The sequence below is a fragment of the Capra hircus genome, chromosome 17 (assembly GCF_001704415.2).
Source record: "Capra hircus breed San Clemente chromosome 17, ASM170441v1, whole genome shotgun sequence".
Taxonomy (NCBI): domain Eukaryota; kingdom Metazoa; phylum Chordata; class Mammalia; order Artiodactyla; family Bovidae; genus Capra; species Capra hircus.
The window spans coordinates 14,149,628-14,437,985 of NC_030824.1; the positions used below are offsets into that span (position 1 = coordinate 14,149,628).

The 288,358-nt window shown below is 39.8% G+C and overlaps 3 protein-coding genes across 5 annotated transcripts; 1 reads left to right on the forward strand and 2 right to left on the reverse strand.

Moving 5' to 3' along the window:
• Nucleotides 3,748-189,952, reverse strand: TAOK3 (TAO kinase 3). 3 transcript variants are annotated; one of them, XM_018061226.1, is made up of 21 exons: nt 189,773-189,952; nt 95,466-95,570; nt 88,661-88,878; nt 79,831-79,902; nt 79,116-79,217; nt 75,943-75,988; nt 74,024-74,120; nt 71,368-71,481; nt 70,093-70,184; nt 60,940-61,033; nt 59,949-60,030; nt 50,946-51,113; nt 48,278-48,484; nt 37,785-37,919; nt 29,619-29,855; nt 27,516-27,644; nt 23,513-23,716; nt 15,325-15,564; nt 13,744-13,956; nt 5,633-5,815; nt 3,748-4,616 (listed from the first exon to the last, which is right to left on the reverse strand). In XM_018061226.1, exons 3-21 carry the CDS (start codon nt 88,778-88,780, stop codon nt 4,455-4,457), a joined length of 2,697 nt encoding a protein of 898 aa, XP_017916715.1. In that variant the 5' UTR covers nt 88,781-88,878; nt 95,466-95,570; nt 189,773-189,952; the 3' UTR covers nt 3,748-4,454. The 3 variants fall into 3 exon arrangements, with proteins under 3 accessions (XP_017916715.1, XP_017916713.1, XP_013826110.1); XM_018061224.1 differs by having other exon boundaries at nt 189,669-189,952; XM_013970656.2 differs by lacking the exon at nt 189,773-189,952 and adding an exon at nt 178,675-178,739.
• On the reverse strand, nt 67,273-68,087 carry LOC102183257 (signal peptidase complex catalytic subunit SEC11C). Its single transcript, XM_005691458.3, has one exon. It carries the CDS (start codon nt 68,013-68,015, stop codon nt 67,437-67,439), a length of 579 nt encoding a protein of 192 aa, XP_005691515.2. The 5' UTR covers nt 68,016-68,087; the 3' UTR covers nt 67,273-67,436.
• Nucleotides 193,280-230,925, forward strand: SUDS3 (SDS3 homolog, SIN3A corepressor complex component). Its single transcript, XM_005691457.3, has 12 exons — nt 193,280-194,220; nt 196,635-196,704; nt 199,315-199,370; nt 200,769-200,840; nt 203,904-203,923; nt 205,378-205,534; nt 212,583-212,678; nt 213,648-213,709; nt 213,858-213,879; nt 215,037-215,142; nt 224,387-224,471; nt 227,499-230,925. The coding sequence occupies exons 1-12, from the start codon at nt 193,842-193,844 to the stop codon at nt 227,595-227,597; spliced, it is 1,224 nt and encodes a 407-aa protein (XP_005691514.3). The 5' UTR covers nt 193,280-193,841; the 3' UTR covers nt 227,598-230,925.

Sequence of the window (288,358 nt, forward strand, 5' to 3'; positions counted from 1 at the left end):
ATGATGCTAAAGTGGAAACTCCAGTACTTTGGCCACCTCATGCGAAGAGTTGACTCATTGGAAAAGACTTTGATGCTGGGGTGGATTGGGGGCAGGAGGAGAAGGGGATGACAGAGGATGAGATGGCTGGATGGCATCACTGACTCGACGGACGTGAATCTGAGTGAACTCCGGGAGTTGGTGATGGACAGGGAGGCCTGGCGTGCTGTGATTCATGGGGTCACAAAGAGTTGGACACGACTGAGCGACTGAACTGAACTGAAGGTACTAGAAGGAGTTGGAAGACAGTCTGTACCAGGTGTTAGGATCACAAACCCACATTCCTTCTGATAACTCCACCTTGGGACATATCATTGATAAAACTGGGGAGGGAATTTTTATAAAGCTCAGCACCTATAATCTCACAGACATAAGGCCTTTATATAAGCTAGCTAGCTGGTTTTCACTACAGACAGAAATGGATGAAATAAACTACAGGAAGTTTAATGTCCCTTTGCATGGCAGTGTGACTATACTTAGGAGTATGGGTTCAGAAATCAGACAGGTCTCAATTCAGACTCTATTGCCTCCATTTACCCTGGTCTGAGCTTACTTTCTCATCTACAAAATGTTTATAGAGTTCTATCACATGGTAAGCATAATGCAGTACAGCCTTTTCCAATATTACTTTCTGATGTACCTAATATAGGAATTTTAAAGACCTAAGCTGCTTAGGACACTGGATGTTAATTATTAAAGGATGGACTTCCCTGGTGGCCCATTGGTTAAGAATCTGCCTGACAATGCAGCGGATATGGGTTCAATTCCAGGTGAGCAACTAAGCCCCTGAGTCACAACTACTGAGTCCACGCACCTTAGAGCCCATGTTGTACAACAAAAGCCACCCCAGCAAGAAGCCCGCATACCGCAATCAAGAGTAGCCCTTGCTTGCTGAAACTAGAGAAAGCTCACGTGCAGCAACAAAGACCCAGCACAGCCAAAAATAAATAAATTGATTAAGTCTTCATGCTAGAGATCACTTCTCAATGACCAGGGCTCAGAACCCTAAGAATATGAAATCTTACTGAGACTGTCTTGACCCCAAAAAACCATACCCTAGAAGTTATATATTAATATTTTACTCCCTCATTGTCATCTGCATAAAATTATTCTAATAAAAGCTGACTATGAGGGGAGGAGGTATCTACTATTACAGTGGGATCATTTCAAAATTTGCTTATAACGTCTTCTTCATAGTCTGCTTTTAAGGTGCCTCACTTCTCTGAGAGACAGGGATCAAGACCATCCCCAAGAAAAAGAAATGCAAAAAAGCAAAATGGCTGTCTGAGGAGGCCTTACAAATAGCTGTGAAAAGAAGTGAAAAGCAAAGGAGAAAAGGAAAGATATACCCATTTGAATGCAGAGTTCCAAAGAATAGCAAGGAGCGATAAGAAAACCTTCCTCAGTGATCAGTGCAAAGAAATAGAGAAAAACAATAGAATGGGAAAGACTAGAGATCTCTTCAAGAAAATCAGAGATATCAAGGGAACATTTCATGCAAAGATGGGCTTGATAAAGGACAAAATGGTATGGACCTAACAGAAGCAGAAGATATTAAGAGGTGGCAAGAATACACAGAACTGTACAAAAATATCTTCACAACCCAGATAATCACGATGGTGTGATCACTCACCTAGAGCCAGATATCCTGGAATGTGAAGTCAAGTAGGCCTTAGGAAGCATCACTACGAACAAAGCTAGTGGAGGTGATGGAATTCCAGCTGAGCTATTTCAAATCCTGATAGATGCTGCTGTGAAAGTGCTGTACTCAATATGGCAGCAAATTTGGAAAACTCAACAGTGCCCACAGGACTGGAAAAGGTGTTTTCATTCTAATACCAAAGAAAAGCAATGTCAAAGAATGCTCAAACTACCGCACAGTTGCACTCATCTCACATGCTAGTAATGCTCAAAATTCTCCAAGCCAGGCTTCAACAATACATGAACCGTGAACTTCCGGATGTTCAAGCTGGATTTAGAAAAGGCAAAGGAACCAGAGATCAAATTACCAGCATCTGCTGGATCATCGAAAAAGCAAGAGAGTTCCAGGAAAACATCTATTTCTGCTTTATTGACTATGCCAAAGCCTTTGACTATGTGGATCACAACAAACTATGGGAAATTCTGAAAGAGATGGGAATACCAGACCACCTGACCTGCCTCTTGAGAAACCTCTATGCAGGTCAGGAAGCAACAGTTGAAACTGGACATGGAACAACAGACTGGTTCCAAATAGGGAAAGGAGTGTATCAAAGCTGTATATTGTCAACCTGCTTATATAAAAAAAAGATCATGGCATCTGGTCCCACCACTTCATGACAAATAGATGGGGAAACAGTGGATGACTTTATTTTTGGGGCTCCAAAATCACTGCAGATGGTGATCGCAGCTGTGAAATTAAGACACTCCTTGGAAGAAAAGCTATGACCAACCTAGACAGCATATTTAAAAGCAGAGAGATTACTTTGTCAATAAAGGTCCGTGTAGTCAAGACTAAGGTTTTTCCAGTAGTCATGTATGGATGTGAGAGTGGGACTGTGAAGAAGGCTGAGCACTGAAGAATTGATGCTTTTGAACTGTGGTGTTGGAGAAGACTCTTGAGAGTCCCTTGGACTGCAAGGAGATCCAACCAGTCCATCCTAAAAGAAATGAGTCCTGAATATTCACTGGAAGGACTGATGCTGAAGTGGAAACTCCAATACTTTGGCCACCTGATATGAAGAACTGACTCATTTGAAAAGACCCTGATGCTGGGACAGACTGAAGGTGGGAGAAGAAGGGAATGACAGAGAATGAGATGGTTGGGTGGCATCACTGACTCAATGGATATGAGTTTGAGCAAGCTACAGGAGTTGGTGATGGACAGGGAAGCCTGGCATGCTGCAGTCCATGGGGTCACATGACTGGGCGACTGAACTGAACTTCTCTCAGCAATACGTTCTCCTACGACTGGCACAGTGTGTGTGTGTGTGTGTGTGTGTGACATGTGCCACCTTCTATTCTTAAGAGTAAAAAGGTGAACTGACAACTTCAGACAGTGTGACACCATCTTCAGCTCTGTAGAAGAACTTGAAGACACAGCTTTACCTGAAAATCTTGAATGGCACTTCCTGAGGGGCCATGGAGAACAGTTTCTGGAGGGCGGCTCTCCTGCGTTAGGAACTGACGAATCTAGAAAGGAAACTTCCTGCTACAAGAACACAGCAAGGCAATGTGATGAACACTTTTATTTACAAATATAATTAAAAGCTCTGACAGTTATCATGCTCTTCCTTGGAACCTGAAAAATGTTTTTTTTTTTTTAAAGTGCATGCAAAAGAAGTAAAGCCTTTTTTTTTTCCATCATTTTTTATTGTAAGAAAATACACAGTTTGAAAGTGTGAATAATGCAATATTTATGACCAAGATATGGGATTTAGGGAGGGGTAGGGAAATAAAGAAAAAAGATCAAGATGATCTGATTGAGAGACAGTGTTGAACTCCAAATACTGAATTGGAAAAGTAGGGAGGTGGGGAGGACTAGAGGAGGAAGTAAAAAAATTTGATCAGAGAAACAGTTAAAATACAATATGAAAATAAGTAATACCTCTCCTTAAATTCCTTCTATACACAAAATACACGATTTGCCAAAGCCCAATTTGTGCTACTGGGATTCTGTGAGCTCCTTAAGTGTATTCACATCCTCTGCAACAGCAGAAAATGATTATGATACAATCAGAATATGCTGAAGACAAGTTAAACTCTTGCCAGCAGGTTCTTAAAAATCACAAGATCTCTTCACCCCACCCACCCACCCCATTCCCCAAAAAAGTAATAATATGTCACCACTGATATGTACATCACAATTAGTTTCTGTAAAATGTATCAAATTTTCAATCTTTAATAAAACTTTGTTTTTTTTTTAATTCCTGATGAATAAATACCAAAAAATAAAATAAAATAAAATAATGCAGCAGCTAGTTAAGGTGTAAGGCTGCGGATATTGTGTCTCTCTCCCCCTTGGCATTTATTATTATTATTATTTTTTTTTGCTTTACTTTCACAGATTGGTGGTAATGAGTGATTGCTTAAAGCAATATACATCCACTTTTTTTTGTTGTTGTTGGTTTATTGGTTTTGTTAAAACTGTCTCCAAAGTTTTCACTGAAACATTTTGAATCACATCAATACTGTGACGTGTACTATGAATAGAAGAGATGGCCAAGTTCTGGCCAGCACTGAAAGTTGACACGGGGGGAGGAAGGGGGCCCCTGATGGAGTAAGAATAAACAGGCACTAGTCCGACACGATGTCAGTAAGAGTAAGAGAGAGAGAGAGTGAGAGCAACGCCCGTTAAAATGGGGAATGTGGTTTTGTAGGGTCTGAATTTTTTTCTGTTTTCTTTTTTTCTTTGTAAATGGCAAAAAAATTTAATCTCATCTATAGTCCTCCTTAGGAAAATCTAATGTAACCAAATTCCCAAATCCCATTCTGAGGCTCTCCATGTCAAAAGTTTCAATCTCTCGCTCTTGCCTTTCCAATAGGTACTTTATTCTCTCGCTGCGTTCCTTCTGAAGGGCAGCCAGCTCTTCTTCAATCTGAAATAAGCACAATGAGCAGTTCTTAATGGAAAGGAGCCCCTAACAGCATACATATACACAGAGATGCACACAGATGACACACAAACACATGGGAACCAAGTGTTAAACTAGTCTGGGGCAGGCTGGGAGAGTCCTGTGATTGATGCTGTGTGTCTCATCCATCATATTTAAAAGTTGCTCACAAGAATAAAAATGTCTGGGGCCACCTGGGGCTGGCACTGCCCTGCTAGCAAGTCAAGCAGCTGGGCTGATTTAGGTCAGTGTCCTGTCTCAGCAGGAGATGGTTCAGGAGAAGCTAAAAGACACTCAAGCACAATTAGATTATGTAGCTTTCCCAGAGAGAGTCAAAAGCCCCCTGGGTCATTAGTAATTTAGTTCTAGATCAGGAGCTGGGAAAATAGTCTTTCTCGTTGACCTCTGGGAACTACCAGAAGAAACCCCAAATAACTAGTTAAGCAAATACACACTTAATGGCTTTGAGATGCTTTATGGCATCTTTTCTACTTCATATTCCTTGTAACATCTAAAAGCAATAAATATTTAAAAATCTGATAACATTAAGTATAGCAATATCAGTCTCTCTTCATTTTGATTTTTTTTAACAGCTCTGCTGGTGCTTTCTTTTGGTTTAGAAACAGCTGAGAACAAAAACCAGATCTGCATTTGGCTTCTTTGGGCCATTCAGTGGCCATGCTATCAACTTATAGTACCTTTCATATGTCAAATCAGCTACCTAGTTACCTGTGTCAGCCCTCAGACTGTGAAGGTGTAGGGTTTCTGAGCAGAGTAATAGACAGAATTCAGGCTGTGGGATCAGATTTACACATGTAATCTAAGCCTTTTGAGCCTCAGCGTCCTGCCTGTGGAATGGGGACTGTGCCTACCTCTCAGGCACTATGAGGGTCGAAGCAGGTGCATAGGGAGCAGCACCTTGTTAACCCCCGGTTACACAAACAAGGGTCACGCCCAACCTCCATCCAGTGGTACAGGACCCCTTGGCAACAAGCTCATACCTTCTGTTCAAGATGTGCTCTGCGCAGAGACACCCTCTGCTCTAGCTTCTGGAGCTCACGTTCATGTTGTGCCTCTGTTTGCATCTTGATTTTGCTCTGGTAGGCATTGAGTAGCTCCATTTCCTGCTGGAGCTGTAGCCTCAAGGCCTGGCATTCTGCTTCTTGAGCCTCATCTAGCCGTAACTGTGGGCACAGAAGACACATACTGTGATTGGCTCCTAGCTTACAGTGCATGGTGACTATGGGAGGATGCTTCCTTGTCTGGACTGAATTGGGCCCCTCAGGAAAACAGATGCCCTGGCTACATTCAGAGTTACAAATCAAAGATAGCACATTTGGCCTGATGGGCTACAAGTTCTAAAAACACTTCCTTTTTAAAAAAAACATTCTTAAGAAAGCAAAAACATTCTTTTCTTAAGGAAATCTGGCTTTCTTAAAACTACACTAGCCAGGAAAGCGCCACAGATTAAGCCTATCGGCTTTCAGAGGCAGACTCCTGAGCTAGAATTCCAGCCTCACTATTCACTGAGGTGTGTCACCTTAGTAAGTTACTTAATTTCTCCAAGTCTCTTTCTCTCTTTTTTTTCCATCACAAGCAAGTAACAATAATATTTCTTGCTTTCTAAGATTTGTATGAGGATTAAATGAAAAAATTCATATAAAATTCTAGGCATAATTTTTGATGTCTACCAAAGGATCAGTAAACATCAGCTGCTATCATTATTTTGACTAACCATTTCCATATTTAGATATCTTTAAGCCCCAAACCATCATACATTTAGATATCCTTAGCTCTAAGAATAAGAAGAAAAAAGAGCCCAATCTCCATAACATTTGAGGAGTATACCACAGTACCATTATGTTCTAGCAAGTAAAGTTGGTCCCTATAATGCTGGCTATACTTTATCCTGCTGGCCAGCCATCGAAAACTCAAGTCGTTCAAAAATCTCTTCCCCATAGAAGGTAGCCTGGATAATCTTAAGGGGCATATTCCAGTTCGAAGTAGTGAAATCTAGATAAAGTTTCCCTTGCTCCCTGCAGCACCCATACTTTGTATTATTTATTCACCAGGATACTGATCCTGTGTGGGGAATGGGCCAAGGCAAGCAGCAGAAACGCCAGCCTTTCAATAAGTACAGTCAAAAATTTAGGGCCATTAGCAGGACTGTGTTTAGGGATGATGGCCCTCCTGCCCCACCAGGTTTAGTTTGGTCTAGATTTAGCAGGCCCTAAGTTCAGCTGGGAACTATAAGATTAGAACCCTTGAATTAGACAGTTCTGTCTACCCTGAGTATATTGGCATGTTTCCATACAGACTGCTTAGCCAAGATATTTACTTTCTACCTTAAACGGCCTTCCCTATTCTGTACAATTTATGACAAGTAACAACATTTCTTAATCTCTTGACTGAGTTATGGCTTTTTGAAATGTTATTAGAATAGTTTTATAAAGCTATTTTTATAGTGTCTTCTTTTGTACTTTTGGAGAAGTGTACTCTATCAAAGGAACACAAAATAAATAATGGAGTTATATTTCCAAAGTACTTTCTAATAATTAATCCTAACCAATTTTCACTCAAACCCACTAGAGGATGCCACTCTTCTCATTTTCCCAATGACAAGTGAAGGGAGAAGAGATACTAGACACAAAGAATGGTCACTCTGTAGCAGCAACAAGCTCAGGTAAAGCCAAAAGGGTTTATGGCTCCCAATGAGGTTGTTCTTGATTCCCTCTTGATATGGGAGGCTTCTTACCAATAAAGGGAATGAAGTCTATTGTTTTCTACCTAGTTTGGCTAACTGTCATGAGTACTGGCCAGAGGCTCATTCTCTGGACAATTCAGACCACTGAATCACCTGTCTTCTTTTATTTCTGGCATTCCATTACTAATGTCAGTAACTATGTTACTCTTAACCAGCTCTGACTCTAAAAACGTGTCAGTCTAGAAATCAGAGGATATTCCAGTATTTAAAGTTGCACATACCAAATCCATTAAGAAGTTTTATAAAAGTATAGGTAAATATCAGGTCTGTTCCCTCTACTGGGTTAAATTCAAGAAAGGGATGTCACAGAAGCAGCATAATGTAGTAGTGGCCAGGCATACAGGTTTACAGGGTCCCCCCAAACGGGTTCAAATCGCAGTTCCACCACTAATTAGCTACTTACGAGTAAATGACCCTCTAAGTCAAGAGTGGGTACACTATGGCCCAAAGGGCAAATTTGGCTTGCTGCCTATTTCTGTAAATGAAGTTTTCCTGGAACAGACACACTCATTCATGGCTGGACTATCTATGACTGCTTTTGTATGACAATAGCAGAGTTGAGTAGTTGTGACAGAGACTCTGGTCCACAAAAGCCTAAGACATTTGCCATCTGCCCCTTTACAGAAAGTTTGTTAATCTTTACCCTAAGCAAGTAACAACTTCAATAAACCTCAGTTTCTTCACAGGTAAATCAGGGTTTAAAAAAAGTAACTACTTCAAAGGTTAGAGGGGATTCACAAAAATTAGATAACACAAAATACTTACAACAGTCCCTGGCACATGGTAAGTGGGTAGTAAAGGAAGCTGTAATTATCATCTGTACTTTTATCTCCTCCCTGCCACAGAAGGAAGGGTTATTTCTCTTCTTTTATTCAAGGGCAATCATGAACCTATATTCCTGACCCTGTTCTCTCTCATCTTATGTAGCAAACATCCATTGAGCACTTGTTGGATGCTAGGCATTATAGCAGATGCTGAGAATTACAAATAGGAACAAAACCCAATCTTTATTGGAATTCCACCAATCTTTATGTCCCCACTGCTAATTCTCTCCTTCTTACCTTTAACCCCTATATGCACTCCTTGCCCTGATCTTACATCTCATCTCTGGCCATCCTGAAGGGGCGCTTATCTTACCTGTCCTCCCAGCAACATTTGATACTGTGGGCTGCCCCTTCCTTCCTGGATTCTATCCTGTCTTCTGAGACACCGCACTCTCTTGGTTTTTCCTCCCTTCCTCTCCTCTTCCAGTTATTCTCTACCCCTCACTGGGTCATTAAATGTGGGTGCTCCTTAGGGCTTTGTCAGTCTTCTTCCTCTAACCTCCCTTCCTAAGGAGTCTCATCTATTTCAAAGGTTTCAATTACCATCTTTCTGCAAATGATTCCCATAACCACACCTATTTCAGATTTCGTTTCTGAGATCCAGGCTAGCTTATCCACACTATACGAGATATCTTCATTTGGATGGTTCCCAGGCCTTCAAGCTCAACATGACTTTTATATATATATATATATATATATATGTATACACACACACACACATATATATATACACGTACACACACACACATATATGTGTGTGTGTGTATTTTTCTGGTTGCACTATGCAGCATGCAGGATCTTAGTTCCCTGACCAGGGATCGAACCCTCGCCCTCTGCAGTGGATGTGCAGAGTCTTAACCACTGGACTGCCAGGGAAGTCCCTCAACATGACTATTACGTTGGTGCAAAAGTAACTGTGGTTTTGCATTGCATTTGATATTGAAATACATTCTTAAATAAATGTGGTTATGTAATACATTTTAATTCACATTTCTTGATTTATGGTTTTTGCTAATGAATTATTACTTACTGTTTATTTTATATGTACTTTGGACTATGGAAATGATGTTAGACAAAAAGCAAATTCAAGTGATTTTCTTATTTGAGTGTAAAATGGGTCATAAAACAGTGGAGACAACTCACAACATCAATAACGTATTTGGCCCAGGAACTGCTAATGAACATACAGTGCAGTGGTCACTCAAGAAGTTTTGCAAAGTAAACAAGAGGCTTGAAGATGAGAAGCACAGAGGCCAGCCATCAGAAGTTGATAATGACCAACTGAGAGGATCATAAAAGCTGATCTTATAAGCACATGAGAAGTTGCCCAAGAACTCAGTGTTGACTGTTCTATGGTCGTTCAGCATTTAAAGCAAATTGGAAAGGTGAAAAAACTTGGTAAATGGGTGCCTCGTGAGCTGACCAAAAATTTAAAAAAATCATTGTTTTGAAGTGACATCTTCTCTTATTCTGTGCAAGCGATGACAATTTCTTGATTGAATTGAGATGTGCAATGAAAAGTGGATTTTATACGACAACCAGCGATGACCAGGTCAGTGGATGGACTGAGAAGCCAGAGCACTTCTCAAAGCCAAACTTGTACCAAAAAAGGTCAAAGTGAGTATTTGGTGGTCTGCTGTCACTTGATCCACTACAGCTTTCTGAATCCCGGTGAAACCATTACATCTGAGAAGTATGCTCAGCAAACTGATGAGATGCACCAAAAACTGCAACTCCTGCAGCCAGCATCGGTCAACAGAAAGGGTCCAATTCTTCTCCACAACAACGCTCAAGTGCACGTTGCACAACCAATGCTTCAAAAGTTCAATGAACTGGGCTACGAAGTTTTGCTTCATCTGCCATATTCACCTGACCTCTCGCCAACCAACTTCCACTTCTTCAAGCATCTAAACAACTTTTTGTAGGGAATATGCTTCCATAACCAGGAGGCGGCAGAAAATGCTCTCCAAAAGTTTGCTGAATTCTGAAGCACAGATTTTTATGCTACAAGAATAAACAAACTTATTTCTTATTGGTAAAAATGTGTTGATTATAATGGTTCCTATTTTGATTAATAAAGATACGTTTGAGCCTTGTTATAATGATTTAAAATTTAGGGTCTGAAACTGTAATTACTTTTGCACCAACCTAATGATACTAACTAATCATTGTTTTGGCTCAAATGGTAAAGCGTCTGCCTGTAACGTGAGAGACCCAGGTTCAATCCCTAGGTCGGGAAGATCCCCTAGAGAAGGAAATGGCAATCCACTCCAGTATTCCTGCCTGGAGAATTCCATGGATTGAGGAGCCTGGTAGGCTACAGTCCACGGGGTTGCAAAGAGTCGGACACGACTGAGTGACTTCACTTCAATCATTGTTTCCTTCCCACTTTTCCAATTTCTGATTTTTTTGACCATATAGATAAATGGTATCATCATCTACCATTTTATTCAAACCAGAGACTGGGTGTCATTCTTATATCTCACTCTCCACATTCAATCTGTTACTAAATGCTTCTAGTTCCACCTCCTGCCTTGCTCTCAAACTGAGTCACTTTCTGCTTCATCCTGTTCCCTCTCTAGTCTGGCCACCATTCCTTCACACCCAGTTAAAGGCAGCAACTTTATACATACTCTCCTTATACCTGCACTCGCTATCTCCCAAGCCATTCTCCACATTTCACCTAAGTTATCATTTAAAAATGTAAATCTGACATGTCTCCTCCTTAATGCTGTTTAATGGCTTCCCAATGCTTTTAGGATAAGATAAAAATTCTTAAGAAAGCTTACTAGCCTATACATGATCTAGTCTTATTCTCGTGTTAGTTGCCTCCTAGTTCTCTATATTCCAAATACAATGGACTTTGAGTTTTTTAAAAGTGACACTGTCTTTCCCATCTTTACAAATGTATCATAGTTTCTTTTGCCTAGAATGTGCTCCCTACCCCTCGGCTTAAATAATCATTTTGTCTGAGAGCCCTTTCCTGACTCTCTAGACTAGCTTTGCTCTGTGGGCACACTGCACTTGTTCTGCTGTTACATGTAGACTTTTCCAACATCTGTTTTCTTCACTCTTTCATAAATTCCATGAGGACATTATCAACCTGTTTTTTTCACCACATTATTTCTGGATGTCAGGGGCACAGCAGAAGCATTCAATAACTACTTATTAGATGAATGGATGAATGAATTACACTGGTTTCTATCCTCAACTAAGGACACGGTTAAGCCTTTCCAATTAATAGAAGTTCCCCTTTAACTGTTTCTTCCTTTAGCTAGAGCTCTATTTTGCCTTTCCTTCACTGACAAGAATCTGGGAAGAGCAGTCTCACAGTTTTTATCTCATTCTATATTCCCTTTTTCCCATTTCCAGCACTCCACTGTCTGTGACAAGCAATGGACAAAACCACTGCTGGGTCCACCTGGTCTCTCTGAAACATTTGAATTCATCAACTAGAAACCTTTGTTCTGGCTTCTGTGACACTCCTTTTGGCTCCCCTTCCACAATTCTGGTTATTCGTCTTCTTTGGTCTAACTTCTACTATGCCCTCAAATGTTGGTGCCCACTACTCTGTTCTGAGTCCTCTTCCTCTTTAAACACGATCTTCTATCCCTTGGAGGTCTCAGGTATTCCCAACAGCTACAACTGCCTCCATATAATAATGACTCTTTTTTTTAAGCTGTGTCTCATGGCATCAGCGATTTTAGTTCCCCAATCAGGAACTGAACCTGTGCCCCCTGCCTCAGAAGCACAGTCTTATCCACTGGATGGCCAGGGAACTCTTTTAAATTTAAAAAACTTTAAATTAAAAATCTTTCTGGCCATGATGCATGGCATGTGGCATCTTAGTTCCTCGCCTAGGTATCAAACTCAACCAGGGATCAAACCTGAGCCCCCTGCATTTGAAATGCAGAATCTTAACCGCTGGACCACCAGGGAAGTCAACAATGATTAACTTTTTGATGTTAATCCTGACACCCTTTTGAACTGAAGATTCCCATCTCTGCACCTTTCCACCTAGATACCCACAGAGCTCAGTTAACAGGTCAAGTATCTTCAAGGCACCCAAACTCATTTCTCCTGATTTTCTCTCTTGGTAAAATTATGACCAGTTCCGCTATTATCAAACCTACCTCTCAAATTGGTCCCTAAGTTCTCTCTATTCTACCTCCTAAATATTTCTCAAATCCTCCTCTCCCTCCTTAGTATAGTTCAGGGCTTCATTTTTTCCCCCTGGACTATTACAATAGCTTTCTAACAGGTCTCATTACTGCCATTTGCCACATTTACGGCCAGTATCTTTCTACAGCCCACATTGGATCCTGTCACTTTCCTTCTTTAGATAGGTTTCAGTAGCTCTCTCTCTCATTTGGCCACACTGCACGCATGTAGGATCTTGGTCCCCTAACCATGCCCCCTGCAGTGGAAGTGCAGTCTTAACCACTGGACCACTGGGCAAGTCCTTTTAGCAGCTCTCCATTGTTGATAGAATGTCCACACTCCTGGCTTTTGAGGCTCTGACCCCTGGCTATCCACCAGCTGCCTGTTATCCTCCTACCACCAACTACTCATCGTTTCTCAAATGCACCATCCTCTTTCAGGCCCTGGAATCTTTACATATACTGTATTGTCTGCCAGGAGTAATTTTTCCATTTCTGCTCATTTGACCAACTATTACTGTTTTAAGAGTCATCTCCTTGTGAAACCTTCACTGAATTACTGGGCAAATTCCCATTCCTGGTTCACTAAAATCTAAGTTACGATTTCTCCATTTTGGGCTCCCACAATCCTCCTCCTTGAACTTTTGGGCTCATACCAAAGTTCTTTCACTCCCCAAATGCACACTTTCTATCTTTGAGCCTCCGTCTATGTAGGCCCTTTTCCATGTAACCTCTTTGCACCAATAAATTCCTTCATGCTTCTTGGCTCCTGATGAGACGCTTTTCCTAGACCAGATTAGTTGTTCCTACTTACCCTCCCATAGATCCTGGCACCTCCCAGTTCAAAGCACTTTTATGTTTTATTTTCATTGCTTAATTATCTGACCCTCTTACTTGACTGACAGATGTGTGAGGACAGGAACCACTATCATCTCTCTAGTTCATCACTCTTATCTCTGAGCCCAGCAGGGTGCTGAGCATAGGTGCTTAATAAGATTTTACCAAATGAATGTGTCTGTGTGTCTCATTCATTTGTGCCTGACATTAGCTGTGAAATCTTTGGTGAATGAAATTATGATATTATTACATGCGGTATCTATTGCACTGTGCCCTCAAAGAACCTATGTGCCACAGGTCTCATTTAGTGCATTATTCCTTGAATTCCATCTCTTAAAACACACTCCAGCAAGTATCCACACTGGCTTGGCTTTATTCAGCGTCGTCATTTCCTTCAGCTCTTTGGGTGGAAAAATACCAATATCTTAAATGTGCACAAGAAACATCCTGGGACCAAAAGGCTGGATCTTGAATTTTCTTGATTCCTAAAGCTCTTGAAGCTGTGGCACTGAACCTAAACCACTTACCGCTTGAGAGGCCATCATTTCATTTATACTCTGTTCATACTGCTCTGCCAAAATGGCAAGTTTTCTTGTCTGCTCATCTTTCAGTGTCTTTAAGATTGTTTTGTGCTCATTCTTTGGAGTAACTTCCAACTGGTGATTCTTGAGTGCTTTATACTGTTTGGTCTGTACTTTGCAAGTGTCCTGAAACTGTTTTTTAATTTGCATTTCCATGGCCTGTATAGAAAAAGTGACAAAGGAAAAGAAAGACACATCAGTAAACACAGAAAGTCTTCCATTCTCATCCAACAGTATAGGTTCTGGGACCAACTGTCTTTTGGTGCAGTGACCGATACTACTAGCCAATGATAGTGAAAATAATACATAAGTCACAGACAGGAGTTAACTCTACCAATACTTTTGGTTTTATTGTCTGAATAAAAGTTGTTTTGAATTTACAAATAGATTTAAAAACTGAATTTTTACAAAATCACAACTTGAAGAAGATTGTGGAATACTGTGAAGCTTGGTTTGTTAAAAGCTTGTTCATTATTTCAGTGGTTCCCTAATCAAAAATTTCAGTGTCTTCTATTGCTTGTTGCCTCACCTCTTTTTAATTGTTTTCCCCCATTTCCAAGTAAGAAAGGGGATGGCAACATATAAGTCATCTCTCACTGCTCTGTGTCTCCTTGACAAATCAATAAAGGACAACACTGGATTACACTTCACACCACAACCCATTCCCACTACTTGCATATAGCAACATCAAATATGCATTTTGGCAAAGATAAGGTGGGGTTTTTAATTGTAAGTCCCAAAGGCATTCCATTACGTTGCTTGACAGTCACATGTACACTTCATGAACATGTGGAGGAATTTGGAAGACAAGGATCACTAATTAGACAAGTTAGCATCTGGCTAGAGAGAAGTATGGCCAGTGTGGTTGAGGCTGACCTTGTATCTTTGAAAATACTGACAATGACTTCCTTGACATATAGCAATGGCTTAGTCCACATAGCTTGTTAATGAGCAGTCGGCTAAAATTCTCTGGAGGTAGTGAGGGCTAAAGGAGCTCCATATTTCTAATGTAGGTAAAATAAATGCTTGGTATGTCACTGCTGATTCCCTGCCCGGGACAGATGTTACTAATAAATTATACTCTTTATTACTAAGTGTGGATATGGCCTTAGAGCCTTTATCAATAGAGTAGCACTCAAGGTAACTAACACCAATAATATGACTGGCATTACTGATAAAATTTATCTGCTATATTTTGTCAGGTAACTTTCTCATTTCCTGGGATAAGAACCACGGACTGCTGTTATTTTATGTGTTGTAATTTCAAAGAGAGAATGTCATGAAGGGGGTCAAAGAGGTTGTATATAATGGATACAAAGAAAAAATGGAGGTATCACATGGCCCAGAAACATCCCTTTAGGAGTCTGTTATACCCAGACTCTCGTGCTTCTGATTCAGTAGCCGAGGGGCCCTGAAAAGTGCAATTTTATGGAGTTGCCCAGGTGACTCTGACAGTCATCCATGTGCAGGAACCACTGATATAGCCTAACTGTGTTTTGGAACACAAACCAGGGAATTTCTTCTCACCTTTAAGTTTTTTGGCTGTTGCCGAAGTTCCATGACATGCTTTCTGTGCAGTTCCCTCTCTCGCCTCTTATTGTACTCCAGCTGGTTTTCCAGTTCAGTCTGGTGCTGTAGCCGGATCAGATCCATGCGGAGTTTCTGTAACGTGTGCAGCTGCCTGTACTCAAGCTCTCGGGTGGACTCATCGTGCCGGATCAGCATGGCATGCTCCATCTCCTTCTGTGTCCTCTTTTTATTTAGTTCCTGCATTTAGCAACAAAAAGTACATGGAGAGAGATGAATGGAGATGAACTGGAGGAAAGTTACCACTCAGTAAGGGATGGCAAGGAACAGCACTATTAACTGTCTCTTAATTGCCCATTAGTGTTTGGCAGCATGACTTAATAAGACTAGATGAACAATCCCTGGAGACTGAGATTCTGTATGTGGTTCCACCACTTACAACTTGGGCATCTTCAGAGCCACCACAACTACTCTACCTGTAAAATGGGATTAATTCTGCCTGACCCCTTCTTACCTCACAGAGCTGCAGAGAGCCTTAATTAGGTGATGTGTTATGCATAGGTCTAAATAAATGTTTATTTAGTTAGGCTGGCTGGCTGCCCATTTATATTATGTGAGGAAGCTTTTAAACCAAAAGATGCCTGAGTCTCATAACCTGAAATTCTGAAAACCGAGTGGAGAGTGACCCTGACATTGATAGTTTTAAGAGTTCTCTGCTACTGTTTAGTTGCTAAGTTGTGTCCAACACTTTGTGACCCCACGGACTGTAGCCTGCCAGGCTCCTCTCTCTGTCCATAGAATTTCACAGGCAAGAATACTGGAGTGGGTTGCTATTTCCTTCTCCAAGGGATCTTCCTGACCCAGGGACTGAACCCACATCTGCTTGGCAGGTGGATTCTTTACCACTGAGTCAACAGGGAAGCCCCTAAGAGTTCTCTGCTGCTGCTGCTGCTAAGTCGCTTCAGTTGTGTCCGACTCTGTGCGACTCCATAGAGGGCAGCCCACCAGGCTCCCTCGTCCCTGGGATTCTCCAGGCAAGAATACTGGAGTGGGTTGCCATTTCCTCCTCCAATGCATGAAAGTGAAAAGTGACAGGTAGATTTAATATGCAGAGTTGAGAATCGCTCTATTAAACTGATCATGTCTGCAATGTTCCTAGCTTTGGGGGAAATACCCTGCTTTTGCATGTATCAAACGTAGGCCAATTATCTATTTTTCAAAATCTCAGAGATCAGCGCTCACTGGGAAAAAGCAGATGAGATCTCTCCCCATTCATCTTTTCCATTACAGTCTGTTTGGTCATTTCTAGAGCTAATCATTCTGCTTCTCCCAGTTTTACTCATGTCTTTCTCTTTTGTTGAAGGGGGAAAGAAAGAAACTAGAATTAAAAAAAAAGGAAGGAGGAAGTTGGGTGAAACTTTTTTATTCACCAATTCAAGAATATTTCCTGAATGGTAGTGCATCAAAGCTGTGAAACATGTTCTCTGGGTACATAAAAATATTTACTAAGCCATGACTTGGTGGCCAACTTGCTAACACCCTAACAGGGAAATGTAATAGACACTTATGAGAGTATATGCTCAACTCACAGCACACTGAATCAGTCTATCTTCTCTCTTGGGGATTTGGATTCAGGGACAGTTAATCTCTGTGTGTATGGTTAGAATTGAGGGGCATATTAAGAATTACATATGTGGTAGCCACCTACTGCTACAAGGGCTAAGGATTAGATAAAGCTGAGCTTCAGAGCAAAAAGAATGATAAACAGAGAAGAAAGAAGGGCAGGAAATATACTGATACCCAAGTTCCTGACTGGTTCTAAGCTCTCCTTGTAGGTCCAGCTATATTATTGCTATTGGGCTTTATGAAACATTCCTATCTTTCTGTAGAAAATACCCTGGTTTTGGTTTTAACCAGCTCAAATAAATTTCAGTAAGATGCAAACAAAAGAAGCTTGATTAATACAGGGACATAAATTTTATGTTTATGTTTTTTTTTTTTCAAAAGTGCAAGGTTGGAAGTGGTAAGAGATACAAAAGAGATGAAGATTATTTGCTAGAAGATTTCCAAAAAGAATGTTATCACTACTAGTTAAGAAGAGCAAGGAAAGGAGAAAGCCCTTGAGCTGAACTTTATATCAGAACAATAGGGTACCTCTCTTTTCCAATGGCATCCACTATGGAGAAAATGCAAGATCATTTTCATAGAGATATCATTAATATTTGTGCCCTGGCATGGTTGAGAAATATCTCGTGTGCTTGGGCCTTCCATCCACTTGAAGAGAAGTCCTTTAAACAGCACAGTATCTGTTACTGGAGCAAAGTTGCTAGTCATTCATTTACTTATTCAACAGATATTTGTTGAGCATTTCCTATGTGTTGGACACTGTTTTAGGCACTAAGAAGGGTCCAGTGAACAAGTACATCCCCTCATGGGTTTATTTTCTAGTGGGGAAATACCTGGAGTATAAATGCCATTTACATTTGCTACAAACAATAAAAGATCATCTCCAGAGCATCACCCCACATCCTCTCCCATGTTTTTCTTTTCCTTTATTTTCCTTCCTTACCTGGACCATCAAATGTCTTTTTAAAATCACTAACTGGCCCCTGCTGCTGCTGCTGCTAAGTCACATCAGTTGTGTCCGACTCTGTGAGACCCCATAGACAGCAGCCCACCAGGCTCCCGTCCCTGGGATTCTCCAGGCAAGATCACCGGAGTGGGTTGCCATTTTCCTCTCCAGTGCATGAAAGTGAAAAGTGAAAGTGAAGTCGCTCAGTCATGTCCGACTCTTCACGACCCCCTGGACTGTAGCCTACCAGGCTCCTCTGTCCATGGGATTTTCCAGGCAACTGGCCCCTAGGTGGCACCAAAGGATGGTGAGGGCCTCTCAGAGACTAAAGCCAAGGAAAGCTTTTTGGATGGCTAAAGATTCTGTTCCTAGAACACTATCGTCTTCACTCTTTGAGTACCAGGAGCCCCAGTATTGGTCATTTATACATTTCACACATTTTCCTAAATGGAGAAGTTCAAACTGAGTCTGAGCTGTCCAGAGCTCAGAAATTCACAGGGGGAAAAAGATACAAAGCAAACAGCACTTTCAGAAGAAAACAAATGTTTCTCTGTTTAATGGAATGCTTCAGGATGTTGTCCTTGGAATGCCTGCATCAGAATCACCTGGACTTGATAACATGCCACCCAGGTAATTCTGATATATACTAAAGTTTGAGTATCAGTAGAAAAATAATTCAGGGTGTGAGTCAGTTTTAGCTTTTCCGCTGACTCATTATGTATGGCATTTGGTAAGACTTCAAATCTACTTTTTGGTTTTCTCAGGTGTAAAGTGAGGATAATAGTATGCATCGTGAATTACCAGTCTTGTGAAGTTGAAAGGAAAGACCATAAGAAGATGCTTCAGAATATATATAAACATGCCATTACTATTTTTCTATATTCAGAAGTGAATATCTGGCATACAATAACAAATCTAGATACTATAAACTATTTAAAAGGTGAGAGATAAATAATACTGAAATGGTTTTCTCTATTACAACTGTAATAGAAATTACCTTTAATTCATATGTCTGAGTTGCAGAGATGTTAAGCTGCCTATAACATTTTACACTATGGGAAAAAACCATTATTCAGCTTATTATGAGCCCATTGCTGTTACCTATGTAATAATGTGTAGTGTGCTCTCAATTATTTAAAGTGATTTTATATACCTTCCTCAATCCTAGCTGCAATCCTTATGCAGTGGTAAGACTGTTAGGATTTAACCATTTTTATATATGATAGTAAGGCTTTTGGGAATGGAAAGGCTAACATAAGGTTACATAATTTCTATAAAGTCGAATTGAAGCTAAAACTCAGGTTTTTAGCTTTTCAACATTTTCCACTAAAAATGTCCCAAAGAATGGCTTACGTTTTTCTGTTTTATGCTATTTCAGTCTGGAATACAATATTCTGAAGAATCCCTCTGCTCTAGCTAGACATGATGCAATGGTTGCTTAATCTGTACAAATGATAAAATATATATAGTAGGGCCACATTCTAGCTTATATAAATTCAATAAGGTTAGTTGAGCAAAAATACAAAAACAAATTTCATGGTAGAGGTGATTCTGTGCACTCCATGTATATACGCCTTGGAGGGAGTATAAGATGAGAGGCAGGCAGCTCCCTTTATCCCAGCCCACATCACATACATTGAGCATCACACCAGGCTGGATGTGAGCTTAGGGGTGAAACATACATACAACATATGGCCATGACAGTACACCATGGCCACAAAACACATTTCTGTACACATTATTTGAACCTACCTTCTCTGAGATGTGGATTTAGGGTGTACCCCCCAAACAAACCTTCCCCAATCACAATCCAAGCATTCTATTTAAGTTTCAATGGACATACTATTGACTTCTTTAAAAGCATCTGATCTGACTCAAAAATTTTTGTGTTCATGCCCACTGACACTGAGTAAGAATGAGAATTCAAAATATAAGTGGGGATGTTGTTAGCCTATGACATTTAATATTTTCTTAGCTTCAGTTCTTAGCTGTATAACTGGTTAGGAAACAATGAGCACTGACGTGTAGTGACAATAAAAGAGGCTCAACTCAGCCTATGGTGATCTTTTTAAATGTTTTCATTAGTAAAAAGGAATGCTGGGGACTTCCCTGAAGGTCCAGTGGTTAAGACTCCACACTTTCACTGCAGGGCGCATGGGTTTGATCTCTAATTGGGGAACTAAGATCTTGCATGCTGTGTGGCCAGGCTAAAAAAAATTTAGTCTACCAAAAAGAAAAAAAGTGTTGGGTAGGGGAGGATTGCTAATTTTCAGTTTTGGTAAAGGTAGAGAAAAATAAGTAGTTTTTCTTGGTGGGAGTTATAAATCCTTAGAGGGCAATTTGACAATATCTATTAAAAATGCAGGTATATTCACTCTGACCTAAAAATTCTCCTCCTGAGAATATTATATCCTACAAAATACTTGCTTACATGTAAAAAGTGATATTGCACAACTCTAGCAAAATACCCAGAAATGTGCCCCATTAAATAAATTATTCTATAGCCATACCAAAAAATAAATACTACTGATGATTAAAAAGAATGAAGCAGAGTTATATGTTTTAGATAGTAAATGAAAAATAATACAAAAGGAAAAGAGTTATGAAACGGTAAACTGGCTATTTTTGTAGGTTCAGTATCCATTTTCCCTTCTTTTTGTTAACAGGCTCCTCTTTTTGCTTCAGAAACTACTCCACCCTATGTGGAAATTAGAGAGACTACTGAGTAAGTGAATGAGCACATTACCCAATCAAGTGCTATCTCTCCTAGGAATTTGAGTCTTAATGATACAAAGATGAAACATGGTTGGAGGAGGTACATCCAAATGGCAGTGTCTTGAGGAATGTCAATTAGCTCTAGCTCTTGTCAATTAGCAACAAAGTTGCTTTCCCAGCTTGATTCTTCACCTTTTCCAGCTTGGATCTTCAGCTCTGTCATCTACCCCATATCCTTCCAATAAATTCCTTTCCATGCTAAGTCAGTCAGTTTGTTTCTATTGCTTGCAAATCAAATAAACCCACTGGTACTAACATAATCTTATTTTTGTAAGATTAAAGTTATATATAATATATAAGTTGTATATACATATACACACACATGCATATCTGAAAAAACTCTGGTAATATATCTGCCAAATTAATGGTGACTGTCTCAGGGTAGAAAATGGGTGGGATGGGATTATCAAGCACTTTCACAACTCAGTGTTTTTCTGCATTTGTCATTTTTCAATGTTCTTTTATAAATAGAAGACAAAAAACTGAACATTTTCACTAAGGTGGCTCCAGAATAAGGCTAAACAAAGGAAAACCTAGACTTTTCAGAAATAAACCCTTGTAGAGTTATTCTTCACCCAGTTGGTTAGAATCTGATACTAATGAATATAGTTTCTATCATTTGGAGGAATAATTGTCTTCTATAGTTTTTATTGGCACTAACTGCCCCTTAATCTCAGACTTCTTCCAAATACGTGACACTAGAACAAAAATAATAACAGCCAGATGGAAAGAATCCCAAATACCTTGTTTCTAACTGGCTATTGGACTTTTTGATTTGAATTTTTTAGCCTTCTAACAAACTCAACACATAATATTGAATTAACCAGTTTCTTACCAATACCTCTCTCTAAGCTTCCCTGTTTCTGCCCAAATCTACATTTCCCCAGCTCTTAAATCCTAGAAATAACTTTGCCTGTACCCTCGTCTCTTTCTCATATCCTTTTGTATCCCAAGTCCAGCTTATTTTATACTTCAAAATGTTTCAAACCCATCTCTCTTTTGCCAGCTAACACCCTATCTGTGTCTATAGCCTATTCCTACCACCGGATCTCTTTGCTTCTAGTTTCTTCCCTCTAAATTCAATGTTTCTCAACCTTTTCCCCCCCATTATTTCCATCAGGGACCTTTTTAGCCTCCACCCTTCCCTGATTATCCTCACCACTGAAATGCTAATAACAAACATGTACTGTATATTTTTTTATGTACTGTAGCCCTTCAGAGGGCCACAAGTCACTATAATATCTAAGACTCCTCCTCCACAAGAACTCCCTTTTTACTCCCCAGGGGGTAATACTGCTCCCACTGACCATGCACGCTCTAATCAATCTGTGCATCACCACCAAACTGGGCTAATCTCTGTAAAGCAGAATGTTAGCCATATCACTCACTGCCTGGCTCAAAAATGTTGTTTCTCCCTCTTCCAATAAGATGAGATAACACAGATAAACAGCCTGAGCCTGGCCCATGATTATGTGTTCAATAAATTTTAGTTTGCTCTTTTTCTTCCCATTTGAATACTGCTCTCCAAAAAGCTCACACCAATTCACATTCTCATTAAATGTGCCTGAAGGGCTTGTTTCCCTCCTGCAGCCTAACACTGGGTTTTTAATCTGACTTTGATAATTTTACCAATGTGCTAGCTCACTTGAGGGCTTCTTGTATTATTCCAGGTCACAGTGATTTCCTATTGAACTTTGTCTCTGCAACCAATTCACATTCTGTATTCCTCATCTCAGCGAATAACATCACATTCGTCCAATTTTCCAAATTAGAAACTCTGCATTCATTTTTTGACTCTTATTTCTGAAATTCTCACAGCATTTGGTTTGAATTACTGTCAGTTCTGCTTTAGAAATGTCACTCAGATCTAATCTATATCCCCACTGCTTCTTCCAGGTGAGAAAAGGCATTCTTACTGACCTCACTGTATTTTGCCTTGTACCACTCTAGGCTATCTTCAATGCTGAGGCATTCATTCTTCAAAACAAAGAAAAACTCTCACTGTCATTTCTCTGCTTAAAATTCTCTCATTCTGACTTACTTCACTCAATACTGTAAAGCTAGTATCCTTCAATTAAAAATAAATAAAAATTTAAAAAAAAAAACCATCTCTCATACCCATGCAACTGACTTCAGGCTGAAATCTAAAAGCCTTGCCTTAAGAATCTAGGCCCTCCATTCTGCTTCCAACTGTTCCTGATCTAACACTCCACTCCACACACCCAGAACACACAACTCCTCTTCAGTCACGGACTCTTCCAAGCCCTTTCATGACTATACACCTGTCAGAATTTATGTCTACTATGGTAGACAACATATTACACTGTGATTAGTGTGTTACATGTCTGTTTCTCACGTCTTCAGAGAAAGCTGAAGGTAGGGAGGATAGCGTTTCAATAGCCCTGGCATCTCCAGCACAGTAAGTAAGAAGGCACTCTGTAAGTGCTGGATGACTGAATGAATTACCTTAACTGTAGAGCACCATTCTGTTCTTTTAAGTGTTTCACAGAGAGTCACAAAAACTCAAGTCTTTGACAAACAGGCTAAAAGCAAAAATTCTCTATTCTACTTCTTTTGATTCTCCACTGCATGAATTTGGCTTATAATAGGTGTTCAAGAAAATTCTATTTGGAAAAAGTTGATTCCTTGTTCTGTAAATAGGCTTTCTCTGATCAATGGTAAACTCATTCCCTTTCACTTTTGTCTATCTGCTTTGTGTCAGGCATCACACTGAAGTCTGTATAGGTTAAAGATATAGGTATGGACAAAACACAGTCATGATACTCACAAAGCTTACAGTCTTCATAAGTTAATGACGATAGTTATGGACAAAATACATACCTCCCGAATATTCTGCTGCTCCACTTCATGCCGCTTGATCATTATTTTCCGCTTGAAGAAACGACAGTTTTTGTCATAGTACAGTCTCTGCTGAGTGAGAAGGTGGGCTTCCTCTTCAGCCTGTGTGTGCTGCAAGTTCTCTTTATGCTTAGATATCCGCTCCTGCTTTTCCTTCTTGGGTGTGCTATGGTCCTCATTCATCTCCTTCACAAAAAAAAAAAAAAAGAAAGCCAAGCTCATCAGGCAAAAGGAACTATAATAGCTTATTGCAGTGTAGATTACATTATTTTTGAAAGCAATTGAGAATGTAAGGTCAGAAAGGCTTGGTGTTGCAAAAAACATTCCCCCCTGCCATATGTCCCTCTCCCTTTTTTTTCAGTCAATTGAGAGGGAGACATGTTAGCTTTCATGTCTCTGTCTTCTCATGCTCAGAAATCATGGGTTCACTCATTTAACCAATATATGCTTGCTGAGATCTTATCATGCAACAGGTGCTGTGCAAGGCAAAGGATACAATGGTGAGCAAACAAACATAGTATCTGCCATCATGGGGCTTTACAGTCTAGAATCAAAAATCAAAGAACCACAGAAATTAAGTGGAGATTACTGTGATAACTACTGTGTAGTTTAAGTACTTGGTTTGAGGAGTGTTTAATAAAAAAATATTTGACCTTGGTAACAACTAAGCTGAAATTTCAAAAATCTGTTGGAGTTAACCAGTGAAAAAGGACAGGGAAGAATACTCTGGGCAGAGGAAACAGTATGTGCAAAACTGTTAGGGCAGGTTAATTGAAACATGGTGCAGTTAAGGAACTGAGAGAAGGTCAGGGCAGGTGATACAGTGTGACATGCGATGAAGCTGGATAGGTAGGCAGGACCATTGGAAGCCTTACAGGTCAAGTTAAGGATACTGAGCCTTAGCACAGGAGAAATGGATTTTATATATATGTGGGGGTGTCATAATGAGATGCATTTCAAAAAAGATGACTCTGGCTGCCATGTGGAAACCAGAATGAAGGAGGCAAGAGCATGTCCATGGAGACAGCTAGGAAGCTATCACAAAGTCCAGATGAGATATAATTATAGCATGGACAAAGGAGGTGGTGACAAGATGGAGAGAAGTATGCAGATGTCACAGACGGGAGGTAATGCTGCAAATGTCAGTAGTTTAAATTTTAGGAAAAAGTATTCTTCATTTGGTATTAAAGGGTAAATAACAAACCATCTACATTTCCAAAAGAACAAAATACATAATTGTTTTAGATCATATGGGTGAAGGGAAGAAAGCAGTAAATCAGAGCAGTTAAGAAGATGTTAGTCTACGGGGAAAGTAAGAAGATCACTTTTAGAGAAAGTATTGGGCATCCTTTGTTCATACTGTTCACATCTACAAGCTGGACCTTTAATATCTGGTTAACTATTCAGTTGAAATCTTTTATTTATACATATTTTACTTATGTTTTGTGATGTGGACGTCACACACTGTTTAGACTGTTTTTGCACTTAGCTAAGAAAGTCTTTGTAAATCAACTTTCAATTTTTCTGTTCCAGTGAAATCTCAAGTGAAATATTAGAATCAATAAGAACAAGAGCTATTTCCATCATGGAGTAAGCTGGGATCACAACAGGAAGGCTGGTGGACTCATTTCTAGATGCTGTGACTTCACTACTAGGTTTGGCATTACCCACTATATTGCACATCCAAACTGAAATATGATCATAAAAATTCATTTCAAAATCAAGAATAAATTATTTCTGGATCATCCATCATTCTGGATTACCCAGACCCCAGTATCTCTCAACAGTAGGGATAATGGAGATTGTTCTGTCATCTCAAGGATGATACCTTTTATTTTTTTTAGGATGATACCTTTTATATCAATATTTAAGCATACATGACATTTTCTTTTCCTAAAGATTTTTTTTTGATGTGGACCATTTTTAGAGTCTTTATTGAATTTACTACAATATTGCTTCTTTTCTTTTTTTTTTTTAATGTTTTGGTTTTTTGACTGAGAGGTATGTGGGCTCTTAGCTTCTCTACCAGGGATAGAACCCCATACACTAAAAGGCAAAGTCTTAACTACTGGACCACCAGGGAAGTCAACAGTCTGAACTAAGCTTTACTTCATAAGGAGTAATACTAGCTTTGCATAGAGAAAGTCTTATTATAGAGGCTGTCTTAAATTGAGTGTAGGTTTGGTTTTCTTCATGAGAATGTGAAGGACTTGTACGCTTAGGCCTGTGGTCTTTAGCACCCATAAATCTGAGTATGGCAGACCCAAAATAGCTCTATGCCTGAGGACTAAGTGGGGACTCTCGAATGCTGTTCTGTGGGAGCATCTTCTAAAGATGGAGTTCATACAAAGCTCCAAATACCTTTGGTACAGATGCTCAAAATGGTGGCTGCAGCCATAAAGTATGGCTTCCAGAGCATGAGAAAACACATGGAGCTCTAAGTAAAAATCTATCTGCAGTTGAGAAAATTCCAAAATTTGTTACTGAAAAATCAAGGTTATCTCTGTGATCTAGTAACATCTATTAGGATATAATAATCCAGATCAAGAAATAAGTAAGAGAAAACGGAGAGCATGTAAACCTTCTTGGTTGGGCTATTTCTTTCCATAGCCTGGTTTTCCAGACCTTACAGTGTCAGGGATGATTCTCATTCTGGCAGTGCAGGTCAGATAGAAATTCTGTCAGTTCCAACAATTACCAGTGACCCTTCTGGGCAGAGCAAACCCCAAGGCACTTGCTTTTAGTTATTGATTAAAAAAAAGCAAAAACAAAATTGAAGGGGAACCTAGCTAACTCTCATACTGTTAACTTGGAATATGTGCCCAAGTGAATGATTTCATATACTAAATCAAGTCCCATCTGACTTCTGTTAAGCCTTAATACACTAGTAGTCCACAAGTGAGAAACCCTAAGTCTTAAGAGAAGGAATGTCTATGGAGCTGCAGGCAATGCAGCTCTAAGTCCTGGTAAAAGGAGAAGTGAAGTCACTTGAGCTTCCAGTTCAAACTGCAGTTCCTCAGAGGAACTCTCTAAGTCCACTAGAGGTCTTCAACCAAATACTAAAGAATCACTCACTCACTGATCAAATATTTCACATGTACCAGGCATAGGGAAGTAATGACACAAAGGAAAAAGGCATATGGTCTTTGCTCTTACTGCTTACTGGCTAGTAGGGTAAAATAGCTCAAATAATCATATATCTATATATAGATATATATAAAAACAAAAAATTAGTGTTATAACACCAGAGGTACCTATCTTGGTCAAGGCAGTCAAGGGAAGGTTTTCCTGGGGAAGCGAAATTTAAGTTATGGTACTAATAAACAATCCTTAGTCTTACAAGGAGGTTGGAAAGGGATTGGGAGTGGGGATGGGGATGGGGAGAGCACTTTGGTGGAAGAAAGAGTGTGAGCGAAGACTGTGGAGATGGGCAGAGCTAGATACACTTGAGGACCCAAAGGTGACCACTGTGGCAGGAGTAGTGCTGAGTTGGGATGGGTAAGAGGTGAAGGGAAAGTTGGTGTGAGGTAAGAAGGGAGGCTGGTAGCTGACCACATAGGGACTTCTAGTATTTTGATCAATGAGCAAATACAAATGAAAGAGCAATGAGAAGTCAATAAATATTATAATCATGAAGTGATATGATGAAACTTATGGTTTGAAAAGATCACTGGCTGACATGTGGAGAATAAACCAGAAGTAGGCAAGAATGGTTTAGAGGGTTCCTGAAGTGTTCCTGGACAAGCACCATGAGCATCATGTGGGAATTTGTTAGGAATGAACATTTCAAACTTCACCCCAGATCCACTGAATGAGAACATCTAGTAGTGGGTTAGCAATCTGTTTTAATAATCACTTCAGGTGATTACATTAGAAAGTTTGAGCATTAATGGGTTATGATATTGTTCACAATGTAAGATGAACTGATTTTAAGTCTAGCCATTCTAATGGCAACTTGATGACTGCAAAATAATGGTATGCTTACCTCTTTTATCTTTTCCTTACAAATCTTATACTGCTTCTTCTGACTTTCTAAGAAAGTTGTCAAGTCTTTCTTTTGCTGGGCCAAGATCTGTTGCTGGAACTTCTTCTCATCTGCTGCAGCTACCTTTGCCTGATAAAATAACAAATATAATATAGGATGAATTGTTCTTAACACAGAATTCAGCTGTCTATTCTCCAATGCATTCAAAGAGTCCAAACGTACCGAACAGTATAATTTTTTTGGACACATAATCCATAAAACACAGAAAAGAAAGTACCTGTTTTGATTCTCTTGTATCTTAAACAAACAAAAAATTTTTTTAAACTTTTACCATCAAAAAATATATTCCCAATTATGGGAAAAACATGAAGGTAAACTGTAAATGTGTTTTATTGGACACATATATAAAATAAACGTGATGAAAGGTGGACCAAGGATTATAATAAAAACTCTTCATTATATTGTTGGTGGCTGAAGGGCTAAATTATAAAATAGATAAATAACCATGACTGGCCAGTTTCTTTTTTTCCCCCCAAGAATTTAACTCTCTAATTGGTTATTTCAACCATCAGATATCTGAATGAGGTCATCTTTAGTATAACAGGCAAAAAGTAATGACTTTTTGTTTTCTGAAGGATCTGCTATAATCCACAATAGTTGGGTATAGGACATTTTGAGGACTCCTAGATGGATAGAAAATAGACTAGTCTTTGGCCATATAAGCCTGAATGCGTCCAATCTCATCTGATCTCGGAAGCTAAGCAGGGTGGGGCCTGGTTAGTACTTGGAAGGGAAAAAATAAACCAAATAAAAGATAACCCAACCAATACTGGCTCCTGAAAGTGACCAAATTTAAGCTTAAGGGAACCATAGGTGAAGCACACGTGTAAGATGATATACTTAGAGAACAGAGGCGGGGAAGTATGCTTCTTGGTTCTTTCTATGACTCTTTCACTTTTATCTTCTATTATTAACAGTTTTTCCATATGAACAATTTTTTCCACATATTTACCAAATCTAATTCCCAAGAAAGACTGACTGGTTTATTTAATCAATATTACATGGGCAGAGGTTTTCATGACACACTGCCTCTAGATTGGTGGCTGTTTCGGGGAATGATCCTACAATTCTGATGTTTCCTCCCACGTAGAAAGAGGGAGAGAGCTAGTGAGCCTGATTACTGAAGCACCCCTGACACCCTGTCCCCAGTTACTCCATCCCCAGGGAGCACAAATTCACCCCTGCTTTCCCACATTATGTAACTATATAAGTCTTACCGGGGTGGGAAAGGCAACTGGTTTAGTACTGCCAGTGCCTGGGTGGGTGAGTCTGTTTAATTTTGTTCGGGATTGTTAGGCCCATTTCCCTTCAGATATAAATCACTTCTCTAACATTTATTGGTAATAATAAAGTGATATTTTGATTATCTGCATTACCCTCCTGCCTTTAAAAAATATATATATATTTATTTGTTTGGCTGTGCCAGGTCTTAGCTGTAGCATGGAGGACCTTTAGTTGCAGCACGTGGGATCTAGTTCCCTGACCAGGGATTGAACCTGGGTCTGTTGCATTGGGAACATGGAGTCTTAGTCACTGGACCACCAGGGTAGTCCCCCATCTTGTCTGTTTTTAAAATTAGTTTAGAACCTGGATAGGGAAGAAAGATGTTCCTAGAAGACCCAACAGTAGCCAGATCAACTATTTGCTGCCATTGGTAAGGTGCCCATTCGTAGGCCAATGACCACTAAAAGGGACTATTTGTAGAGCACTTTTGAAGAGGACTGTGGGTAAGGCAGGCACAGAAACAGACCTGAAAGGTACAAGTTTCCATAGGATAGAAGCATCTTGTTTCTTTTTATTTTATCATACCTCCATCAGGGAACTGATGCTCAGAATACAACTGAATAGACAAGGATGCAATATATACTTTCAGTTACTGTTTGAACTTATAATGACAAATTTAAGTAGCCTCATAAAACCTGGATCCCCCTTCCCAAAGCAACCCTGTTCCTCCATCACCAAAAAGCACATCACTCCTGCCTCCTGCTCACTGGGACAGGCTTGGCTTAGCTGTGGCACGAGGGCATGAGTGTGTATACTGACCTCCTTTTCTATGATAGCCACTTGCTTCTTGGCCAGCTTCTCCAGCTCGATGGACGAGTTGTTGGCATGTGTCTCCACCTCTTTCTGTAGCTTGAGGCGGTGCTCGTCCATCTCAGCCTTCAACTTGTTCTCCAGGGCGATCAGCTGCTTCTGGTGCTGGCGCCGCATCCGCTTATAACCTGACATCTGTTCCCGCAACTCGTTCTCCTGCTCATGCTCATGGATCTGTCGTGTAACCTGATTTGGGTTGGGGAACAGAACTCAGGTTACCAGATTCATGGAAGAGGAACATTCAGGCAAAGCACAAGAACCCTCTGGTAGAATTTTATTTATCATCATCAGCATCAGTTCAGTTACTATTTCCTGAACACTCACATGTTCCAGGCACTCTGTTGGGTCATCTCTAATCCTACAAACCATCTCATTCACTTGTTCATTCTATTGTTACCATCAATAGTTACTGAAGTATTGTTACCATCACCATTTTATAGATGAAGAAACTGAGACTTAAGAAATTAATGTATCCATTCAGCCAAAGATATTCACAGATTTTTGATATATCACAATATATATCCTCATGGTCATATAGCTAATAAAGATTAGAGCTGGGATGCAGACCCATTTCTATCTGATTTCAGAAACAGCACATGCTATTTCCACTACACCAGGATCTTTCAACCTTAGCACTACTGAAAATGAGCCAGATACTTCTTGGTTTTGAGAGGCTGCCTTGTGTGTTGTAGGATGTTTAGCAGCATCCCTGGTTGACCCAACAGATGCCAGTAGCACATCCCAAGTCAAGACAATATTAAAAATGTCTGTAGACATTGCCAAATGTCCCCTGGTGGGCATCTCTCTCTGCACTACAGCATACTGCTTATTTGTTTCTTTTTAAAGATCACATCTCTAACAGTCATAGGAGTCTTGAATATCCTTTTAACACAGTTTGAATGAGATTTATTTCTGCTTCTTAATATGAACTGAGTGAGAGTGAGAACAAGCTCTTTCCTTTTAAATCATCTATCTCCTTCCTCCCCTTCCCCACAAAAGAGATATTAACAATTATAAACACATACTTGCTCTCTGATGAGAAAAGATTCCTATAATTTTGGGATGGCTACTTTTCTTAGTAATTTTTCCTTAACCCATTCTCAAGTGACTGTCCAACAAACTGAAGATTGCAAGTGTAAATTTCAGCATCTCTTGTTTCTATTAAACCTTTTCTGATTTTCCAGTCCTTTCTTCAATTTACAACCCCTCATTATTGTCTTGTTAAGAGTCTCTGGTCACTTCCTTCTAATCTTCCCTAGTTTAGTAGAAAGTCTTAATTACATAATTATAACTTTAATTTTGTTTTACACTATATAATTCAGTCATTCCAATCTACTACTATAAGATACTTCTCCCCAGCCTAACCCGCAGACAAGTTTTACTGGAAATTTTCATGCTGCTCTTAATTCTCTACTGTTTTCATTTAATGGGTCAAAGTACATTTTGTACAAAGGACAGTTTGTTTCTTTGCTCTTTTTAGAAGGTGTCCCTGCATTCTTGACTGAGTCCTTACTATCAAGAGAGTGCTATTCTGTAACTGGATAGCATTATCAAAGTACACCATTAAACAGAAGGCGAACTCTGAAATCTTTCCAGTTGAATCTAACACTAGGTTTCTCATATTTATTTTTCTTTTCTAAAGGACAACACTCTTTAAGAATAAAGAATAAGAGCGGAAGATGTTTCAAGACCAAAAAACAAAAAACAGGACAGCATCACCAAAGAGGCACCTGACACTTTAAAGAAAATAATGTTTTGCCATCATTATTTTTTAACATGTATTTATTTCATGATAAAAGGAAAAATTAGCTTGAAATATATATATATATGTTTCACTTTCTTGTGTCTTTCTGAAGTTTAATTATAGAGGAAAAAAATTCCAGTCAACTGAAAGGATACCATTTAGTTCTTTTCACGTTCACTTCTTTTTCAGACAAATACGGCAGTAAAGTGTCTGTTTTGGGGTAATGAGTTTGAGACATGTTTCACGCATAAATTTATTTTTTTCTTATTTGATCATCCCTTCCTTAATCAAAGTCTCAAACTTGAGGCATGGCACACTCTACATACAGCCATCATGACGCATTTAAATTTGCCAGCACATTGTTTGACTGGCTTGTGGTCAATAAATTAGTCTCAGGATAGCCACTTCCCTAAACCAGGCAGCCTCAAGATAAAATGGAAATGAGTTGTATCTAGAACATTTTCTATCCTGATTGGTGGGTGAGTCCCTGTGAAGAGGGTGGTCCTATCACATACCAGATCATATAAGCACGTGGTATAGACAAATTGCAAGCTCACCATGTTATCATTGTACATCACTGAATGTTAGCGGAGACATTTTGCTTGTAAATGCGAATGCATCCCGTAATTTGGATAATCACTTTCTTAAACTCCTAATATCACCTTTCATTTGTTACAACCATAATTTCTAAATTTCAAAGTAATTGTCTTTTCAGGTACATTTAGAGTTACTGAGTTTTAGAGTTCCATGCTCAAGCTAGATAGATTAATTTAAATAAAAGTATAATTATATTTCATTTATCAAGTCTAACATGAAAGACATTAAAATATATTATTATAGTTATGTATTCAGTATGTTTTAAGTTTATACTTTGTGTTTTATGAATACAATATCTGGTCAACAATGAAAAATAGCTCATAATTTTAATCATGCTTTATGGTTTACACAATGTGCTTTCACATGTAACTTATTTCCTTAATTTTCATAAAGCCTGGGATTTGAACTAAGGTCCTAGGCTCTTGAATTGACTAAGGAAATTCGTAACACCAAGGCAGAGAAGAAATGAAACTTTCTGTTATGAAGTAATGGAGGGAACCAAACACCCAAAAGAGTGAGAGCTGGAGAGAATGGTAAGTCTAAACTACAAACTGAGTAACTCTGAAGTTTTGAAAAAGTTATCAAAATGTAATTGACTGGTTTTTACAATGATAGCCTCAAAAATGTGATCAACGAAAAATGGGTAGTATCATCTTACTACACTAAATAGGTTTCTGGGAGATAAATCTCATTCCATCCCTCCCTAAATAACTGATCTTGGGCAAATTACATAAATTTTTGAAGTCTAACAATAATATCTTCATTTGTAAAGGGGAACTACTGCGATGATGAAATAACATTTGTGCCTAGCAAGGTGTCTGACACATAGGAGATGTTGTATATATGCAGGTTTCCTTCTTCTGCCAAACTAACAGTAATTTTTTTTTCCCCTCAGCATTTCTGGTGATGGAGACATAGTATAGAAGCGGATCCAAATTTGCTGTGTGACACAGACAGCTCAACCCCATCTCTTTGACAACCCAGAGGGGTGGGATAGGGTTGGGGGGTGGCAGGAAGGTTCAGGAGGGACGGGAAATATGTATACCTGTGGATGATGCATGTTAATGCATGGAAGAAACCAGCACAATAATGTAAAGCAATAATCTTCCAATAAAAAATTTTAAAAAAGAAGTGGATCCAAGAGAAAGGACAAATTTAACAATAAAACCGTACCTGTATCCAGGTTGTGGATTATAAGTATATATAATTTCTGACTCTGAACTAGCTATTTCATATATCTGGAATAATATATAAAAATAAAAAACCATAAATGAAGACTGAACTTTTTTTCAGGAAGTTTCTGTAGCCATTGCATTCTACCCTACTTATTCCAGCAAAATTTGGCCCTAAAACAAACCACTTCATCCTAAGTGTACTTTATGCCTATCCCAAGTACAGAACATTGCACTAGGAGGCTAATAAACAACTTACTAAAGATAAAAGAGGAGTATGGTGGCTGATAATGTTACCCTCTTAAGAGATCAAGGCCAACTTACAAGACTAATTATGTGGAAGAATCAAAATAACATATATAATAAAACTGGCCACCTCAGCACCCAGAACAAATGAACTTTATAGCAAGTTCTTAAAAAGAATAGAATGAGTCACATACTGGCATCAGAAATTTGTCATTCCACTCTTTATAACATCTAGGGAAAAAAATGTTTCAAATTCATACTAAAGTAATGACTGATCACAGGCAATTCTGCCTTATACAGAAAAACTGACATAAGGAGCTTTGAAATGCACACTTATAAATCCAAATTCTTCTGTGATAAGAGGACTGGAAGAGGCTTCATTCATTCAACACTTTTATTGAGAGACTATGGTCATGTGAGTTGGGCAGTAGCACAAGTGAAAAATATTATCAGCAATGATCTTAGTGAGATTAAAAAATGAAGAAAAAGGAAAAGAGGAGATGTGCAATATTTTGATAAGCAGCCTCTGGTATATTTATGCTGAGGTTCTAGTATTTTTATGCTTGTCTATCAAACTCTTTCAGGTATACAATTTCACAGTCAGCTCAATGATTAGGTTGCATTTTAAAAAATCAATTGAAGATTTCATTTTTATATGAGCTTTTCTATTGAATCTGGTAAAACCAAAGTAAAAGAATCTGTATTTGAATGGATAGAACAATAATCATTTTTCTCTCACATTCTTTCCTGGAGATTAGAAATTAAGAGTTTCATACCCCTCTCCCTAATGTGCATTCTAACATAAATCCACACATGTAGCAAGACCACTGCATTCTAGTTGGAATTCCTTTACAAGGCCAGACAGAGGCTGAACTATCTTATAGAATGACCTTGGTGCTCTCTATAGTTACATCTACTTGGGAACTGCCAGGGACCCAGGACACTATGAAATTTTCAGAAATGACATCAGATGTAACAACAGCTGAAAACACACTTATGGGTCACTAATATAATTAAAATATTAGGGCCTCCATTCACCAATAATAAAAACTCAAGGAAAGCACATCTCAAGAGTCCAAGAAGTCAGATGAGTAATTCTGAAGAACTATAATAATAACTCTTTTCTTCAGACAACAAATTAGCCCAGTATGAACTTTCTTACAGAAAAAGAAAAAGAAAGGATAAAATAAAAGAGATTCTACAAAATGCCCTTCCTTCTAATTTTTCAAAATAAGGTCAATAACTTCTGCTCTTAAGCTACATATATATATATGTATATAAATTATATACATATATATATATATATATATGTGTAAAGTTTCCTCAGAGTTTACTCTGGCATCAAGGTCCTTTGTTGCAAATGTAATTGTGCAACAGTCCATGATAATGTAAAAAAAAAAAATCTCAGTTTTAAGGTGCCAAAATAATAAAAATATCTAGTAGTAAAAGCCTGTAGATCCCTGGCTTAATATATTTGTCAACAGCCCCATTCAAAAGCACAATGTAGAAAGAAATGCTAAGGGGAAAAACAGCAGAGCTAGGCCTCTTATAAGTTTATGTGGAAGAGGTAGGCTGATAAGAGAAATTTGAGGAATTGCGATCATTTTTTTTATCAGTTTGCAAGCCTGTTTAAAACAGACATCACTCATTTATCTAGTAACTGAAAAAATAATTTCTAAATTCTTTTTCTTTTTGCTGTTCACTTTTAGATCACTCTGTGGCTTGCTAACACTTCTGCTAGAATGTTATAAAGAAAGAGTAAGACCAAAATAAATAAATCAGTATAGTATTTCTACTAACCATGAGAAGTTAAGTTTCAACAGTGACTTGATTATTTAAACCCCAGTCTTTCATTTTCCCATGATCTTGTGCTTACTTTTATGTCATTTTAAGGAATTTTAGACTTTCTCATTTGAGTAGGGATCCACAAAAAATAATAAGGTGTGAGATAAGTTTAAAAAAATTAGATACTTCCTTCTGATGTTCCAGTATCTTGATTTATATATTCTTATCGGAATCAGCCTTTAAAATAACATAATGGATAGTGGAACTGTAGTAATCGATAATACATATTAAAATATCCATACCAACAGTTAAATTGTCCAAAATAGGACATGGAACAACACAACACAACACTACTTTTCCCTTCATTAATTTTTCCTCCCTAAAAACCATTCAATACAAATACTGCTGAACTAAACTTACATCAATCCCACTCTGACTCCCAAATGATCACATTTGCAGAAGATAAACCATAAACCAACTTATTCTCTGACTACAGAAACAGCCTATCAGCCACTCTGTTTTTAACTTATTGCAAGTGCAGGGGCCTTCTAGCAAATCAAAAGTCCATCAGATAGACTGATGCCAGCTGTTCTCTGAATGGGCACTAGGAAGTCTGCAGGATTCAGAAGGATTCCTAAGGACTCTGCCTGTGGCCCTGAGATGGCCTAGTAGGGAAGCAGCTTTCATCATCCACAGAGAGGGAGACTGATGGCTGATGTACACATAGAGTAGCCCTGGGTGAGTCCACAAATGCAAGCGTGAGATCATTCTGGCATGGCAGTAGTGATCTTCCTGGGCAGCAGGAGAGGTCATGAATATATGATGTGGGAATGAGGGTGTGGCAAGTTGACAGAAGAAGAGAACCTGTCCCAGAGAGGGAAAACCCACTTGATACAATGTCTGCTTCAAATATTCAAAACCTGCTTATGGAGCCCTGAATCTCAAGGGCTGTTCATTTCAACATGCACAAGTCTGGATAAAGGTACAAGTCTCACAAGAGTCAGTGGTAAGTAGTCATATTCCAAACACACCATATTTCTTATGGTATCAGGTATCATGGTATGTAGGTATTTATTCTTTAATAATTTCATGATACTTTGTTTAGACTCAAAGCATGTTTTATAGTTGGCTTAAACAATCATTAGCAAATACAGAGTGGACATTTTAAGATCTCCATTACACAGTACGGCATGCATTTAAAATGAAAAATTGTTCACTGAAGAGAATGCAAGAAACTTCGATACAAAGGAACTTAAACGCAGGCTTATTTATTAGCAGCCTAAATTAAATTGCTTGATTTTAGACAGCAGCAGGCATAGCAATATGTAGGTGCTTTAACTTCCATTTTCCTTATATTTTGGGTTTTTCAAAATTACAATCCATTATCAATCCCAAAGATAAACGAAGCCTTTTAAAACACTTGAGAATTAAAAGTGGAAATCAGATTTTAAAAATAGGACAAGAAAAAAATTATCATTTCTGGGTCGGCCTTGGATGATGTCATCATAGGTTCTAAATGTAATAGCCGGGCAGTGTACACTAACTCTTCCTGCCCATGTGACCTCTAACATCAATTCAGGCAAAACAACTAATATTTCAATAATTTTTTTGGCTGAGAAGTGAGATTTGGAAGCAAAAGATTAAAGAGAGTTTAGACTGCCAAGGATGAAACGATGTGAATGTGTGTGTGTGTGTATGTGTGTGTGTGTGTGTGTGACTCTAAGTGCGCACGCGCACGCGTGGGGGGCCGAGGGGAGGAGGCATGAAAACTAACTCTTCCAGCACACACCCCTTTTGCTACTACAAGGGCATCCAGCAATCACATTTGCAATAGTAAAAATGCTGAAGGATCCTACAGCATCTTTGCGCCCACAACCATCCCCACCCTCTCTTACAAAGCCCTTCTTGCTCTCCGGGTGCCAGGAAATTCTTCAGGGGTTAAATGGGGAAGTGCAGCCACTACCATTGTTGAAATAAATAAATGAATGAACCAGAACGAACCGGCAATCCATCCCTGGGAAGCAAGTATCTTATTTTCTACAATTATATACGTTAGCCAGCAACCATATATATATATATTTTTAAATTGTGTTTTATCTTTTGATGTGTGTGTACACATTACAGACACACATGCATCTATACAAAAAGGAGCATAGTGCCCTGCATACACACACATCCAATACCTTTAAAATATTTTTTAGCATTATTATTTCAATGAAAAGACAAACAGCATTTACAAAATTAGATACATTAGCAACTTCATCTCAAAGGCCTTTTATTTTGCACACACAGCATATATAAATACACACACACACACACACACACACACACACACACACACACACACACAAAGGGTTTTTTTCCATGCCGTAGACAATGCTAAAATATCTGAGATCAGGTTGCTATGCCAACAGATTTTTTCTAAAATGAATAAAATTATTAGGAGGGAGAAAACATTCTTGACTCCTTTCCTCCCATCCATGAAGCCGAGAGAAGCTCAGGGAGGGCGAGAGGCTGCCAGATGGGGAGGAGGGGAAGGAAGGGAAGGTGGGTAGAGGGGTGTTTGCTTACCAAAGATGCTGATTTGATCGTGGCAAAGCGCTCTCTGTTCCGGTAGTGGAGGGCCTGGCTCTGAACTGACTGGGTAGGCCGCGGCTCAGGCCTGGGATCGCCGTGGCCCGCCTCATCCCTTATGAATACATGATCCTGCAGAAATGGATAAAAACAAGGAGAAAGTCCAGCTGTGCTCTTTCCTCGCCGGCTGCCTCTCTCTCACCCCTCTTTCTGCACAAGCACTGCTGTTTGAAATGCATAGTTTAGCTCTCTGCTAGTCCCCGCAGCTCCCACGGTACAAAATGAATAAGCAACACATTGCAGCCTTCAGTTAGGAATGTCAGCTGATCGCTAGTGGGATGCCTTCTGAATCCCTGGCAGGCTTTTTCTTTACCTCCAGAATTACATATATGCAAAAGAAAAAAAGAATAGAAAAAACAAGGCAATGTACAGACTCCTTAGAACAGTTTGCTTAAAACGCTGTAACCAAATAATTCCTTTAAAAATGTCATGTCCATGTCTAGCAAGGAAGATGCTGGTGGCTTTTAACATAAAAGCGAGCCTCCGCCTCATTCCCTTGAAAGATCTGCTTTCTCAATTTAATTTTATTTGAAATCTGTTCGGTAGGATCATCGTTCTGCCTAGAACCAGTGTAGGCTTGTGCTGAACTGCCTCTCTATCTTGTGCTGGGAAGATTCGGCAGTCACTGAGGGATCCTGCTTTCCAGTCATGATCGTACACAGTTCTAGCACCTTCTCTCTACAGCTTCTGAAAGGATTTTTTTTTTAGATTTAAAGAGACAGGCATACAATTTTAACTAAATGATACTTTCACAAATTCTTCCTCAACTCTGTGTCGGTATGGTCACAAGAGTGAGTATAGCTGGAATTTAATGCCCTTGACTGATTTAATCAAGTCTGTGCTTCTTGATGGGCAAAGATGATTAATCTTATTGTAATGCCCAGTGAAAAATAACATTCCCTGGAAGGATAATAATGGATGTTTCTTAAATGCCATTGAAATGACTTTTAAAGGGGAAAATGCTTTCAAAGGGTGATGCTTTGCTCTATAAAAGATGAAGTGGTCAGTCAGTAAGTAGCACTAACCTTTCAGAAAAAAAATACTATAATAAGTAATAACTCAGAAACATGTACAACCATGGGGAATTTTCAAATAGTACATGTTCAGGACGGGGAAGGAAAAATTAATTCTCTTATTGCCCTGGGGTTTTAGGAGAAACCATTGTGAGAAGTCAGTTTTGCATTCTGTCTCTGGCTATTTGGAATCTTTTATAATAGCTCTTTCTTTCTTCAGGAAATAAAATTATAAAGAGGTTTAAAAACAAAATTTTGTTCTATAGTGTAAAATGTTGACAAGTCAAAACATATAAACTCCTTGAGGAAAATTAAATTTTACACCCAGGTTTCTAAGTAAAAGAGAAGAGCCATGATTACATTTATCATTGGGCTAATTTTCTTTTCCCTTTTATAAAGTTAGAATGCTTCAGAATGTTGCAAGGGTATCTACCGTTACATCTATATTTAGATTTTTTTTTCAGAATTACTATATTGTGGCCTATTTTGCTTTCAAATAATGAAAGTACCTTTAATGCCACTGAAGGCATATATATCAAATTTGTGGGGTGCTCTACCTCTGTGCTGTCCAATAAGATAGGCTTTAGTCACATGAATATTTTAATAAAATAAAACATAAAATTCAGTTTCTCACATGGATATTTTAATTAAATAAAATGTAAAATTCAGTTTCTAAGTCACACCAGCTATGTTTCAAGCTAGCCACTAACTATGGCTACCATACTGAACACTGCAGACATAAATAATTTCTATCATTGCAAAAAATTCTATTAGATAGTGCCATAGCTTAAGAATGCATCTCAACCCATATTTTTGAAATTTGTAAAAAAATAAATACTTGATAGGTCAACTTAAAATTTTCTTATTATTTCCTTGGAAATCTAAACTCTTATTTCACTGGGCAAAGAGAGATTAGGTGCAGGATATGTGCACCTAGATTTACGGCTCTAAAGATGAAGGCCCCGAGATCTACTGCCATTCAGATTATTTATTAATAAATATTTATTCTGAACATTAACTCCAAAATCAATCTTACTTAATATTATAATCCCAGAAAAGCAATAAGTTTCTAAATGCCAACAATCAGAAGAGAGAGGCTCAGCAGAGGCCTGTGGTTTTACAGGTCAGAGTTTTGGTATCAGTTAGCTAAGTATACTTACTGAGAGGGAGCTCTTCAATGCTGTGGCAGCAGCTAAATTTCAAATTTTAATAACTTGGTTTACAAAGTTAACCAGTGACACTAGAATCCACGCTATTCATATAACAGAATAAAACAGAACACATTCATGTGCAAATAAGTATAACTCTAATATTAGTTTTCTATAATTTTCTAATAATTTTCTCAGATAAAAATTAACACTTGTAGGTTAGGACTCTACTGATCAAATTAAAAGTCACATCGTATTAGCTAAGTTTTTAAACTCAAGGATACTGAAATACACTGGAAAAATTAAAATTTGAAATCATAGTGATTTTAGTTGACATGTAGCAAATTAAATAACCAACTATGGCATATTTTAAAAATAATGCTATTTTAGAACTTAGTCTGAGAGAATAGGTCCAAAATTTTAATCTACTTTAAGTATAATAAATAATATTAAAAGTATAATCCCTTGTGTTCTTTCCCATTTTTTTTTTAATTTTATAAAAGAATTCTTAGTTCCTGTAGTAGCTTCTTGACAGAGATCACAAACATTAAAAGTCTCCAAATATATGAGAGACCACAAGATGAGGCAGTATTTTCGTCTAACAGTGGATATCTACTTCAAGAACATAGGGATAAATTTTAAAATATTCAACACCACTGCTTAAAGTTCAAAATTCTACAGACAACTTAAATAATAATGCAATTTTAAAATTAGGGCAATGTGACTTGAAAAGCAAGGAAGAACTGACTAAACTATCAGCTTTATTGGGTATGTATTCTGTTGGTTATATCACCCCTTCAAGCAACAGCCCCTTTGAGAATGACTGTACCTGCCTCCCAGAGTTTCCGACATGAACACATTTTAAGATCAATACTGGAGAGGGTCAATTTGCTATTTTATGCAGTTAAGCACCACTGCATATGATTTACAAATGAAGATGAGAGGGCCAACATCTTCTTTAATACTGAAGAATGATTTTTAGAAGTTTAAGAACAAATATCATGTTTTACTTTACCAAGACAATATATATGACTTGCTTATAATTTATCCTTAAAATCTTATTATCCAGAAGCGAGCAAAATAGCTCTCTGAAATATATGGTTTTGGGACCAGTTTTAAGTAAATTTATAGTGTCCTTTCATTATAAAAGGAAATAAAATTTCTTCAGATTAAAAACTTTACTATTATTCCCTGGACAAAGGGCTTTACTTTTATGTAGAAGTCTTCCCCTAAATGTCTGACTATTTATGCTTCTGAAGTGATATGATGTGGTCACTCACTCAGTTTCTAGATTAACTTGAAATTAACCTTGAAAACCACTCCACTGGACTCTGTTATGCTTTCAGTATACCTTTATCACACTCCTCATCATACTTAAACTCAGCTGTGCATGAGACTGTGAGCTTTCTGAAGGCAGAGCAAATGTGGTTCAAAAAACCTCAGTCTTTGCAGCACCTATCATGGTGCTTGATACTTTGCGGGCATTCAAAAAATGTTTGCTGAATAAATAAGCTCAAGAATATAGGTCTGAGAAGATTCTGAGAAAGTGACTTTTTTAAAATTATTTAACAGAATCCTAATTCATATTTCATAAAAACCTGTCACTTTACTTTAAGGCAGTTGCAAAACAGTGACACACACACAAGCACATCTTTACATGGGAGGATTGGAGGGGATCTAAGAATGGCTCTTTTCTCTGGTGATGAGAAGTCTTTTTATAGATTCCCATACCTTTCATGCTGTGGAGAAGGGATCAGCAAACTCACCATCTCTTTTGTTTTGTTCACTTCAAAATGATTAAATGATTGCCTAAGCAGGTGCAACTATCAAAAACTTTACTAGAGGAAGGGGAGAAGACGGAAAAGGGTGTCTTCACCTGGAAAGATAGCTGTTAGGGAGAAAAAATGACTGGCAGAACACTGAAAGAAGGTACCATGGAGGGGTGGTTTGTACGAATGCTCTGTTCAAGAAACATTATCTTCATATATTAATTTACTTTTACTTGGCCAAATACAAGTTGAAGAGTCAAAGAAACTGCCTTGAACTCTTCAGCAAAAATAATAGGAAAGGCCACTGAAGCAAGTGAAAATTAAACTAGAACATCCTATCCCCTCAAGGACATTTCTTTTTTTCCTCTCATGAAAATGGGGAAAGCTGTTTTTTTTTTTTTTAAAGAAGGGGAAAAGAAAACCCTCACTAATACTGCTTAATAGGAAGGGTCAAGGAAAGCTTTAGGAGTTAGAAGCGAACAATTTTTAAAAAAACTGATCTCTAAACAGGGGCCATGATGACTAGAGTTCATTAGGCATACTGGAAACAACAAATTGATTAGTGAACAAAGAATTTTAATACATAAGTCTCATGATCTATATTAACAGAAGGCAGCAGCAAGCAAAAATAATTGATTGTAGACTTTAACAAAATAAAAATATACCTTTCAATTGACAAATTAAAAACAACAGACTTTTGTTGCTTAGAACAAAATTAAAATCTGCTTGCTACTGCTGTACACCCAATGGTTAAGGTGTAGAGTGGAGGCTCAGAGGCAGCCTAGGCTACAGCAAAAAAACCAATCTGGATTAAGAATTTGCCCTGGACTCACTTGTAAATAATCAAGAACTGAGGTGTAGAGTTGTGTCCCATTAAAGTTCATCTTCATGTTAGTTCACAAAACATTTATTGGGCGCTTACTACGTGATAGGAGTTTCCCAGGTGGCGCTAGTGGTAAAGCACCTGCTTGCCAATGGAGGTAGCCTAATAGACACAGGTTTGATCCCTGTGTCAGGAAGATCCCCTGGAGGAGGGCACAGCAATCCACTGCAGTATTCTTGCCTAGAGAATCTCATGGACAGAGGAGCCTGGCAGGCTGCAATCCAAAGGGTTGCACAAAATCATACAAAACTGAGCAACTTAGCATGCATACATGCACAATGTGATAAGATACCCGGCTAGGTGGTATTTGAAGAGAGGTGTCCTGGAGAAGCAAACAGTCTAGAGATGTAGTGATATTCATGTTATTGGAAAAAGCAGTGTGGCAACACTAGAATGGAGAAAAGAAGTAAGTGCCTAAAGTTTATTTTGTCAAAATATACCTTTATTTATTTATTTTTTGGATTGTCTGACTTTCTTCCTTTTTCTTTTTTTAAAAATTTATTTATTTTAATTGGAGGCTAATTACTTTAAAATATTGTATTGGTTTTGCCATACATCAACATGAATCCACCACGGGTGTACACTTATCAAACCATTCTTGTTCAAAAGGAAGACTGGATTAGGATTTCTTCAGGGCCAGGGAAAGACCAGTATAGAGGCAAAGACTGTAGAGAGGGAAGTAAGTTGAAATTCTGGTGTTAAAGGAAAATTTTCAGTGTGCCACTTTTTATTTTTGGGGCTTGACCTATGATAGGTCTGTCTTCCTAAAATCAGGGCATCTTTATTCCGGATGCAGAATAGTTAGTTGCAAATTACCCTCTTAACAGTTATACATGGCCCTTAAAAGTAAGTTTACTTCCTATATAAAATGGGCATTCTGTTCATATATATGATTTGACTAATTTAGCATATGTCTGCAATCTTAATTGTAACAGTCAAGAGTGGGGAAAAAAAACAATTCCCCATCCTTATTCTTACATTTTAATATTTATTAAGCAAGTTCTTATTGTCAAGAGTACTGTTATCAGAGACAATCTATTTGTTTAAGTCTTTCAAACCATAACAATAATATTTAATATTATTCAAGCTTTTTAAACCATTATGTTCAAAACAGCACGGTGTTTAGTATCTGGTAAGCAATTTATTCACTATGTATTTTTTGTTTGTTAATTCACTCATTCCTTAGATATTTACTGAGTGCCTATGCTGTGCCAGGCACTGTTCTAAGGTGTTGAGATACAGCACAGAACAAGGTAAGCATAATTTTAGCTATGATGGAATTTACACCCAAATCATGAAATAATGAATTAGTACATAGTATAATTTTAGATAGTGACAAGTATAGAAACGACAACGAAATAGGATAATGAGATAATGGGTAGGACATTGTTTATAAAATGATAATTCAGTGATGCATAGGCTTTTTCTCTATCAAGGCATCTCTTTACCAAACAACTTGAAAGTCACATCAGACATTTACTCTTTTAAAATTTTCAGGAATAGAAGCACAAAATTTTAGAGCTGGAAACAATGTTGGAAATCATACAGAACAAATCCTTATTTTACAGATGGAAAAACTGAGGTTTGGAGAGGTTTGTGACTTGTCCAAAGTAAAATAAAACTAACAGTGGCAGACAGAATTTAAAACTAGTTTCCTCATTCCTAGAGTCCACTATCTAACTTTCTGTTGAGAGTTTAAGATCCTACTTTATGTTCCCAAGTGAAAAACTTTGAATTCAAGTAAAAAAACAAATATGAAACTTGTGAAAAATTTATTTCTATTATGTTTAAAGATTTGAAGCCCAAGTATAAGGCTAAATGGGTTTCATGAAGAAATACCATTATTTAATATTAAGTTTTTATATACAATGGGCTTCCCTGATGGCTCAGATTGCAAAAATCTGCCTTCAATGCAGGAGACCTGGGTTCTATCCCTGGGTTGGGAAGACGCCTTGGAGAAGGGAATGGCAACCCATTCCAGTATTCTTGCCTGGAGAATTCCATGAACAGAGGAGTCTGGGGGGCTACAGTTCACGGGGCTGCAAAGAGTTGAACACGACTGAATGACTAAGCACACATATATAACAAGCTCTATTCTTCTAGCCTGCTTCTATGTTTTCCTTTTTTAAACTGTGGTAAAATAAAGTTACCATCTTGATTATTTTCAAGTATATGGTTCAGTGCTGATACACTTATATGTAACTATCAGCATCATATCACCCCTATAACTCTTTCCTCCTTGTAAAACTGAAGCTCTGTGCCCCATTAGATAGAAATTCCCTATTAATCCTCTCCCCAAATCCCTAGTAACTATCATTGCACTTTCCATGAATTTGATTATGTTAAGAACCTCATATATGTGGAATCATACAGCATTTGTCTTTTTGTGACAGGTACATTTGTTCCACTTAGCATAATGTCTTCATGGTTCAACCACATTGTATTAATGGCATATGGCAGAATTTCCTTCCTTTTAAAGGTTGAATAATACTCCATTGTACATATATAACACATTTTGTTTATTCATTCATCATTTACATTGCTTCTACCTCTCTGCTGTTTTTGTGAATAAGGCTGCAATGAACATGGGTGTACAAAAATCTCTTTGAAACCCTGCTTTCAATGCTTTTGGATATATACTGAGAAGTGGAATTGCTAGGTTATATGGTAATTCTAGTTTTAATTTTTCAAGGAACCACCATTTTCCACAGTGGTTGTACCCTTTTCAATCCCTACCAATAATGAACAGGGTTCTAATTTTTCCATATCCTCTGCAACACTTGTTACATTCTGTTTTTTTAAACAGTGGTCACTCTAATGTGTGTGATGGCTACACACATGGGTGGTATCTTACTGTAGTTTTGATTAGAATTTCCCTAATGATTGATAATGTTGGACATCTTTTCATATGCTTATTGATCATTTTTATATCCTCTTTGGAGAAATAGTGATTCAAGTCCTTACTTTTGATTCTGATTCCAGTTTTTTTTTTTCTCTTTCATTGTTGCTGTTGCATTTTAGGAGTTCTTCATATATTCTGGATATTAATCCTTTATAAGAGATGATTTGCAGGTATTTTCTCCCATTCTGTGGGTTTCCCTTTCACTCAGTTGATTGTTTCTACTATCTTACTTCCTTGCTTATATTTTAAAGTTAACTAATTCATAGTTTTATTTGCATATGTTTTTCATTATTTTTCATCACATTACCACTATATTTAATAATTAAATAGAAATACATTTTAGAAAAATTTTCCTGACAAATATTTTCTGTATATCAAACATAACTACCTTCTATTTCGGGTTATAAATTAAAATCTTATCTTCTTAAGATTATACCAAGGAGAAAAAGGCACTGAAAGGCCCATATTATTACAAGAAAGCTCTATATCAGCCTGCGAAAATTAAAATTAAAACCTCCAAATGGTTCAAGACCAAGGTCTTCTTTCTTGTTGATTATGCCAGTAATCTAATTTTGTTGATTATTCCAGTAATCTATTCTAATTATCTCTCTTCTAATTTGGGGTGCTCATTGAGATGTCCTAGAGTAAAAAGATCCAACAGAATTCCTCTTTTTGCTCTCTATCCCCACAAAGCCCTAGAGCTAAAAGAAAGTAAAAAGTCAATATCTCTCAGCATCCATGATAACTCCTTCTAAAAAGAGAACCCACCAAAACCTTTTCCACCCTTCAAATACATGACCATTTGCCCATGTTTAAACACGGCTGACTGACAATGCTGAACTCTTAGCAGGTTTCTTCATCTGCATGGTATCACTCGTTTCCTCAAAATGCTTTTATGGCTTTCTAATAATCTGGGTCCTTGCTGTCACTCTGGTCCCAATTCACTCTCCACATAGTCCTCCAAGCTCTAATTTCTCAGATTTTTTCCCCTTTTCCTTGAACGTACAAAATTCCTTGTCTCAGGGCCTTTGCACATATTGCTTCCTGACTCACCCTCATCTTTCACCCCAAATTAGCTAACCTCTATCTGTTTCTGAAGTTTGAGCTTAAATGTCACTTCACTGGGGAGATTTTCCTCTACTCCCCAATAGAATAAGTCCTCCTTTTACCCAGAACAAGTTTCATAATTACACAATAAATTTACTTGTGTGATTATCTGCTTAATCTCCCTCACAGATAATAAGCGCTATGAAGGCATCTTGTCTGTTTTGTCTGTATCCAAAGGGCCTACTACAGTTAGTTGCAGATAACAGGGGTCCCCACCAATGTTTGTTGAATAAATGAGTAAGTTAATCAGTTCAGAAAATAAACGTGATCCCTCCACTATTCATGACTAGGCACCAATATATTTTCACATGCTCTTCATCCTTACCTGTTTAATTTTCTTTTTCTCCCAATAAAAATATACAACCAGCAGACATCTAAGTGAAAAAATTCTTAAACCTGCTCTCCTACTGGAGTTAGAATGTAATCACTCATATTTATTAAAATGAGTACATACAGCAGAGAAGGCAATGGCAACCCACTCCAGTGTTCTTGCCTGGAGAATCCCAGGGACGGCGGAGCCTGGTGGGCTGCTGTCTATGCAGTACCACAGAGTTGGACACAACTGAAGCGACTTAGCAGCAGCAGCAGTACATACACAACTCACATATACCTAATATGGAAAAAGTTATAAAGGATTCTTTTCTATAGTTCCGTATTATGAAAGTGAAGTGAAGTCACTCAGTCGTGTTCGACTCTTTGCGACTCCATGGACTGCAGCCTATCAGGCTCCTCTGTCCATGGGATTTTCCAGGCAAGAGTGCTGGAGTGGATTGCCATTTCCTTCTCCAGGGGATCTTCCCGACCCAGGAATCGAACCCGGGTCTCCCGCATTGCAGGCAGACGCTTTACCGTGGGAGCCATTAGGGATGAACTGCTTACCTAAGGTACTTAAAACATTTTTGGAAATTCCTCCAAAAAAACCATTGATAATTCTGTGAAATACTCATATTATTGCTTTGAAAGAAGCTTAAAAATAATTTTTCATTTTTAAAATATAAAGCACGTCAAATTATAAATCATGATAGGCTTTGTATGAAATGAATGATCCTCCATTGGAAAAGTAAAGTCAAAACAAAAAACAGAATCATTAACTCAAAAGTCAGACTATTTAAGCTGACATAGAGCTGGTCTTAGAAGAATTAGAAGTGATAAATTCAAGAAATAACAAAAAAGAGTGGAAACTTTTTCTAAAATGAAAAGTATTTTGAGACTACTCAGTAAGAAACATGTATCTGAAATACTTCTAAAAGGTCACAACCAACAGGTTTTACTCAGAAAGCTTTTAAGGTCAACAGTATTAAGGCTATCGGTTTAGAAAGGAACTTAACTGGTTTCTTTGACATGGAGATTTATGGATTTATTTGTTTTTGTTTATTTGATGGTGGTGGACATCAGAGTAACAGGAGAGGAATATGAAGAAACAGGCACAAATACAGCTTGCCTAGTCCTTCATCATCTTTTTTACCGAAAAGAACTATCATGTGCTCAGCTGAGTTCCATAATTTCAGTTGTAAAGAGGGAACTAAAATATCTGAATGCTAAGTGACCTGAGTTGGCTTCATAATGATAGGCAAAGCCTAGCACTGTGAAGGGGATCATGAAACTTACTTTCTTGTACACAACAGAGGAAGTGGAATTTACTGGGCTTTCATCATCATGCATCATGACAAGTTCAGAGCTGCTATCGTCCATGACCTCTTGCATGCTGTTCACGCTGCTGCCCTGGCTGCCTGTACTCACAGACATGCTTGGGATGGAATGGTTGCTGCCCAGGCTGTCCAATTCCCTGCTCAGGCTGGTTCCATGTTCGCTGTCCTATAAAAATGGGGCACTTGGGTTAAAAAAAAAATGACTGGAGATAAAGCACCAATCCGTTGACTAAGCTATTAAGTACATTCAATTTTGCAGTGCCAAGTTGCTTTTCTGCCAAATCTGCAAGAAGAAACTTTTAATGTAGTGGCTCCACTACTCCACCACCATTTTCAGACATCTCCAATTCACTTTGATGCTTTCCTCAAGGGCTATTCTGGACATGGGTCATAAGGCTCCAAATGCTGCTACCCCAGGGCTTTCCCCCATCATATGCAACTATCACACTGTATTGCTACTTGGTAAGCAGAACTAGCCACGTCAGTTTTCTAAGAGACTTTCAGGAACTCAAGGTGCTAGGGAAAGACTGCAGGCTACTGAACAGGGGATCTCTAGGAAAGCTACAAACACGGCAGTGGGCACTTGAAGCTCAAAGAGGATAAAAAGAGTTTTCAGAGATTTGACAAGCAATATGCACTTTTTGCAAGTCATTATTGAGAAACTTCGTATCTGAGCAGGGAAATTAATTCTACTGTCCTGGACAGGTAATTAAATTCTGCCTCCCTCAAGCAATTCTATCAAGCTTACCTCTGTAAGCTTATTAAATATATCTGTTAAATAATACTGGTATTCATCACTACTAGTCCAAAGACTACTATTCTATTTGAGAAATGCTAAAATAATCGGAACATATAATTTATCCATCACAGTGAATATCTTTTGATACAAGATTAAGTAATATAATTAAAGCAACTTAGCTCCAAATAAACCCTATTTTCAAAGAACCATACACTGTACCTACATAACTTTAATGAATTGCTACTTAGCCATGGCAATATAAGGAATCACTGACAAAGGTAATTTGAGTAATTTAAAATGATAGATAATACATTATATTTTAAATAGATTTATTTTCCCAATTAGGGCTCCCAATTAAAGGAGCCCATTTGTACATATGCAATCAAGAGATTTTTATATTCCAGTTCAGCTTTCCAAATTTTATTTTTATAATTATTGATAAAATAATTTTATTTTCTTCTATATTAAAAAGTTAAACTAAAATTCATTCTTCATTCTTTCCCTCTTTTTAATCTATTTTTAGAAGAAGAGTCCTTTCTTTTGTTCAAGGCTAATCCCTGCACTAATGCTCTTACTGAGATCCTAATTCCTTAACTGTGTCTCTTTCCTCTATCTTCAACGCCTCTGTCCCGGCTCCTTTCCTTCTGCATATAAGTATGAAGAGACTTGCCTTATATGTATGTACCTTTCTACATACTGCCCTTTGTCATTTTTCCTTCTTGACCCGATTTATGAATCTTAAAATGACCAATTTTCACTATCTTTACTTTCTCACTTCCCACTTATTCTACAACACACAGTAAATGACTATTCATCCTAACTATTCCTGTAAAACTGATTTTACTAAGGTCATCAAGAAGGTCCTAGTTGTAAAACCCAGTTAACACTGTTTTTGGTCCTTGTTTAACCTGACTTCTCTGTGGCATCTGATGGTATTTGTAGCTCCCTCCTTAAAGCTGTGTATACTTGTAACATCTGTGATGCCTTTATCTCCCTGGTTTCCCTTTTCTTATGTGGCATGGACTCTCTTTTCATTCTACATTCAACTACTGATTCATCATCATTTTAATGTCCTTGACCCCCAACCAACTACCCTTTACCCAGACCTCTTTCCTATGTTCTGGATTTGTATTTCCCAATCAAATGCTTGACATCTCTATTCAGGCCTATTCAACTAATCCTTCTTAAACTAATTGAATGACTTAAACTAAAGTCATCTTTCTGTAAAAACTCCACCAGTACACTGTGTCAATAGCATATGATGCCAAGACCTTAGACTCAGCAGGCATCAAACTGAAATCATCCTAAACCAACTCTTCCTTCTTGGTTCTTCTCTGTTCTTGGTACTAACACACTCTAGTCACTGAAGCACAAATGCTCAGAGTCACCATAAGCTCCCCTTCATCTGTCACTGTCAGTGAGAAGCAGTGTATTATCAAGTTCATCTCTCTAGTGTTTCTCAGTGTTCCTTCTCCCCAATTCCCATGGATACTGCCCTTACTGCCTCTTGCATGGACTATTACCCAGAAAGTTATCCATTCAAATCTATTACATTTTGATGCCAGGATAATCTTCCTAAAGCACAGCACGAAAGTGCCCCATAAGTGCCTGTCAAAAGTGACCCACCTCTTCACTAATCCCACCAGCAGATGACTTATTCTGTCCCCACTATGGACCCCTACCGTGTGCTCTACCTCTGTAATACTGTTCATATTTTATCTTATTATTTTTTCAATGTCTCTTTTGCAACTGTGCATGTCTCTTAAGGCAGAGAACATCAATTGTAATACATTGTTATTCCCCAAAGTGTTTTTCATAGCATCCCAGTCCAGAACGTTTTCCCATAGTAGGTACCCTATGAGTGTTTGCTAAAAGAAAATCAACCTACTTCTTCATCTTCCTGTGACTCATTCAAGGGTCCATTTCGTGTCTCTTGGAAAAGGATTTTTTTCATTTTCCGGTATTGTAGGTTATCTAGCTCACGAACAGCATCTTTTGTCCTCTGTATAAGGTCAATAAGGACACGAAGTGGACGGTCTCGTCGAACGAAGTCATGCTGATTAAGGGAAGAGAAAAAAACAGAAACTGATAATGAGGAGACATATTTTTAGGAGCAAGATTAAGATGTAAAAGATAAATCAACGTAAAACAGTTCTGTGGATTTTGCAGAAATAACAAGATACAATTTTCATCTCATGTAGTCTCTTATCTTGTATAAATCTCATAAAGTGATAATCATGTTTTTTCTCTTCTTCCTCAAGCCACGTTTTGTGGACTTGTCCTAGAATTTACTTGAGAATTCTTGAGGTTTACTTTGCCATGCAAGTAATAACAATGACTAGAACTTTAAATAGTAGCTGAGAGCTTGAGACTTTCAAACCTGAAACTATGTAATAAGCAAAAGTAATGCAGAGTATAGAATATGCTTGTTATAATCTGCCTCAATCCTCTTTCTCACCCTACACTACACTTTTAAAGACAGACTTCTGAATATTTTGTTTTCTATTTCTGTGGTCATATACAGCGTATGCTTGAAAATGTGGCAATTATTCCATTTATCTCAGAGGTCAGAATTTTGGCAACTTCATCTTCCCTTTACAGAGCTGTACAATGAGAAATAAGGCAAAAGGGTCTCCAAGGGGTTAAAATATTCACCCCAAGTCCATAAGCTTTTCTTGTTGTAAACAGGCTTCACTTTCAATATTATCAATGATCGTTATCACACATTCTGGTTTCCTGATTTCTCAGACAACAGCAGTTTAGAATGAGGGAACAAAAGTAGAACAGAGGACTGAGAACTGTTAGAGAGTTACTTGTTGCCAAAAAAAGAGTGTTGAAAAGGTATCTGACCACCTGACAGTAACGAGAAGGAAATTCCATGGTTAACACACCAAGCAACCAATCAACCAAATAAAAATGAACCAGGGTTTGTGGACTATTTTGTAAAGGGGCAACTGTCCTTCATACACTTTTTTTATACTCCCAAGATTTCATGAAATGCTATTATTTCTGAGTAATCAAGAAGTGGCATTATATTCATTATGCTTTCTTGAGGAAGGCAGAGAAGCATATCATGTATTTTGATAAGATCACCACACAAAATGCTCAAAAGGAGGAGGAGGAAATTTTGCTTTCTAAAGTTTCAGTTATGTGGAAAATTCGCTTATGTGAAATTATAATTAGAATATATTGGAAAATGAGGTATTAATGTGGTAGGCCTCAGATGATGGAATGGATTTAATTTCTTTATAAGTTAAACAGATATAAAAGAGGAGCAGGACCACGTGAGAAAAAAAATTCTGTATGTCTTGCAGTTCTTCACTCTGACTTTGCTGTCCAGGGAATTGTGGCTTTTCCTCCTATTTTAATAAAATATCTCTTTCTCTGCAAAGAGTCCTTTCTGAAAATGAAACACCATTCCTGGAAGGAAGAGTAGCTTGCATATTTGAAGAGGAGAATGCAAGGGAGAAAGCAAAATTATTTGGCTACTTCAGTGCTTATAATTAGACAAGAATAAATCAGTCTCTAGTAAACTTCAAGCTATAACCTAGGATACTGAATTTTAGAGAAGTCGCTCTTAGTATGGAGAAGGCAATGGCACCCTAGTCCAGTACTCTTGCCTGGAGAATCCCATGGATGCAGGAGCCTGGTGGGCTGCAGTCTATGGGGTCGCGAAGAGTGGGACACGACTGAAGCGACTTAGCAGTAGTAGCAGCAGCAGCAGCAGCTCTTAGTAATTCTTTTATTTCCAAGGTGAGGAATTTTAGGCCCAGAAGGGTTAAGTGATTTACCTAGCTTAACAATGGAAGAGCTAGAATGGCCACCCAGGTTTCTTTATTTGGGAATTTGTTTTCTGGTGGTCTACCACAGAGTTGATCATGGTATTAACTGTGACAGACACTATGACCTATTTATCCTTTATTTCAATCACTTTTCCTTGCCTTTCTTTCTTGAAAGTAGTAAAAAGCATAAGACCTGGATTCCACCTTTCTTTGCAGGTATAATTAGCAATGTGACCAAGTTCTGGCCAAATTCTGAGATATAGGCAGAAACCCCAGAGGAAGGCTTTGTTTTCCAGGATACTCTTTGTCCTGCCTCCTTTCTCCTGCCTGGAATAAAGTTTGAGTTCCGGAAACACAGGAGCCATTTTGTGACCAAGAAGACAAAAGTCAAGTGCAAAGAATGGTAAAGTGGAAGACAGGAGGAGCTACTGAGCTGCTTACAGGTCTGGACTGCTTCTAACACCTCCTTTTTTAAATCCTGGATTTCTTATTGTGGGAGGTAATTAAACCTTAAAATACTTCAAAACTGATACACCCAATGTCTTAAAAACATCTCACAGCCTCCATTGTAAAGTCTGGCCTGAACAGTCAGTTCCTGATTGAATTTCTAGGCTCCACTCTAGTCACTCCTATTCCCTGTTCCACCCAATGCAGTGTACTTGTAGACCATTCTTGTCTCTGCCATGGGTTTTGCACCTGCATGTCTTTTTCCCTGTTGTTCTCTCTGCCTGCAATCCCATCTCTTCACTGTTCTCCAAACTCATACAGTTGAAAGGTTCTCAGATCATTTTCAAACAAAGCTTTCATTGTTCTTGGAAATATGTTTATTTTAAACATTTAAATAATACAGAGAAATCAATAAAAGATAGTAAAAGAAAATAAAAATTCTGCCATCCATAAATTAATATCATTTTAGACACTTTCCCTCTCTCTCTCTTACTCTCTCAGAATGATGGATATTCAGTAATAATTTTACATTAGAAACTTATTACACATAGTAATTTAAAAAATAATTTATTAAATTAAGGTATATTTGAATTTCATAGAATTAGAGGAGTCTGAAGTAAGATGACTGCTTAATGTTAGTTAAAATTTCTTTACCAAGAGTTACCAGTTCCTAAAAGGCCCTCTAAAGTTAAGGGGGAAAAAAAAGATCATGTAAAGCTTTAAGAGATTAGAGTTACTTAAAAAATATTTTCAGTTTAAGAACTGTTATTGACTATCTACCCTGAAAAACAAGAAAATCAGTACATTTACATTTCTTTCCTACCCCTACTTCTTTCTAGATATATTATTATGTTCACATTGTTAATACATATACTGTCAATGTGTATAACATTTACATCCTGCTTTTTAATCACAGCAATGATTTTATTGTAGTTCTCTATTTAATTCTTTGTGAAGGTGACATTTTAACATCAGGAAGAAAATGTTTGGAAAAGCTGGATTATTTTAAAAATATTTGGGAATAATTAGAAAGCCAACTGGAGGAAAAAAAAAAGGTTGAATTCCTTATAACAAATTTCTGTATCTCCCCCCAAAATCCCAGAAAAAAGAATGTCAAAAGTGAAGTAAGAAAATAATATCTGTAAGATTTACTACAAATTAACAAGGGAAAATCCCTCAGACAAATGAGAAAGATCAACAGAGAGTTCACAGAAGAGGAAATAGAAATGGCTTGTCAATGTAAGAAAGACAATCTAATTCAAAATGAGAAATACAACTTAAAATGACAGTGAGAAAAGTTTTCCACTGAACTTATTAGAAGGTCAAAAAGTCTTAGTATTCATACTTTGCTAACAGGACCATAAATTGGGGCATCCTCTTTGGAGAAAAATTGGCAACACCTTTTTAAATTTAAAATTCATATTCCATTTGATTAGCAATTTCACTTCTAGGAATTTATTCTTTGGATATCTGTATATACAGGTACAAACTGACACATGTGTACAGATACTTATTGTAGAACAGTTTGTAACAGCAAAAGACTGTCAACACCATAAATGAGTTGGTTATAAAAACCACCATCCATCTGACTATATGATGGAGTCCTTAGAGATGATGAGATAGGTCTGCATGTAGTAACATGGAACAATACACAAAACACACTAAAACTTGAAATATTCAGGGTAGAACAGTTTGCTACCATTGGTTCAAAAATTTAAAAGGATATTTACTTCCATATGCATAGAATATTTCTAGAAGGACGTGTACAAAATTGGCAGCAGTGGTTGCTAACTCTAGAGAAGGGCCTTGAATGGGAAGGTTTTCTCTTTTTATTCTCTCTCTTCCACTGTATTTTTATCTTTTGAAATTTGTATTGGCTATTCAAAATGAAGAATGTAGTCTCTTTACCATGTTATACAAACACACAAACTAGTAGTGAACGAATATATAAATGAATATTGGAGAGCAAACTTAAATTCAATGATCACCACCAGTTCTTTCACAGGTTTCTCCAGTCCCTAATTCACTCTTTCTTCTCTTACTTTTTGTTTCATTGAGAGACTGGTTGGATTTCCTTATCAAGCAATTGAGAAAAAGCTTTTAAGAAAGAAAAACTGCTTAAAATTTGTGAGGCTTGAAAATGTCAAAAGATGCTCAACATCACTCATTATTAGAGAAATGCAAATCAAAACCACAATGAGGTACCACTTCACACCAGTCAGAATGGCTGCGATCCAAAAATCTGCAAGCAATAAATGCTGGAGAGGGTGTGGAGAAAAGGGAACCCTCCTACACTGTTGGTGGGAATGCAAACTAGTACAGCCACTATGGAGAACAGTGTGGAGATTCCTTAAAAAATTGCAAATAGAACTACCTTATGACCCAGCAATCCCACTTCTGGGCATACACACGGAGGAAACCAGAATTGAAAGAGACACATGTACCCCAATGTTCATCGCAGCACTGTTTATAATAGCCAGGACATGGAAACAACCTAGATGTCCATCAGCAGATGAATGGATAAGAAAGCTGTGGTACATATACACAATGGAGTATTACTCAGCCGTTAAAAAGAATTCATTTGAATCAGTTCTGATGAGATGGATGAAACTGGAGCCAATTATACAGAGTGAAGTAAGCCAGAAAGAAAAACACCAATACAGTATACTAACACATATATATGGAATTTAGGAAGATGGCAATGACGACCCTGTATGCAAGACAGGAAAAAAGACACAGATGTGTATAACGGACTTTTGGACTCAGAGGGAGAGGGAGAGGGTGGGACGATTTGGGAGAAAAAAAAAAAAAAAAAAAAAAGAAAATGTCCAGCTGCATTTATAATTAAAGAGCACCTTAGCTGGGTCACAAATCCTTGGTTTACATTTTCTTTTTCTTAGAACTTTGTAAATACTGTTATACAGTTTTCTGGCTTTGAGTGTTTCTGAAGAGGTAGATCTGAAGCCAACTGGTTTTTCTAGCCCCAGATAAATTTTTTTCAGCCGATTAGGAATCTTTCTTTATCCTTTGAGTTTAGAAACTAGATACAGGTAGGATTTTGATCACTGAAGATCAGTTTCAACTCCCTAGAAATGCCCTGTCTTAAACAGCAGCCCCTGTCACTCTTTATCCCAGTCCTGGCTTTATTTTTTATGACATTATATCAAATTATTTTTTACTCCTGCATTAGAATATAGGTTCCAGGAGGGCAGGGACTATCTTTATCTTTGTACCACTGTATGATTTTCAATGTTTAGAACAGTGCTTGGCACCAGGTAGACAATCAGTAAACATCATTGACTAAATGTTAGGCTTACTTGATTTGGTCCACCAAATCAAATAAAGAGTAAATCAGGGGACTTCCCTGGTGGTCCAGTGGCTAAGACTCTGTGCTCCCAAGGCAGGGGGCATGGGTTTGATTTCTCATCAGGGAACTAGAGCCTGCATATCACAACTAAGATCTGGCATGGACAAGTATACATGTGTGTCTGTGTGTGTATATATATGTGCGTGCATGTGTGTATACACTTAAGTAAATCAAATAAAATAAAGATCTTAACATTTATTTTCAAAAAGTATATCTTCAAGTATATCTTTAAATATCTTCTACTCCATGTGTTTTGCTTTCTTTTTTAGGAATAATAGGCTGAAATATATATCTCCTCTGCCTTCCACATGTCATCTTTTTTATAATCATCTTTAGAAATTTTTCTTCTTCATTTAATTTTATTTCCCTTGGGCTACCCATCATTGGAAATACCCTACATGGGTGTGTTTATTATATTAGTTTGTTGTTTATGATATGATTTGATATGATATGATCTTTAAATTTTTCTCTTTCATTTTCTTTTTCTACCTCTGCCCATTTGTTTTTTATATCCTTTTGTTGTCTGTTGCCATATCATCTTTGAAGGCTTGTAGTATCTTCTTTTTTGAGGCAATTTTTTTTTTTTTGCTTTACAATTTCTAAAGCAAATTTATAATTTTTTTCTTCTTTTTTTCTTTCTCTAAACTGCTGTTTGTGTCCTGTATTTATAAATCTTTGCCTACTTCAAAGTAATAAAGACACTGTCTTGTGTTTCTGGTATTCTATTGTTTATAGTTCATGTTTGGAACATGCGATAATTCTACACCAAAAGAGAATAAGGTAAAGTCCATTGCCTTGTTGCTTCTGTCACCATATTCCTGTGACCTGTTATTCACAAGAAGAAAAAACTTAATTTTGGGTAGAAAAGCTAGTCAGCTTCAGACCTACCTCTTCAGGATACTCAAAGCCAGAAAATAACAGAATAAGATTTCTGAGAAAAAGAAAATATAAACCAAGAATCTGTGATACTTAGCCAAGGTGCAATTATAAAGGCAGCTGACATGTTTAAGCTTCACAAATTTAGGCAATACAATTCGGAGGTTTTCTTAAAACAAAGTAAGAAACGAAAAAAGACTGGAAAATACACACGCAGAAAAAGATTAAAGAAACATGGACTATTCTGTGGCCAATAAAAGACATTTATATTGTAAAAAAAAAAACTCCCACATACTTCATTGATATTAATGGAACACTGCCTATGTACACAGAGCCTATAATACAAAGTTACATGAAAACAGATGCTCAAAAATGCTATATTTAAATCAACTGAATGCAGTTAACACAATAATTTTGTCACCAACATGTATGATGTAACACTATGTAAATATCTGTCTTATATATTTATCACATATCTTCACTGACTGATTTTTGGCAACAACCTAACTGGAAGCCTAGAGTTGGTATTTGAACCACTGGCAGACTCTGTCCTGAAAACTTTGAATTAAAGTTCAGGCAGATATTAGTCACTGGAACATCACAGTGATGACCAGAGCAAGGAGAAATGTTCTTTGTCATAAGGCAAAAAAGGTGGGTGGGGTGGGAGGCAGAAAAAGGGAAAAGTATCCACGAGGAATATATAGCGTATCAGTTCAGTTCAGTTCAGTCGCTCAGTCGTGTCCAACTCTTTGTGACCCCATGCACTGCAGCACACCAGGCCTCTCTGTCCATCACCAACTCCTGGAGTTTACTCAAACTCATGTCCATTGAGTCGGTGATGCCATCCAAGCATCTCATCCTCTGTCATCCCCTTCTCCTCTCACCTTCAATCTTTCCCAGCATCAGGGTCTTTTCAAATGAGTCAGCTCTTTGCATCAGGTGGCCAAAGTATTGGAGTTTCAGCTTCAGCATCAGTCCTTACAATGAATATTCAGGACTGATTTCCTTTAGGATCCAACTTTAGGTTGGATCTCATTGCTGTGCAAGGAACTCTCAAGAGTCTTCTCCAACACCACAGTTCAAAAACATCAATTCTTTGGTGCTCAGCTTTCCATATAGTCCAACTCTCACATCCACATATGACTACTGGGAAAACCATAGCTTTGACTAGACCATTGTCGGCAAAGTAATGTCTCTGCTTTTTAATGTGCTGTCTAGGATGGTCATAGCTTTTCTCCCAAGGATCAAGTGTCTTTTAATTTCATGGATGCAATTACCATCTGCAGTGATTTTGGAGAACCCCCCCAAAAAAGTCTGTCACTGTTTCCCCATCTATTTGCCACGAAGTGATGGGACCAGAAGCCATGATGTTAGAGCCAACGTTTTTACTCTTCTCTTTCACTTTCACCAAGAGGCTCTTCAGTTCTTCTTCACTTTCTGCTGTAAGTGTGGTGTCATCTGCATATCTGAGGTTATTGATATTTCTCCTGGCATTCTTGATTCCAGCTTATGCTTCATCTAGTCCAGCATTTCTCATGATGTACCCTGCATATAAGTTAAATAAGCAGGGTGACAATATACAGCCTTGACGTACTCCTTTCCCTATTTGGAACCAGTCTGTCGTTTCATGTCCAGTTCTAACTGTTGCTTCTTGACCTGCATACAGGTTTCTCAGGAGGCAGGTCAAGGGGTCTGGTATTCCCATCTCTTGAAGAATTTCCCACAGTTTGTTGTGATCCACACAGTCCAAGGCTTTGGCATAGTCAATAAAGCAGATGTTTTTCTGGAACTCTCTTGCTTTTTCAATGATCCAATGGATGTTGCCAATTTGATCTCTGGTTCCTCTGCCTTTTCTAAATCTAGCTTGAACATACTGTGATAATCTTGCTACTTCTATGCCTAGCTACTGTCTCTGGACTTTAAATGACAAGGCATATGTTCTAATCCACTTTGTCATGATGAGCTGCCACAGGAATGATTTACTATATTTCTTTACAGTTCAGTTCAGTTCAGTCGCTCAGTCGTGTGTGACTCTTTGCGACCCCATGAATTGCAGCACGCCAGGCCTCCCTCTCCATCATCAACTCCCGGAGTTCACCCAAACTCACGTCCATCGAGTCAGTGATGCCATCCAGCCATCTCATCCTCTGTCGTCCCCTTCTCCTCCTGCCCCCAATCCCTCCTAGCATCAGAGTCTTCCAATGAGTCAGCTCTTCACATGACGTGGCGAAAGTATTGGAGTTTCAGCTTTAGCATCAGTCCTTCCAAAGAACACCCAGGACTGATCTCCTTTAGAATGGACTGGTTGAATCTCCTTGCAGTGATTTTGGAGCCCCCCAAAATAAAGTCTGACACTGTTTCCACTGTTTCCCCACATGACTTTAAATCCCCCTCCTCAAATATAAATTTGAAAAATTACCCGTAACAGTTCCGCTGATGTTGGCCTTTCCTGAGGCATTTTCTGTAAGCAGTAATCAACAAATCTCCTGAAGGGATCTGTCCTGTGTGTGCAAATACATTGAAAGAAAATAAAATCAGAGTCTGTAGAACATACTGATCACTTTAAATAATTTTTATCCAAGGGAAAACTTTTTGTTTTGGGAGATTTTTATTAAGATACTTTGGAGTGTCAGGAGAACTGGCCCATTTTCAAGTTTGAGGTATCTAAAATTAATTCTTTAGGATAATGAATGCGGACAGTTTCAAGTCAGTCAACACGTAAACGTATCTTATGATATAAGCAAAGTCAAATTGTAATATATCTCAGAAAATGAGAAATACTATATTTATATAAAACAATTTTGTATACATTTTTCTCTCCAAAGATAACAGCTCTCATAAGTCTAAAGCCTATATTCTTCACGACAAATTGGTAACTCTTTCATCACCCACAACCTATAACCAGGTAGTAAAACTTGAAGCATAAGGGACAGAGAACCTAGGAGGATGCTCTCTGGATGAAAATGCCTTCTCTCTAGAAAATTTCATTCTGTCTACTCTTCTTGGACATTGCCCTTTTACAGTAGCTCTGTGATTCTAACAGTTATTAAAATGTTATAATTTTCAGAGAGGGCACTTTATCCTTGCTGACAAATGATTATAATGAGATGATCAATATAAGACCATCATGACTTAGAGACTAGACTTGGTAGGAAGGTAGCAGGGCATATATGTACCTGTTAGAATTTCAGTTACTACATATATTAATAACACAGTACAAACCATAGTGAGGGCAGAAATACTGTGTGTGTGTAAAAAGTTCAGGCTTATAAAGCATCAGTGTCTGTTATCATAGCATACAACGAAGGAATGAAATACTTCTAAGTCAGATATTTAAAACATAGTATAGTGAAAGTGCCAAAAACATATGGTGATTTTCTTACAGATTTAAAATGACAGTTCAGCCTTACCATTCATTAGACTGTAACGTGGGGGAGTCATTCTGGGCAATGTGATATAAGGCACTCATGGCATTCATGTTGAAAAGAGGGGGCTTCCGTTCCGCTGAAAGAAGAGAAACACAATAAAGAGTTCTTGAAAGACATTAGGCAGATGGAGAAATAAGGAACTGTGAGCAAAGCTTGGCCACTAGCTTGCTATTATCATCATGCTGCATAATCCACTTATTGTAATCTCTAAGGTTGCTCAGGATAGCCATTCAAAAGAAGCTGCTGGTCATCTTAAAGTACACTGGAAAAGCTCCAAACAGAATCCATTTCAAGAAAGTAAAAAAATTTTTCCTATGGATCTTCAAAAAGTTGAACTTTGTTTTCCTACAATAGGTACGAACATCTTTGCGTGTTGTTTTATTTCAAATAAAAATGTGTATTCATTGAAAAAAAAATAGAAAGCAGAGCAGTTGAATTAAAAAAAAAAGATTATGGAACATCTTAATCATCACCAACAGAGTATGGAAGATAGAGTAATTCAATCCAATAAACACCATTTGAGGGCTCATCCAGACCAATGAAGTGGTACAAGTAGGGGTGGAGAGGAAAAAGGAGGATAAATGTAAGCAAGGTTTGGTCCATCCATTTTCTAAGGAGAAACTCACTGAGTCAGTTGCTTCTTTGTAAAATACATACTCCACTTCAGCCCATTGTGAACTCCTCTTTGGAATTTCTATTACTCTTTTAGTAGAGTGCTCACTTGGCATGCACTCTCCTATTGCATTTACATAAACATACAAATCTTTCCTCTCAACACAAATCATAAACTCTTAAGAGCAAGATCTTATAACCTTAATACTCTTGTTCTTTTATTTATTCTCTAGCATATGTAATAAGATGCTATTCAAATATTAGGTGTTCCACTTATTGATCAAAGGAAAGAAACAAGGTTCTAGTTCTTAGCACAGTTAATTTTACGCTATTTACTAGTTATGTCACAGAAGATAAATCACTATCTTGTTCCACGTGCTTATCCTAATGGATTCTAGATATAGTTCCACTCTGTAATTCATAATCTGATCTCAGGTTTCATCAGAGCATCTTGGTTTTTAAGTAAAGATTTAACCACTTAAAAAAAAGTGAATCCAGCTTATTCTATGCAATTCTAAGAAACAGAACAAGAAGTAAGGGCAGAGAACAAGAAGTTTCACGTAAGACATTTTTACTCATAGAAGGAAGAACTTCTGAAAAAACCAGAGTGGTAAAACAAAACCAAAAAACCCCATGAAACCCAGAATGAATAATGTTGAGATAGTGAACTTTAAGCTATCGGCAGAGTTCCAGTAGAAGCCAACTATACTTATCAGTGATCCTCTGGAAGGGCCTCTTATATTCTTAACTGAATGATCTCTGATATCTTTGAAATGTGACAGTCTATGATTTGATAAGTATTTTTGATTAACTTCTCAATAGGATACTTTACACTTACCAGATATCAGTATTATAGGGACATGGACTGTTAACAAGTGGAAATTTGAAAGTTGCAGTGTGGACAAAAGGATTTTACACCTGTTTCAAGCATGGAAGGCAAAAAAAAAAAAGTCTCAGGTTTATTTCATTTATCAGGAGGTAGATCTGAGAAAGTTTTTAGAGCTTGGCCTTCTGACAACTTCAAGTATTTGAAGCCATGTGGAAGCAGGAACTCATCATGTAACCATCAATGGAGTCCCACTGTTCTTAGGACAAAGTCTAGATTCTTAAACAAAGTCTCCTGGCCTTTACTAACATGGCCCTGGCTACTTCCAGCACAGCATTCTGAGGAGAAATTTTCCCCCATTCTCATGCATCTGTTGCTTCACTGAAAGAACCAAGGTCAGAGCCTTTCACACATGTTGCTTTCTCTGTCTGGTCTCCCTTTTCACTTTTGTTCCTTATACTTTACCTGGTTAATTCTTCCTAATCCTTCAGGTTTCACCTTAAATAAAGTTGCATTTCTGCATTAGTTTAATACATATTTATTCAAGGCTTTTTATATGTTCACAATCTCTTCCTTAGGGAACCTCTGAAGACTAGGTGTCCCACTAGATTTTGTCACTGCAAATTATATTTTAACTTTTTACCACCTATCACAACCATAACTAGTTATGTAATTCTTTATTTAATGTGTATCTTCCTTGCTAAATTCATTAGGGACAATGTCTATTATGTTCATCTCTGCATTCTCACTGCTGAGTATAACATCTGGTATACATTTTTGGTGGCCCCAAAATACCTCTAAAATAAATAAATAAAGGTTAAGCAAATTAAGACAAAGAAGAAACTTTGTTAACAAAGAATCTTTGTGCAGCAAGAAGTCACAAAGATGACTGAGAAGTGACTAACTCTTGGGGCTTACATCAGATACTATGTGGTGGCTTCATTCACTATTGGAACAGTAGGAATCTTCTCACCGGCCAAAGAAACACAATTCAGACTGCTCAGAACATGAAATTGCACAGGAGAAACAGTAAGGAAGGGGAAATAGGAAAAGAACAAAGGAGAAATTTAGAAAGAGGAGGATGAAGGAACAACAAAATCCAATTCAATTATGATAAGGCTCCAAGATCTGCCTTTTCAAATAGACCTCAGTGTCTCTTCAATAATCCCGTACATTTTATAAAGATAGTACTTTATAAAGATTTTAAAAAGGAAGAAGCTCTGCAAGACTAAATATATCTCTATCCCCTCAACATACATTAAAACATTCACTTATTAACACAAACAGTGAGTGGCAATAACAAAGTGAATGGAAGAAGAATATTCCAGGCAGAGAAACTATGTAACAACATTTATGTCCTCCTGCCCCCATTCCTTGGAGAATTCATTTCTGAAAAGTCAATTCCCTATCAATGCTGATGAACCATTTGCCAGCTTCTACCCTGATCTGTGCTGGTGAACTAAGCGTCTGTAGATTAAACAGAAAAGCGTCAGATTAACCTATTCTTGAAATAATCTCAAAAAATAAAGTATCTGGTGACAGGACAATTTTAATGTCCAAGAATTTTCCAAGGATGCATGAATTTAACTAGTTTTTTTTCAGTGGAAGATCAAGTTAGCAAAGAGAATTTGTAAAACAGGTTTAACCACTCAGGAATCTTGGAGCTTGATCCAGGAAAGAGGGATGGTGCCAGTAAAAGTATCATCTTCTTGCTTTCTGATAATACCTCAGTGATTCAATGTACAGATTAGGGGCCTTCTTAAGAATATGCAATTCTACAGAAGAGATATCATAAGAAAAGGGGACAAAACATTATTCAGTCACTACAACTTGTACTGTAATTTCAACATTAAAAGCACAATTTAGAGTATACTGTCTATATGTGAAATTTCATTAAACCTCAAACACACAGAAAACTTAGAAAAATTATTGCTTAGGATTATATATGCAGCAGTTTAATCATCTTTCATTAAAAAAAATAAATTTCTTTTATGTGTCCATTAACAAGACTAATGCAGAAGGAAACGGCAACCCACTTTAGTATTCTTGCCTAGAGAATCTCATGGACACAGGAGCCTGGTGGTTTACAGTCCATGGGGTCACAAAGAGTCAGGCATGACTGAGTGACTGAACAACAACAATAGACTAATGCCAAGGAAATAGAGATGTTATGGTAAAGCTGTCAAAAAGGTACTTGTATGGTTTATTACATTACCAATATAATATGTTTTGAATAACTGCTGAGAACTTTAATATCCTTGGTTACAATTTTATTTTATGAATATTAACTGAGCATGTACTATCATCCTTCTCCGAATCTGTCATTAACAATAAGTTGCATTGCAATTCAAGATGCACCACTATTTTATGTATAACTTAGAATAAAATGCTGCCAATTATAATCATGAAACGCTGTTGCCTGTAAAATACCTTCCTATTTAAAGAGATGTTAAAATGTAAATTAAAAATTTGATGAAATATCACATATATTACTAGGATTGTGCTGAGGATGCCTAACATTTACTGAACACATACTATACACAAGATTTAATAATAAGCACATTAAGTCCATATTTTCATTTAATCCCAACAATCTGCATAAGGTAGGGGATCTTATTAGGCAAATTTCATAGAGAGTTAAAATATCTTGAACAAAGTCATACAACTAAGAAATGGCAGAGCTGGCATTAGAACTCAGGTTTATCTTCTTTACAACAGAGCGTGGGTGTTCTTAGGCATAATGTGATACTGTCATCTATCAATTTGAAGGAATAGCTGCCATGGAGGATAAGACAATTTGAGAGAAAGTTACTTTGTTCTTTGATTCATTAAGTTCAGTTCAGTCACTCAGTCGTGGCCAACTCTTTGTGACCTCATGAACCGCAGCACGCCAGGCCTCCCTGTCCAACACCAACTCCCGGAGTCTACTTAAACCCATGTCCATTGAGTCAGTGATGCCATCCAAGCATCTTATCCTCTGTTGTCCCCTTCTCCTCCCACCTTCAATCTTTCCCAGCATCAAGGTCTTTTCAAATGAGTCAGCTTTTCGCATCAGGTGGCCAAAGTACTGGAGTTTCAGTTTCAACATCAGTCCTTCCAAAGAACACCCAGGACTGATCTTTAGGATGGACTGGCTGGATCTCCTTGCAGTGCAAGGGACTGCCAAGAGTCTTCTCCAACACCACAGTTCAAAAGCATCAATTCTTTGGCACTCAGCTTTCTTTATAGTCCAACTCTCACATCCATACATGATACTGGAAAAACCATAGCCTTGACTAGATGGACCTTTGTTGGCGGTAAATCACTTTATAAAAGGCAATCAAAGTTAGGTTGATATAGGGAGCATGTTGTTATATATATATTTCAATTTAAAAAGGTAAAATCAGAAATTAAGCACATACAAGGGACTCTCAAGAGAGGAAATACCAAGTTATCTCCTGGAACCTGTAGCTATTTTGCCAATATCCACAGTTGTTTGAAACTCCAGTCATTATTACATCTACAACATATTAAAAAGCAGAGACATTACTTTGCCTACAAAGGCCTGAAGAGTCAAAGCTATGGTTTTTCCAGCTGTCATATACAGATGTGAGAGCTGGACGATAAAAAAAGGCTAAGCGCCAAAAAACTGATGTCTTCGAAATGTGGTGCTGGAGAAGACTCTTGAGAGTCCCTTGGACTGCAAGGAGATTCAACCAGTCAGTTCTAAAGGAAATCAACCCTGAATATTCACTGGAAGGACTGATGCTGAAGCTCCAATACTTTGGCCACCTGACATGAAAAGCTAACTCATTGGAAAAGACCCTGATGCTGGGAAAGATTGAACGCAGGAGGAGAAGGGGATGACAGAGGATGACATGGTTGGATGGCATCACCAACTCAATGGACAAGAATCTGAACAAACTCTGGGAGATGGTGATGAACAGGGAAGTCTGGCATGCTGCAGTCCATGGGGTCGCAAAGAGTCAGACATGACTGACTGACTGAACAACAACATATCTACATAGTATAAAAACTGATGTGATGATGATCTTGAATCATCATAAAAGGGTATGTGCCAAATCCATGTTATAGTTTAAATAGATTTAGGTAAGAAAAAACTTGTTAAAACAATGGGTGGGCACTAATTAGCTGTAATGTTCAACTCAGGGGACAACCTTGTAAAGTGCTATAAGTGAGGAGGTGCTACTATAGTTTCAGTGTTACAAGTAAAATTTTGATTAATTTTAGAACATAAATGACAAAACAGGAATAATCCTTTCTTCTAAAGAATAAGTAGATATAACTTCCTCTTCCATTCTCCAAAATTCAATATTCTGAAATGATATCTCTTACATCTATTAGTATACATGTATACTCATAAACAACATATAAAGTTGCTTGTAAAACTTTCATAATTGGTATCATACTGTATCTATACTCTTGTGACATTTTTTGTTCTTTCAGTGTTGTGATCTGAGATTTATCCATGATGACACATGTAGATCTAGTTCATCCTTAACTGTGATATAGTAATTCATAATTAATTCAGTCATTCTTAGGATAAGAATTTAGGTTGTTTCCAAATATTCTTGCTTCTACAAACAAGGTTGAAGCCTTTCACATTTTCTAGTGTATATATATAAAATTTCTAAAGTGTATACTTAGAAGTGTTGAGTCACTGACACTCATCAACCTTACCAGATGTTGCCAACTTGCTCTCCAACATGGTTATACCAATTTATACTCCTATCAATAGTGTTTGGGAATTTCTGTTTCTTTAGCAGCTTCCCATCTGGCTTTAAAAAATTATACCAATCTGATAAATATGAAATGGTTTTACTTTGCATTTCACTGAATACTAATGAGGTGGAGTATCTTCTGATGTTTGTTGTCCATTTATGCTTTCTTTTTTTTTTTTCACTGATGAATCATTTATTCGAACAAGACAAGATGTCTCCACACCGTTTCCTTTTATACAGAAAGTGGAACATTTCAAATATATTAACTTTTCTCTTCAACAAAATTTCTTTCAGTCTGGTCCCAGGAACTGCCTTTCACTTCAGGATTCACGTTTCAGTAACACATATGCACCCATTACAGCCAAAAGAGCATACTTAAATTTTGGATAGTCGTTCATTATTATGGTGACCATGCCGACATATGGTAAAAGCCCTCGGGCTCGCCCTACCACGTCCTTCTTTTCGAGCCAGTTCTGGCCTTCTTTATACAAGCCTCTATCATCAACTTCATTATTATCTCCTTTAGTCAGAAATTTGATGTCTCCATTGTCTTTTTCGTGAACTTTGATTACTCTGTGAACTATTGGTATGTCGCGTCCTTCGACTTTGAAAACAACTATTTCTCCAGCTCTAATGGGGTCTTCCCGGAAATTCGTTAGGAACAGAAGGTCACCCCTGTGAAAGGCTGGCTCCATACTGCCCTTCAGCACCACCACGATGGGGCTCTCGCTGCCGGTGAGGACAATCAGGCCTTTCCAGATCATGAGCGCAGAGGACACGATCATGGCGAAGTTTAAGACCTGGTAGTAGAGCTGGCGCTTGTTCATCTTCCTCAGGTCCCCGAAGATGTCCAAGTCGGACGCGGGGAGATGCACCCCCACGGTGCTGGCACGCACCATGCTGGGGTCTCCGGTGGGGTCGAGGGAGGCACACCGAGGCAGCCGGCGGGCTCTGGGAGTCGCTGACAGCTGCGGAGCGCCGGCCCGGCCTATGCTTTCTTTTCAGTGCTAACTCCTTGATCATACTCATTGCCCATTTTTCTGCTGGCAGTTTGTTGTTTTCTTTTTAATAAAGAAATTTGGTAAAGAAGTCATGAGAGTTCCTCAGAAATTCCGGGACAATACTCTGTTAGTTATGTTTCAGCTACTTTCCATTAGTCTATACGTAAAGTAATGCTCAAAATTCTCCAAGCCAGGCTTCAGCAATACCTGAACTGTGAAATTCCAGATGTTCAAGCTGGTTTTAGAAAAGGCAGAGGAACCAGAGATCAAATCGCCAACATCTGCTGGATCATGGAAAAAGCAAGAGAGTTCCAGAAAAACATCTATTTCTGCTTTATTGACTATGCCAAAGCCTTTGACTGTGTGGATCACAATAAACTGGAAAATTCTGAAAGAGATGGGAATACCAGACCACCTGACCTGCCTCTTGAGAACCTGTATGCAGGTCAGGAAGCAACAGCTAGAACTGGACATGGAACAACAGACTGGTTCCAAATAGGAAAAGAGTACATCAAGGCTGTATAATGTTACCCTGCTTATTTAACTTATATGCAGAGTACATGATGAGAAACGCTGGGCTGGAGGAAGCACAAGCTGGAATCAAGATTGCCGGGAGAAATATCAATCACCTCAGATATGCAGATGACACCACCCTTATGGCAGAAAGTGAAGAACTAAAGGGCCTCTTGATGAAAGTGAAAGTGAAGAGTGAAAAAGGTGGCTTAAAGCTCAACATTCAGAAAACGAAGATCATGGCATCCGGTCCCATCACTTCATGGCAAATGGATGAGGAGACAGCGGAAACAGTGGCTGACTATTTTTGGGGGCCCCAAAATCACTGCAGATGGTGATTGCAGCCATGAAATTAAAAGATGCTTACTCCTTGGAAGGAAAGTTATGACCAACCTAGCAGCATATTAAAAAGCAGAGACATTACTTTGTCAAAAAGGTCTGTCTAGTCAAGGCTATGGCTTTTCTAGTAGTCATGTATGGATGTGAGAGTTGGACTATAAAGAAAGCTGAGTGCAGGAGAATTGATGCTTTTGAACTGTGGTGTTGGAAAAGACTCTTGAGAGTCCCTTGGACTGCAAGGAGAACCAACCAGTCCATCCTAAAGGTAACCAGTCCTGGGTGTTCATTGGAAGTTCTGATGTTGAAGCTGAAACTCCAATACTTTTGCCACCTGATATGAAGAACTGACTCATTTGAAAAGACCCTGATGCTGGGAAAGATTGAAGGCAGGAGGAGAAGGGGACAAGAGGATAAGATGGTTAGATGGCATCACTGACTCAATGGATGTGTGTTTGGGTAAACTCTGGGAGTTGGTGATGGACAGGGAGGTCTGGTGTGCTGCGGTTCATGGGGTCACAAAGAGTCGGACATGACTGAGCAACTGAATGGAACTGAAGTGAATCTTTCAATTTTTTGTGTTTTATATAGCTTTATATTTTAGAGCACTGGGTTGGCCAAAAAGTTAGTTTGGGTTTTTCCATAGATCTTATTGATGGAGGTATTCCCTAATATGAAGTTTTACCTGGGACTGCTCTCTATGTAGGTCAATTTTTAGAGTCTAATCTTTGATAAGCTTGCTAGTACTTTCCAAGAGTTCCCTTATATAAGCTGGAATGTAAATTAAGTAATGGACATTACTATGAAAGAAGGACATATGTCATTATTTGTGGTATGGAGAATGGATATTTTTCAAATATTAATACCAACTATTGTATATTTTTACACTGGTTAGCTGCCATATGTGCTTTAACTCTTTTACTTAACATAATAACATGAAAATATAACAGAGAAAAAGCAATCTTATGATGTTATAACAAAGCATAGAAAAAATATAATAAATTCACATTACCTAGCACATATGTACCAGGAACTCATTAAATATTTAATAATAGCCGGATAAGTGAATTTGTAATTGTAATAAGGAGTGATTTCAAAAGTACAATGGAAACAGCTCTTTGCTCACCCATTTCAATGCAGGTGATCCCAAGTGACCAAATATCAACTTTCCCATCATACTGTCCTTCATCCATAGCTAAGATCACCTCTGGAGCCATCCTGCCAAATATAATTCACAAAACTCAAGTTGCAAATTAAAAATAAAATTCACTTAATAGATTCAACGAAATAGCCGTTTTTGAGCATATTCTAAAGTTTTATCTGATAAAGTTATCATTTCTTTACACAAATAATTTGAAAAAACACTACTGAAAATACAAAAATATACCCAGTGATATACATGAAAAAAATACATGATTTTCAACAGGCCTTTTACTATCCTTTGATTTTGGCTAAGTTACTTAATCTTTCTTTATATCAGTCTCCTCATCTGTAATATGCAGAGAATTTTATTAGCTACCTCAGAGATATTTGTAAAGGATTAATATGTATGAAACACTTTAACTACTTTAAACAATATGAAAAATACTTCATGCAATTACATAGAGCAATATATAATCAGGTATTTCCAAGATGTTATAAGTTAAAAAACAAATGAACTGGCTACAGTAATGGATATTATTTTGTTTGTCCATAATGGATTTTCATTAGGAGGGTAAGGGTTATGTAGTTTAAGATGATCTGTTCTCTATTAGTGTGTGTAAGTAGTTGCGTAGTATATGTTATTTGATGATGGTGGGAAAAATTTCAAATAGTAGCTAATTTTTTTTTTAGTAGGCAAGTAAGTTTCCAGGGGTGTAAGTCATTCCCCAAGGTACAATGAAATTCCAATGTGTCTATGAAATAAATGAAAGGAGTCTTGAATAGAGTGAGATGAAACTTTAAGTCAGAATGACGAGTGAAATAAAGTATCAGAGAATTCAACAGAAATAAGAACATGGATTTCTTTCATTGAAAGGTAAAATTTATGCTCATTGGCTAGAAAAGGCTAAAGAAATTAACTTGTTCTTGCCTAGGGACTCTGCCTGAAGAGAAAAGTTCAAAAGAAACTTTAAATGAAATATAAAACCTGAGCTTGGTCAGTGAGTTGATAATCCTACTCAGTTTACACACAGTGACATCAATCTTACTTGAACAATTTAAAGTCACTGGAAATTTTATACTCAGTCTAAGTGTTTCTTTTTTGCTAGTGAAGTTTCTATCCTTCCTAATGTAATCTCATTTGAGGCACATGGTGAGACAGTGTAAAAAAAGGAAGAACCAAACAAAACCAGTGCTATGAGCCCATCTTGGTTACACACACATATTGTAAAACTATGTTGTGTTTTCTAATTCCACATACCAGTAAGGTGTGCCCACGAAGGAATTGGCAGGAGAAGCCATTGAGGCAGATCCAAAATCCGCTAGTTTCACCTGACCTGGCTCTGTTAGAAGAATGTTTCCTGCTTTAATATCCCTATAGGAAAAAATAAGAGGGTTAGAAAATTACTTTTCAATTTTGATTATGGAATAGGTCAGAGCATGCAATTAATAAGACAAAAAATTCATTAAAAAAAAAAACTTGCTCAGATAGCCAGAAGGGGATTTAGTAATTACTGCAAGTTATAAAGGGGACCAAATTCCTTGGTGTACTTACTGGTAGGTCATAGTAATTATTAAAAGATACAGCTTCCTTCTGAGGTGAAGAATGAAATGAGGAAAGAGGCAGACATGGCAGACAAGGTAACCTCTCAGTTCCTACACTTACAAAAGCATATGAATTGCTAAATTCAGTCATCAACAGTATTCTTCATGCTGGGAAAACTGGTGCCATTTGTAACACTTTTTTTCTTTTCTAAATTTCATGACATTTTTTGAGTCTAAACAAATCTTTAATGACTCTGAATTGACTACCTACCAATAAACCTCAGCTACACACATACCTTTTCTTTCTTGCCTGTGACCCTTTCTCTCTGCCTTTAATTGTAACTGCAACTCTAAGGCATTTGAGGGTACATGTTATAGAGAAGGTGTTATTTTAAAAATAACACTGTACAGTAAAAAGAAGACCCTGAAAGATCAAAACAAACAAGGATTAGGGGTTAGGAAATTGCATTTCTATTGTATTATTACAAAGAATCTCAACTAGTTACTATTAAAGCTATTAGAGGTTTTATGCAACAAAAAGTTAAAAAAAACATGATTTTAAAAAGTTCAATCTCAAGTGGTTACTACTAAAGCTGTTAGAAATTCTATGCAGCAAAATTTTTTTAAAATATGATTTAAAAAATTCAATCTTCAGTATGAAAATTTGGAATGAGAAGATGTGGATGTACTCTTTACTATTTTTAAAAAAGGGATGAGGTGTAATGAGTACTAGGAACTAAGAATTATACATTGATGGGCAATGGAAAGATAAAGCAGAGGGAATGAGGAAAACTTATGTCAAGGTGAAAATAAAAGGTTCAAATGCTCCCAAAATAATTTTTCCAAAAATCTTCCCTTGAAAATTCAGTTTCTTTCCTCATGATGACATTAGGCATTGGCAGAGAAAACTAAAAAGAAAAGAAGCATTATTTAATTCTCATACAACAGAAAAATATCTTTTCTCTAACACTGACTTGCCTTTTAAATCAAAACAATAAGAATCTGAATTTATTTTTAACTAAAGAGCATTCTTTAAAAGTTTTTTTGTCTTTTCAATTCCCTTTACATATTAAAAGATAAAGTGTAATATGGAACAAAACATTAATGTGTAAATTAAGGTAACAAAGGCACAAAAAACTGAACTGTGACTTTTATAAACAGAAACAAGCAAAACAAGTTGACATTCAGTAATGGCACCTTATATACATTCATTTTAAAGTTGTCAAATCTTCAGAAATTATAGTTAAATCAATTTTGTCAATATTTATTAGCCATGGTTAGGGTCATTCTTCATCCTTACAAACAAGCCAAACTCATGACAGGAATTTTGGTCTGTCTGTCTTGAGGGAGTTCTATTTTGCAGTATGTACCAGTAACTGACAATAGCTACTCTAGAGTAATGAGAAAAGAAGCAAAAGAAGAACCTATGACTTAATAGTTTCATTTCTTCCTGGTAAATGTAAATTTTTTCCTTATGGCTTTAAGCCATCTCAGATCCTTTCACTACTACTTGGCCACTATTCATTAAAGTAACAGTACTAGAAGTTCTTTACTGAGATGAAAAACTGGTAATGACAACTTTGTTTAGAAATTAGTGCTGGGAAGTAGGTTGGAAAGAAAAGAGTGGGGCTGTGACAAACAAAATGTAACTTAGAGGGAAGCCTTGTGTTGCTGCTGCTAAGTCACTTCAGTCGTGTCTGACTCTGTGCGACCCCATAGACAGCAGCCCACCAGGCTTCCCTGCCCCTGGGATTCTCCAGGCAAGAACACTGGAGTGGTTTAGCCTTGTGTTAGGCATTAGAAAATCTGAGTTTCAATCTTTATTACATAAATGCTAGGAAACTATGGGCTAATTATTTAAATTGTTCTAAGTCTCAGTTTCATCATCTGCTGAAATGAAGATGATAATACCTTCCTATATATCTATATGGACTAAAGAAATGCAAAAAATTTTAAATTGATAGAATAGCATATATTCACGTGAGACTGACTTGTTATTTGCAACAGGAAAAGAAGAACTCAGCTAGGAAATAAACATATGTAAGCAAAGCTAATTTTCTTTTCCTTTTTTTATTGACACAGTATCTAAAGGTTGCTGGGCTCCTCTTCAAATTTCGCTGCAACATTAAGCCTGGAGAATAGTTACCTAGAGAACAGAGATGATATAAGTCTTTATGGATATATGGGAGAGATGAAGAGATAGGAACTAAATTCTGGCAACTTTACTCTTTACATTCAGAAGCAGCAGCAATCTGTTTGCTTCCCATAAATCCTCAGGCACCCTAAAAATTGGAGCATGCACTAATTTTCAAGGTTCCTTGAACAGACAGTCCTGTAACTGAAATGAAAATGTGACTGGTCTCTAATCTTACCTATGAATCAATGCATGAGAATGCAGGTAGGCTAGCCCCTGCAAGGCACCGTGAGTAATGGCAGCGATCTCCACTTCCTGAAGTGGTTTCTTATGAACTGAGGAAGGAAAAAAAAAAAAGCCAAGAGTGGATGATCAGTTTCATTCCTATTTTTATTATCTTATATAGCAATACCAGATTGAATTATGTACTTTCTTAAATGACAATTTGGAAACACATTCACCTAAATACATAGGATATATTTTCTTATAGAATCCTAAATACATAGGATATATTTTCCTATATTTTCCATAGAATATATTTTCCTATAGAATTTTCCTAAAGAATAAATAATCAGAAAACTCAAGCATAAAAACAAACTCCTTCAAAATAAAATAAAACAAAGCCTGATAGTCACTGTGCTGCTGTGCTGTGCTGTGCTCAGTTGAGTCTGATTCTTTGCGACCTTATAGACTGTAGCCCTCCAGGCTCCTCTATCCATGGGATTCTCCAGGCAAGAATACTGGAGTGGGTTGCCATTTCTGTCTCCCGATACTCACTGTAAGGAACTGTTAATTTACTTGTCAGTTGCAAGTCAAAACCACACTGATTCCAACGTGTGGAATTTGGCCAGGTCCAAATTTACCAGTCCCGCTGACACTTTAAATGCCTAGAGTGTTTTCAGTTCAGTTTAGTTGCTCAGTCATGTCCAACTTTGTGTGACCCCATGGACTGCAGCATGCCAGGCTTCCCTGTCCATCACCAACTCCTGGAGCTTGCTCAAACTCATGTCCATCCAGTCGGTGATGCCATCCAACCATCTCATCCTCCGTCATCACCTTCTCCTCCCACCTTCGGTCTTTCCCAGCATCAGGGTCTTTTCTTTGCATCAGGTGGCCAAAGTATTGGCGTTTCAGCTTCAGCATAAGTCTTTCCAATGAATATTCAGGACTGATTTCCTTTAGGATGGACTGGTTGGATCTCCTTGTAGTCCAAAGAACCTTCAAGAGGCTTCTCCAACACCATAGTTCAAAAGCATCGATTCTTTGGCATTCAACTTTCTTTATGGTCCAACTCTCACATCCATATATGACTACTAGAGTGTTTTAGATTGCATTATTCTCCTCTGTCATAAGCCACCTATAAGTACTCCTTCTAACCACAAGTTTTCATTATTGGTGAAAGCAGCTAATAAGCAATTTCTATTCATAGATCAAGGATAATATAAGAAAGTCTTTTTTAAAAATGTAAAATTTTAACATAGTCTCTGGTTATAACAGTGTCCTGCATAGGAGAACTGATGCTGATGCTGAGTCGCTTCAGTCGTGTCTGACTCTGTGCGACCCCACAGACGGCAGCCTACTAGGCTCCTCTGTCCCTGGGATTCTCCAGGCAAGAATACCGGAGTGGGTTGCCATTTCCTTCTCCAATGCATGAAAGTCAAAAGTGAAAGTGAAGTCGCTCAGTCGTGCCCGACTCTTAGCGACCCCATGGACTGCAGCCTACCAGGCTCCTCCATCCATGGAATTTTCCAGGCAAGAGTGCTGGAGTGGGGTGCCATTGCCTTCTCCGATAGGAGAACTAGGTCAGTCAAAAGATGTGATAGGGTTAAATATCGACATAATTTGATATCATCTGCCTATATTTCACATATACACATGAATTTGATGTTTCTGGCTACACATACTACATGACATTACCCAAATATTTTAGTAGTATCTGCCGTGGATGGCCATGAACTAAAAGAGTGAGAGGGCTACTAATCATTAATCAGATATCAGTGACAGTGCAGAGACACAGTCTGCATGGCTTATCCACGTAACCCTTAAGTCTAAGTGGCATTAACCATTTAGGTTGCCCAAGGTGTGCTTTAGTATAGGAGCAGATAACACTCTGGTCAAGGTAAAAAGGAAAGAAAGGGAAAGTGCTTTTATCCTTACCTTCTAACAAATCAGAGGCTGAGCCTAAGCAATATTCCATCACCAACTGTAACAGATTGAAATAATAACCAGAATAATTATTCTTATTAACCTAAGAATAAGAAATTGCTAAAACCAATCAACTAACCAAGAACTAAGAATACAAAGGGAATAAATACTCTGATATACCTGAACCTGGATTAAATCTTGGTCATCTGGCACTAGTAATTGATTTTTATAACTTTTATCATCTGCTTTTGCTATTTTCTATTTGAAACTGGAATTGGTCTAAGACAATATGGGGATTGTACTCAAGGATTTAAGGTAGTTAGGTTACAGTATAACTTCAAATTTTGTAACTTTAAAAAAAAGTGGTAACCAAACACACGACCCAGTAAAATCTACACTAGGAATTACTAAGTAGAATAAGTCAAAAGCTATAAGTTCCCTACTTTCACATTTTAAAAAGTTCTAAACAAGAAAATACTAGTTAGAATCTCAATCTAAATATGTAGCCTTCTATGTGTCATTACATTAGCTTGAATCCCCAAGACAGATGGGATAGTTCAATATATGTCTTAATATATTTCTAGAATATTACTAAAATTAAAATAATATTTATTTTTGGGGGGTTTGCAACCTTGGAAGGCTTTTGAAAAGCAAAAATGAGAAAACTCTTTACTCTCATCTTAGATTTTTTTATGCATCCCAGACTATTGCTGATTTGTAGCCAAGGTCAGAAGTGGAGTGTTCAGTGACCAATCTACACACACACACAAGCATGCACACTCTTACAAATTATTATTTCTTAAAAACATAATATGTTTATTATGAATACAAATTTCCTATAATCACATAGATACAACTACTAATAACATATTAATTCCTTTCATTTAAAAAAGTATATGTGAAAACACTTGTGTATTATTTACCCTGCATTACTGGAATATTTTAGAAGAATATGAGATACAATATTATATATTATATTATAATTATATGTCGTAATATAATAAATAATTATATACTATATAACAATATAATACATAGCTCATAGTCTTAATTATTCTAGTAGCAAGGTACATAATATGTAATATATTATATATCATACATTATATATAATAATATATATATAACTTTATATTATTAAATTTATTATATATTTATAGGTACAATTAAATATATATTATATAAAAAAATTCTATTTCTAGAATACTCTAAAAAGTATGAGAAATTTAGAAGTTTAAAGTTTAGAAACTTTATTATAGCTTTCTGCTTTATATTAAAAGTAAGAAGATTCAGAAATATTAATTTTATTTCTTATTGTGAAATGAAACAGTCCACATAAGTGAATATTATAATGAACATTAGCCTTTTATGGGCTTCCCTGGTGGCTCAGCTGGGAAAGAATCTGCCTGCAATGCAGGAGACCTGGGTTCAATCCCTGGGTTGGGAAGATTCTCTGGTGAAGGGAATGGCTACCCATTCTAGTATTCTGGCCTGGAGAATTCCATGGACAGTACAGTCCATGGGGTCACAAAGAGTTGGACATGACTGAGTGATTTTCACTTTTAGCCTTTTATGTGTGCTATTTTTCTTTTTTATTCTGCTTTATTAAGGTATAATTGACAAACACTATTGTCTTCTTAGTTTTGATGGAAACATTTCTCATCTGTATTACTTACTTTTCTATGTTATTTTTAATTAAAAATTAAAAATTTTTTTTTAAATTTTTTTGGTGGAGTCATACAGCTTGCAAGATCTTCATTCCCAAACCAGGGATGGAATCCAGGCCCTCTGCAGTGGGTCTGGGTCAGGGAATTCCCTCTACTTTCTTAAATTGTGTAAACTGATATGCACATATAACTGAGTATAAGGAAAATGAACATATAATTTAAAAAATGAATGGAGTAAATGTTTATAGTTATGCTTCTATGTTTTAAATTACATGTTAACTCTGTATTTCTGCCCCAAATATTCTTTTTCCAATTACTACACAGCACAAGAGCACCTGAGCAGTGGCTAGAAGTTTGACCCTGACATTTAACAGCTCTGGTTGTTCTGCTTTTGAATTATTAGGTCTGCTCTCTAAATTCTCTAACTTCTTCCTTAAGGTCAAAGTGGTTGTGCCTATTTGTATGCATGTCTCTGGCAACTTAGTTCTATGAGTTCCTTCTAATTAGCCTAACAAATTCTTATAAACACAGACTAAGTAACCAAACTTATTAGCACTCTATGTAATCAAAGAGTAAATAGGCTTCAAATAAGAGCTCAGAGAATTTTCTGAAGTTCTGAAACATATGAGATTTAGCACTTGATTTTGTAACATTTACTTTGCCTGCTCAAAATCTCTTTCTTGGCTCCTTCAAGATAGCTGAGATTGCCAGAGAACTGATTTCCAGAGATACTCCTCTTAATTTCTTCTACTCAGGACAGATGCAGTGGCTCTACATATCTTAAGAACTGCTTGAGCAGAAAGGTTTTATGTTTAACCTTTTCTAGTCTATCTGAGAACAAAAATTCCATTCCCTAGCTGGAGATCATGTATAGGAAATGACTTATACAGTGGTGAGTATTCACTAAATGATATTGATATTGAATACTTTAAACTGAAATGTGCAATCCTGCAAAATACAAACTATAGGATTTTCTGATTCTATACAATGTCTACTATGTCAGATTAAAATCAGAAGCAAAATCATGTAAAAATAAAAACATACCAAGAAGACAGAGTGGAACAAAAGATTGTTTCATTTAATCATAACCTAGCAAAAAAAAATCCAGCAAAAAACCTTAGACAGTGATAGTAGTAACAAGCACAATTCTGAATTTGTGGGGAACTGGAGTAGGGGATGAGAAATGACAAAGATAAAAACTGTAGGATAAGAATAAAAGGCCTTGCTTCTTACTTTTGCAAATAAATCATTGTAAAATGATGTTATTAACTTTCCACTATCTTTTCATTGAATGTTTAACAATAAATTTCCTATAGACTCTTAGATGTCATATTTAAACTTTAGAATGTATACCATATGACACACACTGGAGTAACAATTGTTAAATACTGAAAACAAAAATCAAATGGGACAGAAATGGGCTGATAATTTTTATAAACCAAGACATAATAGAAAAAAAAGGAAAACACAAAAAAATTTTATAGGAAAAAATTAAAAGATAATAGAAGTCCTTTGACTTACCCAAGCAGTGTGCTCTTTCAAGTAGCAACCTTTGTATTCAATGGTATTAGGATGTCTCAATTGTTGTAGAAATTTGACTTCCTTAAGAATATCTTGCCATTTCTATTGAAATCAAAAAGAAGTATCATGATTTTTTAACAGAAGACAGTGTTTTATTTTCAAGTATACATATATAACATTCTTTTCATTATTTTAAGTGGACAAAGAAAATGCTTAATACATGAAGTAGCTATTTAAACTTGTGTTACTTCTTGTATCAGTACATATAAATGAAATCAATCACCAAATACATTATAACAAATCCATTATACTAATCCTGCGGCTTCACAAGTGGTGCTAGTGGTAAAGGACCTGTCTGCCAATGCAGGAGACGTAAGAGACGTGGTTTGATCCCTGGTCGGGAAGATCCCCTGGAGAAGGAAATGGCAACCTGCTTCAGTGTTCTTGCCTGGAGAATCCCATGTACAGAGAAGCCTGGAGGACTACAGTCCATGGGGTCGCAAAGAGACATGACTGAAGTGACTGAGCATACTAAATTCATATTTTATTTCACAAAAGAGTTGATTGAGGTAGAATATTAGTAAATGGTTATTAAATTATCCATAAGGGAAAAAAAAGAACTGTGATAAAGAAATGCTCAGGAAACTTTGTTTCTACTGTCACTTTCATACTAACTTGCATATGTCAGTTTAGTGACACAATGTCTTTAACATACCTCATGTGCCTGCTTCCCACTATAGGACATTTTCTTAATCGCCACCACCTCATTGGTGTGAGCATTTGTGGCCTGTGTTAAGAGAATAGAGAAAAAAAGTTAAAAAAGAATGAATGGTGTTTCAGCCAGTTTAATTTAAATATTTGACTTGACTTTTATAACATTTCACATTCATTCTCACAGCCTAAAGATGTTGCAACTTTTGACAGCCTAGACAGACCTTTCCAGCCCACTTTAAGGCACTTCTCTTTATCCCTTTCTGAATACAAGCAAAGGCTATAACGTAAAAATGGATTGCTGTTGTTCAGTTGCTAAGTCATGTTTCATTCTTTGTGACCCCATAAACTGTAGCATGCCAGTTTTCGCTGTCCTTCACTGTCTCCTGGAGTTTGCTCAACTCATGTAGTGAGTTTGACTCAGTAATGAATCAGTGATGCCATCCAACCATCTCATCCTCTGTCGTCCCCTTCTCTTCATACCCTCAATCTTTCCTAGCATCAGGGTCTTTTCCAATGAGTTGGTTCTTTGTATCAGGTGGCCAAAGTACTGGAGCATCAGCAACAGTCCTTCCAATGAATATTCAGGGTTGATTTTGGTTTAACAAAACATATCCAGTCAAAAAAAGTCGTATTTCCAAAATATCCTTACAGGCTTCACCATGTAGAATGTCTACCACTGGAGAAACAGTTAATATGGTAGAGTCATGTAATGAAATAAACATTAAAAGAATGAGGTGATCAGGACTACCCTGGCAGTGGTTAAGACTCCACGCTCTCACTGCAGGGATCATGGGTTCGACCCTGGTCGGGGACCTAAGATGCTGCAGGTGGGGCTGTACAGCCAAAAAAAGAAGTGTTAAAAAAAATGAGGTAATCAATATGTATATGTGATAACAGTAAAAACTAAGATGATCACTGGGCTCTGCATCAGCGTTATACCCCTGATGTTCAATATGATCTTATTTTTGCAAAACTGTAATAATGAGTATATGTGTAGAAAAAATTATGAAAGAATTTATACTGAGATACTTATCAGTGATAATCTCAGGATTATTTAATATATTATTAGTAATTATAATAATTAATAATTACTATATTATTATTAATATATTATTATCTAATAGAACTTTCTGTGATGATGGAAATGTTCTATATCTACATCTACATAGTAGACGTATATAGTATATAGTAGGATGTCAAATGTGGCTCTTGTGACTGAGGAAGTAGATTTTAAATTTAATTTTAATTAACTTAAAATTTAAATAGAGGTTAAAGTATTACACAGTGAAGCAAAGGGTAACATTAAACTTAAGAGGGGCTTTGACTTTCAAAGATACTTATAATAAGAAGGTATTATATAAATATATATACATATTTAAGTGTACATGTGTATATTCATTTATAAAGGTTGCCTTGTCTCATAATTATCTGTATGTATCTTCTCCATGGGGCTTTCCTGGTGGCTCAGTTGCAAAGAATCTGCCTGTCAATGCAGGAGACGCAGGTTCGATCCCTGGGTTGGCAAGATCCCCTTAAGAAGGAAATGGAAACCCACTCCAGTATTCTTGCCTGGGAAATCTCATGGACAGTGGAACCTGGCAGGCTACAGATCATAGGGTTGCAAAATGAGTCAGACATGACTGAGCGACTAAAAACAACGATCTTCTCCAAACTGAAAACATAACAGTTCATTGAAAGCACACATGACAACCATAAATACCTGGGGTAATAATCTTTCCCTCCAAATTCACTTAAGAAATTAAAAACTAAGTAATTTTCTAAAAATTTTCAGAAAAATATAAATATAAGACATTGAAGATTATCTAATCTTAGCCTTCTTTATTAACAGGGCTCCACATCAATGTCATATCCTTGATGTTAAGGAAGCTATTTTGGTTCTGTGATATTATTATTGTGGACTATTGGAAAACTGAAATCCCATTGATAGTTTCCTTTCTCTGTACTAAAACATTGATTTCTTTTTTTTTAAAGTTTCAGTTTCAGTTCTGAATTTTAACTAGTGTAAAATGCATTAAAAATGTCCCATCTATAGATAAATGGAAATATTATAACATGGCTATAAAGCTATAGCAGTGTTTCTGAAGAAAAAGATTGGAATTCACTCTCTGGTAAAACAAGGTCACCGATTTTAGAGAAAAATCTCTAATCAGTTTCTTAAATATAATTAGAAAAGCTCCTCAGATACAGCAATGTTTTCTTTCTAATTAAAAAAAAATTAATTTCAACAATAAATAATAATGGTATAAAAAGAATTCAACCCCAGAGTCTTACTCCAAAATGCAGAGAAAATGGAAACTGACTAAATTTTTTTTGTACAAGCACTCAGGTACAAGTATCCTATTATAAAAACAAGGTATCCACTTGTTACAGTTTTCAATCGGCAGGACTCTGTAAAGGCACTTTTTAGTATTTTATTCATTTAGAAGGTACAGACTGACTTTTGCTAAGAGTAAAAACCTCTCACATTTTGCTGGTTTCTAAAATGCAATATTAAGACTATGCTTGTGTAACAACAAAGAAAAGTTGATGTAAATCCAGTAATAGAATAACAGTTAGAGGGACTGTATCTGTAAAGCAGGTATTTTGGGTATGAATCTATGTACTATGCAGCTTAAGGAGCCTGGGAAAGGCTTAGAAAACACTAAAACAATGATGAATTTTAACTTATAGTAGGAATTTATAACAAACAAATCCTTATACTTTATAGAAAGAAAAAAAAAGGTCCACACAAATGAAATCCAATAGTATTATCTAATTGCAATATTATTAAGGTTATTTATTATCAATGCTTATTTGGAACAAGAGAAACAAAAAAAGAATCACCCTAAAATAAAAATGTATTTTTCACATTTACAGAGTTATCATCACTTAGATGGCTAGGCAAAGACTTGAAATTTGAAAAACATTTCCATTTATCTATAGATGGGACATTTTTAATGCATTTTACACTAGTTAAAATTCAGAACTGAAACTGAAACATAAAAAAAAAAAGAAATCAATGTCTTAGTACAGAGAAAGGAAACTATCAATGGGATTTCAGCTTTCCAATGCATCATACTGATTTATGAATGATTCAGTTCAGTCGCTCAGTCATGTCTGACTCTCCACGATCCCATGAACCCCAGCACGCCAAGCCTCCCTGTCCATCACTAACTCCCAAACCCATGTCCACCCAAACCCATGTCCATTGTGTCGGTGATGCCATCCAACCATCTCACCCTCTGTTGGCCCCTTCTCCTCCTGCCCTCAATCTTTCCCAGCATCAGGGTCTTTTCAAATGAGTCAGCCCTTCGCATCAGGTGGCCAAAGTATTGGAGTTTCAGCTTCATCATCAGTCCTTCCAGTGAACACCCAGGACTGATCTCCTTTAGGATGGACTGGCTGGATCTCCTTGCAGTCCAAGGGACTCTCAAGAGTCTTCTCCAACACCACAGTTCAAAAGCATCAATTCTTCTGCAATCAGCTTTCTTTATAGTCCAACTCTCACATCCATACACGACACTGGAAAAACCATAGCCTTAACCAGAAAGACCTTTTTGACAAAGTAATATCTCTGCTTTTTAATATTCTGTCTAGGTTGGTCATAACTTTCCTTCCAAGGAGTAAGCATCTTTAAATTTCATGGCTGCAATCACCATCTGCAGTAATTTTGGAGCCCCAAAAAATAAAGTCAGCCACTGTTTCCCCATCTATTTGCCATGAAGTGATGGGACCGGATGCCATGATCTTCGTTTTCTGAATGTTGAGCTTTAAGCCAACTTTTTCACTCTTCACTTTCACTTTCCTCAAGAGGCTCCTTAGTTCTTCTTCACTTTCTCCCATAAGGGTGATATCATCTGCATATCTGAGGTTATTGATATTTCTCCCAGCATTCTTGATTCCAGCTTGTGCTTCCTCCAGCCCAGCATTTCTCATGATGTACTCTGCATATAAGTTAAATAAGCAGGGTGACAATATACAGCCTTGACATTCTCCTTTTCCTATTTGGAACCAGTCTGTTGCTCCATGTCCAGTTCTAACTGTTGCTTCCTGACCTGCATACAGATTTCTCAAGAGGCAGGTCAGGTGGTCTGGTATTCCCATCTCTTTCAGAATTTCCTACAGTTTATTGTGATCCACACAGTCAAAGGCTTTGGCATAGTCAATAAAGCAGAAATAGATGTTTTTCTGGAACTCTCTTGCTTTTTCCATGATCCAGCGGATGTTGGTAATTTGATCTCTGGTTCCTCTGCCTTTTCTAAAACCAGCTTGAACATCTGGAAGTTCATGGTTCAGGTATTGCTCAAGCCTGGCTTGGAGAATTTTGAGCATTACTTTACCAGCGTGTGAGATGAGTACAACTGTGCGGTAGTTTGAGCATTCTTTGGCATAGCCTTTCTTTGGGATTGGAATGAAAACTGACCTTTTCCAGTCCTGTGGCCACTGCTGAGTTTTCCAAATTTGCTGACACATTGAGTGCAGCACTTTCACAGCATCACCTTTCAGGATTCGAAATAGCTCAACTGGAACTCCATCACTTCCACTAGCTTTCTTCCTAGTGATGCTTCCTAAGACCCACCTGACTTCACATTCCAGGATGTCTGGCTCTAGAAGAGCATGAGTGATCACACCTTCGTGATCATCTGGGTCGTGAAGATCTTTTTTGTACCGTTCTTCTGTATATTCTTGCCATCTCTTCTTAATATCTTCTGCTTCTGTTAGGTCCATACCATTTCTGTCCTTTGTTGAGCCCATCTTTGCATGAAATGTGAATGATTACGACTTCTAAACATTTCAAGTTTTATTCTTGAAACTTATATTCATTATTACTTCCAATTGTCTCAATGGTCTCAGTAATGTTAATCAAGATCACCGATTCAAAATATATTTATTGAGAACTTACTACATATGTGCTTCTAATATTTTCATAACCATTTCCAGCTACATTTAGACTATTGTCAACTCTTTGCTAGTTTATGGAGAAATATAAGAATTAAAATGTAAGCGTTTCCTTTTGCCCTAGTTATTAAGCCTCAACTAAAACTAAAAGGCATTTATACCCAGAAAAACAAACCTAAATTATCTGCTTTAGGTAGATTATGGATGATATACTGAATTCAACAAGGCAACACTAGAACCCTAGAAACTTTATAACTGTCTTTGAGTGAATACAAAAATGAACATGTTCTGCCCTTATTTTCCTTGAATAGAGTTTTTCATTATTTCATTTTTACTGCTACTAAATTCTAAATTACTTATGTAAATCCAAATACACAGAGATATTTCATCAACAGTTTCAATTTTCTCTGAAAATAATATATATTCTTAACTGATTGATTCTACAAGAGCAGCGCCAGCATACAATTCACTTTTAACATATTCCCTGGCATCATTCTGTGTAAAAGTTATAAACTACAAAAAACCTAACAGAATTATAGTGCTGAAGTATAAAAATTTTGAAAATGTTGGTTGCTAGACTCTGGTCTTTACAGCTTGCTAATATGATTCTGCCACAAGATAAGTACTAATAAGCAGTGCCAAATTCTCTGAGTACTTCATAACTCAAGTATTTATTAGGCGTTCAAAATTTGGCACGTATTGGGCTAAATGTTAGGGATAGAATTGTGAGTAAGTATGCCAAGTACCTATCTCTCTTCTAGTAGCATAGACAGCAACACAAATAAAATCATAATTAGTATAGATCCTATAATGGATGATTAAAAGAAAACTTTTATGTATTAGCTAGAGCAATGAGAATAAGAGGGAATATAGAGCAAATCAGTGAATCCTAAAGGAAATCAACTCTTCCAATATTCATTGGAAGGACTGATGCTGAAGCTGAAGCTCCAATACTTTGGCCACCTGATGGAAAGACCCAACTAACTGGAAAAGACCTTGATGCTGGGAAAGACTGAAGGCAAGAAGAGAAGGGGGCGGCAGAGGATGAGAGGTAGATAGCAATCCTGACTCAATGAACATTAATTTGAGCAAACTCCCGGAGATAGTGGAGGAGAGAGGAGTCTGTCATGCTGCAGCCCATGGGGTCACAAAAGTTGGACACAACTTAGTGACTGAACAACAATAGTTCAGGTATAGAGGGATCACCTCATAAAGGACCTTAGAGGCTGAATGCAGTAAGGAATTTGAACTTAACCTAAGGACAGAGGAGGAGATCCCTGAAGACTTTATAGAGAAAAGGTGATGTGCCCATATTAACATGTTTCTGCTCCCCAACAACCCTCAAGCTCTCTGTGGTGTGGCCGAAAGACTGGAGAGAGACCAGAATGGATGCACAGAGATCAGTTTGGAGGTTACAGCAGTTGTAAGAGATGATAGTCTTCTCAGTTATAATGGAATGAGTGACAAGAGGAAGAATCTATTAATAGGGAGGAGCAACATGGACTGGCACAGGAGAAAATCCATTTTCTGCCTATGAGACTACGTTAGATAAAAGGTTAAAGCTTTTTTAAGTTTTATAGTAAAGAATCAGTTAATTTCCCTTTAATCTATTTTTTTATGTGCCTTATGGGTTTATATGGGGCTGCACTATACACTTTTGTATACAGGCAATATATATTTAATGATTACATTTCAGTATCAAAGCCATCCAGGTACCTTTGTGATTTCTCTAGTCTATCATTATCAACAAATAACACATTTTAAAATACATCATGTTACTCAGAACATTTAGCAATTTAAAACTCAAGAATTGCTTATTTCTGGATTTTTCCATTTAGTATTTTTGGACTGAGGGTGACCACTGATAACAAACTGTGGATAAGAGGGAACTAGTGTACTCTAGCTAATCAGACAGGACTTAGTCCAAAAAGTACTGGGTTTTCTACAGCAAAGTAGGTCTCATTTAACCCCTAACACAAACAGCCTGTTAGTAAGTTTCAAAGCATTCTTGGTTTATTGTATTTATTCTAAAAGAGAACTTTGAGAAGGGTCTAGCTGCTTTTTAAATCTGAAGAGTCAAACAGAGATTGGAACCACTCTCTTTCTTTAACCAAGAGAGATTCTGAGATAATGAATTAGTTATAAAATAATAGAAGGACAGTAAGAAAGATGACTGACTGAAGAAAGTATCTCTAAGCAAAACAAACAGGTCACAACCAAATGTATACAGAATGCTTCCATAGTTAAAAAGTTCAAAATGAGGCAAAACCAGATTACATTATTAGGGAGCGGAGAAGTAAGTGGGTTATATATAAAGACAAGGAAGTCATCATAACAAAATTCAGCATAGTGTATTCTTCTAACCAAAAAGGGGCTTTTGGGTGCTGGCAATATTTTATTTCTCAGCATGGCTGGCTGGTGGTTACAAAGGGATTTACCTTTTAATTATTCTTTAAATTATATATTAAAATATATGTGTATGTATCATGTACACTGTATATATAATTGTAATTTTAAGAATCCTTTTTAAAAACTGTCTCAGTGAATGAGAAAGACAGGACTTTGATTGGCCTGTAAATACTACTATAACCTCAAAGGTTAACGTGAGTGTATTAACTAGAAAATTAGCATCCTCTTCAGCCCTGGAAGGTAGTACTTAATGGTAAAATGTACTTGAGTGGGAGCCAAGTATTAGATGGGGGTGAGGGAAGAGGAGTGGTGGTAGTGCTGAGTATAGACATGAAGGAATGAGAGAGCATTCAGAGAAAACTCAGGCTTAAGATTTGGCTAGAAACAAAAGGATGAGCTCAAGATGCAATTAATATAATCGCATTTGGAAGGACAACTAAAGATAAGCCCTATCTAGATGGAAGGACATAAAGGACCCTTAAAAAAGAGTCAAATACTGTTTAAGAAAAAGAAATGTGATAACAGGTTTGGAAGAGAAATAGGTAATAAGTCATACTTAAATATTACTTGCTTTAATGAACTAGTACTCTTAAGGAAGTATGTGTTAATTTGATGATGCAAACTTCTACAGTTATTGAAATAAAGAAGTACATTTTTTATGAAATGAACTAGATGAATGAGGTATGTTAACACTTAGCTGATCATTTCTCACTCTTCTCATCAGAAGCTGAAGTCTTGGAATTCAAATTGACTCTATGGAGCTAGGCCAAGTACACCTTAACCTAAGATACTGGGTTAACATGATTTCTACTAAAAATCTGTCAGTCCATCTAAGTGGTTGCCCATTTGGCCATCCACCCATCTATCTATCATTTACTGATGTCATTTACATCCTACTACTCAGACATTATACTAGTTACTGGGGATATAGCAATCAACAAGTAGATGTAACTCTTGTCCTTATGGAGCTTATTATTTACTGAGACAGAGATGAATCAAAAAAATTCACACATAATTATACAATTATAACTGTGACAAATGCAACAAAGTACAAGCACAGGGGGCTATGAAACCATAAACAAAGTCTTAATTCAGTGATGGAGGGTTGAACAGAAATGGCTTTCTTGTGGATTTAACACCTAAGCTGATATCTGTAGGAAAAAATGAGAGTTAGACAGGAATGGGGAAATAACGAGTAGAATTCTTAATAGGAAGAATAGCATATATAAATGCCTCGAGGCAGAAAAGAACATGGCATGTAAGGGAAATGCACGGAGTTCAAATTCAAGCTTATAATGTTTTGCCTCACTTTGAGAGCAGAGTCATTTGATATAGATACCACTGACTTGAATAATGTGTAGAATTCTAGGACTGGCTTTTCAGAAAAGACTGTTTGCCTGGACTGTAGACATCATTTAATTTGTAGAATAAACATTAAAAACATGTGCATTTCACAAGTAATAGTTGGAATGTATAGAAATTAAACTTTCATAATTTGATCCAAACAATTTTTAATCACTTACAAAATAAACTGCTCCAAAACTTCCATGTCCAATTTCATGTAAACCAATAAAAAGTTCTTCAGGATCATCTTTATAGAACAGATCAGCAATCTCTGGGTCTCGTGGCACGCCTTTCCGCATGATGACCAATATGTGCAAACACTTTGCCTTTGAAATCCCAATCAGCTTTCTCTCTCATTGACAAATATTTGAGGGGGGAGGGTGTAAAATTTCAGTACCTGTAGGAAAATAAGGTTTGACATTAAATTATACATTTTGTTTGGTGGCAATTACAAATTCATATTAAAAAGCATCTTGGTCTTATAAATTTTAATAAAAAGACAGGTAATCCAAAAGAAAAATGGGCAATGGATCTGAGTAGATATTTCTCCAAAGACATACAAGTGGCCATTAAAACATAAAAAGATGTGCTACACCATTAGCCATAAGACAAATAAAAATTAAAAACACATGAGACACCACTTTCATACCCACTAGGATGGCTATTATCAAAAAGTCAAATAATAAGTAATGGTAAGGATGTGGGGAAATTTGGACCTTCCAAAACTGCTGGTGGAAATGTAAAACGGTACAGTTATCTTGGGAAAAAGATTGGGAGCTCATCAAAAACTTAACATAAGAGTTGTCACTTGATCCAGAAATTCTCACTCCTTGGTATATACCAAAGGGAAATAAAAACACATGTCCGTACAAAAACTTGGATGGATATTGATAGCAGCATTATTCAGCAACAAACCAAATGTACACTTGGTGAAACAAAATAAGGTATCTCAATACCATGGAATATTATTCAGGGATGAAAAGGAATGCAGTACTGATACACACCACAACACAGATGCAACATTACACTAAGTGAAGGAAGCTAGTCACAAAACACTATGCATTGTATGATTCCATTTATATAATACATCCATCACAAGTAAATTTAGAGAGACAGGAAGTAGATTTTTGGTTGCCTAGGGCTAGGAGGTGAAAGAGTTGGGTTGACAGCTAAAGGATACAGGCTTTCTTTTTAGTATAATGAAATGTTCTGAAATTCATTGTGGTGATGGTTGTAAAATTGTTCATATACTAAAAACTACTGAAATGTACTTTTTAAATGGGTGAATTGTATGGTATCAGAATTATATCTGAAATGCAAATCAAAACTACAATGAGATATCACCTCACACCAGTCCAAAGGGCTATCATCAAAAAATTCACAAACAATAAATGCTGGAGAGGGTAGAAATGTCAATTGGTACAGCCACTATGGAGAACAGTATGCAGGCTCCTTGAAAAACTAAAAAATAGAACTACCAGATGACCCTGCAATCCCACAGGGGATATAACCAGATAAAAACATGGTCCAAAAGGATACATGCACCTCAGTGTTCATTGGAGCACTGTTTACAACAGCCACCATAGGGAAGTAACTTAAATGTGCATAGAGGGAGGAATGGAAGAAGAAGATGTGGTACATATATACAATGGAATATTACTCAGCCATTAAAAGGAAACAGATAATGCCATTTGAGACAATGTGGACGGACCTAAAGATTGTCATACTGGGTGAAGTAAGACAGACAGATAAAGGGAAATATCATATGATACCACTTATAAGTGGAATCTAAAAAGAAATGATATAAATGAACGTACTTACAAAACAAACAGACTCACAGACATAGAAAAGGAACTTGTGGCTACCAGAGGGGAAGGGTGCAGGGAAGGGATAGTCAGGAGTTGGGAATTGACATGTACACACTGCTATACCTAAAAATGGATAATAAACAAGGACCTACTATATACCACAGGGAACTCAACTCAGTATCATGTAATAATCTAAACTGGAAAAGAATTTGAAAAAGGACAGATACATGTATATGTATAACTGATTCACTTTGCTGTACACCTGAAACTATCATAACATTGTTAATCAACTATACTCCAATAAAAATATAAAGCTAAAAAAACCAAAAACAAATAAAATATAACAGAGAGACTTCTGTCCTAGATAACTGAAACAAATGGGAAGTAAAGATAAGAAAATCAAAATATCAGTGACAGATTTTGAGAAGAGAACGAACTGATAAATTATCAATCATATAAGGGGAAAAAAACTCAGAAGAAAAAATTTCCAAAACGGGACTAAAGAAATATAAACATGATTATTCTGAATTGATCCTCCCATTAATGGGCTAATCAAACAGTCTGTAAGACTGCAAGGTGAAGTATATATCCTTCCTGACCATTAGCTACATAGATACTTTCTCTAGTTGATGACAACTGCAATAGGCAACTGGAAAATGTCACTTAGCCAGCATGCCAGCTGGATCTTCCTTGACTTCCATGATGAAAGCTTTTCCTATGGAGAGACTACATATTTATCCCAGATACATGACTGACAATAGAGGTAAGACATGCAATGTGCTTTGGAGTTTGCAGACTGATATCTAATTTGGGGTAGGGGGTAGTTGATACTATATAGATTCAGAGAGAAAAGTTTGGTGAAAAAAACATGTGTTAAAATATATTACAATTCAGCTGCTACCTTTTTATGCAACAATAATTTTGCTTTTGAAGTATATTCATTTAGGTGTGATCTGCTGTACTTAGAGCATCAGCAGTGGTATTTAAGTTTCTATACTGGGAAGGTTACTTGGACAAATGCAAAAAAAACAATGAGCACTGATTTCGAAGTAGGTAATAAGTAGTCATTTAAAAAACAAATTAGCTTAATTTTAGTTTACAATATAATCTAAATTTTGGATAAAACTGTTTCTGTCGTTGTTGTTCAGTCACTAAGTAGTGTCTGACTCGTGGCAACTTCCATGGACTGCAGCCTGCCACGCTTCCCTGTCCTTTCCTATCTCCTGGAGCTTGCTCAAATTCATATCCATTGAGTTGGAGATGCTATTTAACCATTTCAACCTCTGCCACCTCCTTCTCCTTTTGCCTTCATACAGTCCATGGGGTCACAAAGAGTCAGACAGGACTGAGTGACTAACATTTTCAACTTTTTTCCCAGGATCAGTGTCTTTTCCAGTATCAAAGCCTTCATGCAGTAATGAAGACTCACCACAGACAAAAAAATAATAACAATAACTAAATAAATAAATCAATCTTTAAAAAAGTCTAAAAAATAAAAGCACAATCCATAAAGGAAAAAAAGGTTAAATTAGGTTAAAAACATATTGTTTTTGAAAGACCTGGTTAATAGAATGAAGCCACAGTCTACAAGAAGGTCTTTGAGAAACATGTCTCATGATGGATATGCATTCAGAAAATACAAAGAATCCTCAAAACATGAACAACCCAATTTTAGAAATGAGAAAAAGAGGGTGAGAGACTTTCAGTTCAAGATGGCAGAGTAGAAGGATATGCGCTTATCTCGTCCTGTGAGAATACCAAAATTGCAACTAACTGTTGAACAACCATTGACAGGAGGATGCTGAAACCCACCAAAAAATGATACCCCACATCCAAAGACAAAGAAGAAGCTGCAGCGAGACAGGAAGAGGGGTGCAATCACAATAAAATCAAATCCCATACCTGCTGGGTAGGTGACCCACAAAAGAGAACAATAATACCAAAGAAGTTACACCACTGTTGTGAAGATTCTGAACCCCACTTTAGGCTTCCCAGCATAAGGATTCAACAAAGGGACTGGGAATCCCCAGGGAATCTTGCCAGCAAGATTTGATTATAGGACTTCCACAGCACTGGGGAAAACACAGACTCCCATCTTGGAGGGCACAAACAAAATTATGCACACATTAAGACCCAGAGGAAAGGAGCAGTGACCCCACAGGTGACGGAACCATAACTACATGCTAGTGTCAGACAGTCTCCTGTGGAGGCGTGGATCAATAGGTGCTTACCACAGGGACAGGGGCACTGGCGGCATTAGGCTGGGAAGGTCCCCCTTGGTGTAAACCCTCTTGGAGTTAGCTATTAATCCTACCACAGAGTCCTTAGACCCCCGGGCTGGGTCGTCTCAGACCAAACAGTTAACAGGAGGGAGTGCAACCTCACCATCAGCAGATAATTGGATTAAAGCATTACTGAGCAAAAGCCCTGCCAACTTGAGCAAGACCCAGTTTTCCCCATCACCAGTTCTTGCCGTTAGGAAGATTATACAAGCCTCTTAGCCTCATCCATCAGGGTGCAGACAGAAGAAGCAAGAAGCAGCACAGTCCCACAGCGGCTAAAACAAAAACCATATTACAGAAAGTTAATCACGATGAAAAAAGCAGAAAGTTATATCCCAGATGAAAGGACAAGATAAAATCCCAGAAAAACAACTAAATGAAGTGGAGATAGGCAAGCTTCCAGAAAAAGAATTCAGAATAATGATAATAAAGATGATCCAGGATCTTGGGATAACAGTGGAGAAGATGCAAGAAATGTCTGCCAAAGACCTATGAGAACCAAAGAACAAACAAATAGATGAATAATGCACTAGAAGGAATCAATAGCAGAAAAACTGAGGCAGAAGAATGGATAAGTGACCTGGAGGACAGAATGGTGGAAATCACTGCTGCAGAACACAGAAAAAAGTATGAAAAATGAAGACAGCCTAAGAGACCTCTGGGACAACATTAAACACAGCAACATTTGCATTATAGTGGTCTGAGAACAGGAGAGAGAGAGAAAGGACCTAAGGAAATATTTGGAGATAAACATGAGAAAAAGACTAGAACACACACTTCACCAAGAAAGATAAATGGATGGCAGCTAAGGGGAAAAAAAAGATGCTTAATATCATTACTGATTAGGGAGGTACAAATTAAGACCACAATAAGATATTACTACAAATCTATTAGAAAGACTGACATTAAAAAGACAGACTATACCAGGTGATGGTAAGAATTTGAGGTAACTGTATCTCTCAGATGCTGCTGGTGGGATGTAAAAGTGGTAGAAATACTTTGAAAAACTATTTGGTAGTTTTTTAAAAACTGAACATACATCTACCATATGACATAACTATTCCACTCCTAGGTATTCACCCAAGAAAAATGAAAGCAAATGTCCTTAAGAAGCACAGCACACAAAAGTTAATAACAGTTTTATTTTTAATAGTTAAAACTGGAAACAATCCAAATATCCATCAACAGATAAATGGATAAAAAATTTGTGGGACTTTCAGACAATGGAATGCACCTCAGAAATAAAATGAACTATCGATACATGTTACAACATGGATAATTCTCAAAATAATTATGCTGAGTGAAAGAAGTCAGAACAAAAATAGAGAATATATTTTATGATTTCATTTACATAAAATTCTGGAAAATGCCACCTAGAGTGACAGCACATCAGCAGTCTCCTAGGGACAGGGCTAGGGTGAGAAGAGGCGTGAGGAAGGGATTGAAAAAGGATATGAGAAGCATTTGGGAGTGATGAATATGTTTACTATCTTCATTATGATGATGGATGCACATACACACACACACGTTAAAACACTGTGACTTAATATGTGCAGATTACAGTATGTCAATAATTATTGCTTTAAAAAGTTGAAATAAATAAAATTGAACAGCAAGTAGAGATTGTTCTTGCAAAATAAGTCCCAGTTAATTTATTCTTAACATCAGATAAGTAAACATATAAATACATACACATACTAACCCACACACTCAAAGGACATAAATAGGAAATTAAAGAAGAAAAAAAGCAGTGTCTATTAATGATATGAAACATATATAATTTCAATAGTAATCAAAGAAGTATAAAGTAAAATAACAAAAAACCTCCTTTTACCCACCAAGTTGATAAAGTAATAAAGAAAAGATACATTTTATGGTGAGAGCATAAGGAAACAGTCATCTTTATACATTTCTGGAAGAATAAAATGGGAATTCTCTGACCAAGTGTTATTCTTCTACAAGGCAGTTTCTACTTGTTTTGCTTTGATTTATTTTAGTAAATGAGGCAGGGTTTAAGGTAGAGTGGGCTTCCTACATGGCTCAGTGGTAAAGAATCTGCCTGCCAATGCAGGACATGGGTTCAATCCCTGGGTCGGGAAGATACACTGCAGAAGGAAATGGTAACCCACTCCAGTATTCTTCCCTGGGAAATCCCAAGGACAGAGGAGCCAGGTGTCCCAAAGACAGAGGTCGCAAAAGACTCAGACACAACTTACTGACTAAACAAGAACAACAATAAATAAGGTACAGTACAAGAGACAGGCAACAGTGAAGATGGGAAACAAGGCTTCTTTCACCTACAAATTTGAATTTCTTAGTAGCCTTGTGTTTTAGCTGAGGTAGGAGTTGGGATTTCAGGTTATTTTTTATCTTCTTCTTTTTGCTTATTTGTACTTTCTAAATGTTTTGCAAAGCCTGTTACTTTAACATGAAAAAAAATTATTTCAAAGTTGAATTATGAAGCAAAAGCTATAAATATACAATAAAAAAACAATATATATTTTTGTAAATAACAATAATAAAAATAAAATAACTTTAGCCAAGTAATTATCCACATTTTATGCCATCATCGAAAATAATGAAAATGGGTTGGGAAGATCCCCTGGAGAAGGGAACTGCTTCTGGCTGTTCTGGACAGTATACTGGCCTGGAGAATTCCATGGGCTGTATAGTACATGGGATTGCAGAGTTGGACATGACTAAGCAACTTTCACTTTCATAAGGAAATAATTTGAAACAAAAACATTTTTATAAAAGAATATTTTATCCCAATTTTATTAATTCCTTTTAATTTTTTGTATAAATATAATAAAAGTTCACTGTAGAAAAACCAGAAAATACCATTTGCTCCCATTTTGTAGGAGAAAGCTAACTTATAAATCTATAGACAATACCTTTTCATATATGGGACAAAATATACTGTATTGTTCAGAGTCATTATAGCAGCAATCTTTTTTTTTTCTCTTTTATAACTTCAGTCTTTTGTATTTATGGTGCACCTATGGAAAAAGAAGAATAAAATATGTAATTATGGGGTAAAATTCAAGAAGCAGTAACTGATAACATGACAGTTTTAAGTAGTTACAAATGTAATATTACAAAGTTAAAATTTTATCTTAATCAATCAGTTTGTGGATGACAAATGTAAAAGGTAAAATTTTCGCAACAAAGACCCAGGCTACTCTGGCATAAACAACACCAGGGAGACAAATGAGTCCTTAGATTTCAGAATCTACAGTATGGCTTCCACTGGTCTGTCTGAGTCTAAGGAACTCAATAAAGGCTACCAGTAGACAAGACTAATCTGACAGCATATAGTGATGCTACTGATTCTCTGTCACTAAGGTTTATATTTTGAATCGCTTTTCTGATAGGCATGATGATTTAAATTGACTCATCTATCTTCCCTTTCCTAGTCTCTCTATAACTCATCTCTCAGATTTGAGGGGTAGTGATAATTCTTTATTATCTATTAAAGAAGTACATGCCCAATGTAGAGTGGGAAATATGCACCATTATGGAAAAAAAAATCCATAATCCTACTAGGATAAAACTTCATTAACAATCTGGGATTGTTTTCTTCATGAACATATTTATTTCTTCATGCATATATATATTTTTTGTTATACCTCTGAGATCATATTATACACATGATTCCACCAGTCAACCTCTTTTATCTAACTTTAGATTATTAGCATTTTGCCATGTTACCAAACATGGCAAACTATTCACAAAGATCATTTAAAAGCTGTTCAATGTTTATCTATGGAAACGCCACAATTCATTCACAACTGTTTCTCCACAATTTGAAATCAAGGCTGTATTCAATCTTTTGTTCAAATACTAAAGGTTACTGTGTTTTGAAGACCTTTGTCTTATTGTCCATTTACATTTTGGGTTTTTTGGAATGTATTTCTAGAAGTAGAACTATTGGGTCAAAGAATATAATAATTTAAAATTTACATATATTGAAATAATTTGGGGATGCCTGACTAGCTTTGGAGATGAAATCCCTACAGAGGGAAAAATACTATAAAAAAAGGCACTGACTCCCATTTGCACATTCCTCCTGCAGAGGAGATCCTAATCTCCTCTTACATCTATACTTATAAACTAATTTTTCATTATTTTGTTATTCCCTCTGATTCTATGGCTGTGGAATGCTTTAGATAAACTGTAGCTAAAACTTGCCTGAATTCAGCATCACATTTTACCTAAGCATCACCCAGTCAAAAACTACAATGTCTGCATGTATGTCCTGCTAATCTAGTCTGACTATAGCTTCAAGGAACTAAAACATTCCTTGTTATATGAAGACTAGTTGCGAAATTTCTGAGAAAGTAGTTTTAAAATAAGGCATTTACTAATATCTTCATGTCCTGACTAGTTTTAAATGCAGGAGGTGTTCTCTCTTAGAAAATATTTTTCTAATGCTATGGACACACACACTGAGTATTTTTCTTCTCTCTAAATACTTATTCATTTTTACATAATTTTCCCTAAAATCGGTACTCTTTCCATCTGCAGTTACACAGATCTATAAATGTTTTAAAATAAACTCTTTGAGACTTCTAGGAATTAATCTTTCTTGGTTTTATCATTCCCCCTCCCCCACTAGAATATTGCACACGGCATTAGGGCTGAAAACCATACTCCTAAAGTCTATCCATTACACCTAAGAAGTTCTGTTTTTTCCCTCCATTTAACCATCTTCCTTCTTTATTTATAAATGTCCCTTGGGTTCCCTGAAACTGTCCTCTCCTGTTTTTCCACATTATTCCTTCTGTAGCTCCTCTTCTCTCTGATCTCTAAATCAATGTTATTCTTCCAGGTATTTGCCCAAAGGCCTCTGTGTGATGTAGGCTGCTATCCTAATTTCTGTCCACTTAATGGTTTCAAGTAACACTTTGTCAGTAGAAACTTCTGGCCATCGTTTTAAACCCCAGTCCCATTCTTTCAACTATCTATTTGGCTTCTTCCCTAAATGTACATGCATGCTCAGTCACTTCAGTCATGTCCTACTCTTCGTAACACTATTGACTGTAGTCTGCCAGGATCCTCTGTCCATTGGATTTCCCAGGCAAGAGTACTGGAGCGGCTTGCCATTTCCCTCTCCAGGGGATCTTTCTGACTGAGGGATTGAACCTGTGTCTCTTGTCTTGCAGGCAGATTCTTTATCGCTGAACCACCAGGGAAGCCCCTTTACTAAATGGCTCACATCAACTTTCTGACTCTTCCCTTCTCATTTTCCTTAACATTCAATTAAATGACAAGTGTGTGTCAATATTTCTTTTTATCTGTTCTTCACTTTCCCTTTCTATTAGAATTTTTTCTCTCTCTCCTTTGTTTCTGCTCTTTTAGCCTCTAGTCTATCTTTTCTGGAATTCATCTTTAAAACACTATTATTACAATCATCTTCCTGAAGCATAGTTAAGATAGTATCACAGCTCTGTTCAAAATACTTCCATGTTTCCATACTGCCTACAGTAGAAACATTAACTTTACCTAACTAACATTCAGAGCTGGCCTCAAACCTCATGAAAAAATGAATTACTACAGTTGCCTCATCATACCTTTGTCTTTGCTTATGCTAATCCCTCTACCTAGAATATCCACATCCCAACTATTCTCACAGTCTAGCTAAATGTCACCTCTCTTCTAAGGTCGACTGTTTTCTCTTTTTGCTTTCAGTTTTAAATACTTAAATATTGGTATAAGTAGTATAACTGGATGACAAATGCTTTCTTCAGAGGAGGATACATGTGTAAATCTATGTTTTGATTAATCACTATATTCCCCCATTTTCATGAGATAGAATTCACATACCATATGATTCATCTATTTAAAGTGAACAACGGCTCTTAGTATATTCACCAATGTGTGAGAGCATCACCATCGACAATCTTAGAACATTTTCATCATCACAAAAAAGTTTTATTTCCTTCAACTATTAACCTCTCCCACCCAACCTCTCCATTCCTTAGCAACCACTAATGTGTCTTTATAGATTTCCCTGTTTTGAACATTTCATCTGAATAGAATCATATAATATGTGGTTTTTTTTGTGACTGGATTCTTTCCCTAGCATAATGTTTTTAAGACTCACCCATGTTGCAGCATGACTCAATATTTCTTTTTATTGATGAGAATTCCATTGTATAGATATACCACACTGTTTATCCATTTATAAGTTGATAGATATTTGGGTTGTTTCCACTTTGGGGCTGTTATGAATGCTGCTGTTATAATCACTTGTGTACACATATTTGGTTTCTCTTAATTATATTCCTAGGAGTGGAACTGCTGGTCCCTGTGGCATCTTTATACAACAGATAGTCTATAAAAATCTGCTGACTCTCCTTCCCTTTTCCACTCCAGTCTTAACACTGGAAATGATCTTTAAATTCATCCTTCCCTCAAAAGCTGAACTAGAACATTTTTCCTTCCAAGAGGATAACATTGTAAGAATTAACTGAAGATGAAGTGATATGAATGAAATTATTTTTCCCCTTCTTCCTTGACCTCCTGCAACCTCAGGTATTAAATTTATAGTGAGAACTCAGAACTGTGCCAAGAATGTAGAATTTCAGGTCTCAAGCTCTTGGGCCAACTGAACAATCCAGCTAGCTTAGAGGAAAAGATTGCATCAGAGATGTGGAACTGAAATACTTTTCCTCACGCTTTATTCTGAGGAATGGAAATCCTCCAACAGTGATAATCAAATAAATTATTTTTCACAGACATTCTAACTTAATATACACTTGATAGAGAGCAGAAATATAAATATTTTTCATGTTTTCCCTTTTCCCAGAAACTTTCAAGAAAGATGATTCAGAGAAGATCTTAGTTGCTTTTCAATGTTGTAGTCACACTTCTGCAACAATAAACCTGGAGCCAACTAGACTGAAAATCCACAATATTTCAGCATTAAGAAAGTAAGAAAGCTTCATATTGGATGCTACATATATGCAGAAATCTAAAATATGACACAAATGAACTTATCTATGAAACAGAAACAGAGTCGCAGCCACAGAGAACAGACTTGTGGTTGCCAAGCAGGATGGAGAGTAGCGGAGGGATTGATTGGGAGTTTGGGATTAGCAGATGCAAACTACTGTATCAATATATAGAATGGAAAAACAACAAAGTCCTACTATATAGCACTGGGAAATATATTCAATATCCTGTGATAAACCATAATTGGAAAGGACAGGAAAAGAATTTATATATATATATATGTATAAATGAATTATTTGCTATACAGCACAAATTAACAAAACATTGTAAATTAACTATACTTCAATTAAAAATAAATAAAAAGAATGTTTCATATAGGAAAGAATTTTAAAGATCAAACATTTCACAATTTTTTTAACTCAATCTCAGAAAAGTTCAGTGTCAAGTCATACTTATGCATAAAGAGGTGGACAAACCTAGAGCCTGTTATACAGAGTGAAGTAAGTCAGAAAGAGAAATATAAATATTGTATACTGACACATATATATGGAATCTAAAGAGATGGCACTGATGAATATATTTTCAGGGTAGCGATGGAGAAACAGATGTAGAGAACAGATCTATGGGCATGGGGGAGGAGAGTACGGAAAAGGGGAGATACATGGAGAGAGTAACATAGAAATTTACAATACCATATGTAAAACAGATAGCCAGTGGGAATTTGCTGTATGACTCAAGGAACTCAAACAGGGGCTCTGTTAACAGGCTGAAGGGAGGGGTGTGGAGGGAGATGGGAGGGAGGGGACATGGATGTACCTATGGCTTATTCTTGTTGATATATGACTGAAAACCACAAAATTCTGTAAAGTTATCTATCCTTCAATGAAAAAAATTTAAAGCACACTTATGCAGTACTGTTTTCCCAAATTAAAATTCCTTCTAACTTTTCACTCCAGAAAACTTTTTTTCTTAATCAAGCTGCCTAAATCAGACTTCAAAACACCAAAAAGTTTTCTATTTTGGAGGGTGATAAGAAAAGTTTAATTTAATATAAGATTGAACTTCTCTGTCACCATTTCTCCAAATATACTTGAATAAATAGTGGTGGATTCAGTTATTATGGATACAAATTTGGAGATCTCTTTAAGAAATATTTTTTAATAAACTTTCCATACAAGAATAAGGTATAGGACCTTAGGAGCCGGTATAAATAAGGAGCTCTGAAATGTAAGTTTCACAGTAAATCTGCCTGTGTAAATTTTTATTACTGTATTCATTATTTTGTTCCCAGAAAGTACACAGAGGCAGGTAAAATCTTCATTTTACAGCAATGAAGAAAAAAGTAGAAATTGGTGATCGGACTTTTTCAAAGTCAGGACTACTCTGATATTTTTCATCCTCTGATCTTATAATACAACCTCCCACACAGACTTAAAACTACCTTTAAGGAAAATAACAGAAAACTGGTTTTGAATAGTTTTTACCACTGTCTGTCACTAATACTTAACTGTTATGCTGAGGTAACAAACCATTTTTATGGTACTTTCACTGTGAAAATGAAGTGTTTTCTTTATGCCAAATGATCACACAGCCAATTGTGACAGAATTTGAGAACTGGAAGGGGATTTTAGTGATCATCTAACTTCTACTTAAGCAAATAATGCAGAAGTATCTGGGACTTATCATCATACCTTGTAGACTACTTCTGAGTTAACTGATATTAAATTATATGAAAACAATCATAGTCATCATTTAAGACTACGTGTGCTTAAAAAGTAAAAAAATATTACTTTCTCCCCCTCTTAAAAAAAGAAAAAAAAAACAAAATATGTTTAGGTTGAGAGACAAATGGGAAAGGAATTGTTCCTTTAGATTTCTTAAACTTAATACCAAAAGGTTTTGTTTTGCCTGATAGTTTTATATGTGGCGAGAAACTTTAAATTATGCATTCATTTTTGGGAAAACAGTACATTTTTTAAATTAAGACCACTATAAAAATAGTGTCTACATTTACATAAATTCTGAACTATTTGAATGGATTTAACCAATCTTTCGAAGCCTTCATTTTGCACAACTTAAACACGTGTGGTATAAAAATTGTAATGATTATAATACACATAATTTACTCTCTAATACAGGTTTTTTAAAAATCTGATTAATATTCAGCTTCCGTATAGAAAAATACTCAGACCGCTAATGTTTTCTCAAATTATTTTTAGTCATTTCTTTATTCAGATGTTCATTCGTCCCGAAAATGTTTATGAATTGCTTAATATCTGCCCAGAACTGACAAAGCTTTAGGCTCTTTCCTACTCTTATAAAACTTACACTCTAATAGAGAGAGACAAATAAATATTGCTATGTCAGGTACTAAGAAATATCATGAAGGAAAATAAGATAAGGTAGAATCAGTTAATATTTTAATATTTTGGTAACTTAGGAAAGTGAAAGGAGTTATCTTTTGTCATCCATGACAAGTCCCTTCCAACCATGCCTCTGTGTGTGTGTGTGTGTGTGTGTTAGGTGTGTATGTATTAGTTGCTCAGTTGTGTCTGACTCTTTGTGATCCCATGGACTGTAGCCCTCACCAGGCTCCTCTGTTCATGGAATTCTCCAGACAAGAATACCAGAGTGGGTTGTCATTCCCTTCTCCAGGGGAATCTTCCTGACCCAGGGATCTGAGTTTATGTTAATATGGTGACTTAGAAAACCCCTTAGTATAGGGGCTGATAGCCAGAAGAACGAAACCCGATGGAATTGGAATTTTCAGCCCTAATCCCAGACCTCAAGGGAAAAGGGAAGGACTGGAGACAGAGTTCAGTTACCAGTGACCAAAGATTGATTGTACTTCCCTGGGAGTTTGGCTGCTAAAGAATCCACCTGCAATTCAGGAAGCCCTGGTTCGATCTGTGGGTCGGGAAGATCCCCTGGGGGAAGGCATGGCAACCCACTCCAGTATTCTTGCCTGGAGAATCCCCATGGACAGAGAAGGTTGGTGGGAGACAGTCCATGGGGTCACAAAGAATTGGACTAAGTACATAATAAACCGGTAAATGTAACTAAATGTTTCTCTGAGTTCTATAAGCCACTATAGCAAAACCTGCTCCACAAACTCAAGGAGGGCTTTTAGGAACCTCCAATCTACAACTACGGTTTTTCCAGTGGTCATGTATGGATGCGAGAGTTGGACTGTGAAGAAAGCTGAGCACCGAAGAATTGATGCTTTTGAACTGTGGTGTTGGAGAAGACTCTTGAGAGTCCCTTGGCTGCAAGGAGATCAAACCAATCAATCCTAAAGGAAATCAGGCCTGAATATTCATTGGAAGGACTGATGCTGAAGCTGAAACTCTGATACTTTGGCCACCTGATGCAAAGAACTGACTCATTGGAAAAGACCCTGATGCTGGGAAAGACTGAAGGCAGGAGGAGAACAGGATGACAGAGGATGAGATGGTTGGATGGCATCACTGACTCGATGGACATAAGTTTGAGCAAGCTCTGCAAGTTGATGATGGATGGGGAAGCCTGGTATGCTGTAGTTCATGGGGTCTGAAAAGAGTCAGACGCAACTGACTGACTGAACTGAATTGAACTCATTCATAGCCCAGAGGATAAGAAACAAACTTGGATTTAGAGCATTTCAGTTTTTAACTCTGTCTCATTACTCAATTCCTTCTATTCTAAGTCCTGTATGTTTAAGCTTTTTCTACATCTACAAAATCTTAGTTTTCTTATGAGTTTAATCAATGGTATAATGACCCCAAAGCAGTGTTTAACTATTCATTCATCATTTACCAGTTACCTGCTATGCTTAAAGACATCATGCTATGTGTTAAAAAATACATAACCCTGAAGTGTGTTCACCAGAAAATAATTATCTAGAATAAGTGCATGTTCCAAGTACTACAGAACTTCAAAAGAGGGAAAGAGAACTTCTAACTCTAAGGAGTAGAGGTTGGGGATGGGCAGGTGATTGATGGCTTCATGGTAGAAATAGCATTTGGAATGCTATGTTATGAACAGGAAATAACTACAGCTTGTAGCATGTACTGGCAAGTAACTAAAGGGGTTGTTTTGCAGGTTCAGGATAGGATCCTTTGGAAACAAACCTGGAAGATTTAGGTTTGAAATTTGAAGGATATAGATTGTCCAGGTCAAGACTGAATACCATTCAAAGAATTTTAAGCTTTTTAACTGTAAATAATGAAATCATTTGATATTAAAATTAGTCTTCAAGAATGACACTCTAGTTGTTTGGGAGTAATATATAGGTTAGAATTGAAATAGTATATTTAAAAACATTATGCACACATCACAGAAAAAAATTGGAAGAATATAGACCAAAATGTTAACAGTGATTATCTTTGGGTATTGGGAATATAGGCATTTTGTTTTCTTTTTCCTTTCTGTATTTCCTATATTTTCTCCATTGTAATAGAAAAAGTAAGCTAAAAATGTCTTTAAAAGAATGGACTGAAATAGGACACTAGAGCAGGAAGGTCAAGTTAGGGCTACCAAGCAAGAAAGAATGATAATCTTCTTCTATAACGTTGGGAATAAAATTGAAACCAGAAGGCAAGTACCATGTCTTCAGATTCAAGAATAAGACAGTAATAACATGGCCGTAGAACCAGCAATTGATGGGCTACACAACATGAAAAAGATACAAAAGTCAAAGTTAGCTCTGAGGCTCTAAGATCAAGTGAAAGAGAAGATAACTGTTCTATAAACAAAAATAGGGAATTCAGCAGAAGGCACAAGTTTAATAGTTGAAAGATGGTAAGGGTATCCCAGCCAAAATGATGTTTAAGTGCCAGATGGGCATCCAGGTAGAAATATACAGCAGGAGAAAATAAGTACAGGCTGAAGTTCAGGGGAAACAATGGAGTCAGAGATTCAGATGTGGAATTATTTGTGTAAGGTAGATAAGAAATTCAAGAGGGAATGATGGTAACTTTGGCAAAAATTGCAGACAGAAAGGCTGAGAATAAAATTTGGGAGAAATATTTAAAGTTGAATCCTTAGTGATATTATATAAGTACTAAATACAGTATTTCTATAATTATGCATTCACTCCATTTTATATATAATCAAAAGGTAAAAATGACTTCTCTGAGTTTAACAAATTAAGATGAATAGTCAAAAGAATAGTATCAGAAATAAAATTCACGGAATTAACTGGCAGTTCAGTGATTAGGACTCTGCATCTTCATTGCTGATGGCCCTGGTTCAGTCCCTGGTCAGGAACTAAGATCCCATAAGCCATGTGGCATGACCAAAAAAAAAAGAGAGAGAAATTAAATTCAAATTTTAAAATAAATTGGCTTTTGCTTCATGCCAATTATATATATGTATATATATATATATAAAGTTCCCTGTTTTTCTGTCCTTGGAAATGTATTTTGAAAAAAGAAAATACGTGCAGTAAAATGAACAGCAATAAAATGAACCAAATGAACCAAATGAACCAAATGAACCAAATGAACCAAATGAACCAAATGACTGGTAATTGTTAAGTTAACCTGTATATTTTTTACATTCTCTTTATAATCAGAATTTTAGATTTGGAATGGATCTAGCATGGTTCAAGTAGTTTCTAAATAGTTTAGCAGCAATGCATTGGTGTCATTATGGTCTCAATTGAATTAACGACCAGAAACTTGCAGAGTGGATTGCAAGCACCCTGATTCAGTGGAAAGAATTCTGAGTGAAAGACAGAAGTCTTTGGTCCTAATCCCATATTGGTCCCCAAATGGCTTTTCAGAATTAATTAAGTTATTTAATTTCTCAAAGCCTCAGTTCCCTGGTCTTGGGGCTAACTCAGATAATCTCTAAGTTTCATTCAACTCTAAAAGTCTATGATTATGTATGATATTACTTATATGTGCATTCTAAAATATGAAACAAATGAACCTATCTGAGAAACAGAAACAGATTCATGGACATAGAGAACAGATCTGTGGTTGTTAAGGGGGAGGGAGTTAGGGGAGGGATAGAGTGAGAGGTTGGGACTAGCAGATGTAAGGTATGACATGTGTAATAGATAAACAAGGTCCTAAGGAGTACGTCAACACTGTATATTGTTACCCTGCTTATTTAACTTATATGCAAAGTACATCATGAAAAATACTGGGCTGGATGAAGCACAAACTGGAATCAAGACTGCTGGGAGAAATATCAATAATCTCAGATATGCAGAGGACAGCATACATAATGGCAGAATTTGAAAAGGAACTAAAAAGCCTCCTGATGAAAGTGAAAAAGATGGCTTAAAACTCAACATTCAAAAAACAAAGATCATGGCATCCAGTCCCATCACTTCATGGCAAATAGATAGGGAAATCATGGAAACAGTGACAGACTTTATTTTCTTGGGCTCCAAAATTACTGCAGATAGTGACTGCAGCTATGAAATTAAAAGACCCTTGCTCCTTGGAAGAAAAGCTATGACCAATCTAGACAGTGTATTAAAAAGCAGAGATGTAATTTACTTTGCCAACAAAGGTCCACCTAGTCAAACATATGGTTTTCCCAGTACTCATGTATGGATGTGAGAGGTAGACTATAAAGTAAGGTGAGTGCCAAAGAATTGATGCTTTTGAACTGTGGTGTTGGAGAAGACTCTTGAGAGTCCCCTGGACTGCAAGGAGATCAAACTAGCCAATCCTAAAGGAAATAAGTCCTGAATATTCACTGGAAGGACTGATGCTGAAACTGAAACTCCAATACTTTGGCCACCTGATGCGAAGAGCTGACTCATTTGAAAAGACCCTGATGCTGGGAAAGACTGAAGGCAGGAGAAGGGATAAGGATGAGACGGTTGGATAGCATCACTGACTCGATGGACATGAGTTTGAATAAGCTGTGGGAATTGGTGATGGACAGGGAAGCCTGATGTGCTGCAGTCCATGGGTTTGCAAAGAGTCAGGCACAACTGCATCACTGAACTGACTGACTGACTATATAGCATAAACAGCTAGACTCAGTATCTATGATGAACCATAATGGAAAAGAATATTTTAAAAAAATGTATGTATAACTGAATCACTTTTCTGTACAGTAGAAATTAGCAAAGCATTGTAAATCAACAAAACTTGAAAAAATATGTGATTATGGCATGTTGATTGATTTTAAAATCTTACTCAAATACACACACACACATACACACAGAAAGTGTCCTGAGTTCAATATAACTGAAATTCCCAGTAATCTTCACTTTAATTGTTCCAAATTCAAATAAAAGAAAAGATAAAGATAAAAACCCTTTTAGTCTCTGTGAATTTTACCTGCCATTGATGAAGGTACTGCAAGAGTCCTGTATTGACAACTTTTGACTCCCTGCTATAGGATTACAATGCCAGGCACTGGAGATAAAAGAACATGCAGCAATAAGTGCTTTGAAAATAAACCATCTTAGAGCTAATGAAGGATTATCTGGCATGCAATTTTTCTAAAATGCCACAGCTATTAGCACGTTCTTTTCTCGTTTGTTTGTTGGGACAATTTCTCTCCTGTCTCCACTTTGTTGCCCAGAAAGCTTTAGGGACCTTAAAAACCCAGACTTAGGGATCCTAAAACATCAAAATTAAATTGTGTATACTTAAATTTGGGGCTTTTCCAGTGGCTCAGTGGTAAAGGATTTGCCTGCAACGCAGGAGCCTCAGAAGACACAGGTTCAAATCCCTGGGTTGGGAAGATCCTCTGCATGAGGGTATGGCAACCCACTCCACTAATCTTGCCTGGAGAATTCCCATGGACAGAGGAGCCTGGTGAGCTACAGCCCACAGGGTCACAAAGAGTTGGACATGACTTAAGCGACCTAGAACATATACTTAAATTTATATTTACTTTTATGGAAAATGGCCTACTTAGCATCTGCTATGCATTGAATTATATACCCCTCAAAATTCATATTTTGAAACTCAGCAGTGGCCACAGAATTAGTAAAGGTCAGTTTTCATTCCAATCCCAAAGAAGGGCAATGCCAAAGAATGTTCAAACTATCACACAATTATGTTCATCTCACACACTAGCAAAGTAATGCTCAAAATTCTCCAAGCCAGACTTCAACAGAACTTGAACCATGAACTTCCAAATGTTTAAGCTGGATTTAGAAAAGGCAGAGGAACCAGAGATCAAATTGCCTACATGTGTTGGATCACAGAAAAAGCAAGAGAATTCCAGGAAAATATCTACTTCTGTTTTACTGACTACACCAAAGTCTTTGACTGTATGGATCACAACAAACTGTGGAAAATTCTTCGAGATGGGAATACCAGACCACTTTACCTGCCTCCTGAGAAATCTGTATGCAGCTCAAGAAACAACAGTTAGAACTGGACACGGAAAAAGAGACTGGTTCCAAATTGGGAAAAGAGTACGTCAAGGCTGTATGGAGAAGGCAATGGCACCCCACTCCAGTACTCTTGCGTGGAAAATCCCATGGACGGAGGAGCCTGGTAGGCTGCAGTCCATGGGATCGCTAAGAGTCAGACATGACTGAAGCGACTTAGCAGCAGCAGCAAGGCTGTATACTGTCACCCTGCTTATTTAGTTTATATGAAGAGTACATCATGTGAAATGGCAGGCTGGATGAAGCACAAGCTGGGACCAAGACTGCCAGGGAGAAATAGCAATAACCTTAGATATGCAGATGATACCACCCATATGGCAGAAAGCGAAGAGGAACTAAAGAGCCTCTTGATGAAAGTCAAAGAGGAGAGTAAAAAAACTGGCTTAAAACTCAACATTCAGAAAACTAAGATCATGGCATCCAGTCCCATCACTTCATGGCACACAGCTGGGGAAACAGTGGAAACAGTGATAGACTTTATTTTGGGGGGAGCTCCAAAATCACTGTGGATGTTGATTGCAGCCATGAAATTAAAAGGTGCTTACTCCTTAGAAGCAAAGTTATGACCAATCTAGACAGCATATTAAAAAGCAGAGACATTACTTTGCCAACAAAGGTCCGTCTAGTCAAGGCTATGGTTTTTCCAGTAGTCATGTATGGATGTGAGAGTTGGACCATAAAGAAAGCTGAGCATCAAAGAATTGATGCTTTTGAACTGTGATGTTGAAGAAGACTCTTGAGAGACCCTTGGACTGCAAGAAGATCAAATCAGTCAATCTTAAAGAAAATCAGTCCTGAATATTCCTTGGAAGGACTGATGCTGAAGCTGAAACTCCAAAACTTTGGCCACCTGATGTGAAGAACTGATTCATTGGAAAAGATCCTGATGCTAGGAAAGACTGAAGGCAGAAGAAGGGATGAGGATGAGATGATTGGATGGCATCACTGACTCCACGGTCATGAGTTTGACCAAACTCCAGGAGTTGGTGATGGACAGGGAAGCCTGGCGTGCTGCAGTCCTTGGGTTCATAAAGACTTGGAAGTGACTGAGTAACTGAACTGAACTGAATATTCTTTGTGACTATATTTGAAGATTGAGCCTTTGGGGAGTAATTTAGGTTAAATGAAATCATAAGGATGGGGAATATCTGTTAGAATTGGTGACCTTAGGAGAAGAGGAAGAGAAGAAAGATCTCTCTGCACAACACATACCTCACACACGTAAGGAGGAAATGCTGTATGAGTACAACCCCAGAAGGTGAACAGGAAGAGAGACCTCACCAGAAAACTTAACACTGGCACCTTGTTCCTGGACTTCCCACACTCTATAACTGTGGGAAAATAAAATTTCTATTGTTTAAAGCACCCAGTCTATGGTCCTTTGTTATACCAGCTGGGCAGACTGAGACCGCCTCCTTAATCAATTTTTGGACCAAGATTTCAAACAGTTTACTAAACTAATAATCAAAATGTATTTTTTTTTCAGGTAGCTAGAGAAACTAATCCTTTGATAATCCTTTTCCATTCAAAAATATATCTTCATAATTCAAAGCATTTGGTAGGGAAATATTATTTTTTGAACTACAAGAAAAAGTTTACAATTACTCCATTAGTTTCTACCAAATAACTTAAAAAAACATAAATAAATATGGTAATTAGAGCACACATACTTGATTAAGTGTAAAATCTTGACCTAAAATCGGTTTCCTAAAACCCTTTGCATTTATTTGACCTTTCAACAATACTACTCTGAATGAGAACCTCAAATGTTTAAATTCCACAGATAGAAGTGATTATAAGTACTTTCCTGTTCAAGTATTTAAAGCAATTTCTTCATACTTGAGTGATTTACTTGAAAGTCAGAAAGTGAATGAACCCTATCAGTTCTCTATATACCACTTGATTAAAAAAAAAAAAACACCTCTGTAAAGCTGTTTATGAATGGAATCCATTCCCAACACTAATGCCAGCATTATCAACCTGAAAGTGAAATTTCACCACACCACTCTCCAGCTTAAAACCCTTTAATCCCATCATGTATAGGATATAAAATCCAAGCTCCTTGTAATCAGATGGCAAATAAAATCCTCTGTGATCTGCTCCTTGTCTGCTCCTGAACTCTGTCCTTAGTAACTTCAGGGCCTCACCCTGGACGCCCAGCTATCTCAGTGCTTCCCTGGGATATCAAGAAGCATCTGTTGGCAAACTCTTTTCTTCCGAGATATCTAGAATTTCTTCAAGAATCTGCTCATACAGTACCTCATCAGGGAAACTTCTCTGATTCTCCTCCAGGCTGAGGTGGGTTTTTTCCTTTATGTTTGCACAGAAGGGCACTGTGAACATTTACATACATGGTATAAACACAGATTTAGGTTGTTTTAGGTAAATGTTTCTCCATTTGGACCCTACACTGCCAGGAACAAGGGATCATATTTCTATCACCAGTGCCTAGCAAACTTGTTGGTACACTGCATTTGACCAAAATATGTTGTGGAATTATACTAATTCAGATACCAAATACACTAAGTCATTTATGATTTTAAGGATATTATGGCAAATTTTTTTTTGTTAAACAATAACCATCACTCCTCCAAGTGTTTTTGAATTACTGTTTCTCCAGGTTGCTTTACTTCAAAATGATCTTGACCTTCATTTTGGAAATGTATAACTTTACTGAACTACCTGGTACAAATGTCAAAAATTTTAGAGTTGTCAGCACTCCCAACTTACTTTTTCAAGAGCCTATTTTTAATGGGTGTCTAAAAGAAACTGGCATCTGGTAATACATCATTTAAACATTGAGAAACATCCCTGGGAGTTGAAATTAGCATGTATTATTTTTTTAAGTGAAATAAAATATATATTACATATTAAACAAAAATTTAATACCGTTATACTGTATTTTTTCCACATGGACAGTTGTAATACATGGCATCTTTGCATTAAGCAATTTAGAATCCATTCCTTAGGCCTGCCTTCCATCAACAAGGCAAAAATTTCACTTATATTGGTTTACAGGACTTCAACCTTTTATTCAGTCTTTTTCTTTCAGAATATTCATTCATTATTGCTTTTGACAAATGAACTGAGCTTAGAACAAATATAAAAGAAAAAATCAACAAGCATTTGTTTTAGATTATTATAGGCACTAAGGAAAGAAAGAAGTAAAAGCTGCTTTCATTAGTAGGGCCTAGTTAAATGTAATCAACAGTCATAATCGTACTGACATTTATTCAAAGTTCACTATGTACCAGGCATTCTATATTACCTCATTTAAACTTTAACACAATACCATGAAAAACTTACCATTATAGATATCAGTTTACAGATAAAAATCTGAGACCCAACTTCACAGAGCTAGTGTAATGTAGAGCTGGGATTTAAATCTAGACTGTTCAACCTCAAGCTCATTTTCTCAACCACTGTGGTATAGTTCAGTTCAGTCAGTTCAGTTCAGTCGCTCAGTCGTGTCTGACTCTTTGCGACCCCATGAATCGCAGCATGCCAGGCCTCCCTGTCCATCACGATCTCCTGGAGTTCACTCAGACTCACGTCCATTGAGTCCGTGACGCCATCCAGCCATCTCATCCTCGGTCATCCCCTTCTCCTCCTGCCCCCAATCCCTCCCAACATCAAAGTCTTTTCCAATGAGTCAACTCTTCGCATGAGGTGGCCAAAGTACTGGAGTTTCAGCTTTAGTATCATTCCTTCCAAAGAAATCCCAGGGTTGATCTCCTTCAGAATGGACTGGTTGGATCTCCTAGCAGCCCAAGGGACTCTCGAGAGTCTTCTCCAACACCACAGTTCAAAAGCATCAATTCTTTGGCGCTCAGCCTTCTTCACAGTCCAACTCTCACATCCATACATGACCACAGGAAAAACCATAGCCTTGACTAGACGGACCTTAGTCGGCAAAGTAATGTCTCTGCTTTTGAATATGCTATCTAGGTTGGTCATAACTTTTCTTCCGAGGAGTAAGCGTCTTTAAATTTCATGGCTGCAGTCACCAACTGCAGTGATTTTGCAGCCCCCAAAAATAAAGTCTGACACTGTTTCCACTGTTTCTCCAGCTATTTCCCATGAAGTGATGGGACCAGATGCCATGATCTTCGTTTTCTGAATGTTGAGCTTTAAGCCAACTTTTTTGCTCTCCTCTTTCACTTTTATCAAGAGGCTTTTTAGCTCCTCTTCACTTTCTGCCATAAGGGTGGTGTCATCTGCATATCTGAGGTTATTGACATTTCTCTCGGCAATCTTGATTCCAGCTTGTGTTTCTTCCAGTCCAACGTTTCTCATGATGTACTCTGCATATAAGTTAAATAAGCAGGGTGACAATATACAGCCTTGATGTACTCCTTTTCCTATTTGGAACCAGTCTATTGTTCCATGTCCAGTTTTAACTGTTGCTTCCTGACCTGCATACAGATTTCTCAAGAGGCAGGTTAGGTGGTCTGGTATTCCCATCTCTTTCAGAATTTTCCACAGTTTATTGTGATCCACACAGTCAAAGGCTTTGGCCTAGTCAATAAAGCAGAAATAGATGTTTTTCCGGAACTCTCTTGCTTTTTCCATGATCCAGCAGATGTTGGCAATTTGATCTCTGGTTCCTCTGCCTTTTCTAAAACCAGCTTGAACATCAGGGAGTTCACGGTTCATGTATTGCTGAAGCCTGCCTTGGAGAATTTTGAGCATTATTTTACTAGCATGTGAGATGAGTGCAATTGTAGTTTTCAGTTAAATCGCTATATAAAAGATTTCAGAAATTAATGACTTGATAAATTATAAAGGATTCCATCTAGCCAACAATATTCCTGAATGCACTGGAGAAGGAAATAGCAACCCACTCCGGTATTCTTGCCTGGAGAATCCCAGGGACGGGGGAGCCTGGTGGGCTGCTGTCTATGGAGTCGCACAGAGTCGGACACGACTGAAGTGAAGCAGCAGCAGCCACTTAATCTTTTTTACTTTCTTTACCAAAACAGAAGATCAAGCCCCTCTGTCTAAAACTTTCTTTTCACTTCGTGCTTTAAAAGAAAAAGCCATCATTGAGAATTTCTGTTCAGCAAATAGTAGCGTGCCAATTCAAGACAAGGGAAGCCTAAGTATTCCAAAATCTGTACAGGAGGTAATCCTGTCTTGGGACTTTCAGAGATGCCTTAATAAACAAGAAAGTATTTAAAACTTTAACTCTTGCCTAATTTCTAATGTTGAAAGAATAACTCAGCATTCTTAGTCACTTTTAATTTTGCTTTGCCACTGGCAGAAGGGCAAGCGTCCATATATGCTGACAGGATACATGTTAGAGCAGTTTAATCCCGTTGAAAGTTGCCTTACACTGTTTCAGCAATTCTCTCTCACAGGAACTGCTGTTTTCAAAAATATATGAACCTACATCTATTATAGATAGTATATAAGCAAACAAATAGCAGTACTAAAATGCCTTTAAAAAGTAAACAGTCTTTTAACAACTGACCTGGGATAGCTTAAAATTTTTAAATTAATTTTGAATGGTAGAAAAAGTATAAACGCAACTGAATTTAATATCCAAAGGAAAAGTTTTATCCTTTATGTATTTAATATGTAGAAGGAGAGACAAACCACACAAGCAAATGATGCTTATAGTAAATTCAATCTCTTCCTAAATAAACCTTGCTTCCAATCTCATGGACCGGAGAAGAGGTGAACTAGTGAACCGCTAAAGAAATTTAGCTCTTTAGGTGTAAAGAAAGAAAGGATGAAAGACAGGATGAAAGAAAGAAAGAAGGAAGAAAGAAAGTGAAGACACTCAGTTGTGTCTAACTTTTTGCGACCCCATGGACTGTAGCCTACCAGTACTCCATCTATGCAATTTTCCAGGCAAGAATACTGGAGTGGGTTGCCATTTCCTTCTCCAGGGGATCTTTCCGATCCAGGGTTTCAACCCAGGTCTCCAGAATTGCAGACAGATGCTTTTTGATCTGATGATCCACCAAGGAAGCCCTGACTGAAACAAGGCTTCTCAATAAATTATTCCTTAAATTTATTTCAACGATGTAGAAAGAAAACGCTTTCTAGGATATAAAAGAATTGCCAATAATGTGAATAAATCTGTTCAGTCCTTCAATTTTTAGTCCAGTCAATTTTTAAGAAAATCTTAGACCAATTTTGACAAATACAAAAATTCCATGCCATTTTAGGACATCCCTGGTGATCCTGTGGCTAAGACTCTCAATTCAGTTCAGTCGCTCAGTAGTGTCTGACTATTTGCAACCCCAAGGATTGCAGCACACCAGGCTTCCCTGTCCATCACCAACTTCCGCAGCTTACTCAGACTCATATCCATCAAGTTGGTGATGCCATCCAACCATCTCATCCTCTGTCATCCCCTTCTCCTCCTGCCTTCAATCTTTCCCAGCATCAGGGTCTTTTCCAATGAGTCAGTTCTTTGCATCAGGTGGGCAAAATATTGGAGCTTCAGCCTCAGCATCAGTCCTTCCAATGAATATTCAGGACTGAATTCTTTAGGATTGATTGGTTTGATCTCCTTGCAGTCCAAGGGATTCTCAAGAGTTTTCTCCAACATCACAGTTCAAAAGCATCAATTCTTTGGTGCTCAGCTTTCTTTAGAGTCCACCTCTCACATCCATACATGGCTACAGGAAAAACAATAGCTTTGACTAGACAGACCTTTGTCAGCAAAGTAATGTCTCTGCTTTTTAATATGCTGTCTAGGTTGGTCATAACTTTTCTTCCAAGGAGCAAGCATCTTTTAATTTCATAGCTGCAGTCACTATCTGCAGTGATTTTGAAGCCCAAGAAAATAAAGTCTGTTACTGTTTCCATGGTTTTCCCATCTATGTGCCATGAAGCGATGGGACTGGATGCCATGATCTTTGTTTTCTGAATGTTGAGTTTTAAGCCAGCTTTTTCACTCTCCTCTTTGACTTTCATCAAAAGGCTCTTTAGTTCCTCTTCACTTTCTGCCATAAGAGTGATGTCATTTGCGTATCTGAGATTATTGATATTTCTCCTGGCAATCTTGATTCCAGCTTGTGCTTCATCCAAACCAGGATTTTTCCTGACATACTCTTCATATAAATTAAATAAACAGGGTGACAATATACAGTTTTGATGTACTCCTTTACCAATTTGGAACCAGTCCGTTGTTCCATGTCTGGTTCTAACTGTTGCTTCTTGAGCTGCATACAGATTTCTCAGGAGGCAGGTAAGGAGGTCTGGTATTCCCATCTCTTGAAGAATTTTCCAGTTTGTTGTGATCCACAGAGTCAAAGGCTTTGGTGTAGTCAGAAAATCTGTAGATGTTTTTCTGGAACTCTCTTGCTTTTTTCTATGATCCAACGGATGTTGGCAATTTGATTGTTGATTCCTCTGCCTTTTTTCAATTCAGCTTAAACAACTGGAAGTTCATGGTTCATGTACTGTTGAAGCCTGAGTTGGAGAATTTTGAGCTAGTGTGTGAGATGAATGTACTTGTGCGATAATTTGAACATTCTTTGGCATTGTCTGTCTTTGGGATTGGAATGAAAACTGACCTTTTCCAGTTCTGTGGCCACTGCTGAGTTTTCCAAATTTGCTGGCATATTGAGTCCAGCACTTTACCAGCATCATCTTTTAGGACCTGAAATAGCTCAGTTGGAATTCCATCACCTCCACTAGCTTTGTTTGTAGTGATGCTTCCTTAGGCCCACTTGACTTCAGACTCCAGGATATCTGGCTCTAGGTTAGTGATCACACCATCATGATTATCTGGGTCTGGGTCATTAAGATCTTTTTTGTATAGCCCTTCTGTGTATTCTTGCCATCTCATCTTAATACCTTCTGCTTCTGTTAGGTCCATACCATTTCTGTCCTTTATTGTGCCCATCTTTGGCTTCCCTGATAGCTCAGTTGTTAAAAATCCGCCTGCAATGCAGGAGACCTTGGTTCAATTCCTCGGCGAGGAAGATTCACTGGAGAAGGGATAGGCTAACCACTCCAGTATTATTGGGCTTCTCTGATGGCTCAGCTGGTAAAGAATCAGCCTGCAGTGTGGGAGACCTGGGTTCGATCCCTGTATTGGGAAGATCCCCTGGAGAAGCAAAAGGCTACCCACTCCAGTATTCTGGCCTGGAGAATTGCATGGACAGTCCATGGAGTCGCAAAGAGTCAGACACAACTGAGCGACTTTCACTTTGCACAATATAGGAGGGATAAGATTCTATGCCACAGCTACCAGTTCACATCCCTCATCTAAAGGTCTCGCATGCCTCAACTAATATCAAGGATCCTGAGTGGTGCAATCAAATATGTAAATATTTTTAAAATATCATGTCCTCTTTTTAAATGATTTAAAATTTCAAAAGACCTCACCTGCACCCATTCTGAGTAATACACTGCAGTTCCAGAGTTAGGAATCATTGTTCTAGTATTAAAAATGGGAGGAATGGATATAATATGATTAGAGTAGGCAACAGCTAATACATAATCTTCAGGTTCTAATTGATTCAGATCTCCTAGAATGCCCTGGTATGATATACTGCCAAATGACCAGATTTTATATGTGTGTGTTTGAGTGAGAATATTTGTGTCTTAGATGCTTCAAGGGAACGAGCAAGAGAAAATGATAAAAAGAAAACATGGCAAAAGCTTAAAACCTGGTGAAACTAGGTAAAATATACATGGACCTTTTTTGAATTATAACTTCCTTGCATTTGAAAAAGAAATAAAAAGGAATAGAATGAGGAGACTGGTAATCATCTATCTTTAATTAAACAGCAGTTTAATTTTTACTTTGACAATATAGCATCTTAGGCCAGACATTTAATCTCTGTACCTCAGTTTATTTTTCTGTAGAATGGGTGACATTTATACTGTTTTCATGGTTAAAATATGTGATATTTCATTACTATATATACATTCTAAAACTTTGGAAAATGCCCAAGTATTTATTTACACCTAAAAGTTTAAAAAGAATGAATATTTCAAACCACATTTAGCTTACTGCATCTAGCTATTGAGTACCTACAGGAAATTTAATATAGATAGGGAAAACTGAGTTATTATATATGATTACAGATTTTTAAACAACTATGATATGGGAAGCAAAACTGATTAATGAAATAAAGCCACTGATCTATTTAGCTAGCACCTCACTGTTTTAGAAAATAGACAACTACGTATTTAAGAGGCTGTCTTTGGGTAGGAAAGGCACTATTTCCTGTGTCAGTTTCTATTACTTCCAATGTCTTTCACTACAAAGCTACGCATGTTTTCTTATGTCTCCAGTCCTGAGTTTGCTACCTACTCCTGGAAAGATTTCTTCTTTCTCATGATTAAGAAGAATTTTTAAAATGATGTATATTGGCCACAGTCACAGCAGAAGTGAACAAGGTAAAAAGTTGCCCTGCTGCTACTGCTGCTAAGTGGCTTCAGTCGTGTCCGACTCTGTGCGACCCCATAGACGGCAGCCCGTCAGGCTCCCTGTCCCTGGGATTCTCCAGGCCAAGAATACTGGAGTGGGTAGCGATTTCCTTCTCCAATGCATGAAAATGAAAAGTGAAAGTGAAGTCGCTCAGTCGTGCCCGACTCTTAGCGACCCCACGGATTGCAGCCTACCAGGCTCCTCAGTCCATGGAATTTTCCAGGCAAGAGTACTGGAGTGGAGTGCCATTGCCTTCTCTGAAAAGTTGCCCTAAGGACTAGAATAATGGAAGGTAAAGGGCTTAAAGAGTGAGTTTTAAAAAACTCAGATACCAGTCATTGGTTAAAGAAAGAGAGGTCATATTACGACAACTATTAGTCAAATGTCCTAAGGTTAAATTTTATATGATCTGCCTTTCCTTAATTGCCTGACTGTATTCCACATCATTCTCTGCTCCTTTTTGCCACACCTCAGCCACACTGGCTTCTTTCACACCTCACGGCTTGACTGGGCTGGTTCCTTCTGGACGTGAAGATCTCTGCTCAAATGTTACCACTTCAGAGAGCCCCTCCAGGAACACCCTTATCTAAAGTACTTTTTCTTCTTCTCATTGACTATCACTATATTTTCCTTTACATCACAGCACTTGAACTTATCTGGAATTATTTTATATGTATGTTTGTTTATATTTTTATTGTTTCTCCTCTGTTATTCCCTGTTATATAACAGGCATTTGACAAGTATTTGTTGAAAGTATAAAGGAGATACCCAAATTATGTTCTTTTACTGGGATCAATCACATGGAAAAAAGTTATCTGCAAAATTCTACTAAGAATTCAAAAATAACTACTGTCTACTCAGATAAAGCACACTGTTTAAAGTGTAACAAAAATATAATATTCAGGAATGTGAACGGCACAGTTGGTAATGCCAGGTTATATATAAGGTGCTTTTTATTTTAATCCAAACTACTGTACTTCTTGGGCTTCCCTGGTGGCTCAGATGATAAAGAATCTGCCTGCAATAAGGGAGACCAGGGTTCGATCCCTGTGTCAGGAAGATCCCCTGGAGAAGGGAATGGCTACCCACTCCAGGATTCTTGTGTGCTTAATTACTCAGTTGCGTCTGACTCTTTGAGACTCCATGGACTGTAGCCTGCCAGGCTCCTCTCGGGGGATTCTCCATGGGAATTCTTCAGGCAAGAATACTGGAGTGGGTTGCCATGCCCTCCTCCAGGGGATCTTCCTAACCTGGGGATCGAATCCAGGTCTCCCGCACTGCAGGTGGATTGTTTATAGCCCGAGGCACCAGGGAAGCCCAGTACTCTTGCCTGGAGAATTCCATGGACAGAGTATCCTGTGAGGCTATAGTCCATGGGGTTTCAAAGAATCAAACATGACTGAGCGATTCACACACACACACACACACACACAGTCGAACACGACTGAGTGACTAACACACACACATACACACCATTTCTCACAAATAGGGAGTCAATCCATATTTCAACACTTCCTTACGAAGTCTCTCAAATTCCAAGGCGCTCTCACAAATTCTTTTGAACCATAAATTATTCACTGGGGAAGACATATGCTTTGAAACGACCCAATTAACACTACATTAATTGGATGCTTACTGAGGTCACTGAAAATAAAGGGAAGTTTAGCAATTAACTATTCTTAAGGCTGTCACCGTCCAGTAATTCTGGACCAGGAATTCTCAAACTCTGCTGTGCATCTATTACCTGGTATCCTGTTAAAATGCAGATTCTGAATGACAGTAGGTCTGGGGCCAGGGATTCTGTATTTCTAACAAACTCCCAGGCAGTACTGGTGGTTTATGGACTACACTTTGAATTGCAAGGCACAAAATGAAATTGTAAACAAGGCTCTATTTTTATAATTAAAAACTGTGTTTTGACGTTCATTAGAAAGGAAAAAAATGTGCTAGGCAGCTGAAAGCTACAAAGGGAATGGAGCTTTTCATAAAGCTTTTACTAATAATTCATCCTTGTCCCCCCATAAATTCAAGTTCACATTTATAAACCAGATTTTTTTTCAAGGCAATGCCTTTACCCAGAATTAACTACTTAAACTTAATTAAATAAAAAAAGGAAAAATCCATTTATTATATTTAAAACTATTATTCTCTACCTCCCAATAAGCCAAATAATTTCATTTTAATCAGCATACATGGAAGCATTACAGTTAGAAAGAGAACACTAATTTTGGTAGTAATATCTGGACAACTTTACTAGTCAAAAATATTTTTCCTCCTTTTAAGTTCTTGGCATCTCTCAGGAAATCATTAGCCAATACATAAGTTTCTAAGTGATATCTTAGATTTTTTAAAAACATCAAGTAGCTAAAGACTATATAAGATTAAACTGAAATGATAACTATATCAAAAAAGTTAAACCAAAAATTAGAATCCCCCAAATATATAAACATGAAAATCAAATTGAGTAGGACCCTCTGGGACCTTTCCGGGTAAAAAAAACCCCTCCATGTCACCTGTTTCTTGTTCACAGAAAAAAAATGTCTTTAGTCTTGGAGACCTTCCCAGAGTTCCAGATAACAGACACAAGTAGTTAATGATAAGAACAACAGAGTCACAGGACTTCTAGTTCCTCCTGAAGGGACATAGATAACAGTCTCCAGCATACCTTTGAATTGCTCTAGCGGAGGACAGTGACTACAGGCTGACCACAGGCACATAGGCCCCAGACTAGTTTGAACCAGAAGGTTAATGACTGAGATTCCTGAAACATGACCCTGTTATTTCACCACCAACAAAACAGAAGGATGTCCAGGAGTTGCTCAGGCACCCTGCAACCCTCACCTCTAAGGCTGCTTTAAAATACCCTTCCCAGAAATCCAGCAGGGAGTTGGGTCTTTTTGAGTGTGAGCTGCTCATCCTTCTTGCTTGACATCCTGCAATAAACACTGTACTTTTCTTCACCAAAACCAGTTGTGAGAAGATTGACTTTGCTGCACAATGGGCAAGTGGACCCAAGTTCAGCAGCAAATGATCTTTCCAAATCTTGGAAGAACATTCATTTGTTTCAGCACTGTTTTTCCTCCTTTCATAAGTAAACTTCTTCTAATTTAACACACTTAATACTTAACAGACTCATATAACCTTTTATAGCTATCTTGAGATCAGCACACGGTACCCATTTTTTAGAAAAAGATAATAGTTCATAATGACAAATCAAAAAAGGCACAAATGTGTTCTGAGATGCTTTTAATGGGTCTATGGTACTTAAGGTTTCCCACAATTTTGTGAACCATTATTAACAGAGTTCTATTCGTGTTCAGTTTAAGTTACTAAAAGTTGTTTCTTTTTTTTTTAAAGTGTTTTATTCTTTGTGGCTGACAACTAGGGGTAAAGAACAGTTATAATATAAAGGCATTCCTTTAAGTCTCTGTTGAAGGAGTCAGGCTGATTTGACAGAGCTCAATTCGGGGGCAGTGGGTATTTTTTGCTTTCCTCTCCATCCATCCTCTTAACCGTGTCCTGTAATTAAAGCCTAACATGTACAAATCGAGCAGGATTACTGGGCAAGAGCCATTTCAGGAGGGTATGAATTGCTTCTGTGCTAGTTCTAGAATATCAGCTGGGAAACATCATCAAAAGGAAATCAAGGCAATTCCTTTGCTGATAAGGAAATTGTAAAGAATCTCTTTAGGACTAGCAACTGCCAGTTCAGTAATGCAAATGCCCTTGTGTTTATCTCAACAATAACAATCTCCCCATTTACTATTTAGCAAAGATTGAAAGAGCAAAACCAAAAACTCAAAACATGGAAGGTGCAAAAGAAGTCTCTTTATTGCTCAGTACTTTGGCAAGCATAATACCACATTTGCATCTGTCTGAGTGGTAACTTCCAAAAGTCTGAGAAAATAAATGTGAGCTGAATATCAATCAACAAGAGAGATAATTCTGAGCAACTGTGTGTTGTGTGTGGAGGGCAGGGGTTGAGTACCAAAGAGGTGAACATTAAGCAGAGTGAAGAAAGCTCACAAAACTAAAACTCAGTAGCTTTAGCTCCTGAATAAAGATGAACTCAGAGCAAGTTTTCTAAATCATCTCGCCATGTTAAATACACACACACTGAAAAAGCTTCAGTACATTTAAGGATGTTTTGTAAAGCACCCTTTTCTTCCTGAATTCTGCTATTCTTTCTGTTCCTCATCAATTATGTGTGTCCGTGGTCTAATTATTTCCTCATTCTCTGCTCATCTCTCCTTTCTTAAGACCCTCCCTTCCTCTTTTTTTTTAAAATCTCCCTCATACAGCCAGAAATGAGCAAATCCAGTTCTCTTTCAGTATTCGTGTGTTAGTTAGATTCATATTTTTTGTGCCTTCTCCATTATACTCATTCACAACTGCCCTGGTTTCCTTGGTGCCTGATAAATATTAGTATGATGCCACAAGTAGCTGGGAAATGTCACTCAAGAAGGCTTGATTACAGTGGCAAAGAAGTGAAAACATCAAAGCAAAATAGCTAATGGAAACTTCAAAAAAAAAAGTCCTCACATTTAGCTGAGTGCCTAAGAGGTACATGGAGGGAACTCAATAATAAGTTTGCTTCAGTGTTTGTGTGGAAATTTTAAAGACCTTTCTTACCACAAGCAACCTTGTACTCTGCAGCTAGACTCCTCCCAAAAGCTAGAAGAATTCATGAATGGTGATTGAGCAAGGAGTTTTTTTTTCCCTTTCATTTAAATTTCCAGGTATTAAAATCTGAAGTAGTGGTCAGGATACGTGAGAGTTCAAAGCATGACAAGAATGACTGCATTAAAAATAAAAAAGGCTGGAGATGATCCTATTATGATATATATATTTTTCTTCTCAGATCATCCCTCTTCAACTTCCACAGAATCACATGACTTATGAACAACATTTAAATTAAAAATGTCTCTTTTAGAATTTTGGTATGCTTTCAGATATTTTACTCATAGATGTTTTTTGTCATCCTCTGTCTCCATTTACTCATCTTTCAGTTAAGTTCAGTTGCTCAGTCGTGTCCAACTCTTTGCAACCCCATGAATCGCAGCGCGCCAGGCCTCCCTGTCCATCACCAACTCCCGGAGTTCATCCAAACTCTTGTCCATCGAGTCGGTGATGCCATCCAGCCATCTCATCCTCAGTCATCCCCTTCTCCTCCCGCCCCCAATCCCTCCCAGCATCAAAGTCTTTTCCAATGAATCAACTCTTTGCATGAGGTGGCCAAAGTATTGGAGTTTCAGCTTTAGCATCAGTCCTTCCAATGAACACCCAGGACTGATCTCCTTTAGGATGGACTGGTTGGATCTCCTTGCAGTCCAAGGGACTCTCAAGAGTCTTCTCCAACACCACAGTTCAAAAGCATCAATTCTTCGGCGCTCAGCTTTCTTCACAGTCCAACTTTCACATCCATACACGACCATTGGAAAAACCATAGCTTTGACTAGATGGACCTTTGTTGGCAAAGTAATGTCTCTGCTTTTCAATATGCTGTCTAGGTTGGTAATAACTTTTCTTCCAAGGAGTAAGCGTCTTTTAATTTCATGGCTGCAATCACCATCTGCAGTGATTTTGGAGCCCCCAAAAATAAAGTCTGACACTGTTTCCACTGTTTCCCATCTATTTCCCTTGAAGTGATGGGACCAGATGCCATGATCTTCGTTTTCTGAAAGCTTTAAGCCAACTTTTTCGCTCTCCTCTTTCACTTTCATCAAGAGGCTTTTAGGTCCTCTTCACTTTCTGCCATAAGGGTGGTGTCATCCGTATATCTGAGGTTATTGATATTTCTCCTGGCAATCCTGATTCCAGCTTGTGCTTCCTCCAGCCCAGCGTTTCTCATGATATACTCTGCATATAAGCTAAATAAGCAGGGTGACAATATATAGCCTTGACGTACTCCTCTTCCTATTTGGAACCAGTCTGTTGTTCCATGTCCAGTTCTAACTGTTGCTTCCTGGCCTGCATATAGGTTTCTCAAGAGGCAGGTGAGGTGGTCTGGTATTCCCATCTCTTTCAGGATTTTCCACAGTTTATTGTGATCCACACAGTCAAAGGCTTTGGCCTAGTCAATAAAGCAGAAATAGATATTTTTCTGGAACTCTCTTGCTTTTCCATGATCCAGCAGATGTTGGAAATTTGATCTCTGGTTCCTCTGCCTTTTCTAAAACCAGCTTGAACATCTGGAAGTTCACAGTTCAGGTATTGTTGAAGCCTGCCTTGGAGAATTTTGAGCATTACTTTACTAGTGTGTGAGGTGAGTGCAATTGTGTGGTAGTTTGAGCATTCTTTGGCATTGCCTTTCTTTGGGCAATTTCACTCATCTTTAAGTGGGGAAAATGAAACATAGCATGACTTTCTGCACACACAGATCAAGGAAGAAAATTAAAGTAACCTGTGCCATCCTCAATGAATGGATCATATCTACATTCTGCTGGAGGGGTCAGGAGGAAGAACAAAAAGGTTAGTAAGAGGAAAAAATAGGTCAAGCCCTAGGTTTCAAAATAAATGATGGTGCAGGTTTTGGCTGTCTCATCTCTACTGCCAATTACTGAAGGCAGTTTAGATGCTAGCTAAGAATATTAGCTCAGATACAAGATTACCTGTGTCCTAACCGAGCTTCTGCCTGACTTACAGTGTGGTGAAGTAACTTAACTTCTCTAAGCCTCAATTTCTTGTAAGTTAATATGGACACTAAAAATACCCATAACTTATAGGCTGTTATAAGGATTACATGAGGTTTTTCAAGGAGAAGGCTAACTGTCACACATCAAGACCCACTTAATAAATTCATCAGCAATATTGCTAGTGGAACTTCCCTGATAGCTCAGTTGGTAAAGAATCCGCCTGCAATGCAGGAGATTCTGGTTTGCTTCCTGGGTGGGAAAGATCTGCTGAAGAAGGGATAGGCTACCCACTCCAGTATTCTTGGGCTTCCCTGGTGGCTCAGCTGGTAAACAATCTGCCTGCAATGTGGGAGACCTGGGTTCATTCGTAGGTTGGGAAGATCCCCTGGTGAAGGGAAAGGCTAACCACTTCAGCATTCTGGCCTGGAGAATTCCATGGACTGCACAGTCCATAAATGGCAGTTCTTATTTTGTACGTAAACTGATACTCCTATAAATGCATGCTCAGTCATGTCCTATTCTTTGTGACCCCACAGACTGTAGCCCGCCAGGCTCCTCTGTCCATGGAATTTCCCAGGCAACAATACTGGGGTGGGTTGCCATTTCTTCCTCCAGGGGACCTCCTGCATTGTGCGCAGATTCTTTACTGCTGAGCCCCTGGAGAAGCCTCTCCTATAAATAGTATGTTCTTAAAGGAACGGGGTGTCTTTCTAAATCCCCAAAGTGTCTCTTATACTAAATATTCTCTATGTTGGAGTCCATGCTTAAAGACAATAATCACAATATCTACTCTCAGAAAGATGGCTTGCTAAGATGCCAGTGCTTTGCAATGGATAAATCCAAAATGAAGAAATAATGCTAAGGCAGACTCTGCCTGTTGGTTACCTGTCTAACAACCATGTCTCATTATTCTGCTAACAGAACGATTTTCTACCCTATGGTGATACAGGATAAGCCACAATAGGTATAAGCTAGCTGTGGTAATATTTTAATTATCATCGCTAGTGATTGATCTGGGGGTGAGCATGTGCTCCAGTTTGGCCCAAGAGAACCTGAGAGGATGTCTGCTAGAGGTTTCTGAATAAGCAACCTGTGTGTATGTGAGTACCTAGTGAAATAAGCACCTAGTGAATAAGTGAAATGAGGACCTAGTCAGTAAGTATCTAGTGAATAAATACCTAGTAAAAACGAAATCTTCCCCATCTGCACAAAGAATTAGTAAGTTAGCAGTATTTATTTATCCAGTGTGTACAATTCTAGATAGACAGTTTCAAATAAGTATAAAATTTCCAACAGTTCTCATTCATTTTTTCATGGTATGCTTCTAAAATGATGGGGGACAATAAGTAAGTAACTATAGGAAGTAACAAAAACGCATATCAGATAGACTTTTCTACCTGTGTTAGACTTGTGTAAGGATTAGGCATGTATGTGTATATCCCTTGGGAAAAATACTATATCAGCTGATGTAAGGTAAGACAAGGAAGTGGAAAAGAAATTAAAGATGGTTTCAAGTCTGAGTGATTAGGATGATTAAAGTATCACAACTAAATCACTAAAAAGGAGTACATTCTGAGGTAATTCTGATGAAGTCTGCTTTTAACAGGTTGAGTTCAACACATGAAAGCAAGATAACTCAGAGCAAGCAGCTGGAGGAACAGGATACAATGTCAATTTCTTTTAAACTGAAGTACAGTTAATTTACAATGTTTCAGGTATACAGCAAAGTGATTGTTTTATACACACACATACACATATATAATTTTTCAGATTCTTTTTGATTATATTATAGGTTATTAAAGACACTGACTATAATTCCCTGTGCTATACAGTAGGTCCTTACTGTTTGTCTATTTTATACACAGTAATGCATATTTGTTAATCCCAAACTCTTAATTTATCTCTCTTCATAATGTCAACTCTTAAAGTGTTGATTTTGATGTCACTAGCATAGAACTGCCAATTGAAATCAAGAACTCTACATGGGAGAGAAGAGTGTGAAGAATGGGCAGAGAACTAATATCTAAGTGCCAGAAAAGCTCAGTTAGTTTAATTGGTGGCTCCACCATGTATTGGGCTTCCCTTGTGGCTCAGCTGGTAAAGAATCTGCCTGCAATGCAGGAGACCTGGGTTCGATCCCTGGGTTGGGAAGATTCCCTGGAGAAGGAAAAGGCTACCCACTCCAGTATTCTGACCTAGAGAATTCCATGCACTGTATAGTCCATGGGGTTGCAAAAGCTTCCCTGATAACTCAGTTGGTAAAGAATCCACCTGCAATGCAGTAGACCCTGGTTCGATTCCTGGGTTGGGAAGATCCGCTGGAGAAGGGATAGGTTATCCACTCCAATATTCTTGGGCTTCCCTTGTGGCTCTACTGGTAAGGAATCCACCTGCAATGCAGGAGACCTGGGTTCTATCTCTGGGTTGGGAAGATCCCCTGGAGAATGGAAAGGCTACCCACTCCAGTATTCTGGCCTGGAGAATTCCATGGACTGTATAGTCCATGGGGTCGCAAAGAGTCAGACACGACTGAGCAACTTTTACTTTCACCACCATGTATTAGCTAAATATGTGGGCCTGCTAATTCACTGAAGAGTTCTAAGTATCATTTTCCTCATCTGTAAAAGAAAAATAACTACCCTATCAAGTGGTTGTGAGAAATAAATGACATAATTAATACAAAGCCTTCAGCACAATGACTAATATATATGTTCTTAAGCAATAGGTTTTGGGTCAGAAAGAGGAAGACCATGAAAGGAGATGGATAAGAAGTGATGGGTTCATGCATTCATTCATACAAACCAGAGTGTACCAAGACACTGAGTTGGAACAAGAACCCAGAGATGGTAAAGACATTTGCAGTTCAAATTCAATCAACATTTGTGAGTACTGTCTTATGTCAGATACTATGATATGCTTTCACTGATCTCACTTAAGGGATATAACACAAGGTGGGAGACTGTTCCAAAGAGATCAGGTAGATAAGTTAGGAACTTAGAAAAGATTATTAATGTGGGTAAAATGGAAATTACTTGTGATCTTTGAGAAAATCTTTTCGGTTTGCAAGAATAAGGCTGGGATGAGTGGACAAAAAGGGAAGGAAATGTGGGCTGGGGCTGGGGCGGGGTGTGGGGGGTGGGGTGGGGTTAGGTGGTTTACAGGCACACTAGAGCAAAACAAGAAAGTAGTACTGGTTTATGTAGGTGAATTAGAGATTGTGCTTGCCTCAAAGAAAATGAGAAGGGGTCAGTGGAAAGGAAGAGACAAGAACAATTAATACTTCAGTTGGTAAAGCATCCGACTGCAATGCAGGAGACCCCGGTTCAATTCCTGGATTGGGAAGATCTGCTGAAGAAGGGATAGGCTACCCACTCCAGTATTCTTGGGCTTCCCTGGTGGCTCAGCTGGTAAAGAATCTGCCTGCAATGCAGGAGACCTGGGTTTGATCCCTGGGTTGGGAAGTCCCCTAGTGAAGGGAAAGGCTACCCACTCCAGTATTCTGGAGAATTCCATGGACAATGTAGTCCATGGGATCTCAAAGAGTCGGAGACAACTGAGCAACTTTCACTTACTCACTCACTGATTTTTTAAACTGTGAAAAAGAAATACTCAGACATACTTGGAAAAGAAAATATTTTTTGTACAAATTAGTCACTCAGTGAATGAACAACTAAACTAATCAACACTTCGGTAGGCTCGGTTTGATAAAGAGACATGGAAGAGGAAGATTTTTCTTAACTATGATAACTTCACAAGATTTTAAGAAGATAGACAAAACATTTTTTCTACAAGTGAAAATCTCATTCTCCTGAATACTACTCAGTAGGGGTGTTCTTTATGCTTGCATACAGTGTGTGCCAAGATCTCAGGGCAAGGTGAAGAGAACCATGCTCTACTATCAGTGAAAATATCTTCAGTACCACTCTCTCTATCCCATTTTATCACAAGAGCCAATCAGCACTATCAAAACATCAAATTTACTTTTTTTTGCAGACTTTTTTTGGGAGGCTTCACTGGGTCTTTGTTGCTGTGCATGGGCTATCTCTAGTTGCGACAAGTGGGGGCTATCTCTTGTTGCAGTGCTGTACAGCATGGGCTTGAGGACATGTGGGCTTCAGCAGTGGTGGTGCATGGGCTTAACTGCATCGAACCCATGTCCCCTGCATTGGTAAGTAGATTCTTAACCATTCCTAACCAGGGAAGTCCCGAAATGTACTTCTAAACATCTACCCAAACAAAAGGATACAACCAGGACCAGGAAAGGGGTAAACAAAGTGCCTGACACCAGTCTCATCCCTTCATTGACTTCCTCTCACCAGTTTGTTCACTAGAGAGAAGGGCTTGGTCCTGTTTTAACTTTGGCTCCAACAGACTAACATGATTTTAATAAAAGATATATTATAAACCCTACCTACCCTTCTTAAAATTATAACCTTCCCCAGTGTCCATCTTGCTGCTTTTATCACCTTCAAATACACTATATGCTTAATTTCTCTCCCACTTTTAGAATGTAAACCTCTTAGGGCAGGTTTTTCAGTCTGCTTTGTTCACGATTGCATCTCCAGATGCAATGTTGGTCAGACAGTACTCATGAAATGTACACCCGTGGTGGACTCATGTCAATGTATGGCAAAACCAATACAGTACTGTAAAGTAAAATAAAGTTAAAATAAAAATTAAAAAAAAAAAAAGAAAAATAGAGTTGATGAAAAACTGAGTAAAATCAATCCCATCATAATAAAAACAATGTTGTGAAAAGTTTCTTTTGCATGGACTTCTGCACCATTTTTCCTGTGTTAATGTTATTTTGCAAATCTCACAATATTTCATATGAATTGGTTTCTTTCAATTAGATTGTGACTTTCTGGAATATAGCTCCACATATTATTTTTAATTATTTCCTTATTGCTCTCATGTACTAAATGCCAGCTAATAAATAGTCTAGTTACCTCTTCTTTACATTCCTGCTCCTGCCTTTTCCTTTTGCTGCCTCATGCCAACGCCACTTTGCTGGAGAGGGTTTGGCACTGTTTCAGCGAAGTCATTCTCCACACTACTTTGTTATGAAGTGATTGAATAGACCACAGCTTTAAGTTGTTGAAATGGCAAGCAGTGTTTTCCAAACGGAATTCTTTTATGAGTTACAATGCAATAAAATAGTTCAGTGATTCAACTTGCTGTATTACGTTTCATTCACTTAGAGGGAAATTCCAGTACAGACAACTGAAGAGAATTCACTTTTATTTTTATTCTCCAGATACTTCACATTTGGTGAGATTTCTCAGACTGAGTACCTGAACCCTCAAAGGTCTCAGAATAGACATGGACTGTTTAGACTAGGTTAACTACAAAATATATTAACCACAAAGAGCCCTTCACAACTTGGTCTTCGGTTACTGATTGCCTCTTCCTAGACTTCTTGGTATGATATTTGAGTATTACTTCATAATCCAGTTTAGAAAAATTATAATTTATGTTTACAAATAAGGAATTCCCTGAATATTTCTTAACAAGTTTGTAAGACTGCAACATTCTCTAAAAGATGAATGTAAATAGAAATTAAGTTAAAACAAGCCTCTGATAAATATCACCTCTATTGATTGAAGGCTTTTGATTTTTCCAAAGTCACGTGAATACAACCTGCATTTCAGGTGTATTTAGTGATCACTACAGTTCATTTTAGAAAAATTATTTATGCCTACAATAATCAAGCCACAATGGTTAAGTTCCATCTTTAAAAATAGTATATGTAGTAAATATACTTTAGAATACTTACGAATTTTTGCCTAGCTAAAACATTTATGACATTTTGATTCCACTTATTTGACTTAGTATGAACAGAATGCTAGATTTCTAATTTAAAAAATAGGTATGCAACAACAAAGGTTTACGTATAGCACAGGGAACTGTAGTGAATATCTTGTAATAATCTACAATGGAAAATAATCTGAAAAATAATATATGTGTATGTGTATAACTGAATCACCTTTGCTGCACACCTGAAACATTGTAAGTCAACTCTACTTCAATAAAATAGCTATATCAAGAAAAAAAAAAGGACATTTTTTTACATACTATACTTTGGACTTCAGTCATTTGTTTGTAAAGTACTTTTATTTAACATTACACTTTTGCTGTCAGAGTTTGTTCTAGATCAGCACTTTCAGTTAGAATGTTTTATGATAATGGAAACAGTCTATATTTGGAGTGTCCAATACAGGCTCAGCAGCCTGTACCACATGTGGCTACTGAGCACTTGAAATGTGGCTAGTGTGACTGGGGAACTGAATTTGTAATTCTGTTAAATTTCAATTAAACTGTAATTTAAATAGCTACGTGGCAAGCAGCAACCAGTTGGACAGTACAGTTCTAGACAGTTCAAAAAACACTGGTAATTATTACTGAAAATAAATAATAATGATTCTCATAACTATACTATAAAGCTTGTATCACTGCCTCAGGAAATGCTGACGCATCTTGACTAATTGTGCAAGAAGTACTGAAGTTTCAGTGCTGTTTGACCACTTTATAAGTCAACCTTCCACTATATTCTCCCTCCCCACCATCACTTGTGGCCTCTACTCTCTCTTTGAAATCAGCTGTGAAACAAAAAGCTAAGATCTAAAAATCTAACCAGTAGCCTAACTCTGACCCTAGGCTGGAGGTATAGTCACCAATGCCATCTCTATAATGCACCTTCTCCTCAGACTAGTCACATTCAATTAACTCTTGACCAGGCTGTCTTTGTTTTAAGCAGGAATGAAAGAGAACCACAAAAGGAAACAGGAACTGTTGCATTTAGTTATCACATAGCAGTGAGAGTGTATATGTGTATGTGTGTTTTCACAGGGTCTAGGAGAGCAATTATACCTACCCCTTCCTTCTTCTTCCTGTTAGATACGTTTTCCAGCACTTGACAGAAGAGTCCCACAGCTAGCTAAAAGTAATTCCTCCCTGAATTGTTAGTGAAGTTCAGGTAGTCTTCCCTTAAAAGACTACTTGTTCTCAATAGCTGCTTGAAAGAGACTGCTAGAATTGAGCTTGGTTTCTTTTCTCATTTTAATAAATAACAATATTAATGCTTACACTGGGATAAAACGCTTTCTTTCACATACCTGTTTGTCAGTCACTCAGTCATGTCTGTTTCTTTATGACCCTGTGAACTGTAGCCCTCCAGGCTCCTCTGCTCATGAAATTCTCCAGGCAAGAATACTGGAGTAGGTTGCCATTCCCTTCTCCAGGGGATCTTCCCTACCCAGGGATCAAACCTGGGTCTCCTGCATTTCAGGCAGACTCTTAACCATCTGAGCCACCAGGGAAGCACCTTCACATACCTAATTGCATTCAATTATTGTAACATCCTGGTAAGACAGGAAGATGTTATGATTATTCTGACTTTTTTTTATGAGTGGCATCTGATTCCCAGTTTCTAACGTTTTTCCGGTATACCAACCCTTGGCAAAAGTGCTACCCAACGATGGCTCTGGGAAAAAGTGAACACTGTAGAAAAAAACCTATGACCCACTTCTTTATGATATTTGAGTGTAATTAACTGAGCTCTCAAATTTAGTCCTTGAAACTTTTTCATTCCTTTCTTGGTACTACATAGTTTTAAAATGGTTAAATGGTTTAAAAGGGAAATATGAAAAGTATCCATAGTTTTGCTTGGGAAGGTTTCTATTGTTTGTCTGCTTAATATATAATCTCTGATATAATTGGTTAAATGCCTATAATCATCCTTCTATTATATTATTACTAGTCATATAATAGGTTTACCACATGTGCTTGATGATGTTGCTAGCTCTTTTCTGCTTATGTGAGAGTATGGAGAAAGGATTTACAGAATGGGACAGAAGAAGTCAAGAATATGTAAGTCACATAGTGAAGATGATGTTAATATGTTCTGAGTTTTAGAGTTTCAGGACTGTTGGAAAACTAATCACATTCATAAGACATTTTGCAACTATATTATTTCCTCAATAAATCTATAAATAATAGCTACTGGCTATACCTACAGAATTAGTGTAGATATTCATAGATTGTCTATAGTTCCTACTTGTTCTTATAAATGTTTTGTGAATATTCATGCAATTTTGCTGTTTTTGTTTTTTGAGCATACCATGAAGCTTCTAGGATCTTAGTTCCCTAACCAGGGCTCAAACCTGGGCCCTTGGCAGTGAAATTCGGAGTTCTAACCACTGGACAACCAGGGAATTCCCTATTTTTTTTTCTTTTTCAAATATAATTAATGAATTATGTCAAGAAAAGGTCTGTATTGGTCTTTCCTTCAAAATTAACACAATAAAGTTGCAAATCTGTTCTTTCAGTAAAAGTAAGGACTAAAAGGACTCAGAAATAGGTTTGTTCTAATGATATTTGTCTCAGTTAAAATAAAGGCTAAAATAACTCATAAATAATCTTGCCAAAAGGATCTCCACCAGTAAGCAGGAAAAATTCTTACTACACTATAATAAAACATGGTCCTGGGCCACCCCCCATAGGAATCTCATAAGACTAAGGAGAGCTCATCTCATTTAAAAATGAATACTAATAAAAAATGCTGTCATAGATCAGATGGAAGCTGAATTAAAAAAAAAAAAAAGGAGGTATTCAATGAAGTAATTGCTATATAAAACCAGGGCTCATGGCAGGGATATAAGAGTCAACCCAAAAAGGGAATGAAAAATGAGGTGGCAGAAGTCAAGAGAGATGTGAGAATAAAATAAAACCACTACTGAAATGTAGCCTGCACTGGGAAGCAGACGAAAATGTGCAATGCTGAAGGAGCGTGGTAAGTGACATGTAGCACAGAATTGAGAAAATTAACCAGATAGCCCTGAACAAAGTTTTAAAAATCAGAGAGAATTAGAGCTTTCAGCGATGAATATACTCATAATCAGTAACTGGGAAGAGGATGAAAATATAATAAAATTTTAAAATTAAGATAATTTTTTAAAAAAATCTTTCTAAGAATAAGACTTAAACCTACATACAGATTGAAAGAGTCCACAGTATGCCAGGGAAAAGGAACACAGAATAATTAAACACTGAAACATGTCCTAATTAAGTTACTAAATTCCAAAGATTAAAGAAAAAAAATTCTTCAGGCGTTCAGACAAGAAAGGCTCAAGAATAAGGCTGGGAAATCATTTACAACCTAAAGACTACAATAAATCCAATATTTATCCACTTGAATTACTGGTTTAAAAATTAACATTCATCATCACAATAGTTTTTCACATATGCATTACTTATTTTATAAAAAAAACCATAGATAAAAATTATAGAAAATTAAAACAGATTAACGGAATAAAACTGTAAAACCTAAGTGATTCCTTAGTATTAAGGATTAAATTTTTTAAGAAAACCTACTACCTTATGGTTGACATTTATTAAGACTAGTTACAACTTCATAGCAGAAAAACAGTTAAATCATATAAGCAATTGTGATTTTTAAAATAAGCAACAATGCTATAATTTTGGAATATATTAGTTACCCATGTTTCTATAACCTATAGCCAGTTAAGTAATTTTTTTTCTTTTTCTAAAAATTTTTGTTGGAGTATAGTTGATTTACAGTATTGTGTTAGTTTCTGCTGTTAACCAGTCATGTCTTAAACAGCTGCAATAAAGAAAGGTAATTTTCTTGGGGTAGGGACATAGACAGTTGTGAGAGAATAGCTTCTTACAATTATTTATTTATAATATTATAGGTTTATGACTAATATCTAATTCAATGGACATAACAAGCTACAAATGTTTTATAATTCAATTATTTACAAAATCCAAAAGATAGCTTGTTAGCTTCATTTTACAAATGAAGAAATGAAAGCAAAGCTAAAGGAAACTAATTGGCTTAAGTTGCATATTGAATCAATGGGAACAGAAGAGTATCACTTCTACAATGAATTTTTTGTCTCTAACAGCTTTAGCCACAAATTTACACTCATATTATTTTGGCTACTGAATAACACTGATCTAAAACAGAGCCTGTAGTATCATGATCTAGCACAACAAAATCACGAGGAGAATGCTGAAAGACTAGGGGGGAAATACTTTGGGGAACACAACAGATAAGAATGCTATCAGTCAAAAAAGCACTTATCTGATAAGACTATTCTGCTGAGTCTTATATCAAAAACTGGAGTTTTTTTTGTTTTGACCAAAAAAAAAAAATTCCTATTATTGAAGAGGGGAAAAATGCAGAAAAGATGTTGAACAGCTAACTAAGAGTTAAAAAAAAAAATGAAATCTTCTAAAAATGACAGTTTAAAACCCATATATAATAGGGAGCCAACCACCTAGGGGCAATGGTGGATCCTAGTAGAAAGGTCAGGCCTGACATTGCAGAGGAAGGTGTTTTCAGCTGTATTACAAAGAAATAAAGACCATCTCCTAACTTCACCTAACCGGGACATCTAAGATTATTGTCAATAGTAACACCTTTACAAGGTTGTATTAGATACTTTAATGGTAATTTTTTACACAAGAGAAATTATTAAATTGTCCAGTAATCTAGAGATTACTGGATGTCCAATAAACTAGACATCTCTTCAAGAAAATTAGCGATATCAAGGGACAATTTCATGCGAAGACTGGCACAATAAAGGACAGAAACGATATGGACCTAACAGAAGCAGAAGATATTAAGAAGAGGTGGCAAGAATACACAGAAGAACTATACAAAAAAGATCTTCATGACCCAAATAACCACAGTGGTATGACCACTCACCCAGAGTTGGACATCCTGGAGTGCGAAGTTAAGTGGGCCTTAGGAAGCATCACTATGAACAAAGCTAGTGGAGGTGATGGAATTCCAGCTGAGCTATTTCAAATCTTAAAAGATGATGCAGTTAAAGTGCTGCACTCAATATGCCAGCAAATTTTGAAAACTCAGCAACGGCCACAGGACTGGAAAAAGTCAGTTTTCCAATCTCAAAGAATGTTCAAACTACCACACAACTGCACTCATCTCACATGCTAGCAAAGTAATGCTCAAAATTCTCGCCCTGGAGAAGGAAATGGCAATCCACTCCAATATTCTTGCCTGGAGAATTGCATGAACAGAGAAGTCTGGTGGGCTACAGTCCATGGGGTCACAAAAAGTTGGAAATGACTGAATGACTAACTTTCACATACTAGCAAAGTAATGTTTAAAATTCTTCAAGTGAGGGTCCAACAGTACATGAACCAAGAATTTCCAGATGTTCAAGCTGGATTTAGAAAAGGCAGAGGAACCAGAGGTCAAACTGCTAACATACAATTTGATCCCTGAGAAATCTGTATGCAGGTCAGGAAGCAATAGTTAGAACCCGACATGGAACAACGGACTGGTTCCAAATTGGGAAAGGAGTACATCAAGGCTGTATACTGTCACCCTGCTTTTTTAACTTACATGCAGAGTACATCATGCAAAATGCTGGGCTGGATGAAGCACAAACTGGAATCAAGATTGCCGGGAGAAATATCAATAACCTCAGCTATGGAGATGACTGGAGAAGGCAATGGCACCCCACTCCAGTACTCTTACCTGGAAACTCCCACAGACGGAGGAGCCTGGTAGGCTGCAGTCTATGGGGCCGCAAAGAGTCGGACAGGACTGAGCGACTTCACTTTCACTTTTCACTTTCATGCATTGGAGAAGTAACTGGCAACCCACTCCAGTGTTCTTGACTGGAGAATCCCAGGGACAGGGGAGCCTGGTGTGCTGTCGTCTATGGGGTAGCACAGAGTTGGACACGACTGAAGCGACTTACCAGCAGCAGCAGCATGGAGATGACACCACCCTTAATGGCAGAAAGTGAAGAGGAACTAAAGAGCCTCTTGATGAAAGTCAAAGAGGAGAGTGAAAAAACTGGCTTAAAACTCAACATTCAAAAAATGGAGATCGTGGCATCTGGTCCCATCACTTCATGGCAAATAGATGGGGAAACCATGGAAACAGTGACAGACTTTATTTCCTTGGCCTCCAAAATCGCTGCAGATGGTGACTGCAGCCATGAAATTAAAAGATGTTTGCTCCTTGGAAGAAAAGCTACGACCAACCTAGACAGCATACTAAAAAGTAGAGACATTTTGCCGACAAAGGTCTGTCTAGTCAAAGCTTTGGTTTTTCCTGTAGTCATGTATGGATGTGAGAGTTGGACTATAAAGAAAGCTGAGCACCAAAGAACTGATGCTTTTGAACTGTGGTGTTGGAGTGGACTCTTGAGAGTCCCTTGGACTGCAAGAAGATCCAACCAGTCAATCCTAAAGTAAATCAACTCTGAATATTCATTGGAAGGACTAACGCTAAATCTGAAGCTTCAACACTTTGGCCACCTGACGTGAAGAACTGACTCACTGGAAAATATCTTAATGCTGGGAAAGACTGAGGCAGGAGGAGAAGGGGACAACAGAGGATGAGATGGTTGGATGGCATCACCGACTGGATGGACGTGAGTTTGGTAAGCTGTGGGAGTTGGTGATGGACAGGGAAGCCTGGTGTGCTATAGTACATGGGGTTGCAGAGTTGGACATGTCTGAGCTGGTGATGGACAAGGAAGCCTGGTGTGCTGCAGTACACGGGGTTACAAAGTTGGACATGGCTGAGTGACTGAACTGAACTGTCCAGTAATCTGAGGCCAAAAATTTAAAGAAATGAAAACTCAATATTTTACTTTAAAGGAAAACAAAGACAACTTCTTCTGAAGAACTGGAGTAAATAAGAACGGTTTGTCTAATTTGGTGACTCAGAGTAGTTATTTACCATTATTGCTCTTGAAGTTCTATTGGCTTTTCTGCTTAGCATTTGCTAAAAATTTTCTCTACACAGTGACTTTAATCTTGTCTTCCTTTCTCTAGAAGTAGAAAAATGAATGGTGCTGCTGGTGGAGAAAACAAAGCATAAGAAGGAAGTCCTAGGCCCTTCCAAGACCACAAAATGCAAATCTTTTCACAGTGACATTTTAATTTTCCATCACAGAACACACCATTCATACATCTTGAGTTAGAACCGTATATTTGTCTAGGATTTCCTGAAATTAACGTTAAATCCGTTTGCAAAAGTGTTGGGTTCCAAATGTTTGCTTCCAAGTTAAGTATCTGTTTTTACCCACAAGTCAATGTTTCATAAGAAATGTAAGTTAGTTCACAGAGTTTATTAACTATAATGCAAATCTAATACTTTATTTTGCATTTTAAAATATCTTTAAAAAATACAGTTGAGATACAACTAATTATGCAAATCAGAAAATACTGAATTGAGTAATACTTTCAAAGCTCTATCTTGAATTAAGATAGAGTACATACAAATGACACAGCAAGTGGAGACTTGAGACTATTGTGAACTGAACTTTTTGATTACTTAAAGACTTTAGGGACTGCTGACATTCAGTTCACTTCAGTTCAGTAGCTCAGTCGGGCCTGACTCTTTGCGACCCCATGAATCACAGCACGCCAGGCCTCCCTGTCCATCACCAACTCCCGGAGTTCACTCAGACTCACGTCCATCAAGTCAGTGATGCCATCCACCCATCTCATCCTCTGTCGTCCCCTTCTCCTCCTGCCCCCAATTCCTCCCAGCAGCAGAGTCTTTTCCAATGAGTCAACTCTTCGCATGAGGTGGCCAAAGTATTGCAGTTTCAGCTTTAGTATCATTCCTTCCAATGAATATTCAGGACTGCTTTCCTTAAGGATTGACTGGTTGGATCTCCTTGCAGTCCAAGGGACTCTCCAGAGTCTTCTCCAACACCACAGTTCAAAAGCATCCATTCTTCAGTGCTCAGCTTTCTTCACAGTCCAACTCTCGCATCCATACATGACCACTGGAAAAACCATAGCCTTGACTAGATGGACCTTTGTTGGCAAAGTAATGTCTCTGCTTTTCAATATGCTATCTATGCTAAAGTTGGTCATAACTTTCCTTCCAAGGAGCAAGCGTCTTTTAATTTCATGGCTGCAGTCACGATCTGCAGTGATTTTGGAGCACAAAAAAATAAAGTCTGACAGTTTCCACTGTTTCCCCATCTATTTCCCATGAAGTGATAGGACCAGATGCTGCTGACATTAGCCTTGTATTAAATCAAATTTCATTAAAAAATGTATGGCTCTTCTGTCGCTCAACACACAATACATCATTAGCACTAAAACCACAGAAAATCAAGGTTAGAAAAGACTTCAGAGATTACATTCAATTTCACCTTACTTTAGAGGTGGATAAAACATATTCAGATGGAATAACTTAATATAAGTTATGCAACCAGTTAGTTCTGGAACTGAAACCCCATCCTAATTTTCATCTAGTATCTTTTCCATTATTGGGGCTTCCCACGTGGTACAGTGGTAAAGAATATGCCTGCCAATGCAGGAGATCCTGGTTCAATCCCAGGGTCAGGAAGATCCCCTGGAGTAGGAAATGGCAACTGGCTCCAGTATTCTTGCCTGGGAAATCTCATGGACAGAGGAGCCTGGTGAGTTATGGTCCATGGGGTCACAAGGAGTTGGACATGACTGAGGGCCCACACACACACACACACACACGTATATCTTTTCCATTATAATAATGCTTACTAGGCTGCAGTCCATGGGGTCGCAAAGAGTCAGACATAACTGAGCGACTTCATGTTCACTTTTCCCTTTCATGCACTGGAGAAGGAAATGGCAACCCACTCCAGTGTTCTTGCCTGGAGAATCCCAGGGACGGGGGAGCCTGGTGGGTTGCCGTCTATGGGATCGCACAGAGTTGGACACAACTGAGGTGACTTAGCAGCAGCAGTCATAATCAATGCCATGTTTTTGCTCAGAAATAAAGTAAAAAGAAAAAATTACTATAACCGTTTTATCAGCATAATTTAGCATTATCTAGTGAAGCTGGGGATGAGTATACCAATTGACTGTCATATGGGCACATGAATTCATTAAAGCATTGTTTGTAATGGTAAAAAATGAGAATTTAGATATCTATCCACAGGGGAAAAAATAATTATAGCATAATCATCTGATGTGTCAATAAATGCCATACTATAGTTTTTAAAAAAAATTTTTTTTAATTTTGTTTTTTGGCAGTGCCACATGTCATGCAGGATCTTAGTTCCCTAACCAGAGATCAGAACCCATACCCCTTGCACTGGAAGCACAGTCTAGGTTATTGGACCACCAGGGAAGTCACTGCCATACCGCATTTTAAATCAGTTAACTTGATTTAACTATTTCGTATATAACTCTCAAAAACATAATGAAAGAAAAACCAAATTGAAGAAATACACATAGGATATATTGAAATTGATGAAAATTTCAACACAGCCTAAATATTACTTGTAGAAAAGCACATATAATAAGAGTACAAATAGGAAGGGGAGGGAAACACACCAACTTCAAAAGATTAGACAGATCTTGGAAAGGAATGGAACTGGGAAGGGGTACAAAGAAGACTTCAATTCCTCAACACTGTATTTTTTTTTAATTAATTCTGAGAGAGAAGTTCATAGATGTTAATTACAGTCCACAAGTTTGAAATACTTTAACATAGAAAAAAACATCCTTCTCTCCCCCATAGAGGAAGATATAAAAATCGACTAGATTGAACAGTTATTTGAGGTAATTATGACAGCCCTAGGAAAGAGTGAATTATGTATACGTACATGAGAGAGAAAAGTTTTGGGGAGTAAAATTAAATAAGTATAAATGTCAAAAATTGATGAAAAAATACTAAATAAAGGAGACTGTGAATTTTGGATTGGATAATTCTATAAGTTCACCATAAGCTAGTAGGTACTGCTAATAGGACAGTTTGACTGCTGCTGGGATATTTTTTAGGATGCTGAGAAAAGAAGGTTATTATGAGGTACAAAGGCGAATAAGGGCACTGGCAAAGATCACAAGGGGATGGGATGGGACATCGTATATATGAGACCTAAGGCGGTTTCTAGTTATTTGATTTCTTAGATCTCCTCTCAATTTATGCCTAATGCTAGTATCTAAAATATAGAAAGAATTCTTGCTACTCAATAAACATAAAATACTCAATAAACATAAAAACAACACAATTTAAAAGTGAGCAAAGGTTTTGAACACATATTTGTCCAAAGATAGATAAATGGCCAAAAATCACTTGAAAAAACGCTCAACGCTATTAGTCATTGCTGCTGCTAAGTCACTTCAGTTGTGTCTGACTCTGTGCGACCCCATAGACGGCAGCCCACCAGGCTCCCCTGTCCCTGGGATTCTCCAGGCAAGAACACTGGAGTGGGTTGCCATTTCCTTCTCCAATGCATGAAAGTGAAAAGTGAACGTGAAGTCGCTCAGTCGTGTCTGACTCTTCGCGACCCCATGGACTGCAGCCTACCAGGCTCCTCTGTCCATGGGAGTTTCCAGGTAAGAGTACTGGAGTGGGGTGCCACTGCCTTCTCTGATTAGCCATTAGGTAAATGTAAATCAAAACCAGAATGAGATACCACTTCATACCCAAGGATGGCTATAATTTATTTTATTTATTTATTTTGGCCACACCTCATGGCATGTGGGATTTTAGTCCCCTGATTAGGGATGGAACCCCTGCTCCCTGCATTGGGAATGTGGAGTATCAACCACTGGACCACCAGAGAAGTCCTCATCATTTTTTATAATGGCAAATAAGTGTTGGCAAAGATGTGAAGACACTTGAACCCTCTTACACTGGTGGTAGAAATACAAAATAGTGCAGCTGCTGTGGAAAACACTTTGTTCATTCCTTAAAAAAGTTAAACATAGCATTAAGAGCAATGTATTGCTAGCAATGATACAGCAATTCTACTCCTAGGTAAAACTGAAAACAGGGACTCAGATACTTGTGCACCAATGTTAACAGCAATATTATTCATAGTAGAAAGGTTCAAATAGCCTGTGTCCATCAAGAGGTGAAAGGATGAACAAAATATGGTTTAAACTTACAAAGGAACATTATACAGTCATAAAAAAGCAATGACGTTTTGGGACATGATATACCATGGATGGGCCTTGAAAATATGTTAATTGAAATAAGACAGACACAAAAGGACATATATTATATGATTCACTTGCATAAAATGTCTTAGAAAAATTCATAGAGGCAGAAGTAGATGAGAGGTTGACCAGGGGCTGGGCAAAGAGTGGGGAATGGACAGTTAATGCTTAATGGATATAGAGTTTCTGTTTGTGATGTCAGAAAAGCTCAAGAAAGGTGGTGACATACCCATAATTATTTGCTTGGGATACATTTCTACAAGTGGACTTGATATGTCAAAAGATATTTGTTTGAAAAAGACATGTATCCATTGTTCATTGCAGCACTATTTACAATAGCTAGATGGAAACAACCTAGATGTCCATCGACAGATCAATGGATAAAGAAGATGTGGTGCATACACATAATGGAATATTACTTAGCCATAAAAAGGAATGCATTTGAGTCAGTTCTAATGAGATAGATGAACCTAGAGCATATTATACAGAGGGAAGTAAGTTAGAAAGAGAAAGATAAACAGCGTATACTAACACGCTTACTCCTCAGAAGAAAAGTTATGACCAACCTAGATAGCATATTCAAAAGCAGAGACATTACTTTGCCGACTAAGGTCCGTCTAGTCAAGGCTATGGTTTTTCCAGCGGTCATGTATGGATGTGAGAGTTGGACTGTGAAGAAGGCTGAGCACAGACGAATTGATGCTGTTGAACTGTGGTGTTGGAGAAGACTCTTGAGAGTCCCTTGGACTGCAAGGAGATCCAACCAGTCCATTCTGAAGGAGATCAGCCCTGGGATTTCTTTGGAAGGAATGATGCTAAAGCTGAAACTGCAATACTTTGGCCACCTCATGCGAAGAGTTGACTCATTGGAAAAGACTCTGCTGCTGGGAGGAATTGGGGGCAGGAGGAGAAGGGGACGACAGAGGATGAGATGGGTGGATGGCATCACTGACTCGATGGACGTGAGTCTGAGTGAACTCTGGGAGTTGGTGATGGACAGGGAGGCCTGGCGTGGAGGCCAGGAGGAGAAGGGGATAACAGAGGATGAGACAGTTGGATGGCACCACCAACTCGATGGACATGGGTTTGGGTGAACTCCGGGAATTGGTAGACAGGGAGGCCTGGTGTGCTGCGGTTCATGGCGTGGCAAAGAGTCGGACACGACTGAGTGACTGAACTGAACTGAATGGAGGAAAAAACACAGATAACAGACTTATGAACATGGGGAGAGGGGAGGAAAGGGTGAGATGTATACAGAGAGTAACATGGAAACTTACATTACCGTATGTAAAATAGATAGCCAACGGGAATTTGATCTATGTCTCAGGAAACTCAAACAGGGGCTCTGTATCAACCTGGAGGTGTGAGATGGGGAGATAGATGGGAGGGAGGTTGAAGAGGAAGGGGCTGTATGTATACCTATGGCTGATTCATGTTGAGGTTTGACAGAAAACAACAAAGTTCTGTAATTATACTTTAATTAAAATAAATTAAAAAATAAAAGATATTTGTAATAATTATAATAGTCTTACTCTAATTTATATTTTCAGATTATTAATAAAGTTTAACATTTTCCCACTTAATGAGAAACTATTTGTAATCTCTTTTAATCACATGTCTAGTCAAATATGTCTAGCATCACAGGTCTAGTGAAATTTAGTGATCTTGTAAAGGCTTACGACTTTTTTATGTTTTGAAAGTTAAGTTTACAGAAGTTTAAACCATCACTTCTTGAAACTGATGCTGGCAGCACATGAATAATGAAACATGACAGTATATTGATTATGCTGGGATACTCAATAGGATATTCAGTTCAGTTCAATTCAGTCGCTCAGTCATGTCTGACTCTGCGATCCTGTGAACTACAGCACGCCAGGCCTCCCTGTCCATCACCAAGTCCCGGAATTTACCCAAACTCATGTCGATTGAGTTGGTGATGCCATCTAACCATCTCATCTTCTGTTATCCCCTTCTCCTCCTGCCTTCAATCTTTCCTAACATCAGGGTCTTTTCAAATGAGTCAGCTCTTCGCATCAGGTGATATTACATCCTCTTTTTTTTTCTGTTTCCCCTATTAAAATATGTATATTTGCCTAGTAGATGAGAGATTTGTTTTGGCACAAGCCCACCAGTAAACAGCATCTTGCTACCATTTCCTATACACTTTGTTTCACATACTTGATTATCAGCCTGTCTCCCTCCAATCTGTTGGAGGCCCAGGGCAATAAGTGATCAGTTCATAGTCATGACCAACATTTTACAAATTATAATTTGTAATAATTATCATCGATTTGATACATGATGGTCAACCACACTGAACTGTAAGCTCATTGATATAAGGACTGTTTTATTGTTGTTGTTGTTTAATCACTAATTCCTGTCAGACTCTTTACAACCCCATGGACATGTATGTGTCCAATTGTAGCCCGCCAGGCTCCTCTGTCCATGGGATTTCTCAGGCAAGAATACTGGAGTGGGCTGCCATTTCCTTTTCCTAGGGATCTTCTCGATCCAAGGATCAAACCTGGGTCTCCCACACTGGCAGGCAGAGCTCTTTTTTTATTATTCAGGAAACAAACAAAAAAGGACTTTCTGTTAGCAACTGCTCTAAAGTAAAGAGGCCTTCATGCTGATGAAGTTCAAGGAAAAAATAGGGTCCTTAAGCTGTAATACTTCAGAGTCAGAGTAGATGAACTGAAAATGAATCACACTGCTATTTATAATGATAATTACATCATGGTTTATAATAGAAAACATCTGGAAACAACCCAAATGTCCATCAGAAAGAAACTGGTACAATTACATTTGACTGTGTACCTAACAGAACCCGAGACAGATCTATAGCAAAGATGTCTACTAATGTAGACATCTGTTTACTGTGAGTAAACAGTAATAGGCATGATATGATTACAATTAAAAATAACATCAATAATATGAACAATGTTACAGATAAAAGAAAAATTTACAAGAATATGCTTCAAACTGTTTAGTGACTATATCTGGTGGAGAAAAGTTTAGTGTAATATGTAATAGGTAAATTTTATTTGATTGGGGACATCTACTTTCTATACTGTGTATTGCTGTATCATTGAAAATATAAGTATCTTTAATTAAAAATAATTTAAAGCAACAAAATTAATACTTTTGCCTTTGACTCAATTAAAATGTGTGCAAACGCAATAAGTTAGATTTTAAAATATTTCAAGAAAAAATATGTAAAATTCCAGGAAAATAATTTCCTACTATCAGTTATATTTTAAGTAAACAACTTCTATATCTGTTGTTTCACTTATCTGATTGAGGCAGAAATCTTATTTTTAATCAGTGAGGTTCTTATGATACATCTTCATTATTTCTGAAAGTATATATTTTTAAACATTTTTTTAAAAAACAAAGCATATACACAGAGACACAGATAAAGAAGAAAAAAAACCAAGTATAAGAAAAGATCCCTTTAACAACTGCATTTATAAAAACAACCCCCAAAAGTTCAGGAATAAATTCAGTAGGAGTAATATTCAGGAACTAGATGGGAAAATACTATAAAATGCTAAGAGATATAATAGAAAATCTAAATAAATGAAATATCTTTTGTCCTTTTCAATACTGAAAAGATACTATTTCTCTTGAATCTATATATTACATGAAATTCCAACAGATTTTCCTTTTTAACTATTAAAAACTTAACCTAGTATAAGGCTTGGAGAACATTTTCTATCTGTAACTTCTTAGGTTTTATGGGTCACATTGTCTCCAAAACTACTCAATTCTATCCTGCACGGTGAATTCTATCTTGTAGTGTGAAAGCAGCCATAGATAATAAATTAGTGTGCATTCTAATAAAAACTTATGGCCATTGAGATTTGAATCATATAATTTATAAATTTCAAGAAATATTATTCTTCTTTTGATCTTTTTCTCCCAATCATTAAAAAACTTAAAAACTATTCTTGGTTTGCAGGTTACACAAAAACTGGTCACATGACAGATTTGGTTTGTGGGCTATAATTTGCCAAGTTCTAATCTAGATGAATAAATATCTAATGGCATCCGGTTCCATCACTTCACGGCAAATAGATGGGGAAACAGTGGAAACAGTGGCTGACTTTATTTTTCGGGGCTCCAAAATCACTGCAGATGGTGACTGCAGTCATGAAATTAAAAGACGCTTACTCCTTGGAAGGAAAGTTATGACCAACCTAGATAGCACATTAAAAAGCAGAGACATTACTTTGCCAACAAAGGTCCGTCTAGTCAAGGCTATGGTTTTTCCAGTAGTCATGTATGGATATGAGAGTTGGAATATAAAGAAAACTGAGCACCGAAGAATGAATGCTTTTGAACTGTGGTGTTGGAGAAGACTCTTGAGAGTCCCTTGCACTGCAAGGAGATCCAACCAGTCCACCCTAAAGGAGATCAGTCCTGGGTGTTCACTGGAAGGACTGATGTTGAAGCTGAAACTCCAAAGTTTGGCCACCTGATGCGAAGAGCTGACTCATTTGAAAAGACTCTGATGCTGGGAAAGATTGATGGCAGGAGGAGAAGGGGAGGACAGAGGATGAGAGTTGGATGGTACCACCAACTCGATGGACATGAGTTTGGGTGAACTCCGGGAGTTGGTGATCGGAGAAGGCAATGGCACCCCACTCCGGCACTCTTGCCTGGAAAATCCCATGGACGGGGGAGCCTGGTGGGCCGCGGTCCAAGGGGTCGCTAAGAATCGGATACGACTGAGTGACTTCACTTTCACTTTTCACTTTCATGCATTGGAGAAGGAAATGGCAACCCACTCCAGTGTTCTTGCCTGGAGAATCCCAGGGATGGGGGAGCCTCATGGGCTGTCATCTATGGGGTCGCACAGAGTCGGACACGACTGAAGTGACTTAGCAGCAGCCGGGAGTTGGTGATAGACAGGGAGGCCTGTCGTGTTGGGGTTCATGGAGTCGCAAAGAGTCGGACACGACTGAGAAACTGAACTGAACTGAAATAGTCAGGGAAACTCTGTGGGGGGAAGGTGGGAGTGAGTAACAAAGAAGGAGTTCTTCCATCAGGTACTGAAACAAATTGTAAAACTACAGCGTATCAAATATTGAGTTTTAGCACTGGAAAAGGACAAAAAGATCAATGAAGCAGAATGGTGGTCTCAAAAACAACCAAATACATATGATATAGGTGGCATTTCCAATCAGTGTGGGAAGATGAATTATTTATTCACTAACATGATATAAAGATAAGTACGTATTCATCCAAAGTAAAAAAAAATAATAAACTTCTACTTCATTCTTTACACAAAAATAATTTAGATGTTATATAGAAAAAAATAACACTGAACTATTACCAATGTGAACAAATATTTTTAAAATCTCAGAGTTTAAGTATGAGACAAAATATAGAAAATTAAAGACATTAATTTTGCTAAATAAAAACATAAACCTCCAGAATAATGTTGAAGGGAAATCTCTGAACAGTAACTGAGTAAGTGTGCAGTAGTATTATGGAGACAACCAGTCCAGATCAGAGCAGGACACAGAGATCCTACAGGGAAGTCTTCAAGAAGATGAAACTAATAGATTAACATATCTGAGTATACTAAATGGATATATCAAGATGATATTTATAATTTTGGCATAGAATATGGTGATTAGTTAACACATATTAATAAAAGAAAAATGAAGCAATCATTTAGGGAAAATAAACTGTTATACAGAGGAAGCAAATTTAATCATTGTACACTAAAAATCACAGCTGTAAATAATATACAGAATCAGAATAATGGAAATATTATCTATCGAGCCAACAAAAATTATAACTATATCTGAAAGATGGAGGTCAAATGTGTATATATGCAGGCATGTATAAAAGCTAAATTTTCATCTTTTATCTAAGACTTGAGTACTGAGATGGCAGTCTAAATATGTTCTTTAGAAAGTGAGGAAAAAAATAGAGAAAACCTCTACTAAACTTTAAAGTGGTTACTTCTGGCAAACAGGATTTGGGAGTGGGAGTAGAAATGTGAGGCAGGAGACAACTGTTTATCATTATAAACTCTGAAGAAAATTCTTACTTTTTAAACTACATAAACATACAATTTTGATAAACATATGATTACATAAAAAATTAATGCTTCTTTGGCATAAAACACTATTAAAAGATAGAAAGACAACAAATGGGGGAATATCTGTCTCATATACTACAAAGATTGTCATTATCCTAAATATATAAAGAGCACTTCCAATTCAAAAAGAGAAAGTAAAAAAAGGTAAGGTATCAGAATGGGCCAAAGAAGGTGAATAACCAATTTATAGAACTATAAATGGCTAATGAACATATGAAGAGATTTTTAACCACAGTAGCAAAGAAATGTAAATTATACTGATTTCTTTATTATTGTTGTTGCTCAGTCATTAAGTCATGTCTGACTTTTCGCAGCCTCACAGACTGCAGTACACCAGGCTTCCCTGCCCTTCACTATCTCCTGGAGTTTGCCCAAACTCAAGTCCATTGAGTCAGTGATGCCATCCAACCATCTCACCCTCTGAAGCCCTCTTCTCCTTTGGCCTTCAATCTTTCCCAGCATCAGGGTCTTTCCCCAGAGCAGCAAAAAATAACTTATTCTTAGATTTTACCAGCACATTCAGCAGTTTATTCTACTTACAATCTCTGCTCTACCAATTGCTGCCAAAACATTCAAGTGCTGGAACAAGTAATATTGGGCCCTGTGGGTGGATGGGTGGGTGTGCCAGTTGTATAATAATAGAATTTTCATTGGCGGACAATCTGGCACTGTCTATCAAATTTGAAAATAGAGATACCTTGTCATCTGGCAGTTCTACTTCGGGCCATTTGTTCTACTGAAATGCACAATGGGATAGGAGTGTTTGACACAGCAAGGCAATGCAAAAGCTTTAACTTTCATCAATAACATTGATTAGATAAACTATGGTAGAAAAGGTTAGAGATTAAAAAGAGTTAAGTATATATGTACTGATCTTATATAAATACACAGAGTGAAAAAAAGCATGCTGCAGAACAACACATATAATGAAATCTCATTTTAAGAAATGTACGTATATAATTTTATGTGGGTTTATGTATGCCCAAAGGAAAAATTCCAGGAAAATATACATCAAGTAGTTAACAGTAAATAAACTTCAGTGATGGTGTTACTAGAGAGGAACTCCACTTTCAACTCTTATGTATTGTTTGCGTTATTTATAGAAAAGAAAATACTCTGAATTAAAACTATGACAGGGAATTCCTTGGCAGTCCAGTGGTTAGGACTCTGTGCTTTCACTGATGAGGGTCTGGGGTTAACCCTTGGCTGGGGAAGTAGGAACCCATAAACCTCATGGCATGGCATCATTAATGTACCTAGCATTTTGTCAGGTATTTGGGATTAGTTCATTGTAATTTTAACATCAACACTTCTGTATCTTCATTTTTACGATCATGGGTTTAATTCTTCTGATGCTGTTATGAAAAAAGGTAACTTATTCTTAGATTTCACCAGCACATTTATTCGGCAGTTTACTCTCATTTACAATCTTCGCTCTACCAATTGCTGCTAGAACATTTATTTAAAAAAAAAATAAAAAGTAATATGTTGAACAACATCAGCTCAAAAAAGGATGCAGAGAAAAGAAAAGGTTTCTCTCTCCCCTTGGTATCTCTATTCTCACTCCTTAAAGGTAATTCCTAAGAAACTACTGTGTATTCTTCAAAATTTTTCTATCAATATGTATAATGATTGACCCCTTTTTCTTACACTAATGAAGTCATAGTAGTGAGTAGTGAAGTTGCTCAGTCGTGTCCAACTCTTTGTGACCCTGTGGACTGTAGCCTACCAGGCTTCTCCATCCATGGGATTCTCCAGGCAGGAATACTGGAGTGGGTAACCATTTCCTTCTCCAGGGTATCTTCCCGACCCAGGGATCAAACCCGGGTCTCCCGCATTGGAGGCAGACACTTTAACTTCTGAGCCTTTGCGACCCCATAGACAGCAGCCCACCAGGCTCCCCGTCCCTGGGATTCTCCAGGCAAGAACACTGGAGTGGGTTGACATTTCCTTCTCCAATGCATGAAAGTGAAAAGTGAAAGTGAAGTCGCTCAGTCGTGTCCGACTCTTAGCGACCCCATGGCCTGCAGCCCACCAGGCTCCTCCGTCCATGGGATTTTCCAGGCAAGAGTACAGGAGTGGGGTGCCATTGCCTTCTCACAGGATCAAAAACAAATAAGCAAATCAAAATACCTAATTCAATTCCTATATATGGTTTTAATAACAAAAATGACTATTGACTCCACCTTATCACTTACCTATCTGTGAAATGCTTATTTTGTGGTGCTGGAGGATTTATATATATTATTTCAATTAATTCCCCCAAAATCCTAAGAGATAGATACTTTCATTCCCATTGTCCAGAGGAAAAAGCTGAAGTTCTGAAAAGGTTAAGAACCAGGACTAGTGAAAGTTCATTTTGCTAACTTTCTAATTATAGCAGGAAAGCCAAAGTCTAAACAAGTTTGAACCACTTTTTTATATAATGTAAAATATATCACTTTGAAAGAAACATACTTACATATATTAAGAAATAATAATAGTGAAGGAAAATTCTCAACATACATATAAATGCTATGTCTAAGCTATTTTTCTCTTGGGCCCAAAATAATGAAGCCAACCAGTGCTAGACAAAGAGTTAAGTTCATTCAATATCAAGTCCTTAGAGACTGGTTCTCAAACTCAAGTTTCCTTTTTGGCAGAAGACGAACTTTAATAAAAATCTTAAAATATAATGTTTACAATAAGCCTCAGGATTATTGGCATTTAGAGTTTCCATTTTATGTCTTCCTGAATAAAGATCTACATAGAGGCCACAAACACTATCCTTTTCAATTTTTATTGGCAGATAAAATTTGAAAGGTTGATTTGCTCTTTATGGATTAATTTTAGACTCACTAGGCCTGAAAGAGTAACGATACTGTATAAAACTGATCCCAAAGTTGTGGTTTTCCTAATTCCAATAGGACCTTTTTGCTTATTTCCAGAAATCATACTATAATAGACAGTAAGTTCTACTTTTGAAATTGGCCATATAAAAAACTAAGATTGCCACTGTAAGGTTTCCCTTCTTCCATGAATTTATACAATAAAATTTAACTGAGTTCCTAAAATGACCAGTTTGTGCTGGGTACTAGACAGAAATGTGACAGCCCCACACCCTACTTCCAGGAAGCTTGTAGTCTACGGAAGAATCAATTAATTTAATGATCTACCCATCACTTTCATGGGGATGGAGAACCAGACTCTACTTCCCATTCAAGCTCAAAGCTCTACACTGGGAACAGCAAACTCTGTCACTTACTATTAAAAAAACAAACAACCCAGCTATTTCAGAAATTCACATTAATGGGTAACATGTTATACTAATTATTTCCTCTGGGTAGATGAGCTACAACTGTTTTTTTTCTTCAAAGGAAACTGGAAATCTCTTACTAAAGAATCGATTTTGACAGTCCCAAATTTAAAATATAACCAAGCTATTGAAACTTTCCACTTGTATGAAGAAATGTAGTGTTAACAAGGTAACATATATCTTGGTATATGGGATCCATAATGGCTTTATTCTAAAGAAATATGAAATTAAGCAACATTATTTTTCCTATAAATTGTATTCATATATTCAGCAAATACTTAATACCTATTGTGTGTCAGGCTTCATGCCAGATAAGGACATAACTGTGAATGTATTAAGATTTCTGTCATGGAAGGAGAAACCCGGTAGGCTCCAGTCCATGGGGACTGTATGAGTCAGACACGACTGAGCAACTTCACTTTCAATTTTCATTTTCATGCATTGGAGAAGGAAATGGCAACCGACTCCAGTGTTCTTGCCTGGAGAATCCCAGGGACGGGGGAGCCTGGTGGGCTGTCGTCTATGGGGTCGCACAGAGTCGGACACGACTGAAGCAACTTAGCAGCAGTAGCAGCAGCCTCAAGGAGTTTATATTTAGTGAGAAAGCAGGCCCAACAGGACAGTGTAGCACATATAAAGGTTATCTAATCTACTCTCTTGAGGAAAGAGAGTAAGGCAGTTTCAGAGCACCCAAAAAGTATTCAAGGCAGGGGGCACTAATACATTGGCCTGGAGGCAAGAGAGCATGACAGAGTTCAGAACTAATAAACACAATCAACAGACTGGATAACAGAGTTTGTGATGCTTCCTAAAGGAAATAGTGTGCAACTCCTTTCTACTAGGAATAGTGATTTAGTTCTTGAAATTAGGATCATTTTCTCCAGAATTAACATAGGAACACCCTAGGATTCTGTGTCCTGAAAGACTTGAATTCCAAAGCAATTCAAATTGATTCTCAACCTTTAAAAACTCAGCAAAATATCAAAATTATCATTTATTTCAGAATATATTTAGGGAAAATAAAATAGGGGAAAAGGAGATAATGTACTAAGATCAATGTTAAATATTTGCCAGAATCATAAACAGCAAGTTATATGCAGAGTACATCACGTGACGTGCTGGGCTAGATTAAGCACAAGCTAGAATCAAGATTGCCAGGAGAAATACCAATACTTCAGGTATGCAGATGACACTACCCTAATGACAGAAAGCGAAGAGGAATTAAAGAGCCTCTTGATGAAGGTGAAAGAAGAGAGTGAAAAGCTGGCTTAAAACTCAACATTGAAAAAATGAAGATCACAGCATCTGGTCTCATCACTTCACGGTAAACAGATGGGGAAACCATGGAAACAGTGAGAAACTTTATTTTCTTGGGCTCCAAAATCACTGCTGATGGTGACTGTAGCCTTGAAATTAAAAGACATTTGCTCTTTGGAAGAAAAGCTATGACCAACCTAGATAGCATATTCAAAAGCAGAGACGTTACTTTGCCAACAAAGGTTTATATAGTCAAAGCTATGATTGTTCCAGTAGTCATGTATGGGAGTTGGACCATAAAGAAGGCTGAACGCTAAAGAATTGATGGTTTTGAACTGTGGTGTAGGAGAAGACTCTTGAGAGTCCCTTGCACTGCAAGGAGATCCAACCAGTCCATCCTAATGGAAATCAGTCCTGAATATTCACTGGACAGACTGATGCTGAAGCTCCAATATTTTGGCCACCTGATGTGAAGAATTGACTCATTTGAAAAGATCCTGATGCTAGGAAAGATTGAAGGCGGGAGGAGAAGGGGATGACAGAGGATGAGACAGTTGGATGGCTTTACCAACTCAATGGACATGATTTTGGGTAAACTCTGGGAGTTGGTGATAAACAGGGAAGCCTGGCATGGTGCAGTCTAGGGGGTCGCAAAGAGCTGGACACTACTGAGTGACTGAACTGAACTGAATAAAAATCTATTTGCTGGTGGGATAAAAAAAAATTTCCCACTTCTGAATGAATTTTTAAACTATGCCAAAGCAGCTTTGCGTATTTTCTTTTCAGGTAGTATTCAAATCCTTGACTGAAACTCTATTATCATAACTCAGGCCCTAGGTACTCTCCCGGCATTCTTGATTCCAGCTTGTGCTTCTCACAGTCCAGTGTTTTTCATGATGTACTCTGCATATAAGTTAAATAAGCAGGGTGACAATATACAGCCTTGACGTACTCCTTTTCCTATTTGGAACCAGTCTGTTGTTCCACGTCCAGTTCTAACTGTTGCTTCCTGACCTGCATAGAGGTTTCTCAAGAGGCAGGTCAGGTGGTCTGGTATTCCCATCTCTTTCAGAATTTTCCACAGTTTGTTGTGATCCACACAGTCAAAGGCTTTGGCATAGTCAATAAAACAGAAATAGATGTTTTTCTGGAACTCTCTTCCTTTTTCCATGATCCAGTGGATGTTGGCAATTTCATCTCTGGTTCCTCTGCCTTTTCTAAAACCAGCTTGAACATCTGGAAGTTCATGGTTCAGGTATTGCTGAAGCCTGGCTTGGAGAATTTTGAGCATTACTTTACTAGCGTGTGAGACGAGTGCAATTGTGTGGTAGTTTGAGCATTCTTTGGCATTGCCTTTCTTTGGGATTGGAATGAAAACTGACCTTTTCCAGTCCTGTGGCCACTGCTGAGTTTTCCAAATTTGCTGGCATATTGAGTGCAGCACTTTCACAGCATCATCTTTCAGGATTTGAAATAGCTCAACTGGAATTCCATCACCTCCACTAGCTTTGTTTGTAGTGATGCTTTCTAAGGCCCAAACCTCTTGATGAAAGTGAAAGAGGAGAGTGAAAAAGTTGGCTTAAAGCTCAACATTCAGAAAACAAAGATCATGGTATCTGGTCAAATAGATGGGGAAACAGTGGAAACAGTGTCAGACTGTATTTTGGGGGCTTCAAAATCACTGCAGATGGTGACTGCAGCCATGAAATTAAAAGACACTTACTCCTTGGAAGGAAAGTTATGACCAACCTAGATAGCATATTCAAAAGCAGAGACATTACTTTGCCAACAAAGGTCCATCTAGTCAAGGCTATGGTTTTTCCAGTGGTCATGTATGGATGTGAGAGTTGGACTATGAAGAAAGCTGAGTACCGAAGAATTGATGCTTTTGAACTGTGGTATTGGAGAAGACTCTTGAGAGTTCCTTGGACTGCAAGGAGATCCAACCAGTCCATTCTAAAGGGGATCAGCCCTGGGTGTTCTTTGGAAGGACTGATGCTAAAGCTGAAACTCCAATACTTTGGCCACCTCATGTGAAGAGTTGACTCACTGGAAAAGACCCTGATGCTGGGAAGGATTGGGGACAGGAGGAGAAGGGGACAACAGAGGATAAGAGGGCTGGATGGCATCTCCAACTCGATGGACGTGAGTTTGAGTGAACTCCGGGAGTTGGTGATGGACAGGGAGGCCTGGCATGCTGCAATTCATGGGGTCACAAAGAGTGGGACAGGACTGAAGGACTGAACTGAACCGAGGCACTCTCCAGATAGTTAAGATATAATGTCTGTGTATATCTGGTTCCAGCTGATAGTACAACAAAGAGGAAACTCTTGCAAAGAGGAAGTATACTGCACAGCAACCCCTTTGGATTACAAAAGAAGACAGTTGGCCATTAAATTTTAAATGTGTTGGCAGATAAGAAAAAGACACGGAAAAGAAACCATGAAAGAAAAGAGGCCAAACAGAGAAAAGGAGAGGACAAAAAGAAGGAAAAGAAAATAAAGAAGGGGAAAAGAGAGGAAGAAAGCCAGAAATGTGTAAAAAGGTACAGAAGGCAATCTTGGTGAACAATGATCCTTTGGTTTGACAATTCTCATTCATGTTTAGGAGGTTCCTAAGTCTGAAACTACCATAGACCTTGTGAAAATGTTGGGTGCTTCCTTTGGTGTGAAGAATGAGACTGTTGGGTTTCTTGGATCTATGCCTAACTGCCACCTACTAAAAACAATCAACAGACCAAGAAGCACTACCAACTCTAGATATGGCATGCACAGGTCTGTGGTCTCATTTTATGTTGTGGGGAGTTTCTTCCTATACACACACACACACACACACACACACACACACATATGTATATATGATTGGTATTTTTTAAGAGGAGTAATTACTAGAGAAGAGAAATGTAATAGGGAATTCAGTTGCATTTCTTTTAGACGGAAGTCTATACTGTTTTACCTTTGATTATTGAATTGATGTAGACAGGGAGTTGATGTAAGAGGCAGACAGCAGGAGGTCCCAGAAAATGATTCTACCACACTAAAATAAGAACCCAAAAGCTAGGTTCTGTCCCATCTACCCTGTGACTTTGGGCCAGATGTTTACCTAAAATGAGAATAATAATATGTGACCTTATGATAGTCTCATGGATAAAATAAAATAATGTACATAAAGATGCCTTAGAAATTGCTATAAAATATAATCTATGATTAGTAAGTAAAAGCATTTTGAAATCTATAAAGGTAAAGTATGATTATCATATTACAAATTAATAAATTTATTTTTAACACCTATGATACCTATGAATAGGAGAGAAAATGAGGAAGAATCTCTGTTTATACTAATCGTTTATTTTTTTAAAACTAAAGATCATCTTTATTTATGGCTTTTCTTGTTATCATCAGCCTGCCTCCACCCTCAATACTATCCAGTCTTCATTTTTTATTATATGACTTTATTTTCTAATACTTGTGGTTATAAACAAAGCTATCTTTTCTAAGATACTCATGTCCATTTAAAAAAATCATTAATATACCTGTCTTTTAGAATTCTCCTTTTAAAATTAATTATCTTTTTCGAGTATCATTACAGAAAAATTTCTCCTCTATCTGTAGGCCAACTGACATCTCAGTAGCACCTTATACTTTATACTTCTCTTTTAGTATAAGCCTACAATTAGATAAGAATAAATAAAGTGTCTTCATTAAACAATTCTTTTCCTGTATCCATTCCTTACAATACACAGAGAAAAAAACTATGCTGTTGTCCTGTCATTAAGTCAATTAGTCATTCCTCATTGCCTAATGATATAATTTTCCATAAAGAGAACGGCATGCATAGTCTATTAGACAATGGTGTGGGTGGGTGGTAAAATTAGATCATGTAATCAGTTTCTTTATTTAAATTAAATTTTTGAAATCATTTAAATGTGATCTAAAGTCTCTTTTGTCCTATTTGATGTGACTAGAAAACCCAAAATTACAAAAAAAAAAAGGAATTCTGTTTTTATAAAACAGAAACACATACTAAATAACCATATTATAACTTACAGATTTACATCACTTAACCATCACAAATTCAACCACAGCTCCTTCTCTATACTACATATTAAAAATTATATTCAGGGGGTCCATGTCTGTGATGGGACTGGGGAACACCTCAAATTTCCTTGACACCCCCCATACTGGTTAGCCTGCTCCAGTTCAGCTTAAAGAGAAACAACTGAGAGGCTAAGCAGAACCTCAAGTTTGTTACAACAAAAACTGGGAAATCGTGGTTATCTCAGGATAAAAAAATGAGTTTGGTAAATTTACCATTTTCTACACTGATTGTAAAAAAAAAACAAAACGACCCATGCTTTAAATTTTCCTTTGTATGAGTTTATTTTAATAAAGTTCTTCTGGTTAAAAGATTTTCATAATGATGACTTGGAATCATGTAAAATCCTGAAGCAACAAATACATTATCAGAAATCTGGTTACGTTCAGTATGGCTTTAATGTTAGCTGTATAACATTTCTCTTTAAAAATCCACATAAGTTTCTTGTTTGGGATGAGATGGCTCAATTCTCCCTGTTCCTCCCCTCCAAGTACAACTATACAAACTGTCAATAATTCAATAGATAACCATAATGGACTAAGAAAGGTAGAAAGGAGGAGGGAGTGACCTCAGAATTTGAAGAACATCTTGACAGAGTCTCACTCCCTTTTATCTCAGACTGTGTATAGCAGAGGTCTGCATCCCTTCAGCCACAGCAAAACCCAAGCAGGCCAACCCATTCTTGTCCCACAGCAGGTGGTAGCAGGCGTGCTGCTCCACTCACCCCAGTGACCCAAGGAGGCCTGACGTCTACCCCCTTTCATCCAGCAGAGAACTACCCAAAACTGGTGGCCCCTGGCCATCTCCCAGCCCTTCACTTAAAAGCAGAAGGGGAACCAAGCCCGGAGTCTCCTGCCTTCTACCCAGTAGCAGAGGCCACCCAGAACTCTTAGCTCCTGGCCCTCCATCAGCAGCAGAAAGTGGCTGCAGGAGGGTGTTCTCCAGGAGCACCATCAGAGACAGAGTGGAAATATTAACTAGGAGAAATGCTCTCCATCCTGGAATTCAGCATCTCACACACCCTACCTAATAACAATGGTAAGTTAGGAGGTCCAGGGGAGTGCCATCCATGCCCACAGGTGGCATCAGCAGGGATCCAGCAGGGAGCTCAAGTGGGGCCAGAAGAATGAAGTAGACCAAAGTTGCATTGAAAAGAAGACTCAAAACTAAACTGTCACTGAAGCTACCACCCACAAAATGTGTATAACCTATGCTAAACCTAAATAGGGCAAATGCCTGGAAAAATAGAAGATTTAAAGAGGATCAGTGGTTGCAAACATAATATCCATTATTCTAGCACACAATAAGAAAGTCAAAAACTTTTTGTTGTTTTGTCATACCAAAAATCACAACTTGAATGAGAAAAAACAATCAACTGATGTCAATACTAAGCTGAATCAGAAACTGGAACTAAGAAAGCTGTTAAAGTGGCCATCATAAAAGACTAAAGAGTGAATGAAAATACATAAACAAACAATATGATGGTTGTAAGAACTCAATTCAAATATAATGTCATAAGTAGGATGAAAATATTAAAGCATGGAAAAAGATATATTTTGCTAATCTGCATAAAAAAGAGGGAGTAGCTATGTTACTATCAGATAAAGTAGACTGAGAATATAAAATTACTAAGGACAAAGCGGGACATTTCAGAATGACAAACGGATCAATCTACCAAGAAGACATAGCAATCCTAAATGTGCACGTACCAAACAGCTTTAAAAAAAAAAAAAAAAAACTACCAAAAAAACCCACAAAAAAATCTGAGAGAGCTAAAAGGAGAAAGAGGCCTACAGTTACACTTGGGGACTTTAACAGTCAACTCTTAGTAATTGGTAGAATTATTAACTAATAGAAAATAAGCAAAGATATAAAAGAGTTGAAGAACACCATCAACCAATGTGATCTAATTGACGTTTATAAAATACTTGACCCAATAACAGCAGAATACACATTCTTTTCAAGTGCCTATAGAACATCACCATATCCTGGGTCAAAAAACAAACTTCAACAAATACTAAAAATCATGCAGACTATGTTTTCTGACCACAATGAAATCAAACTAGAAATCAATAACAGAACAAGGAAACCCTTAGATTAAAAATTAAACATTTCTGAACACTGCATGAATTAAAAAACTAGTTTCAAGGAAATAAAAAATACACTGATCTGAATGAAAATGAAAACATGGGACATTAAAATGTGGGATGCAATTAAAGCAGTGCTTAGAGGGGAATCTGTAGTACTAAATGCTTATATTAGGAAAAAGGAAAGGTCTCAAATCAATAATCTAAGTTTCTAAAGAACTTAAGAATCTAGAAAATGATTATCAACATAAACCCAAAGTAAGCAGAAGGGAGGATATAGTAAAATAAGAACAGAAATCTATGAAATTGAAAAGGTGGAGGGTATAAGCAAAATCAATGGAATGTAAAGCTATTTAAAGCTGATTCTTTGAAAAAGGATCAGTAAATTTAAAAAAAAGTAATACATAAAAATTCTTAACAAAATATTAGCAAATTGAGTCTAACAATGTATAAAAAGAATTATACACCATAACCAAGAAAGATTTATTTAAGTATGCAAGGGTGGTTCTGTATTTGAATGTAATCTACCTTATCAACAAGCTAAAGAGAAAAGTCATATCAATCGATGTAGGAAAAACTGACATAATCCAACACTCATTCATGATGACAATTCTTAGCAAGTTAGGAACAGTGAACTACTTCAACCTGATAAAGAGCATTGACCAAAAAACAAACAAACGAAAGCAAATATCATACTTAATGGTGAAGGATGATGGTTTTTCTATAAGGTCAGGAACAAGACAAGAATGTTCTCTCTTGTCGCTTCAGTTCAGCACTGTGCTGAAGATTTCCAGCCAGGACAATCAGGCAAGAAAAACACATAAAGATTGAGAAATAAAATGGTCCCTACTTGCAGAGATATAATAGTCTACATAGAAAATCGCAAGGAATCTATTAAAAACTAGAACTAATAAGTGAGTTGAGCAAGATCACAAAGATATGAGAGAAGCCCATAAAATCAATATCATTTTTTCATACTAACAATAAACATGCATGCAGATACTAACATTAAAAACAGTATCATTTATAATCACTCCACAGAATATTAAATACTTAGGTATTAATTAAAAGAACATATAATCTGCATGCTGGTAATTACAAACTGCTGATGAAAGAAATCACAGATTTAAGTAAATAAAGAGATATACCATGTTCAGGAATCACAAAACTCAATTTCAAAAAGTCGCCAATTTTCTCCATGCTGATTAACAGTTTTAATACAAAATTTCAGCAAGGTTTTTTGCAGATATAGTAAAACTCATAAATTTATATGGAAATGCAAAAGAGCTAGAATAGCTAAACAATCTTGAAAAAGAATAAATATCAGCAATCACCCAATACTGTAATATTGCTTAGAATATAGCTACAATAACCAAGATAGTTTGGTACTGGTGGAGAGAGAGACACAAAGATCAACTGAGCAGAATGGAACACCTAGAAAACAGACTCACAAATAGATCCAACTGATTTTTGACAAAGTGCCAAAGTAGTTCAATGGAGGAAGGACACCCTTTTAACAAATGGTGCCAGAGAAACTGAAGATCCATAGGCTAAAAATAAACCTTGACCTAAACCTCATACCTTATACAAAAACTAACTCAAATAGATTATGAATTTAAATGTAAACATAAAACCATAAAATGTTTATGAAAAAAGCACCAGGGAAAATCTAATAGGATCTAGTCAAAAGCAAAGAGTTCTTAGACTTGACACCAAAAGCATCATCCCTAAAAGGAAGAATTGATAAACTGTAGTAAATCAAAACTTAAAACCTCTGCTCTTCAAAACTCTTAAAAGTATGAAAAGACAAGATATAGACTGAGAAGAAATATTTGCAAACCACATACCTAACTAGTAGGTCAAAAATATCAAGAACTCTCAAAACTCAACAGTAAAAAAAAAAAAAAAAAAGCTCCCCCCCCCAAAAAAAACACCTCATTAGAAAATAGGGAAAGACAAATAGTAATTTTACTGAAGAAGATATACAAACAGCAAATAAGTACATGAAAAGATGTTCAACCTCATTAGCCATTAGGAAATGCAAATGAAAACCACAATGAGCTATTACTACAAACCTATCAACACGGCTGAGAAGGCAATGGCACCCCACTCCAGTACTCTTGCCTGGAAAATCCCATGGACGGAGGAGCCTGGTGGGCTGCAGTCCATGGGATCGCTAAGAGTCGGGCACAACTGAGCAACTTCACTTTCACTTTTTACTTTCATGCATTGGAGAAGGAAATGGCAACCCACTCCAGTATTCTTGCCTGGAGAATCCCAGGGATGGCAGTGCCTGGTGGGCTGCCGTCTATGGGGTCACACAGAGTTGGACACGATTGAAGCAACTTAGCAATAGCAGTAGCATCAACATGGCTAAAATAAATAATAGTGACATAACCAACGGCTGGTATGGATATGGAGAAACTGGACCTCTGCTATACTGCTCTGCTATATATAAAATGGCACAGCTCTGTGGGAAACAGTGTGGCACTTTCTTATAACACTAAACACGCAATTACCACATGACCCAGCAATTATATTTCTGGGCACTTATCCCAGAGTAATGGAAATTTATGTTCACATAAAAACCTATACACAAATGTTCATAGCAGCCATTATTTGTAATAGCCGAAAACTGGAAAACAACTCAGATGTCCTTCAATGGATAAATGATTAAAGAAGTTGTAGTATATCCATACCATGGGATACTACTTAGCAATAAAAAGGAATGAACTATTGATACATGAAATATCTTGGAAAAATCCCCAGATTATGAGTTTAAAGAAAAAAAAGGCTAACCCCCAAAAGTTATACACTGTATGATCCTATTTTACAACTTTCTTGAAATGACAAAATTATAGAAATGTAGAGTAGATTAGTGGTTGCCACAGGTTAAGGATAGAGACTGGGTAGAAGGGGATGTGAGCAGGTGTGGTGATGAAATTATTTTTCATCCCAACTGTGGTGATAGATATGCACCCCACACATGTGAGTAATTGCATAGGTCTAAATACACACATACAAACACTCTCTCACAGAGAGGAGGGGCAATAAAACTGGGAGACATCTGAATAATATCAATATCTTAGTTGTGCTATTATACTATGGTCTTTTTAAGATGTTATCATTAGGGAAAACTAAGTAAAAGGGTATATGAAGTATCTCGGTATTATTTCTTACAACCGTGTGTGAATCTATAAAATCTCAAAATGAAGCTTAATTTAAAAGTTCCATGTAGTTCATGTATAGTTATATATTCATTACTGACTTTCTAAAACATTTATTGAGTTGCTTATATATGTGAGGCATTAGCTTAAGTGCCAATGGCCTGGAAGTAGGGGGAAAGAAGGGTGGGAAATCTATAGAGGTATTGAGACCCCACCTTCACTGATGTCACAATTGAAATTATATAAATATTTTCATTGTAATTTTTTAAAAAAACATGTGTCTCCACTAGCAGAGGACAGAGACTGTTTTAATTACCACTCTATCTCCAGTGTCAAAACAGAATATAATAACTATTCTCCTGATGAAAGAGTGATTAAATGAATAAAACAACAGAAAAGGTGGAAAACACCATCAAATGGTTAGAATACAGTATAAGCAATAGTGATATGCTGAAAAGTGCTTATGAAAGCAGAGGAGGGAATAACTAGCATTGTCTAGGGGGTCTGGGGGAAAACTTCAAAGATGTGATCTTTTAGCACAGTTTTATAAGATGAGATGTGGAAGAGGAGAAAAACCATTCCAAGCAGAGGGAATGGGGCATTCAAAAGCTCAGTGGTATAAGAAAAGCACAGGATTTCCTGGGGCCAGCAGAGTTTGTTGTACCTGAGTTTACAGTTCTCTACTGAGGAAGGCAGTGGGTGAAGCTAGAATTGTGGATTCGACACTAAGGCAAACAGTGCTTTCATATGAGCAATGTGGTGATACTAGTTTTTGAAGCCTGTAAATGATGATCAGATTTATCTTTAAGAAAGTTAACTCTGATGGCAGTGAGGGAGATGTACAGGAGGGAGAAGGAGAGAGAGAGAAGATAAAAAACCAAGACAAGTGCTTGAAATGAATGAAAATTCTCAATTCTTCATTACCAATTTCTAAGAAAACTCAATTCCCCAAAGTCCTGCATTCACGGAAGTGTTTGTAATTGCTGACCTGAATGGGTTATAACGTTGTTATCTTTAAATCTATGTAATTAATCATCACAAGGGTGTGCAGTAAAGACATTTATTGAATTGGTCTTTTCTGCAGATTCTTCCAATAGAAGCATGCTGTTTTAGTTTCTAGTTTGAAATTTCCTTACCAATTAAAAAAAATTTGAAATAAATTATTTTTATATTTAACAAAATTTTGCATGTTATTAATATTTTGACCTCAAAAATGAGTATTTTAACAGCAAGTTATAGCTTCGGTAAATAAAGTATTGATCTTTGGAGAGACTTAATTATAAATCTGAATTAAAGAGAATAACTATAAGTACTTTGCACATGTTTCTGTGTGTATATACATGTAATACTTGTTTATGATAAAACATCAATACAACTGAATGGCATCTTTCTCATGTGATGATAACATGGCTGAACCACCCCACCCTCCTCGCCCTGCAAAAAAGAAAACTTTTTGCCAGGTTGGAAAGGGAAGAGCAAAGGGGTTAAATATAATTCCTTCGGGTAGAATGAGATGACTTTATACCTCTTGCTTTCTTTTTCCACTGTGTGACAATTTTAATAGTTCTTTTCTAACAGCAAAGAGAGGAATATGGATTATGGGAAGAGAAGAGAATAGTGAGGTGTGCAATTTATTGTAGGTAATATTTTCTTTCATTTTATAAGGAATAAAGACTTTTTAAATGGTTTTATATATAAAGCCTCACAGATGAGTATTAAAAGTTATTTTTTATTTTTTTATTATAGAAAAAGTCACATATAATGAAAAGTTGACAGAATGATATAATGAACCACCTGGGGCCCAGCTTTAAATTATCAACTCACTGTCCACTCCGTATTATTTTGAAACTTAACCTAGATATATCATTTCATCCCTAAACACTTCAAACTGATTCTCTAAAAGAACTACTTTTAAAGACATAGTAACTATACCATCAGTATAACTAAAATTTAACAATCAACTTCAATGTCATCAAAAATAAGGCCAAATTTTTGAAGTTCTCAGACTGCCTCATAATTTTTTTTTTCTGTTCTACTGTCTTCTATACGAGACAAAGTTTAGGTCCACATATTGTGGTTAACTGATCTGTCAAAATTTTATTTTAATGTCAATAATTCAATATGCTTTAGAAATGGAACTTAGAAATTTTAATGATTTAAATAATTAAATCTCATAAAATGAGTGAATAACCAGATTAAGTCACCCTAGAAGGATAATGTTGAGATGGGTGCTATAAAAACTTAAAAAAAAGTGTTGGTGGGGGGAGGTCTGATTTAATTTTTGCCTGTTTTAAAAACACTTCCTTTTTTGGTCAGTTTTAAGTATAAAACTGCCTATAATAATAATCTTAAAAAGATTTTTAATAAGGGAATCCATTAAATCATGCTAAGAAAACTTTTGTAATCTTTCACTTCTGTGTTTCAACATTTTCCCTGTTTTACTTTGGCCAAATACTTCCTTCTTCTATTGAAATTAACTTGAAATCATAGGATTTCAGAGTTTAGAGGGATTGTGGCTTCCTCATCTCAGACAGTAGGCAGCTTCAAGATGATTATAATACTGTGTTTCCAGTGAGAAAGCTAGCATGAGAAATAATCTGCTGACAACTACAGACTATGTTTTAATTTGTTGACAGACAGTGCTATGTAAACATAATCAGTAAAAGTTTTATTAGCACAACATGAAATTACTTTGGATTTTATCCTTTTATAAAGCTAGGTTAAAGTTAATATTTTCTCCATGTTGAAAAGATCTTGTTATATGATTAAGAAACACATTTAGCTCAAGATTTGAAATAAAGATTAGTATCTTTTATTTCACAGAAGCTTACATAAATCAATAAAGTAAATGCTATAGACTCTTTAATTAGATGATATTACAGCAAAAGTTATAAACTTGAATACTATCAATAAATTTAAAATGTAACATAAAATACTTTTTGTTTATGTGATACTGTAATTAGAAATTACTAGGTCATCTGAAGTTTGCATATCAAATTTTAATGGTAATTCCTAGGTTTTAAAAAAGCACACTATGGTCTCTTCCAATATCCCATTAGTAAATTCTAGAGAGCAGTTCACTATGGAGTAAATTAAAAGCAAAAGTTTGTTATGGAAATTCAGGAGTCTCTGTGCACTCCACATATGTGACACTTTACATTAAGCCTGGGGCTTAGAATGCCCAGTAAAATAATTAACAGCACTTAGTGAGTGTTTGATATGTGTAGGGGACTGCATTAGGTGCATTAGCAAACTATAAAATACTAAGAGGCAGAATGATACCAAATTAAACCATTAATACATCTGGTTTTAAAAGAAGTGCTTAAAGTAATTTGGAGATGGAAAAATTTGAGATTTAATGTTTTCTTTTAAAAGAGAATCTTGTAAAAATTCCCAGGATTTAAACTGTTCCAAGTTCTACAACATAAAAAGAAAAGCCCTGCATGGACTTTGAAAATTTAGAATGTTGACAATGAACTGACTTCTAATCCTGTTTATTTTTATTGTTTATATTGATGTCACTCATTTTCTCCCAGAGTCTCTCATGTACTAGTTACACTTTATCCTGTGTACATTCCAAAATTTTCTTTCTGACTTACCAAAATACAAAAATTCAAGTTCTTGATTCTTTTAAAACAAAGTAAATGAAGGTATAAAAGCAAATATAATTCACTAGATTGCAGTAAGGCAATTATAAAGTCAAACTGTTCAGTTATTATATAAAAGTACAGGTGTAAGTCTCTGTTAATGTACAGAACAGTTGGAATACCACATTCTAACCTAACCATCCATCTTACCTGCCTCACAAGGGAGAAGCAGTGTTCACATCAACAATACCTATTCACATTTTGATAATGATGGAAATATCTAAGAAATGTGCTATCAGCACTATCACTTTTCAATATGTTCAATAACACGAAAGATATGTGGCAATTAGAACTTTCCGTTCCCACAGTCCTGTTTGTTTTGCTTTCGTCACTTGCGTACGTCTCTCCCTCTCTTTTTTTCCCTCTCTCTTCTCTTTTCCTATTCTCCTAAAGCATATTGGAAATGATGGAGAAAGCTTAGTCAAAAATAAATTTATTAATAAGGCTCCTTCTTAATTTTAAAATAAGTCATGATCAGTCAATAACATCTTAATAATATTATGGATAGTTTTATGGCCTTTATGATGATAACAATAATTTACTGTCTCATACTTAACACTGGTTCTCTTTCTGTCATGCCTTTTTAGTCTGGAGCCCCATGCTGTATTTATACTTCAGTTTTTAATTCAATGAATCATATGTCCTCTACTTAACTTTCTCCTGCTGTTAATACACATGCACCCCTTCACCTTGTCAGGGATAGTTAGAATTCAATTTGTTCTAAGAAGAACAAATCCAGTTTTCAGTTCAGTTCAGTTCAGTCACTCAGTCGTGTCCGACTCTTTGCGACCCCATGAATCGCTGCACGCCAGGCCTCCCTGACCATCACCAACTCCTGGAGTCCACCCAAACTCATGCCCATCAAGTCGGTGATATCATCCAGCCATCTCATCCTCTGCCGTCCCCTTCTCCTCCTGCCCCCAATCTTTCCCAGCATCAGGGTCTTTTTCAATGAGTCAACCCTTCGCATAGGTGGCCAAAGTACTGCAGTTTCAGCTTCAGCATCAGTCCTTCCAAAGAACACCCAGGACTGATCTCCTTTAGAATGGACTGGTTGGATCTCCTTGCAGTCCAAGGGACTCTCAAGAGTCTTCTCCAACACCACAGTGCAAAAGCATCAATTCTTCGGCGCTCAGCTTTCTTCATAGTCCAACTCTCACATCAATACATGACCGCTGGAAAAACCATAGCCTTGACTAGACTGACCTTTGTTGGCAAAGTAATGTCTCTGCTTTTCAATATGCTATCTAGGTTGGTCATAACTTTTCTTCCAAGGAGTAAGCGTCTTTAAATTTCATGGCTGCAGTCACCATCTGCAGTGATTTTGGAGCCCCCCAAAATACAATCTGACACTGCTTCCACTGTTTCCCCATCTATGTGCCATGAAGTGATGGGACCGGATGCCATGATCTTCGTTATCTGAATGTTGAGCTTTCAGCCAACTTTTTCACTCTCTTTCACTTTCATCAAGAAGCTTTTTAGGTTCTCTTCACTTTCTGCCATAAGGGTGGTGTCATCTGCATATCTGAGGTTATTGATGTTTCTCCCAGCAATCTTGATTCCAGCTTGTGCTTCCTCCAGCCCAGCGTTTCTCATGATGTACTCTGCATAGAAGTTAAATAAGCAAGGTGACAATATACAGCCTTCACATACTCCTTTTCCTATTTGGAACCAGTCTGTTGTTCCATGTCCAGTTCTAACTGCTGCTTCCTGACCTGCCTATAGATTTCTCACGAGGCAGGTCAGGTGGTCTGGTACTCCCATCTCTTTCAGAATTTTCCACAGTTTATTGTGATCCACACAGTCAAAGGCTTTGGCACAGTCAATAAAGCAGAAATAGATGTTTTTCTGGAACTCTCCTGCTTTTTTGATGATCCAGTGGATGTTGGCAATTTGATCTCTGGTTCCTCTGCCTTTTCTAAAACCGGCTTGAACATCACTTAAATTTTGTAAGTTTAGTCTACTCAAACACCTAGTCATTAAATAGAACGTTAAAAACCAAGGACTTCCCTAGTGGTCCAGTGGCTAAGACTCCACACTCCCAATGCAAGGGGCCTAGGTTTGATCCCTGGTCAGCAAGCTAGATCCTACATGCTGCAACTAAGACCAAAAGCAGCCAAATAAATTAATAATAATAATACTAATAATAATAATAAAGCAACCAGGCCTACTGAATCATATCTACTTTTTGGAAGGAGCTTTTAAATTGTATTCAGATTTACTATCGTGATATAAACTTGAAGTAAAATTTTAAGATGAGAATGAAGACATCTGTTTTTTAAAAGGGTCAGACCATGAAAAAATTTAAAATAATACAAAGAGAAAAGATTAAATTGAGGAGGCTGAAATATAGCCTTTACAATAATGGACAAGTTATAATCATTAATCAAAGGACTATAGTAATTGGTTCTTTTGAATAAATCCAGATTATCTCCCCTCTTAATGATACTCCTAAAGGACCCATAACCAAGAGGTTTAAATGTAAAACTTGAACAAAACCGCCAGAATAGGAGGGACTATGACAGGAAGGAAGGCTGGTGACAGTCTAAGGGAAGAAGGGGAGCTAGTTCCTCTGGAACAGATGAAGGCCAAGGAAAGAGCCATGTGTTTAGGGAGATAAGTATGTATCCCTTGAAGCCTTTGTTGGCTGGTAGAACTGTCAGAACACTACTAGCTCATGTTTCTAGATGGAGAAAATGGGAAACATTCTTAACCAACAGTAGGCTTGGTTGAGACATATAGTATGATAACGCTATTCACTCTTCCTATTTGAAAAAAAAAAAGTAAATCATATTTTGAAAAGTAATTTCTTATCTATCTGCTGTAGAATTTCCTATGATTGGAAAAAAAACCTAGAGTTGTACTGGAGATAAAATTACTGAGGAACTATCCAGAACAATCTGAAGAATAAAAACTAAAAAGAAATAACCTACCATGAATAGCCATCTAATAAGGATGGTTTGAAAATGAGGTAGAAGAACTATATTTAGACACAGAGAGATGAGTATTTGTTAATATGGTATAGAGATACACTGTTAAAGCCTTTGTTTTTTAAAGCAGCCTTAAAACAATACATACAGCATAATCCTCCAAATTACTATTTTTAAATAACTGAAAAAAGTCTGAGAGGTTATATGTAAAAAATATTTGGGTATAGAAGATAACTTATTTTCTTCTAATTACTTATCTGTGCTTTCTATTTATTAAAATTAAAAGCATATATAACTTAGCTGTTAAAACTTATATAAGAAAAGCTATACTGGGTCAAAGATTTCCCATCATGTTGTGTGGAAAGGAGAAAAAGTTGAGAATAAAAGAGATCCTAGTTTCCATATCCACACATTTACCAGCAAGCCTTCTTGCTGGGAACTCTGAAATTCAGGAGTAATAAGGAACTGATATTATAACATTACAGGGAATTTATAATTTCAGAGTGATATAAATTCGCCATTATTATTTAACTAAATTCACTAAATTTAGTTATGTAATAATCATTACTTTACTAAATCATTTATTAAATATTCAAAGAAATATTTATATCTAACTAAATATTAATAAATAATTATGCAGATTAAAATGTTCCCACAGTACCTGCTACACTACAGAATGGAAATAACAAATTTCTAGTCTATGGAATATAACAATAATACTGGTTTTAGGTATCTTTCAGAGAAAATAAAACATTTATATAAAAAGAATTCAAACCAAGGATTATGATAACCTTTAAACAAAATACCTTATTTGGGTTCCAACTATTACTAGTGCTTAAAATATACAGTTTGAATAATTATCAGAGAAATGGACTCCACAGGCCTAACTGGTAGTCTATATATTCTATTACATCATGTAACTATGCTTTAGGAACAAAAATCTATTTAAAATCACAGGCAAAGGCATGCTCAATACACAAGCAAAGCTATGCTCAAAAAAACATTTATATAGGATAGAAATTGAGAACCCAATCTTTCTATATAATAATTCAAGGTATTTTCTAATTTTCAGTTCAGTTCAGTCACTCAGTTGTGTCCGACTCTTTGCCACCCCATGAACAGCAACACACCAGGCCTCCCCATCCATCTCCAACTCCTAGAGCTCACCCAAACTTATGCCCATCGAGTCGGTGATGCCATCTAGTCATCTCATCCTCTGTCGTCCCCTTCTTCTCCTGCCCCCAATCTCTCCCAGCATCAGAGTCTTTTCCAGTGAGTCAACTCTTAGCATGAGGTGGTCAAAGTACTGGAGTTTCAGCTTCAACATCAGTCCTTCCAATGAATACTCAGGACTGATCTCCTTTAGGATGGACTGGTTGGATCTCCTTGCAGTCCAAGGGACTCTCCAGAGTCTTCTCCAACACCACAGCTCAAAAGCATCAATTCTTCAGTGCTCAGCTTTCTTCACAGTCCAACTCTCGCATCCATACACGACCACTGGAAAAACCATAGCCTTGACTAGACAGACCTTTGTTGGCAAACTAATGTCTCTGCTTTTTAATATGCTATGTAGGTTGGTCATAATCTTTCTTCCAAGGAGGAAGCGTCTTTTAATTTCATGGCTGCAATCACCATCTGCAGTGATTTTGGAGCCCCTCCAAAATAACTCCTACTCATAAGCATTAATAGTAAAAATTCTACACTGAGGCCATTCAATGTACATTTGCTTCCTCAGTTTTTCTCCATTTCAATTTAAAATTTCTCTTCACCCTTCAGGCTTCCTTTTTCAGGTTAAACTATCTCTTCCCATCCATGCCTCATAAACGGCCTCATAATTTTGTAGCCTACTACCTTCTCATTTCATTAATTCAAATTTCTCCATTTTCTTAAATCGTTCATTCCTTTTCATACACTCTTTTTGGCCTACAATATGCTCAAGGTATCGTTTATTGAGGGGAGAGGAGGGAACTTGCCCTGACGGGAAGATGCCCTGGGGCTAACAAACTCACCAGCTCCTAATCTCATCTCCAAACCCAACAGGATCCTTCTCAGGTGGATCCTTCCATGACATTCATGCAGTGTCTCCCTACAAGGCTCTTGTTTCTTGGTACATATGGCACTTTTCTCAGTGGTTTCTTTCCAACCATCTCTGCTTAATTGTCCTCCTCTTACCTCTTAACACAGCATCTGTACTGGGCCTCTTCTCTCCTCTCTACACTTTCTCTTATTTATCTGACATGCTTTCAGCTCTCTCCCCCAAGCTGTGGATACCCTCAATCAATCTCTTTACAGACTGATCTTCTTTTCCTGGAGGCTGTCCTAATTCCAGAACCTCATTCCCAGTCCAAGTTCTCATTCCCAATCTCTTTCTTCTGTTAAGGCATTCTAGGAACTCTTGGTGGGATAGTCTTTCAAAGGCTCTGATTGTACCAGTCTCTAATCAAACACTGTAAATGGCTCTCCAACATCTAGTATTAAAATTCAAACCTCTTGGTATGTGATTCGAAGGCCTTTGATCTGAGGGACAGAATACTATCCCCAAGTATTCTATACTTTATTCACAATGTCTGAACTGGGATAAAAAAAGATACATTAATTATATCCTACCACACCTGCTGAAGAAGTTACTAAGTATTTAAACTCAGCTCAAATTCTATCTCAAAATTACCCCATCTCCCTGGTACAGAAATGACCTCTTCATTCTTCATGTGTAGAAAGTACTTGACAACTTTTTGTAGCACTGAAGTCATTCTGTCTTGATTTGAAAGGACATGGACATTTCTTAATTTCATTAATTGAACATGACCAGCAGTTGTCCTCCATAGTGTCTTGAATGTAGTAGGCAGTGCAGATTATATTCATTTAGAATGAGAGACTACTCCAGAATCTGAGCTAAAGTGTGCCTCTGCCTTATTTCTGAAGAAAAGTCCTGGGAAAAAAATAAGCTAAATAAACAATGGTGTGTGAGTGTGTGTGTGCGCGCGTGTGTGTGTGTGTCTTGTGGGGCTGGTATTTAATAAAGGACTTAAAATGCTTTAATTTGAATTATTTTACAAAAATAAGCAACTCTACTCCTAGGCCTATACCCAAGAGAATTGAAAACATAAGTTCACACAAAAATTTGTACATGAATGTTCACAGCAGCATTATTCATAAAGCCAAAAAGTGGAAACAAATGTCCATCAATTGAAGAATGAATAAACAAAATGTGGAATGCCCACACAATGGAATAGAATTAAGCCATAAAAAGGAATAATTGATATATGCAACATGGATGACCCCTGAAAACGTTATCCTGGAGAAGCCAGACCCAAAAGGCCATATACTATATGATTCCATTCGTATGAAAAATCTAGAATTGGTAAACCCACAGAGACAGAAAGTAAGTTAGTGGTTGCCAGGGGATGGAGGTAATTGAGAGTAACTGCTGACAGGTACAGGGTTTCTTTTTGGGGTGATGAAAATGTTCTGAAATTTAGACAGTGGTGATGGTTGCACAATATCGTGAATATACTAAAATCCTGAATTGTACACTTTAAAATGATGAATTTTATGTGAATTTTAGCTTAACTAAAAAGAAAAGAAAAAATAGTTGTGAGTTTGGTCTCCTGAATAACTTGATTTGTATTTGTGGTATAATTGAAAAGAAGTCTGACCTTTGAGTCATCAAATCTAGGTTTAAGTTATTTCTGCCACTAACCAGCTGTGTGATCTTAAGGACATTACTTAACATCTCTAAGCCTCAACAGCCTCATCTATAAAGTGAGAATAATTAATGCCTCACAAAGCTGTGAGACTCATGAAATAATGTAAACTATAAAGCCTTTCATATAAACTGAAAAAACTTTCATATAAATAAAGCCTTTCATATAAACTGAAAAACCTTATTGTCATTCTGTATACTTAAAATGATTTTTTAAAATCGTAAGCTGTACTGAATAGTCCATAACTTCAGCTTTTATCACTGGAACATTATCTAACCAGCTTTTATTGTCAAATATGAATGGCATCCTGGACTTGTAGCAGTTATCCTGTGGACACTAGTAGTAAGCATGTTACAAACTTATTTAACGCTAATTTTCAAGGTGAAAGGTAACATAAAATGATGGTTATGACCAGAGGCACAGAACTGAGTTTCAGTCCAGATTCTTGCACTGACCTTGAGCAAAGACCTAACTTCTCTGACCATCAGTGTACTATAAAATATGTGTCTGTGTGAGTGTGCATGTGTGTGTGACAGAGAGACCTACTTAGAAAAGGAGTTATAGGATTCATTGAGATATTTGATATATAAGGCACATACTGCAGTATCTGGTACCTAGAAAGCAATCAATAATCAGTAGTTGTTATTATTATTTCCATTCTGTGGAGTAATGGGTTTAAATAACTGGTCTAAGTTAATAAGTCTGAAGCATAACCAGGAATGAAAAATAGATATTTTGCTCACACTATTTCAGGTAATCAGGATAGGGGATGATTCAGTATGTTTCCTACGTGTTAAATAGCATGATATGGAGCACTCTAGTACTGCATTAGCCAAATAGCTTAACTTTTTGCTCATCAGTCAAAGAAAAGACATAATCCTACTGAGCACTAGCACAAGGTCTGGCACAAATAGATACTCAGTAAATATTTACTGAATAAACAAATGAATAAAGAGTGTTACTGTTGACTGTATTTACAACCACGCATCAACACAAAATCCAAAGCATTGATAAGACATTTCCAAATACCTGTACTTTTACATATATAAAACATTTTGTATTTTGAAAGTTCTCATTTCAGTATACTGTATACTTGAAAGTTGCTAAAAGAGTAAATCTTAAAATCTCTCTCCCAATGGAAAAAAAATTATAACTGAAAAGTGATTTTGTGTGTGTGTGTGTGTGTGTGTGTGTATGCGTGCATATAATGAGAACTCTTTGGGATTTACTCTTAGAAACTATCATGTACAACATATAGCAATGTCGATTATATTTATCGTTACATTACATCCCTTGATTGATGTTAACTAAATTTACAATGGTAGTCACTTCATAATATATACATAAATCAAATCATTACAGTATATACTTTAGACTAATACACTGTTAATGTCAATTATGTCTCAAAAAAATTGGAAAAATATAAAAGGGAAAACAAAAAGTTTTCATTTGGCGGCTCCTAAATGGTCTCTGGCATCAATACAAAGGAAGGCATTTACTATTTCAAACAATAGGAGACTGAGAATGAAAGCAAGATATTCAACAAGTATTCTTATGTTTCAGATTCTGAATATATAGTTTGTCTTCCATAACAGAATTCTGATAGTTTCCTAAGAGCAGGAATCATATGCAATTAATTTCAGTATACCTTTACAGAGCCTAACCTTACACATAGCAGGCACTTAATTACAATACATTTAAACAGCTGTGTAAGAAAATTTCTTGGCTATATAAAATGTATTGATCATATTTAACCTATTCTGCAAAACACTGAAGGTTAATATCAGAACTAAAACTCTCCATGTATGGCTAGCTATATCATTTTAAGAAAATAAAATCATACAGATAGACAGACACACATGGTTTCTCATAAAGAAATGCAAATATGCCAAACTATAACCAGTTTATAAAACTGTCTTTATTTGCCTTGCATATTTCTATAAATGAAGTGATAGATCTGCACCAAGCTGGAAAAATATTCAAGTCCCCTCAATATTACTAGGATTGCTGACTTGAATTTAGACCGGTATGATGAAATAGATTCACTACTTTGTTTTTTTTCCTTCAAGTCATAGTTAGGTACCTCAGCATTATGCTAGGAACTGTTAAAGATTTAATTGTAAGATATTGTCCTTGTACTCAAAATACTGACATCATTAGTGAAGATAAGACAACGGACAATGTAAAATGCTATGCACATTTTCGTTCACTGCATTGCTAATTTAAAAATCACTTGGGAAAGACAAATATCATATGGTTTCACTTATATGTGGAACCTAAAAAATAAAAGAATGATACTAATGAACTTAAACACAAAACAGAAATAGACCCACAGACACAGGAAAACAAATGTACTGTTACCAAAGGGGAAAGGGGACAGGGAGGGATAGATCAGGAGTTTGGGATTAAAATATACACACTACTACCTATAATATAAATAACCAACAAAGACCTACTATATGGCACAGGGAACTATACTCAATATTTTATAATAATCTATGAGGGAAAAAAATCTAAAGAAACAGATATATATGTTTGTATGATGGAATCAATTTGCTATACACCTGAAACCAATACAACACTGTAAATCACCTATGCTTCAATTCTAAAAAATCACCTGGGAGCTTGCAGCAAAACAGTAAGAACTGAATAGGAAAAGTTTCAAACAGGAAGTAAATTTTACACAAGGTCTTGAAGAAAAGGTAAAATCTGATGAGGCAGAAACAAGGGAGGAGGGTTTTTTGAGTGAAATAAATAGTAACAGAGGCTCAACACTTGAATCAGCACAACATTCGAGAGACAGACTGACTTCAGCAGCAGAAAGAACAGGCCAAGAACACAGGAAATGAAGATGGATGAGTAGCATGGGACAGATTAGCCAGGGCGTCAAAAGTCAGGCAGAAGAAGTTAGACTTCATGTGGTGGATAACAGGGAACCATTGAAGCTTTTCAGTAAGGGGAGAGGTGTGCTAAAAGCAGTAGCATTTAAAGAAGGTTAATCAAGATGAGCTGGAAAAAAGAGGGAAGTGAAGGAAGGCAACTGTAGTAATCCAGGAATGAGGTGATAAGGGTATGAGTGGGATAGGTGCACAGAGTGTTTCTTAGTGGCAATGTGATGGGCCTTGAGACTGTAAAATTGGGAGGGGTACCAGAAAAACAAGGACGAGGCACAGACTAACCAAGGGACTGGCTACAAGGTAAAGGAGTTGGACCACAGATTAAAACTTGGACATCTCAAACACTAGAAATACTTCCACAAGGCCTAAAGGTTTTGCAAGTACTCTCTCTGTAAGTAGTTCCATTGTTTTGTTTAGTAAATTTACTGAAGGTGCTCCCTAATTTCACAACTGTTTTGCTAACACAGCCCGATGAAAATCTGTTTAAGTAAAAATTCATTTGTTTTCAATACATTTTTCAATACAAAGTTAATTAAACTGTCACAGGATATAAGCTCCCAGAGAATAACACGGTGAAAAGAGAAAAACATTCTTCTTTACATTCAAGTGTATGTTCTTTACAGTCTGGTTCTAGTCCCCCTCCGCCTAAAACAAAAACCAAAAAAACTAACACATCCCTTGAAAACCCAACCTGGTTATTTATTTTTTTTTTCCCCCAGCTGATCCAAAATCTCAAAACATAATCCTGACTTTAATCTGGTAATGAGCCAGTCCGAAAAAAACCAACAAACTCTCGTGAGAAAATGAATTAAGAAACCAATATTTTGCCATGTTGCTTTCCTGAGTTGTGCTATCAAATTAGGAAGAAATTCTCAGAAGTGAAAAACAAGGAGAAAAACGTTACTAAAGCCAAATTTAGCAGGTTCTTTTTTTTTTTTTTTTACTAAATATTTAAGTCTACAGTCAACTCTTCCCTGCTTCCACTCTCCTTCAGTTCAGTTCAGTCACTCAGTCGTGTCCGACTCTCCTTAGAGAGTAGTAAATACAGAAATGGCATAAAGAAGATTTACAGATTTCATTCGCACGCTCCACAGTTTTTTCGGGTTCTTCTATTACTGCAACACTGACCCTGCTATCTGTACACAGGTACATGCACTGTTTCATACCTCCTCTCAAGATCATTTTCTGGTAGAACTATGCATAACACTTGAAACGTTCGAGTGTTATGCATAGTAACAAACAGCAAAAATAACCCTATCTGCTATCATTCACTGAACTCTTCCTTTACTATGTGTAATCAAACTTGTGCTTTAATACACACCTCATTTAATCCTCATAGCAATCTTGTGAGGGAGGTACTATGATTATGCCCATTTCACCAGTGAAGAAACCGAGGCTTTGCGAGTTCAGGGAATTATACAAGGTCACAAACCTAGTGACCTGGTAAGGGGCAGACGTGTTCATCTGACGTGCTCTTGTGAATCGTTAGAATACACTGCCAATCCTACATATATGTGAGTGAAACCAAAAGTGAGAGATAAGGAAGGGTGGCATGCTATCCACAGAGTCAAAGGGTTTGGGAGGAGCATCAAAGATACAAATGGAGAGATTTCTGGACTCATCTCTAACCTTTCCTTATACTATTCCTGGAGGAGAGTGAGACACTGCTATGAAATGGGAGTGAACTGTCTCCTCTTGCAGGAGGACACATATTACACGACTATTTCATGGTATTAACAGGATCTCAACATCTTAATTTGATTCACATTAAAAAAAAATGTCACTTAGATAGGCCAGGTCAAGACAAATTAGGCTGATTGGTGACATCAAAATGCTTTAAAAAATTTTTTCTTAATAGAATTCCAGTGACCTGAGCAACCTATGTAACTCCTACCAATGACCCTGAAATAGAAACTAGCTTTTTAAAGCTACTTCTCAGTACAATATATATATTCATAAGAAAACATTTTTAAAAATAACTCTCCTCCTTATGCATCTGGGCAGAGATGTCATATTTCCTCCACAAAGCTTCCTTTTATGTTGCAACACTAAGAATCTCAATTTCAGGCTGAACTAGAACAACTGAGAACTGCAAACTCCTTCACAGGAGATGATTATTTTTAATAGTTTTTATATAAATCATCTAAATACAATTTTATATAGATTGTCTAAAACTTTACGTTTTAACTCTGCAATACTCTTCACTAGAGGGTAAAGCAGTTAAAGTTTCAAGCTCTGTTTCCCCTCACCCCTCTCTTTTTTTTTTTCTGCTAACACATGGTCTTTCACAAAAGAGTCAGTGTGATCTCTGCTGACTGAAGATAACAGATATGACTGCGGTAAACTCAAGAAGATTAGGCACATGTCAACTAATTCAGAAGTTTAAAACTTGTCACCTGTGTGTGAAACCAGCAAGCAGTTATAACTGGTTAAATAAACATGTACAAATTAGTAGGATGCAATTAGTAACTACCACTTTTCCCTCCAATGAGTGGTGTCTGGGCAAGCAGCCATTAAATCTGCAATAATCGGTCACTACTGTGAAGCCCCAGCAACTTCCTCTGCCCCACCTCCATCCAGCCTCTGACGGGGATACTTTTGGACTGCTAAAAGAATGCTCAGACAATCACAAAAGTCCTCCTTATCAGTGAATACTGAAATTTACCTAATTTGCTCTTTTAGATTTTTAACATTCATAAATATGAAGAAAAAAATGCAATATGATCATATTTCAAAGATTATTTGAAGGTTTTGATTTCCTTTTTATATGTTAGAAAGACTAGCGTCCCCAAATCAGTAATATCCACTGCAATGCTTCTTGAATGAAAATGTATCCTATGCATCTGACTCATTGGAAAAGACCCTGATGTTGGGAAAGACTATGGGCAAAAAGAGAAGAGGGCAGCAGAGGATGAGATGGTTGGATGGCATCACTGAATCAATGAACATGGATGTGAGCAAACTCTGGGAGACAGTGGACAGGGAAGCGTGGCATGCCTTCAGTCGATAAGGTCACAAAGAGTTGGAAACGACTTAGCGACAGAACAGCAACAACAATCCTATGTACCATCATAAGACTTTACAGATAAAGACTTTACATAAAATATCAGGAGTTTAGAAGTCAGGGTTATACACATTTCATTTAAACCATGTTCCAAGAGTCTAGTAAATTTGGGAAAAACTGTTAAGGTAGCTTTCCCGGTTTATAAAATATTACGAATGACATACAAAGTATGAGATATTAAAAAAGTATCCACTTGCCTACTTCATCTAATTTCATCTCTTGGACTGGAGCAGTCCCATAAATTATTACCTCATGCCTAAGATATTTTATTTTTATACTTTAATAAGTAAACTACCCTTACTACTAAAGAAAAAAAATTACAAAACAAAGTAAATGTGATCAAATCTTCTGACTTTTCTGTCTCTAAATGTGATATTACATTAAAAAAAAAAAACTGCTTTGCTTTCTCTCCTTTTATCCCTTTCTGTGAAAGAAGAAAAATGGGAAGTGGCTTGTTATTTTTTAAGCTCTCCAGGATAAACAAGTGTGCTGTTTTAAGTAACCTAATTTTGAACTGTTGTCTTAGAGTAATAATATCATTCATTACCAAAAACTGCATCCATTTAATAAAAGTGGCCTTCAGTATATTTAAAATTTGTGTTTAAAAAACTCTTCTGACAAGATTTTGATGTTTTATTTGCAGCTTAATATTTACCTTACTTATCCAGGAGAAAGGAAAAAATAAAACAATTTGAAAATAATCCCCACTAATAGTTATTTGTAGAATATCAAACTACAAATTAAAATAAATAGAGCATATGAATCCAGTGAATTTTTAGGTTGATTACTCTCAGCTGGACTTTTGAGTTAAGGCCATAAATATTCACATGAAACTCAACAGTGTTTATTAGCTATGTTTAGACACAAACTATATTTATAATAAAACATTACATTTAAAACAAAACACCAAGCTTACTCTAAGTAGATCTTCTCAAATGCATGTCCTACATTCCCCATTCGACATCCTAAAGACTTTAAAACTCTTTACTTAGCTACAGCAGTCAGTAAGATTGCCCCAGAGATGGCTTTCTTTAAAAGGCAGCCTCTTATTCACTTAGGAAAGATAAAACTGAATTCCACTTAAGTTGTAAGAACAAGATCATGCTATCAGCACCTTCATCCCGAGAAAGGAAGTTATTATAGACACAGTTTTATAAATGAGGCTTTAAGAGAGTACTTCCTGGTCAGACAGTTAACGTCAACAGCATTTTATATAGCTTTACATTTCGACATTTTGGAAAGAATTTTCTGAAAACTTTTCCTGATTCTTTTTCTCCTGTCCCCACAACAGAGGAAAACCAGCTCAAGCTAAAAGAACCTTAAGGTAAAAACTACAAAATCCTACCAATGCCTACTGTTATGGTATCATGTAAATATCAGAACTGGTTGTTATTGTTGATAACATCAGCTTAAGTTTTAGTTATTGTACATTTACGCACCCTCTGTCTAATCCCCTCTGTGCGCTGGAGTGAGGTTTCAGGGTACACAACATTAGAAGGAAAAGAAACGTTAGAAGGAAGAGAAAGGAAAAGACAACTCACCAGTTCCTTGATAATGAAGATGATGCCAGTCAGCATTCACAGTTCAATTTTCAAATTTAAAGTTGTTCTCTTTTAAACTTATATATATATATATACACATATACAAACAAGCAAAAAAACCCAACTCCACGAAACCTTGTACAATCCGAATAAGGAACTGCAGATAAAAGCGGCGTGACCTGGGCGCTGCTCATGACTATCTGTATTGCAAGCTCAAGTATTTCCTGTTACGACGCCCATTGGTTCCCACAGGTGCAAGTGCCTATGGGTGTTGCCGATTTACCCTTCCTTTGGTAAGTGAACCGCTAAAGGAGATTTCAGGTTGGCACAATCAATGCTGGGAACTATTGGGGCAGAACTACCCTGGGCTAATACCAAGAGCCTCCCGAACTAGACTGATTGTGAATTGATGATTACCTAATTCAAAACGGCTGGAGAAAATTTATTTTAGTAGATGTTCATGATCTTTCTAAGACGCACTGTTATTAAACAATATTTGTGACTTTACTCAACAAATATGTATTAATTGCTTTCTCTGTGGAAAGCTCTATTTAGGCACTAAGAATATAGTAGTGAACAAAACAAAATCCCTGTGGTCATTCATACACTGTCTGGTAGACTTTTGCCTATTTCATATATAATGAGAAAACTTCCCTAAAGGCAGAGACAAAAAAAAATTGTATGGAAATTTGGAAAGTCAATCGTAGTGCTTTTTATACAAAGCTAAAATGCACTGTAATTAAGGCCATGCCACCTTAAACCTTAAAGAACTTTTCTAGAACCTAGTACAGAAAAACAAGATTCTTTATGTTTGCAGTGTTTCAAAAAGGCCAGGTTGGCAGCAATGGCGTATGTTCCAGCAGGGAAAAGGAAAAACTTCTCACCATGAGTCACCAGTGACTAAGTTCTTTTAATTCAGGCTTAAAACACATTTCAAACCCAATTACTTGTACATGCAGAAAACTGATAACCCCAAATTAACATCAGGAGCTTGATTTGACCAATTTTCAGGGTTAATATCAGCAGCTAAGAAAAATAAATGAAGTGCTCTTAATGGGATAATGCCCCTGTACTGAATTTTGTTATCATTTTGGTCTTATAAGTCTTTACTGCCTCAGGGCCATGTTAGAAGCTTCCATTAGATTTTATTACAAGGAATGTTGTTTTCTTAGATTGTAGCCGGACTGGGACACAATCATCTTGGATGTATGATGTCATGGTAGGAATGGCTTTTATTTGTATTCAGTAAAACAAAAATACAATAAATTCAGGGCTGCTCAAAACAATGTAAAGCCCAGAGAATAAAATATATGGATAAACTCTACTCTTCCCAGCTATGCTTCATTTCCTTAGGATTTTATTTTTTATGTTTCAAATAACAAAACCTTCTTTTTAGACAACAAATGGGAGAAATTCCCAGAGCCAAATTCATCCATTTAGTGAGTCAAGAAACCTTTATTGAGCAACTACTACATGTTTCCCTGGTGCCTCAGTCACTAAAGAATACTCCTGCAATGCAGGAGACAGGGGTTTGATCCCTGGGTCGGGAAGATACCCTGGAGAAAGAAAGATCAACTCACTCCAGTATTCGTGTCTGGGAAATCCCATGGACAAAGGAATCTGGCAGGCAGTTCTTGGGGTTATAAGGGTCAGACACAACTTAGTGGCTACACTACCACCACTACATGCTAGGTAGGCACTGTTTCATGAGTTGGGAGAAAGCAATGAATAAGAAAATCTCTGCTTTCATGGAGTCTAAATTCTAGTGGAGGGACATAAGACAAACAAAAACATAAATTAAATATCTGGTGTGTCAGAATGGTGTCCTCTCCAGTATAGAGAAGAATGCAATATGAAAGATAAGGATAAAAATAAGAAAATGTACAAAGTAAGCACTTAAGGAATTTAGAGGAGAGATTAGCAAGAAGATGATCAGAGAAGGACTCAGGAAAGATGGCGTTAAAATTAGATCTGCGGGAATTCCCTGGTAGTCCCAGTGGTTAGGACTCAGCACTTTGACTGCTGGGGACCCGAGTTTGATCACTGCTTGGGGAAACTAAGATCCCACAAACTGAACTCTGAAATATGAGGAATAGAAAAGGCATTCCAGGGAAAAGAAACAGCAGGAACAAAGGCATGAAGGTGGAATCAGTAAGTGCTTGGCTGTAAGCAGGCTGTTCTGGGGCACAGGAGATAGATATAGATATATACAGATAGAGATATAGATGGATTATGGGGCTATAGGAACATTAAACAGGTTGATAAATCTGTACTGAATTTAGTAGGCCACGGGGTATTAAAAGTTTTGAACACAGAAGTGACAAAATCAGAGCTGTATTTTAGGGGGAATAAGAGAGCAATAGTATATACAGGAAGAACAAAAAAGAGGAGACTGGAAACTTGTCACAGTAGACCTTTCTGAGCACATATTTTGGGCTTTCATTAGCTTTTTCTTGGACCTTTAAGAAATATAAAGTAAAACATGTATTGAGTTGAAAAACCAGATCTAGGTTACAGTGGTCAAGTTTGCCACTGTTGGTATGGCCGTCGCCCAGTCGTGTCTGACTCTTTGTAACCCCATGGACTGCAGCACACCAGGCGTCCCTGTCCCTCACCATCTCCAGGAGTTTGCCCAAGTTCATGTTCATTGCATCGGTGATGCCACCCAGCCATCTCATCCTCTGACGTCCTCTTCTCCTTCTGCCCTCAATCTTTCCCAGCATCAGGGACTTTTCCAATGAGTCATCTGTTCACATCAGATGACCAAAATACTGGAGCTTCAGCTTCAGCATCAGTCCTTCTAGTGAGTATTTAGGGTTGATCTCCCTTAAGATTGACTGGTTTGTTCTCCTTGTAGTCCAGGGGACTTTCAGGAGTCTTTTCTAGCACCACAGTTCGAAGGCATCAATTTTTTGGTGTTCTGCCTTCTTTGTGGTCCAGCTCTCACAATAATACATGACCGCTGGGAAGACCATTGCCTTGATTATACAGACCTTTGTCTCTCCTTTTCAGCACACTGTCTAGGTTTGTCATCACTTTCCTGCCATGAAGCAATGGTCTTCTGATTTCATGGCTGCAGCCACCATCTGCAGTGATTTTAGAGCCAAAGAAGAGGAAATCTGTCACTACTTCCACCTTTTCCCCTTCTATTTGCCATGCAGTAATGGGGCTGGATGCCAAGATCTTAGTATTTTTAAGTCTTAAGTTCGCTCTTTCACTCTCCTCATTCACCTTCATCAAGAGGCTCTTTAGTTCCTCTTCATTTACTGCCATTCTGAGAAGGCAATGGCACCCCACTCCAGTACTCTTGCCTGGAAAATCCCATGGATGGAGGAGCCTGGAAGGCTGCAGTCCATGGGGTCGCTGAGGGTCGGACACCACTGAGCGACTTCACTTTCACTTTTCATTTTCATGCACTGGAGAAGGAAATGGCAACCCACTCCAGTGTTCTAGCCTGGAGAATCCCAGGGATGGGGGAGCCTGGTGGGCTGCCGTCTACGGGGTCGCACAGAGTCGGACATGACTGAAGTGACTTAGCAGCAGCAGCAGCAGCAGCACTTACTGCCATTAGGGTGGTAACATCTGCATATCTGAGGTTGTTGACTTGATTCCAGTTTGTCACTCATCTAGCCCGGCAATTCTTGTGATGTGCTCAGCATATAGGTTAAACAAACGATGACGGCAGACAGCCCTGTCGTACTCCTTTCTTGATTTTGAACCAATCAGTTGTCTCATATAAAGTTCTAACTGTTGCTTCTTGACCTGCATACAGGTTTCTCAGGAGATAGGTAAGATAGTCTGGTATTCCCATCTCTCTAACAGCTTTCCATAGATTGTCATGATCCACATAGTCAAAGGCTTTAGCACAGTCTATGGCACAGAAATAGATGTTTTTCTGAAATTTCCTTGCTTTCTCTGTAATCCAGAAAATGTTGGCAATTTGATCTCTAGTTCCTCTTCCTTTTCTAAACCCAGCTTGGACATGTGGAAGTTCTTTGTTCACATAATGCTGAAGCCTAGCATGCAAGATTTTAAGCATGATCTTACTAGCATGGGAAATGAGTGCAACCGTCCAATGGTTAGTATATTCTTTGGTACTACCCTTCTTAGGGAGTGGGGTGAGAATTGATTTTTTCCAGTCCTGTGGCCACTGCTGGGTCTTCCAGATCTGCTGACATAACGAATGCAAAACCTTGCTGGCATCATCCTTTAAGGATTTGAATCAAATTGATTACATTCTTTGAGGCTGAAGATGGAGAAGCTGTATACAGTCAGCAAAAAAAAGACCTGGAGCTGACTATGGCTCAGATCATCAGTTTCTCAAAGCAAAATTCAGGCTTAAACTAAAGAAAACAGGGAAAAATAATAGGCCAGCAGGTATGACTTAAATCAATTCCCGTATGAATTTACAGAAGAGGTAATGAATAGATTCAAAGGACTAGATCTAGTTAACAGGGATCCTGAAGAACTAGGGACAGAGGTCCGTAATATTGTACAGAAGGAGGCGAACAAAACCATCCCAAAGAAAAAGAAAAGTAAGAGGGCAAAGTGGTTATCTGAGGAGGCTTTACAAATAGTGGAAGAATGAAGAGAAGCAAAAAGCAAGGGAGACAGGGAAAGGTACATCCATTTAAATGCAGAGTTCCAAAAAATAGTTAGAAGAGAAAAGAAGACCTTTTTCAAAGAACAATGATTAACAACAGAACAACAAAAGGGGAAAGACTGGAGAGCTCTTCAGGAAAACTGGAAACATCAAGGGAGCATTCTGCCCAAAGACGGATACAATAAAGGATAAAAATGGCAAAGACCTAGTAGACGCTGAAGAAATCAAGAAGAGATGTAAAGAAAACACAGAAGAACTGTATAAAAAAGATCTTAATGAAGTGGATTACTACAATGGTGTGGTTAGTCACCCAGAGCCAGACATTCTAGAGTGCAAAGTCAAGTGGGCCTTAAGAAGTACGCTGTTAATAAAGCTAGTGAATGCAATGAAATTCCAGGAAGTCACTCATACTGAGTCTCAATTTCCCTACGTGTGACCTATTAATTATTCTTTTTGGAGCCAGGAGCCACGGGATACAGCAAGTGATTAGATACTGAGGATAGAGCAAAAACAGCACTGAAAAATGGTTTCAAGTGATTAAAATAATAAGCAGCTATCACTTGTTAAACACCTATGCATTTATCACTGTACTTGGTGCTTTACATAAATTGCATCATTTATTCCTTATAAGCCATAAGGGCTCAGCTGGTAAAGAACCCACCTGCAATGTGTGAGACCTGGGTTTGATTCCTGGGTTGGGAAGATCCCCTGGAGAAGGGAAAGGCAACCTACTCCAGTATTCTGGCCTGGAGAATTCCACGGACTGAATAGTCCATGGTGTCGCAAAGAGTCAGACACGACTGAGCAACCATCACTTCACTATTCCTTATAAGAATCTTGTGAGGCCCATATTTTTGTTTTACAGATGAGAGAACTGAGAGCTTTAAACACTTAAGTAACTTAACCAGGATAAGCCAGCTGGCATAGTGATAAAGCCAAAATAGGTGCCTGGGTCTGAGTCTCAGGCCCTTTCTCTTTTCAATGTATCATGCTGTTTCCTACATGGCAGATAAATAATGCTAACATTTGTTCTTGGGTTCCAATAGAATCATTCTTTTAACACTCTTTTGATGCACTAAAAGCCCTCAGTGAAAACATGAAACTAAATGTGAACATAAATATAATCTAATAATTTGCCTATCATTAATTCATTCACATTCATTCAACTGACATCTAGTGAGCACCCTTCATACTCTGTGCTTGCTATTAAATCTTGATCTAGAAGAGTTAAAAACTATTTATGTGGTCTGGGGAAATATTTGTGTATTTACACAGAACATCTTCAAGAAGTAAAGGCAAATATTCACAATAGAATGAAAAACTGGCCATGAACTCCAATTCTGTTTTGTATGCCTACTGCCGAGACCAATTAGGTTATTAGTGTATTTAAGAAAGCATTCTGTCTTGATTAGTGCCATCTATTGTAATGGGTAAATAAAATGTATTTGAATTGTCATAAGCCTTGATTGCTATGGACAAAAGCCAGTGTCATTAGACAGAAAATGAAACATGTAAAAATAAATACTGCACAGAGTCCTAGTTTGATTTGGAAATAAAAGGTTATCCCCCTGTCTGTCAAAAATAGTGTGAGAAAGTAAAACTGAAATCTTCTAATGAGTACTTTGATAAGTGACTAAAATAGTAAGCATAACAAATATGGGGTTGATTTTGCTATCCATCATTTTTACTGAGGCCAGGGGTTAGGTGAAAGGTTCCCAAACACTAGGCTACAATGTATCAGTTCCAATGTTAGGAGCTAAACTGACATGAGCCACCTGTGAGTAGGTTTTGCTAGGTGTAAAATGTTTATTACCTCTCTTCTCACTCTAGGGATGATAAATGTGTATCTGTGAGAAAGGGGATAATGGTTAGGAGTTGATCTGCGTATCATGAAACTGACCCCTATGCCATTCTGACGTAAAATAGAAATAATTTACAAAGACTTTAAATATACTCACTTCTAACAAATCTCAGGTCAGACAGAAAAAAAAATGCATTAGGTTGATTTATAAAGTATTTAGGTAACTTTAAAAACATGTAGCTGGAATGATAATCAATTTAATTCCTACTATCATAAAATTTCTGAATACTTGTTACTTTTAATTTGTTGTCCATAGCCTGTAAGTGAGTTACATCATATTTTGGTCCATTAATTCAATGCATCTAATCCATCATTAGACATAAGTAAATTTTTTTTTTTACTACAATGAGTTCGAGTTTGAAAACTGTAACAAATTTTTAACATATCCTTACAAATGACAAAGTAACCAATTAAATGAATGTTAAAGCTAAATAATCACAAACTACACTTTCCATGAAGAAATGCAATTGTACAATATCCCATAACTCAAAACTACAGTGGGACTCTCTCATTGAAGACTGAAAAGAAGTCTTCTTTTAGAACAGTCACAAAACACTGTTTGATGAAAGCTTTCCCTCTGTCCATCTGCTTTCTTTTTAGGGGGAGGGAAAAAACAGACTGAAGGAAAAGATTATAAAGGAAAGATGATTTTAATGTCTATAAAATAAACTCTAAAAAGACCCTAAAGTCAAAGTACCAATAGTTACTTTTCATTCATTTTCCCATATCACTGAAACCAACAAGTTATGAACAGTGGCAAGTAAGAGACCTTTTTTCAGGTTGGCTTAAAAATTAAGCCAAATTAGATAAGGTAGACTCTGAGATTACAATGATTTGACTGTATATGACTCAAGTGCTAAAGAAAGTATAAAATGGGTTATTGCATTTACTAGGCAGTACCTGCATCCTGCTAAACTAAGAATTAAGGTAGACTCTGAGATTACAATGATTTGACTGTATATGACTCAAGTGCTAAAGAAAGTATAAAATGGGTTATTGCATTTACTAGGCAGTACCTGCATCCTGCTAAACTAAGAATTATTTAAGAACTCTAAACTAAAACAGCATGTATTCTCTGGTGGTTATAAGCATTCATATGGAAAGATGAGGCTCCTTCTTAATCTCTGCTTTTGATTATATTTTTTTCAATCAAAAATTAACACGTATAATGAGCACAGGTTTCACTAATTTACATATTAATAGCTTCTTAAAGTGTAGTTTTATTTTGTGAAACAAATGAAAATAAATTCCCACAAAATTGCTACCCTTCTAACCAACCTCCCCTACCTCCACCCCATGTCCCCAGGAATAAAAAGTTATTATGGGCCCTGCCTATCATTAAAAATTCTATTACAAGGGTTCTCTTGTCATCGTCTCTGGGTCAATACCATAGCATAACACGGTTTAAATGACTGGTTTAGTAATCACTCAGGGGAGTACCAGAATATTTTCTTTTCTTAGAAGGAACTAAAATTTCATCTTGAGAGACCACCATTTGTACCAGACAGAAACAAGCTAACAAGGATGATGGAAGAGCTTATCTGCTCAAACATTTCTATTACTTTGCAGGATTATTGTTACTAAGATTCTCAATCCCTCTACAGACTATTTCATACATTACATGCATTACATAATGAATACATGCCCCTTATAAACCTAGGCTTTCCAGGTAGTTCTGTGGTAAAGAATCTGCCTGCCAATGCAGAAGATATGAGTTTGATCCCTGGGTCAGGAAGATGCTTTAGAAAAGGAAATGGCAACCCACACCAGCATTCCTGCCTGGAGAATACCATGGACAGAGGACCATGGTGGGCTACAGTCCAGATGGTCGCAAAGAGTCAGAGTCAACTAAGCACTCATGCCCCTTGTAAATAACCCTCTGGAGTTAACTAACCCTCCTTTTACTTATACGTAGGGTTCTGGAAAAATAAATTTAATGTAAAAATGTTACACTTTTTACATCTTAAACATAGTCTCTCATATTTTAAATTTGTTTTTGTGTATCTACTATTTGTATTTGTGTATTTGTTCCTCTCATCACCATAACTTCTGTTTCTGAGGACTTCTCAGAAAGAAAAGTCCTTTCTCTTTCTGGTGGAATTTTCATAACCACACCAAACTCCACACTCTCTGAAACCATTGTACCTGATACAAAACAGTTCTGTATCAGGTAATATCAAATGAAAATCCTCAAATGATACATTACCTCTACTTATTATCACCCTAATATAAGATATCTTCAGTAATTTTTGTCTTGGATTTAAACATGCAGTTATCTGTAAGCCTTCTATATTATGTCTTTGAGAAATAATACAGTATTTCTTTCTTCTTCTTAGCTGCCCATTACTGAACACAGGCAAAGGCTTCTAATAAGACATTATTTTCAACCTGAAATAAAGATATCTAAATAACTGCAAAATGATAGGGTAATTATGTGAGATAAGTCACTTCAGTCCTGTTGGACTCTTTGGGACTCTATGGATTATAGCTTTTCTGTTCATGGGATTCTCCACGCAAGAATATTGGAGGGGATCATTCCCCAGTATCTCCCCCAAGCCATCATTTTCTAAGTCTACTTCTATGAAAAAGAAACCTGTCGCAAGATAAGGGGTGAGGAGAAGCAACACACAGAAAAGGTTAAAAAATTCAAATGTAAAACCCCTGGGAACAATCATAACAAAGCATGTGCATTCAAGAGAACACTGGAAAGGTAGTCAGGACAGTATTAACATATCCTAAGTATTCTGAACAACTAGCCTGGTCATTAATATTCACATCTGTCAAAGTAGGAGGCTGCCCCCCATTTCCCACCCTCTATGGCTTTCCACTATTTGTTTTAGCATTTTAGTAGACATACACTTGCTTTCTACCAGCGCATGCTATGCTAAGTCACTTCAGTCGTGTCCAACTCTGTGCGACCCCATAGACGGCAGCCCACCAGGCTACCCCGTCCCAGGATTCTCCAGGCAAGAATACTGGAGTGGGGTGCCATTGCCCTCTCCAATGCATGAAAGTGAAAAGTGAAAGTGAAGTTGCTCAGTGGTGTCCGACCCTCAGCGACCCCATGGACTGCAGCCTTCCAGGCTCCTCCGTCCATGGGATTTTCCAGGCAAGAGTACTGGAGTGGGGTGCCATTGCCTTCTCCGTCCACCAGCGCATAGTGTCTGGTTTAAATAGGCTTCTCTCTCTCCTTAGCTTGTCCTGGAATTATGCCTAAAGTTCAGTCCTGGTAGCTTTTAGGACAAGAATTCTAACTGGAAAGTGCTGTTAGTTCAGTGGCTCCAATATCTCTTTTCAAAATTTAGTTTGACTTTCCAACTATCTTTCCATCAAAGATAAACAGTCAAACTTACTATATTCGTTCCTTTAAGTCTGCCTTGTAAACACTGATATACTGGTATGCTGCCGAACCTGAAACAATTTCTGAGCTCCTCGCTGAGCCGAAGTGAAAAAAGAAGCAGGATCTATCAAAATTTAAACAGCCTAATGAATCAAAAACCTGCATCTCCAAGAGGAGCCCTTCCCTTTCCACTTGTTTGTGGGAGTGAAAGAAGCCCGCTTCAACTTTTCACGCTCTGAGGAAGCTACTGAAGTCAGGAAGCCCCTCACTTTCAAGGTATCCACGCCCAACTCGGAGAAACAGATGGGAAACGAGGCGGCCAGTGAGCAGAGGTCCCTAGCCCCTCGCCCCTGCCCTTTCCCGGATCCCCGCACTTCACCCAGACCCTCCAGTCCTTGTGTTCTCCCTGAAGATGGTCATTACATAATCCCCATTCCTCAGAGTCACCCACGGAGTCCTGGGGGCTCCCGCGGTCCCCTGTCTCCCACTCGGTCCTAAGAAAGCTCAGCTGACTGCACCCGGGGAGCGGCGGCCGGCTGTCGCGATTCGCCTAGCGCCGCGACCCGGACCCAGACCCCTTTTTCTCGCCCACGCGGGGCGGGGCCACACCTCCGCCGCAGCCCCTGGGGACCCCCTCAGACTCAGGTCCTCAGCCCCCAAGGGGTCCCCCGTCACAGCCGCTGTCCCAGCTCCTCTCGGTGTCCCCCAACACACCTGCTGTCCCAAGCCTCTCGGAGTCCCCTTTGCCGCTCAGACCCTCTGTCCTGGTCCATTTCTGGGTCTCCTCCTTTGAAACCCCCTTTCCCAGCCGCTCTCGGGGTCTTCCCTCAGACCCACTGTCCCAGCTCCTTTCAGGGTCTCGCCCCCCTCAGATCCACCGTCCCAACTCCTCCCAGGGTTTCCCCCCAACCTCAGATCCCCTATCCCAGCTCCTCAGGGTTCCCTCCTTACACCCGATGTCCCAGCTCCTCTGGGGGCCCCCTCCCGTCACACCCGCTGTCCCAAGCCCTCTCGGGGTTTCCCTCTCAGGCCCGCGGGGCCGGCCCCTCTGAGGGGTCTCCTCTGCACAGAGCGGACTGTCAAAACCACTCCCGGAACTCCTCTCCCTCGAGTACTCGCCGACCCCACTCCGCCCTGGGTCCCCTGGTCTCGACTCACTCTGTCAACTCCTCGCGCCCCGGTGCTCTCACCTCAGACCTGCTGTCACCACCCCGGGCCCCGCGTCGCGGCCGCCGCTTCCTCTCTCACACTTGCTCCCGAGTCGCTCTTCTGCCGCTTGTTCCCCGGTGAATACCTGGGTCCAGTCACTGAATGTCCGGTCCAGCAGCGCAGAGCGTCCGCCCGCGGTCTCCGCGTCGGGTCGCACTCTCGCGCGCAGGACCCCAGTGCCGCCGTCGCCACCGGGCGCCTCACAGACCCTCCCGCGGCAGCCGCTGCTGCTGTCCGAGGTGCGGCTCCTGCCAGGGGTGGCCAATCGCACCCGACTGCGCCGAGCGCGCTCCGCCCCATCGTCCCAGTCTGCCCGCCCCCTGCCCCCGGTCACGCCCCTAGTCAGGCTCCGATAGGCTCTCTACTGACCTTCCCTGATCGTGGGACACAGACCCGTGGCCGGATATAGGTACTTGATTGGAGGCGCCTGGGAAGCCGAGCGGTCGATGGCTCCCGAGGATTGGCGGAGTTGAATGTGGGCGGGATAGGGAGGGGCGGGGTTTCCTCAGACGCGGAAGACCTTGCACCTTCAGATACCCACTGGCCCGCCTGGGGTGGGGTCTGGCTTGTTTGTGCTACGTTGGGGTCAAGGTTCATGGCACTCCTTTGTGAGTTTTCTTGGGAGACTCCCAAAGGCTGAGGCCCTTGTTAAGAGTCTTTGGGGTCCCCATTCCCCCATCATACCTGGCACAGCTTTCTAAGTGATTCTGTCATAAATTGATAATGGCATTTACTCACTAAGGACTTGTAACTGTTTCCTGAATTTAAACTCTAGTGTCTTTGTCTAGGGAGTTGCCCTTCCTTGCATGGCGTTCTACAGACGTCAGTTTGATGCTACTTGGGGGAAGACAGTCTATATACTACACGCATACTCTGCACAACTAGGCAGTGAACACTGACGAGGCACATTTTGATAGGTACAAAGACAAAGCTTAAGAAATACTTAGTTTGTGGGTTATGATAATCATTTTGACAAGTAGGAACAGGAACTGCATGCTAGGGGAACCCTTGCTAGCTTTAGCAAGGCTTCAACCTACTCTTTTTCAGGGCAACATGAAATGATTTTAATGATTTGGTGGGAATTAATGGCCAAAGTATAATGAACTTTGACCCAAAAGCAACCCGTGATAACCAGAGAGACCCATCTTGACCCAAGCAGCAAGAGGATACTTGCCAGGGGTGAAAGTGCATCCTATTAACTCAGTCATTCTTTATATTTTTGTGAAACTGGCTATGTTGATTAAGTCAATGAAACCTAAAACTGCTACCGTCACCCCTAAACCTTCAAGTTTATGGACTTTGACAATTCAGCCTTTTGTGAAGACATTGTTTCATTTTAGGAACACAGTTTGTTCCTAAACCTTGTCAGATGTATACAGGACTTTGCTCTTACAAAAGTCTCCATCATTAACTGTTTTTAAACTCCTGCTAACAAAAATTTTCTAAACAATATTCAGGTTTTTCCTAACATTTTAAAATCATTGTTGTGTGTTGTGTTAGTCGCTCAGTCATGTCCGACTCTTTGCAACCCCATGGAGGTCCTCTGTAGCCCACCATGGTCCTCAGTCCACGGAATTCTCTAGGCAAGAATACTGGAATGGGTTGCCATTTCCTTCTCCAGGGTCATCTTCCCTACCCAGGGATCAAACCTGCATCTCTTGGATTGGCAGGTGGATTCTTTACCACTGCGCCAGCAGGGAAGGATGGCACAGTATGATTTAAAATCATTATTTAAAGTAATGCTCATTCCAATTAAGATCATACTGATCTAAGATCATACTGTAGATAGCACCTGAGCCGTGTGACTGAGTGCCTTTTTGGGAAGGGATGCAGAGATTTCAAGGTGGTAAAACTTGGGTTTAGGGGAACTTGATTTTTAGAGGCCTAGGGAAAGACTGTCCAAAATCATATTAGACAACTATACATGTTGGCTAAGACTAAAGTCATGAGAGAATTTTTTTGACTAGGTCCTCTTTCTTTATAAAATATTTATTAGTTAAGAGCTCATCCTGAAAATGTGAAAGTGTTAGTTGCTCAGTTGTGTCTGACTCCTTGCAACCCCCGTGACTGTAGCAACCCCCCCGCCAGCTCCTCTGTCCAAGGGATTCTCCAGGCAAGAATACTGGAGTGGTTAGCCATTCCCTTCTCCAGGGGATCTTTCTGACCCGGGGATTGAACCCAGGTCTCCTGCACTGTAGGCAGATTCTTTACCAACTAAGCCACCAGAGAAGCCCAAGAGCTCATCCTACTAATTGCAATATGGATAGGAAAAAATGGGGTAAGTACACTATGCAAGTGTTCAGTTCTGTCTAGTTACATAAAAAAGAAATGCCTGATCATTAACAGATGCTATTTTCAATTAAGTAGACAAAAGTAAGCAACATAGACATGCCAGTGTCTTGAAAGGAAACCGATTAGCAATGATATCAACTCTTTTTTAAAAAATCATTGTATCAGTGAACTCTGATTTCTAAAATGTTGGTGCTTTGTTTGGTGTTATTGCTACTGATGGAAACTCTAGTTGCTCAATATAGTTGATTACAAATAATTTAGACGTGACCCAACAGCATAAAAAAAGAAAATGACTTCATCCTTTGGACAAGAGACAGTTTTTGAAGTTTTAGTTTTAAAATAGATGGTGGACCTATAGCTAGCCATGCGAATGCCTCTTATTTAGGAGCTTCAGAAGATCTCTGAACTTCTGGGAAGACATTACAGCATTCCATTCTGAAAATTTTTGAGTTTTGTTGGGAGGAAGAATCCGTCAGAAGTAGAGCCAAGATTTTATTTACAACAAAGCATAAAATAAGAAATGTTAAATGGGATGAGAAATAAATTTTTCTTTTTGAAAAGTCCCTATGGGGACCAATTTAGAGATAAATTTGGTCACAAAGGATCTGATATTGGGTTCCATCCTGGCTTTTACATCTGGGTTCAACTTTACTGCTTGTACATTATTATTTCTTATGGAGACTTGTTTAGTTGCTCAGTTGTATCTGAGACTCCCTGAACTGTAGCCTGCCAGGCTCCTCTGACCATGTGATTTCCTAGGCAAGAATATTGGAGTGGACTGCTGTATCCTTCACCAGGAAATCTTCCTGACCCAAGGGTCTAACTCGAGTCTCCTGCATTGGCAGATGGTTTCTTTACTACTGAGCCACCAAGGAAGCCCTATGATTTGGGTGCAACATGAAGAATAGTGTTACTCTGGACAAACCGTTAAACATCTCTGGGCCCTTTTACCCCTTCTCTTACTACACACACCTGGATGAGGGACATCCTCAATTTGTTCATTAAGCAAAGCTTATAATACCATGTCCCCTTCTACTCAGAGTAATCACACAAATGAATTCATACAGACATTAAACTTTTTTTTCGAAGTTACCAGCTAGCACCTTCCTTACCTGTGTCTAATTAATTTTCTGCAGGCACATGTTCCACTTGCTCAGTTGAGAGTTGGTTAGCAAGTTAGTGGACTGGGAAAAACAACCTTTTAAAAAATTTATATTCTGAGAAATATAAGGCAGCTGTACTGGAGAGGACCTAGGGGTGACAAAAGCAGGCTGGCCGTTACCTTTTTTTTTTTTTCTTTAAGGAAACTGACAGCTCTTTTATCTGTAAAATCGAGATAATACCGTACTGAGCAAACCTACACAAGAGGAAAGTCCTCCCACCGACTGGGAAAATACAGTTTTGCTGGCTCCAGCATGGAATATTAGCATCTTCGTTTTCATTTTAGTTCTTCAAAAGCTCTAAGCAGTCAGACGAGGAGCTGGGCTCCTTTTCTTCCGGATGATCACTCAAACTCTAAATGTCTAGGTTTCCCGACCTATAAACAGGATGGTTCATGCCATTCACCTGTTTAAGTTAGAGACCCACCTCCACCTACGTAGGAGAGCCCTAGGAACCCTTTGCCTCCCAAGTCCCTAAAAAAGCATCTCTGGTTTTGGCTCCAGGCGCCGCCTGGTGGCTGTTTCCGTAGGTGCCTCTGAGCGTTAGGGTCCTAGCCGCGGTCCGGCCTGCCCAAGAATTTGCCTAACTCGAGAGCCTGTCTGTGCCCCTCCCCTCTACCCGTCGAGGATTTTAAAGACGGCGATGAAGGAGATGGCGTTAAGGCGAAGAGGGCGACCGGCGGCCTCGCCACTCCCTCTAGGATGGCGGAGTCAGGCGGTCGTCAGGCAGCTCGCGACCCGGAAGTTGCCGCAGGCGCGAGGCCCCCGTTGCCGAGAGCGGGCGCGCGGGGCGGGGCTTGGCGAAGACGGGGAAGGGGTCGCCGGCGCTCCGGCTCTTGGAGTCGGCGGCTCCCTCAGGCGCTGCGACGCGGACGTAGAGCCTGGAGGGCGGGTGGCTGTGGTTCCCGGGGGGCACGCTCAGCTTCGGGCGGAGGCGACATGAGTGCTGCGGGGCTTTTGGCGCCTGCTCCGGCCCCGGCTGGAGCGCCGCCGGCCCCGGAGTACTACCCGGAGGAGGACGAAGAACTGGAGAGCGCCGAGGATGACGAGCGCAGCTGCCGGGGCCGCGAGTCGGACGAAGGTCCGTCTTCCCGCCGGCTGGGCAGCCCCGGGCCGGGGTGGGACGGCTGCGGGAAGGGGTGGGGCTGTCTGGGGGCGGGGCGGGGACAACTTCTGGGCCTTGGGGGTCGGCTGGAGGGGCCGCCCGGAGGAGCGCGGCTCCCGGAAGTTCCCCCGACCTGTGTTGGGGAAGGGGGAACCTCTGAGGACTTGGTTGCCGACAGTTAACGCGGAGAAGGGTCTTAAGGAGCTGTTATCAGACCTTGTAGGTCCCTTTAAGGTTCTGCTCGTCTCCTCCCAGCTGTCTGTGTTTGAACTTCAGCTTTTCACCGGTTGGAGTGAAAGCCGCCATTCATTGGGTCTATTGAGCACTCCTCGCCGTTTAGTTCCTGAGAGGATCTGAGCAAAAGCCCAGTTTAGCTTCCTAGTTACCAAAGTGTCCCCACGCGCCCCCCGCCCCCCCGGAAAATGCTTAAGGCAGCCCCGCTCACAGGTTGGTTAAAAGGAGACCTGAGATCGACCAGATCGAATTAGATCTAAATTTGGCTCAATGAACCCAGCTTAATGATATCAGGCAATTTACTTAAGCTTGTGATTCTCAGTTTCTCTAACAGCAGTGGGGCTCGCAGTAGTACCTGCTTCCTAGCGGAGGTGCCAGGATTAAATGAGCTTCAGGCCTAAAGCAGATCTTCCCTAGTGGTTCAGTTGTAAAGAATCCCCCTACCAATACAGAAGGAGACACAGGTTCGATCCCTGGGTGGGGATAATCCCCTGAAGAAGGAAAATGGCAACCGCTCCATTTTGCTTGCCTGGGAAATCCCATGGACAGAGGAGCCTGGTGGACTGCAGTCCATAGGGTCGCAAAAAGAGCCAGCGAGGACTTAGCAACTAAGCACACACACTGGCTTAAAGGATGTGAACTGGTCCTTGATAAAAATACTCAGTGTTTACCATTGGGGAAACACGCTCAGGGAGCAGAAGGTACGGATTTGCTTAATGATGCTCAGGTGTTGGAGAAGGCAATGGCAACCCACTCCAGTACTCTTGCCTGGAGAATCCCATGGACGCAGGAGCCTGGTAGGCTGCAGTCCGTGGGGTCGCTAAGAGTCGGACACGACTGAACCGACTTAGCAGCAGCAGCAGCAGCTCAGGTGTTATTTTTTCAGTCCCACAGTCTATATTATCATTACTGAAGTTTGGCAAGTGTGAGGAACACTTTTTGAGGAACTGAGGAAGGAGCTGGCCACAGGAGGAGAAAGGTGAAGTTTTTAAAGGACAAGAGAGAAGAAAGAAGAGAGAGAAAGAGCAACATTTGGGTGGACTGGTCTGGCTCAAAATAGCACGGTGGAGCAAAAGCTAGAGCAGCTGTCTGGAATCAGGAGTATGTTTTATTAATCATCTCACTGTGAGTGGCAGACAGGTACTACTCAGGGTAGGCTCCTTCACTGAAGGAGGGAGGAAAGGTGGGATGGAGGATTGGATCTGCAGCAGGCTTTAAGAAGGCAGCTGTGTGTGCAGTTACAAAGTTGAAGGAACTTGCTACAATTCTGGTTGAAGGCAAGGCTTAACCAGAGAATTTGAAGGTGAATCCCTTGTATTGCTTTTAATGCCCACAAGGGGGAGCAGTGAAGCAAAAATTGATTTTCGTTTCCCCCTCAAATAGGACTGTTGAAATTAGGTAGACACTCCAGCCATTTGCTTACTCTAAAAACTGTTTAGTCTTCTGAAACAGTTTCGGTTTAATATGCTTGTCCTCTTCCTTCTCCCTTTGAAAATATTTCTGTAGTTAGAGTTCCTTTAGTTGGTTTGGATTCTCCTTTGTATATGTGCTTGCTCAGTTCTGTCTGATTCTTTACAGCCCCATGGACTGTAGTCCACCAGACTCCTCTGTCCATGGGATTTCCCAGGTAACAATACTGGAGTGGATTCTCCAGGGGATCTTCCTGACCAGGGATCGAACCTCCATCTCTTGAGTCTCCTGCATTGGCAGGCAGATTCTTTACCACTGCGCCCCCTGGAATATATGATGTAAAATCTCATAGGGATTCAAATGGGGCATATACCAAAAGAGGATGCATGTATTAGGTTGTTTGGAGTAGGAGCAAAGCTTGCTGCTTGTAGTTTTCCAGTCTTACACCCACATCTCCTTTTCCTGAACTGCCAGTGTTGTTTCGGCCAGTTACAGCCTTGACTGTGACCAGTTGTGTCTGATGCACCCTGTTCTCTGGCTGCAGTTCAGATAAAGGCAAGCTCTTTTTATAAGTCTGGCTGTATACAAGTTGGAAATGGCGCTTTCTTGTTTCTTTGATGGCTTCGTGCAGGTCTGCATTGAGTAGAAATTCATTTTTCAGAAGTCTGTCAAGTGTCACTATATCAAGTGATACCAACTCTGTGAATTATGATTTTAACAAACACTTATTCCCTAATTTTGCTCAGACACTGAGGATGCTAGTGAAACTGACCTGGCAAAGCATGATGAAGAAGACTATGTAGAAATGAAGGAACAGTGAGTATGATTTTTTACGTTTTTTTTCTTTGGAATACAGAATTGACAAGGGCATCTTTAATGGTGGCCTGGTGTAACAATGGTTTTCACATAGTGCTTCCAAAGACCATGCATGTGGGTGCAATTTCCCCCCTTTAAATTTGTCACATTTAACTAGTCTTCCTGTGATAAGAATCTTTTGAGGGTTAGGCTAGAAAGAACCTGGAGGAAGCTGTCCCAGAGGAAGAAGACCATGGAGGAGGGAAGGGGGGACGCATTGGTCCCTCCCCGCACCCCCTTGTCTAAGTGAAACCGTTGCTTGGAGAGGGGAAATGGTGTTTCGCAGTCCCTTGGTTCTCAGGTGGGTGTGACCGCACTGAGCACTGACCAAGGCAGGGCTGCGTGTAGACGCTGGAGAGCTCGGGAGACCAGGCTTGGAGAGCAAGGCCGGGCCCCTGACTCCTGCTCTAGTGCCCTTTCCGCTCACCCTGCGCCCACACCCAAGCCTCGGTGGAGCCACACCTCAGAGCAACTGAAAGCACTCCCTCTTATCCAACACTCAAGAGAGCATAACACAGATCTGATAAATATTTGTGGAATGTATTTTGAGAATCTAGCCTTGGCTTTTCAAATTCTTTGAGGTGAAGTGAAAGTTGCTCAGTTGTCTTTTTGACTCTTTGTGACCCCGTAGACTAAATAGTCCATGGAATTCTCCAGGGCAGAATGCTGGAGTGGGTAGTCTTTTCCTTGTCCAGGGGATCTTCCCAACCCACGGATCAAACCCAGGTCTCCTGCATTGCAGGCAGATTCTTTACCAGCTGAGCCACCAGGGAAGCCCAAGAATACTGGAATGTATAGGCTATCCCTTCTCCAGGGGATCTTCCTGACCCAGGAATCAAACTGGAATCTCCTAAACTGCAGGCAGATTCTTTACCAACTGAGCTATCAGCTGCTGCTAAGTCGCTTCAGTCGTGTCCGACTCTGTGCGACCCCATAGACGGCAGCCCACCAGGCTCCCCCGTCCCTGGGAGTCTCCAGGGAAGAACACTGGAGTGGGTTGCCATTTCCTTCTCCAGGGAAGCCCTCAAATTCTTTACCTTTAAACTAGATGATCTACATTCTTTTCGTTAGGGAATGTTTTCGTATGCAAATGTTTTGTGACCATCCTCTGCTTTCTGTTACCCTTTCAAGCTTTGGAATATAAAGGGGAAACTCAGCTAAATCTGTCCAGGGTTGAACGGAGAACGGCTTTAATAATCGATGTGATTTTTCTCACAACTTTAGCTGTGAAACTGTGCTGCTGGCTTTTTTTTTTTTTTTTTTTTCTTTCACTTGCCCTCTCTCCAGGCTTGTTACTGACTTACCTGGACCCATTTGAGGTGTATTTTTCCATACCTGTTTTCTTCCCTAATCTGAATTTTCTTATTGTTTACTTCTTGAATCTATTAATAGTCTCTTTTAAAGGCAGACTAAGGATTCAAAGGCGTCGTCTGTCACACTCTGTGGTGGACAATTTAAAACACTGGGTTCCAAATACTGGCTTTTTGTGTGCAGTTTACCTATCTCTTCCCACTTCTATTCTTAGCATGTTTAAATGAATATACCCCCTAATATTTGATGATGGTGAAAGTAATTTTGATTAAATTTAAAGCACTGAAAGTACATCAGAGTTCTCCCTAAAAGAATCTGGGCTTCCCCGTCATTCTCAGATTCTTATTCTTCCTCAGCCTATAGACAGATGGATTGTATTTGCATTGCTTATTTGAGCAGTCATAAGGCTATCCTTCCTGTTACCTGTTGGACGGTGTTCTTTTGGGTTGCAAGTCTTTTTTGTTCTCGTGAAATTGAGTGTGTTTTTCAGGTAGAAGCAAAAACATGGCTGAAATGTAATTTATGTGTGGCATTCACAGTTTGAGCAGATTTGCCAGGATGCACAGTTGCCTGTGATCCATTCAGTGCGAGGGGGGAGAAGTAACATGCCAAGTTCTTTTGCTTCCAGTGTGCTGTGTTCTTACCCTTCTGGGGCTGCAAATCTGCATTTTTACTTTTGTCACTGAATTGCTGTTATTTCTCAGATCATAAAAGAGTACTGTTTTTAAAAACGACATGAGGGCTTATTAACTTAGTGCTTACACAGCTGTGCTATCTATACAGAAAAATGTGGTTGGAGGCATAATCTTACTCCTTTTAGTTTATAATCTAATTTCAGAGTTGATATCAGAGCCGTGTTTAATGCTTTTTATGTTTTTGTGTGTATGTTACCCTTCTGAATCTTGAAGAAAATGGCATTACACTTTCAATTTTTCTTTATATTCTTGCTTAACACATTATTATTGTTATTTTTATTAAAATTTGTGTGTCTTCATATGTGGATTTTAGACTGATTCTCTAAAGATGAGAGAACACAGCATTACTTGCCTTTCAGGAACACAGAGGCCTTATCTCTTTCTGATCCCTTTAGCTGTGGGCATATTTTAAAACACCAGCAGGCTTTCATTTTCTCTCTCACTAAAGGACATTAATGACATTCCCATAAAAACCCAGGCAGTTTCTGTGTGCAGATTATTGTGGACTTGGGTATTGGTTGTTTTTGTCTCTGAGTGTGGCTTTTTTTTCTTTTCTTTTAAACAGGATGTATCAGGATAAACTGGCTTCTCTCAAGAGACAGTTGCAACAACTGCAGGAAGGTTGGTGTGGGATTTCATCCTTTTCTAAACATCCTTCCTAATATTACACACCTTTGAAATCTGTGTATTTCACTTCTCAGTGGGCGTGATTTAAAATTTGGTTTGGTTGATCTTAGCTGTCATTAAAGTGGCCATTTTCAGACTTTTTTGAAATCTCACTGAAGGCCTGCAGAGCAACTACTGAAAACCACCATGCCAAAAGCTGGCTGATTTTAGGAGAGATGCTTTTACCAAGAATAAATATAATTGTACTGTTCTTTCTAAACTAGATGCTAATGAGCTGTGGGTCATCCCCTGTTTGCTCTCTTTGTTTCATAAATGACAGGTGGGGTGCGCCTTCTTGAAGGCTGTTTGCTGCTAGAGGCAGTTTAGCACCGGGGGAAGAGCACAGGCTCTCAAGTCCTGTCATGAGTTTGAATCCCACCTTCACTACTTTCTAGAAACTTGACCTTGGGCACATCACTGTCTCCTCCTTAATTTATCTTCTGTTCTGTGAAATGAAGAACATGGAGGCAAGTGAGATTGTGTGTGAGGAGCAACCAGCTCATCCGGGTGCCCTGTGACAGCTCAGGGCCAGTGGTTGCAAACCTTGATCTCCCCTGCAGAGTGAAACGCACTCCTGTGACTTGTGATCGCGTGTCTCTGTTTTAGTTTTCCTTCCTGTGGGAAAGGAGGTGTTGCCAGAGAAAGAAATACGGCCCCCTCTAGCAGGTCTGTAAGGTGTGCTTGGCAGGGTTGAGTGAGGAATTGTGAAAAAGGTGCCATTAACGTATCCCACTGAAGCAGTCATCAGAAAGCAACTTCCCACACGAATTGGGACCCTCCTCATTGGCTGTTTCCGGGAAGAGCCACTTGATCAGGCTCTGTGCTGGAGTGTCTGTCACTAGCCATGTGTGGCTGCCTACATTTGACTAGATAAAATTAATAATTCAGCTCTTTGCTGGTACTAGCCCCATGTTCAACTGCCGTATGTGATTAGTGGCCCCATGTTCAACTGCCCCATGTGACTAGTGGTTCCATATAGCCTGTTTCCCCTGTTGCACAGTAAGTTCTACTGGATGGCCTCGACCTAGACCTTACCATGGGGGAAGGAGCTTCTTCAGTAGAGGGAGGCCCGTGGACCAAAGCTGCAGCATCGAATGATGAGGGTCCCTGGTGGGTGGCCGCTCCTTTCTTCGACTCCTCACTTGCTCAAGAGTCTTAAAACCACGATTAGGGTGATTTCTGCTGTGCGCCTTGCCCAGGAATCGAGATGGTTCTGTTCGTGGGTGCCTATTCACAGTGTGTTTTCCTCTAATATTTTTAAAACATTCACTGTCGGTGCTAGAAAATAATTTTAGGAACCAAAGTGTAGAGCAGTTTTATCTTCACAGTAACTATTTTATGAATCTCTATCAGGTACATTACAAGAATATCAGAAGAGGATGAAGAAGTTAGATCAGCAGTACAAAGAGAGGATACGAAATGCAGGTGAGGCTCTCTAAACTGGAAGTAAACCCAGTTAATCCAGATTTTCAGCAATTTGGACGTACTGTGGCCAGAAGAGCCATTCTCCAAAATGTGTCTCAGACATCCCATTGTGGGGTGAGTTTTGGGAGACTCCAAAGCTGCACTTCCGTAGAACTGTTCTTCTTTGCCACTGCATGGCCTGTAGTCGAGGTTGTTTTCGGAGGTGCCTTGCGGTCAGGCTCCCTCCATCATGCCCCCAGAGTGGTCGTGTGCGGTTTTTCATACATCTGTGTAGTTGGCTTAGCAGATGACAGAGGAGCTGATGTGGAAAAGGGTTGTTGGCCACTTCACTCCATTTTTAAGTTTGCTGCTTCTGGTCTTTTCTTCCAAGAAGACAGGGTACCCTCATGTCATTCCCCTCAAGTATGGTATCAGAAGCATTTAGAGGGAAAGGCTGTGTTTTGGTCTGTTGTGCATAGGAACTGTGTTCCTTCAACACACGTGTTGAGCCTATGCTCCATCCCTGCTCTTTGAGGACATACAGCCATGAAATGCCTTGTCCTTGACTTTAGGAAACTCACCATTTCTTTGGTAGAAGATCTTAAAAAACATATCCAGGTTAAGGAACATCGTGACTCAGAATCACACGAAAAGTAAGATGTGATCAATGTTGAAATAGCGTGTAAACACTATTCACAGATCCCTGTGCTTATGGGAAATCTTCTATAAGTGGTGATTCTTGAAGCTCCTTGGCCGGCATTTTCTGGGCCAGTATGGTGCTTGTTCCTGCAGAGGTGAAACTTGCGCCTGGTTCCAAAAGGAGGTCTGGACCCCACTCCTCGAGTTGCTGTTCTCTTGCTGTCTGAGCCATTGACTTTCCAGCTTTCTATGGATAAAGGCCTTCTTTCCTTCAGTGAGCAGGTGTCCATGTGCACCAAGGCACAGCAAAGGAGCTGCAGGGTGTGGGGGATGCAGGAAAAGTGGGGGATAGAGCCTCCGTGGTGACCCAGCTCCGCTCCCGCTCCACTGCCACCCCCTCATTCTAAATTCCTGAGGTGTCTCCTCAGGGCATTTTTCCTGGAGCCTTCTTCCTGGAGTCCCTTTTTAGCAGGGAAAGGAGGTAGCACGTCAGAGGCCGAGGTTCCAGGTTGAGGGCTTCCTCCCAGCCCTTAAGGGCCTAAACCTCTAAGCGACTGTTTACCCTTGGAGCCTCCGTTTCCCCATCTGGAGAGAGGAATACTAACGTCTCATGGAATTGGTTTGAGATGCAAGGAGGGAAAGAAAATTGATGTGAGCCTCTTCTCTTAAGTGAGGACTCTAGGTTGAGTGTTGATTTCTCTCTCTTTTTTTTTAAGTTACTCATTTAAAAATTTTAATTTATTTATATTTTTATCTCTCTTTTCTTTGGCTGCACTGGGTCTTGTTGCCTTGCTCGGGCTTTCTGCAGTTGCTGTGAGTCGGAGCTACTCTTCAGTGTGGTGCTCGGGCTTCTCACTGTGGGGGCTTCTCTTGTAGTTTAGCTCAGGCTCTAAGGTGCACGGGCTTCAGTAGTTGCAGCACCCAGGCTCACTAGTTGTGGCGCATGGGCTGAGTTGCTCCATGGCATGTGGAATCTTCCTGGACCAGGGACTGAACCCGTGTCCCCTGCCTTGGCAGGCATGTTGTTATTCACTGCCACCAAGGAAGTTTTACTTAATTCTATTCTCAATCTTCTGGGTTCTTTCATCAGCACCCCCTACCCCCACACCCATCCCCAGGTGAAAATGTAGAAGAGCTCCTGAATCATTCGCATCTTGAGCTTTAAAAAGCACATTTCCTGCAGTGCTAATCCACTTGTTTTTGTTGCGTCTGGTGTCTGGCTGCTTTGAAACATCCACCACCAGCTCTGAGTGCTAATTGTCGCTTGGCTTGTTGGTGCAGGTGTGATGTCTCGGAATGGCGCAGACCTCACACGTCTGGCCCGTTCACACGGTGCGAGTGCAGCAATCGTAGGAGTGAGTATGTGGGGCTGGGTGCACCGGGGCTCATGTGCGCCTTGCTTCCTGGTGCCGCCGGGATGGCAGCTTCTAAGGGTTAGAAAATTGCGATTGGCTTGTCTGTTTCCTCAGTTAATTTTCTCATTCAGCAATTGTTGGTTGACGTTGGAGTCTTCATCCCAAGTTACTGAGGCTGTCAGTTTTGTGTGACTGTGCATATGTGCTCCTCTGTGGGTGGATGAATCGGTGGGACTGGTTGGGGTTGCACAGAAGACCCTGTCAGATGGGATCAGCATCCCCTGGAGGTGTTATGCCCCCAACAGTCTTTGTGGACCATTCGCAGCAGCTCTGCTGTCACCCAGAAAAGATGAGAAGCCACGGACTTACTTTGTTCTAGCTGCTGGGTTCGCAGAGGCCTTGTAGTCTAGGGGTGGGGGAGCTGCTGGGTTAACAGCCACTACTCTCCTGGCACACAGTGGGTGCTAAATAGTTGGTAATCCTGTGAGTGGACGCTCTGAGAGGGCCTTGGCGGGTGACGGGGCCTCGGAAGAGGCCCTGCTGAGGGGGCTGCAGTAGATCTAAGACTTGGAGTTGTGGTTAGAGCCTGGAGGGTGTTGTGGGTGGAGGCCTGGGTGTGACCAGAGGCTGGGTGGCCTGTGGCCAGAGCCCCAGGAGGCCTGGGGGCCTCTGCCCTCTGTCTGCTCGGGGAATGTCCTTCCTCACCACAGAGAGCCCTGCGCACGAGGCTTTAAAAACATCCACATTGCCTCTGCTTCTGGACTAACTGAGTTGTTTCTTCTGTCCCTTAGGACTGTTGAGGGTGTGTGCTCAGTGAAAGAAGGGCTAACTTTACTTTTGCTTTGCCAGGGTAGCTTGGTTGCTGCTGCCCCCTTTTGCCCTTGGGCAGAGCTGCCAGAGCGGATTCTGTTCAGGGCCAGATTTTAACTAGTCCTGCCTCTTCACGTAGCCACACTTTACTGATGGAAACATGTACTCTGTGTAACGGTGCTCTCAGAAAGCAATTACTGCTTCTAAATGAATCCTAACGTCACTCTCTAGAAAGGTGGTACAGCTTCGCGAATCTAATTGCATGTTTTCTCTCTTTCAGAGCTCTTCCTCCAGCTGGAAGTAAGTACCACGGGTCTTCTGGGCTTGCAGTATCTTTGTCAGGGTGGGATCTTGCTCTCCCAACCCAGTGGCCTTTCCTTCATCACCACATAGACATAGGGAATCCCCGCTGGAAGCCTCAACTAGGGTTCTGTTTGACTAAAGGACATTTGGTCTCAGCTCAGAAATTCTGTTTGTTGGTTGGGCAGCCTGTGCTTATCCCAGGGGCTTGACAGATGGATACTCACCCCTCACTGCTTTCTTGTTGACTCTCATCTCACATTACGGCCGTTTGGGGGTACATGGTAAAAAACTCACTTGCCAGTGCAGAAAACATATAAGAGATGCACATTTGATCCCTGGGTCAGGAAGATCCCCTGGAGGAGGGCATGGCAACCCACTTTAGTATTCTTGCCTGGAGAATCCCATGGACAGAGGAGCCTGCTGGGCTGTGGTCCATGGGGTCGCAAAGAGTCGGACCTGGCTGAAGCAAATTAGCACACATGCACGCACTGAATTACAATGGCCTAATAGTTGGTTATATTGGTCCTCAAAGCAGCCAGGTCTCTGAATCAGCTCAGTTTCATCCTTTTGAAACTCTGGATGGGAGGGAAAGACTGATTAAGATCTTCGACTGAGCAGATGCCTGAGTGCTGGTTCCATGTGAGGTGCAGACCAACAGGCAGTGATGAGGGCCAAATCTTGGGTAATGTGCTGGCTCCTAAGGGGCCAGTGTGTGTGTGGCGAAGCGGGAGGGTGGGGGAGTGGTCATGGTTTCTCACAGCTACGTTATTGGAGACTGAAGTCAGCACAAACACGCATAGTCATGGCCCAGAGGGTCACATGACCCACAGCCATACCCACGAGGAGTCCCCTTGTTCTTCACTTCAGGAAATGATGAGATTTGGAAAATGGATGCTTATGCATTTTTTTTTACTTAGTATAATTTCACTGTTTGAGTGTCTCTCTGGGTTCAGGCACCTAATAAGTGATCTTGTCCTCTTGTTGGTCTTTATCTTACTGCTGGATCTAACCTTACTGTACGCATCAAAAAATAGGGCAACTCAGGCTGTCTTGGTATCTTATAACTCATCTTGAATATAGGTATTTCATCTGGAATATACTATTTTCCTTCAAAGTTGTATCTTCAAAAGGGTTTATTTACTGTTTTTGAGAAACTTAGGTTTTGTTTCCACATACAAGCCCCAAAGTATAAGATGTGGAAGAGAGGAAAATACCTGATTACAAGTGAGGGATTCACATAAAAACCAGAAGTTATGTGGTTCAGTTTCATGCATGCATTGGGAAGCTTGCTCCTAGACACCCTGTTACTGCTCATTGGTGTGTGACTGCTGCTGTCTCTCTTACTTCTAGAAAAGGTATTTTCTTGGTGCTTACGCACAGAACAAGGCTTTGTGTTCAGACCCTGGCTCCCAGGGTTATATAGCCACAATCTATGTTTCTCTTTTGCTTAGACGGAACAAGTGGAAAGAAATTACATCAAAGAAAAGAAGGCGGCAGTGAAAGAATTTGAAGACAAGAAGGTTGAGTTGAAAGAGAACTTAATTGCTGAGCTAGAGGAAAAGAAGAAAATGATCGAAAATGAAAAGCTAACGATGGAACTGACTGGAGGTACGAAAGCACCACAGAACAGGATCCAGGGAAATTTGAGGGGGTCTTTGAGGGAGGAAGGCACTCCAGTGCTGACTCCTGTCAGTTCCTCATCATCAGAGCAGAGTGAGCTGAAAGAGGGGTGGGGGGACAGTCTTTGACATGGCAGGTCATAGTTATAGCTCTGTTTTGTATTGACTGTGTGACTTTAGTCAAGCCACTTAACCTCTCTGAGCCTATTTTCCCCTCTATAAAATGAGGCTGATCATACCTTATTCCACAAAACTGATTAGAAATATGAGTGCCTAGTACAGGACCCTGTACATAACAGGTGTTGGTAAATTAAATGGTAGACCTTTATCAGTGACTGCAGCATCGGGCTTCTGCTTTATTTAACAAAATTCCTGGGTCAGCTGTCATTCCAGTCTTGCTTATCTTCACGAATTACTTGCCCAAGTTCCGCTCTGCTGGTGGAAATCCCTCTTTTTTTTTTTTTTTTTTTTGGTGGGGGAGGGTCTACCTTTGTTATGGAAAAAGCATTGTCTTAACTTTGCCCTGACTGTGAGAACAGAGGCTTTGGCTATATCATCTGTGCTGTTGCTTCACCGCAGGTGTTACTGTGAACATTTCAGCAGGGGTAGCTAAACTGAGTTGTTCTCCTGTGAAGCTAGTAAAGTTACGTTAGACTTGGAGCCAGTCGCTCCCTGGCCTTCTAGGATTCAGTCGTCTGCATATGGGGACTCGGCAGGTTTGAGGGAGAAGCAATATGGGCTGCTTTTTCTGTTGCCATATGTAGACCAATGACTCTGAGAAGGATACAGGATGGGAATTGGCTTGAACTAGCTGTTTTGGAACTTGGCAAAATTTCCACCAGCAAATACTGAAGGCACGTCAGTGGTGAGTTTGTCACTTGGATTTGTAAATGGCATGCCTTCTGCGCAGCCCCAGATTTACTCTTATAATCGTGTTCAGAAGGTCCTGGGGCTCTGGCATGTCTCATTTTTGTTGAATGCTCCAGAAAGACCTTGTTTTATGTAAGTCCTCGGGGCTGACTTTGAAGCTAGAAGTAACAGTTTAGAGCTTTATTTCCCCTTTGGTATTTCTGGTGCTGTTAGCCAACCTGGCCCTCCCCCTGACATGGACTTCTAGCGCCAGTGCCCACGACACACCAGTGATATGTGGTTGTGTCTAAAGTAGGGGTCTGACTCTTGAAAAATCTCTCTTCTGATACCTTCCTTTTTGAAGGACTTGGCAAAAGGAATGAATTCCTTGAAGACCACTGACTGCAACTCAGAAATATGTCTTGGTGAGAATGAATGCTATATAAAATAGCATCTTCAGAACAGCACCGTCTTGGTCTTGTTGAGGCGCTTTTTTGATTAAACTGAGAGCGCAGTGGCGCCTTGTCCGGTCCCAGTCTGCGTGGCTGTATTCTGACCTGCACACCCTCTTCTCCAATGTGGCTCCGGCGGCATTGACGCCTCATCGATCCCCGCTAGAGCCACCAGATGCTCGGAGCCTTCATTAGGCGAGTGGGAAACATTGTCCGTTTACAGCCTCTCCCTTTCCATCTGTGGGGAAGGCTGTCAGCCCCTCACCTGTGATTTGGCATCCTAAATATTGACAGGCAATAGTCATTGGTGAGCCAGGCTGTTTTACAGCCGGAATTTTAACAGGGACAGGAGACATCCTCAGTGACTTAAGAGGCCGAGCCTGCCAGGGTAGAAAAGACAAATAAATGCAGGGAAATCATTTATGACGCAGTAAAATAGACTATAGGAGTGCTTACAGCCTGCCATGGTCATTAAAGGTGCTGATGTCCTTCCTCAAGCCGTTTGGTACCCTTGGCATGGAAAGCGCTGCCAAGGTAATGATGGACTATCTGAAGGGAAGGCACTGGAGCTAGAAGGGTAACGAGCGTTTCCACAGATGGTGCTGCCATGGTGTCGGCTTAAAGGCCTGCTGCCTTCCTCTTGCTGAGTGACTGATTTTACCTCTGTGGATTGATGCCCAGTATCAGTGCTGCCTAGCTCTGCCCAGAAAAGATGCTTCTTAAAATTTCCTTTTCTGGTTCAACGTGAAGATCTCTTGAAAAACAAAATGGAGTGTGGGTCCGATGAGAAACTCAAACCAGATAACCCGTTGGAAAACAGGCGTTCCTGGTGAAGTGCTCTATCTGAGCAGGACTTCAGCCTTTACAGCCCTCTGTGGGAAATGGTGGGACATTCTCTAGGCTGTGTGAACCACTGGTGGAGACTTCGGGACAGCTGGGTTGTTCAGGCAGGAAGGTGTACTGTCGTAAAGAAACTGGGATGTGAGCCGCGATTCCCTCACCTTGAGTGTGGATGTGAGTCACCTGTGGTCTTGGTAAAATGCAGATTCTGATTCGGGGGTTCTGCAGTGGAGCCAGTGATCTGCATTTCTGACCACCTCTTCAGGGCCTATGATGCTGCTGGTCAGACCACACTTGAAGGAGTGAGATTATAGATAGAATCACCCAAGTGTGAGTTTTCTCTGCAGTTGAGACCAAAGTTATAAGTAACTGTGATAATTAATGAGACCTTCATGAGCTTGAATATGTGTGGGGGCTTTATCTTTCTTCGTTTCTGTGTCCCATTCCTACCTTAGGCCAGCCGTCTTTTCTCCTGCCTGCTGACAGCCCACTAACCACCACTTCATCTTCTTTTTTAAGTGCGTGCCTCACCAGGGGCGTCTTCCAACCAACCTGCAGGCCCCTGTGGAAGATATTCATGACCTCAGTAAAGCCTGTGAGGTTCCTTGGAAGATAGTGGATTCATGGCGAGAGCCATGAGTAATGATAACATCAAATAGGAGCTCTGAGTACTTACCTCGAGCTAGGTGTTCGAGAGCTGCCACTGAAGGCTGACAGGAGTGGATGAACCCCAGCCCTGCCTTGGACTTGCTTCTGTGGTGGGGTTTTGTTGTTTGGGAGGGAGCTGATAGAACCCGCTGTGGAGGTCTGATGTGGAGATGGTGCGATGTGCCCCTGGGAGGCTGGCACACAGAGCAGGCACTGAGGGCCGGTGAAACTGGAACCTCATTCAGCCCCTGCGACTCCTTCAACTTGACTTAGGAGGGCAGGCGCGTGGGAATGGAGCCCTTTGCTCCAAGCGTCCCAGTGAGATGATTCTCCGACTCCAGGCATGTTCTGTTAACCACCACGTGATGCTGACTCCAGAAGCCCTCCAAACTCCTGTGGCACTGAGTGCGTCACAGAATGAGCTGCCCGGAAGGCCTGTGTCCTCAAGGAGCCCGTGTTCTCATAGTTACAGGACTGACGTGGTTCCGAGCCTTCCTCAGTGTGAGGTGGTTCTGACAGAGGAGTGTCCTAAATGAAGGTAAAGATGTGTCAGGCTGGTTTCTAGTGGCAAGGAAGCTTTACAAAACACGTGTGGTTGTAGTGATGCAGGAGGGGGTTCACACCACACAGACCAGATGCCGGTGAGCAGGGACCCTTGGAAGTCAGAAGAGACTCCAAACAAATGGCATGGGGGAGAGGATGGAAGAGGGAACCTGGATTTGGGGTGGGGCGGGCTCGTCCCCCATCGTTCTTTTCTGATGCTGCCATTGTGGAATCCAAGCATTGTGGGGTCCTGATGGGTTCACCCTTGAAGTGCGACCTCTGTATTGTGGGCTGCTGGCCTAACGGAGATCAGTCCCCTCATTCCTACCCAGTTTGGCTACGAAAGACCTGACCTTGATTTTCACCCCCTCACCCGTCTCTTACAGGCACCCATTTATAGTCACCATGCAGCCTTGGTTTGTGACGTTGCCAGTAGAAAGGGGTGCCTGGGGTTTGCCCCAGGCCTGCAGTCTGGCCCCTGGTTTGGGGGTAACTGCCCACCTGCCACAGTGTTGACCCTGCCGTGGCTTTTCCATCGGAGACGATGCTGTTTCCTGCTCGAGTGTCTTCTCCAGGGTGGCCACACTTTTGAAGTCTGAGTTTCAGTCCCAGAAGTTTGTCTTTTGTCAGAGCATTTGGGACCCCTGGTTAAACCCAGGAGACTGATGTAAACCCAGCCTGTTGATTCTGGTGAGAGCTATAATTTCCAGATCAGCTCAGACCCAGGTGGCCAGCACCTCTCATCTTTCTATGAAAGATCGTCTGTGGAAGCCAACCATGCAAACCTTGCTGGGACTGGGGCAAAGTGAGTTAAGTAAACAGTCTTACTGTGTTGCCCTTCCCCTTGAATTACATCCTCCACCTGGACCCTGGGCCAGGACAACTTCCTGCTCACTCACTCTCGTAGACAGTGGTGGGGACATGCTAATTGATTTCAGAGATTTCCTCAGAGCACCTTCCTTATGCTGAAGTAGTCTTGGGTAAATTCATTAGGCTAATGCCATGACTAGGCCAGTGAAATGGATTGATTTTTACCATTGCAGAGGAGAATTCGATTGTTTTCTTATCTGTGAGTGATTGGGTGCAGTGATTTTTTGCTGAGTTGTTTGGCTTTGAATGGACCAGCTTATTCCCAGATCTTCTCAGCTCTCCTGCTCCCTGCTTGTTTCCATCATGTATCTCCTGCCCCTGGAGGGCAGGGCACACTTGGCTGGAGTCTTGGTGCCTTATCTCTGGTGTGCTTTCATCTTCCGGATTAGGTCTAAATGTTGTAAAGCCTCACGGTTGACAGCAGTTGGCTTCAAGTTTGTAACTTCTATTGCAGCTGTTTGTGCCATGACTTCTCAGAAAGATCTTTGTATGGTTTTTATCCTGGCTGAGAGCTCGATGATAAAAACTGGCATTGACTGAACTCGAGTTACGCCAGGCACCATGTTGAGGGCTTTACACCTGTCGCCATGTAATCCTCACAGCACCCTGTGAGGGGAGCGTTACCGGTACGTACATTTTATAGATGAGGAAACTTGAGGTGCAAGAGCATTTATTTACTCAGCCTGCCTGACACGCCACACACTGCCACGGGGATTCCCACCCACGCAACCAGTAAGAAACCGGGAGGGTGGCGTCTCAGCACAGGGGAAGAGAGGTCTCTTAGGGAGACGGCCTCTCATTCTCCCCCGTTATATCCTCTCGGGCCTTGCGCGTTGCCGTGGTGGACAGGCCACGTCGAGTTCTGTCAGGCTGTCCTGTCAGCTGTTCATGTAGGTGACAGTCACAAATGAACTGGCCCTCAGCCTCAGACTTGACTTCATCTAGTTGTTCTGTGGGAAATCCTGTGCAGCCAGCCCCTGCTGTGTGCCGGAAGTGTGCTCGGCCTTGGGGTGGAGTTCGTGTGTCTGCTGGGGGAGCGACCAGGAGCTTGGTGGAGGGGCTCATACAGATGCTCTGGTTGCTGGGAAGAAGGCAGGACTTCTCAGAAGCCGTAACAGCAGGGGGAGTGTTGAGCTGGCTCTCGGAGGTTGCTGTGTGTAGGAGTTGCCTGGCAGAAAAGAGGCGGCTGGGCAAGGGACGGCCCGCAGTGGCTGAAGGCATAAACAGGGCAGTGCCTGTGGGTGACAGAAGAGTTGAAAAGCTCGCGCAGAGACTCTGTGCAGGGAGGAGAAGGGACAGAGACCAGAAGGGAGAAGTGAGTGAAGTCGCTCAGTCATGTCCAACTCTTTGTGACCCCATGGACTGTAGCCTACCAGGCTCCTCAGTCCATGGAGTTTTTCAGGCAAGAGTACTGGAGTGGGTTGCCATTTCCTTCTCCAGGGGATCTTCCCGACCCAGGGATTGAGCCCAGGTCTCTTGCATTGCAGGCAGACGCTTTACCATCTGAGCCACCAGGGAAGCCGGCATGGCCTTTATTCTGTAGCTAAAGCAAGGCATCGATATGTTTCCTGAGAAGAGTGATGTGATGAGTGATCTGATCTGTGTCTGAGGAAGAGCCCTTTGACAGAGGTGAGGGTATGATAAGAGGGTGGAGTTGAGAGGTAGTGAAAAGGCAGCATGTGTGAGTGCTAAGTTGCTTTAGTTGTGTCTGACTCTTTGCGACCCCACGGACGGTAGCCCGCCAGGCTCCTCTGTCTGTGGGATTCTCCAAGCAAGAATAGTGGAGTGGGTTGCCACGCCCTCTTCCAGGGGATCTTCCCAACCTAGGGATCGAACCCGCATCACTTAAGTCTCCTGCATTGGCAGGTGGATTCTTTACCACTAGTGCCCCGTGGGAAGTCCAGTGAAAGGGCAGAACTGCCATTATCTGAGGGATCTGATGTGTAAGTGAAGAAAGTCACAGATGACAGTTGGCTCTGACTAGGGAGGGTGGGTGGTGGAGGAGATGGTCTTGGGGGTGAATCACAGGGAAGAAGTGGTTCACTCGGAACCTGGAGAAGAATGTGTGGCGGTGTAGGGTGCTGTGCGGCAGGGTGGGTGGAGCTGGAGCGAGAACTGACAAGACCTCAGAGCTCACTTGCATCTAAGAAGCAGGCCAGCAAAACGGAGGCCAAGGATGGAAACCAGAAGAGAAGAAGGGACCTTGGGGAGAGGTTGTGTATGAGGGGAGGTGGCCACAGTGACAGCCAGTCGAGAGAAGTCAAGGAGGAGGAAACTAGACCTTTACCAGGAGCCTTCAGGGTATATCAGTCTGGATAGTCGGGTAGTTAGAAAAGGTGGTAAAATAAAATAATAAGAGTTCAGGTTTGTAAATCTCATGTAAAAATGTTGAGACTGAGGCTAGAGGCCTCTCAAGAGCCTATTACACCACTGGGCTTTGGTTCACTCACTGTCTGTGGGAAGGGCAGGAATTAATGGAGACAACCCAGAAATTCCTTCCAATCCTAAGCACCTACTGCTCTGTGGCCTCTTGATTGGAGAGAGGCGGAAGAGGGAAAACGCCTAGTTTCCAGGGAGTCAGAGCGGAGCCGCAGCAGCTGCAGTGGGAAGCTGCAGGGGGCTGCCGTTTCTGAGGGGTGTGTGTGCTTGGGTCAGCCTTCAGAGTCTCCTGAGCACAGGCCCCTCGGAAGTCATCCGGCATCTGACTCAGATGGACTGGACATCCCCCATAAAACAGCCCTGATGGGGTGGCTCTGGGGCTGATAGTCCTACTGTGGATTCTTGCTGACTTCAGGTGGCAGTTGGATAGCTTTACCCATTCCATTCTTGCCACAGACTCCATGGAAGTGAAACCCATCATGACCAGAAAGTTGCGGAGGCGACCGAATGATCCTGTCCCCATCCCAGACAAGAGGAGGAAACCTGCTCCTGATATCCACTCGCATCAAGCCTTCATCACGCCTTTTCCTTTAGACCACTGAATCCTTTGCTTTTCCTTTTGATAGACTGAACATGGCCATTGTCCTACAGGAATTGTCATATTAGGTTGGAAAGAACATATATTCGTCCGTGAGATAGAGGGTGGCCATTTTATGATTGGAGTCCTCAGTTGTTTCTGCTTTGAGTGGGAGGGAGTTGCAGAGAGCAGTCATTTGGAAAGGGACTCTGGGCTCCTTTTACACTCACTTGGAGATTCGGGACAGCTGAAAATTTCATGTGCCCTTGATTTTTCCATGTAGCAAATGAGAATAGTAAGTGCCTCTTGTACTTCGGTCAGCTATATCCCCCAAACAGTGGATTGCAAACTGCTGTTCAATTGAAGCAAAAAAAGAGTTTAGTTAGACGTCAAGAAACCCCTCTCATCATAAGAATGGAAAGGGGATACGTGGTGGGCGGGGGGGCGGGGGGGGCAGGGGGCTGTATTTTATCCTGTTGAGGAGATAATAAATAGCCATTTGTACAGAATGGTTTTCTTATTTATCTGCCAGGAGGACAGGGCATGACTTCAGGTCCCTTCATCTTCCCAACCGAGAATTGAAGCTGCTAGGCAAGATAATGTATGTGTGTGGAAGTCTCAGATCTTCGGGACAAAAGCACTTCACAAGTGGCAGGTGAAGTTTTTTCCTGCATCCTGGGCTCTCACTGTTACTGTAGTTACCTGTGGAGTCTCATTTCACCTTCTTAACCATCGACATTTGTAAGATGGGGGAATGTGGATTCTTTTACATACCTGACTCCACCACGTTGAGTAGGAGGATCAGAAAGTTCTGAGAGGCAAACTGTAGGAACATGGTGGAACTTCCTCTCGCTTGGTAGATTCTCAAACTCTGGCACCATCTTGTTGAATTCTGTTTGCTTAGAAACTGTCCTTTTTAGACACATTCCTTTAACTCTCAACACCCCAGCTCAACTATTTGTTAACAGATGAGCAGATCATGGAGGATCTGAGAACGTTAAATAAGGTACAGTGTGATTTTTTTTAATGTTTATTTGAAAGCTCGGGCTTTATTTTGTTCACATGTTGCTTGTGAAATCACTGTGATACCTTTGATACCTTAAGTTGCATCTGAAATGATTTTCTCTAAGATTTTTTTGTTGTTCTTCCTACAGCTGAAGTCACCCAAGAGACCAGGTAAGTGCACAATGTTACAGGCGTTTGGGCAGCCTTTTATTGTATCATTGGAAAAGCATGTGAATGCCTGACAAGGAGTTGTCATGGTTTTCAAAAAGAAAACATTCATCATTTACCTAAGAGCAGTCATCATGGAAACCAAAGGGGACCTTTAAGCTCATCCTCCCCTGATTTTTATTTTTAACCCTGCTATGTTAAAAGTACCTTTGTTTTTTCCTTAGGATTTATTGTAAAAAAGACATGATTTTTTCCTTTCCTTTGTAGGCATTAGGCATAAGATGTCAGCACAGATCCATTTCTGAAAATGAAATCAGAGGATATTTCAGTATTAGTCACTTGGTAGAGTTCAGCACGAGGCGTGCTTATCCAGTGGCTTTTCACAGGCTGGTTCTCCTAAGGGCCTTTCAGGCTACTCCCAGTCCCAGCTTACAGAAGAGACAGGCCCAGTGTTTAGGGTGCTTCATTCAGAGCAGCACTCAAGGGTCTTTGCTAGGCTGCAAAATAGAACTCTGAACTGGCAAGGCATTTTTTTTGTTGTTGTTTTTAAACATGGTAATTACTTACACATCCGTCCATGAGGTGAGTCTTGTGAAAGGAAACAAGATTCTTGCCACTCTAAATAATTCCCTCCTGAAAGCCACTATGGTCCGGAGAGAAGTTCTGAGTGTCTGAAGGCCTGGTGGGGGCGGGTTGTGAATTTAGATGATTTGATCCCATTTTAGTTATCAGCACTATTAGCTTGACTCGATACATACCCCAGTAACCTGCTCTATCTCTTAATAAATATTTCTAGACATTTAATTTTTATAAATTTAAAGAGATTTTTCCAGTTCTTGCCCACTGGAGCGTCTTATTGTCAGTGGTGTTTTAGTCCTACCCCCAGTCACCTTGGGCACATCCTTAGCCTGCCTGAGCCTCAGGTTTCAGTTTCTCTTCTGTGGGGAGGTTAATCTTTGCCTTGCCTGCTCACAGAGTTGTTTTGAGGATGTGATGTACAAGAATTTTGTTGAATTTCCATTTATTACAATGGTAAGAACTTGAGGATCACGAGGACCCTTACCCCCTTTTAAATAGCATTTCACTTAAAGCATGTTAGTGAATGGACTCGCATGCTTGTGACATGCTTAGTCATGGGAATATCTCTTTGGTTCCTCCAGCATCCCCATCCTCTCCTGAACACTTGCCCACCACCCCTGCAGAGTCTCCAGCCCAGAGATTTGAAGCTCGGATAGAAGACGGCAAACTGTACTACGATAAAAGATGGTAAGTTCTGTGTGAACATAGGTTACTCATTAGTATCTCAAAAGAACCGTTTGGAAAGAGGGCCAGGGCTGTCTCTAGTTATTATTTCAGAGCATGGCTGCTGCTTAACTAAAGGTGGAGGGAGGTTAAGTGTGTCAGGAGTTTTGGATTGATGCTGCTTGTTAGATCTCTGAAGGCAGTGTTCCCCAAAACATGTTCTTCTGATCATGCTGCTGCCACCATGCTAGAACCTGCAGGCTTATATCTTTTGTGGTGCCCCTGTAGCCTGGGGTCAGGGTTTATGTCCCCCTCTGTCTCCCCTTAACTGGGCCCTCTGCATGCTGAAATTAATAGGGGTTCTGTGGAAGAAAAGATTCTGTGGTCAGGTGAGTGTGGGCCGTGGCTGTGTTAACTAATAACTAAGATCAGTGGGTTTCATCATTGTAGCACTCTGGGTCTTCTGATACGCTAATGTACACTGTGAATTTATGAGATGTTACTCAGTACTGTTTATCTGACCAAGGTACCCTTTCACACAGGCTGTCCTGGTGGCTCAGAGGTACAGAATCAGCCTGCCAGTGCAGGAGATGTGGGTTCAGTCCCTGGGTTGGGAAGATCCCCTGGAGGAGGAAGTGGTGTCCCACTCTAGTATTCTTGCCTGGGTAATCCTATGGACAGAGGCGCTTGGGGGGATCGCAGAGAGAAGGACATGAGTGAGTGACTGAGCATGTGTGCACCCTTTTACACCACATCCTGCAGCACAAGTGTTCCAGGGAAAGGTGTAGCCTGAACCATTACTAGTTTAGATTGAAGATGGTTTGAAACCTTCAGGCCACCATTGAGGTCTTTGGAAGGAAATAGCAAAACAATATGAAAAACCTTATTCATGTATTTGCTCTTTTTGTAAAGGTTTCCTACTGTTCGCTCTGTGACTGGGCATCTGCCAGGTGTCAGGTCACTTGGACCCTGCCACCTTTTCTTTAAATTCCCAATTCTTCCTTTTATTCATTGCCCACGTGTAGGCATACTGTTGGTCAGGGTAAGTCATGGTGGACATGTTTTCATGCTGCCTTTCTACTTGTTTGTATGGAGAATGTTTCTCTGGGTTATTGTAGGGTCTCTGTAATTGCCATTTATAATGGTTATATAATGTTTTGAGTTTCAGTCTTTAAACCAAAATTCAAAAATTAGTTATGATTATTTTGAATGTTTTGAGGTTTCTTTAAAAAAAAAAAAAAGCCCCAGTATTAAATGTCTGAAGTTGGTAAAAATGCTCAGAGACCTTGTGGTGCCTGAAGTAAATCAGTTCCACCCGTGAGGTTACAGTGAGTTAATAACCCAGTAGAGGATGAAGGCTGGATCTGTCTGTTAGCCTGATCTTGGTGACTTCTGCTCCTGTCATTTGATTCTTCGGTGTCCTTCTAAAAGGCCAGTTGTGTTGTTTTCTAGGGTTGCTTGTCAGAACACATCACCACTAGATGGCAGGCCCCGACAACTCAACACATCAAGGGGCAAAATAAGATGAAAAATGTTTCTAATAATGAAAACCAAATAACCTTTAAAGATCAAGCCCACACATAAGAACCATCTTCAAAAATGATGAGATTTATCACTAACATCTTTACGAATCTGTGAGTCCTAAAGCCCTGTGATATTTCAGATGATGTTCATTTTGTCATTGCGTCGCTTTCTGTCTTCCTTCTCCTAAGGCTTCGTCCTCAGATTTACGGGATATGAAAAGGCAGTAAAATAAAATTCTTTGTTTTTCTAAAGAAAGGATCCACAGTGACGGGGGTTTCACGGTGTAGACCGTGGTCAGCTGGGATGTGTCCAGCCACCTAAGCATTTGGAAGGCATTTCACTGTCTTTCTCCCAGTGGCAGCAGAGATCTTTCAAGTGTCTGGGAGCATCTGATAATTTCAGTGACTTTCAGGCTGCTTACTCTGTGGTTAAGTATGATGACTGTTGTTTTCTGCATTCTTTGTGTTCCTCTTCTGTGGCCTTGCTAGTCAGAGTTCACGTCACATCTGCTGAGAGAGGGCCCCTCCCTGTCCGCTGGATCTGGCAAGTGTTTGCCAGAATCCTGGCTGATACACTCCCAGTGCAGGACTGGCCTCTCACATCTGACCAGGCTCCTGATGTTTGGCTCCGTGTCCTTGTCAGTTTGGAGGCTCTCATTCTTCCTTCTTTCTCAGTAGTCCTGGCCTATGGCCGAGAGGTCAGCTGAACTGCTTTCTGCTCTTGCCGGTGGCGTGAAGTATTTTTGTGAAACGGTATTTCTGGCAAAATACATTTCATTGAGTTTTAAATGACTTCAGCACAAGGAGTGTGATTTGGGCTGCCCATCTTGGCCTGAACACTTTATCAGGCTACGTTTCACTTGGGAAGATGAGCATCTGCCCTTGCCTCTGGGTATACTGCTTTTAAGATATTTTATGTCCTGCTGGAGGTTTTCCTCACGTTTTGATTTGTACTAATGACCCTCCTTAGAAAGCACTGTGAAAGTAGATGAGATTTTAAGGTGACTCACTGATGGTGCCAGTGGACTGTATTTTCTCCCCTCACTTTAAATCTGGGGCTGCTAAAGTGAATCCAGTGAAATCACCCACGTGCACGGGTGGATTTAACCTTCCGGCCTGGCTTTTATTAATAACTCAAAGCAGTGACTCTTTCTTAATTTTTAATTGGAGGGTAATTGCTTTACCGTGTTGTGTTGATTTCTGCTGTACAGCACCTTGTATCAGTTATAAGTGTACGTATATCCCCTCCCTCTTGAGCCTCCCACCCCCACCTCCCCAGCAGTGCCTCTTTACAGCTGGAATTGGGACTCCTTGCAGTCCTGTGGTTGTAACATGGCATTCATTTTTTTGGGGAAATTAAAGCATTAATATCAGGATTCCCAGGAGGATACAAAATTAAATTAATTCTACCCCTTCTTTGCCCCACTTTTTGACCCACCTTCTAAAGAAATTGCTTTCTTCAATAATAGTAATGGTGGTTCTAGTTCATTGGGTTTAATAGTAGAGGCAAAACTTTAAGGACTTAATTGTAGGAATTCCCCCAGGTCAGAATTGCCATTAGTAATAGAGTCAATTTGACGTTTGGGGCTTGTTCTCTGAGGCTATGTAAAATATTTTTTCAGCAGAGATGAGTTGTAGCTTATCAAACCAGTTCAGTTCAGTCACTTAGTCATGTCCGACTCTGTGTGACCCCATGAATTGCAGCACGCCAGGCCTCCCTGTCTATCACCAACTCCCGGAATTCACTCAGACTCACGTCCATCAAGTCAGTGATGCCATCCAGCCATCTCATCCTCTGTCGTCCCCTTCTCCTCCTGCCCCCAATTCCTCCCAGCATCAGAGTCCTTTCCAATGAGTCAACTCTTCGCATGAGGTGGCCAAAGTACTGGAGTTTCAGCTTTAGCATCATTCCTTCCAAAGAAATCCCAGGGCTGACCTCTTTCAGAATGGACTGGTTGGATCTCCTTGTAGTCCAAGGGACTCTCAAGAGTCTTCTCCAACACCACAGTTCAAAAGCATCAATTCTTCGGTGCTCAGCCTTCTTCACAGTCCAACTCTCACATCCATACATGACCACAGGAAAAACCATAGCCTTGACTAGACGGACCTTAGTTGGCAGAGTAATGTCTCTGCTTTTGAATATACTGTCTAGGTTAGTCATAACTTTCCTTCCAAGGAGTAAGCGTCTTTTAATTTCATGGCTGCAATCACCATCTGCAGTGATTTTGGAGCCCCCAAAAATAAAGTCTGACACTGTTTCCACTGTTTCCCCATCTATTTCCCATGAAGTGATGGGACCGGATGCCATGATCTTTGTTTTCTGAATGTTGAGCTTTAAGCCAACTTTTCCACTCTCCACTTTCACTTTCATCAAGAGGCTTTTTAAAAGTTCCTCTTCACTTTCTGCCATAAGGGTGGTGTCATCTGCATATCTGAGGTTAATTGGTTTTAAAAAAAAAGAATACATTTTTACTAATTTAACTCAATTTTTGTTCCTTTTTTTTAACATTCTTTGAACATACTTTGAATTTTCTGCTATTTTAATTAGTATTTAGAATTAGCAAGTAAATTTGTATGGTAAGGTTGCCATATACTTTCTGGTTTTATCTTGAAAACTTACCCCTCCTATCACCCACTATGTATGAATACTTTAATTTCTGAGGACTTGTTTTTTCCCAGAGAATTTGGGTAATTAGTAGATTTGATATTCAGGGATAATGGTTCCCCAGGATCACTGTGATGCGAGAGAACCCACTGGAGGTCCCAGAGCCTCTGCTTCAGAAGGACTTGGGAGTCAAGTTTGGGAAACAGTGGTGGCCAGCTCTCCTGGGGAGCACACAGTAGGCACAGGAGCATGTGAGCAGTGGTGGGCGTTCAGTGACCCCAGAGCAGGCAGGGTTGAGAGGTGGCCAGTCGTGTAAGTCCTAGACCATTTCCCAGGCTTACCGGACCAGATTGCATTTACTCCCAGTATCTACTTTAAAGCCAGGCTGGTATGTTGGCATTTGGATGCTGAGTGTATTGGGAGGAAGATACAGTGCATCCCAGGACAGCTGTTCTGACTGTCTCCCAGAATTGCCTTTAACAGATATTAAGACATGATTTGTGACATTAAGTTTTCTTCTCACTATTTTTTGGTTACTTTGGTATTTTCCAGTATCGCGGCTTATAAGTAAGTGAAAGTGAAGTCGCTCAGTCGTGTCCAACTCTTTTCGACCCCATGGGCTATAGCCTACCAGGCTCCTCCCTCTGTGGGATTATCCAGGCAAGAGTACTGGAGTGTGTTGCCATTTCCTTCTCCAGGGGATCTTCCCAACACAGGGATCGAACCTGGGTCTCCCGCATTCCAGGCAGATGCTTTAACCTCTGAGCCACCAGGGAAGCCCATAAGTAAGTACAGTATACTTTTTAATACAAGTAATAAGGCTTCCCTGGTGGTTCAGACAGTGAAGAGTCTACCTGCAATACAAGAGACTCAGGTTTGATACCTGGGTCGGGAAGATCCCCTGGAGAAGGAAATGGCAATCCACTCTAGTATTCTTGCCTGGAGAATTCCATGGACAGAGGAGCCTGGTGGGCTACAGTCCATGTGGTTGCAAAGAGTCGAATATGACTAGGTGACTAATGCTTTCACACTTTTGTACCTATCTATTCAAGAAAAGAGGAAAACCATTCAGTGGAAAGAAATATCATTCTTTTCTGAGGTTTTTATTTTATATTTTGGTGAAATTTTAATATATATTTAATAGACATTTTAATATATAAGCTTACCTGTTTTTTTTCTGTGTATATGATACACACGTAACACACATTATGTTGTATTATGTACCCAGGGACATAATGGATGTAGTTTTTTTCTTGACCTAGCAGTATATTGAGCACATTTCACACTAGTTATATACTTCTATACCACACCTACTTATGACCTTTCTTTATTAAAGTATTTAGAAAGTAGTATCAGGGTGACTTGAGGCTAGTTGCATGTTGTTTTGTGTTTTTTATCTCTTTAATAACTCATAATCCCCATAGAGTAGCTGTGAATAGTCTCCCCTTCTGTTTTTATTCTAACCATTACTCACAACTTTACCAGTTACACAGGATGGTTGGCTGAGATGTGGAAGGGAAACTCAAGTTTGAGTTTTGCGTGAACCAGTTTACCCTTTCCTTATGTTCTGTAATAATTAACATATTTAGTGTTATGGAGGTCTCCTGACCCAGTTTACCAACTAATCCCTGGCCAAAAGCAACTTTAAAGCTGAGTTGCTTTAAACCAGTGTTGCTGTTCTAATTGAATCTATGATTCTGTTTCTTTTCATAGTGTTCTCAGGAAATAAATTGACTTGGAAACTTAAGTTTTCAGCTCTAAGTAGCATGTTAAAGAGTGCTTAGAACCTTGATTGAAAAAAGCCCATTTGGGCGTGAAGTGAAAGTGAAAGTCGCTCAGTTGTGTCCAACTCTTTGCAACCCCATGGGCTGTATAGTCCATGGAATTCTCCAGGCCAAAATACTGGAGTGGATAGCCATTTCCTTCTCCAGGCGATCGTCCCAGCCCAGGGATCAAAGCCAGGTCTCCCACACTGCAGGTAGATTCTTTACCAGCTGAGCCATAGGGAAGCTGTTGTAGGTGTTAAGTGCATCCTTAACTGTGATTTCTTAGCACTGGGTTATTTCATTGTACCAGCAAAACAGAGTCTGTCTTCTTCCCCAACAGAAATCGTGGTAAGATGGCGATGCTTTGTTGGGAGATGCATTTTGGTGGAAGCTACATGAGTTGGTGGGTCTGTTAAGTCAGTTCTGCACAGCCAGAATGAATCAAAGGTTATGTTCTTGACTGTACTGGACTGGCCCAGGCCACCGTTGCCAGCAGCACCTCTACTGATGTTTCCAGCTCTGGTCACACAGCAGCTACTCCTTCCCTTGTGGCAGCTGTTAAGAGACTCATTTGTGCTTTGGCCCTGGTTTCCTCACTTTCATCCTTGGCCTTGTCCCTGAACTTGTAAAAGAAAGTGAAGATGGTCCTGCACTACAGGCCAAGAGAATAGATGCAGAGACTGAAAGGGGGAGAGTCTTGTCTTATCTCCTGGTCAGTTCTCCCAACTGACCAGGGCAAAGTTAGGTACCTTTTGGTCCAAGTCTAATGCTCAGAACTTCACCTAGTTAGACTTGGCAGGTATGAGTATTTAATAGTCACTGCCACTATATTCAAAGCTCCTGACAGCAGAGACCCTGTGGCCTTGTTGGCTGTCTGCCCCAACTCTCTAGGGTGGCCAGTGATACAGTGAGTGGCTAATGAGTATTTGCTGAATGAGCAATCAGAATAAGGGCTGAATTTGACCTATTGTCTTGTTGAGAAAGGCAGGCCAAATTTGCTTATTTTGTATTTGTTATCTGAACAAATAGAAAATAATGGAACAGTGTGTTCAAGCCCATCTATTCATTTTGTCCACCCTCCTGCCTTAGTGTTTTGGGGGTAGAGATAGAGAGTAGGGACATAGGTTTTACTTGAAAAATTATAATTTACTTTTTGAACTGGGTCAGTTCAGTTCAGTCGCTCAGGCATGTCTGACTCTTTGCGACCCCATGAACCACAGCACTCCAGGCCTCCCTGTCCATCACCAACTCCTGGAGCCTACCCAAACTCATGTCCATCGAGTTGGTGATGCCATCCAACCATCTCATCCTCTGTTGTCCCCTTCTCCTCCTACCCTCAGTCTTTCGCAGCATCAGGATCTTATTCAAATAAGTCAGCTCTTCGCATCAGGTGGCCAAAGTATTGGAGTTTCAGCTTCAACATCAGTCCTTCTGATGAACACCCAGGACTGATCTCCTTTATGATGGACTGGTTGGATCTCCTTGCAGTCCAAGGGACTCTCAAGAGTCTTCTCCAACACCACAGTTCAAAAGCATCAATTCTTTGGCACTCAGCTTTCTTCACAGTCCAACTCTCACATCCATACATGACCACTGGAAAAACCATAGCCTTGACTAGATGGACCTTTGTTGGCAAAGTAATGTCTCTGCTTTTGAATATGCTATCTAGGTTGGTCATAACTTTCCTTCCAAGGAGTAAGTGTCTTTTAATTTCATGGCTGCAATCACCATCTGCAGTGATTTTGGAGCCCCCAAAAATAAAGTCTGACACTGTTTCCACTTTTTCCCCATCTATTTGCTATGAAGTGATGGAACCAGATGCCATGATCTTCGTTTTTTGAATGTTGAGCTTTAAGCCAACTTTTTCACTCTCCTCTTTCACTTTCATCAAGAGGCTTTTTTTAGTTCCTCTTCACTTTCTGCCATAAGGGTGGTGTTATCTGCATATCTGAGGTTATCGATATTTCTCCCAGAAATCTTGCTGCCATCTTGTGCTTCTTCCAGCCCAGCATTTCTCACAATGTACTCTGCATAGAAGTTAAATAAGCAGGGTGACAATATACAGCCTTGATGTACTCCTTTTCCTATTTGGAACCAGTCTGTTGTTCCATGTCCAGTTCTAACTGTTGCTTCCTGACTTCATATAGGTTTCTCAAGAGGCAGGTCAGGTGGTCAGGTATTCTCAACTCTTTCAGAATTTTCCACAGTGTATTGTGATCCACACAGTCAAAGGTTTTGGCATAGTCAATAAAGCAGAAATAGATGTTTTTCTGGAACTCTCTTTTTTGATGATCCAGTGGTTGGCAATTTGATCTCTGGTTCCTCTGCCTTTTCTAAAACCAGCTTGAACATCTGGAAGTTCATGGTTCACATACTGCTGAAGCCTGGCTTGGAGAATTTTGAGCATTACTTTACTAGTGTGTAAGATGAGTGCAATTGTATGGTAGTTTGAATATTTTTTGGCATTGCCTTTCTTTGGGATTGGAATGAAAACTGACCCTTTCCAGTCCTGTGGCCACTGCTGAGTTTTCCAAATTTGCTGACATATTCAGTGCAGCACTTTCACAGCATCATCTTTCAGGATTTGAAATAGCTCAGCTGGAATTCCATCAGCTCCACTAGTGAACTGGGTCACATAGTCTTAAAAAAAAAACAAAATACAGAGTTGGTTTTCCATCCCTTTTCTTGGCCCCCTTTTCCACTCTGCAGTGAGACCAAGAATGTTGATTTTAGACTTAGAAGATTAGGAGGTTGTCTAATCCAAGGATGGAAGCATTGAAATTAAACCTGAAATCCAGGCTGTTCCTCAAATATAAATTAAGACTCCTTTAATTATATTTTTTGTTGTGATGGTATTTTTTTTCTTCCCTCCTTTTCTTCATTTCTTTATTACTTTCTTAAATTTTTGCCAGTACTTACATACTTAAAATTTTAAGAGGGTAAAGTGAAAGTGAAGTGAAAGTTGCTCAGTCGTGTCTGACTCTTTGCAACCCCATGGACTATACAGTCCATGGAATTCTCCAACTCAGAATACTGGAGTAAGTAGCCTTTCCCTTCTCCAGGGGATCTTCCCAACCCAGGGATTAAACCCAGGTCTCCCACATTGCAGGTGGATTCTTTACCAGCTGAGCCACAAGGAAAGCCCTTATGTTAAATATTCTTACCAAAAAAGAAGAAAAAAGCTACAAAACTATAGTTATGATAAAAAGGGTGGGAGGAGACAGATGTTTATGATGGGTTGTGATGATTTCATGGGTATGTACTTGTCCTCAAACTCACTGATTTGTGTACATTAAATATGTACCACATTTCAGATGTCAATTATATCTCAAAAAAGTGGTTAAAAAAATAAGTGTATGTCTTGTTTCTGGCAGGTACCATAAGAGCCAAGCCATCTATCTGGAGTCAAAGGACAACCAGAAACTGAGCTGTGTGATCAGCTCTGTCGGAGCCAACGAAGTAAGGACTGAGCTAATTCTAACTCCCTCACCCTTTAGGAGTGCAAAATGGGACAAACCTACAGTGCAAGTACCACCAAGAAAGAACAGTGGAATCATTATATTGTATGTGGGTTAGATTTGAAAGATAGCACTTTCAGGCAGAAATTGCACATACTGTTCTTGAAAGTCTCTTACTTTGCATGACTACAGTCTATGCGGGTTTGTATATTCCCTGTGATTGTGAACTCCCTACAGAGTAGTGGAGTTGGGCACCACTGAGATAGGCTGCAGGAAGGAACACAAGGCAAGTCAGCTTGCTGTCTGCACATTCAAATCATGCCGCTTTTTAAGGAAACAATCCACTGAGGATGGGACTTGCCTGTGGAGCCAGCTCGTCTTTGTTGTTCTCTCTCTCGAGCGCCCATGGGTACTCAGATTTGTTTCTCGCTCTGAGGATCTAACAAGGCACCTGGCACACAGTAAATGCTCAGTAAATGGGTGGTGGTCTCTTCTGACCCACACGCCACTCCTCGCCTGCTGTCTCTCTAATCCTGCATGTCCTGTTGTGCTTCTGAGCAAGGAGATGCTAGGCTCATATCTTCAGGGACTGGTGTCCTCCAGTTACTCTTGTAGGATGGGGGCTGATTGAAAGTCAGCTCACAGGGTCATGAGGCCGAGGACGATGGGACTGGCCTGTGAGTTCTCCTGCTGGCCCTTCTTTAGCAGGCTGTCAGCAGTGTGTAACTGGCTATTGTTAGTAGTCAAAAAATAGTTTAAAACTTTAATAGCTGTTTTGGCTTGATCTTTTATCAATCCACAAATGTCTGTAAAGAAATTGATTTTTATGTGTCTACCCTCCAACTTAGTCATGCCAGGGCACAGTAAATCTAATGAAGCTGGATTATAAAATAACTTAAGCCTATTCTATTCTCCCAGCTTCCTGAATTGAAAATGCCCTCCAGTGTGGCTAGTTTGCAGAATGATTGTTTACTTAGTAGTTACAGAGAGATTACCAAATAAATGAATGTCATTTTTCTGTAGGCTTGGGATCTGTGTGTCATCTCAAGCCAAGTCAGAACAGGGCATCTCAGAAGCCTGCTATTCCCTGGCAGTAGGCTTTGCAATTTCACAGCAGAGCACATGTGCCTGGCCCTGTGGGCCACTGTACAAGGTACATGTGGCTTCCTGGTACCTGAACCTAACTTCAGAACCTGTCCTGTGACCTCAGGACTTTCAGGAAAATAGAAATGCAAATTAGGTTTGTTTTTTTTTTTCTTTTGAAGATTGTCACCCTTTGACAGAGTATCTGTGAGATCTGACAAGGGAACAGTGAGACTGAGACATGTCTCCTGGAGGGAAGAAGCCTCAGTGCATTGGAGCCTTGCAACTCTGGCAACGGGGAAACTTTTCTCAATTCTTGGAAATATTTCAGCTCATTTTTTTAGGTCAAATCCTAAGCAACACTGAAGCTACTTGGCCACTGCATAACTTGACCGTGGGCAGACTTGGTGCGTGGGTTGTGGGTCTGAGCATGTTGGTGACTGCCTGCTTGTTTAGCCCTCCTTGGAGTCAGTTTTCAGTTTAAAATGGTTCTACAAGATCCTTTAGAAGTTTGGCTTCATGTGAGGTCTTTATGTTTAAACCAGGGTACTTGACTAAAGCCTTTGTGTTGTTAAATAATCACAGTAAGGAAATTGAGATGAAACTGAAAATAGTCTGTGTGTGTCCCCTGACCCCCCGGTGGGTCAGATGGTAAAGAATCTATCTGCAATGCAGGAGACCTGCGTTTGATCCCTGGGTCAGAAAGATCCCCTGGAGAAGGGAATGGCTACCCACTCCAGCATTCTTGCCTGGAAAATTCCGTGGACTGAGGAGCCTGGCCGGCTACAGTCTGTAGGGTTGCAAGGAATCAGATGTGACTGAGCGACTTTTTTGAATAAGCTTTTTTAAAGCCTGAAAAATCAATGGGGGAAAGAGGAGAGCTGTGAACTTGCACTTGCATATATGGTGAGATGCAGATCTTTAAAAGACTTACATTACACTTTTATCTCCATCTGATTGCATGTTAGGTACATGGTTGAGAGAACAGGTGAGACCAAGAGTCAGGCGCTGTGGTTTAGTGAGGGAAGAGCAAGGGGCCTTGATGTCGTGTGCCAAGGTTTCCATCAGACAAGTGGACTCAGCCTTGCTCTTCCGTAACGTGGGGATGATGCCAGTACTTACTTCTGAGGGTTTTTCTGAGAATGAAGGAGCTCAGCTTGGTCATCACAATGCCTGGCCACCAGGAATTCCTCCCTCAGGTGGGGTGAATGATGGAGGGGTAGCCCTCCTTCCCCTCCCTGGCTGCAGGATGCTGTGTATTGAGTGCCCCTGGCAGCTCTGGCAGGCCCCCTGCTGGAAGAGTTCTTTCTCAGTTCTGTGGAAGAATATACCTGCCCTGTCCAGTGCCAGATGTCTGATCGCATCTGTGGGAGAATGATATGGTCAGGAGGGAAGGACTGTCTTAAGCTAATTTGTCTTTTCAGCATCCTAATTGGACTTTCACTCACTCACAGGCATTTTTTGTTGTTAATTTTTCTGTCCTTTCTTGTTATGACCATTAGCCTTAATTGCCAGGAAACTAGAGTTCTGGAAGGCTGTACCATGAAAGTCCCTTGGGTCAAGGAAAATATTTTCCTATTTGATTGGAAGTTTGTTTATCAATATGTGTGTCTTAATGTTGCTAATGCTGTAATCAAACCAAACCAGAAAGAGTCCTTAAGATGGAGGCAGAAATGAAAAAGAAACTCAGGATCACTGTGCTTTCCATTTTTGTACTCAAAAGTTGTAAAAGAGGTGACTGGAAGAAATGAGTTCACAGGCGGATGCCTACTGTCTGCAGTGGAGGCCAGAGGTCAAGGAGGTGTCCATGAAGGCCTCTTGGGTTGACAGGAAGAGGTTGCCAGCTGTCTGCTGGCACCTAGTTCATGCAGACATCCCTGTGCTCTGAAACATGTGTCCCTCAGTACTGGCTTCTCATCCTGTTCCTTTTCCTTCTTCCCCACAGATCTGGGTGAGGAAGACAAGCGACAGCACCAAGATGAGGATTTATTTGGGCCAGCTTCAGCGTGGGCTCTTTGTGATCCGCCGGAGGTCAGCGGCTTGATGTTCTCCAGTATTCTTCTTCCCTCGACCCCTTTTCTGGAATGGTTTTTGGTTTTGTCTTGTTTTCTTAATAGAAAATTTTTAACTTGGGAATGGCTCCTTGGCCTTGGCAGACGGAGAACACTGTGGTGGATTCCGCAAGGCACTCTCGTGGCCAGCCCCGTCCCGCCTTGCATCGTTCTTTCCCTGCGTCAACTTCTTCTAGTCGTCCGTCACCCTGAGACTGTTGTGCGCTCTGGAGCATTGGGAGTTGGCTTTACCGATTTTTTTTTTTTTTGGCTTATGCTTTGTCTTTTGTTTTTTCTCTTTTAAAGCCTCCTCTAAGTTTGAAGAGAGAGCTCTCTCTATTATCTGTAGGCCTTTCTTCCATGGCGAGGAGCAGGAAGGGGTACCCTCTGCAATGCGTTTTCACCTTTTGAATCCAATCAGTGGATCACGTAGGTCCCTTCCTTGTCAAGCACAGTTCACTGCTTCCTCAGAAGCGTGGGGCAGAGGTCCTAGCAGAAGAGCCATTCTCCGGACTCGAAGCCTTCTTGGAGAAATGAATGTCTTGTGTTACGTCTGGTGTGTTCCATCCATTCCACCGGCTGAAAGACAGAAAAATTTGCGTGAGAGACAACGTGCACTGCAGTAAACAGGGCTAGGGCAGGGAAAGTGTTTCATATTCATAAAGTGCTGAAGTTACTGATTTCAGATGTTGTTTAGACAAGTGGTTTATTCACACGGTTTTATTCTAGCTCAGTCTGGAACACAAAGTGATCATTTCAGAAATGTTAGTGAGTAGTTCGCTGTTGTCTCCTGCTCCCAAGTAGATGAGGTGGTCCCTGCTGCCAGCTGATGGTCTGGGTTGTCTGTGGGGAGGCGAGATGGATGGTGGAGCCATCAGTGATCTGCACACTCTAACTCAGATCACACTCTTGTTGCTGATGCCAGTGTTTCACCTTGGCCATTCCAAACCCATGAAACCTTGTCAGCTCCCAGGAGCTCTGGCCCAGGTTGGAGACAAAGAAGGCCATGACCGCCATTAAACCCACACTCTCCCTAAATGAATCCTGATGAAACAGCCTGACCTGCTCACGTTCCTTCACTCTCCAAATTGGACAGATGACTTACTGGCTGATTGTTTGCTTTAATATTCTTGTTGCCATCTTAAGATGTTAAAATATTCGGGTCAAGTGTTAGCATTTCTGAGCAATCAGTAGACGTTATGTGTCCTGGGAGACCTTTGTAAGCAATTCCCTTGGTCTCAAGTGATTGTCTTCATATTATCTCTTGATACACATGTCCCAAAGTAGGTTGTGGAGCTGTGAGGACAAGTAGATTACCTTCTCGAGTCCTGGCTTCAACAGAGACCAACCTTAGTGACCCAGAGTAAAGGCTTGTACAGGTACATTTGAGTTTTAATTTATAATCCAGTTTTTCTCTCATTTTCTTCTGGTGTTGGAGTCTCATTTAGAAAATAGGATAAATGACGTCATTTATCAGAAGTTGCCTGGGCGTTCTGAGTTTCTCTGCCTTCCAGCCTCCCACGGTGATGATTTTTACAGTAGTGAACCAGATCTGCACTAAACAGGGCCTTCACCTTTTACTTTTTCTTGGCAGCCTTTGCTCTAAGGGCGGCCCTCTCTTGGCTGAATTTTCGCTGTGGGGTGTGTCACCTCCCATAATATCAGGGAGCTCTTTGTTATCCCCTTGCACAGTGTGCTGGAAATTTATTTAGATGTATTTTGTGTGTGTTGCCATCAAAGATGGTTTAAAAAAATTTTTTTTTTTTAATGATTGTCTTTCTACCACTACTCTCTAGTTTCTCTGGGGGGTGGGTGGGGTGGTGGTGGTAAGAATTGTGTTGATAACAACTTTCCGTGTTGAAGCAGCAGCAACTCACCTTGTTTTCTGGCCTTGCCTGGTGGTTCCTTCATGCTTTCATGAAAAGATTAGTGATTTGAAGACCAGGCACTTCAGCCTTTTCCCTTCTGTAAATTGGAGGATGTTTGAGGCCACGCTTCAGCATGGACTCGGCCACACCACTACCTTCCCCTCAGTATCCTCACAACCCTTCACAGTCATGATGTGGTGAGAATGAGGGAGACCGTGTGGTCCACTTGAGACATGGCACAGTAAATTATATTCCTGATCCTGGTAGATCTGCTTTTTATTGAGTCACTCCAGAGGTGAAGAGTCAGCAGTTCTGCCCCTGTGGTTGGTGACCAGGGAGGGAAGAGCCTCCTTGTTAGGAGATAGAGGTGCTTTTATGATGGGCAAAGTCAAATAAGACAAGGAAAAGACAGATTCTGAGCTTCCTAGAATAAGAGGGGCCTGGCTTTAACCCAGGTGGTTATTCTTCTTCCAAAAGGCTTTTGTCTCATCAGTGCACCAGATAAATTCCCAGATTCAAACTATTTCCTGAAAGTGGTACTTGGATAAAGTGTGGTTCAGACAATTCCAATCAATAACCTATACATTTGTTAATCTGATCAAGAACCTGTATGTGTGTGATTCTGTTCAAGAAGCTGTGTGTGTGTGATCCTGATCAAGAACCTGTACACGTGTTTTGTCGTGGCGTCAGCCTCACGCGGTGCCCGCGCTGTTTGCTGCAGGTGCGCCCTAATATTTATTTTACCTCCACCCAGGAGCTGTGTCTCCCTCATCTCCCTCTCTAAGCCAGTGTCCTCTTGAACAGTTTCCAGATTTCTGTAGCCATACCAAAGCCAGGATATTTTCCTTGATTTGGATACCAGTATTTATAGAAGTCTAACTAACTACCTAACTTTAAGTTTTTTTTTTAAGAAATTCTAACTGGGGCCAGTAGAAGATCCCAGAAGCTGATCTGCAAATCAAGCTACTTGTATTGGTGTGTGAGACCCTGTGTTTAGGATTGGATGACTTTTCTAAGAGAAATACTGGGGGGTGGGATGGAATGGGTTTGGTTGCAATGTTTTTTTTTTAAACCTAACTTGACTGGGTTGAGGGTGGGGGTGGGGTCCTATTTTTTACAATATTTTTGTTTTTTATTTTCTATTAACATTTCCTTTTACCCTTGAATTTTTACTAAAATTCCTCCTGATAAAAAAATCTTGTTTCTAATCTGGGAATTTGAAATCTCGGTACTTAATGTTACACCATTTTTTCCAAAGAGTTTAAAACACTTTAATACCAGAACATGGCAAAAAATAATAATAACATACAGCCATTTCAAGCAGTTGGTGGGCTTTTTTTTTAATACAATAACATCATTAACTGGTACATTAAATGTTCTGAGAGGTGAATGTAACAAGTAGAGGGTTTTTTTTTTTTCTTTAAATGACAATAAACTTTCAAAGAGAAAACCAGCATGTAATCTGTGTGACATCCATTGATTGCCTAAATGATTAAAATTTATTTTAGGTTTTCCCTTCAGTGGTCATGGGGAAGGAAGTTGGAGAAGAGGGAGGGACCTCCTAGACAGTAGCTTGCTGTGAAGAGTGAGATATGCATGATGTCCAAGATGAACTCCCAGGTCTGTAAAGAGCCAGTCTACGGTTGTTGACCCTTAAGTGTAGCCAGCTAAGCTGTCTTCTGCTCAGAAAGGATAGAAGAACCTGATTAAAAATGGAGTAAATACAGTTGACCTAAGGTAGGAAAGGCCTTAAGGTAAACTGGTCTGATGAGGAGGATGCTGTTCATTGAGAACTCGAGAGCAGTACTTGCCAGTCTCACCAAAAAATATGGTGTTTCTACAGCTCCCCAGGGTGGGGTGAAGTGATGAGGTCGCTTTCTGTCCCCGGGGGCCAACGACATCTTGTGCTCACAGCCCAGTTGTGCTTGTAACACCCATTGGGAAGGGCTGCTCCACACTTTGGATAATGGAGAAGGGCAGTCACAATCTGAATAATTCTTTATTGTTATTGTAACTACTCGTTGGAAATGAGTTGTTTATTGTTATTCCTACAACTCATTGGAAATGACCCTGATGCTGGGAAAGATTGAAGGTTAAAGGAGAAGACGGCAGCAGAGGAAGAGATGATTAGATAGCATCACCGATCAGTGGACATGAATTGGAGCAAACTCCGAGTGATAGCAGAGCACAGAGAAATCTGACATGCTGCAGTCCATCGGGACGCAGAGTCAGACATGACTTAGCAACTGAACCGCCACAACAGTCATATAGAAAAGTGCACAAATCTTAATTGTACAAGTTTTTTCCCAGTGTGAGCACATACGTGTAACCAGCATCAAGACCAAGAGACAGCGTCCATGAGCTCCATAGACCTTCAGTTATCATTCCTTGCCCCGGTAACTGCTTGCCTGACAAGTTTCCTCTGTTCTAAGCACCTTAGCCTTCCAGCTTTTCAGGTCTATGGGCCTTTCCATAGTTGCAGAAAAGCCAAGTCTCTGGTGTAGGCTAGGGGCTGTGGACCGGGGATGTGAGAGCTCCATAGGAGGTGTTTTCTCACTTAATCGTGGCAGTAATCTGTTGAACTGATACAAAATCAGTCCAAGGCTTCTTTGAAACCCAGAGATCAGCACCACGCCTGGTAAGTGCTCTGTGAATGGTGGCTGTCGAGTAGTGTTAGTGTAAAATGATAGGTAAAGTGAGGTAGACTGGTCAGTAAGCATGGCTGCAGCTCCCGGCGCTGTGCCCTTCACCTGCATCCTCTCGTAGCCTTGTAACAGTCTTGGAGGGAGCACGTCATTGTTGTCACCAGTTTACGGAGGAGGAAGCAGGTTCTATTAGTCACAGAAAATGGTTCAGCAACTTCTCCAAGGTCACATACTGAGGGGCTGAGTCCAGATCTTTTGGATTCTAAGCCAGCTTTCCTACCTGCTACCTTTTGCTGTCCTTTCCCGACCTCTTCTGTTAAAATCAGATTCAGTATTCTCACCTTTCTCCTTCAGTGCTTCCCTGGCTGTTTGCTTTTATCTGTTCTCACCTCTTGGACACACATCCAGAGCAAGTTTTAGAGGTGAAAACACTTGGTCAGACCCTTCCCCTTGCCAGATGACTCTGGCATTCTCCCTTGGTAGGAGAGCAGCTCCCGAGAGCTAAACTGGCCAGGAGGTTGACTACCTTTGAAAAGGCATGAGTGTGCCAGTTCTGCAGGAGAAGGAACCGTTGAGAACACAAAGAGTCTTCCATCTGGATGGAGCTGACTTGATCTCATGAGCAGTGAGAGCAAGGCTCCAGAGGGAAACACGGATCTGTTTTTCCAACCCACTTTCTTCCTGCCTTTCCTGTGTATAAAGTGAGGAGGAGGGTTAGGAGCCATTGACCTGCTTCTAAAATGTGGGCAGAGAGCTAAATATCTGACATGGTGCTGTACTCTGCACATCGCATCCTGTGGAGTCACCGGCTGGAAGAGAGCCACAGGGTTCCACATCACTTGCTGCAAGCTCAGCACCCACCAGCAACCTGGGCAGGAGCAGGAACGGAACCAATTTCTGGTCTCTCACTAGTGTTAGAGACTCCCCAAGCCCCATCTTTGGGTAAGTACTTTCCCAGCAAGGTGCATTGGGACTTCGTTGGCAGTCCAGTGGTTAAGACGCTGCCTCATTGCAGGGGGTATGGGTTTGACCCCTGGTCAGGGAACTTAGATTCTGTGAGCTGCATGGCATGGCCAAAAAAAAAAAGCACTAGATGGAACGAACTAGAATACGGCACCACCAGCTCACCCTGTGGGACCTAATAGCATGGCCAGAAATACATTAGCTATAGCAACTTTTTTTAGTGCTAACTGGAATTGATATTTTTGTGAATAGGTGTGATTATTAAGACAAAGAGATACATATGTTTAGGAGGCTCCCCAGGGGAGTGAGGTAGATAAGACTCAGCGTAGGTACCTAGGTGCTTAATCCCTTTAACCCATTTTCTCTAATCTGTGTCTGCTCAGTTCCCTGAAAGACAGATCTATAAAATGGCAGAATTTGCTTGACACATTGGGGAAGTCCGATAATCAAAATGGTGAAGTTTCTCTCCCCTGTTTCCCAGGAGCTGGAGACTCAGCAGTCTGGGTTCTGGTTTTCTGTAGGCCGATGCTCAGATCTGTTGGCATCAGTGCGCCCTTTGCCAGTGGTGTAGATGGGCCAGGGTAAAAGCAGTGGATATTCCAGAGCCAGCCAGGAGAGAACAAGCAGGTGCTTGGGGGTTGGGAGGAAATGCGGCGTGCAGCCCTACGAATCCAGGCAAGGCCCTCCCGACAGTTAAGAATCACTTATTTCACCATCAAGTGTTTACAGAGATGCAGTGTGGCAGAGCAAAGCTTAGAAATCAGCCTTTGAATCCAGCTTTGCTGCTTAACTAGCCGTGTGACCTTGGGCAGCGTAATCCCTCTGAACCTCAGTTCCCTCATCTGGTAAATAATAATATCCACCTTGGAGGCTGATTTTGAGGATTCTAATAATACTAACACATCTACTGCTTACTGTGTGCTAGGCATTTTACGTATATTAACTAATTGAATCCTTATAATCCTAGGAGGTAGGTAGTATAATCCTTATTATGTAGTTGAGGAAATGGAGAATCAGCTTAGGTAACTTGCCCAAGGTCACGTTGCTTGTATATAGTGCGTGAGCCGCGATGCCAAGGCCAGGTAGCCTCTTCTGAGTCCCTGCCCTTGTCCATGGTGCTGCACCATGGTGGTGTCCATAACACAGGGCTGAACAGGGAGTGCCAGTCTACAGAGTCTGTCCCTTCCATTGTCATCCCACGGCCATCTGTAGGCTGTCCTTAAGTGCCAGCCTGAGAGTCGAATCCTAAGAGACCAGAGTGACTCCTGGGAAACTGGTTGGTTGAGTGTCAATAGACGTTGAAGATAAAGATGTTGGCTTAGGAAATCATGCTAAAAATCAGCTACAAATGGGTTGTGAATACCCACTCTGTTGGGTTGAGAAGGATTCTGTGGCCCAAGTTTGGGTGGAGTGGGAAAGAGTAGTCTAATCATTTACTTTCACCTGCTGTGGGCAAAGGGAGCCTGTTATTTGGCATCTGAGTTAGTCAGACCCCTTCCTTCATCTTGAAGGTGAAAGCATCTGAGGCCCAGGGATGATAACAATTTGCCTGAGAGTCACATGGCTCGCTCTGGGCTGTACATGGCTAGAACACAATTGGGCCAGTCATTTGAATACATACTCGTGTCAGACTCTGTGCTGGGAAGCCCAGTGGAGGGTCCACTTAATGACCTGGGTAATTTGTTGCCTCAGTGGATTCATTCTTGCCTTTGTGTCTGCAGTGGAGGTGATGGGGGTCCTGGGTTTGTCATCCTGGTTTGGCCACTCATTGACCTTGGGACATTTGCATAACATCTGTGTGCTTCAGCGTTAGGCACTCACCCCAGCGTGCCTGGGACTTTTCTGGGTTTTGCACTGAAAATCTTAATCCCAGGGACCCCCTCAGATCCTGGCAAACCAGGACGGCTGGTCATTTTAAGTTTCCTCCTCTGTGAAATGGTGGTGAGAACTGCCCCTTTTCCATGGTGGTGTTTTGAGGATTAGCTGATTTATTTGGGGTAAAGCACTTAGAAGTAGTAAGTGCTTGTTTAGGATGTAGTAAGATCTCAGTACCTGTTGGTTGTTTCTTGTTCTTATTATTATGGGAGCTGACGTGTCTCTGCCACAGAATGGTTTCCTGAAGAGCCTCACTCTCATCCCAGATAAGACTGGGAACCTGCTCACAGTCATCTGATCACCTGTACCCAGTTGCTTGGGATGTTTGTCTTGAAATAGTCCATAATCAGAGACTGTGATAGTCATTGCATTCAATTCACATGATATTTATGCCACATCTATTTTACGTTATGTAGTGGACGAGGCTCTTTTTGAGGATTTAGAGATAAAAGCATGGTTCCATGGTTGTCAGTAATTCTGGTTCAGTGTAATAGGTGTGGAGGAAGTGGGACTGGAATGTGGGTGACTGAGAAAATAATAGCAGCTGACATTTACTGAGCAGAAGTTTAACCTTTGTGTACATTATTATTTATTATTTATTGTAACCCTATGAGGTTGTGACTATAGATCTACATTTCACAAATTGGAAAGCTAAGGTTTCTAGAGGTGAAGAAACTTGCCTCAGGTTCAACCAAACTCAATTCCAAAGCAGGTCTTGCTGACCCAGTCTGTATTCTTATTAACCATGGAACACTTTATAATTTCTCCTGAAAGAAAATAAAACTTGAGCTTGGCCTGAAAGCTCGGCCAGTCTCGAGCAGTGTCTGTGGCGGGGAATGGGAAATCACATGGAGGAAATAGCTGGAGTGAAAGCACGGAGGTGAGAGAGTGGGGGGCATGTTGAAAAAGTCAAAGAAGTGTGTGTTCAGCCATCCACCTGCATGACTGTGCTTTGAACTTCAAAGCCAGTTTGCTCCCCAGCCCTGTATCTTTGTGTCCTTCCATACCTTCTGGGGCTCACCTTCTGTTTTTCCCCGCCTCTCTCCTTTTCTCGCTCTCCTTGGCCCACCATGTCCCCCGCCCTCCTCCCCTTTTATATTGCCAGTGCAGCGGCTCGTGGCAGTCCTGCAGTGACGCTTTCCAATTTCACACTTACATGCTCCTGAAAGTATTCGTAAACTAACTCGTATGTAAAACCAATAAAGGGCAACAGCACACATCCCTGTTAGGCAGTAATTCTGTTTGACTCCCTTTTTTTCTGCTTTGATCCCCTTCTTCCCACAAGCATGGTGCACTGCCCTTACCAGAAGTAGGAGCTTTCAGAACTCCAAGTGTGGGAGAACCCTGTAAGCATACGAGGACTAGGAAGGAATAAGGGCTCATGTTAACTGAGCACTTACTCTGTGCCCAGGCAAGTGCTAAGAACTTTTCCATACATCATCTTACCTAATGCACTCAACAAGCATGAGAGAGATGTCTTAGTGATTCCCTGAGTTTCTAGAAGGGGGCTTCCCTGGTGGCTTAGTGGTAAAGAATCTGCCTACAGTGCAGGAGACGCAGGTTTGATCCCCTGGAGAAGGAAATGGCAATCCACTCCCGTATTCTTTTTTTTAAAAATTTATTTATTTTTGGTTGTGCTGGGTCTTCGTTGCTGCTCAGGCTTTCTCTAGTTGTGGTGAGCAGGGCCAATCGCTAGTGAGGGTGCAGAGGCTTCTCACTGCGGTGGCTTCTCTTGTTGTGGAGCACAGATTCTAGGCATGCACAAGCTCCATAGCTGTAGCATGTGGGCTCAGTAGTTGTGGCACCTGGGCTTAGCTGCTCTGTAGCATGTGGAATCTTCCTGGATCAGGGATCAAACCCTTGTCTCCTGCGTTAGCACGTGGATTCTTTACCACTGAGTCACCAAAGAAGCCCCCATTCCAGGGTTCTTGACTGGGAGATCTCATGGACAGAGGAGCCTGGCAGGCCACAGTCCATGGGGATGCAAAAGAGTTGGACACAACTTAGCAACTGAACAACAACAACAGTTTTCCAGATGAGGAAATGGAGGCTCAGAGGAGTAAAAACGTGTTCACCTCTGCACCCCCTTCATGTGTCTCCTTTCCCCATCGGTTTCTCCTGTTCCTAACAGACTGACCAGGTCCAGAGGATGCTGAGATATCACTGGAGTCAACCCCTTCCATTTTCACACCTGGCAAGCCACCTCTGAATTTCACTGTGAGGATTAAATGAGGTCATGGAAAGCAAGCAGCCAGAACAATGGCCCTCAAGCTTGAAACAAGCCTTTAGGTTGCTCTTTGTACTTTAGAGAATGTATCCCACATCGCTCACTGCCCCTGTTGGAGACCGTTGTTATCTTAGTTGCCATCTTTCCTATCTGCTTGTGTCCCATCATGACTTGAGGCTAAACCACTGCTCCCTTGCCCACAGTAAGCCAACAGAAACCACTAGCCACAGGGCTTGAAATTCAAGACCAAGCAGGTGTCTAGGCCTCTCCTCTTCACCATATTAATGCCTCCCTGGAGAATCCCAGGGACAGGGGAGTCTGGCGGGCTGCCATCTCTGGGGTCGCACAGAGTCGGACATGACTGAAGTGACTTAGCAGCAGCAGCAGAGAATAGTTTGAACCACTACCCCTCTGGTTGTGCTGAGAAACCTAATGGACTGGAAGGAAGGGCCTGGATCAAGAAGCTTTGTTTTTCCTCCAAATTGCCAGGGACTGGTATACAGTAGGCACACATTAAATGCTTATTGAACAAATGGATAGGTGACTGTTGCCTGAGGAGAAGGCAATGGCAACCCCCACTCCAGTACTTCTGCCTGGAAAATCCCATGGATGGAGGAGCCTGGTGGGCTGCAGTTCATGGGGTGGCTGAGAGTTGGACACGACTCAGTGACTTCACTTTCACTTTTCATTTTCATGCTTTGGAGAAGGAAATGGCAACCCACTCCAGTGTTCTTGCCTGGAGAATCCTGGGGATGGCAGAGCCTGGTGGGCTGCCGTCTATGGGGTCGCACAGAGTCGGACACGACTGAAGTGACTTAGCAGCAGCAGCAGACTATTGTCTGATTTCTGATAGCAGCTTGTTAATATCTAAGATCAAAGTAATGCAAATGCAGTTTAGAAAGTCAAAGGATTTTGTGAAGTGGCCACAAAATACGGTAGTCCTCTGTTTTCTCCTTCATTTCCCCTCCCAGAATCAACCACCTCACCTCCTTAAGCTGATTATTTTGGTATTTAACTTCTGTATCTCCTTGTTACTAATGCTGGACATATCCATCCTAGGCATTCTCTATTAAATTCCTCCTGTAGAAGCCATTCTGTACTCCCCCAAAATAGATCTTTAGTAATTTTGATTAGGTCAGTATTCAGTGTTTACATCTTTATGGCTGGAGAAACACTGGAGCTGTAAATAATTGCAGCTGAGTCATGTTGTAAACTGTGGTTGCCTTTTCTTTCCTGGACAATGTTTCCCCCAGGAGTTAATAATTACCTTGTGTTTTCCCCTCATTTTGTTTTCTTGGTTTTCTATGTACTCTTGTAAATTTGACCTCAGAGACTTCAATGAGTGTCTCAATTCCCCATAAGACATTGAGATACACCAGGTATTCCATCCATTCCATCACCCTGAGAAGCTTCCTGCCTGAGGGCCTCTGACCTCCACTCTGAACCGGTTGCTCTGCAGCCTGGTTCCCCTCCTCACCACCATCCTGGAGATTCCCTGTATCTCTCTGTGTTTGGCTCTCCCATTTCTTGTTTCTCTTGTCTTGTTTCTCTGCTTCCTCCCCAATTTGGATAAAATGCATCTTGCAGTAACTTACCAAGCGTGATTCAAAACACTTCTATTCTTGTACTTCTGTTGATGCTTTGGCTGGTATAACTATGTTTTTCATGCCCAGAATTTAGTCCCTTACATATCCAGAACTGAAAAGGCCTCTTAAGTACTTAGCTCTTAATGGTATTTCTAACATCCCCTCCCTTCCTGGACGTCCATTTCTAGAAATTCTTTGTGCTGCTAATTCATTATTTTCAAGTTCTTCATTGTCAGGTTTTAAAATTCAGGTTTTTTTTTTTTTCTTTTTCAGTTTACTTCCCACCTTCTAAAATTTGGTTGTTTCTTCTCCAGTATTTCTCCATTTTGGAGGGTTTAATTCTAGCTTGGAGATCATTTTTCTGTAAGATTTTGAAGGTACTGTTTATTGCTCTCTAGCTCCCAATGTTGTCTTTAAGAAGTCTGAAGCCACTCTGACTACTGATTTTTTGATCTGACCTTTTTCTCCAGCTAATTCATCACTATATACTTGGTTTATGACATAGTGTACAAGTTTGAGGTGTACAGCATAATTTGATACGTGTGTGTTATGATTATCAGTAAGGCTAGTGAAACATATCCATCAACTTATTAGTCATCAGTTTGTGTGTGTGTGGTATGAATTTTTAAGATCTACTGTCTTCGTGACTTGCAAGCACACGGTACAGTATTGTTAACTATAGTCGCCATGCTGACCATTACATCCTCAGACTCTATTTATTTTATAACTGGCAGTTTGTACCGCTGAACACCTTCACCCATTTCCTCCAGCCCCTATGCCCCGCCTTTGGCAACCACCAATCTACTGTTTCTATGAGTTCTTTCTTTTTTTTATTTTAGCTTCCACATATAAGTTATATGCAGCATTTTTATTTTGTTTATTTCACTTAGCATAATGCCCTCAGGGTTCACTGATATTGTTGCAAATGATAGGATTTTCTTTTGTGTGTGTGTGCTTGTGGTTTTCTTATTTCGGGGAGATCTTAGTTTCCTGACCAGGGATTGAACCTGGTCCCATAGCAGTGAAAGCACTGAGCCCTAACTGCCGGACTGCCAAAGAATGCCCTGTACCACATTTTCTTTATCCATTCCTCTATCGGTGAACACAGGTTTTTCTCATGTCTTGGCTATTGTGAATAATTCTTTGGTGACAAGTTGGTGCAGATATTTCTTTGAGATGATGATTTCATCTTCTTTGGCTATATACCCAAGAGTGGGATGGCTGGATCATCTGGTAGTTCTATTTTTAACTTCTTGAGGAAGCTCCATACTTTTTTCATAATAGCTGTCCAAATTTACATTCCCACCAACACTGCCGAAGAGTTTCCTTTTCTCCGTATCCTGGCCAGCACTTGTTAACTCTTGACTTTTTGATGATAACCATTTTACAGGTGTGAAGTAACATCTCATCGTGGCTTTGATTTTCATTTCTCTGACTGCCTTTTCATGTACCTGTGGGTCATCTGTGTGTCTTCTTCAGTGATCTGAGTTTTTAACATCTCTGGAAGCTCATAGGATCCTTGGTGTTTTGAAAGCCCATGACAGTGGGCTGTGGTGTGGGCCATACTGCTGAGTGGTTAGTGGGCTTTTTCAATTCTGGAAACTTAGATCCTCAAATTCTAAGAGTTGAAATATTTAAATATATTTAATATATTAAATGTTTAATATTAATACATTAAAATATTGTATATAATATTAAATATCATATAATATAAGTAAATACTTTAATTCTCAGAATTTCAGGATTTTATATATATATATTATACACACACACATAAATAAATATACACACACATACATATTTTGTGGATGTGGTAGTCAGCCTCCAAGATGGTCCCAATGATCCTCACCTCCTGATAGTCATACCCTTGTACAGTTCTCATTATTGGACCAGGGTCTGTCTCTGTGACCAACAGCATACAGTGAAGTGATAGTAACTCCCTGCTGAGATTGGGGTATAAAAGGCGCTGTGACCTCCATTTGGCCATGTTCTTTCTTTCTCCTGGATTACTTGCTTTGAGGGAAGCCAGCTACTACGTGCAGAAGCCTTATGACGAGGCCTCCTGCCAACAGCCAGTTAGCAACTGAGGCTTCTGCCAGTAGCCATGTGAGTCACTCTGGAGAAACTCCTCTAAGCCCCAGTCCAACCTCCAATGAGACAGCAACCCTTGCTGGCACCTTGGTTGAAGCCTCTTGGAGGGCCCTGAGCCAGAACTATGCCTTTAAACTGCTCCCAGATCCTGTCCTTCAGAAACAAGGTAAGAGAATAAATGTTTGTTATAAGTTTTCTGTGTGGTCGGGGTGATAAAAAAAAATAGTTTATATATATATATATTTATTGATTGCACCAGGTCTTCATTATTGCGTGGGTTTTACTCTAGTTTTATAGAGTGGGGGCTACTCTCTTGTGGTGCATGGGCTTCTTATGGCAGTAGCTTATCTTGTTGCAGAGTACAGGCTCAATAGTTGTGGTGCACAGGTTTAGTTGCTCTGTGGCAGTGGGGTCTTTCTGAACCAGGGATGGAACCCATGTCTCCTGGACATGGCTCTACCACTGAGCCACCAGGGAAGCCCTGGGGTGACTTTTCGCTTATGCAGCGATAGATAAATTATATAATGGATGCTTTCCTCCCCTCCATTTTTTCTGTTCTTGCATTCAAGGATTCCTATTGGACAGTAGACTTCCTATGTGGGTGGGTGGGTTAGTCGCTTAGTCGTGTCCGACTCTTTGTGACCCCATGGACTGTAGCCTACCAGGCTCCTCTGTCCAAGGGATTTTCCAGGCAAGAGTACTGGAGTGGGTTGCCATTTCCTTCTCCAAGACTTCCTATAAGCAGTCTTTAAATTTTCATTTATTTCCTATTTTTCTTTGTCTTTTTCCTTTCTGTTTTGGGTGATTTTCTTAACTTTATTTTCTAAACTTTCTTCGGAGTTTAACTTTTGCTCTTTCATTAAAACAATTTCTTTTTTTATTCTGTAAGTTTTCATTCTCTCTCTCTCTCTTTTAATGTGGGACCCAGTCCTTTAGTCCAGAGACCTTTAGTTTTACCTTCTCTAGAGGAGAAATCTCCAGTCTGTTTCCAGGTTGGGATCTTGGCAGTTTTGCTGCAGGAAAGAGGGAGACAGATCTGGGGAACTTACAGCTTCCTAAGCTGAATTTCAGTCATTCCCACTGCCTTCACTTTTGTTTCTAGAGGCATCTTCCTTCCTGATTAGGTGCTGGTATTCCATGTTCTCTGCTTTATCCACTGTTGTGTTTTGTTTTTTCATCTACATTCAGCTTCTACAGCTGTGTGTGTGTGTGTGTTTCCCTCTGCCTGTTCTCTTCACTCTGATGGATATAAAACCTAAAACAACAACAAAAACAAAAACACTTTATGTATATTTAACCAACCCTTCATGCCCTACCTGTCCCCATCTCTCTCTGGGACTTCTGTGACTCATTGAACCTCTTCCTCATCAACACCAATAGGAGGACATTGGCTTTCTCACTGTCACTGTGGTTCTGAGGTCACAGCAGATGAATAACTGCAGTGGGAGCACTCACAAGTCATTTCTGAATAATCAGTCCATCCATACGAAGCACACCTGCTGGTTCACGCCTGAAGACACGTCAGTGGCCTTGACCTACAGACTTTGACTTTGGAGCCGTGTCAAAATTTAAGAGGAGGAATTTACATACACGCACCTTGGAGGTCCGAGTATGTGTATATGAAACAATGCCAGTGGGTTTATATTCTTATATATGTACATACACACATCTCAAAAATGAGCTTTCTTGCCAAACAAAACCCACCTTTGGACTGTGGGTGAAATGAGAAGCGTGAAAAATGTTTAGCCTAAAGTGTATTTAAATATTCATGACATCTTCAAAGCAAAGCTGTTGGGAAGACTAAGCCACCCAGAACACAGCTGGGATAGTGCAAGGAGGTGTCTTGAAAAATCAGAGTCCTGTGCAGGGCTGAGAAGAATATTCAGAGGTGACCTAGCCTGGTCCCCTACTGCCTGCTGTAATAAAAACTATTTTGGATATGTCATGTTCATTATTAGGAAGATAAGATTAATATTTATAACGTATAATACTATTTTGCCAGTTTGAAGAAAATTATATTTTGGGTTATACAACTTATTTGGGATAGCAAATTCCATTTGTTGACTCCCTGTCTTTCCCCATGTGGTATGGTTTTAAAGATGGCCGTTATGTGGCACACTCATCAGTATTCTCCTTAATACCCTTGACAGACATTACTAATCAGTCATGGCCCTCATTCTCTCTCAGTCTTCATGTGACGTTTCATGATCCTTTTCCATGCAGTGGGCACCAGCAGCGGTTTAGGGGTGGGGTGGAGTGGGGCGGCAGGCACACCCACCAGATGAAACATAAAGCCTTTTCTGGTTGAGTCTTTTTATCACTAATCTCAGTTGAACATGCTCCTGTTCACGTTACTTTATCCAGAACTGATCTAGGCATGGTCCATACTGAACACACTAGGATAGAATCTTGGCTTTTTGTGGCCTAAAATCACTTTAGCAATTTTGTTTTTGGTATCTTATCTCCCATGATTACTCTCGATTTTGATTTAAATTCCAAGGGTTTAAGTGTTTATGCAGCTGACTTCTTGAACTGAATAGTATGCTTTATCCTATTACACATCTTTTTTTCTTTTTGGCTGTGCTGCACAGCATGTGAGATCCTAGTTCCCAAGGAATCATGCAGGCAGGGGATCAAACCTGTGCCCCTTGCATTAGAAGTATGGAGTCCCAACCACTGAACCACTAGGGAAGTCCACATCATCGTATTCTTATTCTGAACCAGGGGTCAGCAAACCACGGCCCACAGATCAAATTCAGCCTGTGACCTGCTTTGGTGAATTGTCTTCTTGGAACACAGCCACACCCATAAATTTGCACATTGTCCATGATTGCTTTCACACTAAAAGGGCAGAGCTGAGTAGTTACGAAAAAACTGGCCCACAAAGGTCAAAAATACTTGGCAAAAACACTCATTGGTACTCTGCTGCTGCTGCTGCTGCTAAGTCACTTCAGTCGTGTCCGACTCTGTGCGACCCCAGTGATGGCAGCCCACCAGGCTCCCCCGTCCCTGGGATTCTCCAGGCAAGAACACCGGAGTGGGTTGCCATTTCCTTCTCCAATGCATGAAAGTGAAGAGTGAAAGTGAAGTTGCTCAGTCGTGTCTGACTCCCAGCGACCCCGTGGACTGCAGCCTACCAGGCTCCTGCGTCCATGGGATTTTTCCAGGCAAGAGTACTGGAGTGGGGTGCCATAGCCTTCTCCAGGCACTCTCTGCAGTTGTAGGCTAAAATTAGCAGTAGACATGGAGCTGACTCCTTCCGGGTGGTGGCTGGGCCCTGGAGGTGCTGGCTCCTGTCAATTACTCTTAAGATGTTTTGTACCTCAATTTTTCCATCTTTGAAATGGGGAAGAAAATACCTGTTTTTATATCTTCCAATCTTTTGTGTAAACGAGATTTCAAGTAAAAGAACCAGCCTTGAACAGACTGCAAAGTGGAAGCCTGTAAGATTCAACCCACAGGTGTTCTCTTTGGCTTACACAATGAATGGCAAATTGAATTAACTAGACTTTTTTTTTAAATTGAGAGATTTTTGAACATCTGAATAACTAGCTAACTTAGTAAGACTGAGTTTGTTGTCTTACATGGACACAATGTCTGGCGTTGAGCAGAGGCATCTCTCTTTAGATAGCACACACTTTCCTGGTAACCAGTTCCACCATGCCAGTTATCTTCCCAACTTGGAAGCCGTGTCAGTTACTATTTAAATGCCCCATTTCAGTTATTTACTTTGCCCTGGTGGCTCAATGGTAAAGAATCTGCCTAACAATGCAGGAGACATGGGTTGGATCTCTGGGTTGGGAAGATCCCTTGGAGAAGGAAATGGCAACCCACTGCAGTATTCTTGCCTGGGAAAACCCACGGACAGAGGAGCCTGATGGGCTGTAGTCCATAGAGTTGAAAGAGTCAGATATGACTTAGCAACTAAATAACAACAACTGACCTTGTAGACAGCTGAATCTGCAACTTCCACATCTAAGCAGGAGAGATTTTCAACTGGGTCTAAGGAAGAATATAATGTATAAGATGAAGTGCACTTTACAACCATTTGAACTGAATTGATAGAAAAACTTCCTAATTCTTTTCATTATAATGGCACTTTTCTTTCAATGGGGACAGGACATTTAAAGTAACAATACATGAAAGAGGGACTTCCTGGTGGTCCAGTGGTTAAGACACTTTCCTTCCAATGCAGGGGGCATGGGTTCAGTCCTTGGTTGAGGAATTAAGATCCCACATGCCATGCCAGTGCAGCCAAAAATTAAATAAAAATAAAAAAAACAGTGCAACAGAAATTGAGATAAAAGCATAAATCAATGAATCAGAAAGCAGAAAAATAAAATATTAAGAAGCACATGAAAGAAAAGTTGTTTTTGGTACACACACACATTGTATATTGTGATGTTCATTTACACAACGAGGGCAAAATGTTACCTCTGAAAAGTTATAGGGGAACTCATAATAATAATTACGTTCAAATCCCAGCTAGGCTCATGGAGTTGCCAACTGGTACCTTGGACAGCAGCACCCCCCCCCCCCCCCCCACAAACCTGCCTGCCACCAATTCTTTGGTGTGTTCTTTGGTGTGAACTCTTATTTTTTAAATGGTTGTAACTCCTATAAAAGTGAAAGTGAAAGTGAAGTCGTTCAGTATCCAACTCTTATCAGGCTCCTCCGTCCATGGGATTTTCCAGGCAAGAGTGCTGGAATGGATTGCCATTTCCTTCTCCAGGGGATCTTCCTGGCCCAGGAATCGAACCTGGGTCTCCCGCATTGCGGGCAGACGCTTTACCGTCTGAGCCACCAGGGAAGCCCAACTCCTATAAAGGAGAATGACAAATAAGAGAAAGGGTAGCTACCTGAATATCTAGTCTTCACAACATTTTAATTATTTCCTTTTTGTACTTTTAGGGTGTTTATCTAACTGCTATTTTAAGGCCTAATTGGTGGCAGGCATTTATTTCTTCTTCCTGAAAGCTACAAAGCATTTGCTTTTTGCTTTCTTCACTGCTCTTTCAACAGTGTCTGATACACAGTGAACAGTCAGTAATGCTCATAGAGTGAAAACTTGCCCCTCCTCCAGTGACACTTACATTTGCTCACCTCGGTGGCAAAAAGCAAGGTGCTAATGGGGAAGGGTTAGAACATTTGATCTTTTCTGGAAAGTATGTTTTGTTTGGGCTTTCTGTAATAGGCTACATCCCCTTGACAACTTTGTTCACAAGGGGAGTGAGTAAAATAAGAGAATCAGATCTAGCACCCTCCCTGAGCCCCAGTATACACATACTCATGCATACACAATGCATTTCAAAGTGAACTCTCCACAAAACACACAGTACATTGCCATCAGCACTGAAGTCATTCCGAGTCTAGATCCTTGTTCATACTCCATATCTCACAGCCCATTCTTGGCAGCAAACTGGACAGCGCTTAGCTCTTTTGCAGCCAAGAAGAAATTTCCTTCCTCATTACACTATTCCATATTAATATCATTTCTCCTTCAGGCTGTTAGCACTCCTCTCTGTACTCCTCGCCCGGCAGGTCATCATGCACATCTCTTGTTCTGTTATTTAAATCTTGTGTTTAACCTTTCCTGTGTTGGTTTCTTCATCTCTGCCTGGTTATATGCAAACTGGGTATAAGGAAAGGTAGAGATTAGCACAGTTCCCTGTACCAAGACAAAGACGAGCCACATGTGTGATTTCAAGTTTTCTAGTAGCCACATAAAGAGGAACAGATGAAATTAACATATTTCATTTAACCTATTACATCTCTCTCTCTGTCTCTTGTTTTTTTTGCCTCACTGTGTGGGATCTTGGTTCGCCGACCAGGGATCAAACCTGTGCCTCTTGCAGTGAGAGCACAGAATCCTAACCACTGGACTGCCAGGGAAGTCCCAAACCCAATGTATCTAACATACCACTTCAGTATACAAAAATTATGTGTTGACTGATTAAAAATCTCTGTATTCCTGCCACACCAGCATTTTCCCCCTGATTTTGGTGTCAGCATTAAGGACTGACTTGTGTGGTTGCACAGGTTGAACACTGCATTACTCTAGGGGGCAACACTCACCCAGGCTTCCATAGCTGGCAGTGTACCTGGCGCCCCTCAAGTTGTGCAGTGCCCAACCTGCACAATGCCTCATGTGAGGGCTGTCAGCCTCTTACCTCTTGATTATTGCTATGCTCATCCCTTTGGAGAAAGAATAAAGGATTGTTAGAGCAGGCATATTCACCTGGGCTCAGCTATAATATTCTGTCTTCTAAGGGTCACTAAACATTTCAAGCACCTGACACTGTTTCCCTGCAAGACAGCATCATGAGTAATGGGCAGAGGACCACACCTCCAGGGCCCTGCAATCACTCTGAAGGAGTCAGCTTTACTCCCACTGCTAATTTTAGTTTGCAATCTGCAGAGGGTACCGATGAGTCTATTTTTTGCCAAGCACCCTTAATAGATGTGGCCTGGAAGTGGCTCATCCAGGCTGGGTCTGGAAGCTGGGAAAAGAGCACCATCTATGGCTCAGGGCTGCCTCCCTGGGGCTAGGCTTCCCTGCTCCCTCTTGTCCAGACCCCTCTTGCTCTACTGGGCTTCCTCACCTCAGTCACCCACAAGGTGGCTCACTGGCTGCAAGACTTAGTGAACTCTGGATTCCTAAGGTCAGTCTCTCAGTCGTAGTTGATTGAGTTGATTTGTTCCTCTGTGGTGGCAACAAGCCATGCAAGTAGAATGGAACTGGCCTGATGGATAGCATCTAGGGAAAAAAAAGAGTTTCAATGCAGTTTCCAGGGAGGTACTGATGGAATTAATTGAGTACAGAATTGGAAATCAACTCAGAAGTCAAGCACTCCAAGGACTTATAGGGTGGTCCAGTGGTTAAGACTCTGTGCTCCCAGCGCAAGGGCCTGGGTTCCATCCCTGGTCAGGGAACTAGATGCCACACGTTGCAACTTAAAGATCTTGTATACCACAGCTAAAGATCCTGTGTGTCACAAAAATAAATATTAAAGAAAAGAAAGGAAATTAAGCACTTCAGCCATTTCTTGTTACACAACATGTATAGGAGAATGGAGAGGTTGTGGACTCATTCAGGGTTACACAGTGGCCTAATGGTAGAGGGTTAGATTCTTTGTGGAAGAGACCTTGTTTTATTTACCTCTCCAGTGCATTGTGTCTGGTACACAGCATTCAGTAGATGTTTGTGGAATGAACTGATGCATTTTTATAATAGCTGGATTACCTACAGGCCAAAAATATATACATATCCACTCTGTATATGGAATGCGTGTGTATTGATTTTGCAAACCCAGCATCCATTACCCTTCCTGCTTGTGGTGCATCCTTCCCCAGTGCTGCTGGGAGCCATGTGATCCAAGCATGGCCAATCAGATTATTCCATTTCCCTAACCACAGTGATTTGTTTGTTCAACAATCAACAAGTGGTTCAAGCCTGACCAATCACAGCTTATGCAGACACAGTTCTGAGGCTTTGTTTTGGTCATGCTCTCACCAGCAGCAGGGAGAGAGCCTGAGAATGAAGCCAACACGGAAGGAAGCAGAACTAAGAGCTGGAGAAAGCACTGCTGAGTTTTGGTGATGGCTTTTGACCACCAATATCCCTGTGTTTCGGAGAATGCAATGGCACCCCACTCCAGTACTCTTGTCTGGAAAATCCCATGGACAGAGGAGCCTGGTGGGCTGCCGTCTGTGGGGTCGCACAGAGTCGGACACGACTGAGTGACTTCAGTTTCACTTTTCACTTTCATGCATTGGAGAAGGAAATGGCAACCTACTCCAGTGTTCTTGCCTGGAGAATCCCAGGGACGGGGGAGCCTGGTGGGCTGCCGTCTCTGGGGTCTCACAGAGTCGGACACGGCTGCAGCGACTTAGCAGCAGCAGCAGCAGCATCCCTGGTTTACAAAGTCAAGGTCTGTCCCTGGATTTTTCAATTATATGAACTGGATAATCCCTTTTTTAAAAAAAATCAAGTTTTTGTTATTTGCATCTGAAACCAAACGATGGGTAAACTAGTTTAAAACACCAATGAAACAATCTACAGGTTAGTACCTCCAACAGCTCCTATTGTTTGCATTTTCACCTTCCCCCTAAGCCCAGCCTTAGGGGGTAAATTTATTTATTCTTATTGCCAATGATTGCTTTAGGCATGAGTAGGTGATGCAAATGTGTTGAAGAGAGGGAAATTTCTTGCCTGAATTCTGGGATAGATTTTCCTCTTGGGTTGTTGTTGTTTTAGTTGTTAGGTCGCGTCCGACTCTTTTGTGACCCCATGGACTGTAGCCTGCCAGGCTGCTCTGTCCATGGTATTTCCCAAGCAGAATGCTGAAGTGGGTTGCCATTTCCTTCTCCAGGGGATCTTCCTGAGCCAGGGATTGAACTAACATCTCCTGCCCTTTCCTGACTTTGTACATGGCAATGTGAGGATGTGATGATTGGATCTGCAGCAATCAGCTTGAGGCCATGAGGAGATAAGTCAGAGGATGGGAACCAGAGTGTTAAGGGTGGCAAAGCAGGGAAATGGAAAAAGCCTGTGTCCTCAGTGGTATCACTAAAGTCCTGGCAGACAAAAGCAACTTGATTGGAATAATGGGTGTTTTTTAAAAATTAATTAATTATTTTTGACCATGTCTTGTGGCTTGCAGAGGTTTAGTTCCTCAACCAGGAATCAAACCTGAGGCCACAGCAGTGAAAGCTCCAAGTCCCAACCACTGGACCACCAGGAAGTCCCAGAATAACTGTTTTTTAAAATATATATTTTAAATAGAAAAGAGAAGTGAAAATTTTGAATGGAATCTCACAGGAAGACCATTATGTAAAATAATTATATGAGAAGTCGCCCTAGAAGAAGTGAGGAGGGAGTACTGAAGCCTTGATCACTTGGACCCCGATATTTTCCCTTATGACAGGCCCCATGTATCCTCTGGAATCCTGAGCCTCTTGTTTGAAGACTGGCCTATAGTCTAACTGTTAAACTAGAACAACATTTCTCAACCTTGGTCCTGTTGATACAGCTCTTTGTTGTGGGGGCTGTCCTGTCCATCTAGGATGTTTTAACAGCGTCCCAGGACTCCACCCACCAGATGCCAGTAACACCCTGTTCCCGATCATGACAGCTAACAATGTTTCCAGACATTGTCAGAGGTTCCTTAAGTGGAAAATATTGTCCCTAGGTGAGAAATACTAAAGTAGAATTATTCACTTCTCAATTATTTTAGACCAATAAGTTTGCTGTTTTGTGAGACAGTTGAGGCATTATTATAAATATATGAACTACAGAAAAATGACACAAGAGATGAGGACGTGGAGAAATTGGAGCCCCTGTGCACTTCTGCTGGGAATGTAAAATGGTGCGGTGGAAAACAACTTGGTGTCTCTTTGAAAAGTTGAGTATAGTATTATCATATGATCCAGCAATGCTGTTACTAGATGAATATCCCAAAGAATTGAAAGCAGGGACTCAAGCAGATATTTTGTACACTAATGCTCACAATAACTAAAAGATGGGAGCAACTCAAGTGTTCACTGGAAGATGAATGGATAAGTAAAATGTGGTCTCTACATACAATGGAATGTTATTCAGCTATAAAAAGAATGAAATTCTGGTACATGCTACAATATGGGTGAACTTTTACAACATTATGCTAAGTAAGTGAAGTAAGCTAGACACAGAAGGACAAATGTTATGTGATTCCACTTATATGAAATACCTAGAATATGAAAATTCATAGAGACAGAAAATAGAGTAGAGGTGACCAGGGGCTAGGAGAGGGGAGAGTAAAGAGTTACTGCTTAATGTATACAGAGTTTCCATTGGAGTGATGAAAATTTTGGAACTTGATACCAGTGATTGTTGTATAACATTGTAAATGTAACTAATGCCTTTGAGTTGTAGCTTAAACATGGTCAAAGTAGCAAATTTTACATTATGGACACATTTTTTACTGAAGTAAAAAAGCAAACAATAAACTTCAAATAAAATAAAAACCCAGGTTCCATCCCTGGGTCAGGAAGATCTTCTGGAGAAAGAAATGGCAACCCATTCCGGTACTCTTGCTGGAAAATCCCATGGATGGAGAAGTGTGGTAGGCTACAGTCCGTGGGGTTGAAAAGAGTCGGACACGACTTAACTTTCACTTTCAAGTTAAAGTTGTGGACTTTTGCCAAGTCCTGTAGTGCTTGGTGCAATGCCTGACCGAGATGCTGTGGCCTATGATGGAACACCTGAAGGGAAGGAGTAGATGCGATCTGGGGACTCTGTTCTGACCCCACTAGCGTTAGTGGCTGTGGAGTTCTAAGACATCCCTGTTAGAGGTGCTGGTTCTATCACATACTCACCATGTACTAAGCTAAGGTCTTCACACAAGTCACCTCATCTAACTCAGAACAACCCCAGGTGGGTCTTCCCAGGTAGCTCAGTGGTAAAGAATCCACCTGCCAGCGCAGGAGACATAGGTCACTCCCTGATCCCGGAAGATCCCACGTGCCATGCAGCAAATAATCCCATGCACCACAACTACTGAGCCTGTGCTCTGGAGCCCAGGCTGCAGCTGCTGAAGCCCGTCAGCCCTGGAACCTGGGCTCCGCAACAAAAGAATCCACCACAATAAGAAGCCCGAGTATGAAGACCCAGAACAGCCAAAAATATATAAAATGAAATTATAAAGAAAACAAAAACTCTTCCCTGAAAGCTATTGGGAAGTTTGTCTTTAAAAAACATAAACAACCCCAGGAAACAACCTGGGTGCTCCTATTTACCCTTATATTAAAAAAATTTTTTTTGTTTGGCCACACCATGCAGCTTGCGGGATCTTAGTTCCCCGACCAGGGATCAAACCCTTGCCCCCTGCATTAGAAGCACAGAGTCTTAACCACTGGAGTGCCGGGGAAGTCCCTGTCCCTTATATTTGTGATTAAACTGAGGCTCAGAGAAAGGGGTAGAGCACATATTCAACCCAAATAGTCGGGTTCCATTCAGGCCCCATGCTTTTGACCATTGGACTCTCTTTTGCTGAGCTTTGGGGCCAGAATGCTTACTGTTGGATTACAAAGCCTGTTTTGAGTATTTACTTAGTTAAACAGTAATAAGGAAAAGTGAAATCATCAGTGGTTCCCAAGCGGCTCTAGTCATTCTGACTGCACAGTTGTTTTTTTTTTTTTTTCTTTAAAGTCTCATTCCACGGAAGACGTGTTTTTCTCTGAACAGTGTCAGTTAGATCAGAGAAGCACTTTTCCCAGGAGGGAGACTGAAGCACATGGGCATTTCCGTGGGGCAGGATGCTCCTGATTTGTGAATTTATAATTTCCTGCTGGGGGCTTAGATGGCTATATCCAAATTTTCTTTTCCATCTTTCTACCTTTATTGGGGAGTGGATTATGGCACTTGATGATTTAATCTGTGTAATCTCTAGACAAAACGTGGCTCCACTTTGCTGCCAGGAAAATGTTAATTTATTCAGCTTTTGGATCTCGATAGGAAAATGAAATGATCGACAAAGCAGTATGTGTGTGTGTGCGCGTGCACGCTCATACTCTTGTGCTTGCACATGTGTGCTGATATACAAATATCTGCACAAAGAGCAGCAAATATGGCTTAAAGGTAGGGGTTTTAGATGGAAAGGTCTTCAGGCTTCTTTCAAGGACTGCAATCTCCCCTTCCCCAAAATTGTATGCACAACTGTGTGTCTATGGCATGATCATTTTTTTGGAGGGCACACAATACTATGTTCATCAGAATCTCAAAAGGGTTTTAGGGAACATCAGTCTGTAATTTGATGATGCCTGTTACCTGGCACATCTTTTGCTTTGAAGAGCCATAATCATCTTAGGTATGAGAGGTCCTTGATATTTGAGAAGCATCTTTCTCTAGGTAAGGCGCTGAGCTATGGGGATTGTTATTATTTTGAGCTTGTTAAGCTTGAAGCTTGAGAAACTCCAGCCAGATCGAAATAAACTTTGGCAGGATGAACCTGAACGTGCCCGTCTGCGCCTCCAGCAGGCTGTCCTTTCTCCTTCCAGCTCCTTCCCCTCCTTCTGTTCAGCTGCTTGAGCTTCTGCCCACCTTCTGTTTTCCAGGCCTGGAACCACCACGAGGAATGGGAAGACCACACAGTTTCACTTGATTTAACATGTCTGACACATAGTAGGAATAATAATAATAAAAAAAAAGGTAGCTTTAAAAAGCACATCCATCCAGATCTCTAGGAAATGGTAATTCGTTCCAGATGTAGAACAAGGAAATTCCCATTCTTTTCCTCGGCAGAACCAGAGACAAGCCCAGGTTTTACACATTCGTGGCAAATGGGGGGCCATCTGAATGTGAGTTTCTTTACTTTAAAAAACAAAGAGAGAAGCATAATTAGCTGAGTATTCAGCACATGCCCTGTTCTGTCTTCGATCATTCATGTGCAATATCTCCATCAGTCATCACAGCGGTCGGGAGGTTGGTACTCTAACAACTGTGTTAGAGACAAGGAAATTGAGGTTTGAAGAGGTGAAGCAATTTGCCCATGGTCAAATTGACAGCGAGCATCAAGAGTCAGGCTTTGAAAGCCCTGTTTCCATGATGCTGAGCCATTTATGTGAACCTCACGTTTTCTCATTTGATCAGGAAGGACTTCTTCTTATATGAGCAGGACCACGACCTGAAGGTTAACAAATGATATATTCCATGAATGTGTCTGTCTGTAATTCTCTTGGGATTAAGCAGTCCGTCTCAAACTTTACTGCATGTACAAATCACCTGGAAATCTTATGAATGCAGATTCTGATTCAGCAGGTGGGTGAAGCCTGGAGTGGGGCCCAAGATGCATATTACTAACAAACTTCCAAGTGAGGCTACTGCTACTGATCTATGAACGTTTTGAGTTAGTCAGGGGATAGATACAGTGTTTACAAAGGACTGGCTCATATATGATCCCAATCCTCACCCAGCCCCTGTGAGGTTACCATTATTATTTCTACCTTAGAGATGAGGACACTGAGAGTCTGATTAGAAATGGCTACCATTTTCAAGTGCCAGCTATTTCTGTAAAGAAGATGTGGGCATTTATTGTACTATTCTTACAACTTTGTCTTCTATAGAAAAATTTCGGAGTCAAATGTTGAAGAAAAGAGAGAGAAAAAAGTGTATACACAGTATCAAATTCTGTGGTGAAGTCAGGTCAAAATAAAAGTCAAAAGAGTTCATTGGATTTAGCAACAGGGATTTAGCGTTGAATTCATTGCCCCTACATTCTAGTAGGAAACTTATAAATGAATATATAATTTCTTCTTTTTTTTGGCTGTGCTGTTTCACTTCCTATTCCTATATTCTTGTATATAGCACTTTTTCACCTCCAAATCCTTTTGCATTTTGTAATTGCATATTCATGTATGGGTCTCCACGTGGAATTTAAGTGACATGAATTCAAGGACCATATCTTCTCTGGTCACTGTCATATCCCCAGCATCTAGCACATTTCTTGACCCACAGTAAGCAGTGAATGCAAATTGTTGAGTGAATGGATTAATGAAAAGTTCAGACACTGCACAGAACGTGGCAACTTTGCATCTGGGAAAACCAAGACTAAAACCACTGAAAGGAGAGATGATTCTTACCTATGTTTAAAGATCTGCGGAACAAATAATTTCACACTAAACATCAGTACTCCCATTGCAGTCTTTTGGCATGAAATGTGCAAACTGTGACTGGAAATTGATTCAAGCTCAGAGATAGGCAGCTGGGGAGAACACATTTAAAAAATTATTGCTGATGTATGCTGTGACATAGCCCAGCATGGCCCCAGAGGCCAGTGTATGACCAAAACTAATGACATTGGGCTTTTGGCTTAAAAGATAAGAAAGTTCAGCTGTAAGAAGGGACTCAGAACAAATTTCATTCCCATTCATTTGTTTTAGATGTTTGGATTTTGAGTCGATTTGAACTGGTTTTCTAGGTGGAGCCATTTACAAAATCTAATATTTGGCTTTTGTTAAGGTTGTGTGCATCAGTGCAGTTTTACTCTAGCTTCTGGTTCATAGACAGTCTCTATAAGACCACTGTGGTTCTCAGTGATTCTCAGGCAAGATCATCAGTTCTAAGAATCCTCTTGCTAGAAGGTCCTGGAGTATTATTTTGTCCAGTCTCCTGCCTGCAAAGGGTCATTTGATTTGTCCAAGGCAGATTGTTCACTTGTTTTTATTTATTTAGCAAACATTTACTGTTTACTCTCTCAAACATCATGGCTAACAAGAAGACTAAGATATAATATATCCACTCTCAGAGTCACTCCTTGAGGACAAAGGCCACATCACAGCCTTGTTTTCTCTTTACACAGTGCCTGGTCCAGCGGTTGTAGCAGGTATGGTGGCATTTGCCACTTTTTGGTGCCCAGTGTTAGACTCTTCATCCAATCTTTGGAAATTTTCCCATTATATGAGTCTTAGGGAGAGGTAGGGCCCTCCTGGAGCTTCAGGAGCTTCAAAGATAAAGTAATTGCCTTCCCAGGGTGTTTGCAGCTCAGGTGTGAGCCTGTGATCTAGACTTGACCAATTAGATGCACGTGTATGAGGATTTTACCAGGGAGCCACACGCAGAAGCCAGGGCTGTGGAGGGTGTGTTTTGGAGATGGCACGAGCAGCAGTAGGCTTCTGGAGGCCAGTGGTGGTACCAAAGGCAGCACCATTGCCCAGGGCCAGCAGAGGCGGAGGTCTGAGCTGCGCACACCTCGGTTCACTGGCTGCTGCACTCTCGTCCTCTCTGAACTCTTCTTGTCAACTGAATTTGGCAGAGGCCTTATGCCTGCCCATTTGCCGGGCCTGGCTCTCCAACCTTCCAGGTAGTTCTGTGAGCTCCTCAAGCCCCAGAATGCTTCAAGGAGCCAGAGCTGTTTTCTGTTGCTTGCACCTGGGACACCTGATTTGTGTAAACTCTTGGTTTACTAACCCCAGAATAACAGTACCTTTCTTACTTTTCCATAATTTAATTTAGACTCTGGTGTGTTTTTTGTTTTTTTGGTTTTTTTTTTTGGCTGCACCACCCTGGCTTGTGGGATCCTACCTAGTTCCCTGACCAGAAATGAACCAGCTCCCTTGGCAGTGAGAATGCAGAGTCCCAACCACTGGACCACCAGGGAATTCCTTTTAATTTATATTCTGAACTCCCATTATGTTGGGTGGTAGATACTTCATCTCAGTCAATTCAGGATCTCATCTCCTCAGTGTTTTTTTTAAACTAACATCAAAAATTAATTTTTAATGTTTTAAAAACACAGAAGAGTGAGAAACAGAGAAAAACACCATAGATAATCCCACCATTCTAATTTAACAACTGTTATTTCATGTGTATAAGTTTTTACAAATTTATGAATACACTTAACACAAACAATTCTTTACGCTTCTTAACACATTTTAAACTAATATTATTGGATCAATATTTTCCTTGTGACTTCTGGGCATTCATAATGCAATTATGAATTTTATTATAAAATTTTCTTTTAGAAGTTTATATATTATTGAAAAATTAAAACCTATGAGAGTTGAAACACTAGTACTGTGAACACCTGTATAACAACTTTCTGGATTTGCTTTCTCTCTCTCTCCTCAATGTACCTGTATGTTTCCCCCACTGAATTATTTGAAAATAAGTTACAGAAGTTATGGTATTTTAATCTCTTAATAGTTCAGTGTGATTTTCCTAAGTAAAAGGACTTTCTGCTACATAATTGCAATACCATTACGACAGTTAAGAAAATTCACAGTAATTTCATAGTATCATCTAAAATCTAGTACATATTCAAAATTCCCCAATTGTTCCCAAAACATCTCTCATAGCTAGATTCTGGGAGCCTCTTTTTTAAGTTCCTGGAGGCTTAAATATCAGTGTTGGGGGGTGGGGTAAGAGTGAGGCGTGGAGTCCTTTATGGGAGGAAGTCTGGAAGACTGCTTCACCATGCCTGGATCCTATTTCCCCTCTTGGGTCTTCTTGCCAGATTCTGCGGGCTTCTTGGGTGAACTGCTCAGAGCCCAGATTTCCCGCATTCAGATTCGTCTAGTGTTTCTGTTGATAGCGCCCCCTCGTGGGGGCTAGGGACAGGTACACCTCAATGCCCAAGCTCTTTCAGCTTTCCTTCCTATGTTTTCTCATTCTGAAGGCAAGAACTCCCTGATCGGCTTCTTTGTTTTCCTTTGGCATGAGTCCCTTCAAGGTTCAGTCTTTTGAAACTTAGAAGCCTTTTTAATGCTTTTCTGGTCGAGCCATGGTCTGACCCCTTACACAGAGAACGGCCATGGGATAGGAGGACATACTGGTGGTGTAGGAAAAGAACATCAGTTAATCTTTCTAAATATTATCCCGGCTTATTTGTTCTGTGCCGACATTAACACATGTATTTAGCTGTTATGCCTCAGGATGGCCATGCTGGTTGTTTAAATATTAAAATACTTATGAACTAGACTGCTAATCCGGTTATCCTAAAAGATAACTTTGGCTGGTGTCTGTTTTCTTCATCTTTCTCACATGTGTATTTTTAGATATTTATGGATACAATTAATGCAGTGGTAAATTAACGCTATAAAGTGATAAAAAGCCACTGTCCTGAGTCCCCTGTCCCCCAGGAAGTCCAGCCTCTCCCCCAGGACACTTCAGATCTCCAAGAGGCCAATGGGTAAATGCCGAGAAGAGCAGGGTGCCTCCAGGAACCTCTAAATCCATTCTGATGGGTGGTGCCAAGACTCGCAGCCTGTTCTGAATATCCTTGTAGAGTAAATGTAAATCAGATCTCATCACCCTCCTGCTTAAAAGCCTTCATTGTCTTGGCTCCCTGTTTCACTCAGAATTAAATTCCAGCTGCCTCACAGAGCACCCAGGGCCTTATAAGGTCTGGCACTTGCATCCCTCATGACTATCTCCCCACCTGCTTCCATCAGGCCTTCTACTACCCATGTCCTGGCTGAGCTAAACAGGTCTTAGGTTGAATGTCATTTCTCCTGATCTGGGCTCAGGCTTCCTATAGCTCTTTGAACTTCTTTTATAGTAGAACTCATCATAACCATTTCCTGTGATTGCTGCTGTCTTCCCATTAGGACTCTGAGCACCAGAAGGCTAGTGTTCATACTTTTCTTGCTCATCATTTCACCGCAAGTGTCTAGCGTTGTATTAAACGTTCATTGGAAGAAGTGATGAAATTTATGCATTCATAAATGCATATGTGTGTGTCTGTTTACTCACATACACACATGAGAGAGTCGACAGATGGGACTCAGAAAAGGGGGATAATCTGGAACGTGGCTAAAAATGGAGTGATGTCAGATCAAGTGTCCACATGGAATCACTGCTGTTTGTGGGTAGGAAGAGGTAGCCTGAAATCTAGTAGCCTGGTGAAAGGAAATTAGTTGAAGTGATGCAGATTGGGACAGGAGACTGTTTTGCAGATGATTATAGATGCCTTTTCATGGCATCTTAAGATCTCTTAGAGATAAAAGTTTAGAGAAAAACCAGGGTTGCTTATATCTTTACAGTGTGGAGAAAGCAAGCATGAAGGAAATAGGAAATCTACCCTCCACATCCCTGAGTCCATCAGCAGAGCAAAGTGACTCTTGTCACTTTGGGAGGCAAGGCCCTCCCTGCAGGGGGATTATGTATCTCCATGCTGTTGACTGGCTTTGGCCAATGAAATGTGGGTGGAAGAGGTATGTGTCACTTCAGGGTGAGAGCAATGAGTGTGGTGTGCAGATCTCCTTTTCCTTTGGCCAAAATGACAGTCAATGTTCCAGATGGAGCTCGCACATCAGACTTGCGCTGTGAGTGAGAGACCAGTACTCTGGGGTTGTTACTGCAGTACTGCTTTCCTAGTCTGACCCTTATGTGCAATACCACTGGATCTTTGGATTTTTTTTCCCCATGTTATAAATACAGATTTTTTGGTGAAATACTTTAAAAAGTTTGTAATGAATTCAAATCCTATATATATATGTATGTATAGGTATGTGTGTACATGTGTGTGCGTGTGCACAGTTGTGTCTGACTTTGTGACCCTCTGGACTGTAGCCCACCAGGCTCCTCTGTCCATGGAATTTTCCAGGCAAGAATGCTGGAGCCAGTTGCCATTTCCTACTCCAGGGGATCTTCCTGACCCAGGGGTCGAACCCAAGTCTCCTGCGTCTCCTGTATTGGCAGGCGGATTCTTTGCCACTGCACCACCTGGAAAGCCTGTGTATATATATGAAACATTGGGAGGGTGGGTCAAAAAACATGTGTAGGCCAGTGGTTTCCTATCTTGGAGTTAGACACAGATACATTATGATGTACAGGACAGACATGCTCCTTACTTCATGGGGAGTTTCAGGAAATAAACGCTAGATAAAAGAGACATTATTTCTGAGTTATCCTTGCAATAAGTACTACAAAGCCAAAACACAGGGTGCAGTGAGAGCTCTCTGCGGGGAACTGGCCAGGTGAGGGTGGTAGCGGTGGGGTCAGGTGCAGGTGAGAATGGCCAGGTGAAAGGCCCTGACAGGGCAAGTACAGACGCTGGCCTTTGCCTGACTCAAATCTCGGAGCTGAAGGAAGTTTGAGGAGCTTGTAACTGGAGCTCTTAAGAGATAATGAGTGGTTCAAGTGGTGTGGGAGTCCTCATAGGCTTTGAAGAATAGCTTGGGCGTTAGCCTAAGGGTAATAGGGAGCCATTGAATGATATTTAGCAAGGGAAAGTTGTGGGAATGTGACATCCATTTAATCATTTTTTATTGGTTTATTCGACACATCTCAGTGTCCACTCTGTGGAAGGTATTGTGCTTACAAGCACAGGAAATGCAAAACTACGTCCTGCCCTCAAGGAACTCATAGTTTAACTTAATAAAGTGGTTGCCACATGGGCACAACTATAAGTTAAAGTAGAAGATGGTGTATGCCGCCGTTTATTCAATCACTTATTTATTCAGTAGACATTTATTAAACACTCACACGTCTGTGCCAGGCACTTGTATATATTGGGTATATAGTGAACAAGACATCATGGATCTTACAGTTTAGGTCACCCCAAAAGGCAAAGTTTCCTTATTTTTGAAGTGACAGAAGTATTCGCAACACAACAAAATTATTGTGATGTTTACGTGAGAGAAAGTGCTTAGCATAATGTCTGAAGATAAGTACTCTGTAAAAGACAGCTTGTTATTATCACTGTTATTAACATGAAGGAAGAATTTCTAAGATCAACGTGATTTGAAGTATTGGATGCAGAAGGAGTCAAGCCTGAGGAAAATGAGTGGCTCCATAGAGGCTAGAACAATTCTAGAGTGGCAGAGGTGTGTGTGTGTGGTGGGAGGATCATTATAACACACTTTTGACAAATAGAAAGATCAAGCTTGTGATGGACAGATAACAAGACCCTCTGTGGACTAGGAGAGGGAAGGAGAATATGAGGTATGGTAAAACTGCTGCTGCTGCTGTTGCTGCTGCCGCTGCTAAGTCGCTTCAGTCATGTCCGACTCTAAGCTACCCCATAGATGGCAGCCCACTAGGCTCCTCTGTCTGTGGGATTCTCCAGGCAAGAATACTCGAGTGGGTTGCCATTTCCTTTTCCAATCCATGAAAGTGAAAAGTGAAAGTGAAGTCACTTAGTCGTGCCTGACTCTTAGTGACCCCATGGACTGCAGCCCACCAGGCTCCTCCGTCCGTGGGAGTTTCCAGGCAAGAGTACTGGAGTGGGTTGCCATTGCCTTCTCCAAAACTGATGCTACAGAGATTTATAGAGAGCATCAGTTCAGTTCAGTTCAGTTGCTCAGTCCTGTCCAACTCTTTGCAACCCCATGGATTGCAGCTCGCAAGACCTCCTTGTCCATTGCTAACTCCCGGAGTTTACTCAAATTCATGTCCATTGAGTTGGTGATGCCATTCAACCATCTCATCCTCTGTCACCACCTTCTCCTCCTGCCTTCAATCTTTCCCAGCATCAGGGTCTTTTTCAGTGAGTCAGTTCTTCGCATCAGGTGGCCAAAGTATTGGAGTTTCAGCATCAGTCCTTCCAATGAATATTCAGGGCTGATTTCCTTTAGGATGGACTGGTTGGATCTCCTTGCTGTCCAAGGGACTCTCAAGAGTCTTCTCCAACACCGCAATTCAAAAGCGTCAATTCTTTGTCACTCAGCTTTCTTTATAGTCCAACTCTCACATCTCTACATGACTACTGGAAAAACTATAGCTTTAACTAGACGGACCTTTGTTGGCAAAGTAATGTCTCTGCTTTTCCATATGCTGTCTAGGTTGGTCATAGCTTTTCTTCCAAGGAGCAAGCGTCTTTTAATTTCATGGCTGCACTCACCGTCTGCAGTGATTTTGGAGCCCATAGGAAGAGCACAGGAAGAACAATAGACGACCAGGCATTTCCTGACCAATCCAGGGTGTGCGGTCATTCCGAGTGCATACCCATTGGCAGGATGGTTATAGTCCTTTCTGAACTAATAAAATTAAGAAAAAGGAAGAAAAACATTACCTGTTCTTCTCTACAGAGCTCTGCAACATGGGACTAAGGTCAGTCAGGTAGATGAGTCAGGGTGAGCCAACAGGTACTCTCTGCTTTGGAAGTGGGTGCTTCAAGTGGTGCAGCTGTTTTAGCTGATTTGAAAGGATGGAATTCATTTGACATTGAACAGATCTAAGTGTTTGATAATAACACGGTGATAGATGTTATGTAAACATGATGTATTATAAGCCAGATTATAGATATATCATGTGCACACATATGTATATACATAATAATACTAAAAGAAATCAATCCTGAGTATTCATTGGAAGGACTGATGCTGAAACTGAAGCTCCGGTATTTTGGCCACCTGATGGGAAGAGCTGACTCATTAGAATGCTGATACTGGGAAAGACTGAAGGCAGGAGGAAAAGGGGACGACAAGGATGACATGGTTGAATGGCATCACCGACTCAATGGACATAAGTTTGAGAAAGCTCTGGGAGATGGTGAAGGGCAGGGAAGCCTGGTGTACTATAGTTCACGGGGTTGCAAAGAGACACAACTGAGTGACTGAAAAATAATAACAACCAAAACATATAGAGCAGTGCTGTCCAGGAGGCATATAATGACAACCATATATGTAATTAAAATTTTTCTAGTAACCACATTAGAATAGTAAAAAAAAAAAAAAAAACAACTATGTGAAAATAATTCTGTTACCCTCAAACTGAGTTTGCCTCTTGGTAAGTATAGAGTCAAAAGATACAACCAAACCAAAGATTGGGAGAAGGAAGGATTCATCATTTCTTGCAGCAAGTAAGTAGAACACTGGGGATCTTTCCTAAAGCAGTGTCTCTTGGCACAGCAAAACTGGGGATGTTTTAAGCTGAGGGCACATGTATATTCATGAAGGGGCTTGGGTGGTCCACATAGTCCAAGTTTGAGTTGATTGAAGTCACTAAAGGAGTCAGTAAAGGTTGACATCATCATCCCTTAAGTTCCAGCTGATCTGATGGTTGAGGGCTTTAGGCTAATCTTTACCACTGAAACACCACTAGGAGTCCTTTCAATTGATGTATATTATCTTTGCTGTTATTCCATCTCTTGCCTGATAACAGTTACTTGTTTTTGTGTTCTTTTGTCCCCTTAAGATCATTAAGAGGACTTCTGTAATGGTCCAGTGGCTAAGGCTCCAAGCTCCCAATGCTGGGGGCCCAGGTTTGATCTCTGGTTAGGGAATTAGATCACACATGCTGCAACGAAAGATCCCGCTTGTCACAATTAAAATCTAGCACAGCCAAATAAATACTATAAATAAGTATATTAAAAAACTTTTAAAAATCACTAATTACTGAGACTTGTTTAAGTATTGTGACCAGGCTTTGATCTTTTTTTTTTTTTTTTAATATAGCCTGAAATTCCATGTGTATTTTACATTGACAGCACATGTCTATTCTGGCTAACCACATTTCGGGTGCTCAGTAGCCATATGCACCTACTGGCTACCAGTATTGGACAGAACAGACTACAAAACAATGGCTTTCAAACATTTTTGAATGGAGTAAGAAACACACACACACTATAAAAGTTAAGCAAAGTTTTATGAAATAATAATCATACTGTGAATTTTGCACTCTGATATTTTCTGTTTAGTTCTATTTGGTTAAAAAACATATAGGGCGTGACCCACTGGTCATAGATTGTTTTATGAGCACCTATTTGTGGATGCCTGAAGTTTGAAAACCACCAATAGGAGAAGCCTGTAGAGTCGCATCTTGACTGAGAGGCTGAAGGGATAGGCTCTAGTATTAACGGTGAGGGTAAAAATTACCTTAAAGTTCCCTGGGTCTTTACAGGGCAAAAGGCAAGAATGAACTTGTCTTGTTTCTTTTTGTGTTTTGCTTGTGACCTTCCTGTCTATGAGGCACTGAGGGCAAATTCTAATGTGTTTTAAGAGCTGCAGGACACATTTTTCTCTCTTTCTCATAATTGAATTCAAATAAGGTAAATGTGTGTGTATTGACAACACCCTGGATACAATATATGTTTTAACTGACGTATCTATATGTGTGTTTAGTGGCTCAGTCATGTCTGATTCTTTTCGACCCTTTGAACGATAGCCCACCAGGCTCCTTTGTTCATGGGAGTTTTTAGGCAAGAATACTGGAGTGGGTTGCAATTTCCTTTTCCAGGGGATCTTCCTTGACCCAGGGATCAAATCCATGTCTCCTGTGTCTTGCATTGCTGGCTGATTCTTTACCCACTGACCACCAGGGAAGCTCTCTCTATATATGTATATATACATATATGTGTGCATGCTAAGTTGATGCAATCATGTCATGATTCTTTGCAACACTGCATTTCCTATGTATCCTGCCTTGGCAGGTGGATTCTTTACCACTTTGCTACATAGGAAGCTGCCAAACAGTGCTAAAAAGCCTGTGTAACTGACCAGAAGCAAAAGCTTGATAGAAGTTTTTGGATGGTAGCTGACTCCTTGCCAGTGGGAGCCATATTTGAAAACTATCTGAGGAAAATGGAAAAGATTGATGCTATGGGAACTGATCTGGGGATTCCTGACGTGGCCACACACCCTCCCCCTACACCCTAGGCCCTCTGCAAAGTGTGGAACCCGGGGCTCCCGTATTGATTCCAGGTGCTTTTTCTAACCTGGTTGCAGCTGATTGGACTAGAGGTTGACACTTGGCTATAGTTTAGCCAGTCAGAGTCTTCATTTCTTGAGAATCTGCATAAGGAGAAATAGAAGGTATGGTTAAAGTCACGGGCATGCGTGGGCCAGGATTGGTATCATGGTGAAACTGCACAACTCAGATTAAGACATTAGGACTTGAACCTGTGGACCAGGATGTGAACCTAGCCAAAACCCCAATTGGCACTTGAACCCAGGTTTTTTTTGTTTGACTCATTGGAAAAGACTGATGCTGGGAGGGATTGGGGGCAGGAGGAGAATTGGACGACAGAGGATGAGATGGCTGGATGCCATCAATGACTCGATGGACATGAGTCTGAGTGAACTCCGGGAGTTGGTGATGGACCCGGAGGCCTGGCGTGCTGCAGTTCATGGGGTCGCAAAGAGTCGGACATGACTGAGCGACTGAACTGAACTGAACTGAACTGATGCAGCATGTGGGATCTTAGTTCCTCAAACAAGGACTGTACCTGCGCCCTCTGCAACGGAAACACAGAGTCTTAGCCACCAGACCACCAGGGAAGTCCTTGAACCTACGGTCTTTTTTAAAAAATATTTATTTATTTTTGGCTGCATTGGGTCTTCATTGCACTCAGGCTTTCTCTAGTTGTGGTGAGCAGGGGCTACTCTTCATTGTGACGTGAGGGCTTCTCATTGCCGTGGCCTCTCTTGTTGTAGATCATGGGCTCTAGGTAGATCATAGGCTTCAGTAGTGGCAGCACCAGCACATGGGCTCAGGAGTTGTAAAGCAGGAGCTTAGTTGCTCTGAGGCCTGTGGGACCTTCCTAGACTAGGGTTCAAACCTGTGTCCCCCACATTGGCAGGCAGATTCTTCTCCACTGCACCACCAGGAAAGTGCGGAACCCACAGTCCTTTAATTGAGATCACATATCTGGCCTTAGGACTTAATGAAGCTCAAGTTCTTTATGTCTTATTGCAGAAAAAATTCAGTGAGAGACCAAGTGATAGGTAAGAAGTAGATTTATTTAGAGAGATACACATCCCATAGACAGAATGCTGTCCATCCCAAAAGGCGAGATTGGCCTTGGAATGACTCCACAGAGTGTGGGCCATCTCAGAATGTGAGATGCCCCAAAATACAGGGTGGTTAGTTTTTATTGGTTGTATAATTTCATAGGCTAACAAGTGGGAGGATTATTCCAACTATTTTGGGAAAGGGGCAGAGATTTCTAGGAATTGGGCACTGCACACTTGGCCTTTTATGGTCAGCCTTGAATTGTCATGGAGAAGGAAATGGCAACCCTTTCTATTATTCTTGCCTGGAAAATTTCAAGAACAGAGGAGCCTGGCAGGTTATGATCCATGGGGTGGCAAAGTGTCGGACACAATTGAGCACAAGATGGTGGAAGTTGAGTCTTCCACCATCTTGGACCTAACAGGTTCTAACTAGTCTTTGTCATCTCCTCAACGGCTCTGTTGCTACAGATGGTGACTGCAGCCATGAATTTAAAAGATGCTTGCTCCTTGGAAGAACAGCTATGACCAACCTAGACAGCATACTAAAAAGCAGAGACATTACTTTGCTGACAAAGATTTGTCTAGTTGAAGCTGTGGTTTTTCCAGTAGTCATGTATGGATGTGAGAGTTGGACCATAAAGAAGACTGAGTGCTGAATAATTGATGCTTTCAAACTGTGGTGTTGGAGGAGACTCTTGAGAGAGACCCTTGGACTACAAGGAGATCAAACCAGTCAGTCCTAAAGGAAATCAGTCTTGAATAGTCATTGGAAGGACTGATGCTAAAGCTGAAGCCCCAATACTCTGGCCACCTGTTGCGAAGAGCCAAATCATTGGAAAAGACCCTGATGCCAGGAGAGACAGAAGGCAGGAGGATAAGGGGATGACTGAGGATGAGATGGTTGGATGGCATTACTGAATCAATAAACATGAGTTTGAGCAAGCTCTGGGAGATGGTGAAGGACAGGAAGCCTAGTGTGCTGTGGTCCATGGGGTTGCAAAGAGGCCAACACAACTGAGCGGCTGAACAACAACAAGGACGCTGTCATTTTTTAAAAGATTTTGTCCTGCCCACTTCTCTCCTGTTTCAATGCAAGGTACAGCTCAGATAGGCTTAAGTTATGGGGGAACAGAAAGGTGGAATTTGCAGAGAAAGCTAATTTGCAGAGTAATTTAAAGGGTAGAAAGAAACCAAGAAGACAGAGCAGGGTGGGCTAACAAATTTCTGGGTCCTGTTTAGGTAGCCTGGTGGTTCTCAATGGGAAATGATTTTTGCATTCCCCTCACCAGGGGATATTTGGCAATGTTTGGGATCATTTTTGATTATTACATTATTAATTATTACTTTAATCATTATTAAAGCTGAGCTACTTGAGAGAGTGTTACGAGCATCTACTGAGGATGTTTCAGGGGAAGTGGGAGCAAGACAGTAGTCACCAGTGAGTTCCTGGGATAAGCCACTGAGAGTCCTTGGCTTCAGGCAGAAAAGAATTCAAGAGCAGCTAGCTGAAGTAAAGAGGCAGGAAGTTTATTTAGAGAGATACAATTCCATATGGCACTAATTGTAAAGAACCTGCCTGCCAATGCAGGAAACATAATGAGACATGGGTTTGATACCTGGGTTGGCAAGGTCCCTGGAGGAGGGCATCCAGGAGAATGAAGGTTATGGTTATATATGCTAGAAGGAGTCCCTTGGAGCAGCAGAGAGCATGCAATGGGACAGTGAGGAAGAAAAAGGCAGGGAGAACTGCCTGGTCAGACTTAGGACACACCAGAAGGAAGGGCATGGTGAAGCTTTGAGAAGTGTTTCAGAGGTAGAAATGTTTGGCTCAGCATATGTCTAGGTTTAGGAACAAGAAATGAAGAGATCCTAGATGGGGACTGGGTGATTGGTAAATCTGATAAAGGAATAGAGCAAATAGGACAAATAAAAAATAGATATTTTTAGGACTTCCCTGGTGGTCCAGTGGTTAAGACTCTATGCTTCCACTGCAGGGGGCACAGGTTCAGCTGCTGGTTGGGGAAGATACTGCATGCTGTGTGTGTGTGTGTGTGTGTGAGAGTCGCTCAGTCATGTCTGACTCTTCGTGTCCTTTGGAATGTAGCCCACCAGACTCCTCTGTCCATGGGATTTTCCATGCAAGAATACTGGGTTGCCATTTCCTTCTCCAGGGTATCTTCCCCACCCAGTGGTCGAACCCAGGTCTACCGAATTTCAGGCAGACTCTTTACTGTATGAGCCACCTGAGGTGAGGTAAAAAAAAAATAAGGAAAAAAAATTATTTTTTTAAAAACTAAAAGCAATGCAATATGGCTTTTGAACATGTAGTTGGTATAAGTCTTCAATCCCAGGCCCCAGAAGTAACCCACTTTTACCTACGATTTAAAAATGTGTGTATTTTAATCTTGGCTTATACTGTTCTATTTTTCCCCACAATATGTTCTGTGCATCTTTTCAAACCAGTTGATGTATATTTACAATGTTATTATTAATGGCTACATAGTATTCCACTGTAGAGGTGTGCATAATAGCCAACTGAGTATTGATGGAAATGTGGGTTGTTTTCAGGGTTTTTTTTTTGTCTTTTTGTTGTTTTTGTTACCAACAAAGCGATGTATGTCTTTGTATGTCTTTGGATTTTTGTGCTAGTGAATTTATGGGATAAATTTTTTAGAGTAGAATTTCTGAGTCGAAGGTTAAACACGTTAAAAAGATTGGATAATTCTTCTAAATTTCCAGACAGCCAGGTTTTTAGAAGTGATTGAAGAGTTCTGGTTTGGTCAGGTTAAGACAAGGTGCCAAAGGCCAAATCTTATTGTGGATGCCCTTCTGATCATTAGTGACACGGGCTAGGACTTGAAAAAAAGTGACACCTAGAGATTGTCAAAAGCAGAGCTGTGAGAATTGTAAGCCTTCATTATGATTTAAGATGGGCTTCCCAGGTGATGCTAGAGATAAGGAATCCACCTGCAAATGCAGGAGACCTGATTCTATCCCTGGATCAGAAAGATACCCTAGAAACGACAGCCCACTCCAGTATTCTTGCTTGGTAAATTCTCATGGACAGAGGAGCCTGGCTAGCTGCATACAGTCCATGGGGTTGTGAAGAGTTAGGCGTGACTGAGCAACTGAACATACACAATTTAAGATAATAAACTAATGACGTAAGATAATAAACTAATCTTCAAATCTAAATAAAGATATACTAGACACATTAATTATAAAAAGGTTCTCAATGTACTGTGAAAGTATATATACAGCACATAAAAATAATCCCACCTTAAATTTACCATAAAACTAATACATTTGCTATGATAAATATTAATTAAGCATCCAAATAATAATCTTCCTCATCTCTTTACATTTAGAAGTGACTTTGGAGCGTGGTTTAGATTCCTCCGACACCTTAAAAGCATTTATCAAATGTCAGTGCCCTTCAGCTAAAGACCACCAGGAACACACTTGCAGTGGAATGAGCTGGGATTAGTATTCACTGCACTGAGGGGGGAAATGCACACTAGGAGCCATGGGGCATCTCAGTAGGAAGGTATTAAAAAGGATGGGATTAGTATGGGATTTGGGCTTAGGTTGGGTGATTCAGGGAGGGTTTAAAGAACTAGGGCTTTGCTCTAGACTGGATACTGGCAGGAAGTGGAAATAATTCTATCATTGGGCATCTTAATAAATTTTATCCAAAGGGAGAAAAGATTAGATTGAGCTAATTTCGGGGAAATTGGTTAAGAAGCAGCAGCCTCTCATATTAGGGTAGGGAATTTGGGTCATTTTTGTGGTTTGGACAGTGTTCCTGTTTGGTCTGTGTTCTGTTGTCTTGCTCCTTTGTGGTATCAGAGTAGCCTTGTCTGATATTGATGTTCTGTGCAGTTGTTTATCTTCAGCAGGAGAACACCAACCCCTAGCCAGGATTGCCAGCAGATCAGCTCAGAGCAGCACTGGGGCCAAGCTGATCTAAGTACCAGGTTGTGGATGCCGGGGCAGTTTCTCTTCTTCTCAGAAGGAAGTGTTCACTGTCTTTGCCTGGATAAACCCTGCTGATCCTTCAGATCTCAAGATCTCAGCTCAAACCTCATTTCCTAACGATAGTCTTTCCTCATCCATCCCTCCCCTCTGCCAACTGTGTCCTCAACGAAATAAATAGGTCAGGCCTTCCTGCTACACAGTTATTAACAACTTCAGCTTCTTTGTGACACTCATCACAATTGTCATTGCTTAATTGTGCCACAAGTTATCCAGTGCCTGTCTCACCAGCTCACCTGTGGATCCCTGGGAGAGCAGCGACTGTGCGTGTCTGGTCCATCTCAGTAGATGCTCATAATTAGTATTTGATGAGTGAACACTGAATGAAGCAGTGAAGCTTGTTGTGTATGCGTGGATTGTACCTCACTCATGTCTGTATTCTAAGACCTGTAATAGTGCTTGGTGCATAGTAGGTGTCCAGTAAATATCAGTTTTATGTGTCAACTTGACTGGGCCATGGGATGCCTAGATTGCTGGTTAAATATTATTTCCAATTGTGTCTATGGGGATGCTTCTGAAAGAGATTAGCTTTCAAATTGGAGAACTGAGTAAAGAAAATGGCCCAATGTGGTGCAGCTTCATCCAATTCATTGAGGACTTGAATAGAATATGAAGGTGGATGAAGGTTGAATTGACTCCGACTATTTGAACTGAGACATTGACCTTCTCCTGCCGTTGGTGCTCCTAGTTCTAAGGCCTTTGGACCTGAACTGGAATCTGTACCATCAGCTACCTGGCTCCAGGGCCTTTGATCTACACCACTGGCTTTCCTGGGTTTTTAGCTTGCAGATGGCAGACTTCTCAGCCTCCCATAATTGTGTGAACCAATACCCATAATAAATATCATATGATATCTATCTACCTATCTATCTTTCTCTCTCCTTTTGGTTCTTTCTTTGTTAAAGCTATTTCTTTTCAAATTTATTTTTAATTGGAGGATAATTGTTTTACCATGTTTTAGTGGTTTCTGCCATACATCATGGAGAAGGCAATGGCACCCCACTCCAGTACTCTTGCCTGGAAACTCCCATGGATGGAGGAGCCTGGTAGGCTGCAGTCCATGGGGTCGCAAAGAGTCAGACATGACTGAGCGACTTCACTTTCACTTTTCACTTTCATGCATTGGAGAAGGAAATGGCAACCCCCTCCAGTGTTCCTGCCTAGAAAATCCCAGGGATGGGGGGAGCCTGGTGGGCTGCCGTTGATGGGGTCGCACAGAGTCGGACATGACTGAAGTGACTTAGCAGCAGCAGCAGCCATACTTCAACATGGATCAGCCATAGGCCTATACGTGTCCCCTCCCTCTTAAATCTCCTTCCCACCTCCCATCCCATCCCACCTTATAGGTTCTTTTTGTCTGGAGAAACCTGACCGACACATGCATTAACAACCCAATTCTTTTCTTTTAATTTTATTCTGTCCAAAGAAATAATTCCAATGGCTTCAGAGTTATCTCAGATAATTGAGTATTATGTTCAATGCAGATATAATTGGTGGCCCAGGTATGTAGAATGATCAGTCAAAAACCATTTTGAAAAATATTTGACTAGAATTTTCTCCTCTTTCCCTCACATACCATTTAAAAAAAAATCTATCAGAAGCTCTGTTCAGTCTCAGATCAAATAAAGGCCCTCAAGAAACCAGTGATGGCTATCAGAGCTCTGCACACTTCATTGGAAAGCCATAAACACAATTACTAGATCATTAAGGACAGTAAAACAGAAGCTTTGAAGCAACATGCACAGCATTGCCTAGTTGGGCATGAATGGTGTCCTGCATTTGCCAGGGCCTCCCTGTTGGAAACCACCTAGGAAATGACGAAGGATTGGGAACTGAAGGGTCTCTGTGGCAGGTGCAAGGATTTAGGTCTGCCAAAGAAGACCTAGGTTCTACTCACAATTTTGGTGCATCTTGGGTGGTACCTTAACCAGACTCTGAGCCTCAGTGTCCCCACTGTTAAATAAGGTATTGGGGATTGATTGCATTAATGCCCTGATTTTTTACCTCTTGTCTTAGTTTGCTAAGACTGCTTTAACACAGTAACACAGACCGGGTGGCTTAAACAACAGACATTTATAATCTTACATCTAGAGGCCAGAAGTCCACGATCAAGGTGTTGGAAGAGTCGGTTCCTTCTGAGGGCTGTGAGGGGCTTCCCCAGTGGTGCAGCAGGTAAAGAATACCTCTGCAATGCAGGAGACACAGGAGATGTGGGTTCGGTCCCTGGGTTGGGAAGCTCCCCTGGAGGAGGAAATGGCAACCCATTACAGTATTTTTTCTTTAATTTGTTTTTATTTATTTTAATTGAAGCATAATTGCTTTATAATATTGTGTTCATTTCTGCCATGCATTAACATGAATATAGGTATGAACATGGGTATACATATGAACATAGGTATACATATGTCCCCTCCTTCTTGAACCTCCCTCCCACCTCATCCCACCCCTCCCTCTAGGTTCCCACAGAGCCCCGGTTTGAGTTCCCTGAGTCATACAGCAAGTTCACCCCAGTATTCTTGCCTGGAAAATTCCATGGATGGAGGAGCCTGCTGGGCTGCAGTCCAAAGGGTCCAGAGAGTCGGACATGACTGAGCGACTGAGCATGTACCCACGAGGGCTGTGAGGAAGCATCTGTTCCAGGCCTCTCTTCCTGGCTTCTAGATGGCATTTTCCAGATTGCTTTCCCTGTGTGTTTGTCTGTGTTTAAGTTTCTCTTTCTCTCTCTCTTTTCTTTTTTGGCTTCACTGAGTCTTCATTGTGGCCTGTAGGCTTGGTTGCTCCACAGAATGTGGGAATCTTAGTTCTCTGACCAGGAATTGGACCTGCATCCCCTGCATTGGAAGGCAGAGTCTTAACTGCTGGGCACCCAGGGAAGTCCCTAAATTTCTCTTTCTTATAGGGACATTAGTCATATGGGAGTAGGGCCTATCATAAAACATTAGCTCTGTAAAGATCCTATCTCCAAATAACGTCATATTCTGGGAGGACTGAATAGCGCATTCTGAAGTTAGTACTTTGATAAATGAACTTTAAGGATATATAGTTCAAGTGATAACACCCTTTCTGTACCCACAACCTTTGCAGTTCCTTTATGAAAAAGTTAGAGTGGGTTTCCCATCTTTTATTTATTTATTAAAAAAAATTTTTTTTTAATACACTGCATGGCATATGGGATCTTAGTTCCCTGACCAGGGATCCAACCCGTGTCCCCTACATTGGAAGCATGGAGACTTAACCACTACACCACCAGGGAAGCCCTCCCCTCCCATCTTTTAAATGATCTGTTCTGGCCTCGTGATTTGCTTTGGCCAAAGGAGTGTTAGAGGCGATGCAAGTAAAAGTCTGCAAAAGTGTTTGTACTATTGCTATTCGAAAATTTCCAGGCAAGCCTGCTAGAGAAGGAGAGGCCCATGTTTTCCCAGGCATCCCAGCAGAGGCTATCCTAAATCAACCAACATCGAATATGTCAGTGAGTCCATCCAAAATCAGCAGATCTGTGAAGATAACTTGCAGTTACCCATAGGCTCGTCAGGGAGGCAGCAAAATCAGATGAACCTTGCCTGGGATGGCTGAACCCCACATGTTTATTGCTAAATGTTCTAGGGGTTTTGTGCTTGCTTGTTACTCAGCATCACTGGGGAAATATATAACTGATACTGGGTTAGAAATATTCATTCCCTGAGTTGTGAGGACCTGTGTGAAAGCACATAAATGTTAAATAAATGGTGGCCGTGGCATCACAGTTCAGTTCAGTCTCTCAGTCGTGTCCGACTCTTTGCGACTGCATGAACCACAGCACGCCAGGCCTCCCTGTCTATCACCAACTCCCAGAGTCCACCCAAACCCATGTCCATTGAATCAGTGATGCCATTCAACCATCTCATCCTCTGTCATCCCCTTCTCCTCCTGCCCTCAATCTTTCCCAGCATCAAGGTCTTTTCAAATGAGTCAGCTCTTTTCATCAGGTGGCCAAAATGTTGGAGTTTCAGCTTCAACATTAGTCCCTCCAGTTAACACCCAGGACTGATCTCCGTTTTTTTTTTTTTTTTTTTTCTGATCTCCTTTAGGATGGACTGGTCGGATCTCCTTGCAGTCCAAGGGACTCTCAAGAGTCTTCTCCAACACCATAGTTCAAAAACATCAATTCTTCAGCACTCAGCTTTCTTTATAGTCCAACTCTCACATGCATACATGACCCCTGGAAAAACCATAGTCTTGACTAGATGGACCTTTATTGGCAAAGTAATGTTTCTGCTTTTTAATATGCTGTCTAGATTGGTCATAACTTTCCTTCCAAGGAGTAAGCATCTTTTAATTTGATGGCTGCAATCACCATCTGCAGTGATTTTAGAGCCCCCAAAAATAAAGTCTGACACTGTTTCCCCATCTATTTCCCATGAAGTGATGGGACCGGATGCCATGATCTTCGTTTTCTGAATGTTGAGCTTTAAGCCAACTTTTTCACTCTCCACTTTCACTTTCATCAAGAGGCTTTTTAGTTCCTCTTCACTTTCTGCCATAAGGGTGGTGTCATCTGCATATCTGAGGTTACTGATATTTCTCCTGGCAATTTTGATTCCAGCTTGTGCTTCCTCCAGCCCAGCATTTCTTATGATGTACTCTGCATATAAGTTAAATAAGCAGGGTAACAATACACAGCCTTGACATACTGCTTTTCCTATTTGGAACCAGTCTGTTGTTCCATGTCCAGTTCTTCCATGTCCAGTTCTAACTGTTGCTTCTTGACCTGCATATCGATTTCTCAAGAGGCAGGTCAGGTGGTCTGGTATTCCCATCTCTTTCAGAATTTTCCACAGTTTATTGTGATCCACACAGTCAAAGGCTTTGTCATCACAGTGTTTTATAAATGCTTGAATACTGTGTAGAAGTAAAGAGTCATCAATATACAATGACATGCTGTGTAATAATAATGATAAGAGAGTTGGCACGAATAAAACTAATGAATTGGGCCCTGGTTATAATCTATGAATATGAGCCTACATTCATGCACATAAACCATTCATGATATGATACAATGTCTGCATTGTGTGGATTCTTAGAGACCACCTGTGAGAAAAATGATGCTCAGAGAATCAAATCGACTCACTGCAGGTCACATAGGTAGTAAGTGGCAGAGCTTCACCAGAACTGGAGATATTTATGATTGGTCTAACACAGGAAAGCATGGTATTTGCATTATCTCTTCCTGAGGAAGCTGTTGACTTTAAAAAATGAATAGAGTTGATCATTCATCTCTGGAAATCTTCTATCTTTGTGTGAGGTTTGAAATGGGGACAAAAGGGGAGATTAGGCATCCATCCATTCATCATTTCATTCAGTTATCCACTCATTCAACAAATAATGACCAGACTTCCCTGGTGGCGTAGTGGATAAGAATCAGCCTGCCAGTGCAGAGGACACGGGTTTGATCCCTGGTCCAGGAAGATCCCACATGCCGAGGAACAGCTTAACTCATGTGCCACAACCACTGAGCCTGGGCTCTAAGGCCCAAGAGCTGCAACTGCTGAAGCCCATACACCCTAGAGTGTGCTCCTCAACAAGAGAAGCCACCACAATGAGAAGTCTGTGTACCACAAGGAAGAGTAGCCCCTGGTTGCCACAACTGGAGAAAGCCCACACAAAGCAGTGAAGATGCAGCATAGCCAAAAATAAATAAGTAAAATTTAAAAAAAATAAAATAATGACCGAGGTCATGCTTTGCTTCAGGACTGTACTAAAAAATCAAATAATGACCGAGGCCATGCTTTGCTTCAGGACTGTACTAGGCATTCTGCTTCTGTCTGTGTTCCTTCGTCCTGTTGTCTCATCCTTCTCACCAATGCCTCCTCCTTCCTTCGTTCTCCTTTGTGAATGTTGACAAGTATGAGTTCAAAACAAAACACTACTTACTTGTTAGGGCAAGTCTGCGTAAGATTGATGCTGATGGTTTTAGTTCATTTAGACTGTTAACTGCTGTGAGCACAACTTGACACACCTCAGTTTTGTTCTGCATTTTTGAAAGACCATACGGTCTAGTGGCTGAGAGCATGCCCATAAACATAAATACTCCACTGCAGCTCCCCAGATGCCCAAATAGGATGCTGAAAATTACATGCTTCCAAAGTTCACAGTTACTTCCAACCCATGTCCACCCACTCATCTCTTCTTTTTACCACTTTTTATCATCCACCACGGGTCAGGCTCCGTGTGACTGCACCAAAGCTATACGTGGACACCGGTTGTGCAGTAGCGCACAATTATAAGGAGCTTATCAAATGCCGACATTGTTCTATGTGCTTTACATATGTTAACTCGTTAGTCTTCACAACAATCCAGTGAAGTATGTACTAATATTCCCCCTTACACAGATGAGGAAACTAAGGCACGGGGGTGTTTTTAAAAGGTCACGTGGATGCCTGAATGGTAAGTGAGAGAGCTGGGATTTGCACTCTGGCATCTGGATCCAGAGGCTGTCTTTGATTCTGCCTCTCTAACCTCTCCTGATGTTACTACTGAAGACCATATCCTTCTTTGGACCACTGTTGGGTGCTTCTGTCCTGCCACCACTCTTGAGTGTACTAAGCGGTGACACTGATGTGGTTATAAGGGAAGTGCTTTCTTTGTTCCATATCTATCTATCTATCTGCTTATATGCATAGGCATATTTGGCCACGCTGCTCAGCTTGCAAGATCTTAGTTCCCTAAGCAGGGATTGAACATAGGCCCACAGCAGTGAAAGCATGGAGTTCTAACCATTCGACCATCAGGGAAGTCTGGTAAGTGCTTTTTTTTTCCCCAGAGTAAAACCACTAATTACATATCCTAGCATAGAATTTGAATCTGGATCCCTTCCACACATGGACTCACCTGTCAATCCCACAACCTTTCTAGTCTTACCTTTCTTCTGAAACTGACCCTCAGCAGGACATCAGTGAGTGTCCATCTTCAGACTAAAAGACAGCAGGGAGAGGAGGAGGAATGACCTCCAAAGACATCTCAGTTGAGCCCCAGTTTCCTCATCTGCAAAATGGGAATAAGTTAGTTGAATAATGTAACCTGTCAGTTCAGTTCAGTTCAGTTCAGTCGCTCAGTTATGTCCAACTCTTTGCGACCCCATGGACTGCAGCATGCCAGGCTTCCCTGTCCATTGCTGACTCCCGGAGTTTACTCAAACTCATGTCCATTGAATTGGTGATGCCATCCAACCATCTCATCCTCTGTCATCCCTTTCTCCTCCTTCCTTCAATCTTTCCCAGCATCAGGGTCTTTTCAAATGAGTCAGTTCTTCACATCAGGTGGCCGAAGTATTGGAGTTTCAGCTTCAGCATCAGTCCTTCCAATGAATATTCAAGACTGATTCCCTATAGGATAGACTGGTTAGATCTCCTTACAGTCCAAAGGACCCTCAAGAGTCTTCTCCAACACCATAGTTCAAAAGCATCAATTCTTGGGCACTAAGCTTTCTTTATAGTTCAACATTCATACATGACTACTGGAAAAACCATAGCTTTAACTAGATGGACATTTTTTGGGAAAGTAATGCCTCTGCTTTTTAATATGTTGTCTAGGTTGTTCATTACTTTTCTTCCAAGGAGCAAGCATCTTTTAATTTCATGGCTGCAGTCAACATCTACGGTGTTTTTTGAGTCCAAGAAAATAACATGTATGCTGACTTTTACTGAGTGCTTCGTGTGTGTGAGGTTTGTGGTAAATGCTTTGCCATTTGCATGCTCTCATTTAATTCTTAAAGCAACATTATGAGTAAGGCAGACTCAGAGTAGTCCTGTAACTTGTCCAAAGTCACACAGTAGGTAGGAGGTAGTAGGTCGGCAGCAGAGCCTGGATTCAGAATCAAGCTGTAGAACATCAAATATTTCACTCTAATGCAACTCCAGCAGTTCTCGCTGAGATAATACTGCCTCTTAGGACTCTTTTCAGAAATTTGTGGGGACAGTTTTGGTGATGATGGTGATGGGAAGTTACAAAATCATGACATTGGGTGATTTGCTTTAGGGGACAAGGCAAGCTAGACATTTAGCATCGTGTGGGGAAGATCTGTTATGTGTCCTGCTTAACCTTTTAGTGCCCTGCCAGACCTTCGTGTAGGTAAAAAACTCATTTATTATCGTCTGAGCTTGTCTTATATACAGAATATATTTTGTGTAGTTTTAGCAGGTTCTGATTTTTCTAGGAACGAAGCTTACAGTGTGCTTCAAGGGATGGTTTTAGTTTATTTGGCTCAAAATGTTATCTGTTCTGTGTACCATTTCCAAAAAAAATCACATCACCAAGGGCAACATTGTTCAAGGTAATTGAGGGGCCAGCATCACACCCCCGAGTTAGCTTGCATTTTATCTGTTTTATATACACAGTGGCTCTTTGCTTGTGCCATCATCAGGCTACCTATGTCTTCTAGCATTTACATATGAAATGGATTTTTGGAAATTATATACATGTATGCAGGTTATATTATCTCTGAATTTCATTGTGCAATAATGTAAAGAGCACATTACAATATGTTTGTTATAAAAGGGTGGATAGAATGGATCATTGCTCCCACTTCTTCCTTCTTTCCTGTAATGGAATTGCACATCAGCATATTTCGCCATGTGACTTTGTAGTACTTCTCAGTAGAGTGAGTGGAGAGTATTTATGTGCCTCATTGATTTGGGGCTTAGATATGAAATTTTCTTTGGCCAGTGATACCTGGAGAGAAATGGAAATGTGCCAGTTTGAACCTGGTCCGCAAAAGGCATCATCATGGTTTCACTCATCTTCTTGTTCTTTTGACACATGCTTTAAGAAAAATGTGCGTCCACTGCTCTGTGGAGAATGGGGAAACACTTGGAACAGATCTAAACCCCACCTGGAGCCAAGATCATGGTGTCGCAGTGAGCTCAACAGAACAGCCAACTACAAACTCATGAGTATAAAACTAAGGTTTTTCGAGTGGCAACCCGCTCCAGTATTCTTACCTGGAAAATCCCATGGAAGGAGGAGCCTGGTTGGCTACTGTCCATGGGGTTACAAAGAGTCAGACAGACTGAGCGACTTCACTTCTCCTTGTGAGTCACTGAGATTTCGAGATTGTTATGCACCAGAAACTGACTGATACAAAGAGATGTTGAGTCTGATAAGATTGATAAGCAATGTGTTCTACTGTTTTCCTGTATACAAAGCAGTTACCTTAAGTCTTGGGACACATAGGGTGAATGCTTTTCAATAGAATGGCTAAATGATATTCTTTGTTTGTTTGTTTGTTTTTTTAATTTTTAAAAAGTTTATTTATTTATTTTCTTTTTAGCTGCTCTGGTCTTCATTGCTAAATGATATTCTGATACCATATTAAAGGGGATTATGGATACCCAGCTTTCAAATCCTTAGGTTTCGGGCCTTTGCAATCACTGTTGAACTCTCCAACCACCAGGGCAAGTGCTGGTGTTCTGGGAGGGTGTAAATTCACCAAGTGAGCAGGCCGGAAATAATTGATGAGTTCTCTTCTTTAAAAGGTGATCTGGTGCCATGGAAACAACAAGTGTGTTCAGCTTTGTGACTGTGGATTATAATTACCAAGTTATTAACCAGAGCATTATGTGAAAGATTGATGATTCTTGCTCAATGTAATGTGTCCTTTAAATGCTAAATAATAAGTTAAATGCAAGGAATAAATAGGTTCGATGGCTTATTTATGGGGTAATTATGGGATATTTTCAGCCCATAAACTAGGGCATCTGTAGAAACCCAACGCTGTGGAGGAGAAAGAGCCCTGAATTAGAAATAAGGAGACCTGGATTCTCTGTCACCTGCTAGCTAGTGACCTTGAGTGGCTTATGTCTTTGCTCTCTGCCCCAGTTTCTTTGTTTGGAAAATTGTGTGTGTGGGGGGGTGTGTGCATAAAAATACCCATCTCATAGAGAGGTTGTAAGGAATCATTGTCAATGACATAATTATATATGTTTCTGAGCTCTGTGCCTGACACATAATAAGTGGTTACAAATGTTATCTATCATTATATCATCATATTTGAAATATGAGATTTGGCCCTTCTGCTAAGAGTTTTCCTATTTTATGTTTTTAGTCAATAAGAAATTAGTACAGTTTATAATACACCATCATTGAATTCTTCTTGAAAAATCACTCTTCTCTGCTCAAAAAATTATCAGAAAAAAAAATTATCAGAGACTTAAGTAAATTCAGACAAGAATAAAGGAGAAAATATATATCATCCATGTATCCCACCATCTAAATATAACTACTGTTAACATTTTAATGTAGACTCCTAGTCTTTTTTTACCCATGTATAGAATTTCTTTTTTAAATCTGAAATTGGAATCATGCTGTACATGCTGATTTGCCACCTGCTTTTGAGATGTTTCCAATGTCATTAAATGTCCTCCTAAAACACACTTTTTAATGGTTGCCGAATAGTGTGTTCTTGAGGAACATAGTCTAAGTGGAAGAGTTATTCAAGGAAGCCAACTTAGCCCATTCACTTAAATTATACTTTCAGACTTTCTGAAATCTTCATCTCAAATTGGTCTTAAATGGGCTAGGACTCAGCTTTAAGATTCCTCTCCACCCCTTCCTTCCTCCCCAGCTACCCCCAGGTGCTCTGTCAAGTAGCTAATGACTGTGCTAGGCACTTATTCAGTAGGGGAGCTCTCAATCTAAAGCGTCTCCGTGGCGAGCCATTTTGTAAAAGGAAAGATTTGTCATTCAAATAATCGCCCTCTCATTTCTCTACTCAGGTAAATTTCTTTCCCTTTTTTTTTTTTTGAGTTCTCTTTTAAAGTAAGGTCCATCTACAGGTAACACTTCTCTACTAGTCTTCTTAAATTACCTTCAGTTCAGTTCAGTTCAGTTGCTCATTCGTGTCTGACTCTGTGACCCCATAGACTGCAGTACGCCAGGCTTCCCTGTCCATCATCAACTCCCAGAGCTTGCTCAAACTCATGTCCTCAAGTGGGTGATGGCATCCAACCATCTCATCCTCTGTAGTCCCCTTCTCCTCCTGCCTTCAGTCTTTCCCAGCATCAGGGTCTTTTCCAGTGAGTCAATTCTTTGCATCAGGTAGCCAAAGTATTGGAGTTTCAGTTTCAGCATCAATCCTTCCAATGAATGTTAAGGACTGATTCCCTTTAGGATGGACTGGTTGGATCTCCTTGCAGTCTAAGGGACTCTCAAGAGTCTTCTCCAACACCACAGTTCAAAAGCATCAATTCTTCAGTGCTCAGCTTTCTTTATAGTCCAACTCTCACATCCATACATGACTACTGGAAAAACCATAGCTTTGGCTGAATGGACCTTTGTTGGTAAAGTAATGTCTTTGCTTTTTAATATGATGTCTAGGTTGGTCATAGCTTTTCTTCCAAGGAGCAAGCATCTTTTAATTTCATCTTTGCTGCTAACCAGCACTTTTTTCTCTGAATAACCAGAAGAAATAGTTTTTTTCTGTCCCCTGTACCTCCCACAATCCTTTCGCGTGGTTTATTGTCACCTACTGGTAGTATTTGAGTTGATTTTCAGTGGTAAGTACATAAACATTAAAAAAATTAATTGTTAGGTACTTACTTTAATGGGCTTCCCAGGTGGCACAGTGGTAAAGAATCCACCTGCCAGTGCAAGAGACACAAGAGATGTGGATTCAATCCCTGGGTCAGGAAGATCCTGTGGAGGAGGAAATGGCAACTCACTTTAGTATTCTTGCCTGGAAAATTCCACGGACAGAGGAGCCTGCAGGGCTACAGTCCATGGGGCTGCAAACAGACAGACAAAACTGAGCAACTGAGCACACTTACTGTAATGTAAATTAGAAATATTGTGACATGATATGTAGTATGTATATAATGTGTGATATATGATATATATTTATCATATATGTGATGTGTAATTATATATATGTTATATAATATATTGTGTCTGTATCTCATGAATCAACCTTAAGATATCATATTATTGCTTAAGGTGCAGCAAAATTTATTTAAGCATGAAATTCATTTATATGAAAATATTATAACATGGCAAAAAGTCAGAGATGGTATGTGAATTTTGGTAAATTTGGTGATTGCCATTTTGACGACTACCATTTAGTAGTTGACATTTATTCATTTATTTGATTGCACTGAGTCTTAGTTGTGGCACATGGAATCTTCATTGCCACATACAGGATCTTTAGCTGCAGTATGCAAACACTTAGTTGAGGTAAGTGGGATCTAGTTCCCTGACCAGAGATTGAACCTGACCCTCCTGCATTGGGAGTGTGAAGTCTTAGCCACCTGACCACCAGGGAAGTCCCGAAGGAATTTAATATTGAATGTGCTCATTGGATTGGGTCTGGGTTGTATATTCTGACCCCGGGCTAAGGATGAAGCCCCACCTGTGACACAGTGGATGAGAATACATGGAGGTATTCCCCAGAGAAAACTGAGGATTCTCTGCTAGGAGGAAAGTGAATGGATGCAGGTTGGCATAAACTATAGATGTCCAACCTAGGGATGTGACTCTGAATATTAGAGTGGAAGATTCAAAGATGTGTAGAAAAGAGGAGAACTAGGTAGGAAAGGAGAGAAGTGGGTTTTGTACATTTGGAAGATGGCCACAAGAGATGATGGTGAAGCGTTGCCTGGATGATGGTTCTGGTCCTAAGCAGAAGCAAAGCTTAGGTCCCTACTTGGTCCCTTTTCCTTTAAGGCTCCTGAGGTGGTCAGATCTCAGGTGGTCAGGTTAAGTGCAAACAACAGTTCAGATTTAGGGGAGTGGGAGGAAGCTGGTATTCTGTTTCATTTCTGGAGATCTTTTTTTAAATCCCTTTAAAAGGGACATATATTGCTCTTTTCTAGTTACAGACATAAAACATATTCATAAAAAGGAAATACAGAAGACACTTGGTAGGTACACAATAATTATGAGGTGATGAAAGGAATATGAATAAAAATCATCCATAATTTTGTAACTCAGAGGGAATGTCTTTAACATTTTGGCCTGACCTTCTTCTATGCATGTGGATATATTGGTTGTATATAATGCATATGCATACACATATAATTTAAAGAAGATTTTGGACCTTACACACAATAATCTTTAAAATTAGTTTTTTCCCCTCTTTAGGAATGTATCACAGACAGTTTCTATTTATTAAATGGCTTTGGAAAATATGAGTTTTAATGACTCCATAGTGTTCCAGTGTATGTATGGAGTGTAGTTATTTTAACCAGTGCCCTGTTGTTGGTAGTTTGAAAATTTCCCATATTATAAATAATGAGGCAAACATCCATATGCACAAGCAGTCCTCTATTAATTTGTCTCAAGCACAGTTTTAAAATTGGTAATACATATTACCAATTTGCTTTGAGAGCTTTTGTTTAAAAAAATATTTAGAATATTCTAAAGTTAGGAAAGGGTATTAAGGTAAATAGTGAAAAAACTTAACTACTTTCCATTCAACTCCCTAAAGGTACTTGCTGTTGATAATCTTAATATATTCTTGTAGACCTTTTTCTGTGTGCACTCACATCAAGCATACACCAAGGTTTACTAATTTCTTTTCCAACCTTCCATATCCACTTTGTGTCTCCATGGAGTAGCCTATTCTGGCGATTCATATAAATGAAATAATACACTGTGTGGTCTTTTGCTGGCTTCTTTCTCTTGGTATAATATTTTGAGGTTCATCTATGTTATAGCCTATATCAGTACTGTATATATTTTTATGACTGAATTATATTCCATTACATGCTTCTATCACATTTGTTTATATACTCATTAATGGACACTTGGTTTGGTCCCACATTTTGGCTATTATACATAATGCTGCTATGATTATTCATGTACAAGTGGATATACTTAAGGACTGTCGAGTCCCATTGGAAGCAAGACTTCTTTGATGTGGATGTTGGACAAGATGCAACTCTGGACCACTCAGTGTTCCAGGGTGTTCAGTTCAGTTCAGTTCAGTCGCTTAGTTGTGTCTGAATCTTTGGAACCCCATGGACTACACCACACCAGGCTTCCATGTCCATCACCAACTCCAAGAGCTTACTCAAACTCATGTCCATCAAGTGGGTGATGCCATCCAACCATCTCATCCTCTGTTGTCCCCTTCTCCTCTTGCCTTCAATCTTTCCCAGCATCAGGGCCTTTTCAAATGAGTCCGTTCTTTGGCATTAGGTGGCCAAAGTATTGGAGTTTCAGTTTTAGCATCAGTCCTTCCATTGAATATTCAGGACAGATTTCCTTTAGGGTGGTCTGGTTTGACCTCCTTGCAGTCCAACAGACTCTCAAGAGTCTTCTCCAACACCACAGTTCAAAAGCATCAATTCTTCAGTGCTCAGCTTTCTTTATAGTCCAATTCTCACATCCATACATGACTACTGGAAAAACCATAGCTTTGACTAGACAGACTTTGTTGGTAAAATAATGTCTCTTCTTTCTAATATGCTATCTAGGTTGGTCATAGCTTTTCTTCCAAGGAGCAAGCGTCTTTTAATTGCATAGCTGCAGTCACCATCTGCAGTGATTTTGGAGCCCAAGAAAATAAATTCTGTCACTGTTTCCACTGTTTCCCCATCTATTTCCCATGAAGTGATGGGACCACATGCCATGATCTTAGTTTTCTGAATGTTGAGTTTTAAGCCAACTCTTTCATTCTCCTCTTTCACTTTCATCAAGAGGCTCTTTAATTCCTCTTCACTTTCTGCCATTAAGGGTGGTATCATCTGCGTATCTGTGGTTATTGATATTTCTTCTGGCAGTGTTGATTCCAGCTTGTACTTCATCCAGCCCAGCATTTCGCATGATGCATATAAGTTATATAAGCAGGGTGACAATATACAGCCTTGACGTACTCCTTTCCCAATTTGGAAGCTTTCTGTTGTTCCATGTCTGGTTCTAACTGTTGCTTCTTGATCTGCATACAGATTTCTCAGGAGGAAGTTTAGGTGGTCTGGTATTCCCACCTCTTTAAGAATTTTCCAAAGTTTGTTGTGATACACATAGTCAAAGGCTTTGGCGTAGTCAATAAACCAGAAGTAGATGTTTTTCTGGAACTCTCTTGCTTTTTCTATGATCCAGTGGATGTTGGCAATTTGATCTCTGGTTCTTCTGCCTTTTCTAAATCCAGCTTGAATATCTGGAAGTTCTCACTTCACGTACTGTTGAAGCTTGGCTTGGAGAATTTTGAGCATTACTTTGCTAGTATGTGAGATGAGTGCAATTGTGCATTCTTTGGGTGTCAGGGGCTGAATTATGTCTCCTCCCAAGTCTATATGTTGCAATTCTAACCCCCAGTACCTCAGAATGTTACTGTACTTGAGATAGCATCTTATAGAGATAATTGAGGTTAAATCACTGCAGATGGTGACTGCAGCCATGAAATTAAAAGACGCTTGCTCCTTGGAAGGAAAGTTAAGACCAACCTAGACAGCATATTAAAAAGCAGAGACATTACTTTGCCAACAAAGGTCCCTCTAGTCAAGGCTATGGTTTTTCCAGTAGTCATGTATGGCTGTGAGAGTTAGACTATAAAGAAAGCTGAGCGCAGAGGAATTGATGCTTTTGAACTGTGGTGTTGGAGAAGACTCTTGAGAGTCCCTTGGATTGCAAGGAGATCCGACCAGTCCATCCTAAAGGAGATCAGTCCTGGGTATTCACTGGAAGGGCTGATACTGAAGCTGAAACTCCAATACTTTGGCCACCTCATGAGAAGAGGTCACTCATTTGAAAACACCATGATGCTGGGAAAGATTGATGGCAGGAGGAGAAGGGGACGACAGAGAATGAGATGGCTGGATGGCATCACCGACGCAGTGGATATGAGTTTGAGTAAGCTCCAGGAGTTGGTGATGGACAGGGAGGCCTGGCGTGCTGCGGTTCATGGGGTCGCAAAGAGTCAGACATGACTGAGCAACTGAACTGAACTGAACTGAGGTTAAATTAGGTCATTAAGGTAGACTCTCATCCATTGTAACTGATGTCTCTCCATTTTTAAGAAGAGAATAGGACACAGATGGGCTTCCCATATAGCACAGTGGTAAAGAATCCATCTGCCAATGCAGGAGATGCAGGAAATGTGGGTTTGATTCCTGGGTTGGGAAGATCCCCTGGAGCAGGAAATGACAACCCATTCCAGTATTCTTGCCTGGAAACTTCCATGGACAGAGGAGCCTGGTGGGGGCAAAGAGTCGGACATGACTGATGACTGAACACGCATGCACAGGACACAGATAGTATAGAGAGAAGACCTTGAATTTGCACTTCCAGCCTCTAGAACTGTGAGAAAACGTTCTGTTGGTTAAGACACCCAGTACGGGCTTCCCTAGTAGCTCAACTGGTAAAGAATCTGCCTACAGTGCAGGAAACCCCGGTTCAATTCCTGGGTTGAGAAGATCTGCTGGAGAAGGGATAGGCTACCCACTCCACTATTCTTGGGCTTGCCTGGTGGCTCAGCTGGTAAATAACCCGCCTGCAATGCAGGAGATCTGTGTTCAGTCCCTGGGTTGGGAAGGTCCCATGGAGAAGGGAACAGCTACCCAGTCCAGTATTCTGGCATGGAGAATTCCAGACCATGTCGGAAAGAGTTGGACCTGACTGAGCAACTTTCACTTTCAATCCACCTAGTCTATGGTACTTTGTAATAGCAGCCCCAGCAAACTAATACACTGGATAATGAATAATCGACAGCCTAGGAGAAGTTGTCATAGGGACATATTAACTCCTGCTGGTCCAGGCTGTGGAATTCTTCAGTATTATTTAAAATGAGATCATCAGGTCACAAGAAGGTAACGCTTATCATGAAAGAGTGTAGTGCTTGTGGGGGAATTTCAAGGAAAGATTGGGAAGATACTATTTTGAGATGGGGCTTTCCTTTAAACTATCTTAATATATTTCACATACTCTACCCCTGAATTTGGCAGTGAATGTGTGTGTGTTTTTTCGAGACACTGGGAAAGGGGGACTTCCCTGGTGGTCCAGTGGCAAAGATTCTGAGCTCCCAGTGCAGGGGACCTGGGTTCAATCCCTGGTCAGGAAACTAGATCCCACATGCTGCAGCTAAGAGTTTGCATGTGGAAACTAAAAGACTCTGCATAGTGCAACTGTTAGATCCTGAAGATCAAAGACCTGCATGTGACAACTAAGACCCGGTGCAGCCAAATTAAACACACACACATTCACACGTGGAAAAGGTGGTAAGAAGGGGCTGAAGAGAAGAACAGATTTCTGTCTACGTGTTGCCTTTAATAAGGGAGAATGACCCAACCAAGAATTTTTAATGACTGGATATCTGTTTGAACTTGATTGGACAGGATTCATCTTTCAAAGCCATTCTGAGTTGGCTTTAATACTCTCTGTGAAATAGCAACAGCATCAGCAGGAGCTTCTGCAGGTCAGGCCAACTCTGTCTCCCTGACAGTAAGATCATCCTATCTGGACCCAGGTACTGCTTAACCAAGTTAGCTACAGAATAATTTAATGCCTCAGCTCTCTGGATTTGGAAATCACCTGAAGGAATGACAGCTTAAGGGCTGATTTATGCCTTATTTGTCTTGGATGTGTAAAGGGAAGAATAACTGAGCGCATGAGTCTTGGGCAAAATTGGTATGAAGGGATGTTGGAGAGGATTGTTATATTCCCTGAGTATTTTGATAAACATTCTGGTTCCTTTCGGTAAAAATTTTATTCTAGGTATAAAATCCTTCATGCAAGGGCAATTAGGACATTTTGAAGATCTATCCACTCACCTGTAATCAATCTGTCCATGTATCCATCCACCCATCCATCAGTTAAGCCAACTATCCATTCACTCACCCATCTCTTCACCCACATATTCCATTCATCTATCTACCCATCCATCCATCCATCCATTCACCTGCCTACTCACCCACTTTCTCAATATCACTTCAATCTAGTAACTTCTCTCCACCTCAGTTTTCTTCCCTGCATCCCTGAAATAGCCTTCTCACAGGTCTTCTTGCCTCCAGCCTTCTCATCTTGCCTCTTTTGTCCACATTGCAGCCTGATCCTTCAAAGAATGATCTTTCTACACTTCAGTTTCCTCATCTGTAAAAGCAAGGAAATACTGTTCACTTCTATGGATTATTATAAATGGGATTATCATTTATTCAGCCAGCCATGATTTATTGAGCTCCTACTTCATGCATCAGTCTCCACTATAGGGCCTGGAGATGTAGCAGCAAACAGGGCCAATATGTCCTGCCTTTGTGGAGCTTTTATATCAGTGAGAGAAGCAGGCAGTAAGTGTACATTCCAACAGTTACATGACACAGTCTCAGGTGGTGACACACGTTTAGAAGAACAATGATATTGTCCATGAAGTGCTTAGCACCATATCTAGCACATGTGTGCTTGTGCGTGTGTGCTAAGTTGCTTTAGTTGTGCCTGACTCTTTGCGACCCAGTGGACCGTATCTCGCCAGGCTCCTCTGTCCATTGGGTTCTCCAGGCAAGAACACTGGAGTGGGTTGCCATGACCTCCTCCAGGGGATGTTCCCAACCCAGGGATCAAAATTGTGTCTCTTATGTCTCCTACATTGGCAGGCAAGTTCTTTACAACTAGCACCACCCAGGAAGCCCATCTAACACTATATAGATATTGAATTAATGGTAGGCATCATATTAACACTAATTAGCATTATCATATATCAGTCTCTCTAAAAACTTTCAACAATAATTGTGGTTTCATCTCACAAAAACTCCATGAAGTCAGTGGGATTATTTTACTCATTTTAGATATGGAAACTGAGGCACAATCTTTCATTGTCTTGAAGTAAATGTCCAAATTCCTTACTCATGTACTCAAGGCCTTTCATGATTTGACCCTGCCTATCTCTCCAGCCTCATTTCTTTCTGATCTTGTGTCTCCTGCTTTGTGTCTCTTTGTGTCTCATTCTTCAAAATTCAGTTCAGTCATTACTTCCTCCAGGGCTTTTTTCTTGACCACTACCCTCCCCATCCCCTGGAACCCTCTAAGGCAGGGTTAAATGCTTTGCCCCAGGGTTCCCACAGTTTCCCTTATTTGGTTCTCATCATATGGTACTGTAGTTGTCCACTCTGTCTGCTGCCTCTGGGACAACATGAATTCTCTTGAGAGTGGACATCTTGTCTTTTTCCTCTTAACCCCAGCATACAGCCCAGTGTAGGCCAGTGCTGGGCATATAATAGGTACTCAACAAATGAATACCATTGCATAAGAACCTGGAATGTTAGGTCCATGAATCAAGGTAAATTGGAAGTGGTCAAACAGGAGATGGCAAGAGTGAACATTGACATTTTAAGAATCAGTGAACTAAAATGGACTGGA

Bases quoted from the DNA above. Each gene is read 5' to 3' on its own strand.
- LOC102183257 (XM_005691458.3), bottom strand. From the start codon at position 68,015: ATGGTGCGTGCCAGCACCGTGGGGGTGCATCTCCCCGCGTCCGACTTG.
- TAOK3 (XM_018061226.1), bottom strand. From the start codon at position 88,780: ATGCGGAAAGGCGTGCCACGAGACCCAGAGATTGCTGATCTGTTCTAT. The intron at 61,034-70,092 runs GTGAGCAAAGAG...CTCTTCTTTCAG, and splicing joins GATCACCTGCATTGAAATGG to CGGAACGGAAGCCCCCTCTT. The intron at 29,856-37,784 runs GTAAGCAAACAC...AACCCAAATCAG, and splicing joins CGATCAAATCAGCATCTTTG to GTTACACGACAGATCCATGA.
- SUDS3 (XM_005691457.3), top strand. From the start codon at position 193,842: ATGGCGGAGTCAGGCGGTCGTCAGGCAGCTCGCGACCCGGAAGTTGCC. The intron at 212,679-213,647 runs ATATCCACTCGC...AACTCTCAACAC, and splicing joins GAGGAGGAAACCTGCTCCTG to CCCAGCTCAACTATTTGTTA. The intron at 213,710-213,857 runs GTACAGTGTGAT...TTCTTCCTACAG, and splicing joins ATCTGAGAACGTTAAATAAG to CTGAAGTCACCCAAGAGACC.